The sequence below is a fragment of the Paramisgurnus dabryanus genome, chromosome 4 (assembly GCF_030506205.2).
Source record: "Paramisgurnus dabryanus chromosome 4, PD_genome_1.1, whole genome shotgun sequence".
Classification (NCBI taxonomy): domain Eukaryota; kingdom Metazoa; phylum Chordata; class Actinopteri; order Cypriniformes; family Cobitidae; genus Paramisgurnus; species Paramisgurnus dabryanus.
The window spans coordinates 22,752,106-23,018,485 of NC_133340.1; the positions used below are offsets into that span (position 1 = coordinate 22,752,106).

At 36.8% G+C, this 266,380-nt stretch overlaps 11 protein-coding genes and 1 long non-coding RNA gene across 14 annotated transcripts in view; 4 read left to right on the top strand and 8 right to left on the bottom strand.

Moving 5' to 3' along the window:
• LOC135785752 (uncharacterized) overlaps nucleotides 1-288 on the bottom strand; it is a 1,877-nt gene extending 1,589 nt beyond the window's left edge. Inside the window, exon 1 of the long non-coding RNA XR_010546708.2 lies at nucleotides 140-288. This is a non-coding gene — a long non-coding RNA (uncharacterized lncRNA). The remainder of the gene's footprint in view (nucleotides 1-139) is intronic.
• Nucleotides 289-22,579: 22,291 nt separating this feature from the next.
• Nucleotides 22,580-54,025, bottom strand: LOC135786260 (uncharacterized). Its single transcript, XM_073814592.1, has 53 exons — nucleotides 53,932-54,025; nucleotides 53,116-53,181; nucleotides 52,908-52,973; nucleotides 52,710-52,772; nucleotides 52,536-52,598; nucleotides 52,374-52,418; nucleotides 50,318-52,291; nucleotides 49,652-49,714; nucleotides 49,460-49,522; nucleotides 49,265-49,327; nucleotides 40,102-40,164; nucleotides 39,909-39,971; nucleotides 39,718-39,780; nucleotides 39,335-39,397; nucleotides 39,145-39,207; nucleotides 38,298-38,360; nucleotides 37,535-37,597; nucleotides 37,345-37,407; nucleotides 36,391-36,453; nucleotides 36,201-36,263; nucleotides 33,197-33,259; nucleotides 33,012-33,074; nucleotides 32,823-32,885; nucleotides 29,920-29,982; nucleotides 29,733-29,795; nucleotides 29,546-29,608; nucleotides 29,359-29,421; nucleotides 29,172-29,234; nucleotides 28,985-29,047; nucleotides 28,798-28,860; nucleotides 28,510-28,572; nucleotides 28,309-28,374; nucleotides 28,112-28,174; nucleotides 27,914-27,970; nucleotides 27,753-27,815; nucleotides 27,499-27,561; nucleotides 27,108-27,170; nucleotides 26,920-26,976; nucleotides 26,720-26,782; nucleotides 26,524-26,586; nucleotides 26,332-26,388; nucleotides 25,358-25,420; nucleotides 25,170-25,226; nucleotides 24,970-25,032; nucleotides 24,774-24,836; nucleotides 24,580-24,636; nucleotides 24,382-24,444; nucleotides 24,185-24,247; nucleotides 23,985-24,047; nucleotides 23,797-23,859; nucleotides 23,600-23,662; nucleotides 23,393-23,455; nucleotides 22,580-23,247 (listed from the first exon to the last, which is right to left on the bottom strand). Exons 1-53 carry the CDS (start codon nucleotides 54,023-54,025, stop codon nucleotides 23,120-23,122), a joined length of 5,307 nt encoding a protein of 1,768 aa, XP_073670693.1. The 3' UTR covers nucleotides 22,580-23,119.
• A 5,757-nt stretch (nucleotides 54,026-59,782) lies between these two features.
• On the top strand, nucleotides 59,783-85,575 carry LOC135785706 (protocadherin Fat 4). Its single transcript, XM_065295177.2, has 30 exons — nucleotides 59,783-59,875; nucleotides 60,488-60,556; nucleotides 61,599-61,762; nucleotides 63,033-63,077; nucleotides 63,178-63,267; nucleotides 63,342-63,431; nucleotides 63,539-63,646; nucleotides 63,733-63,846; nucleotides 63,929-64,022; nucleotides 65,610-65,722; nucleotides 66,055-66,228; nucleotides 67,904-68,032; nucleotides 68,117-68,272; nucleotides 68,378-68,558; nucleotides 68,638-68,768; nucleotides 68,842-69,792; nucleotides 69,905-70,030; nucleotides 70,250-70,495; nucleotides 71,529-71,627; nucleotides 72,485-72,657; nucleotides 72,753-72,901; nucleotides 73,199-73,503; nucleotides 75,961-76,071; nucleotides 76,302-76,493; nucleotides 76,845-76,939; nucleotides 77,022-77,186; nucleotides 82,674-82,892; nucleotides 84,349-84,459; nucleotides 84,547-84,571; nucleotides 84,655-85,575. The coding sequence occupies exons 1-30, from the start codon at nucleotides 59,800-59,802 to the stop codon at nucleotides 84,721-84,723; spliced, it is 4,770 nt and encodes a 1,589-aa protein (XP_065151249.2). The 5' UTR covers nucleotides 59,783-59,799; the 3' UTR covers nucleotides 84,724-85,575.
• Nucleotides 85,576-88,030: 2,455 nt separating this feature from the next.
• usp34 (ubiquitin specific peptidase 34) lies at nucleotides 88,031-150,601 on the bottom strand. 2 transcript variants are annotated; one of them, XM_065295173.2, is made up of 76 exons: nucleotides 150,235-150,601; nucleotides 141,480-141,567; nucleotides 140,854-141,319; nucleotides 138,320-138,370; nucleotides 137,072-137,221; nucleotides 136,880-136,947; nucleotides 133,126-133,318; nucleotides 132,989-133,050; nucleotides 132,802-132,883; nucleotides 132,451-132,543; nucleotides 130,295-130,420; nucleotides 130,013-130,142; nucleotides 129,733-129,863; nucleotides 128,882-129,648; nucleotides 128,595-128,809; nucleotides 128,389-128,504; nucleotides 128,184-128,311; nucleotides 128,004-128,093; nucleotides 127,713-127,808; nucleotides 127,549-127,631; nucleotides 125,061-125,215; nucleotides 124,866-124,979; nucleotides 124,671-124,770; nucleotides 124,374-124,533; nucleotides 122,430-122,577; nucleotides 122,094-122,241; nucleotides 121,914-122,014; nucleotides 121,608-121,817; nucleotides 121,396-121,521; nucleotides 120,226-120,348; nucleotides 120,050-120,133; nucleotides 119,873-119,959; nucleotides 119,592-119,792; nucleotides 119,391-119,514; nucleotides 119,188-119,312; nucleotides 117,308-117,460; nucleotides 117,056-117,216; nucleotides 116,615-116,919; nucleotides 116,341-116,504; nucleotides 116,173-116,238; nucleotides 115,919-116,065; nucleotides 115,783-115,839; nucleotides 114,556-114,633; nucleotides 113,674-113,768; nucleotides 111,634-111,806; nucleotides 111,381-111,531; nucleotides 110,860-110,938; nucleotides 110,670-110,723; nucleotides 110,503-110,598; nucleotides 110,349-110,413; nucleotides 110,179-110,254; nucleotides 110,023-110,070; nucleotides 108,607-108,672; nucleotides 108,369-108,449; nucleotides 108,191-108,276; nucleotides 107,407-107,575; nucleotides 107,182-107,256; nucleotides 106,949-107,100; nucleotides 106,676-106,829; nucleotides 105,223-105,267; nucleotides 105,035-105,139; nucleotides 104,568-104,715; nucleotides 104,076-104,380; nucleotides 103,570-103,899; nucleotides 102,526-102,683; nucleotides 102,289-102,367; nucleotides 102,082-102,208; nucleotides 101,407-101,514; nucleotides 94,846-94,950; nucleotides 94,451-94,575; nucleotides 94,247-94,370; nucleotides 94,089-94,168; nucleotides 92,113-92,253; nucleotides 91,882-92,028; nucleotides 91,644-91,803; nucleotides 88,031-89,698 (listed from the first exon to the last, which is right to left on the bottom strand). In XM_065295173.2, the coding sequence occupies exons 1-76, from the start codon at nucleotides 150,275-150,277 to the stop codon at nucleotides 89,022-89,024; spliced, it is 10,899 nt and encodes a 3,632-aa protein (XP_065151245.2). In that variant the 5' UTR covers nucleotides 150,278-150,601; the 3' UTR covers nucleotides 88,031-89,021. The 2 variants fall into 2 exon arrangements, with proteins under 2 accessions (XP_065151245.2, XP_065151246.2); XM_065295174.2 differs by having other exon boundaries at nucleotides 88,032-89,698; nucleotides 122,451-122,577.
• Nucleotides 150,602-152,184: 1,583 nt separating this feature from the next.
• xpo1a (exportin 1 (CRM1 homolog, yeast) a) lies at nucleotides 152,185-166,118 on the bottom strand. Its single transcript, XM_065295202.2, has 24 exons — nucleotides 165,572-166,118; nucleotides 164,908-165,037; nucleotides 164,727-164,828; nucleotides 163,693-163,765; nucleotides 163,181-163,242; nucleotides 162,817-162,861; nucleotides 162,549-162,730; nucleotides 161,997-162,045; nucleotides 161,792-161,911; nucleotides 161,238-161,366; nucleotides 160,897-161,055; nucleotides 160,611-160,808; nucleotides 156,238-156,376; nucleotides 155,801-155,982; nucleotides 155,539-155,695; nucleotides 155,110-155,408; nucleotides 154,783-154,966; nucleotides 154,594-154,700; nucleotides 154,318-154,512; nucleotides 154,052-154,220; nucleotides 153,651-153,785; nucleotides 153,394-153,553; nucleotides 153,223-153,319; nucleotides 152,185-153,136 (listed from the first exon to the last, which is right to left on the bottom strand). Exons 2-24 carry the CDS (start codon nucleotides 165,031-165,033, stop codon nucleotides 152,990-152,992), a joined length of 3,216 nt encoding a protein of 1,071 aa, XP_065151274.1. The 5' UTR covers nucleotides 165,034-165,037; nucleotides 165,572-166,118; the 3' UTR covers nucleotides 152,185-152,989.
• A 526-nt stretch (nucleotides 166,119-166,644) lies between these two features.
• On the bottom strand, nucleotides 166,645-173,915 carry fam161a (FAM161 centrosomal protein A). The gene is made up of 7 exons (XM_065295267.2): nucleotides 173,679-173,915; nucleotides 171,388-171,623; nucleotides 170,042-171,307; nucleotides 168,919-169,086; nucleotides 168,522-168,621; nucleotides 168,230-168,393; nucleotides 166,645-167,242 (listed from the first exon to the last, which is right to left on the bottom strand). The coding sequence occupies exons 1-7, from the start codon at nucleotides 173,832-173,834 to the stop codon at nucleotides 166,930-166,932; spliced, it is 2,403 nt and encodes an 800-aa protein (XP_065151339.2). The 5' UTR covers nucleotides 173,835-173,915; the 3' UTR covers nucleotides 166,645-166,929.
• Nucleotides 173,916-174,918: 1,003 nt separating this feature from the next.
• cct4 (chaperonin containing TCP1, subunit 4 (delta)) lies at nucleotides 174,919-181,321 on the bottom strand. Its single transcript, XM_065295224.2, has 13 exons — nucleotides 181,062-181,321; nucleotides 180,530-180,582; nucleotides 180,359-180,448; nucleotides 180,155-180,263; nucleotides 176,822-177,086; nucleotides 176,603-176,735; nucleotides 176,363-176,502; nucleotides 176,185-176,281; nucleotides 175,947-176,057; nucleotides 175,715-175,845; nucleotides 175,388-175,622; nucleotides 175,175-175,288; nucleotides 174,919-175,055 (listed from the first exon to the last, which is right to left on the bottom strand). The coding sequence occupies exons 1-13, from the start codon at nucleotides 181,168-181,170 to the stop codon at nucleotides 175,041-175,043; spliced, it is 1,602 nt and encodes a 533-aa protein (XP_065151296.1). The 5' UTR covers nucleotides 181,171-181,321; the 3' UTR covers nucleotides 174,919-175,040.
• A 119-nt stretch (nucleotides 181,322-181,440) lies between these two features.
• Nucleotides 181,441-191,942, top strand: pus10 (pseudouridine synthase 10). The gene is made up of 18 exons (XM_065295225.2): nucleotides 181,441-181,633; nucleotides 182,160-182,286; nucleotides 182,369-182,599; nucleotides 182,803-182,889; nucleotides 182,972-183,006; nucleotides 183,127-183,238; nucleotides 184,286-184,347; nucleotides 184,544-184,589; nucleotides 185,022-185,086; nucleotides 186,100-186,185; nucleotides 186,276-186,401; nucleotides 186,479-186,535; nucleotides 186,615-186,691; nucleotides 189,319-189,374; nucleotides 189,462-189,579; nucleotides 189,674-189,816; nucleotides 190,602-190,701; nucleotides 191,467-191,942. Exons 2-18 carry the CDS (start codon nucleotides 182,161-182,163, stop codon nucleotides 191,503-191,505), a joined length of 1,566 nt encoding a protein of 521 aa, XP_065151297.2. The 5' UTR covers nucleotides 181,441-181,633; nucleotide 182,160; the 3' UTR covers nucleotides 191,506-191,942.
• A 3,635-nt stretch (nucleotides 191,943-195,577) lies between these two features.
• Nucleotides 195,578-210,447, bottom strand: akt3b (v-akt murine thymoma viral oncogene homolog 3b). Its single transcript, XM_065295228.2, has 15 exons — nucleotides 210,131-210,447; nucleotides 205,999-206,250; nucleotides 205,381-205,506; nucleotides 204,932-205,043; nucleotides 204,635-204,779; nucleotides 204,311-204,442; nucleotides 204,158-204,223; nucleotides 203,982-204,050; nucleotides 203,769-203,891; nucleotides 203,566-203,694; nucleotides 201,739-201,837; nucleotides 201,510-201,625; nucleotides 201,211-201,298; nucleotides 197,387-197,489; nucleotides 195,578-197,131 (listed from the first exon to the last, which is right to left on the bottom strand). The coding sequence occupies exons 2-15, from the start codon at nucleotides 206,042-206,044 to the stop codon at nucleotides 197,052-197,054; spliced, it is 1,434 nt and encodes a 477-aa protein (XP_065151300.1). The 5' UTR covers nucleotides 206,045-206,250; nucleotides 210,131-210,447; the 3' UTR covers nucleotides 195,578-197,051.
• Nucleotides 210,448-218,509: 8,062 nt separating this feature from the next.
• LOC135786262 (uncharacterized) lies at nucleotides 218,510-230,938 on the top strand. Its single transcript, XM_073814553.1, has 6 exons — nucleotides 218,510-218,595; nucleotides 219,149-219,350; nucleotides 227,834-228,817; nucleotides 228,971-229,037; nucleotides 229,268-229,306; nucleotides 230,315-230,938. The coding sequence occupies exons 2-6, from the start codon at nucleotides 219,155-219,157 to the stop codon at nucleotides 230,382-230,384; spliced, it is 1,356 nt and encodes a 451-aa protein (XP_073670654.1). The 5' UTR covers nucleotides 218,510-218,595; nucleotides 219,149-219,154; the 3' UTR covers nucleotides 230,385-230,938.
• A 10,070-nt stretch (nucleotides 230,939-241,008) lies between these two features.
• On the top strand, nucleotides 241,009-245,165 carry LOC141282076 (uncharacterized). The gene is made up of 6 exons (XM_073814554.1): nucleotides 241,009-241,376; nucleotides 242,486-242,692; nucleotides 242,804-243,328; nucleotides 243,490-243,559; nucleotides 243,753-243,791; nucleotides 244,664-245,165. The coding sequence occupies exons 1-6, from the start codon at nucleotides 241,256-241,258 to the stop codon at nucleotides 244,731-244,733; spliced, it is 1,032 nt and encodes a 343-aa protein (XP_073670655.1). The 5' UTR covers nucleotides 241,009-241,255; the 3' UTR covers nucleotides 244,734-245,165.
• A 4,594-nt stretch (nucleotides 245,166-249,759) lies between these two features.
• Nucleotides 249,760-259,538, bottom strand: LOC141282022 (protein NLRC3-like). 2 transcript variants are annotated; one of them, XM_073814330.1, is made up of 7 exons: nucleotides 259,416-259,538; nucleotides 258,340-258,450; nucleotides 252,161-253,972; nucleotides 251,883-252,056; nucleotides 251,363-251,536; nucleotides 250,843-251,016; nucleotides 249,760-250,251 (listed from the first exon to the last, which is right to left on the bottom strand). In XM_073814330.1, exons 1-7 carry the CDS (start codon nucleotides 259,532-259,534, stop codon nucleotides 250,236-250,238), a joined length of 2,580 nt encoding a protein of 859 aa, XP_073670431.1. In that variant the 5' UTR covers nucleotides 259,535-259,538; the 3' UTR covers nucleotides 249,760-250,235. The 2 variants fall into 2 exon arrangements, with proteins under 2 accessions (XP_073670431.1, XP_073670432.1); XM_073814331.1 differs by lacking the exon at nucleotides 259,416-259,538 and adding an exon at nucleotides 259,024-259,123.
• Nucleotides 259,539-266,380: the final 6,842 nt, after the last annotated feature.

Genomic DNA, 266,380 nt, shown 5'->3' on the forward strand with positions numbered 1-266,380 from the left:
TGTGTAATTCAACATGACATCCTTATATGTAACAGAAGAATCTAAGTTCTGTAACTGTTTTCTGCCTTTAATGTACAACATGGAATCCTTGAGACATTTTGGCAAGCAAAGGGGGAAATATAAAATATATGTTACTCACAGTTGTCTTCAGAATTATTTTTGTCTTCGCTGGATGAATCTTTTTCAGATTGACCTTCACTTCTTGTTGTGCCTAAAACAGGAGTTGTGCCGTGATGTGAGTTGGTGCTTACAGCAGATTGTGTGGTGGGGCTTGAGGTGGTGTTTACAGCAGATTCTATAGTGGAGCTTGAGGCAGATGTTGAGGTGTGGCTCGAGGAAGAACTTGTGCCATCAGAAAACCCTGTGGTTTTGGTGTGGTGCTGTAATCCTGAGCTAGTTGTATCACTTCTTGGTGTGCCCAAAACAAGGGTTTTACCATGGCCAGAGCTGGTGCTTACAGCAGATTCTGTGGTGGAGCTTGAGGCAGATTTTGAGGTGCGAATTGAGGAAGAACTTGTTCCATCAGACATACCTGAGGCTGTGGTGTGGTGCTGTGATCCTGAGCTAGTTGTATCATTTCTTGTTGTGCCCAAAACAGGGGTTTCACTGTGGCTTACAGCAGATTTTGTGGTGGTGCTTGAGGTGGTGCCTAAAACAGGGGTTGTGCTTTGGCCTGAGATGTTGCTTACAGCAGATTCCGTGGTGGGACTTGAAGCAGATTTTGACTTGTGGATTGAGGAAGAACTTGTGCCATCAGACACCCCTGAGGTTGTGGTTTGGTGCTGTGATCCTGAGCTAGTTGTATCACTTCTTGTTGTGCCCAAAACAGGGGTTTTACTGTGGCTTACAGCAGATTCTGTGGTGGTGCTTGAGCTGGTGGCTAAAACAGGGGTTGTGCTTTGGCCTGAGATGTTGCTTACAACAGATTCTGTGGTGGGACTTGAGGCAGTTTTTGAGTTATGGATCGAGGAAGAGCTTGTGCCATCAGACACACCTGAGGTTGTGGTGTGGTGCTGTGATCCTGAGCTAGTTGTAAAACGTCTTGTTGTGTCTAAAGCAGGTGTTTTACTGTGGCTGGAACTGGTGCTTACAGCAGATTCTGTTGTGGTTCTTGCGATGGTGCCTAAAACAGGGGTTGTGCTGTGGCTTGAGATGTTGCTTACAGCATATTCTGTGGTGGGACTTGAGGCAGATTCTGTTGTTTTGCTTGAGGAAGAACTTGTGCCATCAGACACCCCTGTTGTGGTGTGGTTCTGTGCTCCTGAGCTAGTTTGATCACTTCTTGTTGTGCCTACGACAGGAGTTGTGCTGTAGCTTGAGGTGGTGCTTACAGCAAATTCTTGGGTTGAGGTGTGGCTTGAAGAAGAGCTTGTGCCATCAGACACCCCTGATGCTGTGGTGGTGTGCTGTGAACCTGAACTTGTTTTATTACTTCTTGTTGTGCCTATAACAGGGGTTGTGTTGTGGCTTGTGGTGGTGCTTACAGTAAATTCTGTGGTGGGCCTTGAGGCAGAGGTTAAGGTGTGGCTTGAAGAAGAGCTTGTGCCATCAGACACCCCTGAGGTTGTGGTGTGGTGCTGTGATCCGGGGCTAGTTTTATCACTTCTTGATGTGCCTATAATAGGGGTTGTGTTGTGGCTTGAGGTGGTGCTTATAGCAGATTCTATGGTGGGGTTTGATGCAGAGGTTGAGCTGTGGCTTGAGGAAGAGCTTGTGCCATCAGACACTCCTGAGATTGTGTTGTGGTGTTGTGATCCAGAGTTAGTTGTATCACTTCTTGTTATTCCGTGGCTTTGGGTGTAGCTTTCTACAGTTTCTGTGGTGGGACTTGAGGTGGTGCTTACAGTAAATTCTGTGGTGGGGCTTGAGGCAGAGGTTAACATGTGGCTTGAGGAAGAGCTTGTGCCATCAGACTCCCTGGATGCTGTGGTGGTGTGCTGTGATCCTGTGCTAGTTTTATCACTTCTTGTTGTGCCTATAACAGGGGTTGTGCTGTGGGTTGAGGTGGTGCTTACAGCCGATTCTGTGATGGGACTTGAATCAGATGTTAAGGTGTGGCTTAAGGAAGAGCTTATGCCATCAGACTTTCCTGAGGTTGTGGTTTGGGGCTGTGATCCTGAGCTTGTTTTATCACTTCTTGTTGTGCCTAAAACAGGGGTTGTGCTTTGTCTTGAGGTGGTGCTTATAGCAGATTCTATGGTGGGGTTTGGTGCAGAGGTTGAGGTGTGGCTTGAGGAAGAGCTTGTGCCATCAGACACTCCTGATGCTGTGGTGGTGTGCTTTGATCCTGAGCTTGTTTTATTACTTATTGTTGTGCCTATAATAGGGGTTGTGTTGTGGCTTGTGGTGGTGGTGCTTATAGTAGATTCTGTGATGGGACTTGAATCAGATGTTAAGGTGTAGCTTGAGGAAGAGCTTATGCCATCAGACTTTCCTGAGGTTGTGGTGTGGTGCTGTGATCCTGAGCTTGCTTTATCACTTCTTGTTGTGCCTAAAACAGGGGTTGTGCTTTGTCTTGAGGTGGTGCTTATAGCAGATTCTATGGGGGGGTTTGATGCAGAGGTTGAGGTGTGGCTTGAGGAAGAGCTTGTGCCATCAGACACTCCTGATGCTGTGGTGGTGTGCTTTGATCCTGAGCTTGTTTTATTACTTCTTGTTGTGCCTATAACAGGGGTTGTGTTGTGGCTTGTGGTGGTGCTTACAGTAGATTCTGTGATGGGACTTGAATCAGATGTTAAGGTGTAGCTTGAGGAAGAGCTTATGCCATCAGACTTTCCTGAGGTTGTGGTGTGGTGCTGTGATCCTGAGCTTGTTTTATCACTTCTTGTTGTACCTAAAACAGGGGTTGTGCTGTGTCTTGAGATGGTGCTTATAGCAGATTCTATGGTTGGGTTTGATGCAGAGGTTAAGGTGTGGCTTGAGGAAGAGCTTGTGCCATCAGACACCCCTGGAATTGTGTTGTGGTGTTGTGATCCTGAGTTAGTTGTGTCACTTCTTCTTGTGCCGTGGCTTTGGGTGTAGCTTTCTACAGTTTCTGTGGTGGGGCTTGAGGCAAATGTTAGGGTGTTTGATGGAGAATTTGTAATTGGGCTTGGGGCAGTGGTAGTTTTGTCTTCCCTTGAGGAATTCTCAGAAGCTTTACCTTGGCGAAATAAAATAATTTAATTAAACCTTATGTAAGATACAACATGGCCTCCTGTTACACTCTGAGACATTTTTTTTCATTTCCACCTGAATGTGGTATGCCCACATTTAAAATCCCCTCATAAACACATACAGTTGAGTAAATGTAAAATTTTTATGTAATTTTACCGGAAACCCCTCCAAATTTTATAAAACACTGTTGAAAGTGCTAAACATGGATGTATGTGTTGTCAGCCCTCTAATAAACACAAAAATAAATAGGCGCTTTTTTATTGTTTGATTTTTTGATTTTTTTTTCAAAAGTCTGTATTTGAAAGTGTATAAACTCTGGCCCTGGAATAATACACTTTTTGCATTCTATTTCCACCTAAAACATTTGAAGTGTTTCCATACCCACATACAGTGAAATAAATGCAATATCTTTATCATTTTGTGACAAATATTATTATTTATGTTGTTCTTCATATGTCTTTAAAAGTTTATATTTCAGGCTCTCTGTGCTCTAGCAGACTGGAGACCGATCTGGTTGTTACCAGCAAATGGCAGTAATCACTCAAAAAAGAATGGTCTCTTTAGCTTGTTGTAGGCCAGAGTTATTCTAATTCAACTGAAGGGTGGGAAAATAGTTTTTTTTATATTATAAAACTTTGTTTTGTTTTGCACATACAATAAATAGCAAGGAATTATTCATGCACGCCACCAAAGAAAACACTGTAAATTGACAAATTCTGTAGAGGAAAACCTAAGGTAAAATATGATGTAGCATTTGTGGCTATCTATGCTATCTAAGGCAGTTCATGCTCAAGTTTCACTTGTAAGTTTACAAAAGACCATTTCTTACCTCTTTATTCATTTGACGATTGTTGGATATTTGATTTGATTCATTTGATATAAGACTTGCTCATGTTTGTCATATTAGAAAAATATTAAATATATGAATATTAAATAATAATAAAAAATTTGGGGGGGGGTAGTGTAAATTAAGTGTAAACAACTTTCTTACTGTAAGATATATGTCAAAGTGATGCATATCTGCAGAAATTAGACATTCTAAGCTTTTAAACAGTATCTCATATGGGGTACTGGATCAATGACAGACCATTACAAATTAAAATAATATTTCATATGAAGTCACAATATGTCATTTTGGACCCTGTACAGACATAGAAGGGCTTTTCACAATGGAAATAGTTAAGCTTTGGTTATTCTAAACCTAGGGTTAACCTCAGTACCGGGATATCTGTTTTATGATTCATACCGTTCACACCAGAGGTTAAGAGATCACCCTGGGTATTCATAATTTGATGTTAATGTTTTATTTGCGTATTTGTGCCAACAGTCATGAATAGATAAAGCAATGCTAATTGACTGAATTAAAATACCATGCTGCTTTAAAAAAAAAAACACTTGTCTTGCGCTTCCGCAACAATGACACAACAGGTCGCAACATAAATGTTTTAAGCCTTATTGGATGTCTTTTTACTCTAATTCAGGTGTTTTCAGTACACAGATCCTGATATGAGGTACGTGCCTTTCAGTCTCTGATTGACTGTGAGTTTCTAAGCATCGAGAGTCATAACATTCTAACTCTGCTTTGTTTTACACTGCACACATTTGGCAATGTGGGGTTAACCCCTCAAAGAATTGCTAACCCTGCTTCAGAGCAAAGTTTCATAACCCTATGTTAATTTCAGGTGTAACCCGCATCTAAATTATAAGTGTGAATCACTCCTTTGTTAAAAGCAGGGGTTACAGTAAAGAACCCAGGGTTAAGCGGCATGTGAAAAGCCTAAGAGAGAAACGAGTGAAGATGAAAGAAAAAGTTTTGCCCTGTTACTCACTGTCAGAGTTCTCATCAGAACTTTTGTCTTCACTGGATGAATCCATACTAGATTGACCTTTGTGAAATAAATTATTGTGATTTAACATCTCCCAGCATTTTATATTTTTTATATAGCATGACATGTTTAAGACTTAGTGACAAACAAAGGAGGGAATATGAAAGAAAAAGTTCTGATACTCACTACTGTCAGATCGCTCATCAGAACTTTGGTCTTCACTGGATGAATCCTTGCTAGATTGACCTTTGTGAAATAAATTAGTGTGATTAAACATTTTTCTGCATTTGTATGTGAAATAAAACATGGCAACATGACATTCTTAAAGCGATACTCCAGCCAAATATCAAAATTATCCCATGATTTATTCATCCTCAAGCAATCCGAGACACATAAGTCCATCATCTTTCAGACAAACACATTAGGGGTGATTTAAGTTGCTCTTCCAAACTTTATAATGGTATATAAAAAAGGAACCAGAGAACAATTTCTGACTTTAAACCCCAAAAAAGTCCAAGATGGCGTCATTACCGGAAGCTAGTTTTTACAATTTATAAAAATTGATATATGGAATTTTTTTTACAAAATCGCATCGATACCCACAGAAGACATTTATTAACCCATTGGAGTCGTGTGGATTATCTCTGTGAAGAATGAATGCACTATTTTGCGTTTAAAGTAAGAAGTTATTCCCTGATCCCTGTTTTCTACCATTATAATGCTTGGTGGAAGAACAAGGACATTTACTAAAATAACTCCAGATGTGTTCGTCTGAAAGATGATGGACATATGTATCTTGGTTTGCTTGAGGGTGAGTAAATTTGTTAGGAGTATCCCTTTAAGACAAAGAAAGAGAAAAAACAAAAAAAAAGGAATATGAAAGAGAAGACTGAGCTCTGTTACTCACTGCTATGACTGTGACTCTCAACACTTGTTGTGTCTTCACTGGATGAATCCATTTGACATTTACCTTGTCAAAACAGAAGATGGTAATTAACTTTTTATGTGACTATTGTGTGAAAAACATTGCTACACATACCCAAGACACCAAAAGAGCAGGAAATATGAAAGAAACTCACATTTGACAATGGTTTCGTCTAATAGATCTAAATAGAAATAGATTATTGAGATTAAACTTTAATCTGCATATCATGTCAAAAAACACAGAATCCTGAAAACACAGAGAGAAAACAGTAGGAAATATATACTCACATATAGCCTTATGATGTTGATGAAAATGTCGATGTCGATGTCCATTTGTTTTATGTTTCCTAGATGAATGTTTGTGAGAGTGACCTTGGTGAAAAAGATTATTGTGATTACAATTTTGATCGCATTTCTTACAAAATATAAAATAGCAATATAACTCTATTTAAGGTATACAGTATTCCACTCAATTTGTGGTATCTTCACAAAATAGCATAAAAACCAATTTACTTTTCATTTTCATGGTTGATATAGTGGAACTATCTTCCAAACTACTCAGTCTTACAAAAATACATACCTATAGTCACATAATTTTTTTAAGCTTTTTCGTGATACGGTCATGAATTTCCACATTTCCGCATTTCTGTTTATGTGTCATTGTCGCATTTTGGTTACTCAACTGCTTTTTCCTATTTTCAAACCATTGTCGCTTCGTCCGAAACCACCGCGAAAAGTACTACTTCGCCTTCGACGCAGCGTTGGTGTTTGCGTTAGGATGTCACTTTAAGTATTGGTTTATACAATTTTTTTTCTGATTTATATTTTTATATTTTCAGATTTTTAAACCATTGTCACCTGGCGTTAGGGTTAGAACTGGTTTTGGTAAGGATGTCTTTGAATGTATATCTAACCCTAAACTGAAGCAACAATCATGATAAAGAAATTTACGTGACTATAGGTATGTAATTTTGTGAGACTGTGCTGCTGACAAACTGTATGGTCTGCCACTCTGTATATTTAAAAAAACAACTAAAAACACCTCACTCACACGTTGAATGCTCACTCTATTAATAATAATATTAATAACAATAATAAGATTCTCTTCTCATTTTCTTTATTCAACTTTGGGACGTTTTTTGTTACACCTCCCATATTGTTACCTTCTAATAGCTTCATTGTTTTCCTTACTGTTATAAGTTGCTTTGAATAAAAGGAAAGGAAGTCATACACATTTGGGATGGCTAATTTTGAGAGATTTAGCATATTTTGGTTAACTATGCATTAAGACATAAACCCCATTCACACAGCACTTTGGTTCCAGAAAATTTCCATAAAATTGTCAAAGAAGCTTCTGGGAACACAAACACGTCCAGTAAATGTTCTGGGATCGCTCCTGTAAAGGGGACCCAACATTGACTTAACATTCACGGATAGCCCTTAATGTGAATGAAATGCAGAACAATGCCGTAAGGGGCGTGCCGTGGTGAGGACGCGTGTGCAATAACAACCAGAAGTTATGGTTCAGCTCTTTGACACAGGGATTTAAACACAAATCAAGATTCACAACTAAAAAAAAATGTTGGCAAACTGGAATAAAGTCAGGAAGCTCGCCATTATCTGCGCTGAAGCTGAGAACATTCACCAGCATGGCAGAACAGTGCATCATTTGCTCCATATGATCTTGATTTAAACAAAAATGCCTGCACCTGGTTTCTTGAGAGAGATAATTAGCAAACTTCAGATGCTGTGGAAAAAACTATAAATGCAGGACTTCATTGTCAATCATTGGCAGTGTGAATGAACCAAAAATCAAGCGATCGCGGACAAATCTCAAATTCATTTTCCGTAATCTCTGTGAGAAAAGGGCTAGAGAGAAACATAGGAGGGAATTAGAAAAGGTTGAAACTCACGTGTGGCCTTATGATGTCTAGCATTTGTTTGGTTTTTCCTGGATGTCTTTTTATCCGAGTAACCTTGGTGAAACATATTATTGTGATTACAATTTTTGTCTGCATTTCATGTAAAATATGACAAGGCAACATGGCATCCTTAAGACTTAGGCTGAGCTCTGTTACTCACTGCTGTCAGAATGATCATCAGAACTTGTTTTGTCTTCACTGGATGAATCCTTACTAGATTGACCTTTGTGAAATAAATGATTGTATTTACATTTTATCAGCATTTATTTTGTGTGAAATATAATCTGTCAAAATAGCATCTTTTAGACATAGTAACAAACAGAGAAGTGAATATGAAAGGAAAAGCTCATCTTTGTTACTCACTGCTGTCAAAGTGATCATCAGTTCTTGTTTCACTGGATGAATGCTTTCGAGACTGACCTTCATAAAATAAATGATTGTGTTTAAACTTTATTCTGCATATAATATCAAAAACAACAAGGCCATGTGACACAGATAGAAACATAGAAGGGAATATGAGAAGAAAAGATCCAACATCATTATTTGTTTAATATCTCTTAGCAAGGAAGTGGGAAATCTTCGTTTTCAAATATGGTTTAAATTAATTCAAAATATTTTAGCCTCAAGCTACTCAGTCTACCCACTTAAATAATAAGATAAGAAAAATAAATAAGAAAATATGAATGATATTATTTTTATTTAATTCATAGCTCAGACAAAATCCAACCCAGTCTCCTGAGGTTGCGTATAAATAGCACGAAGTGTAAAACTCGTGCAATACATACGCCAAATTCCACTTTGGCGTGCATATGATACGCAAGTCCTTCCCATTCACTTAAACGGGGCATCTTTTTTTGTCGTTTTATTTATTGGTTTCTCAATTTTTTTCTGTTTTTTAAACCATTTTCGCTTGGGTTTAGGGTTAGATTTTAGATTTGCTTAATGAGGTTATTTAATATACAGGTTTCTCAATGTTTTTGTCCATATTTAAGCCATGGTCGCTTGGAGTTGGGGTTAGAGTTGGGGTTTGGGTTAGGGTGTCATTTTTATATAACAAAAAGTTGTTCTAACCCTAAACCCAAGCGAAAATGGTAAAAAATAGCAAAAAAATTGAGAAACCAATAAATAAAACGACAAAAAAAGATGCCCCGTTTAAGTGAATGGGAAGGACTTGCGTATCATATGCACGCCAAAGTGGAATTTGGCGTATGTATTGCACGAGTTTTACACTTCGTGCTATTTATACGCATTTTTAGGAGACTGGGTTGACAAAATCATAATTGGCTCTGGTCTAGGGGGGCACTGCCCCCCTCCCCAAACTCCACCAATGTATTTTCTGAATAAATCTTAATGAGATTGACATTACTTAAATAGATCAAATAGATTAACTATGCACGCTGAAGACACACAGATAGACAAAGAATGTAATATGAAAGAATAGTTGAAGCTGTGTTACCACTATTAATGAGATGAGTGCTCCTTCTGTCTATTTTTGATGATTCCTCTTGAGATTCCTCTGGAGCCTTCTTACACTTTATCCGAACCTTTCCCTCACTCATACTGGACACCAGAAGAACTAAAGTTAATAGCACCAGCATCTTCATAGGGATATTCGCCATTTCTCCTCGATACCTGTAAATAATGAGAGAAAGGATAAAGAGTTGCCTTTATTAGCTAAATCAAATCAATATTTGGCTTTATCAATCGGTATTTTGACCACCATTTGGCTTTAAAACAGTTTTTGTACTTTGTACACCTGCACAGAGTATTTAAAGGGAACATGAAAATCTGACATACTTTGACTAATTTCCTCACATATAGCTATAATATTTACTGTAGATTTTTTTAATGTGACTTCAATAAATCTTCTTCAACCGAGTCCGTAGTGATCCCTGTGTCAGACTCGTTTTTTTCTTGTGCCAATTACACTCCAAAATTAAAGAGTTATTTTCAACCCTGCAGTGGGCCAAAAGGGACAAATCTAGCTGTTGGGTTAAATTAACCCAGAAAATGTTTATATTTGACCCAAAGAGTTAAGGCAACCCAGTATTTTGGGTTAAAACAACCCAGCATAGGTTAAAATACAACGCAAATGCTGGGTTGAAAGTAACCCAGCATGTTTTAGAGTCTATACACTTGATCTGCACAACCAATTCCCTTTTCTTTCGAGTTTCAATTTTCATTAATAATCCAATAACCAATTTCATCCATAAAATGTATAAACTATTTTACAAATAACTAAATTCAAATAAAGCTTTTTTTATATTTTGATTAGTTTAATATTGTGGTGTACACCACAATGACCAAAAATATTTATTATTATGAATCTTACCAGATGTTGTTGTTGGAGAAATAGATGCAACTTTACTGAGCCCCATCATTTTTATATTCATATCCATCTACTCCACCTTCAGCCGCACCTTTGCTATTTGTACAACCCACCATTTGATATTTTTGTCAAAATCACAGTTGGTATGCGTAAAAGAATGTCATTTCCTTTATCTGGTTCTTTCACTGCTTTTTGCATCACATCTTTAACCGTTTTAATAATTTCTGTATAGCTGCTCCAGCAGGTTTTGTCGCATTTTGCTTTGAAGCGGATGTAGTTTTTCCATTGAAAATTACACATAAGCACAAACTAGTCATGGTATCACGACAGTAACCAAAGCTAAACAATGATATTTCTAATAAAAAACATGTTTATCCTCTCTTTTCGATGTCTATTCAGACTTCATAAAAAATTGTTATTTAAAAAAGCAGCTGTAGTAAGTTGTGTAATGTTATTTCACCATGTATTCTCCTCTTGAATGCTCATTTAGCATCCTTTCGATCAAGACCACCAAGTTACATTCCTATGCATACACAGGTGCGCCATCTCGGTGGTTCTACATTGCAATGACAAGAAATATGGTATGTGTTATTCACACACAAGGGCTATTTCGATTCATTAAAATGTATTTGTTTAAAGTTCATTCATTTCTGATTCTAACTCACGCCTCGTAGCCCTGAGGCACAACATATTACAAAAAAATACTAAACATTCACTTGTTTAAATAACATTCATTCAAAATCTATGAATTCTAATTTACCGCCCTATGCCCCTGAGGCATAAAGTATTACCAGCATAAAAATACAGCGTGTGTAAGATGTTCATTAAATAAACAATAGGTATATCATTGACGATTTTTAGTTACTAATAGCAAGTTTATAGTTAGTAATAGTAAGGTAACAGTAAAAAGTTACTCAGACGAGATTTCAGATCAGAAGGCAAAGTTATTTTTTGTAATGTCCTCTGTTTTGAACATAAATCGTATTTTTCATATTATTCATTATTATTCATTTTTGGATTACATGAAGCCCTCAAAACGTTCGTATAAAGAAGTAGATTATAGAAATATAGATAGGCCTATATATTTGTGGGTTAATAACACTTATTTATGCTTGTGTGGACAGATTTCTGTAAGGAATTAGGAAGTGACCATATAAAGCAATCTGTAACACCATCCATATATCTTAATCTTTAGAAATAGCTTTATAACCTTTTCCAGACTGATGGATCTCAATTACTTTTTCTCATTTGTTCCTGTATATTTTGGGATCTCATCATGATGTACACTGCAAAAAAAATTATTTACATTTTTTACATACTTTTACATTTTCTTGATTAGCAAAATGGCTTCCGTCAATATTACTGTGCCGAAATGCTGAAAACTAAGTGCTCTTCTGCTATACAATATAGTTTTCATTTTTTATCTGCTTAAAAAAACACCAACGTTTTATTTTGTGCTACCACACCACACGTGTAACTACACTGTATAAAATACTTTGCTGCTTTAAAATTTTTTTGTAAAAATCAAATCACATTTATAAGTCATGTCAACAGAGATGAGTTGTCACAACTTATAAAATATAGTTGAGAAAAGTCAACTTAATTTTATAAGTTATAAGAACTCACCTGTAGTTATAACAACTTATCTCTAGTCAAGATAAATAATAGTAAGTTGAAATGACTTGTAAATCTGAGTTGATTTAACAACAAAATTTAAGGCAGCAAAGTATTTCTTACAGTGTACTTATGTTACAGTCATTGAATCGGGAAAGCATGAAATTGTTTGGTGGCTCTAAATTCATCCCTGTTTGGATCCTAAGAAATGAATGGGTCTAAGCTAAATGCTAACACGTTCACAACGTGCTGTACAGTGATTAAGTGCACGCATTGAAAAAAGATGGGTATGTATTAATTTGTCTAAGTTGAGGTAAGAACATAGTAAAATATTAAAAAACTATAAGAATTTTTTTAGTATACTAAGAAAGTCATTTTTTGCAGTGTAGCTTTTGAGGATCTTTTGGTTTACTTCACTTTGTCAGGCAGGTCCTATTTAAGTGGTTTCTTGATTGCGAAAAGGTGTGGCATTAAATAAGGAAGTTTTGTGAGTTTTGTGATCAGTTTCACCACTAAATGCAATTACTTTCACTTTTGATGAATTCTACAGGTTTAGGCAGAAAGATATGCACAGACATTTAAAATGGTAATGAAGAAGCTGTAAGATGAGGACACGTGCCTTGATGATAAAATATTTTTATTGCATTGTCCCACAACCCACCATGGGTGAGTCACCGTCGGATGTGTTCCTGAAGAGACACATTCGCACTTCCTGAAACCAAAAATTTACATTCACACTCCCTGAAACCAAACATTCATGAAATTCCTGTTTCTAGGAAACTGTGTGCAGAAAAATCACCATAATTATTGGGCAACATGGTGATCATTTGAGATTGCGTAGCTCTTTTCCATACACTTCAATGCATGAACAAAAGTATTGAATCTAATGTATTTAAAAATCTGGGTTGGTTGAAACTTCAACAAGTGCATGTAGGATTCCACTGGAACAACCACCCAAACCTCAAGTTGCAATCCCAGTGGGGTTAAGAATAGTGCTGGCTGGTTAATGGGGGCGGTGGGGCGCCGCCTCCCTAAAGTTGGCCAGAGAGGAAAGATACTTTAACATGTTACTAAAAAGTTAAATATAAAGTGCAAATTAATACAAAATAAAATCATTTAGTTGTACTATTTCACTGTTGAGTTGTTGTGTATGGGACGCCACCCAAATGAGTGTGTATGTAGGTCAGTAAATTTGTTAAAAGCATGTGACTTGAGGCTGATCTCTAATTGGCTTGTTTCAGATCCCCCTTGGGGCACAACACTGTGCGTCCCAAACCCTCACACTTTTATTGAAAAGCAAATCAAAATAGGTTTTTTTTGTATTTGACCTCATGTGATTGGATCGTTCTCAGGCTCTCATAACCATGTTGCAGATTGTCATGTAACTGCTAGTAATCAGTGGAAGCAAGCAAAATAGCTTGAGATGAAAGAAAATATGATTTTATCTTTACAAAATCACCCTTTCCAAGGTTTTCAGTTAAAGAATAAATAAAGGATTAAGAAGCTTGGACAAGATCAACCAATGTAGTCAAGTAATTGCAGTCTGTGCTTTCCACCACTTTTTACAGCAAATGAAAATGGTTAGCTGTATACAATGTAAGTCATGACTTTTATTGTTTTCCCTGTTTGCTTTATAAAGTCTGACTGTGTGATAGACTGCACGAAATTTTGTGGTGTGTTTGTTTATTGAAAATCTAAGGAACAAGAATGTTTTCTGTGATGGTTGTGGTTAGGGTTTGGAGAAGGGGAAGGAAATAGAATATACAGTTTGTACACTATAAAATGCATTACGTCTATGGAATGTCCCCAGCTTTTTAGAGGAGGAAACAAAAACTAATTTAAATGCCTCATATTTGGTTAATGTTACTAAACTAAATAGAATTAACTTTTTTTGCTTATTTGAGTGCAAAAAAAAAAATCCCAATAATGATGAAAATGATGAGTGTTCCCTCCGTTGTATATTTTACATCATATATGTTCAGTTTAGTTTAATAATCAACTCTTTTGGACATTATATACTGAAGACAGCCATGTTCTTTTGTTAACCATCCATTCTGTACTATTAATTTACTGAAGGAGACAATAAAAACTGGAATTTATTTAGTTCCTTACTGTCTTATAGGGTGGATCTGAAGGGTCAGGGTGAGTCTGACAACACACTGTAAAATGTTATTGTATTAAGCCAAAGTTTATTTCTCCACTTTTGCAACAAGTTTAATACACTCTGCTTATGACTTGCTCACCTAGAGACTAATGACATAAAGTATATCAAGACTTTCTTTATATTGTCACAAGTACAACGGTTTGACTCCAGTTCTACAATGTAAACCCTTTGTCTGTACTCACCCAACTGAGTAATCAAGACAAAACATTACATTTACTGTTGTGTTTTGGAGCCAACAATAAAAAGTTCACTTAAAGCAACAAAATTCATGAAGTCTTGACTTGAATGCTTTATATGAGTAAGATTTATTAGTTTAATAGTTAGTGTTACAGTGTTTAATATAACATTTGAATGTTACAATGGAAAATCTTCAGACAGTAAAAGGTTTTCTACAGAATTAAGTCCAACTCTGAAACCTTCCCAAAAGGAGTACAAATATGTTCACAGAATTCACTATACCATAGTTTGTACCATGGTTTTAATTTGAGTTATTTTAAAGTAAACAAGTACATTCTTTTCCAAATATTAACTATAGTAGAAGTCAAAAAGCTGTTTTTAATTAGGCTAAATAATATCAGTGTTACTGTTTGGGTTTAGGTACCCAGTAAAAAAAAGAAGATAAATAATTTTTTGTTTCTGTGAATTTTTTTACAGTTTCACATTCTTTACTTGGCTACACTGAGGTGGAGCTTTAATTTGGTCTTCAGGTGGGCATCTAGGTATGCCTTTTGGTGGGTCTTGAGGTGGGCATCTAAGTATTCCTTTTGGTGGGTCTTGAGGTGGGCATTTAGGTATGCCTTTTGGTGGGTCTTGAGGTGGGCATCTAGGTATGTCTTTCAGTGGGTCTTGAGGTGGGCATCTAGGTATGCCTTTTGGTGGGTTCTCAGGTGGGCATCTAGGTATGCATTTTGGTGGGTCTTGAGGTGGGCATTTGGGTCTGCCTTTCGTTTGGTCTTCAGGTGGGCTTCTAGGTATGCCTTTCGGTGGGTCTTGAGGTGGGCATTTGGGTATGCCTTTCGTTTGGTCTTCAGGTGGGCATCTAGGTATGCCTTTTGGTTGGTCTTGAGGTGGGCATTTAGGTTTGCCTTGGGATAAAGCATTGGGTGAGTCCTCCATCTGCTCTGATATCTAGAGATTAGAAGACAATTCAAGAAATTCTGAGAATAGTGGGAGTGAGAGAACACTTGTCCCTTAAATAGAAATAATGAACAGACTCACTGATAAATAACAAAATATATCAGACCTAACCTAACTGAGTGAAATGTAATACATTTTTAAATAATATTATTTAGAATAAACAAACATTATTTTATTGTAAATATTTAAAACAAAAAAGTCTTACCTGACAATCTATTAAGTTAAAACAAGTGTTGGATATGTTAAAAAGATGAGTGCCGTACCGTACTGTGAAACATCAGGACTTATATATGTTAGAATCATCCCCACCTTTGGTATTGCGTCATATCATGACTAATATTTGAATTAAAGTTGTTTTAACATGCACCAGAAAAGGATGGGCCCTATACCTGTTAAGTTCTGGATCTACCCAGAGTTTCTTTCTCATCTTCCTAATAATATTTTATAAAATTGAAATGATCTTCCAGTCGGGAATGATGTTTAATTTTAAGCTAACGCTTTGGTTGAAAAAACTTTTGTTCTTTATAATTTAAATGAGATTGAGGTAAGCAGAAACCAGTGAGTTTGCAGTAAATATACTATTCAAAATACTGAGGACATTCAGTATCCTGTTGTTATCTGTCCATTATGCACTATTCATTTACCATAGAAAACAGATAATTACAAGAAGAACTGGAATCTATTCAGTTTCTTACTGTTTTTTCTTTGTGGGTGGATATAACAACTTACTGTAAAACATTATAGTGATGTGTCAGGGAGGTCCCTGATTAAGCCTGGTTTCACCCAAAGTTTATTTTTCACTTTTGCAACATTGGACATTGGATTTTTACTTCCTTGCCATTGTCATGGAGTATATAAAATATCTCAAATTTCCGAAATCAAGATGTATTTTCTTAATGAGCGAAATGACCTAAGAAAATAAGTTTAGATTTTAGACAAAAAATATATAATTAAAGCGAATCTGTGATTAATACAAGCAAAGAAATCTGCCAATGGGGTAAGCAAATTTATGAATTTTTCTTGAATTTAGTGTTTAAGAAAAATATTCAAGATTTTTTTGCGTACCCCATTGGCAGATTTTTTTGCTTGTTTTATGCACAAAATCACTTAAATTTGAAATTTTTGATCTAAAAACTAGACTTATTTTCTTGGGTCGTTTTGCTCATTAAGAAAAAGCATCTTATTTTAAGAATTTTTAGATATTTTTACTGAAAACAAGACAAAAATATTAAGAATGTTTTCTTGAAAATAATTTTTTGCAGTGTGTTTACAAAGTATAAATTATGTATACATTAAAAGGAGAGTAAGTAGGATTTCCCCCATCTAGTGATGAAATTGTATTTTGCATTCAAACGAATGCTCTCTAGCACCTCGCTTTTCCAAATGCAACCACGGTAGCCGTTATGTAATAACTAGGTGTTTCTCAATGTCAAGGATACTTCCTTGGCAGGACTGTTCTTTCCAAGTCACTTCCTTCGGAGGGTAGACAAGGCTCTTCTTTAGCCTTCGGAGAACACGTACACGTAAGTGGAACAGGCTAGCAAGTGCACGTCATTGCGTCATTAAGTCAGTGAAAAGGTCTGCTTTCGGCGCTGCGCACATAGGATTGTGGGTGATTTGTGAGTGCGAAGAGCGTGAAGGATACACACATGCATATCCTTTCCTGTTTATGGGATAATTTTCGAACAAAGGACTTTTTTGAAATTCAGAGGATCCTTGACATTGGAACAGTCCTTCGACAGATGTCAATGACGTAGCATCCTTGAAATTCTGGCTTCCGAGGATCCTTTCTTGACATTGAATAACAACTTCTGTTCACTGTAGCTTACAAAAGGAGAGTTAACTTTAGGCGAGCCATGTAATCGTGCAACGTGCGCCACTACTAAGGTGCACGTGCTCACTCAGTCTTCCCATCTGTCATTTTTACACTTTGAAGTGTGCTCATCAGTGCCCCCTTTGCACCCTTGTTGCAGTCTTCAGCCAAGCCCGCACTGCAGCAGGCTTTGCCCACTTTACCAACTCAGAAGTCCTTGCAAAAGAACAATCAGATGACGGAAGGGAGGAGTTCACCCTGATGGGCAACTTCACCCAACACATGATGTCCCAAAACAAAAGTCTGGTGCTCCCTCGTGCACTCACGTCAAGGGTCACTGAGGTCTGCACTACATGGTGTCATCAAAGTGTGCACTCTGAGGACGGCCATAAGTCCGGAGTGTGCCATTTGGGATGGCCATACTAGCTGAGGCAACAGTGGTCGTGACGCGGTAAAAAAAAGAGTTAGTGTGTAACGATAATCGATAATGCTAATTCATGACAAGGAAAGTGAGTAACGTAGTATACTAAGGACATTTGAAAGGTATTATTTTATGCAAATGACTAGCAACTTTTGGATGCAATGCGACTAACTGAAGAGCAGTTTGTGATGTCACGTCATTCATCTCTTGCTGTCAGCTGCTTTACTGAAACAGACGGAGGAAGATCTTCATTTGCTGTGAGTAATTTTCTGGTTTTATATAATCTGTCACGGATGATATAATTTAAAGGGATGATGTTTAAAATGATGTGTGGACCCGTCGCTGTTTGCAAAGTTAGTAGTCAGTTCAGTATACCTACCATGCAGTTCATTTACAGAAAAATACATTACAAGTACATTAAAGTGTACCCATGCTTAATAAGGTAAAAAGTAGTCATTCTTTAGGTGTTAATCATAGCATTAGCATAGCACTTAGCTGACCAACTGTTAAAAGAGCTAATCTGCATGTCAGTGCGTGATGAGGCCAAAACAAAGAATAACATAATGTTTAATAAAAAAGAATGTATGTGGGAGGTGTGTGAGCTTCCTTCCTGAAATTAGTAAGCTGCCTGCATTAAGCAGCAGGGATGTTTAAACTGGGATAACCTGAAGTACAAATTTTTAGGATTACTTGACTGAAATGTGTTACATAATCTTAAAAATCTTTTAATCTGAAGGTGCATATTTAAATAAATAAAATGTATCTGGTTTTGTTCATATTTCAAGATGAATAGCAAAATGTCCTGTGGTTTGACTGTAACATTATTGACTCATCAAATGTAAATATTAGTAAAATATAGCAGATATGTTTGGAGCAGCTAATAAATGCGTTGGCATTATTTTGTATATTTGCTTATTAACTTAAGTTTTCAAAATGCTAAAAAGTACTAAAATAACATTTACAGTACATTTAGTTTTGAAACACAAATGCTGTTCTGCAGTGTGACATAGTATATTAGATTTTTGTAATGGCAGTTACATGGACAGCCATAGGGGTCTTTTAGACAACCCCCCTACCCGGAAATCCCCCAGATGTTTGGTTGTGCTAAAGAGGTTAAAAGGTGAGTTTTAATCTCTTATGAATTTGATAAATTTCATCATTTCTGTCAGACCATGAACGTGTCCATTTTTGATAGTCCTGTGGTGTGACTGATCTAGTTAGAGAAAAAAGAAAAATATATAAAAAATAATAATTATATTCAGGTTTAAAACAATGAACTCAGGGGCGTTGCTAGACGTAAAGCTCTACTGGGGCACAGGCCCCCAATATTTGATGACTTTTTTTGAAAGCCTGCTGTGTGCGAGAAGTGTGCAACACTTCTATACAATGTAATCTTCATCATACCTAACATTATTAACATGTTTGAAAGCATAAATGGCATAAAATGTTTGGAAATAATGACAGCAGAGAAATATTTTCTACATTATACAATGATAGCAATGATTAATAATTTATTTTTACAAGAATTTTATGACTGCTATAGTAAATAATCTCAGTCATAGTTACTGCTAACTGTTATGTAAGTTAGTGTCCTAGAGTTAAATATTAGTAAACGAAATATTAATTTCATATCTCAAAATACAGAACAGTATAACACATACATCTGTTGATTTTCTCAGCAACAATGCAATTCTATAGACTTGACAGAGGTTTTCGTCTGTTTGAGGCCTGACAGGGTGAGACTGTAGTTTGTCTTCTTACCTCACTTAAACTCATCATCTCTCCTTTCTTCTTCCCTTTCCCTGCTTTGCACAAAACACTTCTGATGTACATCTACAGAAGCCAATAATGATCGAATCAAAATAAGATTAGCAATATTATTTAGAAACTTACTTTAGTTTCGTTATGGCTTCATAAGCACTCGCGTGGCGTCACCTTTTGAATGCGGTTGTGCGCGGTGAACGCAAACGGGCGCGGCCATGGATACGTGCGTGCACGCGTCAATGCGACTGCTTCGTCGCTTTTACAAGCCTAAATTGGGTAACTACTTTGCATAAAGATCCGTTTTTGCCGCGATTGTCTTTTTAAAGGAATACACTAGTTAACTGCTAAAATTTAAACTTGACATTTACACACGTGCCCCAGTAAAAGTGGTTTAGCGACGCCCCTGAATGAACTTATTCAGTTACTGTAATATCCAAGCTTAGTCTTGTGTATAGCAATGACTCAAAATGGCTGCCAAGGTGAAAAAGTCCTGTGGTGTGACAGCCCGTCCTGTAGTGTGACATTATTAAGTCAGATGTCTAGCTAGATTCTCGTCTGATATGTTTGCAATATTAAAAATAAATATAAATATATATATGTCTCTTTCTATATATTAAACAAATATTGCCATTATTAAACATAAATATATATCGTCCTTCATTATACATAATATACCTATATTATACATATATTAAACATAAATATATATCTGTCTTCATTTGTTTGTTGTATGTGTATGTTAACAGTCACTGATCATTGTTTTTAAAGTGATTTTGACAGTTTTTAGGCATGAGCCAAGAAAGGACAAGAAGCCCTTACGAAAATTAACCATGGTTTTATTGTTGTAAAAGTGTAGTAACCATGTTTTTGTGTTGTATTGATTACTATCAGCAAAACCATGGTTTTACTACACTAACTATGGTTTAACTGTCAAAACCATGGTTATTTTGTTGTTAACATGGTTTTACTACAGTAACCATGGTTTTTTGGTTTTAACTATATAGTAAAACCATGGTTAATTTTTGTAAGGGAGGTATACAGGAAAGGTTAGCACAGGATGAAGCCAGGCATGAGGAGATCCTTAGGGAGAGAAGGAGAAAGTAAATAAGTTTATAATAGGGAAATTGAGTTGGTGAAAGATTCTCTAAGGCATACACTTGTATAGAAAACATGTAATAGCTGTCTCTATTCCATCAACAGATATCAAGAAAAGAAAGCACAAGGAATGTCAAATGTCTCTTCACTGGAATCTTTGTTCAAAGAGCTGAATTGATGATTTTAACATACCTTCAATTATTTCAGCATGATTGTAATGACTTTCTCCTAAAAACAAGACATTTGTTTAGTCTTTATGACTATGTCTTGTTCACTATGTTTTTAGTTCAAATTCATACACTAAGTAATAAGATTGTACTGATATGTTGCATTTTCATTAATGTTCAAATAGAGATGCAAAAGAATTTGTTTGTTACAAAAGTATTCAATAAATTTCACCATAAATGTTCATACAGTGTTTCATTTCGTCCTGTGGTGTGACGGGATGTCCTGTGGTGTGACACATTTAAACGACTTTTACTATGTTAACTAGCTTAAATAATTATATGCATTTGAAAACATTGCATAACATAAATATATAAAAAAATAATGTACATTTTTTTCTAATTTTACACAATATTTCCACTGGAGTGAGTGGTAAAAGATGGCACAAGCAAAGAATATAATCGGAAGACAGCTGTGGAAAAATGTTAATGATCATTCTTTAAGAATATTTGTTAAACTTAAAACATACCCGATTTGTATTTGAAATGAATAATATTTGAATATTTGAATTTTATAGTAATGTCATGTCACACCGCAGGACATAATTTGCCTGGAGGCTGGAGCTGTGAAAAAAGCTTAATAAATTACATAATGAGAAAAAAATCTGCTAACCTCTAACAGTTTCAAAAACAATAGTATTTGAACTTAACAAATGCATACAATTCTCAAGCAATTTAGAACTTTTTTTGGAAAAAAATGCTGTTTCACCCTTATTTGTCATCTACCCATAAACTGTTCCTCTTAGACAACATTTACTTTAAAAGGTAATGTTCATGATTTAAATACAAACAAAAGTAAAAATGCTACAGAAAACATAATCAGTAACAACAGTTACTTTTTATTATTTATGATAACAAGCAAAGTAAATGACAAGTAAATTGTTAAGATATCATACAATATATAACCTGTATCACTGTGTAAAATTAATGTTTACAAAGGATAAATTATGTATATATTAACTAACAGCCTACAAATGTAAAGTTTATTTCAGGCCAGCCGCGTAACCGTGGCAACGCGCGCAACTACCCCTTCTGAAAGGCGCGTGCCAATGAACTCCCGCGTCTCGACACAAGATGGCACCCGCAGCGGTTTCGGCGCTTAACTTAGTGTTCGAATTCGTTTACTCATTTAAGTGGATATTAGTTAACTAGGATGAAGAATTGGGGTCTTTTGAACACAGTTGTTCTGTCTCGGATAACCCATGCCTGACATGCAAACTCCATACAGAAAGGCCACGTGACCTAGCCGGGGCTCGAACCAGATCATTCTAGCTGAGGTAACAGTGGGAAAAAGGATGTAAAGTTACAAGGAAAGCGAGTAACGGAGCATACTAAGGAAAAGGTATTATTTTATGCAAATGACTACTGAATGAGATGCGACTGAAGTCTGTGATGTCACGTCAATGACGTCATTCGTCTCTTGATGTCAGCTTGAAACAGACGGAGGAAAATCTTCATTTGCTGTGAGTAATGTTCTGGTTTCATATAATCTGTCACGGATGATGTAATTTAAAGGGATGATGTTTAAAATGATGTGTGGAACCGTCGCTGTTTGCGAAGTTAGAAAGGTCAGGTTCAGCTATTTTTTTCACAAGGTCTCGGTTAACAGAACTGAAATGAAGAAGAGACTGTCAAGGTGATGCAAAAGAATGACAGAGCCAATCCTGATCCTCCAACTAGATTTTTCAGTTGGTGCTGTGGGCGGATTACATTCGACCTCTTTCTCTCTGTCAGTTCAGTATACCATGTAGTTCATTTACAGGAAAATACTTTATAGTACAAGTACAATAAAGTGTACCCCTGCTCAATAAGGTAAAAAGTGTGATTTAAATTATTTAGGTGTCAACCGTTGCATTAGCATAGCACTTAGCTGACCAACTGTTAAAGAGCTTATCTGTGTGATGAGGCCAAAACAAGAAATAACATATATAATGTATGTTTAATTATAAAAGAATGTGTGTGGGAGGTGTGTGAGCTTCCTTCCTGAAATGAGTAAGCTGCCTGCATTAAGGAGCAGGGAAGTTTAAACTGGGATAACCTGAAGTACACATTTTTAGGAGTACTTGACTGAAATGTGTTACATAATCTTAAAAATCTTTGCATCTGAAGGTGCATATTTAAATGCTTGAAATTACTTTTGTGGAAAAAATGTTTTGTGACAAACACATATCTGAATGATGAATAATTCTTTTTTATTATCAATAATCAACATACATAATTATGCATAATTAAGAGAAATATGGAGCATCAAGCATTATACAGTAGCATAGTTTAGGTATAAGAACATCCCCATTGACCCCACAGAAATATCCCAAATATTTAGACATAAATACAACTACTACAAGAATATAATGTTGTACCTAAGCCCCACAAAAATCTTCAAAAATCTTCAAAATTAAGTTGTATTGCCTCTTTTACACCATTTTTAAAAGTCAAAGTTTTAAATAACCTAATTAACTTGAACTTATTCTAATCCCTTAATGTACACATCTAAATACATTTTAAACAAAAATCTTAATGTTAAGAAAGTACATAATAAATATTGGTCATCAACCTATTGGCCTATACAAAAATTAATAAAAATAATTTTGCATTGACAAAATGTAGAAGCAAAAGACAGAAACTGGTCAAATAAACTGGTCCATGACTATGACTCACTGATAACACGAACAATACTTAAACAATGAAAACATATAGATGCTTAACATTGTGCTTAACATTCACAAACATTTATGATTTTCCCTTTCCTTTATTCTTTACAGTAGTTGTCTGAGTGATAGGTGCCTTAGGTTTTTGAGTTGGGTTCATGGGTTTCTGAGTTGGGGTGTTGGGTTTTTGAGTTGGGTTGTTGCGTTGGGCTTGAGGTGAACAGAAAAGCAAGGAAATTAAGGTAATCTCTTACCAGCATCATATCACAAAAAAAAACCAATGCAATGTTTTGCTCTGAAAATGCAGACAGAATATGAGAAAATATAAAACAAAAGGCTAAGCTCTGTTACTCACCACTGTCACTCTGACTAGCAGTATTTACATTGTCCTTTCCAGATGAATCCTTTTGAGATTTACCTGGGTAAAACAGATTACTGTGATTAAACATTTAAATAGATGTTATGCATTTCATGCAAATTTGACATGGCAACACAGCATCCTTAAAACACAGAGAAACAGGTGGTGATAATATGAAACAAAAGGCTGAGCTCTGTTACTCACCACTGTCACTCTGACCAGATGTGTTTGTGTTGTCCTTTCCAGATGAATCCTTTTGAGATTTACCTGGGTAAAATAGATTACTGTGATTAAACACTCACACTGCATTTCATGCAAAATATGACATGGCAACACAGCATCATCAAAACACAGAGAAACAGGTGATAATATGAAACAAAAGGCTGAGCTCTGTTACTCACCACTGTCGCTCTGACCAGAAGTTTTTGTGTTGTCCTTTCCAGATGACTCATTTTGAGATTTTCCTGGGTAAAACAGATAACTGTGATTAAACATTTTATGCAAAATATGACATGGCAACACAACTCCTTAAAACACAGAGAAACAGGTGGTGATAATATGAAACAAAAGGCTGAGCTCTGTTACTCACCACTGTCACTCTGACCAGAAGTGTTTGTGTTGTCCTTTCCAGATGAATCCTTTTGAGATTTACCTGGGTAAAATAGATTACTGTGATTAAACATTCACACTGCATTTCATGCAAAATATGACATGGCAACACAGCATCCTCAAAACACAGAGAAACAGGTGGTGATAATATGAAACAAAAGGATGAGCTCTGTTACTCACCACTGTCATTCTGACCATCAGTGTTTACATTGTCCTTTCCAGATGAATCCTTTTGAGATTTACCTGGGTAAAACAGATTACTGTGATCAAATATTTTCTGCATTTCATGCAAAATATGACATGGCAACACAGCTCTTTAAAACACAGAGAAACAGTTGGTGATAATATGAAACAAAAAGCTGAGCTCTGTTACTCACCACTGTCACTCTGACCATCAGTGTTTGTGTTGTCCTTTCCGGATGAATCCTTTTGAGATTTACCTGGGTAAAATAGATTACTGTGTTAAACTTTTTCTGCATTTTGTGTTAAATGACGACATGGCAACACAGCATCCTTAAAACACAGGGAAACAAGTGGTGATAATATGAATCAAAAGGCTGAGCTCTGTTACTCACCACTGTCACTCTGACCAGAAGTGTTGTCCTTTCCGGATGAATCCTTTTGAGATTTACCTGTGTAAAATAGATTACTGTGATTAAACATTCACACTGCATTTCATGCAAAATATGACATGGCAACACAACATCCTTAAAACACAGAGAAACAGGTGGTGATAATATGAAACAAAATGCTGAGCTCTGTTACTCACCACTGTCACTCTGAACAGATGTGTTTGTGTTGTCCTTTCCAGATGAATCCTTTTGAGATTTTCCTGGGTAAAATAGATTACAGTGATTAAACTTTTTCTGCATTTTATGCTAAATATGACATGGCAACACAAGCATCATCAAAACACAGAGAAACAGGTGATAATATTAAACAAAAGGATGACCTCTGTTACTCACCACTGTCACTCTGACCATCAGTGTTTGTGTTGTCCTTTTCAGATGAATCCTTTTGAGATTTTCCTGGGTAAAATAGATTACTGTGATTAAACATTCACACTGCATTTCATGCAAAATATGACATGGCAGCACAGAATCCTTAAAACACAGAGAAACATGTGGTGATAATATGAAACATAAGGCTGAGCTCTGTTACTCACCACTGTCACTCTGACCAGAAGTGTTGTCCTTTCCGGATGAATCCTTTTGTGATTTACCTGGGTAAAATAGATTACTGTGATTAAACTTTCACACTGCATTTTGTGTTAAATGGCGACATGGCAACACAGCTTCTTAGAAAACAGAGAAACAGGTGATAATATGAAAAAGGCTGAGCAATGTTACTCACCACTGTCGCTCTGACCAGAAGTGTTTGTGTTGTCCTTTCCGGATGAATCCTTTTGAGATTTACCTGGGTAAAATAAATTACAGTGATTAAACTTTTTCTGCATTTCATGCAAAATATGACATGGCAACACAGCTCCTTAAAACACAGAGAACCAGGTGATAATATGAAACAAAAAGCTGAGCTCTGTTACTCACCACTGTCGCTCTGACCAGAAGTGTTTGTGTTGTCCTTTTCAGATGAATCATTTTGTGATTTACCTGGGTAAAACAGATTACTGTGATCAAACATTTTCTGCATTTCATGCAAAATATGACATGGCAACACAGCTCCTTAAAACACAGAGAACCAGGTGATAATATGAAACAAAAAGCTGAGCTCTGTTACTCACCACTGTCGCTCTGACCAGAAGTGTTTGTGTTGTCCTTTTCAGATGAATCATTTTGTGATTTACCTGGGTAAAACAGATTACTGTGATCAAACATTTTCTGCATTTCATGCAAAATATGACATGGCAACACAGCTCCTTAAAACACAGAGAACCAGGTGATAATATGAAACAAAAAGCTGAGCTCTGTTACTCACCACTGTCGCTCTGACCAGAAGTGTTTGTGTTGTCCTTTTCAGATGAATCATTTTGTGATTTACCTGGGTAAAACAGATTACTGTGATCAAACATTTTCTGCATTTCATGCAAAATATGACATGGCAACACAGCTCCTTAAAACACAGAGAACCAGGTGATAATATGAAACAAAAAGCTGAGCTCTGTTACTCACCACTGTCACTCTGACCATCAGTGTTTGCACTGTCCTTTCCGGATGAATCCTTTTGAGATTTACCTGGGTAAAATAGATTACTGTGTTAAACATTTTCTGCATTTTGTGTTAAATGACGACATGGCAACACAGCATCCTTAAAACACAGGGAAACAAGTGGTGATAATATGAATCAAAAGGCTGAGCTCTGTTACTCACCACTGTCACTCTGACCAGAAGTGTTGTCCTTTCCGGATGAATCCTTTTGAGATTTACCTGGGTAAAATAGATTACTGTGTTAAACATTTTCTGCATTTTGTGTTAAATGACGACATGGCAACACAACATCCTTAAAACACAGAGAAACAGGTGGTGATAATATGAAACAAAATGCTGAGCTCTGTTACTCACCACTGTCACTCTGACCATCAGTGTTTACATTGTCCTTTCCAGATGAATCCTTTTGAGATTTTCCTGGGTAAAATAGATTACAGTGATTAAACTTTTTCTGCATCTTATGCTAAATATGACATGGCAACACAAGCATCATCAAAACACAGAGAAACAGGTGATAATATTAAACAAAAGGATGACCTCTGTTACTCACCACTGTCACTCTGACCATCAGTGTTTGTGTTGTCCTTTTCAGATGAATCCTTTTGAGATTTTCCTGGGTAAAATAGATTACTGTGATTAAACATTCACACTGCATTTCATGCAAAATATGACATGGCAGCACAGAATCCTTAAAACACAGAGAAACATGTGGTGATAATATGAAACAAAAGGCTGAGCTCTGTTACTCACCACTGTCACTCTGACCAGAAGTGTTGTCCTTTCCGGATGAATCCTTTTGTGATTTACCTGGGTAAAATAGATTACTGTGATTAAACTTTCACACTGCATTTTGTGTTAAATGGCGACATGGCAACACAGCTTCTTAGAAAACAGAGAAACAGGTGATAATATGAAAAAGGCTGAGCTATGTTACTCACCACTGTCGCTCTGACCAGAAGTTTTTGTGTTGTCCTTTCCGGATGAATCCTTTTGAGATTTACCTGGGTAAAATAGATTACAGTGATTAAACTTTTTCTGAATTTTTTGCAAAGTATGACATGGCAACACAACATCCTTAAAACACAGAGAAACAGGTGGTGATAATATGAATCAAAAGGCTGAGCTCTGTTACTCACCACTGTCACTCTGACCAGAAGTGTTGTCCTTTCCGGATGAATCCTTTTGAGATTTACCTGTGTAAAATAGATTACTGTGATTAAACATTCACACTGCATTTCATGCAAATATTGACATGGCAACACAGCTCCTTAAAACACAGAGAAACAGGTGGTGATAATATGAAACAAAAGGCTGTGCTCTGTTACTCACCACTGTCACTCTGAGCATTAGTGTTTATGTTGTCCTTTCCAGATGAATCCTTTTGAGATTTACCTGGTTAAAATAGATTACTGTGATTAAACATTGTCTGCATTTTATGCAAAATATTACATGGCATCACAGCTCCTTAAAACACAGAGAAACAGGTGATAATGTAAAAGTAAAGGACTACAATATGGCATCCTTAAGAAACAGAGAAGAACAGAGAAGGGAATATGACACAAATGCTGAGCTCTGTTTCTCACCATTTTTAGTATGATCTTCATCACCTGTTATGTTTTCGCTGGATAAATCCTCATAAAAGTGACCTTAGTGAAAAGTAAAGTTTAATTAAATTTTAATATGAGTTTCATGTGGAATATAAAATTGCAACATGGCATCGTTGGGAATGTTTTTTGTCACTCACGTCTGGAGTTAGGATCTTTAGTGTTCATTATGACTTTTTGGGATGAATCCTCATGACCTTGGTGAAACAGATTATTATTAATAAACTTTTTTCTGTATTTCCTGTGAAATATATCATGGCAACATGGCATCCCTAAGACATAAAAAAGCGAGGAACAAGAGCAAATATGAAAGAAAAGGATGAGCTCTTGTTACTCACTGTTTTCAGTGTGAGCGTCAGCAGTTGTTTTGTTTTCGCTGGATGAAGCCTCCTGATATTGACCTTGATGAAATAAATATGTGTTATTAAACCATATTCTGCATTTCATGTGGAATGCATAATTGCAGAATAGCATCCTTTGGACACAGACAGAAACAGAGGGAATATGGAAAATAAGGCTGTTTATTGTAACTCACGTCTGGCATTAGGATCTTTAGTGTTCACTATGACTTTTTGGGATGAACCCTCATGACCTTGGTGACCTTGGTGACACAGATTATTATGATTAAACTTTGTTCTTTATTTCATGTGAAATATATCATAGCAACATGATAGATATCTTTAAGACATGAAAAACCAGGAGCAAATATGAAAAAAGGGTTAACACTTTTACTCACCATTTTCAGTTTGAGCGTCAGCACTTATTTTGTCTTTGCTGGTTGAATTCTTTTGAGATTGACCTTGATAAAGCAGGTGATTAAGATTAAACTATTTTCTGCATTTCATGTTAAATATAACATGATAACATGCCATACAGAAAAAGAGAAAGAAATAGAGTAAGGTAAAGTGTAAGATTATTGTGGTTATTTTTTTAGCCTTTCATGTAAAATACAACTTAGCATCCTTGAGACAAAATTGGTAAACAGAGAAAGAACTATAAAAAGAGTCTGAGCTCTGTTACTCACTGTTGCCACTGTTGTCTTTAGCATTATTTTTGTCTTTGCTGGATGAATCCTTTTCTGATTGACCTTGGAGATAAAGATTATTTTTGTTAATTTTTCTGCCTTTTATGTCAAATACAACATGGCGTCTTTGAGACAAATAGGTAAACAGAGGAAGAACTATAAAAAGAGTCTGAGCTCTGTTACTCACTGTTGCCACTGTTGTCTTTAGCATTATTTTTGTCTTTGCTGGATGAATCCTTTTCTGATTGACCTTGGAGATAAAGATTATTTTTGTTAATTTTTCTGCCTTTTATGTCAAATACAACATGGCGTCTTTGAGACAAATAGGTAAACAGAGGAAGAACTATAAAAAGAGTCTGAGCTCTGTTACTCACTGTTGCCACTGTTGTCTTTAGCATTATTTTTGTCTTTGCTGGATGAATCCTTTTCAGATTTACCTTGGTGATAAAGATTATTGTCGTTATTTTTTTAGCCTTTCATGAAAAATACAACTTAGCATCCTTGAGACAAATTGGTAAACAGAGAAAGAACTATAAAAAGAGTTAGAGCTCTGTTACTCACTGTTGCCACTGTTGTCTTTAGCATTATTTTTGTCTTTGCTGGATGAATCCTTTTCTGATTGACCTTGGAGATAAAGATTATTTTTGTTAATTTTTCTGCCTTTTATGTCAAATACAACATGGCGTCTTTGAGACAAATAGGTAAACAGAGGAAGAACTATAAAAAGAGTCTGAACTCTGTTACTCACTGTTGCCACTGTTGTCTTTAGCATTATTTTTGTCTTTGCTGGATGAATCCTTTTCTGATTGACCTTGGAGATAAAGATTATTTTTGTTAATTTTTCTGCCTTTTATGTCAAATACAACATGGCGTCTTTGAGACAAATAGGTAAACAGAGGAAGAACTATAAAAAGAGTCTGAGCTCTGTTACTCACTGTTGCCACTGTTGTCTTTAGCATTATTTTTGTCTTTGCTGGATGAATCCTTTTCAGATTTACCTTGGTGATAAAGATTATTGTCGTTATTTTTTTAGCCTTTCATGAAAAATACAACTTAGCATCCTTGAGACAAATTGGTAAACAGAGAAAGAACTATAAAAAGAGTTAGAGCTCTGTTACTCACTGTTGCCACTGTTGTCTTTAGCATTATTTTTGTCTTTGCTGGATGAATCCTTTTCTGATTGACCTTGGAGATAAAGATTATTTTTGTTAATTTTTCTGCCTTTCATGTAAAAAACAACTTGGCATCCTTAAGACAAATTGGTAAACAGAGAAAGAACTATAAAAAGAGTTAGAGCTCTGTTACTCACGGTTGCCACTGTTATCTCCAGCATTATTTTTATTTTCGCTGGATGAATCCTCTGTAGATTGACCTTGATAAAAAATATTATTTTGGTTATTTTTTTGCTGCCTTTCATGTAAAATACAACTTGGCATCCTTAAGACAAATTGGGAAATAGAGACGAAACTATAAAAGAAGAGTCTGAGCTCTTTACTCACTGTTGCTACTGTTATTTCCAGCATTATTTTTATTTTCGCTGGATGAATCCTCTGTAGATTGACCTTGGTAAAAAATAATATTTTGGTTAAACTTTATTCTGCCTTTTATGTAAAATACAACTTGGCATCCTTGAGACAAATTGGGAAACAGAGAAGGAAATATAATAAAAGAGTCTGAACTCTGTTACTCACTGTTGCCACTGTTATCTCCAGCATTATTTTTGTCTTTGCTGGATGAATCTTTTTCAGATTGACCTTGGTGATAAAGATTATTTTGGTTATTTTTTTCCTCCTTTCATGTAAAATACAACTTGGCATTCTTGAGACAAATTGGTAAACAGAGAAAGAACTATAAAAAGAGTCTGAGCTCTGTTACTCACTGTTGTAAATTGTATAATATATTATATATATATATATATATATATATATATATATATATATATATATATATATATATACTGAATATTATATTAAGAGGAAATAATAAATCGACAGCTCATTTAGAAAATGAAGGTAATTTTTTTACTAACCAAGCGATATAGCGAATCATCTTAATTATTATTTCATAAATAAAATAAATAATTTTAAAAGCACTACACAGCCACACAAGACTGACTTATCAAAAACACTGATAAATAAGATGATGGAAGGTAAAACATGCAGCTTTAAATTTAAGAAAGTTAGTGATTCTAAAGTAGAATTGCTTTTGATGAATTGTAAAGATAAACCACCTCGTGTTGACTAACTTGAACATAAATTGCTTAAACCAATAATTACAATCATTGCTCCTATTATTGCTCATGTAATTAATATGTGCTTTACGGAGAATATATGTTTGCAATCTTGGAAAATATGTAAAGTTGTACCAATACCTAAAAATAAAAAAATGCCTTTCTCTGGATTAAATAGTAGACCAATAAGTTTTTTACCAATTCTTGGTAAAATAATGGAGAGAATAGTTTATGAACAGATTCAGTCTTACTTTTTAAATAATGATTTAATTACAAATTTTCAGCATGCATATAGAGAAAAACAATCGACAGCCACTGCTCTGACTCAGATGGTTGATGATTGGTTCAAAGATATAGAGGAGAGGAAAATAATAGGTGTTGTAATGCTTGATTTCACTGCAGCATTTTATATAATTGACAACGACTTACAGTTTAAAAAATTGGAATATTATGGTTTTTCACAAACTGCATTGTTATTGATGGAAAGTTATTTGATGGATAGAAGACAATTCGTTTATTTAAATGGAAGTTTTTCAAAGGTAAGGGTTGTAGAACATGGCGTGCCTCAAGGAAGTTGTCTTGGGCTACTCCTTTACACAATCTTTACCAATGATCTTCCATCTGTTTTAGATAAAGCAAGCATATCAATGTTTGCTGATGATTCTACTATATATTTAGCAGGAACTGATTTTGGGGATTTAAATACAAAATTACAAAGAGAGTTACAGTGAGTGCTGGACTGGATAAGAAGTAACAAATTGATTCTTAATGTATCTAAAATTAATTGTTTACTGGTTGGAACTTCTTAATCCTTATTTTCCAAACCAAAACTTAAACTCAGTATAGACCATAAACCTCTAGAGCAAAGAGAAGAGGCTAAACACTTGGGAGTAATGATAGATAGTAGATTGTGTTGGGATATGCATGTTCAGAAGTTGGCAATTCAAATGGGAAACACTTTGTCTGTTAATAAAAGGTGTGCAAAATATTTTACACCACACACACCATTAAACAAGTACTTAATGCTTTGTTTTTTTCACACCTTGATTTTTGCTCTGTGGTTTGGTCTAGTACTTCAACAATTAGTATAAAAAAATTACAAGTAGGGATGCTAAACAATTAATCGCGATTAATCGCTAGCAGAATAAAAGTTTTTGTTTACATCACATATGTGTGTAAACTGTGTATAATAAATATGTATATATATAAATATGAACACATTCATGTATAATTTTAAGAAAAAAAAAATTATATATTAAGTATTTATATTTATATATAATATAAATTATACATAAATATACAAATGTATATACACATGTAAACATTTCTAAAACATATACATGCATGTGTGTACATTTATTTATACAAATTTATTATACACAGTTCACACACATATATGATGTAAACAAACACTTTTATTCTGCTAACGATTAATCACGATTAATTGTTTAGCATCCCTAATTACAAGTGATTCAGAATAATGTAATATTGTGATGTGGTACATGCATTGTCACATAAAAAGATTATAGGACCCCAGGAAGAATAGCTTTTAGCTTATGCTAAAGCTAATGGGGATCCAAATAAAACAAACAAACAAAACAAACAAACTGTTCCCCCTGTTGTCTTTAGCATTATTTTTGTCTATGCTGGATGAATCCTTTTCTGATTGACCTTAGTAAAATAGATTAATTTGGTTATTTTTTTCTCCCTTTTATGTAAAATACAACTTGGCATCCTTAAGACAAAATGGGAAACAGAGTAAATAGAATAGAAGAGTCTAAGCTCTGTTACTTACTGTTGCCACTGTTATCTCCAGCATTGTTTTTGTCTTTGCTGGATGAATCCTTTCCAGATTTACCTTAGTGATGAAGATTATTTTGGTTAAAACTTTTTTCTACCTTTTATGTCAAATACAATATGGCATCCTTGAGACAAATTCGTAAACAGAGGAAAATAATAGAAGAGTCTGAGCTCTGTTACTTACTGTTGCCACTGTTATCTCCAGATTTATTTTTGTCCTTGCTGGATGAATCCTTTCCAGATTGACCTTAGTGATAAAGATTATTTTGGTTAAAACTTTTTTCTGCCTTTTATGTCAAATACAACATGACATCCTTGAGACAAATTGGTAAATAAGAAAAAAAAAAGAGTCTGAGCTCTGTTACTCACTGTTGCCACTGTTATCTCCAGAATTATTTTTGTCTTTGCTGGATGAATCCTTTCCAGATTGACCTAAGTGATAAAGATTATTTGGTTAAAACTTTTTTCTGACTTTTATGTCAAATACAACATGGCATCCTTGAGACAAATTGGGAAACTGAGAAGGAAATATAATAGAAGAGTCTGAGCTCTGTTACTCACTGTTGCCACTGTTATCTCCGGAATTATTTTTGTCTTTGCTGGATGAATCCTTTCCAGATTGACCTTAGTGATGAAGGTTATTTTGGTTAAAACTTTTTTCTGCCTTTTATGTCAGATACAACATGCTATCCTTGAGACAAATTGGTAAGTAGAGGAAAAATAAAAAAAAGAGTCTTAGCTCTGTTACTCACTGTTGCCACTGTTATCTCCAGAATTGTTTTTGTCTTTGCTGGATGAATCCTTTCCAGATTGACCTTAGTGATAAAGGTTATTTTGGTTAAAACTTTTTTCTGCCTTTTATGTCAGATACAACATGCCATCCTTGAGACAAATTGGTAAGTAGAGGAAAAATAAAAAAAAGAGTCTTAGCTCTGTTACTCACTGTTGCCACTGTTATCTCCAGAATTATTTTTGTCCTTGCTGGATGAATCCTTTCCAGATTGACCTTAGTGATAAAGATTATTTTGGTTAAAAAAAAATTCTGCCTTTTATGTCAAATACAACATGGCATCCTTGAGACAAATTCGTATACAGAGGAAAATAATAGAAGAGTCTGAGCTCTGTTACTTACTGTTGCCACTGTTATCTCCAGAATTATTTTTGTCTTTGCTGGATGAATCCTTTCCAGATTGACCTTAGTGATAAAGATTATTTGGTTAAAACTTTTTTCTGATTTTTATGTCAAATACAACATGACATCCTTGAGACAAATTGGGAAACTGAGAAGGAAATTTAATAGAGGAGTCTGAGCTTTGTTACTCACTGTTGCCACTGTTATCTCCAGCATTATTTTTGTCCTTGCTGGATGAATCCTTTCCAGATTGACCTTAGTGATAAAGATTATTTTGGTTAAAACTTTTTTTGGCCTTTCATGTGAAATTCAACATGGCATCCTTGAGACAAATTGGGAAACAGACACAAAACTATAAAAAAAAGAGTCTGAGTTCTGTTACTCACTGTTGCTACTGTTATCCTTAGCATTATGTTTATTTTCGCTGGATGAATCCTCTGTAGATTGACCTTGGTGATGAAGATTATTTTGATTAAAACTTTTTCTGCCTTATATGTAAGATACAACATTAGATCTTTTCATGCCTTTCATGTAAAATACAACTTGGCATTCTTGAGACAAATTGGGAAACAGAGAAGGAAATATAATAGAAGAGTCTGAGATTTGTTACTCACTGTTGCCACTGTTATCTTCAGAATTATTTTTGTCTTTGCTGGATGAATCTTTTCCAGATTGACCTTAGTGATAAAGATTATTTTGGTTAAAACTTTTTCCTGCCTTTCATGTGAAATTTAACATGGCATCCCTGAGACAAATTGGGAAACAGATTAAAAACAGTGTCTGAGATCTGTTACTCACTGTTGCCACTGTTATCCTTAGCATTATGTTTATTTTCGCTGGATGAATCCTCTGTAGATTGACCTTAGTGATGAAGATTATTTTGATTAGAACTTTTTCTGCCTTATATGTAACATACAACATTAGATCCTTTCATGCCTTTCATGTAAAACACAACTTGACACCCTTGACACAAATTGGGAAACTGAGAAGGAAATACAACATGACATCCTTGAGACAAATAGGTAAATAGAGGTAAAATAAAAAAAGAGTCTGAGCTCTGTTACTCACTGTTGCCACTGTTATCTCCAGAATTATTTTTGTCTTTGCTGGATGAATCCTTTCCAGATTGACCTTAGTGATAAAGATTATTTTGGTTAAAACTTTTTTCTGCCTTTTATGTCAAATACAACATGGCATCCTTGAGACAAATTCGTATACAGAGGAAAATAACAGAAGAGTCTGAGCTCTGTTACTTACTGTTGCCACTGTTATCTCCAGAATTATTTTTGTCCTTGCTGGATGAATCCTTTCCAGATTGACCTTAGTGATAAAGATTATTTGGTTAAAACTTTTTTCTGATTTTTATGTCAAATTCAACATGACATCCTTGAGACAAATTGGGAAACTGAGAAGGAAATTTAATAGAGGAGTCTGAGCTTTGTTACTCACTGTTGCCACTGTTATCTCCAGCATTATTTTTGTCCTTGCTGGATGAATCCTTTCCAGATTGACCTTAGTGATAAAGATTATTTTGGTTAAAACTTTTTTTGGCCTTTCATGTGAAATTCAACATGGCATCCTTGAGACAAATTGGGAAACAGACACAAAACTATAAAAAAAAGAGTCTGAGTTCTGTTACTCACTGTTGCTACTGTTATCCTTAGCATTATGTTTATTTTCGCTGGATGAATCCTCTGTAGATTGACCTTGGTGATGAAGATTATTTTGATTAAAACTTTTTCTGCCTTTCATGTGAAATTTAACATGGCATCCTTGAGACAAATTGGGAAACAGATTAAAAACAGTGTCTGAGTTCTGTTACTCACTGTTGCCACTGTTATCCTTAGCATTATGTTTATTTCCGCTGGATGAATCCTCTGTAGATTGACCTTAGTGATGAAGATTATTTTGATTAAAACTTGTTCTGCCTTATATGTAACATACAACATTAGATCCTTTCATGCCTTTCATGTAAAACACAACTTGGCATTCTTGAGACAAATAGGTAAATAGAGGTAAAATAAAAAAAGAGTCTGAGCTCTGTTACTCACTGTTGCCACTGTTATCTCCAGAATTATTTTTGTCCTTGCTGGATGAATCCTTTCCAGATTGACCTTAGTGATAAAGATTATTTTGGTTAAAACTTTTTTCTGCCTTTTATGTCAGATACAACATGACATCCTTGAGACAAATTGGTAAACAGAGTAAATATAATAGAAGAGTCTGAGCTCTGTTACTCACTGTTGCCACTGTTATCTCCAGAATTGTTTTTGTCTTTGCTGGATGAATCCTTTCCAGATTGACCTTAGTGATAAAGATTATTTTGGTTAAAACTTTTTTCTGCCTTTTATGTCAGATACAACATGACATCCTTGAGACAAATTGGTAAACAGAGTAAATATAATAGAAGAGTCTGAGCTCTGTTACTCACTGTTGCCACTGTTATCTCCAGAATTATTTTTGTCTTTGCTGGATGAATCCTTTCCAGATTGACCTAAGTGATAAAGATTATTCGGTTAAAACTTTTTTTCTGACTTTTATGTGAAATACAACATGGCATCCTTGAGACAAATTGGGAAACTGAGAAGGAAATTTAATAGAAGAGTCTGAGCTCTGTTACTCACTGTTGCCACTGTTATCTCCAGCATTATTTTTGTCTTTGCTGGATGAATCCTTTCCAGATTGACCTTAGTGATAAAGGTTATTTTGGTTAAAACTTTTTTCTGCCTTTTATGTCAGATACAACATGACATCCTTGAGACAAATTGGTATAGAGAGGAAATATAATAGAAGAGTCTGAGCTCTGGTACTCACTGTTGCCACTGTTATCTCCAGAATTATTTTTGTCTTTGCTGGATGAATCCTTTCCAGATTGACCTTAGTGATAAAGATTATTTTGGTTAAAACTTTTTTTCTGCCTTTTATGTCAGATACAACATGGCATCCTTGAGACAAATTGGTAAAAAGAGGGAAAATAAAAAAAGAGTCTGAGCTCTGTTACTTACTGTTGCCACTGTTATCTCCAGAATTATTTTTGTCCTTGCTGGATGAATCCTTTCCAGATTGACCTTAGTGATAAAGGTTATTTTGGTTAAAACTTTTTTCTGCCTTTTATGTCAGATACAACATGACATCCTTGAGACAAATTGGTAAGTAGAGGAAAAATAAAAAAAGAGTCTGAGCTCTGTTACTCACTGTTGCCACTGTTATCTCCAGAATTATTTTTGTCCTTGCTGGATGAATCCTTTCCAGATTGACCTTAGTGATAAAGATTATTTTGGTTAAAACTTTTTTCTGCCTTTTATGTCAGATACAACATGACATCCTTGAGACAAATTGGTAAACAGAGTAAATATAATAGAAGAGTCTGAGCTCTGTTACTCACTGTTGCCACTGTTATCTCCAGAATTGTTTTTGTCTTTGCTGGATGAATCCTTTCCAGATTGACCTTAGTGATAAAGATTATTTTGGTTAAAACTTTTTTCTGCCTTTTATGTCAGATACAACATGACATCCTTGAGACAAATTGGTAAACAGAGTAAATATAATAGAAGAGTCTGAGCTCTGTTACTCACTGTTGCCACTGTTATCTCCAGAATTATTTTTGTCTTTGCTGGATGAATCCTTTCCAGATTGACCTAAGTGATAAAGATTATTTGGTTAAAACTTTTTTTCTGACTTTTATGTGAAATACAACATGGCATCCTTGAGACAAATTGGGAAACTGAGAAGGAAATTTAATAGAAGAGTCTGAGCTCTGTTACTCACTGTTGCCACTGTTATCTCCAGAATTATTTTTGTCTTTGCTGGATGAATCCTTTCCAGATTGACCTTAGTGATAAAGGTTATTTTGGTTAAAACTTTTTTCTGCCTTTTATGTCAGATACAACATGACATCCTTGAGACAAATTGGTATAGAGAGGAAATATAATAGAAGAGTCTGAGCTCTGGTACTCACTGTTGCCACTGTTATCTCCAGAATTATTTTTGTCTTTGCTGGATGAATCCTTTCCAGATTGACCTTAGTGATAAAGATTATTTTGGTTAAAACTTTTTTTCTGCCTTTTATGTCAGATACAACATGGCATCCTTGAGACAAATTGGTAAAAAGAGGGAAAATAAAAAAAGAGTCTGAGCTCTGTTACTTACTGTTGCCACTGTTATCTCCAGAATTATTTTTGTCCTTGCTGGATGAATCCTTTCCAGATTGACCTTAGTGATAAAGGTTATTTTGGTTAAAACTTTTTTCTGCCTTTTATGTCAGATACAACATGACATCCTTGAGACAAATTGGTAAGTAGAGGAAAAATAAAAAAGAGTCTAAGCTCTGTTACTCACTGTTGCCACTGTTATCTCCAGAATTATTTTTGTCCTTGCTGGATGAATCCTTTCCAGATTGACCTAAGTGATAAAGATTATTTGGTTAAAACTTTTTTTCTGATTTTTATGTCAAATACAACATGACATCCTTGAGACAAATTGGGAAACTGAGAATGAAAATTTAATAGAGGAGTCTGAGCTTTGTTACTCACTGTTGCCACTGTTATCTCCAGCATTATTTTTGTCCTTGCTGGATGAATCCTTTCCAGATTGACCTTAGTGATAAAGATTATTTTGGTTAAAACTTTTTTTGGCCTTTCATGTGAAATTCAACATGGCATCCTTGAGACAAATTGGGAAACAGAGAAAAAACTATAAAAAAAGAGTCTGAGTTCTGTTACTCACTGTTGCCACTGTTATCCTTAGCATTATGTTTATTTTCGCTGGATGAATCCTCTGTAGATTGACCTTAGTGATGAAGATTATTTTGATTAAAACTTGTTCTGCCTTATATGTAACATACAACATTAGATCCTTTCATGCCTTTCATGTAAAACACAACTTGGCATTCTTGAGACAAATTGGGAAACTGAGAAGGAAATACAACATGACATCCTTGAGACAAATAGGTAAATAGAGGTAAAATAAAAAAAGAGTCTGAGCTCTGTTACTCACTGTTGCCACTGTTATCTCCAGAATTATTTTTGTCCTTGCTGGATGAATCCTTTCCAGATTGACCTTAGTGATAAAGATTATTTTGGTTAAAACTTTTTTCTGCCTTTTATGTCAGATACAACATGACATCCTTGAGACAAATTGGTAAACAGAGTAAATATAATAGAAGAGTCTGAGCTCTGTTACTCACTGTTGCCACTGTTATCTCCAGAATTGTTTTTGTCTTTGCTGGATGAATCCTTTCCAGATTGACCTTAGTGATAAAGATTATTTTGGTTAAAACTTTTTTCTGCCTTTTATGTCAGATACAACATGGCATCCTTGAGACAAATTGGTAAATAGAGGGAAAATAAAAAAAGAGTCTGAGCTCTGTTACTTACTGTTGCCACTGTTATCTCCAGAATTATTTTTGTCTTTGCTGGATGAATCCTTTCCAGATTGACCTAAGTGATAAAGATTATTTGGTTAAAACTTTTTTTCTGACTTTTATGTGAAATACAACATGGCATCCTTGAGACAAATTGGGAAACTGAGAAGGACATTTAATAGAAGAGTCTGAGCTCTGTTACTCACTGTTGCCACTGTTATCTCCGGAATTATTTTTGTCCTTGCTGGGTGAATGCTCTGCAGATTGACCTTAGTGATAAAGGTTATTTTGGTTAAAACTTTTTTCTGCCTTTTATGTCAGATACAACATGGCATCCTTGAGACAAATTGGTTAATAGAGGGAAAATAAAAAAAGAGTCTGAGCTCTGTTACTTACTGTTGCCACTGTTATCTCCAGAATTATTTTTGTCTTTGCTGGATGAATCCTTTCCAGATTGACCTTAGTGATAAAGATGATTTTGGTTAAAACTTTTTTTCTGCCTTTTATGTCAGATACAACATGGCATCCTTGAGACAAATTGGTAAATAGAGTGAAAATAAAAAAAGAGTCTGAGCTCTGTTACTTACTGTTGCCACTGTTATCTCCAGAATTATTTTTGTCCTTGCTGGATGAATCCTTTCCAGATTGACCTAAGTGATAAAGATTATTTGGTTAAAACTTTTTTTCTGATTTTTATGTCAAATACAACATGACATCCTTGAGACAAATTGGGATACTGAGAAGGAAATTTAATAGAGGAGTCTGAGCTTTGTTACTCACTGTTGCCACTGTTATCTCCAGCATTATTTTTGTCCTTGCTGGATGAATCCTTTCCAGATTGACCTAAGTGATAAAGATTATTTTGGTTAAAACTTTTTTTGGCCTTTCATGTGAAATTCAACATGGCATCCTTGAGACAAATTGGGAAACAGAGAAAAAACTATAAAAAAAAGAGTCTGAGTTCTGTTACTCACTGTTGCCACTGTTATCCTTAGCATTATGTTTATTTTCGCTGGATGAATCCTCTGTAGATTGACCTTGTTGATGAAGATTATTTTTATTAAAACTTTTTCTGCCTTATATGTAACATACAACATTAGATCTTTTCATGCCTTTAATGTAAAATACAACTTGGCATTCTTGAGACAAATTGGGAAACAGAGAAGGAAATATAATAGAAGAGTCTGAGCTCTGTTACTCACTGTTGCCACTGTTATCCTTAGCATTATGTTTTTTTTCGCTGGATGAATCCTCTGTAGATTGACCTTGGTGATGAAGATTATTTTGGTTAAAACTTTTTTCTGCCTTTTATGTCAAATACAACATGACATCATTAAGACAAATTGGTAAACAGAGAAGAAAATATAATAGAAGAGTCTGAGATTTGTTACTCACTGTTGCCACTGTTATCTTCAGAATTATTTTTGTCTTTGCTGGATGAATCTTTTCCAGATTGACCTTAGTGATAAAGATTATTTTGGTTAAAACTTTTTCCTGCCTTTCATGTGAAATTTAACTTTGCATCCTTGAGACAAATTGGGAAACAGATTAAAAACAGTGTCTGAGTTCTGTTACTCACTGTTGCCACTGTTATCCTTAGCATTATGTTTATTTTCGCTGGATGAATCCTCTGTAGATTGACCTTAGTGATGAAGATTATTTTGATTAAAACTTTTTCTGCCTTATATGTAACATACAACATTAGATCCTTTCATGCCTTTCATGTAAAACACAACTTGGCATTCTTGAGACAAATTGGGAAACTGAGAAGGAAATACAACATGACATCCTTGAGACAAAAAGGTAAATAGAGGAAAAATAAAAAAGAGCTAGCTCTGTTACTCACTGTTGCCACTGTTATCTCCGGAATTATTTTTGTCCTTGCTGGATGAATCCTTTCCAGATTGACCTAAGTGATAAAGATTATTTGGTAAAAACGTTTTTTCTGACTTTTATGTGAAATACAACATGGCATCCTTGAGACAAATTGGGAAACTGAGAAGGAAATTTAATAGAAGAGTCTGAGCTCTGTTACTCACTGTTGCCACTGTTATCTCCGGAATTATTTTTGTCTTTGCTGGATGAATCCTTTCCAGATTGACCTTAGTGATAAAGGTTATTTTGGTTAAAACTTTTTTCTACCTTTTATGTCAAATACAATATGGCATCCTTGAGACAAATTCGTATACAGAGGAAAATAACAGAAGAGTCTGAGCTCTGTTACTTACTGTTGCCACTGTTATCTCCAGAATTATTTTTGTCCTTGCTGGATGAATCCTTTCCAGATTGACCTTAGTGATAAAGGTTATTTTGGTTAAAACTTTTTTTTGCCTTTTATGTCAGATACAACATGGCATCCTTGAGACAAATTGGTATACAGAGGAAATATAATAGAAGAGTCTGAGCTCTGTTACTCACTGTTGCCACTGTTATCTCCAGAATTATTTTTGTCCTTGCTGGATGAATCCTTTCCAGATTGACCTTAGTGATAAAGGTTATTTTGGTTAAAACTTTTTTTTGCCTTTTATGTCAGATACAACATGACATCCTTGAGACAAATTGGTATACAGAGGAAATATAATAGAAGAGTCTGAGCTCTGTTACTCACTGTTGCCACTGTTATCTCCAGAATTATTTTTGTCTTTGTTGGATGAATCCTTTCCAGATTGACCTTAGTGATAAAGGTTATTTTGGTTAAAACTTTTTTCTGCCTTTTATGTCAAATACAGCATGGCATTCTTGAGACAAATTGGTAAACAGAGAAGGAAATATAATAGAAGAGTCTGAACTATGTTACTCACTGTTGCCACTGTTATCTCCAGAATTATTTTTGTCCTTGCTGGATGAATCCTTTCCAGATTGACCTAAGTGATAAAGATTATTTGGTTAAAACTTTTTTCTGATTTTTATGTCAAATACAACATGACATCCTTGAGACAAATTGGGAAAATGAGAAGGAAATTTAATAGAGGAGTCTGAGCTTTGTTACTCACTGTTGCCACTGTTATCTCCAGCATTATTTTTGTCCTTGCTGGATGAATCCTTTCCAGATTGACCTTAGTGATAAAGATTATTTTGGTTAAAACTTTTTTTGGCCTTTCATGTGAAATTCAACATGGCATCCTTGAGACAAATTGGGAAACAGAGACAAAACTATTAAAAAAAAGAGTCTAAGTTCTGTTACTCACTGTTGCCACTTTTATCCTTAGCATTATGTTTATTTTCGCTGGATGAATCCTCTGTAGATTGACCTTGGTGATGAAGATTATTTTGATTAAAACTTTTTCTGCCTTATATGTAACATACAACATTAGATCTTTTCATGCCTTTAATGTAAAATACAACTTGGCATTCTTGAGACAAATTGGGAAACAGAGAAGGAAATATAATAGAAGAGTCTGAGATTTGTTACTCACTGTTGCCACTGTTATCTTCAGAATTATTTTTGTCTTTGCTGGATGAATCTTTTCCAGATTGACCTTAGTGATAAAGATTATTTTGGTTAAAACTTTTTCCTGCCTTTCATGTGAAATTTAACTTTGCATCCTTGAGACAAATTGGGAAACAGATTAAAAACAGTGTCTGAGTTCTGTTACTCACTGTTGCCACTGTTATCCTTAGCATTATGTTTTTTTTCGCTGGATGAATCCTCTGTAGATTGACCTTGGTGATGAAGATTATTTTGGTTAAAACTTTTTTCTGCCTTTTATGTCAAATACAACATGACATCATTAAGACAAATTGGTAAACAGAGAAGAAAATATAATAGAAGAGTCTGAGATTTGTTACTCACTGTTGCCACTGTTATCTTCAGAATTATTTTTGTCTTTGCTGGATGAATCTTTTCCAGATTGACCTTAGTGATAAAGATTATTTTGGTTAAAACTTTTTCCTGCCTTTCATGTGAAATTTAACTTGGCATCCTTGAGACAAATTGGGAAACAGATTAAAAACAGTGTCTGAGTTCTGTTACTCACTGTTGCCACTGTTATCCTTAGCATTATGTTTATTTTCGCTGGATGAATCCTCTGTAGATTGACCTTAGTGATGAAGATTATTTTGATTAAAACTTTTTCTGCCTTATATGTAACATACAACATTAGATCCTTTCATGCCTTTCATGTAAAACACAACTTGGCATTCTTGAGACAAATTGGGAAACTGAGAAGGAAATACAACATGACATCCTTGAGACAAATAGGTAAATAGAGGAAAAATAAAAAAGAGCTAGCTCTGTTACTCACTGTTGCCACTGTTATCTCCGGAATTATTTTTGTCTTTGCTGGATGAATCCTTTCCAGATTGACCTTAGTGATAAAGGTTATTTTGGTTAAAACCTTTTTCTACCTTTTATGTCAAATACAATATGGCATCCCTGAGACAAATTGGTATACAGAGGAAATATAATAGAAGAGTCTGAGCTCTGTTACTCACTGTTGCCACTGTTATCTCCAGAATTATTTTTGTCCTTGCTGGATGAATCCTTTCCAGATTGACCTTAGTGATAAAGGTTATTTTGGTTAAAACTTTTTTTTGCCTTTTATGTCAGATACAACATGACATCCTTGAGACAAATTGGTATACAGAGGAAATATAATAGAAGAGTCTGAGCTCTGTTACTCACTGTTGCCACTGTTATCTCCAGAATTATTTTTGTCTTTGCTGGATGAATCCTTTCCAGATTGACCTTAGTGATAAAGATTATTTTGGTTAAAACTTTTTTCTGCCTTTTATGTCAGATACAACATGACATCCTTGAGACAAATTGGTATACAGAGGAAATATAATAGAAGAGTCTGAGCTCTGTTACTCACTGTTGCCACTGTTATCTCCAGAATTATTTTTGTCTTTGCTGGATGAATCCTTTCCAGATTGACCTTAGTGATAAAGATTATTTTTGTTAAAACTTTTTTCTGCCTTTTATGTCAGATACAACATGACATCCTTGAGACAAATTGGTATACAGAGGAAATATAATAGAAGAGTCTGAGCTCTGTTACTCACTGTTGCCACTGTTATCTCCAGCATTATTTTTATCTTTGTTGGATGAATCCTTTCCAGATTGACCTTAGTGATAAAGGTTATTTTGGTTAAAACTTTTTTCTGCCTTTTATGTCAAATACAGCATGGCATTCTTGAGACAAATTGGTAAACAGAGAAGGAAATATAATAGAAGAGTCTGAACTATGTTACTCACTGTTGCCACTGTTATCTCCAGAATTATTTTTGTCCTTGCTGGATGAATCCTTTTCAGATTGACCTTAGTGATAAAGGTTATTTTGGTTAAAACGTTTTTCTACCTTTTATGTCAAATACAATATGGCATCCCTGAGACAAATTCGTATACAGAGGAAAATAACAGAAGAGTCTGAGCTCTGTTACTTACTGTTGCCACTGTTATCTCCAGAATTATTTTTGTCTTTGCTGGATGAATCCTTTCCAGATTGACCTTAGTGATAAAGGTTATTTTGGTTAAAACGTTTTTCTACCTTTTATGTCAAATACAACATGGCATCCTTGAGACAAATTCGTATACAGAGGAAATGTAATAGAAGAGTCTGAGCTCTGTTACTCACTGTTGCCACTGTTATCTCCGGAATTATTTTTGTCTTTGCTGGATGAATCCTTTCCAGATTGACCTAAGTGATAAAGATTATTTGGTTAAAACTTTTTTTGGCCTTTCATGTAAAATACAACTTGGCATTCTTGAGACAAATTGGGAAACAGAGAAGGAAATATAATAGAAGAGTCTGAGCTCTGTTACTCACTGTTGCCACTGTTATCCTTAGCATTATGTTTATTTTCGCTGGATGAATCCTCTGTAGATTGACCTTGGTGATGAAGATTATTTTGATTAAAACTTTTTCTGCCTTATATGTAACATACAACATTAGATCTTTTCATGCCTTTCATGTAAAATACAACTTGGCATTCTTGAGACAAATTGGGAAACTGAGAAGGAAATACAACATGACATCCTTGAGACAAATAGGTAAATAGAGGTAAAATAAAAAAAGAGTCTAAGCTCTGTTACTCACTGTTGCCACTGTTATCTCCAGAATTATTTTTGTCCTTGCTGGATGAATCCTTTCCAGATTTACCTTAGTGATAAAGATTATTTTGGTTAAAACTTTTTTCTGCCTTTTATGTCAGATACAACATGACATCCTTGAGACAAATTGGTAACTACAGGAAAAATAAAAAAAGAGTCTGAGCTCTGTTACTCACTGTTGCCACTGTTATCTCCGGAATTATTTTTGTCCTTGCTGGATGAATCCTTTCCAGAATGACCTTAGTGATAAAGATTATTTTGGTTAAAACTTTTTTCTACCTTTTATGTCAAATACAACATGGCATCCTTGAGACAAATTGGGAAACAGAGAAAAAACTATAAAAAAGAGTCTGAGTTCTGTTACTCACTGTTGCCACTGTTATCCTTAGCATTATGTTTATGTTCGCTGGATGAATCCTCTGTAGATTGACCTTGGTAAAAAATATTATTTTGGTTAAACTTTTTTCTGCCTTTCATGTAAAATACAACTTGGCATCCTTGAGACAAATTGGGAAACTGAGAAGGAAATATAATAGAGGAGTCTGAGCTTTGTTACTCACTGTTGCCACTGTTATCTTCAGAATTATTTTTGTCTTTGCTGGATGAATCCTTTCCAGATTGACCTTAGTGATAAAGATTATTTTGGTTAAAACTTTTTTCTACCTTTTATGTCAAATACAACATGGCATCCTTGAGACAAATTCGTATACAGAGGAAAATAATAGAAGAGTCTGAGCTTTGTTACTCACTGTTGCCACTGTTATCTCCAGCTTTATTTTTGTCTTTGTTTGATGAATCCTTTCCAGATTGACCTTAGTGATAAAGATTATTTTGGTTAAAACTTTTTCCTTTCTTTCATGTGAAATTTAACATGGCATCCTTGAGACAAATTGGGAAACAGAGAAAAAACTATAAAAAAGTGTCTGAGTTCTGTTACTCACTGTTGCCACTGTTATCCTTAGCATTATGTTTATTTTCGCTGGATGAATCCTCTGTGGATTGACCTTAGTGATGAAGATTATTTTGATTAAAACTTTTTCTGCCTTATATGTAACATACAACATTAGATCCTTTCATGCCTTTCATGTAAAACACAACTTGACACCCTTGACACAAATTGGGAAACTGAGAAGTAAAAATAATAGAAGAGTCTGAACTCTGTTACTCACTGTTGCCACTGTTATCTCCAGCATTATTTTTGTCTTTGCTGGATGAATCCTTTCCAGATTGACCTTAGTGATAAAGATTTTTTTGGTTAAAACTTTTTTGGCCTTTCATGTGAAATTCAACATGGCATCCTTGAGACAAATTGGGAAACAGAGAAAAAAACTATAAAAAATAGTCTGAGTTCTGTTACTCACTGTTGCCACTGTTATCCTTAGCATTATGTTTATGTTCGCTGGATGAATCCTCTGTAGATTGACCTTGGTAAAAAATATTATTTTGGTTAAACTTTTTTCTGCCTTTCATGTAAAATACAACTTGGCATCCTTGAGACAAATTGGGAAACTGAGAAGGAAATATAATAGAGGAGTCTGAGCTTTGTTACTCACTGTTGCCACTGTTATCTTCAGAATTATTTTTGTCTTTGCTGGATGAATCCTTTCCAGATTGACCTAAGTGATAAAGATTATTTTGGTTAAAACTTTTTTGGCCTTTCATGTGAAATTCAACATGGCATCCTTGAGACAAATTGGGAAACAGAGAAAAAACTATAAAAAAGAGTCTGAGTTCTGTTACTCACTGTTGCCACTGTTATCCTTAGCATTATGTTTATGTTCGCTGGATGAATCCTCTGTAGATTGACCTTGGTAAAAAATATTATTTTGGTTAAACTTTTTTCTGCCTTTCATGTAAAATACAACTTGGCATCCTTGAGACAAATTGGGAAACTGAGAAGGAAATATAATAGAGGAGTCTGAGCTTTGTTACTCACTGTTGCCACTGTTATCTTCAGAATTATTTTTGTCTTTGCTGGATGAATCCTTTCCAGATTGACCTTAGTGATAAAGATTATTTTGGTTAAAACTTTTTTCTACCTTTTATGTCAAATACAACATGGCATCCTTGAGACAAATTCGTATACAGAGGAAAATAATAGAAGAGTCTGAGCTTTGTTACTCACTGTTGCCACTGTTATCTCCAGCTTTATTTTTGTCTTTGTTTGATGAATCCTTTCCAGATTGACCTTAGTGATAAAGATTATTTTGGTTAAAACTTTTTCCTTTCTTTCATGTGAAATTTAACATGGCATCCTTGAGACAAATTGGGAAACAGAGAAAAAACTATAAAAAAGTGTCTGAGTTCTGTTACTCACTGTTGCCACTGTTATCCTTAGCATTATGTTTATTTTCGCTGGATGAATCCTCTGTAGATTGACCTTAGTGATGAAGATTATTTTGATTAAAACTTTTTCTGCCTTATATGTAACATACAGCATTAGATCCTTTCATGCCTTTCATGTAAAACACAACTTGACACCCTTGACACAAATTGGGAAACTGAGAAGTAAAAATAATAGAAGAGTCTGAACTCTGTTACTCACTGTTGCCACTGTTATCTCCAGCATTATTTTTGTCTTTGCTGGATGAATCCTTTCCAGATTGACCTTAGTGATAAAGATTTTTTTGGTTAAAACTTTTTTGGCCTTTCATGTGAAATTCAACATGGCATCCTTGAGACAAATTGGGAAACAGAGAAAAAAACTATAAAAAAGAGTCTGAGTTCTGTTACTCACTGTTGCCACTGTTATCCTTAGCATTATGTTTATGTTCGCTGGATGAATCCTCTGTAGATTGACCTTGGTAAAAAATATTATTTTGGTTAAACTTTTTTCTGCCTTTCATGTAAAATACAACTTGGCATCCTTGAGACAAATTGGGAAACTGAGAAGGAAATATAATAGAGGAGTCTGAGCTTTGTTACTCACTGTTGCCACTGTTATCTTCAGAATTATTTTTGTCTTTGCTGGATGAATCCTTTCCAGATTGACCTAAGTGATAAAGATTATTTTGGTTAAAACTTTTTTGGCCTTTCATGTGAAATTCAACATGGCATCCTTGAGACAAATTGGGAAACAGAGAAAAAACTATAAAAAAGAGTCTGAGTTCTGTTACTCACTGTTGCCACTGTTATCCTTAGCATTATGTTTATGTTCGCTGGATGAATCCTCTGTAGATTGACCTTGGTAAAAAATATTATTTTGGTTAAACTTTTTTTTGCCTTTCATGTAAAATACAACTTGGCATCCTTGAGACAAATTGGGAAACTGAGAAGGAAATATAATAGAGGAGTCTGAGCTTTGTTACTCACTGTTGCCACTGTTATCTTCAGAATTATTTTTGTCTTTGCTGGATGAATCCTTTCCAGATTGACCTAAGTGATAAAGATTATTTTGGTTAAAACTTTTTTGGCCTTTCATGTGAAATTCAACATGGCATCCTTGAGACAAATTGGGAAACAGAGAAAAAACTATAAAAAAGAGTCTGAGTTCTGTTACTCACTGTTGCCACTGTTATCCTTAGCATTATGTTTATGTTCGCTGGATGAATCCTCTGTAGATTGACCTTGGTAAAAAATATTATTTTGGTTAAACTTTTTTCTGCCTTTCATGTAAAATACAACTTGGCATCCTTGAGACAAATTGGGAAACTGAGAAGGAAATATAATAGAGGAGTCTGAGCTTTGTTACTCACTGTTGCCACTGTTATCTTCAGAATTATTTTTGTCTTTGCTGGATGAATCCTTTCCAGATTGACCTTAGTGATAAAGATTATTTTGGTTAAAACTTTTTTTGGCCTTTCATGTGAAATTCAACATGGCATCCTTGTGACAAATTGGGGAACAGAGAAGAATAAAATTGAAAAAAAGCGTCTGAGGTCTGTTACTCACATTGTCCACTCTTATCTCCAGCATTCTTATTATCTTTGGTCGATGAATTCTTTCCAGATTGACCTTGGTGATAAAGATTATATTGGTTAAAACTTTTTTGTGCCTTTCATGTGAAATACTGTACAACATGGCATCCTTGAGAAATTGTGGAACAGAGAAGGAAAATAAAAGAAGAGTCTAAGCTCGGTAACTCACTGTTGCCACTCTTATCTTCAGCATTCTTATTGTCTTTGGTGGATGAATCCTTTCCAGATTGACCTTGGTAAAAAAGATTATTGTGGTTAAACTTAATTCTGCCTTTCATGTGAAATTCAACATGGCATCCTTGAGACAAATTGGGAAACAGAGGAGGAATTATAAAAGAAGTGTCTGAGCTCTGTTACTCACATTTGCCACTCTTATCTTCATTATTCTTATTTTCTTTGCTGGATGAATCCTTTTCAGATTTACCTTGGTGATAAAGATTTGTTTTATTAAACTTTTTTCTAGTGGTGTACCGGATCGCAGTTGATCCATGAACTGACGGATCACGATACACAGTTCAGCTCGCATGCGATTCGCAGATTAACACGCAATTTTGAAAAGGGAAATTTTATAATTTGCACATGTTTCAAAGGATGGCAAATGTTAACACATTAAATGATTTTAAACAATTTAACCAAAAAAAGGCTCTAAAGTGAGCAGTTTTCTTTATGCACATGCTGTTGAATATGTCTGTTTCAACTCCAAACATGCGTGATCATCCCTATGCCCTTCAAAGATCAGAACTCTTGATGTGTAAACTTAAGAGAAAGTTGCGCTATTGTGTCTTATACTGTAAAAAATTAAAATTAAAATTGGAATTCCCCATCCGTCTGTGTGTGTGTGTGTGTGCACGTTTAAGTGTACTCAAAAGTGCATACAAGGAGAGACGTGTTTCAAAAAGCAAGCACATAGAATCTTTCTGTTCTTGACCGGACACATACAAACAAAATGATCTTTGAAATACCACAATATTTTTTTCTAATAAAAACATTCATTTATGTCTTAACTGTGTATGTATAGATTACTTACTTGTGGTGGTTGTGGTGGGGCTTGGGGTAGAGGTTGTGGTGGGGCTTGGGGTAGAAGTTGTGGTGGGGCTTGGGGCAGAGGTTGAGGTTGTGGTGGGGCTTGGGGTAGTGGTTGTGGTGGGGCTTGGTGTAGAAGTTGTGGTTGTGGTGGGGCTTGGGGTAGAGGTTGTAGTTGTAGTTGTGGTGGGGCTTGGTGTAGAAGTTGTGGTTGTGGTGGGGCTTGGGGTAGAGGTTGTGGTTGTGGTGGGGCTTGGGGTAGAAGTTGTGGTTGTGGTGGGGCTTGGTGTAGAAGTTGTGGTTGTGGTGGGGCTTGGGGTAGAGGTTGTAGTTGTTGTGGGGCTTGGTGTAGAAGTTGTGGTTGTGGTGGGGCTTGGGGTAGAGGTTGTGGTTGTGGTGGGGCTTGGGGTAGAGGTTGTGGTGGGGCTTGGGGTAGAGGTTGTGGTGGGGCTTGGTGTAGAAGTTGTGGTTGTGGCGGGGCTTGGGGTAGAGGTTGTGGTTGTGGTGGGGCTTGAGGTAGAGGTTGTGGTTGTGGTGGGGCTTGGGGTAGAAGTTGTGGTTGTGGTGGGGCTTGGGGTAGAGGTTGTGGTGGGGCGTGGGGTAGAGGTTGTGGTGGGGCTTGGTGTAGAAGTTGTGGTTGTGGTGGGGCTTGGGGTAGAGGTTGTGGTGGGGCTTGGTGTAGAAGTTGTGGTTGTGGTGGGGCTTGGGGTAGAGGTTGTGGTTGTGGTGGGGCTTGGTGTAGAAGTTGTGGTTGTGGTGGGGCTTGGGGTAGAGGTTGTGGTTGTGGTGGGGCTTGGTGTAGAAGTTGTGGTTGTGGTGGGGCTTGGTGTAGAAGTTGTGGTTGTGGTGGGGATTGGGGTAGAGGTTGTGGTTGTGGTGGGGCTTGGGGTAGATGTTGTGGTGGGGCTTGGTGTAGAAGTTGTGGTTGTGGTGGGGCTTGGGGTAGTTGTTGTGGTGGGGCTTGGGGCAGAGGTTGTGGGTGGCCTTGGGGCAGAGGTTGTGGTGGGGCTTGGGGTAGAGGTGGTGGTGGGGCTTGGGGTAGAGGTTGTGGTGGGGCTTGGGGTAGATGTTGTGGTGGGGCTTGGGGCAGAGGTTGTGGTGGTGCTTGGGGTAGATGTTGTGGTGGGGCTTGGAGCAGAGGTTGAGGTTGTGGTGGGGCTTGGGGAAGAGGTTGTGGTGGTGCTTGGAACAGAGATTGTGGTGGGGCTTGCAGCAGAGGTTGAGGTTGTGGTGGTGCTTGGAGCAGAGGTAGAGGTTGTGGTGGGGCTTGGAGCAGAAGTAGAGGTTGTGGTGGGACTTAGGGCAGAGGTTGTGGTGGGGCTTAGGGCTGAGGTTGTGGTGGTGCTTGGAGCAGAGGTTGAGGTTGTGGTGGGGCTTGGGGCAGATGTTGTGGTGGTGCTTGGAGCATAGGTTGAGGTTGTGGTGGGACTTGGGGCTGAGGTTGTGGTGGTGCTTGGACCAGAGGTTGTGGTGGTGCTTGGAGCAGAGGTTGTGGTGGTGCTTGGGGCAGAGGTTGTGGTGGGGCTTGGGGCAGAGGTTGAAGTTGTGGTGGGGCTTGGGGCAGAGGTTGAGGTTGTGGTGGGGCTTGGGGCAGAGGTTGAGGTTGTGGTGGGGCTTGGGGCAGAGGTTGTGGTGGTGCTTTCAGCAGAGGTTGAGGTTGTGGTGGGGCTTGGAGCAGAGGTAGAAGTTGTGGTGGGGCTTGGGGCAGAGGTCGTGGTTGGAACAGAGGTTGTGGTGGTGCTTGGAGCAGAGGTTGTGGGGGTGCTTGAGGCAGAGGTTGTGGTTGGGCTTAGGGCAGAGGTTGTTGTGGTGGTGCTTGCAGCAGAGGTTGAGGTTGTGGTGGGGCTTGGAGCAGAGGTTGTGGTGGTGCTTGCAGCAGAGGTTGAGGTTGTGGTGGGGCTTGGGGCAGAGGTTGTGGTGGTGCTTGGACCAGAGGTTGTGGTGCGGCTGGTTTTTTCTTCGCCAGGGGAAGGTTCACCTTCATCAATAGATTACTTATATTAAACTTTTATCTGCATTTCATGTTAAATATAAATAAAAAGCTGAGCTCTTTTACTTACTGCTGTCAGTTTTATCTTCACTGGATGAATCCTTACTAGATTGACCTTTGTAAAATAAATGATCGTGATTAAACTTTTTGTGTGAAATATAACATGGCAACATGGCAGACTTGGTGAACAGAGGAGGGAATATAAAAGAGTAGGCTAAGCTCTGTTACTCACTGCTATGACTGTGACTCTCAACACTTGTTGTGTCTTCACTGGATGAATCCAATTTACATTCACCTTTTCAAAACAGAAGATGGTAATTAACCTTTGAGGTGACTATCGTGTGAAAGAAAACATGGCTACATGACATACCCAAGACACAGAAAGAGCAGGAAATATGAAACTTACATTCGACAATGGTTTCTTCACTACTCGTTGTGTCTTCACTGGATGAATCCTTACTAGATTGATCTTGGTGAAATAGAAATAGACCATTGAGATTAAACTTTAATCTGCATATTATGTAAAAAACACAGCATCCTGAAGATAGAGAGAGAAAAACAAGAGGAAATCATCTGAAAGAAAAGGCACCCCTCTTCAACTCACCTTTATCCTTATGATGTCGATGTCCATTTGTTTTATGTTTCCTAGATGAATCTTTGTGTGAGTGACCTTGGTGAAAAAGATTATTGTGATTATAATTTAGTTTACAACTTCACATTTCTCGTGAAATACAACATGGCAATATGGCATTCTTAAACACGGCATCTTGAAGATAGAAAAAAAGAAGAAAAGGCACCCCTCTTCAACTCACCTTTATCCTTATGATGTTGATGTCCATTGGTTTTATGTTTCCTAGATGAATGTTTGTGAGAGTGACCTTGGTGGAAAAGATTATTGTGATTAGAATTTAGTTTCTTGTAAAATATAAAATTGTAACATAACACTCTTTAAGGAATATTTCACCCAAGTTGTGGTATCCTTATAAAATAGCATAAAATCCCATTTACTTTCATTTTCATGGTTGATGGTGGAACTGTCTGAGAAACAGTATGGTCGGCCGCATCTCTCAGTGTAGTTAAAAAAACAACTAAAGACAGCTCAGTCACATGTTGAATGCTCACTCTATTAAGAATAATATATTTAACAATAAAGATAATAATAAGCTTCTTTTAATTTCCTTTATTTAACTTTGATGTTTTTGTAGCACCTCACATATTGTTGCCCTCTAAAATGAATAGGTTCACTGTGTTTCTAACTGTTATAAGTTGCTTTGAATAAAATCATTTACTAAAGAGCTGAATTGAAATGTAATAAAAGAAAGTAAGTCATTTGGCATGGCTAGTTATGAGAGAAGTGTCATATTTTGGTAAATTATGATTAAAGGCACAGATATATGAGGGAATTAGAAAGAAAAGGCTCAATTTTTTATTGTGTCGTAGGATGTTTAGAATTCGCTTTGTCTTTCCTGGACAAATCTTTATTAGACTGACTTTGGTAAAACAGATTATTGTGATTAAACATTCTGTCTGCATTTCTTGTGAAATACAACATGGCAACATTGCATTCTTAAGACTTAATGAGAACAGCGGAGTGAACATAAAAGGAAAAGTTCAGCTCTGTTACTCACTGCTGTCAGAGTGATCATCCGAACTTGTTTTGTCTTCACTGGATGAATCCTTTCGACATTGACCTTTGTAAAATAAATGATTGTTATTAAACATTTATCAGCATTTTTTTTGTGTGAAATATATCATGTCAACATGGCATCTTTAACTCTCCCTGTCACAAGTTATCTCGTCAATTAAGAGAAAACATTTCCTCTGCCAATGATGCTTCCCTGACGAGTTTTTATGGTTATCTTTAATTCCACTATTATCTACTAGGTGGCACTCTTACCCAATTCATAAAAAAATGAAGCATCAGATCATTCTACTACATTGTAAACTCTGTGTATGTTTTGATTTTTGTTCTGAATCTGATGTCTAACAAAGTTCTTTACAAAAATGCAATTATTTCAGCTTTTTGCTCAAAATTTTGTATTAAATATAAAAATGAAGATAGGATAAAACTTTTTTCCTGTTTTGTTTGTCTATTTGTTTGTTTAAAAACAAAGGGTCTGTTCTTTTATTTTAAATATATTGTATGTTTATATATTTCTAGAAGATAATTTTCCTGTAAGACATTTTTTTATTGTAGTGAAAATCACAAAAAATGCAGGCGGGCAACTATTTTAAAAAGGCTGGCAGGGATTAAATTAAAGGAATTGTATAAACGATTTTTAATGTACTGAATCATGAAAAATACAACAATATATTTATACATATATCACTCCAATTTTAGCATCCCTTTACTGGCTTCCAGTACAGCTCAGGATCAATTTTTAAATTGCTGGTCTTGTATACAAGGCTTTGTCTGGCAAAGCACCAACATTTTGTACAGTAGTGTAATTTGACAGCTCGGTTGCCACAATTGCTTAAATAAGACTGCATTGGACCATAGAAGCAACCTCTGGGAGATGCAACCTCCGTAATGAGCCACAGATTGAGTTATAAATATACACAAGAGCGGGTTTGTTATCAACAAAAACATTTCAAACTTAATGTTACATACAGATCCTTTAAGACTTGGTGAAAAACGAAAGGGTGAATATGAAAGGAAAAGTTCAGCTCTGTTACTCACTGCTGTCAGAGTTATCATCAGAACTTGTGTTGTCTTCACTGGATGAATCCTTACTAGATTGACCTTTGTGAAAAAAATTATTGTGATTAAACTTTTTTTTGCATTTTTTGTGTGAAATAAACATGGCAACATAATATAATAACATGCGGGAAACAGATCTAATTCAATAAACATCCATAATTCATAAAAATAGACAAGATCTAGACCACTATAACCTATCCAAAAATGTTTGCAATACTTTAAGATTAGTGAGGAGTGTAAGACTTTCCTGTTTTCAAATATGGTTTTAATGAATGAAAAATATACAAATAAAGTGAGAACATATGAATTATAGCTCAGACAAAATCATATTGGCTCTGTTCTGGGAGTGCAGTGCCCCCCCCCATACCCCCCTAAATTCCGCCTATGTATTTTCTGAATAAATTGTAATAAGATTGACCTTGTTTAAATAGATTAAACAAATTACGTAAGCATCCTGAAGACACACCGATAGACAGAGAATGTAACATGAAAGAAAAGTTGAAGCTGTGTTACCACTGTCAATGAGATGAGTGCTTCTTCTGTCTTTTTTTGATGATTCCTCATGGGATTCATCTACAGACATCTCATATTTTATCCGAACCTTTCCCTCGCTCAAACTGGACACCAGAAGAACTAGAGTCAATAGTACCAGCATCTTCACAGGAATATTCGCCATTTCTCCTCAATACCTGTAAATAAGGACAAAAAAATGATAAAGTTTAAACTTTTTTGTCTAAGATACAAGACAGAAATAATCAGTATTCAATCAGTATTTGACCACCATTTGGCTTTAAAACCTTTGTACACCTGCACAGTCTTTAAGGTAGCCTTACATGTTGTTCCAAGCATCTTAGAGACGTTGTGTCAGTTATTCAGGATGTCTTTGTTATTTCTCTCTCTCGTATAATTCTAGTCTGACTTAAAGGTGGTAAGTCATATATTTGTTGCAGGACTCCTTGTTCATACAAAATCTAAATCTAATACAACCATTATTGTAAAGTGGAACCGCCAAATATATAACCAATATTTTAAAACACATTTTTACCCACTCACTCTTTAATCTTGCATACATTTTTGGCCAATATCCTGTATTGATGAGAACGTTAAACCACTCTGTGCTATCAGCGATGAAAAAAAATCCAATGATAGATCAAGGAAATCATTGAAGCACTGATGAAATCCATTGACATGACGAATGACCAATGAAAGCAAACCCCAAAAATTACCTCCAAAAGCTACTGTATGCATGATGGGTGCATCACTTCATGATTTCTCTAGTGAACCTAACACGTACATCGCTTTGGAATAGGATCAGTTTGGCCTTACAAAGCCACATGACCTTTTCCATTGCTTCCATTGCCTTTTCCCATGATGTGTCAGATTAACCAGACTAACAAGTGACTTTTTGTGTGGAAACACACCAGTTTAGTACCAATCCTGTTTAGATCTCATCACACTGTGAAACCGGTGAATACTGCACAACCAATTCCCTTTTCTTTTGAATCTTATTTTCCTTAGTAATCCAACAATGAATATTGCATGTGCATGTAGCTGGACCTCAACAATGAAGGATTCTTAGAGGAAATTAAAAACATTTTAAATGTGTAAACAAACATTGCATTGATTAACTTTTTTCTATAAAATCTATAAGCCATTTTACAAATAACTAAATTCAAATGAAAAAAAAGAATAACACATAAAAATAAAAAAAAAGAGAGAGATTGTTATTCCAAAAATAATATAAATTGCAATATAATATTTTGATCAATTTACACCACAATGACCAAAAAGACATCTAATTTAACAAAAATAAAAGTCAGAAGTGTATTATAATGAATCTTACCAGAAGCTCTGTTGTTGGAGAAACAGATGCGACTTTACTGCTCTTTGTATTGCAACCCATCATTTTTATATTCATAACAATAACCTCCACCTCCAGCCACACCTATTCTATTGGTACAACCCACCATTATTGATATTTTTTCATAATCGACAGGTGCCATGTGACAAAAAATGGACTCTCCCTTTTTTGGTTCCTCCTCTTCTTTTTTCATCACCTCTCTAATTGTTTAAGTCATTTCTGTATAGCTGATCAAGCAGGTTTTATCGCAAATTGCTTTGAACTCAGATTAAGATGGGGCATCCACATTTAGCATACCATTCAAATAGCCCCACTGCTTAACCTCTAGTCTGCATCACTTAAGTTATTATACCAGAATGTAGAAGTCATTATCTAAGATGTGCCTAACACAAATAAAATATAGATTTAACCATAGTTTTTATTAATATAGTATCCAGAAACTGGCCATGATCTCATGACACTAACCGGAGTTAAACTATAATATTTCTAGTTAACGTTTCTAAGTCTATTTAGCAGGATTCATACTCCCTAAAAATGTGTTACTTAAAACAGCGGCGGTAGTAAGTTGTTTTATGTTATTTTTACTGTGTATTCTTCCTCTTTAAAGTTTGATTACCATCATTTTCCTCAGGACTCATATTTTGACGACATTCGCGTGCATACACGCGCTAGCCGTGTTGCTTTTAGTATGCAAGAATATAGTGTTACTGACACACTCGGGATATTTCGATTAATTTTAAGTTTATTCGTTTAAAATTCATCATTTCTGATTCTCATGCACCGCCTCGTGCCCTGAAGCACATATTGCAAAAAATTCATAATTACATAATTGCATAATGAGACCCCATGACTGAAAAACTGGAATCAGCGTAATGCAGGTAAATCTATAATTGTGTCGCAGATGCACATTGTATAGAAAAAAAATGAAAGATAGTTATCAATGTAATTATCACTGACAATTTTTAGCTACTAGTACTTAGTTTATAGTTTGTAAAGTTCATAATTACGAAGTCACAAATAATAAAGTTATAGTAAAAAGTTACTAAGATGAGATTTCAGATCAAAAGGCAAGTTTCTTACATAAGATAAGTCATTTTCTGTGATCATCTCTGTCATGTTTTCCTTATTATTATTCATTATTATAACATTTTGTATTACAGGAAGCCCACAAAACACATCCATATCCAAGTAGATGTATAACTTTATGGATTAATAACACTTATACCAAGGGGCTGTTGAATGCTTTATTCTGATTGGTTGAGAAATGTTCCGTGGGTATGCATTATTTTTTGATAACCGCACACCTAACTTGTCAAATGTCTTAAAATAGGCACCAGAGCAATGTTTGTGTTAAACCATGGTATAAGAGGACTGCTTCGTGTCGTGCCGCATTACCACCTTGGGTGTGCTTTATTTTCTTATATAATTATAATTCAATTATTCCTTACTTATTTATGCCTTTGTGCACATTTGTAATTTTTGTAATAAATTAGGAAGTGACTTTTGTAACTATAAGGCATAGGCTATAGCTGTTAAACTATATGCAAAGTTTGGTATGAACCCTACATGAAATTGGAATACAGAAAACAAAAATAGATAAATAGAACGTATTAGACGCTAATTAAAATGAAAGATACTAATTTGTATGTTTAAAAATCTTTCTTGTCTATGACGTAAAATGGATAAAGTATAATTAAGACTGATGAAAAGAAATATAGGTGGAGTTAAGGTAGTGGTGAAATGGTAGCATTATTATCACAGGAGTGGGGTAAGTATAGTACACACTTGACTGACAGGATATAATCAAAATCGCACACACTCCCTCCCGAGCTTTTGTGCAATGCTTAGAAAACTGCATCTAACTTTTCACACTAGCAATGCTACAACAATGAAATCTGCAGTGATACTGGGTGCGAGTGACCAAATGTGCAAAATACCATGCATGCAGTAGTAACGACTGCATTCAAATGACAGAACTTTTACTGTACATAACAACAATAATGTTTGTAAACTTGTACCGCAGTTTAAAACACCATTTGAATGACTTTTTGTCAGATTTTTCAAAAGTAAGTGGAGAGCAGAGCTTAATCAGAAAGTTACATCAGGAAGAGGTGACATCTTTTATAAAAGAGGAATATGCTATATAAAATATTGCTGGTGACTCAGGGAGGGCTTTATTATGCAAAAAACACAACCTTTGTTTAGGTGTGGAGGTGTGGATAAGGTGTCACTGAAATAGCTGGTGTAATACAGTAAATGGAAAGCTGATAAATCTGGCTCATAGCTTGTGTAAGTAGCGATAAGATAATTTGTGATCGTGTTGGCATTAGCTACATTAAATACGTTACGTCAGAAGAATACTCAGATGAGTTTCTCATCAGCCAAGTGTTCGAATGACTTAGAAACAAATAGCTTTAAATTAATATTTAAAGGAAAACAAACGCAGACTTCTGCTTTTCACATTTTTAAATAATCAATTTTCAGATCATTATCAGTGTCTCAAATCATGCTCAGATTTGCTGTGATATCAAACAGAATTTTTTCCATCAAATATTTTAAAGTCCAAATTCTCTAAGATATAATATGGCCTACACATCAATTTTACAGCTCTTTACTGTAACTGCATGTAAAAGATTATTTTATATATATTTATTTTTATTCAATAAAAATGTTTAAAAACACAATTAAGCTATAAAAGAGCTAGTTAGAAACAAGCAAGCTTGTAACAAATCATTTTCAGCCAATAATCTCATGTGTTGTATGGTTAAAGATCACATCTCCATTATTGGATAAAGAACCTTTGACACTTTATTACTATCTAACAAAGGCAATAACAGTTTATTGCATGCAATAAAGGACAGCACCTAGATCACATAATACACAAGGTGTACTCGTTCTTTTGAACACAGGCTTCGTTGGTCAAGACAGTGAAGTATGGAAACGACAAACTTACTATTTGTCTTATTTAGTTTAGCTTGTCTGCATGTCCAAAGTGTATGGAGTTTTGTCGGTAAGTCACATTTATTCATAACAAGCTTGAAAATGTAGGTTTTAGGATCAGTTATATAAGACATTTTGATCATATTTAAAAACAAAGATTGAACCAGAATGAGCACATTTTTTTAATTTGTGGTCAATGTTTTGCGACAAACAGGCTAAGTCTCTGGTTAAAAGTCATTGCTTGGAAAAGCACATTTTTGTGTGTTAATTAAACAGGGAGTTGTCTTCGTGTCATTTATAGAATTAATTGCATGTACCAAGAACTACAACTAGCAAAATTATGTTAAGTTCAAAGGTTTTCTTGTTAAACAAGGAAGTCCAACAGGTTCGGATGAAATGTAATGTGAGAGTAAAGTCACGTCTCCAAAATCACCTCATTTGCATTTTTTCGTGAAGTTTTCATTTTCTACTTAAATCTTCACATTGTTAAGTGCCGTTGCTCTACTCCTATTTTACATTCATAGTATGGGATGAGGTTGACACCAAACAAAACATCACAATTTTAAAGAAAAATACATTAAAAAAAGATTTTAATTATTTTTATAATTTAATATATTGTGCATGCATCTGAATTTAGGGCTTTATCTGTTCATGTCCTGAAATCAATTACGTGTTTTTTAAGGCACATCAAACGTCAACTGTCAACGCGGAAGTGACTCGACTGTAGGGAGTGTCCAGGAGGGACATGAAGGTCAGACAATATTGAAAAATGCAATTTAAAACATTTTGTAACCCCTATTGAAAAATTCAGCTATGACCAGCATAAGCTGGTAGCTGGTTTTAGCTGGTTTAACCCTCATAAGCCCCTATTTTCCTGTATACGTTACAGTTCCTTGGGGGTAAAAATGACCCCAGAAATTAAAAGAGTGATTACAAAAATATAAAATTTTTAATGATAAAAAAATAATATATATATATTTTTTTGTTGTTTACTTCCCATCTATACATTAATGCTGTGTTTTGGAAGATATTAAGTATTTCCAGATTTAATTTCAGATTTATTCTGGATGCATTTATTTATTTTGACAAATAATAAGAAAAAATTTTTTTTTTGCATTTCCCATTCATTTCAATTGGGGTCATTTTTACCCTCAAAGGGCCTCTTTTGGTGAATTTGTTTTACACCTCTTTAAAATGACCGAATCAAGCCCAGTTTTTTCATATGAATCTTGACAGATAATCTGGAAAAGTCACAAAATCTTATTCCACTGAGATGAAGGGAACCATGTTTTTTAACTAAAGTGGCTTGGGGGTAAGATTGACCCCAAGGAACTTACAGTATTAGGGTTAAGGTGGCAGTAGCTGGTTTAAGATGGTCCTCCCAGCCTGGCAAAGCTGGTCAAGCTGGTGGATCAGCTGGTCTTCCAATCTGACCAGTAAATCCAGCTAGTCCATCTTAAAAAGTGACCAAAACACAGCTTGCTAAAACCAAGCTGGGAGACCAGCTAAAACCAGATTATGCTGGTCTTAGCTGGATTTTTCAGTAGGGACCTTGGTAAAATTATTCTTATTACAAATCATTATTATTGGTAAAACTATTGTTGGTGTTATTATTATTGATATAAGTAGTACATTGTTGTATTTAAGACAGTAAAATTAAGTTCTACATAAAAAATAATAAAAATCACTTTATTGACTTAATATTTTGGACATTGCTGTTAAATGTGTCTTTTCTTACACTATTTCTCTGTAATATACCCTACACAAACTATGAATATGTATGTGGCCTACAGGAGATGTAGAGATTATAGGTAATATCCAGCCTGAGGATCGCCTCATCCTGAAGCCACATTACTTTCCCACCGGTGTGACGTTCCTGACACTGGTTTACTCTGATGGAGACTCAACTGCAATCGTACGCACCACCAAACCACTGGATGCTGAAATGCTATCGGAGGTTCGATTTTACTTTTACTGCTACATTTTGTGTACCTTGCAGGATAAAATTAAACTACAGCATGCACAAAACTACAAGCTACACTTTTGAGATTAGTACTTATTATATTATATGTACTTATTACACATTTTGTTGGAATGCTTGATTCTGATTGGCCAGTCGCGACATTTGCAGGTTTGTCTTGTCTTATCTTCAAACCGAAAATTAATGGGTTTTCACCGCAGGTCTGCATTCGTTAAAAATGAGCCAATAAAATATTCCAAATCAATATTTATCAGGGTTCCCACGGGTCCTTGTAATCCTTGAAAGTTTGTGAATCTGGTGGAAAAAATTCAAGGCCCTGGGATGTTTTTGAAAATATACATACATAGATACAGGTCATTGAAAGTGCTTGAATCTATTTTATGGAAGTTTTCTGGGGAAAAAATCCATCATATTCCCTGTGTAGTGTAGGATAATATCATTAAAATTATTTTTAAGCACATGTGCTTAACTGTTCACTGTAAATGCTTATATCTTCTGTATGGGAATGTTGATTCATACCAAAATGCTTTTTTGCATAGTTGTGTTTGACACATGAAAACGCTGCGTCTCCCTTGCCATACTTTCTGCGTCCCTGTAACGCCATCTTTGCCAATATTTCAGATAGCGAAATACTTCCTGGCTCCCGCATCACCCTGTCTTTGTCGTTATTGAATTTGATATACACATTCAGACGCACTTACCCCTGGAGGCATCCCCAAAGTGTCACCACAGTGACGCAGCGCGAGTTCCCTCGAAAGGGAACTGTAACAGTGTATCTTAAAAGGTAACACAATGTAACCTTGCTCTCACTTGAAATGTGGTCCCGCATTTAGTCCTTGAATTTGATGGTATTGGACATGGAAAAGTACTTGAAAGGTCCTTGAATTTAAAGTAAACTAAGGTGTGGGAACCCTGATTTATGTCCCTTACCTTCTAACGAGGTAAATAGCCACGTAATAAGCAGGAGAATGTACAGACATCCATTTGTTAACGCGAAATAAGACCCTTCAGTTTAATACAAGACCCTCGCTGCCTATGCATTATCCCTTACAGATCACACTTTATTGTAGTAAGAGGTATGTTTAATGTAATACGGACTTTACTGCAACATATATCTGGCATCAAGTGATAAATTGGGATAAAAAAATATTTTATTTTTATTTTCAAATTCTATATATTTTATTATTATTATTAATTATTGCTAGAAAGAAAGTAAATTCATATATTTATGGTTTTCTTCTTCTAGTCAGGAGGAGATTTGTTTTATTCAATTACCTGCACAAACGGAGCGGTATGTTTATTATAAAAGAAATATTATTAATTCTTTTAATCATGCATGACAACACATACAGATGCGAAATTTCCTCTAAAGTCAGCATTTTGCCTTTCAGATAAATAACACACGCAAACTGACAGTTCTGGATATCAACGACAATGCACCGATTTTTCAGAGCAAAACATACACTGCCACAGTGTCAGAGGTGGGCTTTCAGTCTCTCAAATATTTATTTACAACACAATACTTTAAGTTAACCGCTTCATTTTCACTATATAGGTGCAGTCCATGGGTTCATCTGTGCTCCGGGTAAAAGCTGATGATGCTGATGTCTCTCCAAATAACAACATTGTAACATATTCCATAGCGGTGAGTTATGAACAAGTCTGATATATTTAATGAGGATTTAAAAACAAAGCGAAGATTGGGTTTTCTCTGTACTATGAATGTATCTAAAGCACCCCTGTCCTCAACAGCAACCAGCACCAACTGAATTTAAGGTGGGAAACGATGGGACCATTGTTTTGATGGAAGGTCTAAACTTCAACGTAAAGGAAATATACACCTTCACCGTGGAAGCAAAAGTAAAGATCTACATCTGGCTGCTTTTTGTCCGATCATTGCTTTCCGTTTTGCATATTATTATACTTATTAAACATTTGGTTTGCAGGATCCAGGAGGACAAAGCGACACTGCAATAGTTACAATAACAGTTGAAGATTATGACAACCTAAACCCTTATTTTGATCAAAGTCTCTACAAAGCATCCATAGAGGAAAATCAGGTACTGACAATTGCTTCGAAGCACTAGATCAATAGTTTAAATAGATTTCTGCCCAAACCTCACCTTTCTTATCTGTTAACAGGTAGGGCACTTTTCAGCTGTCTTTCCTGAGGACATAAAAGCCCAAGATGGAGACAAGGGCATTAATGAGCCAGTACTTTATAGTATACAAGCAGGTACTGTACTAAACTGATTTATTACGCTCTTCCATGTCATTCTTTCCCATCTAAACAACCTGCTTTAGTTTTATTTAATTTTTTGTTAAATCAACTCGGATTTACAAGTCATTTCAACTTACTATTGTTTATCTTGACTACGGGTGAGTTGTTATAATTTAAAAAATATAATTGAAAAAAGTCACAATTTTGTAAAAGTTGTAACAGCTCATCTCTTCTCAAGATAAATAATAGTAAGTTGGCATGACTTGTAAATCTGAGTTGATTTAACAAAAAGATTTAAGGCAACAAAGTATTTTTTACAGGGTATGGATTTTAAAATGGCCAGGATGTGTATACACTGATACACGCTAATACGGTTTAAGTAAAACGCTGGACTTTTTTGAGATTTATTTTTGTATCACTGTAAAAAACCAGCACGAACTTGGTTTTGCAAGTCAATTTAACCTACTATTTTAGGTTTTGGCTTAAAAAAGTTTACATAACTTATTAATTCAAATTGAAATTGTTTAACTTCATTTTTTAAGTTAAAGTAACATGAAAATATTTGTTGATTTGACAAAATGCTGTATATTTTTTTACAGTGTAGCAGGCATTCAAACTTATGCATCAGCTATTGTGAACATTTTAAATGAAAAGATTTATTTATGCAAAGATTTAGACACTATGTTTATTAAAATACAAAAAATGATTTGATACATTAAGAATTATGCACTGCATTATTCACAGAGTCTACTAAGCATTCAGCATGGTAAAAAGGTGAACTTTTTAATGTAAAACCAAAATATATAGACAAAAGATCATACTTTCGTTAAAACAAGATGTCAAGAACAAAATGACTAAAGATGTGGTCAATTATATTTTATCTTGAGTCCAAAAAATTCATGTATTTAAAAGATTGAATTTGACATGTACTTTGAAAAGCCTTATTAAATATTTTAAAAAGGGTAATAGTTTACAATAAGGTTAACATTAAAAGGGACATATCAGGAAAATAAAGAGAGAAAGAGAGAGAAAATAAATGACACCACAATTGAGTTTCAATTTCAACAAATCACCATCCTGGAAATCAGTGTTTTCATTTTATCAGCTCATTTGCATTTTAAAGGACACACACAAACACGGCACATTTTTGCTCACAACTGCATAGTGGCAATTTTAACATGCTTTAATAAATTATCTGTGAGGTATTTTGAGCTAAAACTTCATATATGTACTCTGAGGACACCAAAGATTTATTTTAGATCTTAAAAAAGTCTTTAATAAATGTATTAGCTAACATGAACTAACAATGAACAATTATAACTTATTAATCTTTGTTAATGTTAGTTAAAGCCAATACAATTGTTCATGGTAATTTATTGTGTAACGTAAATACGAACGGTATAGATACAACTTTTAATAAAAAAAAATGTATTATTAAATACTTAAATAAATAAATGCTGTAGAAGTATTTTTCATTGTTAGATCATTTTAGCTAATGCATTAACTAATGCTAACAAATACAACCTTAATGTAAATTGTAAACGATGAAGAAGTGCACCAAAACTTCTCGTAATAACAAATATTTTCATATTTCTGTTTCAGTCATTCCACAGAAATATCAGACCAACTTTGAAATCAACCCTAACAGTGGTGTCATCTCTGTGACAACAGCACTGGACAGAGAGGAAATAGATCAGTTAACTGTTTACATACAGGTATAAGAAGTTTTGAAAGACTAAAAACACTTAAAGGCCTGGTTTACAGAAAAAGCTTAGCTAAAGCCCGGACTAGGCCTTAAGATGTTTAAGCATATTTTATAAAATGCCTTAGAAAGAAGTGTTTGAGACCCATGAATGGCACTGGGTTATTTTAAGGTCCGTCAGTTCAAGTTATTTTTTCAGTTGAGACAGCTCAAACATGTGTCTTAGTCTAGGACTAGCTTTAAACCTTGTCTGTAAAACCAGTGGAAAGTGTTATGTAGACATCTTAAAATCCTTTTCTTTACAGACAGAACATAACTAATAACTTTAATTTCCTTTGAAACCAGGCAGCTCAACAGAACGATGGCAGTAAGACAGCTAACGCTGTGGTATCTGTCACTGTAGTGGATGTGGACGACAACGCACCGAAATTTGAGCAGGATCAATATACAGCCAGCATTCCAGAAAATTCTCCACAGGATCAAGTTGTGTTTCAGACAAGAGTCACGGATCCAGATACGGTACTGTGATGTCCTGAAAAATATAATATAACTATAAAAAAATATATATATTTATTCCACGGGTCTGTTAATGCTTTATTCGGATTGGTTGAGAAATGTTTCACGGGTGTTGATTATTGTTCTGTAAACCGCACACCTAACCTGTCAAATGTATTAAAATAACCACCAGAGCAATGTCTGTGGTAAGTGTGGTAAAAGAGGAATAATTGACTCCGGTCCATTGATTTGTCTGAAAATAATGCACAACCGCGGTGTAACACATTACTACGGAGCCCTTAGGGGGACATGGAGCCAAAATTATATAAAGTTTAGTTTCGTGTGCTCACGTGAAACTATCGCGTGCTCACATGAAACTTTTGCTTTCACATGCGCGTGCGATAATTTCACGTGCACGCACGATAATTTCACGTGCGCGCGCGCGATAGTTTCACGTGAGTATGCGAAACTAAACGTAAAAAAAAATTCTGCACATGAAGGTTTCACGTGAGAAGATGAAACTAAACTTTAGATTTTATTTACTCCAATGTCACCTTAGGGGCTCGGTACTTTATTACCTTGGGTGTGCATTATTTTCTAATAATTCAATGGCCCGTCCTCAGTTATTTCTTACATATAATTACACACTATACATTTTTTTTTATGTTTGGACCATAATACTTAATTATGTGTAACTGGAACCTGTTGTACACAAACATGGACAAATACACTGCTTCATGTTCTAAAAAAAATATTTGGTTATTATATTTATAGTTTTTTCCTAACCCTAAAATTGCTGGTAGAAATCTAAAAAAAAAAAATCCCGGGTCTCAGGAGGATAATAATAAAATAAAATATAATAATAATAATAATAATAGTATTCTTTATTTCAATTCATAAAGCGGTAAATAAATAAAATTGACTTTTATGGACATGTGGTATGGATGTGACAAAAAAGACACACGTTTTGTGAGACAAAATACTTGGGTAACACTTTACAATAAGGTTCATTAGTTAACATTAGTTAATGTATTACCCAACATGAACAAACCATGAACAATACATTTGTTACAGTATTGATTAATCTTTGTTAATGTTAGTTAATAGAAATGAAGCTTTTAATTGTTTGTTCATGTTAGTTTACAGTGCAGTAACTAACGTTAACAAGATTTTAATAAAGTAGTAGTAATTGTTGAAATTAACATTAACAAAGATTAATAATTGCTGCATAAGTGCAGTTCATTATTAGTTCATGTTAACTAATGAACCTTATTAATTTTGTGAATTAAATAAAATACAGAAACCCTCAACAAAATACTGAACAAATGGAGGAAGTTTGGCTCCTCAAAAAACATAAAATATTACATTTTTGTGTACTTATTTATTTCACTGTTATGGATGGGACAATTTTGAAAGCTTACTATGGAAAATAATTTTTAAACTTTGTATGGTATTTTAGCAACCAAATATTGACATATGAGTATCAGTATTTGGTTAAAACTTTATTTTTTATGGTGAGGTTGATATTTGTATGGAATTGCTTAATTTACTCAGAAAAATATTAAAGATATTTTACATAAAGAAATTAAGGCATAAAGATTTTTGTGGGAGAAATTTGGTGTTAAATAGACATTCACACCAGTATTTATAAAACAAGTAACATTAAAACTTTTAAAACCATGTTTTTTTTTCACTCCAGGGTGGGTTTGAAGGTACTTTCCATATTATTCCAGAATCCGTCCCGTTTTATATCAGCACTGATGGAATTGTTCTGGTTAAGAGTTCTGTGGAGCTGGACAGAGAAACCACAAAGAGTTTTACTTTTCAAGTAGGTGAAACCTTTTTAGCTTACTTTCATTATCAAGCATGACTATAAAGTATTCCTGCTATTGTTGTCTCCAAAAAATTATAGGTTGAAGCACGAGACAAACCTCCTTCCACCAACACAGCGAGAGCCGACGTAAACATCATTGTCCTGGATGAGAACGACAACAGTCCGCAGTTTACTACGCCCAAATACGAGGGCAAAGTTTACAGCAATCAGACTATTGGAATGCTGGTTGCCAAGGTGCTGTGAAACTGTTTTGATTAGAGTCATCTTATCTTTTTCCAGCACAATAAATATAATAGTGAGTTTCTGTAAGTTACGGAAAGTTTTATGACGTTTTTATAGGTTGAGGCGACAGACCTGGATGAAGGTCCAAATGGGCAAATCAGCTATGCCATTGAATTTGGAAACGAGGAAGGTTTTTTTGGCATTGATTTGAAAAATGGGGAAATCAAACTGGATAAAACAATTCCACTGAAGGAAAACCAAATCCTTGAGTTTGCACTATATGTGACTGCAAAAGATGGTAAGCTGTTTTTCATGATTGATGTCTGATTATGGTATACAAATAGATTATTGCCATCTTACGATTTTTACGCATTCAGGGGGCGCAGTAAGCAGATCAACATCTGCGCTGGTACATATCAAGGCACCCGGAAATTCCCATCCACAGTTCCTTCAGAAGACGTATGAGGGCCAGGTAGAAGAAGAGCAGTCAGGGGCAAACATTGTAAAGGTACATGGTCCTTACAGGTCAAAGAAATTGACATTATGCGAACAAGTCACTAAAGAGGCTCTATCATCCACAGGTGGATTTCCTTTCCATTGACCCGGTTGTTCCTGTGATCTTAACTGTTGATAGCGAAGCTGACAAGTTCTCCATAGACAAGGATACGGGTGTACTCTCGACCAAAGTCAAACTAGACTATGAGGTGAAGAGCAGCTACACTGTCCAGCTGTCTATATCGGATGGAACCAACAGGGATGAGGCATCGGTTCTGGTCAACGTCTTGGACATCAACGACAACAGTCCAGTGTTTACACCGAACCCCGCACCGGTTACAATAGCAGAAGATCTTGTGATAGGAGATAACGTAACATCCGTCCAAGCCACAGATGCCGACGAAGGACTGAACGGAGAAGTGAGGTACACTCTTCTGGGAGGTGCCGGAAGATTTAGCATCCACCAGGAAACGGGAGTGATAACTGTGGCGGCTCCTCTCGACAGAGAGGACCAGGATGAGTACAGCTTAGAAATCACTGCCCAAGACCAGGGTCGCCCATCGAGCTCCACAACTGCCACTTTGACTGTCTCGATAACCGACATCAACGACAACGCTCCCGTATTCTCCAAGCAACAGTATGAGGCCACGGTGTCCGAGCATGCGGCGGTAGGTACGGACGTGGTCGACGTAACTGCGGACGACAAAGATGAGGGTCAAAATGCTGTCGTGACCTATCGCATTGTCAAACAGGAACCTGCCTCCACCCCACCCGTCTTTAGAATAGATGCTGCGAGTGGTTCCATTAGTGTTGCCGAGAAGCTGGATTATGGCAAAGCGAAGAGGTATACCCTACAGGTGGAGGGACGAGATGGAGGAACTCCCGTACTTACCGGAAATGCTGTCGTCGTTGTGTGGGTAGAGGACGTGAATGATAAAGCCCCCAAGTTCAGCATGGACCAGTACGATGTGGACGTCTATGAGAATCTGGCAGGCGGTGCCGCTCTGGTTTCATTGGAGGTTACAGATGAAGATGAGGTAACGTATTGAAACTATACAAAAGTTTATATACAGCATTTGTTAAACTAACATTCAAGGTGTGTCGATAAATGTTCATTTTTTTAGTTCTAGCTTTTCTCTTTCTTCTCAGGGTGGGTTTACTAATGGTCACTTCATCTTGGATAGCGATACTTTCACTATCAACAGTCAAGGTGTAGTACTGCTTGGGAACAATGCCATGCTGGATAGAGAAACTAAGGACAGTTATAGACTAAAGGTACAATCAATCTCCAAATAATCCAAATCTTTAAAAAAAAATTGCACTTAATTATTTAAAATTAACGTTATTTCAACTTTATTTTTATCATTTATAGCAACTCCTCACTAGGCAAGAAAGTTGAAACTAATTGTAATTTCAAGTTGATTAAACTTAAAAATTGAAGTGCAACAAGAATTTAGGATATTCATTGCGAGTCTCTTGGTTCTTCTTTCTCAGGTAGTAGCAGTAGATCAACCTGTCGATGGTCTGAGCGCCACGGCTCAGGTCAACATCAAAGTTCTAGACATCAACGACAACAACCCAGAATTCCTTCCTCTCCCAGAGCGCCCTGAGATCAAGGAAGGTAAGTATACATCTTCATCACCCGAAGAAGTGTGTGTCGTCGTAGCCGTAGACTCGGACATTGGAGACAACGGACGGGTCACCATCTCTACCACCAGCGACCTGTTTAGTTTCAGAAAGGTGAGAGGATATCTACATACATGCAAATCTTGATGACATAATCAGTGTTTTAATTATGTCAAAGATTATGGGGGTCCCCTAGCTAAGACCCGGCCAAGCCTTCCCCCGTCATTATAGGGGCGCCGTGAGTTCACAAAGTAAGATGTGATCATGGATCAACATTTTTTGGCGTTTTAATCAAAGAAACCCCAAATTACCCCTAACTCAAACCCTAACTATTTTTTACCTCTCAAATTAGTGTGAAATAGTAGTTTGAGAAGAATTTTCCAATCCTAAGCATAACAATCTGTTAATTCCTCCAGAAAACAGCTTGAGGTTTCAGACAGAAATCTTTTGGATTAGTTTATTGTGAAATTAGGAAAAAGTAATGGGCAATATCGTTTTGTGGCAGCACAGCACAAGGATTTAAAATTCATGGTGTATTTTATAAAATTTTATTTTGTAGTATTTTATTTTATTTAAATAAAAAAATGGGGGGCCCCAATTTATATTTTTATGCTTTATAGGGGGTCCCTTAATACTTATGGGAGGTCGGGGACCACCCCAGCCCCCCCCCACAATTCGAACAATGGACATAATGCACTCCCTTTGCCTAGAAATTGAAATTTTATCAAGAACTTCTCCTAACGAAGAAGTTCACATTTAATCTGGGCTCTTATTGGCTGTTTTTCCTTCAAAAGTCATCCATTTCTAAAATAATATTTTAAAATTAAATTTAAAGAAATGAAGCAGGTTGGCACAGGTATATTGCCTACAGAAGTCATTTCAAGCATTTAACCATACATCTTCAGATTAAATCATTTTTAAGAAATACATTTAAGTGTTTCAAAACCTTGAACATGCAAGGAGATCCACATTTTTAGTTCTTCTAGCAATGTTTGACCCAGTTTGTGATTTTCAAAAATCATCCTACATAATATAAAGAACATTCTGCCTGGATTTCACAGAGAGGGTCACACATATAAACAGATGTATACTATTGTACATAGGCACCTATTGCTCTTCAGTTTATGATGAAGTTTTTTTCCTTTAGGATGGAATGCTATTAGCTGTTGGGGAGATCGATCGAGAGACACAGGACGTGTATGACTTGGTCATTATTGCAAGGGATCATGGGATACCACAAGGAAATGTATTGCTTTTTTTTCTTGTACTAATACATGATGTATAAGTTTGTGTTCCTTCTATTTACTATTTTCATAAAAGACCATTACAAAATTAGTTTTTCAATTTACTTACTGCATCTTAATACCCATTTGTGACCCTGCACCACAAAACCAGCCATAAGGGTCAATTTTTTTTTAATTATTGATTTATACATCAATAAATAAGCATTCAATTGATATTTGGTTTGTTAGGACAATATTGGCAGATATTTGAAAATCTGGATTCTGAGGATGCAGAAAAATCGAAATATTGAAAAAATAGCTTTTAAAGTTGTCCAAATGAAGAACTTACCAACACATATTATTAATGATAAATAAATAAATAAATAAGTTTTTGGCTATTGCTACAAATATACCCCTGCGACTTAAAGGTGCACTGTGTTACTTTTAGAAAGATCTTTTGACAGAAATGCAATATAATCTACATAACTATATTATCAGTGGTGTATAAAGACCTTACATAATAAACTTTAATGTTTTTATTACCTTAGAATGAAACGTTTTTATCTACATACACCGCGGGTCCCCTTACATGGAAATCACAGTCATGTTTCTACAGTAGCGCTATAAAGCGCATTTCGCCCCTACGTTGTCTCAGACAATGTCATGTTTGTCCTGTGGCGGCCACCACATGCGTTTTGACATTGAGGGGTGAGCTGTTGGTTGCAATTCACAATCTTACCACTAGATGATGCCAAAATTTACACACACCAACTTTAAGACTGGTTTTGTGGTCCAGGGTCACATTTTTTCTTTAGCAGTTCACGTAAATTATTTATTTTAATGTGAAATAAGACTTTTGGTCTGGTTAATTTTTCTGCAGAACATCACCACATTGAGGGTCAAGGTCACAGATGTCAATGACAACCCTCCTGTCTTCAGTTCTAAAACCTACAGCAAAAGCATTCTGGTTAAAAACGCCGAAGTTGGAGACGTGCTGTTGACGCTCGTAGCTACAGATAAAGACCTTGGAGACAACTCGCTCATATCCTTCAGGTCAGCTAAAGACCTTAACATATTTACTTCACTTCATCTTTCTTGTGTAAAATCGCACATGCATGAAACACAAAATTTGAACTGTTTCATCGTAGCTTCTCCGAAGCATCTTCAATGGTCTCGCTGGATGCCAAAACAGGAGAGATCACATTGACCTCTGACCTCAGCGAGCTCACAGAGGACACTTTGCTCAACCTCACCGCTCGTGCGACGGATCACGGAACGCCGCCGGAGTCGGCTACAGGTATGATCTACTTACACCTACAGTACGGCATCTGGATTAGCTTCCTGTTTCATATAAAGACTCTCGTGAATAAGTATGACTAAGTATGTAAGCATTCATAATCAGGTGCTATAAACTGATGATGGTTAATAAACAGGGTTTCCTGTAAAAATCTGACTCATCAGTTGAATGCTATTAGACACGCTGTTTTCATAAATAGCAGAACCAGTCCGGCAGGCGGGACCCTAATTACACTGGCATGCATTGTTAAGAAAACATTTACTACCATTATTATTAATAGTTTTATTTACTCTTCAGCTGAAGTGTTGATCTACTTCAAAATGATGTCAGTGTCCGACGGCCTGGAATTTGCAGGCTCCTACAACTTTAAAATGAAAGAGAACGAACCTGCGGACACCAAAGTGGGCGAGGTCGAGGCATTGACAGGAAGTTCAGAGGTTACGGTAAGCTACAGTATGAAGTCGCACGACGACGTCTTCTCGGTGGACGCCGACGGGAACATTAAAGCTCTGAGACCACTGGACAAGGAGAAAGAGGAGTGGTACATGCTACGAGTACAAGCCACAGACTCCAGAAGTCCCCCGAATACTGCAGAAACCACGGTATTACTCCAAGACACCGTAAAAGCAAAACTAAAGTGTGCTTAAAGAAACGCCAGAAGCAAATTATGCAAATCTCCTTTAAACGTCTAAGCGATTAAACTACATGTTATTAGTGAGATAGCTGGCAATAAACATGTCAACAGTCTAACTAACTTGTTTAGCAAGATTCAACGGTGCAAAATTTTTAAGATTCTTATCTGTCACAAAAGCGGGAAGATCTAATATACTATGGATTATCTCTGGTCTATGAGGGTCAGTCGTGATCAAACAAACCTGTCACTGACAAGCAATCCTAAATGCCCTCAGGATCTGAGCTAAATAGCCCTGGCAGGTCCTATTTTCTGCTATAGTATTATTTCTACAATTGCATTCTGGGTTATTTTGAAACACTGTAGCGTGAGCTTGCATAATTACAAACATATTTGCATAAAGAAAAGCAATTCACTTTAAGCAGCTTTAAAGGGATAGTTCACCCAAAAATGAAAATTACCCCATGATTTACTCATCCTCAAGACATCCTCAATGTATACGATTAACTTTGTGCAGATGAAAAAAATCAGAGTTATATTAGAAAATGTCCTGGCTGTTACAAGCTTTATAATGGTAGTGAATGGTGCTTCTGATTTCAAGCCCAAAGAAATCCATCCTTTACAGAAATAATCCACACAGCTTTAGAGGGTTAATAAATAAAAATATCAATATTTAAAATAAAGATTAATCGTGATTAATCACATACAAAATAAAAGGTTGTGTTTGCAAAATATATTTATATGTGTATGTATTGTGTGTAATTATTATTTATATATTAATACTTACATAAATGTATATATTTAAAAAAGTTATTTATGTATTTATATATATATATATACATACATATATATATATATATATATATATATATATATATATATACATATATATACATATATATATATATATATACATATATATATATATATATACATATATATACATATATATATATATATATATATATATATATATATATATATATATATATATATATATATATATATATATATAATATAAAATATATCAAAGTCATGCGTGTGTGTGTGTGTATTTATATATACAAAATAATTACAAACTGCACGCACACATTATGCAAAAACTTTTATTTTGTATGCGATTAATCACGATTAATCTTTTGACAATCCTGAAAATAACTCGCTTCTGGTAACAATCGACGCGCATTAACGAGAGTGCATTTACAGCATATGATAGCGTATGAGACAGGGTGGGTTGGACCAATGAGATTTATGCTTAAATCTGGTTTCAATCAAGGTTTATTTAATAATTCTGTTTTAACTTTTAAATCTTGTTTAAAAATAAACAGGGTTACATTTAAACCGTAAATTTAATACAGGTTTAAATTCTACAGTAAACCTACATTATCTTTAATCTTGTTGCTCCATTACTTTAAATTCAGTTAGGGATTAACACTAAACTTGCAATTGAGAAAAATAAAAAATCTAGACAATTAAATGTGTGGGTAAATGATCAGAAACAGACACTGCGAGCGTGGTGGCGCTATTCAAAGTTGCGTTTATTATAACGTAATTTTGAATAGATTGTTTTAATGGATTGTCAAATGTTTTAATTTTGAATCAGTGAGATCAGTGGTTATCAATCTGGGGGCTATGGGATGGTGCCAGTGGGCCCCAGTTTTATGATATTTTATAAAATACATAATTTTTTCATAATTTATGTAATTAAACCTCAGAAAAATAATGCTACTAACCAACAGCACTACATTGTATAATTTAATATGTTTTTTTAAACCATTGCAAATTAATGTCATTTTCTTTGGGGGGGCACGAAGGGATGCACCGTACACAAGGGGGGCAGCACGCCAAAAAAGTTTGAGAACCACTGCTTTAGATTACTGCAGTATGTAGGTAATGATTTATAATACAAAATTTTATTTTCTTTGCCTGCATACACTGTTCATTTCCTTTTTGAATGACAATGTCAACATTGTTGCTGATTAAATACACCGACAAATTCAGGGTTATAAGGGTTTTAATACAGATTAAAGTTTCTGCGTTTGTCACTATGCCACTATGTCTCGTACCTTCTACGTCATACACTGGAAACACACTTTTGGCCATAACCGGAAGCTACAGTAGATTTATATATCGTAACGTTTCATTTCCATCAGAAGGCCTTTATTAACACCTTGGATTACTTCTGTGATTACTACCATTATAAAGCTTGGAACAGTCAGGTCATTTTCTAACGTAACTCCGATCATGTTCGTCAAAAAAAGATAATCCTATAAATGAAGGATGGCTTGAGGGTGAGTCAATCATGAGGTAATTTTCTTTTTTTTTTTTGGTCCCTTTATCCCTTTAAAGTCTAGGTTATTATTGTACTTTTTTAACTATTGACTAAAGGCTCATCTAAAATGCCATTTCAATTTCTCTCAACTTTCAGGTCAGAGTTCAGGTGGAGAACGTGAACGAAGCGCCCGTGTTCGGTGCCAGTATATACGACGCAGAAATATTCAGCATCTCTCCTTACAAATTCCCCATAGTGAAAGTTCAGGTACGCATTACACGACGAGTACATTACTCATGCAGCACCATGTATGTTATGGATATGACTGATGCTCCTGTATAGCTCAGTGATAAAGCATTGCATTACCAGCGCAAAAGGTCATAGTGTGCATCACAAGGGCTTGAACCTTGTTCCTGTCACTTTCCATAAAATGTACTCTACCTTTTTGGCTGGATATATTGTAATGAACACGATTTTTAACGTTGTGTGTTTATCAGGCATCTGACCCTGACGTCGGTGAGAGTTCAGATCTGCAGTACTCCCTCCAGGATCCCTCCACACTGTTGGAGGTGGACAGTATCACCGGTCAACTCTATGTGCTGGATGCATCCGGTTTTGGAGGGTCTCACGACATATATAAGGTTACAGCCACAGATAAACATGGACTGTCAACGACTACAACAGTACGGGTGAGCGAACACACAAAAAATATCCTGACATATGAGATTTGTGTTTGTTTCGTATCATTTTAAGAATATGTGCCGATCTGTCAATAACTTTGAAAGGGATAGCTCAGTAAGCTTTGTTACATAACTGACTTTTATTTAGAGAAACATTACAGTAATAATATCACATATCAGAAAAAAAACATTATAATATACATCATACTTTAACAAGACAGAATTTCAACCTTCAGGGTTTTCTTGCTCACATGATTTTTGTTCTATTTGTTCTTATAAACCGCGAGGTGAGTTGAAATTTTTTCCTGTGGTAGTCGACAGCTTGTATTTAATCCAAATCGCTGTGTTTGGCATCACCAGGTAAAGGTTAAACAGACAGCAACTGGCAGCGTTGTGGTGATCTCTCTTAACCAGCCCGTCTTTACCGTGGAGAAAAAAATTGAAGAGATTCAAGAGTAAGCAACGAAAACTCAAATTTTTCTTTGAGCGTTGTTCGTGCTTGTGTATTTTGTACTTCATAAACTTGATGTGTTTTAGATCTCTGAAGAAAGCTCTGGGCTGGACTGTGAAGATCCTCGGTGTAGCAGCTGAAAGTGAAATTAAGATGCCATTCAGTCTCAGAGATTCTAGCATCAAAACATACGTCAGCTTTATCGCCATTGAGAACGATGGTACTGTCGTCCCTGCCCAGGATGTCAAAGAGTAAGATGCACGAGTATCAGTTTATCTCACAATTTAACTTGAAATCCAGCCTATACTGTATGGAAATTTAAATGTACTAATTGTAGCACAGCACAGCTCGGTCTTTACAGTAAATACAGTTATAAACGTAGCTACAAATACAGCCGCTCAATCAAGAGATTATTTTCAGTCTTTCGAACTTTACTATTTATTTATATCAACTACCGACAACATTTCTGCTAAAGTTCTTATAAAAATATGCTTTTATGTGCATTTATTTGCAGAAAAGTTTTCAGATCTTGAATACCACAAAGAAAGTTTCTATTCATTTTTAAACAACACAATGCTAATGTTTTTACTTGCACCGCAAAACATTAATGTCTTATTTAGTATTTCTTGTCTTGTTTTCAGTAAAATATCTAAGAATTCTTAAATTGAGACATTTTCTTGCTAAGCAAAGTGTTATTTTCTAAAAAAAATATGAAATTTAAGAGATTTATGTTTAAAACAAGTAAAACTATCTCCCAATGGGGCAAGAAAAATAAATTGAGTTTATTGAAATAAATTCAAACTAGAATGAAGTTTATTTTTCTTACCCCATTGGCAGACATTTTTACTTGTTTTAAGCATAAATATCTTACATTTTATATTTCAGTAAACAAAAGTGTAGTTTATAACGTAAAAAGTCAAAGTAAAATCTGCTTAAATAATACTTTAAGTGGTAACACTTAAAATATAAGTTTTTAAGAACTGAAATTTTTCTTACTTTAATTGAAAGATTTAAGGTGGAAAACTTGTAAAAATTACTTCGCCTAAAAATGTAAGCTTTTTACACTTACTTTTTTCCAGGGTTCCCGCGGGGTCTTAAAAAGCCTTAAAAGCATTGAATTTATGAATTTGGAAATAATACCTTAAAAAGACTTAAAAAAGTCTTAAATTTTGATGTCTGGGTCTTAAAAATTGTGCTGTATGTAACTTCTCCATATTTTTCCTTAAAAGTTTCTTTGTCAACCACATTTTGATTAAATCAGCGATGCAAACACATCGCTTTTCGGCGCCTGCGGCTTTTTATTATTAAAGGGCGTGTTGCAGGTTAACCACCACTGTTGATTAATGGGTACATAAATCACTCAAGATATGTATATCATTTTTAAAATGTCTCAAAAAAGGTCTTAAAGACCCTTTTTTTATGTTTTTGGTATTAACGGTTTTTTTAAGCAATTCGGCGATGACGTCACGTTGGGTAGAAGTAGATGAAAGCCTCAGCCAGAGCCATAGAGATATATGAGACATTTATTGCCGTTTTATTAATACTTACGTTTATAATATGGAAATCATATATACATAATAGGAAATATATAATGTGGTATACATCAAAGTTACCCTGCTAATTATTATTTATGATATATGTGGAGATAAATAAAACTTTGCAAATCTGCTGATTCAATCCATTCATGTCATGACCTCCAGGCTAGAGAGTTTTAAACATCCTTAATCCACACTTACTAGTCTATCATTTAATATCTAAAATATATTTTTATGTGAAATAAAAGGAAGTTTTGTTATATTGTTTATGCGATCATAACGAATCACACGATCATTTTATACACAGAAGCAGCGGTCAGCAGCTGCAGCGGGCTTGAATCCGACCGCATACTGCAATAAACAGGCGTTCGGCGGCTTTTTACATCAAAGGATGACAGGCTAGAAACCAATCACTGATCCCCGTATTTTAATAAATCCTGGACATGATTGGACCGGCCGAACGGGTTGAGCACTTTTATATTTGTTGAGCAGAGAGGCTGCACAGTTTGACCAGCGGGCTGCGGGAACCGGCCGCACATCAGACCGACAGACGGTGTTGCTAATATAACTCCCAATGTATAACTATTATCAGACCGGCCAACCGGGAAAGTCCCGACTCTCCCGACTGACACTCCGCTACTGCCTGTAGGGAAATGTGTGCGTTTTGATCGGTGTTCGAGGCTCTTACCCCGCGACCAGATGTGACGACGTGACGCCTCACTCAGCTTCCAGGATTTGAGTCATGCTGCCTGAATTCGTTTGTGCTGAAGATCGCATACACCCATTTCAGCAGGATTATGGTCCCCCTCAAACCAGCACGCACGAGTATGTTAATTGTTTGTTTACTTTCTACACGAAGTTATGCTAACGCTATCTCTCTATACTAGCACATCTATCTATCTGTCTCTGTCTGTCTGTCTGTCTGTCTGTCTGTCTGTCTATCGTTCTGTCTATCTATCGTTCTGTCTATCTAGTCTATCTATATCTATGTATTTATCTATAATTTGCATTGATATAATCTGAATATTGTACTTTACTCATCTCTCTAGTCACTCTCAATGCTCTTAAGGCAAATTCTCTCCCCAACGTGACGTCATGCAGTGCGTTGAGGGGGAAAGGAGAATCCTTGCAAACCGCTGTACTTTTTCGTTTTGTATTCCGTTTTGTGATAACCAACAACATAAAATACAATGGATAACAATTTAAATGTTTATTATCAACAAGCAAATTGCCCAAATTCGTGGAAAAATTTTACCTGCAAAACGCCCTTTAATGGCATTTTGGTTGCAAGCACATCGTGTCTCTCCCGATGAGTCTGCTGTTTCTCGATGAATTGGGTGCGACATGAAGCGAGTTCAGCGTCACGTTTCTGAACTTGAGCAGAGTTGTATGCATAGAGGGTTTCACGGAGGACCGGGTCCGATTAACATTATGTGTAAAACCCGAGGCGATTGGAAAACGGCCGTGATCAGAGTCAGTCAGCGCTAATGTTCACGTGCAGTTTCAAGCTGCGTGCCTCCGTTTCTATTGCGATAACAACTGGCTTGGTTTGAAAGTCACGACCACGCGCTGCAGTTTCTTTCTCCGTCCCTTTGTTTAATAATATTATTATTAATGAATATCTAAAAAGTTTATATATATATATAAAAGTTTGCCCAAAGATCACAGAGATGGTAGCAAAAAAGAATTGTGAATGTCATTCCCATTGCACGAGCAAAGCTCAAGCTGACTCTAGATATAATAATCTTTTTTTTTGTTTTATTAAGGACACTCTGTCTTGGTCCATAAAACAACAAACAACAGATATACACACATAGACACATACAGTTACACTTACTCATGTACATATAAACTAAAACGCCAATGATTCCACATCCTTGAAAAGAACCTGACTGAACTCTGTGCCAGGTTCGTCAATAATAAAACTCACTCACATAATATAAAAACTCACTGGGACAGCAAGTACACTTTTGAATCTAAAATAATAAGTGGATAAAGCTCTTTTAATCCGCAAGAGAGGAATTAAAAGAGGCACTTTTACTGCTTCTGCTCTATCTAAAAAGGAAAGAAAACTACATAAACCATAACACACCAATTACATTTATAATCTCTAGACCTGCACTTTCTATCATTAATATACTATACATATTATTGTATTCAAAAGAGTGTGATAAAAGGGGTCATTTACACAAGTATTGCTTCATATGTCAGTGCAAAAACAGTAAAGTGTTTTGTGATGCTTTGACAAACGTTGTCAGCTTTGTTCATTTATGGTTGGATTTATTAAATATAATGTGAAATTAATATAAATTAATGCAGCCAGATGGAAGGCCCTGGATACGTTGCAGGAGGTGGCCAGGAAGAAGAGGAAGAAGGAGTAAAGCAAGAAGAAGTGCTAGATAGTTCAATAAGAGTTTTGGTTTAACATAAAAAATTAAATTGAATATTCCAAATTAATGTCGGCGTCTTTTGATTTTCGAATTTCATTTTTCTCTATATACATAGGTTGGTAGGGATGGCAGGGGTCGGTGGCAATGTAGCCTAAGTATCTGGATATTTGCCTGGGTGTGAGGGCTTAGATTACCTTTCTCTTTTTTGAACATACATGTGTTTGCATCTCTGTTTGTTTAATAACGTAGTATAAATAAAGAGTGGCGGATCCAATAATTGAGAACGCAACACAGTCCCGGGTCACAGTACAAAATACTGCGAACACGTGATGCCTTCAGTAAATGAAGATCACCACAACCATAGACTGCAACACAACACAGCAACAGGCAAAGGAGAAGCGGGAAAAATCAAATAAAATCTCAGAAATTCCTTAACAACTTAACATTGTTTGGCAAACTTTCTTGTGGCCTACTGAAATTTTTTTTTCACACCTGCTTGGCTTATCATCTTTTACCCATTTCACATCGGAAAAATAAATGAACACAAGTTCAAGGATTTTAGTTTTTCTCTGCTGGTAGGGACGTGAAATGGGTATTAATTTTTTATATAAATGGTCTTAAAAAGGTCTTAAAAAGACTTGAATTTAACTTGAAGAAACCTGTAGGAACCCTGTTTTTCACTTAAAGTAATATTTTTACGTTTTTTTAAAATCCAACTTTCACGTATTTCACAACTCACAATTCTGAAAAAAAAAAAACGTAATTTTAATCACATCTTTCATGGGTTTTGTCATGCTCTCAGTCTTTTACATCGCTGTTGGGTGACTTTATTGTTACTCCTGAAGTTTGCTTTTGTTGAAATTCAACAAACACACTGCAAAAAATTATTTTCAAGAAAAAAATCTTAGAATTTTTGTCTTGTTTTCAGTAAAAATATAAAAGAATTCTTAAATTAAGATGCTTTTTTTTGATGAGCAAAACGACCCAATAAAATAATTCTAGTTTTTAGACCAAAAATATCACATTTGCACAGGTGATTTTGTGCATAAAACAAGCAAAAAAATCTGCCAATGGGGAAGCAAAAAAATCTTGAACATTTTTCTTTAACACTTAATTCAAGAAAAAGTCAAGAAAAATGTACTTACCCAATTGGCAGATTTTTTTGTTTATTTTATGCACAAAATCACTTAAATTTGATATTTTTTGTCTAAAACTAGACTTATTTTTTATGTCATTTTGCTTATCAAGAAAATGCATCTTAATTTAAGAATTCTTAGATATTTCTACTGAAAACAAGACAAAAAACTAAGAAAGTCATTTTTGCTGTGCAGTTACAGTATTTTTTAAACATCACTTTATAAATTATAACTTTTTTCGCTAAAATAACCATTTACTAGTTTTATCTGGTTTGAATCTAATCTTGATACATTTGTAAACATAAACTGTGTCTATTTTTAATGCACAGAAATACCAAGGCGTTATGTGATGTAAACATAACCACACTCTCAGAACTAAAAGTTACAAGAAGGCACAACGTTTCCCTGGGGCAGTACATTTCAAAAACTACACTTTTTTAGCTCAAAGTTACACATCTGTACCAACATTTTAAAAGGTACCATCCCAGAAATAACTTATGCCACTTTTTACTGAGAGTGCACATAACCGTTACAGACATTTCATCTAGAGAAATTATGATCCTAAAGGCACCACAAAAAAGCAAACAACTTAGACACTTTTATAACTCAAATAATAAATATTACTTGGGTTCTCGGGTATGTGTTGGTTGTTATTTTACTCTGGCTATGTCCCACAGGAAGCTGAAGAGGCAAGAGGCCGCTGTCACAGCAGAACTGGAGAAGGTGTTTGGTAGTGGCGTGGATGTGGAGGTGGAGGAAGGTTCTGGAGGAGGTACTGGAGGAGGTTCTGGAGAGGGTTCTGGAGATTCCAATGATGTTGTCATCATTGCCCTCGGTGCCGTCCTGGGAGTCTGCCTTGTGGCACTTGTAGTGCTGGCGACCGTTTTGGGGATAAAGTTAGTACACGATTTTTTTATGATTTACTCTTTTCTACATAAAATCTACATAATGTAAAGAACATTCTCGTATCTGCATTTACACCAAAAATTGGCGAAACAATTCAAGGTAGACATACTGACCCGAAACCACAGAGGAAGTAAAATACAAAATGATTTTAACAAGATTATAAAGCTTTATTTCTGTAACCAGACATCAAACTTCAACATTACTCAACTAATTGGAATCATCTCAAAAACATCACATGATCGTGGGTGGTATCCATAAACATTGTAGACGACATATAGACTGATGCTGCATATTGGAGCTGACGTATCAGCATGGCCGCCATCTTGGATGGGTCCCCATAACTCCCAGATTTTTTGGGTACACGTAATGACATAATATTATAAATGGTAAAATAACCCCAATTATTGTTGAATTTTACTTAGTAATCCCATGCAATCTGGTATCAATACTGCGCCGGTTATTGCAACCGTAAATTGCACAAAAACAAGCATAGTGTCTCGTTCTCTGTTGACTCCAGTGCTAATGTAGAGTGGATAGACCTTACCAATATGGCGGCGATGCTGGATTACGTTCCAGCACATCATGGGGCATCTATGTATATAATGATGTCTATGGGTGGTATCTACCAGAGTTGATGCCATGTGGAAGCGTTGCATTTTCAATGACGCATCTCGACATAGGAATATTCGATCTGTTTGCTTATATTGCAGACATGAATTCATGTATCCGATTTTTTCCACATATGAATAAGGCTTTAAACCGATCTGAGAATATCAGAATCTGTGTGCTTTTTTCCTACTTACACATTTGTGGGTTATATCCGATCTGTGCCACATGCGAGGAAAATAAATCGGAATTGAGTCACTTCAAAAACTGCGGTCTTAGACATGTATGTGCAAGCTTGTTTACACCTGGTATTAAGATGCATTTTGGTCGATCAGATCACAAGTGGACGAAGCTAAAGACAGGTGTAAACAAGGTGTAAAATGTTTTGAGCTAGTCCACTTTCGACCACATTTAGGGGTAGTCGAAAACACATTCAACCGGATTCACTGCAAAAAAAAAATGTTTTGGTATTTTTGCCTTGTTTTCAGTAAAAATATCTAAAAACTCTTAAAATATCTAAAAACAAGCAAAAACATCTGCTAATGGGGTCAGGAAAAAAATCTTGACATTTTTTCTTAAACACTGAATTAAAGAAAAATTCATCAGATTTTTTGCTTGTTTTATGCACAAAATCACTTAAATGTGATATTTTGGTCTAAACTAGACTTATTTCTTGGGTCATTTTGCTCATCAAGAAAAAGCCTCTTAATCTTAAGAATTTTATTTTTACTGAAAACAAGACAAAAATACTAAGAATTGTTTTTCTTGAAAATCATTTTTTGCAGTGTACTAACCATATTGTATAGAAATTATTATATATAGAATTTTTTGCTTCCTTAGATATAGAAAAATGAACAAGGACACAGATTCAGAGAAAGAGACCTTCAATTTCAGCAAACACGACCAATTAAACGAGAGACCCTACCAGTCCGAAAACTTTAACCCATACACGTAAGTGCAAGAAACATGCATGTAATATTTGCCAAGTTGTTTTTTTTTTTGGCAAACTAATGATTTTTTTATTTAATTTTTTTGCAGAAACTCAGTTTTAAATACTCAAGAGGTAAAGCAACTTGCACTTGAATTAAAAAAATGTTTATTAAATCTTAATCTGTATTGTTGTAACATCTATGGATTGTTATCCAGGTGCAGGTTCATCACAGACGAGAATACCAAAACAATGACGGAAACGAGAGCAGCACCTCCTCCCTTTAAAAACATCCTGCTGATTCAAAACTTGTCAACAGCTGTCAATAACATAATAGACATCATGTTTCTTTAACACAAATCAGATCTTTGTTTTATCATTTTTCTTACCTGTAAGCGCTTCACTTCATCTATTCAGCTACCGTATTTTCTTGCAACCTGATATCCAAATGCATACATCCCCAGGCGCTTTGATATCCAACAAGCTTTATTTCAATGAACAATAAGATTTTGCACTTTTAACGGTCTCGACTACGCTTGTGTATCACCATGCAAATTTATCTTCGAAAATGTAAATAGTCATGAGAATAATTATATTCTAAAAAAAGCCACTTTTGTGCATTTTTAATTGATTATTCAGATTGTCATCTTAATGTTTTATCTGTTGAAACCACAAAACAGTAAAGCTGGTGTAAAGACAATTCTACTTGTATGATTTATAAGCTTATGCAGAATTTATGCAACAAAAGACACTACATGCTGTATTCTACAATGCACTTTTTTTCTAATGTGATGACCAGAAATATTAAGCACAAATGTTTTTTTGTAATTTACTTTGATTCATTAAAAGTTAATGTTTTTACATACAATTAATGCAAATTAAGTGTTATTTTCAGGATAATTGCAATGCAAAAATTGACGCTTATTTAGTATTTTGGTTTTTTTTCAGTACAAATATCTTAATATTCTTAAATTAAGATGCATTTTCATGATTTTCAAAATGATCTAAGAAAATACGTCTAGTTTTTAGACAAAAATAAATAAAATCTGCCAGTGGGGTGAGAAAAAAAATCTTAAAATTAGTACTTTTTCTTAAACACTTAATTCAAGAAAAATATTCTTGCCCCATTGGCTTACTTACTTATTTTCCTAGGTCATTTTGCTCATCAAGAAAAAGTTAATAACTCATTTTTTGAAAATCAAATTTAAGTGAATTTGTGGATTAAACAAGCAAAAAAACCTTGAACTTTTTTCATAAAAACTTAATTCAAAAAACATTTCCTTACCCAATTGGCAGATTTTTTTTTGTTTAATCCACAAATTCACTCAAATTTGTTACGTTTTTTATAAATCTAGAGTTAATTTCTAAGGTAATTTTGCTCATCAAGAAAAAACATCTTGATTTAAGAATTTTTTGATATTTGTACTGAAAACAAGACAAAAATACTAAATAAGAAAGTCATTTTTGCAGTGTACTGGTCTAAAGTGTTTTGCCGTTGAATGTTTACTGTTGTATTAGTAATGCCTGGCTCACACCACAGGATAATCGTGCCGAATTTACCCCGATTTTGCCCTCCCGAGAATCTGAGAGAAAAGGGGTCATCGACCTCGATCGGCCCCGAAGTTCGGCCCAGATTATCCTGTAATGTGAGACGTTCACAAGAGTTACTGTGCGTTCACACCAGACGCGGAACAGGGGGCAAAAACGCGAGTTGGGCCCTTGAACATTTTGAGTTTACTCGCTTCATTCGTGCGTGAAATTGTTTTAATTCGAGACATTAACGCGTAAATTCACGTCATGGGATGGGCATATATAGCTCAATTTGAGTAAACTTACCAGATTGTTCAACCTCCTCACTCATTTTTTCCAAACAAGATCCTTTTAATTCCTGTAAAAGTACGAAGATGTCTCGTGTAGCGATGATGATTGTCCTCCATTGTCGTTTTGTTTCTCTGCCTCGGCTCGCTTCTTGTAATCACGACACTGCTAGAGCAAGCTCCTGATTGGTTTACATGGCGCAAAAATCCGTCAAAATGCAGATTTTTAGGATTACGCGGCAACGCTCAATATGCGCCTACCGCGTCGCAGGATGCCTATTCGCGTCTTTGCATTGGCTTAACATGTAAATCACTCGCGCTTGCCGCCTCTTCCGCGTCTGGTGTGAATGCATCATTACGTTTTGTCCAAATACCCACACTTGCAGTCTTAGCCAATTGAGAGCGTGTGCACATGATGGGAAGTAAGTGTGCAAGATTGTCCAATGTCTAAAAGGTGCAGTGCCCTTATAGGGATAATTCACCCAACAATGAAAATTCTGTCATCATTTTCTCATCCTCATGTTGTTGTAAACCTATATGATTTTTTTTTTCTGATGAACACAAGAAATCATATTTTGATGAATGATGGTAAGCACACAACTGATCTGTGTAACCATTGACTTCCATAGTAGGAAAAACAAATATGATGGAATTCAATGGGTACAGTCAACTCTGTGGTTACCATTCGTGGTTGAGTTATTAAAATATCATCATTTATCACAATACTTCCATAATATTTGTTTTTATTAGATTTAGAACAACATGATGATGAGAAAATGACTGAAATTTCATTTTGGGGTGAACTATTCCTATAATCAAAAAAATATTGTATATTGCTATTACTATACTAAAGTGTGTCATTTTTAAATGTCGGTATATACAAACAACTTATCAACTGGACACAATACATTTTATTTTTAAGCAACATACAATGTATGCCACGTTAAAATAAAGCCTTTAAATTATTAAATTATAATTCCCGCGAGTAAAGCAGGACGAAAATAACGAAGTGATTTTCTCCGAGCCCTGACTATATTTGCATTTCAAACTATGACATAATTTTTGGCATGCAGCCCTCGACAAGTTGTGTTTCTCGTTTCATGTGTTACAGTACTGATCAATCTAAAGGTTATTTAGGGCGTATGTTTTCATGTGAAGCGGCGCAATAAAAAAAAAAAACTTAGCTGGGTTTTTTGTTTTCACCATGAATGCCCATGCTTTGCGTTTTTACGTGCTTAGCGCTGAGCCCCAGAGTTGAAAAATGTTCAACTTTGGGTGAAAAGCTCAACTCGTGACTTCTCACTCAGCTGTCCAATCACAGTGGAGGAGGGGCGGGGCAAATATCACAACAACCAACTGCAGCTTCATTTTTTAACGACTGATAAACAAAGCAGAAGTATCAAAGCAATCAAAGCGCTCAGCTAAAAAAACATTTCAGCTGCGTTTAAATGCTTTGGTGTACACGCCCCCTTAATGACTTAATTTTTTTTGTCAACACAGCTCATATGTAGAAACGGTATGACAGAAAAAAATTATGACCAAAATGGTATGACAGATTTTTTTTGCCTATTCCATAGTTTTATTTTGCCTACTATGGAAGTCAAGGTGCCCCCGATTTGCTTTGTTACAGATATTCTTCATCATCGATAAAAAAAATCAATACAATGTATTGTTGGCTATTGCTACCAATGTACCTGTGTGACTTATGACTGGTTTTGTGGTCCAGGGTCACACAGAAAATAATGCCACGTAAGTAGTCAAGTGTGGGTATTTAGACAAAACCTTAATATACAATTTCGCACACATCCATGAAGCTCATTCAGAACGCTTCCCATGACTCGGCCCTGGAAAGAAATCACCCGACAGCCTGCTTTTGGACTCGGTTCATAATTAAATCATATTAAAATTTTATTAAGTTATATCCTATATTAAAATAAATCAAAACGGAAAAAATCAAATACAGAGAACGCAAAAAAAAATGACATCCAATAGATTATGGAATGTATTTTGGTAAATAAAATAGAGCTCCGACTCTTCCAGCAAATGTGCAATATTCAGGCCACAAATGTTTTCTGCCTGAAAAAAAAGCACCTCAAGTTTCTATATACACAACATAGGTATATATACAGTAGATTTATATATACAGTATACTGCGCTTCAATGGATATATACTGTATACATATATCATACAGAAATATATTTATGCATTTATATATGTATATATATAAACTTATATATAGACATATATATTTTACCCTCTCATTTACAAAGCCAGGCGACATCTAGAAGATTCTTAACAGAATCAATGTTCTTGTGGTTCTTTCTTCGGTTCAGTGTACAAGTAAACATAGTTTTTGATATCCACCACAGGGAAAAAACACTGAGGCCACTTTAGCCTCATGCCTGCAAGTACAAAACTGGCACAGAAGACGATCGATAATAATACACGTGAATAAAAAGGCAAATTAAATTATGCACTGACGGGACTAAAACGCTGTAAACCTTTCCCTGTTACACTGCAGCCTCAAAAACAAACCACTTCAAAAACAAACGAACCAACAAAAGGTTTAAAAAAACGAATGCCCTCAACCGCTATCGTTTATTTTTCACATCTGTCCCCGTGAGTACTCTGGAGTTGGAACCTGCGGTTACTTACCGCTAACATTCAGAGCACCACAGCAAAAACAAAACAGTTGATGAGCGAGGGCAGCAAACAAAATTTGATTTGAATTACACATTAAAAAAAAGACAAAACCGAAGGTGGGTCATCACAAAGCCGAGGGGCGTGACCCTCCTTTCCCGCCGTTGGACAGTTTGGCAACCACAGCGATGGTGGCCTCGACCGTGCGACAAAGCATTTCTAAAGTATCCTGCTGTTGCGCTGTAGTATTTAACACTTCTTGTGATAGGGCGTGTCCATATCCCTCAGACTCCGCCTCTTGGAGCGAGCAGCCCTGCCCCTCGGCAGCATCCGAAAGGTTGGAGAGTAACAGAGCCGATTCTGCGGAGGTGGACGGGAGTTCCTCTCTTTCGGGTTCGGTGTCTTGCTCCCGTGGCTCTTTCCTTCGAACTTCCTCCTCCTCTTCCTCTCTTCCCGCTATCTGGGGTTGTTGAGATTCACCTGTCCGACTAAATGTCTCAGGGAGAGAGGATGATGAAGACGATGATGATGACGACGAAGAAGCGTCCATTTTTTTCTCCTCCATGGATGCGCTGTCGGGAGAGGGCGGGTCGTTTTCGGTTCCCGGGTCGATGAGGGAGGAGTCTCGAGTCTCGGTGTCTGAAGTGCTGGTCGGCGTTAAAGCCTCGCCCGGCTCTGCCTTCTGCTCCGAGCAGGGAGCCAATGAGGAGGTCGAGGGAGTGCTACGGCCGCCATCTGCTGGACGATCATCAGCACTGCTGCTCACCCTTCTGCGTTTAACGGGGGTGACGCCCTCCTCATCCACTGAAAAATGGATAGAAAAGAGAACATTAATTACACTTATACCACGGGTCTGTTGAATGCTTTATTCTGATTGGTTGAGAAATGTTCCATGGGTATGCATTATTTTTCGATAAACGCACACCTAAATTTTTTAAAAATAGGCACCAGAGCAATGTTTGTGGTAACCGCGGAATAATTGACTCCGGTCCTTTGAATTAATTGAAAATAACGCACATCCGCGGTGTAACGCATCACCACCTTGTAGGGCTGTCACTTTTCGTTCGAAAATCGATTGCACAATCGATCGGACCAACCAAAAAAAGTTTCGAAAACGAAAATAGGCAATCGATTTTAACCAAATATGTACACTATTAATTTTAAAAGAATTAAACAGTTAAAAATATAGATGTAACAAAACTCACAAACAAGCAGAAAAAGAAAATAAAGAATTCCGAAAGTGCAGTACGTGTGCGAAAGCTAGACAGAAAATACCCAGCAATTTTACGCACCTATAGTTTCACGCTTTCAATCACTGCATCTAGTGTTTTGCAAAGAAAATGGAGGACAACGTCAATAAACCTGTGCAACACGAGAGAGCGTCGAAATTGTGACGTTACAGGAGAGGAAGGAGTTATGACAAGGAGCCACCCTTGCGAGCTGACAGCGACCCGCTTTTGTGATGGAAGATTGGCAGTACAAAATACGCAGCTGGCAACGAAGTACCAGAGTTTCCCTGGGACATCAGTGCGGTCGGAGTGCGTCTTCTCAACAGATGGACATATAGTGAATGAAAAGCGCTCTGCTCTTGACCCCTAAAATGTTGATCGACTTATTTTCCTGACCAATAATTTGTAATGGTTCTAGCCTTTTTGCGCATTTCATTATGCCTGCCTAGTCCCGCTTAAGTCTCGGTTACGTTTAATAAAAAAATACACAGCATGTTCTCAACTTCAAGTAAGTCTATTTAAAGGGGACAGAGAATGAAAAACCATTTTTACCTTGTCTTTGTTGAATAATGGTAGTCTACCCACATTCACAAACATACAAAAAGAGCTAGACATGCTAAACATCTCAGTCTCATAGAAATTACTCTTTTAGAAATGTCAGCCAGAAAACGGCCCAATCTGAAAAACTGATGCTCATGACATCACAGGCATCTCCCTGCCCCTCCACTTTAAAATAATTGGCTACATTTTTAGAGTGGCAGCAAAGTCAGCCAATCAGTAATGAGATTGCAAGTTAAGCCAGTAGGGGGAGCCAAATATGTGCAAAACTACTTGTTTAAATTCCCCCTTCTAATAGAGCTTTTTGAGATAGGTTTTTAGGAAGCTTCTAAGGCATTACAGACCCAACAAAAATTTTTTTGTCTACATGTCACATCATAGAACAAGGATAAATACTCCGTTCAATCATTCTATGTCACCTTTAAAGTTTCATTTTTGAACAGTTGTTTGAAATGGATCGAATCATTATTTAAAATAATTTTTGAATTGCCTAAATCATAAAAGCAGCCGGTTGAAGCCTGCAGTAATGTTTTTCATTTATGGCAGCAGTCCACGCTGCATATTTTTTTAGAGAATGTTGCACTACTGTTGCTGTTTTTTATTCTGCACGAAACTTAATGACAATGAACAAAAAATATTGCTGACTTGTGCGTTTCAGGCGCTCTCTTTACATTTGTCTGTTATTTGGCGTTGAAAATGGAAACTTATTTTTTAGACATGGAAAATCGATTTTACAATCGATTCAATGAACACTTATATATTAAAAATCGAAAATGATTTTTTCACAAAAGTGACAGCCCTACCACCTTGGGTGTGCATTATTTTCGTATAATTCAATGGCCCTTCGTCAATTATTCCTTATGTATACAACAATATGCTAATGCGGCCGTAGTGTGTTAATTATAATTTGGCACTTTGGACTGTGCATTATCACGGTTAAATCGGTCACATCTCATATTCACCTTTTTCATCTTTGCGTTCCTTAGCCTCCATCTCTAAAGTGGCATGGTGCTGCAGGCACAGTTTGCATTTGGACAGCAGCTCCTGTAAAGCCGGACCTAAAGCCGGGTCAAACTGCTGAGGGGTGTAAACCGACAGGATCAGCACCAGCGCCCGCAGATCCTGAGTTAGAGAGACGGAAAGAGAAAAGTATGAGTTAAGAGTTAACAAAGCAAGAACTAAAGAGGTCACAATACTGACTGCATTGAGGAGGCTGCTGGTTTTGCTAATCTCTGCTCTCTGATTGGTCAGTTCGGGCTGAAGGCTGTGGTACTCATTCAGAAGGTTGGTGACCAACACGTTGATGAGGTTGGAACAGCTTTGGCCGGATAACACTTGGACCTGCACCTATACACGTAGCACAAATATCAAGTTTATTTGTGGTTTGTGAACTTAATATTGAGTTTGTTTAATATGTTAATGTGTGTTTACTTTGTGCAAGAAGCAGGTCAAGAAAGAATAAGCGACGTTGTTGTTGAGGAAAGACCTCTCGTCCATTAGGATGCATTTCATGTACTCGCCGAACGCTGGGTCTTCACACAACAGCTTCACACACGATTGAGACATCGCACACTGAGGAACAACAAATGTATAAAAGCATGGTTAAGGAAGTCAATCAACTTGAACAAATATTTATACCTTGTTAACTAGAATCAAAACAGCGTTACATGAAAGCGCTAGCAATTATCTTTCAACAATGAGAGTTTAAATAGTTCGAATACTTTCCAATGTTAGAAAAAAATAAGGTAAGGCTAGCATCTTACACATACGGCAAAAAAATGTATTTTCAAATTCAATTTTCAAATATACCAAAAAGGGCAAATATATATATATATATATATATATATATATATATATATATATATGCTAAAATATGTTAACAAAAATGTATTTTTCACCAATATATTATTGGGTCATTTTTTGAAAATAAATGTATATTTATATATATATTCATATGCATGTCGCATTGGAAGAAAAACTTTGTTTATGTTATGACCTGTAAATATAACCGGTTTAAAAAGGTTCAAATTATATTATTTTCAACTGCAAAAAAATACTTTATAAACTTAACATTTTGGCCAGGAAAAACTTTTTTTGCCATATCAGTTGTAAAATCAGAAATGTATTTATTGCCCCTGAAATAAATTTTGAAATATATGTTTTCAAATTCAAAAATATACTTAATTATGCATCACTTTCTACAAAATGCATTAAGCATATATTTAAAATAGGGATGCATACAGATTAATCGTGATTAATCTATAGCAGAATAAAAGTTTTTGTTGACATCATATATGTGTAACATTGTATAGATAAATGCACACACATGCATGTATATATTAAAGAAATGTTTACATGTGTATATACATTTGTATATTTATGTATAATTTATATTATATATAAATATAAATACTTAATTTATAAATATATATAATTTCTTAAAATTATACATGCATGTGTGCATATTTATATATACATAATTATTATAAACTGTTCACACAGACTTATGATGTAAACAAAAACTTTTATTCTGCTATAGATTAATCGCGATTAATCGCTACGCATCCATAATTTAAAATTTTTTTTGACCAGATATTTTTTTTGCCAAATGGGACAGATCCTTATTGTCTTACATACATATATATGTAATATATAATTGATTTCCAAACAAAGTCATTTTTTCAAATATTGATTTTTTATTATTATTTTAATAATCTGGTACTCATTGACAGGGATCACAAGACGTTACGGGCAATAAAAATATAATTATTATAATCTTATATAGCTTTCCTGTTGTCCGAATTAGTCAATTACGTTACTGTCAAACTCTGTTACCAATGTAGAGTAAAAAATTAATGAGCTTTGCATTGATGTATGGTTTGTTAGGATAGGACAATATTTGGCCGAAATACAACGATTTGAAAATGTGGAATCTGAAGGCGATCGCACACCGGACGCGCAGCTCAGCTCAGAGTTTGCGTCGTTCTAAAAAAAATCAAACACATTGTTTTCTATGAGTATACGTACACCGGTGGCGCCTGTCTGCGCCGCCCAGCTTTGACTCAAATCCCTTTTGCGCCACACACCGCCACTCACATAGTTTAACATTAAATAACATTAGATTTGTCTCAAATCATTAACGATTAACATTGGCTGCTAACGTATATTTTGCATTTTGAAGTAGACACTATCTGACGAAGCTTGCGCTATTAAATGTGCACTTACAGTTTACGATACCTCCGAGTTTTGGTTTTCGGTCAGGACTTTCCACGATATCATCAGTAAAACAAAATCTACCACGTTTGATGTTCGTATAGTTTCGTAGGTAAATCACTTCATGGGTTTGATTCCCAACTAAAATCCTTAATTTTAAGATCTGGAGAAGGATAGGAAGGCAAGAGATTTACCTGAGACTGTGCGAGTTCAGTCCACAGTTTTGGAAAGAGAGCCAGGTGCAAAGGAAGTCCTTCGTAAGCGATCAGTACACCTGTAGACGAGTTAAAAAACATGTGAAGAATACGTAGGAGGACGTAGAAACGTCAAAGGTACGAGTAAAGGATCTCACTGAGTTTGATGAGGGTCTCTGTGAATTTCTCACAGTTAATGGCGACTCTACAGAGCAGGTGAATGAACTGATGATACGACAGGAAGTAGTCCAACAACATCCTGTCGTACACTTCATCTTTACCCTACGGGAAACACAATCATATAATCAGATCTGTGAAGTAAATCTGGCCGTGGCCTCTGTTCTCTCTCACACACAACACACCTTGCTGGTTTCCACCATGGACGGCAGCAGGCACATGTTGAGCTCAGGTCGAGGAGGACGAATGTTGTTCTTCCCTCCCATCAACTTGATGTTTTCTCTACAAGGCAGATACGGCCCGAATGACACTAGAAACACAATATTAACGTTACACGACACAATAACACACACCAGAGAAACAACATAATAGTAAAACAGTAAGAAATTTGATACCGTCACCTAAACACTCTTGTGGTCTGGTGGTAGTACCTAAATAACCTAAAGTCTAAAAAGACCCCAAACCCGCCACGCTAGAATCCAACCAATCAGAGCTCTGTCTACCTGAACAAGGTTGTAGCCCCGCCCTTTAATCTAATGACATGTTATGTTAAGGCTGCACATGTGCTGGTTTTACTCACTGGGAATGTTGCTGTGATGGTAGGTACAGTGGTTGTGCTGCAGGAAGGGTACGAGCGTGTGCAGGAAGTCATGAGGACTCAGGAGCACCAGTTCCTTCAGGACATCTGAGGATCAGATCAGTCACAACTCAATTACACGCGTATGATAACTCGCTTTATATTTGTGACCCATGAGAGGAATGCATACAGTATCATTTTGAGCTCAAACTTTTTGGCTTGTGCCCCCTTCGTGTAGTGTGCATCCCTTTGTGCCCTCTCCCCAAAAAAATTCATGACATAAAACAATCTCAAACTTAGCATTTGAATTATTAGCCTTGCTGGTGAGTAGCCTTATTTTTTTAGGATTAAATGCACAGAATTTATGATTAATTCATGTATTTTAAAAGAGATCATAAAACTGGGACGATCTTACGCCTCCCTGTTTGAGAACCAGTGAGATACAGCAAAAAATTTTGGTCAAATTTAATATAAATAAGTACATAAACCCTCGTCTATCGACTTCGAATACTTCAAATAGTTCAAATGATTTATTGTGTGTTTCTGAGAGGTGCACATTTGAAAAAAAAATCGTAATAAAAGGATGCACGTCAATAAGAAAATGTGACCTAATTGATCAGTCCTTCCAGAAAAAGAGTTTTTTGTGATTGTTGCAGGCAAAAATCTTTGATCTTGCGGTATGTTTTTTTTTTAAATGCGATGGAATATGCGGGATATTTATGCAATTTTATGCAATGAAATTGCGGGAACTTGCAAAATTTCATTGATGTTCACGTCGTGTAATTACGTCACTTCCTAACATTCCCATGGCAACAGGAGACATGGCTGGGCATGTGTGAAGTAAATGCAACATTTTTCAACTTTCTGCGAAGATATATGTGACTTTTTGCTAGGAAAATGTGTGGATTATGAAATCATGCAAGCCCTGCATATTTTGCAAGCAGAAAACTGCAATTTATGCGGCAAAATTGCGGCGTATTTAAAAAATGCGGCCCCCGCATAAATATTAGGGCTGGGCAAAAAAATTTATTTTTCGATTAATCTTTTTTTTTACTTGGTCGATTCAGAATCGATTCTCAAAGAGCAGAATCGATATTTTTTTCATATTTTTTCCTGCAAACATTGAACGTAAGATTAACGTTAATCAAATTACTAGTCTTCTTCACTAGATGTCACCCCTTTTTTGCCTTGCGCGATGTTACCAAGGAGCCTGTCATTCTTTCATTCAGTGCTTAAAATGGCGGTTTTAGGTGCTTCATCAACGTTGATGCCACTTTCACAAAAAAAGTCAGAGGTATGTAAGCATTTTAGATTTCGCAAGCAGGACGACAATGATAGTGTTGTGGCTTTTAATTTCTTTTTATTAATTACCCATGTGCAAACTTATGTTCACTGTTGTTTTTATTAATATATTATTTGTATTAAATCTATATTCATTGAGTTGAATCCACCCAAGAACCGGAATCGAAAATTGAATCGAGAATCAAAATCGAATCGATTTGATAGCTTGTGAATGGAAATTGAATCAATCTGGAACATCTGAATCGATACCCAGCCCTAATAAATATGCGAACTTTGGCTGATTATGCATTGAATCACGCGATCGCATAATCACGTTTTTCTGTAGAGACTGATTGATGTTAAAAGAAATGTAATTAAACTTAATTAAATTAAATTGAAATTAAAAACTTTAGTGTTTTTTATAAGTGACTTATCTGTGCACTTTATTGTTATGTTTTTTATTCATGTGCCCTCATAATCTTTCAATCAAAAACGTTAACCTCCTCCCCTCCTTAAAACCCCTCTTTAAGAGGAATGGCATGAGGTCAGGGCTATTGGAGACTTGTTTCTGTCCAGGAAAAGATCGCAGCAATTAGCAACTAGCCCATCGATCCAATCAGTTTTCGATGGATGAAATTAAGTCCCACAATAAAAGTCTTCTCGTTTCACTCGGATATACATCACAATAGATTGCGACTTACAGAGCGACAAGATGCAAAAATGATTTTCCTCCTTTAACTTGTATTTCCTCAGATTTGATTTTGCTGACTATTGACTTCAAACCAACTCAAAGCCAAATGTCAAATTCCATGACTTTTACGGAATAAAAGCTACATTTCCATGACCGAAAATAAACGTAAAAATGTTGCTCTTAGTTTGGGCAATACCAGTAGTCTATAGTGTGCTATAGATGCCGGTACAGTAGCTTTAGTTTCTTCAGTGTAGATAACAAATGAGACACAAACTTAGCTAAACGGGTTAAAGCAAAGTTTTTTTTAATGGTAAACAAAATAAAAAAAATCACTCTTTATCACTTAAGTAATTCTATTTTCTATGCAGTGATAACAGTTAGATGGTCGCAAAAGTCATTATTATATACATATGACTAAGAAATTTGTTTATTGTGAATCAATTTGCCAGGGGGGGGGGGTCACATTGTTTTTAGATATGCACAGACTACAGTAATTAGAGACATTATTTACAGTTTACTCCCATATTATGTTGTCACATTTCTAAATGGTCTAAAATTGACTATAATTACAATTCTGTCTACTTAATAGCTCAACTTTAGCAGTGCAAAGGTTATGGGTTTGATTCCCAGGGAACACACGTAGACATACTGATAAAACATATAGCTTGAATCTGCCAAATTAATTTAATTGAAACATAACATCAAAAACTGCCATGCCAAAAGAATAAAATAAAAACATAAGAATGAATTAATTAACACCAAAAACTAGGTTATACACATTTAATTTATGTACTTAATATGATATTTACTCATTTCTTTATTTATACATTTTATATTTAGTTTTAATATTAATAATAATAATAATAATAATTGTTATTCTCATTATTATTATTATATTACAGCATATAGCTTGAATGAACTGTAAGATCATTTTGAGTAAAAGCATATGCCAAATTAATTTAATTTAAATATTACATCAAAAACTACTAAGCTAAATATAATATTAAATATTCAGTTAAGCTAAAAACAACAGCATGTAGCATTCTGCTCAGTAAATTAAATTAAAGTTCAATTAAACTTTCTATAACGGACAAACAAACAAATAAAAAGCATTACGTTTATTTGAAAACTTTAATAAACAATTATTGTTTGTATTTACAAAGCTTTATTTTTTAAACAAATTCACATCTCATCTGTTTGAACTCGTTTGACCTGAATGAGTTTGTGAATGTGAATGTGACCTGTTGAGATGACAGGAGCTATTTCTAGATAAGGCTAGAGATGAGCACTATCTAGTGTTAAAAACTGAAACATGATAAAGGGTTAAGATCCACAAATTGCTCACCAAGTTCATTACCGCATTTTAAAATGAAGAACATTACCTGCTCTTGTTCTGAGAAATACGGGCATTTATCATGAAAACACAATTCATTCTTTTCAAGGAAAAGAAGGCGACTCCTGTCTATGATTACGCAAGAATGCATCAATTAACATTCATTAAAAGCATGAACTCAGATCACATCTGACCTCATTTCTATAAATAGCTGCACATGTCTTAAAGCAACGTTATACACTTTTTAATTTATGTACTTAATATGACAATAACTCAATTCTTTTATTATACGTTTGTATATGTTATTTTTAATATTTAGATTTTACTTTTAAATCTACTCCTACTAATAGTAACTAAATCAAAAATAAAACAAACAAATAAAAACATTAGATTCGACCGATTCGAAATGGATCAGTACTGTAACTGTTGACCAGTGACGTTTTGAAATAAATTATACGGAAATATAACATAACATATTGATCTCTGAATCTTTTAATTATCTTGCACCATTTATAATAAAGCTTTTCTTTTCTTAGCAATTAGTGATACAAAAATTTTATTAAAATAATTAATCTGCACAGCACCTTAAAGCAAAGGGTCAATTTACCCAAAATAAAGGCATTCTATGGTTACATAAGAATGCATTTATTAACACCGTAAGACATGAACTTAGACCTCATTTCACGAAATAGGTGCACATATCTGTTAATATTATTTCAGAGAGGTTATACACTATTTAATATGTGCTTTACATTTTTTTTATAGGCTGCATAAAAAAAATCAACCCTGACTGTAATGCAAAATGACATGACGACTCATTTCTTTAATTAAATAATATTTTATATTTACTGTAGTTTTTATTTTGAATAATAAAAAGTTAAATATTAGATAATAATAATAATAATAATAAAGAAACAAATAATAGCAACTAATAAAAATGTAAATAAATATTAGATAATAATAATAATATTAAATACTACTAATAAAAATAACTAAACTAAAAACATTATTAACAAACTTGATTGCAAAATGGATCAGCACTGTAAGTGTAGGCCAGTGACAGTTTTTTTTTTTTAAATAATACAGAAATATAGAAAACAACATATCGACTTTTAAATCTTTACATTGTCCTACACCATTTATGATAAAGCTCATCTATTCTTAGTAAATATTGATGTACAAATTAATGGTTAATCATTATTAATAGTAGGGCTGCAACTAATGTTTTTTTCATAATCAATTAATCAGGCGATTATTTTTCGATTAATCGACTAATCAGATAAAAACATAAAAAATACTCAATTCGATTTTTTGACTTAATAAACCTAAAATAAGGCACTAAATTAGGTTATTCAGGTGTAGAAGTGTACCTTTAAAAGTGCAAAAGCCACACAACTACAGGGCCCTATTTTAACGATCTGAAACGCAAGTGCGAAGCGCAACGCGCAAGTGAGTTTGTGGGCGGATCTTGGGCGCTGTTGCTATTTTCCCGGCGTGAGAAATAACTCTTGCGCCGGGCGCAAATCAATAAGGGGTTGGTCTGAAGTAGGTTCATTATTCATAGGTGTGGTTTGGGCGTAACATCAAATAAACCAATCGGAACGCTTTCCAACATTCCCTTTAAACGCAAGGGCGCAAGTTCCATGGCGGGTTGCTATTATTATGACGGATTTACCAGGCGCACGCCAGGAGCGGTTCACAGCCGAGGAGACCGACGTCCTTGTACGGGGGAATCCCACGCTTGCCAGCATAAATCGGGCACGCCGTGTAACGGGAGGTGGATCTGCCTACACAGGACCTGACGTCAGCAGAGGACATCGCTGCGTCCACCCTCACAGCTGAAAGGGTTTGGGGGCTTTGAAATCGGACCCAAGAAACGCAAGCAAGGTCCAACCCCAAAGTACTCTTACAAATCAAGTTCATATACATTAAGGTTTCTTATGAAAACATTTTAATTATTATTTACATAAAATAAACGTAATACAGCCACACAACAAAGTTATGAAAATATTTTAATCGTTATTTGCATGAGAATTTTTTAACGTAGCCACACAATAAATAAAAACTATCACCACAATGCTCACCACTATGATTCCCCTTATCTCGTGTATTAATATTTTTAAGTGTAACAATTTATGATTTGGAAAAATAACTGTTGCATCTGTGTAGATTAGATAAGCAAAGTGTATGCGCGTTGTGCACGCTATACATTATGGTCAAGCATGCGCCCTTAAAATAGCATAATGAACAACGCGCAACGCGCCACTGACTTTAAACTTTTTTTTTCTGGTCAGTGGCGCAATTGTTTTTTGAAACTGCAAAATAGCATCAGGGATGGTTGGCGCCGGAACACGCCTCTTTTTTTGCGCTGAACCACCCAGGGAGCGCAAGTTCATTCCCTAGTTTGCCGACGTGCTTCTGTGATGGGAAAAACCCGCTGTGCGCCGGGGCAAAATACGAATGATACATGCGTCACGGACAAAGTCAATTGCGCTGGGTGCAAGATAGAGCCCACAGAGTTTTACTAATATAATCTTTTACAATTTTATATTTTAAGCATTAAATAAAAAAATAGTTTGTGCAGCTTTTTAAATAGTAAAATATCTTTAAATGTCAAAATATAAATAAACAAAATGAGTCTTCAGGAATATGCTGGTGAGGAAATGTTGCCACAGATTAATAAACTCATTTAATCTTCAACTTTACACCTTGATGAGAATTAACATTACTCATTAACAAAATAAATAAGCCACTGTGATATGAAAGTGATATACGTGCGTTGTTACAGTAATAAAAAAAACTGTATTTCTCTCTTACTTTAAAACAGATGCTTAGTTTGTGGTTCATTACTGCTTTTATGAAACCCTACAACAACCTGGCAACACAGCGGTCCCGGCAACGCTGCCTCGCTTTTAAACAAATTGGTTGCGCGGTGAGAAGTGGCACATTATTTGTTGATAACGAATGTCATTACTGATTTTTACCAAGGGTCTGTTCTTTCATTGGATATATTGTATGTATATATATTTAAAGAATACATTTTTTGGAAGGCATTACACTTTTGTGAAAATCATTAAAAAAATGCTGCCGCTGGCTGTCAACTAGATAAAAAAGTTTAAAAAAGAGCAATGGGTCAATTTAGCAGGATGAAATAGTCCAAGTATTAGTCATAGTTGCAAGGCTATTAATTTAAATAGTTTTAAGATGCTATTGTAAATGTATTTTAGCACTTCTGCGCATACGCATGCAGGAAACTCACCCAGACAGGCGTTGCGTAGTTCTGGAGGACTGTAGGAGTTTAGCAGCGTTAACAGCTTATGAGCGAAATCAATTCTTTCCTGCCATTGAATCAAAGCCTGCTTCACATCTACAAAGAGAAAACAACACTTCATGAAAAGACCAAAACACAGTTATGTTACTGGACGTAGTTCAATCAGAGGCGATTTCTATTTTTTAGTTCAATTTAGTCACCAATTCTGGTTTTGTCTAAATGAAACGGTTAAGATTAGGGATGCGCCGATACCACTTTTTTGGAATACGAGTACGAGTACTTGCATTTCAGTACTTGCCGATACCGATACTGAGTACTTAATAAAAAACATGATTCAAATTTACAGGTAACAGCTTTAGTCATATAATTTAACAAAAAAACAAGTGACTAGTTTTCCAGTTTGTTGTAAACTCTGCCTCTTTGGACAACACAAGAGGCATTAACCCCTTACACGCCACTCAAACATAGACATTTCTCAGACCGTGGTATCGATCCCTGGTATCGGGGGACTTTTAACGAGTACTTTAGAAAATGTGGTATCGAGGCCGATACCCGATACCAGTATCGGTATCGATGCATCCCTAGTTAAGATTTTGATTAATGATGTGCAAAACATTAATCAATGCGTTTTGAATGTGTGGTGCATTATGGGTAACGTGGTACCTTTGCGCTGCAGGTAGGGTCGCGTCGCCTTTAAAACAGACAGGAAGATGGAGAGCAGCTCCACAAGATCACCCGTCACATGACACGCTGTGGCCTCGTGGTACATCATGTGAAGGGTGTTGAACGACTGCATACACAGACATATTTATTACGTAGTGTATATCAATAATACACAGCTATAATATTAAAGACATTGTATGTGTATACCTCCGTCATGAGAATCAATCCTCTGTTAAAAACCACCAGCAGCCGGTCCTCATCGTTCTCCAGCAATATACGGAAGGCACTGAAAGAGAGAGAGTTGATTCAGATGACCTTGCATGGGACTTGACTTGATCCATCAGGAAGTAGATTCAAAGTATTACACTTGTTCGATGCGACATGCTTCTTTGTAACAACATACACTGATGAATAAAGCACACTTAGCATCAGTTTTTGTCTTACCTGATGAGTGTGGTCCAGCAGGAGCGGCCGTCTAGACACCGCAGGTAACAGCTGATGGTGGTCTTCTTAAACTGCTTGATATCTTCCAGCTCCTCCTCTCTCATGTCAGGCCTCTGAGCCACGAATAGCTGCATGAGGTTAAAAAGCTCCTCCACCGCCTGCACAGAAAAACAATACAACTGAACCAACGAATTAACTGAATCTCCGGCAAAATTCAATAAGATAAATTATCAATAAATAGTTTGTGAACAAGTGTTATCTAAAAAGGTTTTCCCTTCATCATAAAAAATACGCATCTACTCAAAATCTGTCATGAAGTGCTGTAAAGTCATATTTGGCAATCAGAAGCCATTGCAGAGTCCCACAACGGCACAAGCTAAAAAGTTTTAAAAATCCTGATACTGGGTTTTTGTGTGGACAAATGGTTAAAACGGAGATAAATAGCTACGTTTTTGAAAATACCCGTGTTCGTTTGGTCAGGGCAGGTTAACACGACAACGATTGTATTAAAACAAAACAATTGAAAAACAAAACAATCAAAACGCTCCTTGTTTAAACAGATCCTATAAAGCGCTGTATTATGCGTGTCAGGCCAGTAGATGGCAATGTTACTTTGTAAAGAAACGCTACACACCTGCGCAAATAAGCATTCTTCTACAGAACGATAAATACAAACAATCAAGATGGTAATGCATTGAACAATTATGTTTGGATGGACGATGAGTTAAGTTTATTACTAAAAGTGACCCAGGACTATAAATAGGCAACATTTTGTAAACTTTGTTGGAGAAGAGTTAATAAACGTGTAGGAGGCCATTGTTGCTATGGTTGTCGAGTACTTGCACATTGTCAAGTTCTTACCTGTAGCCTGAACACGTATGTGCATGCCATTGCCTTTTTGTCGTTTACACGGAAACAATAACAACATCGTTTGGACTTTCTAAACGTTTCAGGACCCGAAAACATCATTGTGTAAACAAACCACCAAAACGCAACGTTTCAGATAACGCAAAACAGATAAACGACTATAGAGAATGTACCCACCCCGGGGTACTGGCTGGCATGGGGTGTGAGGTTTTTGAAGGCCCACTGGATGTTCTGGTGGGACGCCAACTGGCGGGTGAAGGCGGGTGACTGCTCGCAGCACATGCGCAGGATGGCGTAGTACGCCGGCAGCATGCCGCGGTTGAACAGCACCACCTCCTGATCGTCGTGATCCGCGAGGATGTAGTTGAAGGCGATGTTTTTGGTGACGACGGGGTTCTGGACGATCAGCCGCACGTTCTCACTGCAGTCCATGCAAACGTTGTACCAGAAAGACAGAAGGGCCTGTTTGTTGTGATTTGTGGCAATTGCTGGTTCTGATAACTTGGGCTGTGGAATGAACGAACAAAATAAGAAACATTAGATTAAAATGTCTAAAAGCGTATGAAAAATGAATTTACTCTAAATTTCAGGTTTGAAGACTTGTTCTTTAGCTTATGAATCAACTTTATAATCATTATTTTACGTTTATTTTCTGTCAAAATAAAATATTTGTTTTGATATACCTGGAAGAGGTTCCAGAGGTCCATGAAGTAACTGGAGAACATGAGCTTCTCAGTTTTGGAGATGAGACAGTAAGTCATGAAGCTGAAATACTGGACCAGTTTGGTGGTCCCGTGCACCGGCACATCCACGTAGAGTTTGGCCCGGCCGAGCAGACCCAGCAGCAGGTTGTAAACCTGGTGCAATACGACCGTCGTGTCGGGACTCAGAGGAAGGTCTCGTGTCGGGATGTGAAGAGAACGTGTGGAACGAAACATCTGCCGGAAGGAGTTACTCGGGATGAGGGACACCAGGAGATACGCAGCAGCTGAGACAGAAAATTTTCAGGATATAATGCAAATAATGAACAATCTGATACAAGGTAAGATGTTTTATGTTAAGTTTGCGCACTTAAATGACTTATAGAGCATCCAGATACTTTTTAAGGTCACTACAGATATTGCTTCAGTGAGTTAGTTTTTGTTTTTATCTGCATGTGTGTGTTGTGTTCTCACAGGTTCGGACACGCGGGTAGTTGTGCGCCAACAGAAATCTCTCCACCCAGTTCTCCATGTTCTGCAGGACCCAGCTGTGAGCCAGCTTATTACGGGGAGTCTGAACCGCCAACCAGTCCAAACACTGCGATGGGTTGTACTCTATAACCTGAGATGCAAAGACACTAAGATCAGCATGATGGCATTCTCACAGACCCCATTTCAACTCATACTGGCACCTGTCTTGCCACAGGTGCCCAATGCTGCCAACATGTTAGCTTCAAACCCGAAACCAATATCATCAAAGTCCGGGGGAGGCAAGACTTCCTTGAATACTAAAAACCACACCCTTTGTACCCACAATACTCGCCATTCTTGTGTGGCATGCAGTGGCGTTACGCCAACCGCTTTATCTTTTCAAATAGAAAACTACTGTGTGATTTTGCCTGGAATGAGGAGAGGTTATATTTGAATTCAGATTGGCGTACCTCCCAGATCCTCTGCAGGATGTAGGAGGCAAATGAGGGCATTCCAGGAGGACCGGCAGCGAACTCCATCAGCATCGTCAACAACTTGAAGAAGGGATTTGCTGCCTGAGATACAAACATGAATAATGTGTCATGTTGTGTTTGTTAAAGAGATGAAATGAAAGTGTATAGCATTGTGTTAATCTCACCTCTGGTGTCAGTTTAGCTATCGAGGTGAACAGCATTGACACGATCTACACCAAAAGAAAACATCATGAGATTTGTAAACAATCTGTCAAGGATGTGAAGCTTATTTTCTCTTTTTGGATGCATAAAAGTATTCAATAGGAATATGAAAAACGCAATTCCTACAAGAAACAGTTTGTAAAAAAAATCATTTTGATATTTTTGGGCCACAGAGTCAAGAATATACTATTGTGTAACCCAGGTGTAGGGCTCCATAATGATTATTCGCAACTAATCGGTTACAGAACAAAAGTTTATGTGTACTGTGTATAATAATTATGTATATGTAACACATGCAAGCATATATTTAAGAAATATTTACATGTGTATATACATTTTATATTTATATATAATTTATATTATTAGCGCTGGGCAAAGATTAATCGCGATTAATCGCATAAAAATACAAGTTATTTTTGCATAATATATGTGCTATGTGTAATTTTTATGTATATTTAAACACACATATACACACATTTAATATTTTTTTTATATATTTTTTAAATGTATATATAATATAGAATATATAAAATATAAATAAATAAATACACACACACACACACACACACACACACACACACACACACACACACACAAACGTCTGTAAATGTTTTTTAAATACATACATGAATGTGTGTGTGTGTGTGTGTTGATTTATATTATAATAATTACACACAGCCAGTTCCTGTTGTCACTGCAAGCCATTTCTATAATGGTGCATTTCTATATTATGCTAAAATCACTTTTATTTTGTATGCAATAAATCGCGATTAATCTTTTCCCAGCACTAAATATACTTAATCTATAAATATATTTTTTCTTAAAATTAAACATGTATGTGTGTATTTATTGATATATACATAATTATAATACACACACATATATGATGTAAACAAAAACATTGATTCTGTAACCGATTAGTTGCGATTAATCGTTATGCAGCCCTACCAAGGGTTTTCAAACTTTGAAAAAAATTATGCGAAGGACCCCCATCATCTACATGCTACATGTATATTTATAATAATTAAACTCTGTTAGATTTAGTAATTTTGATAGAAAAATAATTTAATTTTTAAATAAAATATAATATTTCCAATTAATTGGCTATATAGTAGATTTTTACAATTTTGCTTCGTCTTTTTTCCCTGAACTTTTCTGGGGACCCCTTTGAACCTTTTGGGGACCCCTGACCCCAGCTTGAAAACCTTTGGTTTAACGTATATTCAAAATGTCACTTTTCTGTCATGCGACAACTAAACTATAAAAACAGGAAATGACATCACAGAAAGGACACTTGCAGACCTTCATGTCTGTGTGTCATGGTCAGTAAGCTCTTAAAATGACAAAGCAAGGTTTAAGTCCAGAGTATAGACTTATTTAATAAGAGGTGTGTGTGTGTGTGTCTCTCTCTCTCACGTGTTCTGCCAGGCGGTTGTTGTATCTGCAGAGGCTGAATATGAGGTTGCAGGTTTGTCTGATGTTGATACTGTCTCTGATGTGCTGGAACAAGAACGGAAAACCTTTTCCTCCAGTCAGCGCAGCCATGTCACTCTGAGACAAGGTCAAGTGTCTGTGGATAAACAATGACATGATCATGAACATGACCATCATCATCTCAGTATCTCAGTGATAGAGACAATAAAGTCTTTTTGCATGTGTAAATAATCAAAATGTTTTAGTCTTTGCAACCTTTCGGATCTGGACTGCTCTACTAGCAGAGCTATGAGAGCGATCATCTTCTCCAGAGCGGCGGGTCGGTACTTCTCCTCGGCCAGCGAGAGGATGTCCTCCTCTTCGTCTTCCTCGCCCTCCTCTTCCTCAGACAACACCTCCACTTGAGGCTGATAGAGAAAGAGAGAATGATGTCACTGATGATGTCATTATTTAGGAGGAGCTGAGAGAACATCTCTTCAACTACTCACATTTTCAGGTCCTTTAGTTCCCATGTAGAAATGCACCATTATAGAAATGGCTTGAAGAGACAACAGGAACTGACTCTGCCATGGACAAAAGTAAACCTTGTATTAAATTTAAAATTTACTAGATAATAATTTATTGACACATTCACATATAATGTATTTTCTAAATCAATCTTGGCAAGATTGTGCACATTACTGATAAGCGACACAAAAAAAAGTGACGGCTACCTCCTCTTCGCCCATTTTGGCAAACTCATAGAGGAAGGCGAAGTATTCGGTGAGATGTTTGCTATGAGGCTTCACTCCATGTTCCATGATTGACAGCAGCGTTTTGACAAATCGTGTCACACAGGAGCGACTGCCGATGTCCTCCACCGGCCCGTCCATGTCATCAGAGCTGTAGACCAAAATGGCAGAAAGATTCAAACGAGAATGTTCATGAAAAATGATTATGTAATTTTCATTGTTGGGTTGCACCTATATATGAAATATAAGTCTCAGGTGTGCCTAGAATGTGTTTGAAGTTTAAGCTCAAAATACCCCACAAATCATTTATTATAACATGTACAAAATGCCCCTATTTGGGAGGGAGCAAAAAGCGTTGTTTTCGTGCCTGTACCTTTAAATGCAAATGAGCTGAACAGACAGTGAGCACTATTGGATAAAAACAGACCTCTTTTTATTCAATGCAGTCTTATACAAATGTCTCTTTAGTTGCATTAGTGCTATAACTTGCTAATAAGCACGCTTTTGGGTCAAATTAACCAGTTGGTCAGTGGCCATGGGCGGGGCTTTCAATGTGAGGTCACATTAACAAGAGAATCAAAACTGAAAACAAGTTTTGCTAAAATGAGGATTAAAAAAAGTAGAGGGTGGATCTTTTTCATCATAGGGTGGTTGTGTCCACACTCCGCCAAGACACATATATGTCCAAACGTTGATTTAGCATAATATGTGCCCTTTAAATAAAGCATGCTCTATAATAAACAGACACACAAAGAGAATCACACACCCATCCTCCATGCCCGGCTGCAGGTAAAGGTGAGCGTGGACTGGCCTCAACCTCTGGATCACATGGATGCACAACCTCTGGAACATCTGAAACATCACAGGACAACATACTTCATTGGGTATGTGCACCAAAAGGAGGACGGTTTGGCTACTGAACGCATAATTGAGCGCACGCTAACCTGCCGGACGATCTGATTGGGACACTTGATTAGAATCTGCATGGGCCACCAGTTGTCATCCGCCATCTGATCCAAAAACCACTGCAGACATCATCACATACATGAATCATACATACTGCTGATATTAACATGTGACAATTACAGAAAACTCAATCCGTTTAAAAAAACACTCAACAAAAATGACAGGAAGTTACTTGGAAATAGGAAGATGAATGCAAGGGATGCAGGGAAACTTTACCTCGCAAGCAGCTTGACTGTTGTTGAACTGTTTGGTCAAAAGTTCGATCCACTGCAGCATTGTGGGCTGAAGGACACAAACAATGTTTTTTCTAAATATTATTGATCATAATGACATGCATATTTAACTATCATCCAATATGTCAATCAAAAAAACAGTAAGCACTTCCTTTATTTCTACTAGAAAAGTCAATTAACTCTTTCTCCGCCATTGACAAGTTATCTTGTCAATTAAATCCGCCTTTCCACTGCACACGATATACAGAACCGATTGTCTGACTTCTCCCCCTAGTGCCAGTCGTAATGAAGTTTCAGTTTAATCGTAACATGGGAGAGAAGCTCATTTCAGCGCAAGAGCTTTCATTTCAATATTTACCATAGTGGAATCAATAAATAAATGAAAATTAATGAAACAATAAACAGCTCTGCATATATGAACAAAGACTTCCAATATTTTTAAAGCAACACTAAAGAGTTTTTGCTCTTTGCTCCCCCTACAGGTTAGAATCGTAATTGTTCAGTACCACTGTCGTAAATACTGCAGCATAGCTGGCTCTGACTGGATTGTAGGTCTGTCGTAAAGCAAGTTTTTGTAGTTTTCACTCGAACTACAGGACCACGACCCGACGGTTGGAAACTTCTTTAGTGCGGTTTTGGCCGATAGAGGGCTGCAAAGCGAATGTGAAAGTGCCGTTCACCCTGTTTAGAGTGGACGAACCACTGAAACTTTTTTGGAAACGTTATTTTAAGGTAAAAAAAACTCTTTAGTGTTGCTTTAATATAGAGACAAGATTGAAATAACGGATACATATAAAATTAATAGCATATTACTTATCAGTAATCCATAGTTTTTTTAAAGTATTCAAATGTTACTGATAAAGTTAAACAAAAAGGATTAATAATTTTTACCTCACACTTATTTTTTTGATTTGAATACACTGAAATACATCATTTCCGGTCGGCATATCGCATGCGGTTTAGTCGCACAAGTTCAAATTTTTTAATGGATCCAACGCTCAAAACGGATCCGAAAATTACGCATCGTCACGCAGCCCCTTTTCGACTCTCCATAGGAAATGAATGACTTCCGGTTTATTGGCCGTCATTTGTGGTGTGCAGTGGAAAGGTGGCTTAGAGAAAAAACTTCCCTGCCAATGACGAGTTTTTATGGCAAAACATATTACCGCTATTATTCACTTGGTGGCGGATAAAACAGGATTTTTTTGTTTGAAAGCAGAGTTTTTTTCTTTTATTGGAAATATTGTATGTTTATATATTTAAAAAAAGAAAATTTTCTGGACGGCATTAAACTTCTGTGAAAATCATAACAAAAAGCTGGCACTAGCTGATAACTTGGTAAAACTCCAGCAGGGAAAAAGTAAAGTGGCATCAATAAGCATGGACACTATTGCCTCACCTTTTCTTTGGAGTGAATAAAAGTTTCCAGAACAAACGATGTGCTGAGCTGTGACAGAAAGAGAGGAAAACAATCAGTTTCAAAGTCTCCCAATGAATCTGAAAGCCTATTGGGGTAAAGATGCTTTTTTAACAGAGATGCAACATGGAGACTCACTTTCGCCGTCATGAGGGACACAGATTTAGGGTCTGGTAAAGTGCTGGGAATACTGCTGCACAGCTGCCACATGAAACTACAGGACAAACAAAACGAAACAAAATAAATTAATATTTGTAGACTTCACAATATTTTTTCAATACATAAATGTTCAGGAAGTGTTTTCTCACCCAAAGTATGTGTGTTCAAAGATGTTTTTGTCCTGGAGAAACTGCATGTTATCATGCCAGATCCACTATGAAACACAGAGAGATGCCATCACATACTCGGACACTAACAAACATATGCAGTGCAGTTTTAAGGTGGTGATAATATGATTGATACCTCCAGAAGATCAGGAGAAATGTCAAAGTTAAAATCTTTCCCATTTTCTTCCTCCACCTCCACTCGCTTATAAAACAGCATGTATGCACTGTGGGTCTACAGAGAGACAAAATCAGATGTTAATCCTGTTTTAAGACTACTTTAATAAAGAAATATATATCACTGACCTTTTCAAAGGAGAAATCCATGAACTTGTCAGTGACAGAGTCATAAGTCTTTGTCTGAAATAAAACATATTTTAAATTTTTTTTTTTTAAGATTTGAGACACTTTTATATGCAATAATATTTACAGAATGACAAAAAAAAAGAAGTCTATTAGATGGTCTCATGTGTAAAAAATGTATTCAAGTACATACGGTCATTTCTCCACCGAAGCACTCCGAGGCCAACTGTGCAGAATCAAACGGTTTCACCTCTGCATCATTGAATAGATACCTGCAACAGGACGTGATGACAGCACTTAACATTAAATATGTCTAAAGGTTCACCAACAATTAAGCTTATGAATTACTATTCATAAACCAGTCATAAGTCGCATGGGTATATTCAGTGTATGGGTCAAAATGATTGATTTTGGTGCCAAAATTTTTTATATTAAGTGCAGATTATGTTCTATAAAGATATTTTGTACATTTCCTATCTTAAATATATAAAAAAATTATTATGTGTTGCTAAGGACTTCATTTGGACAACTTTAAAGGCAATTTCCTCAATATTTAAATTTTTCACCATCAGATTCCAAATTTTCAAATAGTTCAATCAAATATTTATTCTGCTTTCATGTGATGTATTAATATCAATAAAAAAATCTTATCCTTTATGACTGGTTTTGCGGTCCAGTGACATATGTTTGTATAAAAAAAGCATAAATAACCACCATTTGTTATTGCGGTAAGCATGCGGGTTCACGATGTCCCTGACGAAACTGTAATAATGGCCGCCATCAGCTGTGCCCGTGTGCACGGTCACTCCGATGAGGTCATACTCGTAACTCTCCGCAGGCTTCGTGTCACCCTCGTCACGGAAACCTGACAATTTTGTCATGATTAGTTGACTGGAGTAGACAAAGTCACATGACTGCTAGTTAACTATTAGAACAATAAAAATCTTCTAGAAGGATCCTGTCCTACCTTCTTTTCGGTCACCCTTGGCCATGAGGAAGTCCTCTGTGTAGAGCGTCATGTCGAGTCTCAGAGGGAAAGAAAAGTGTGTGTTGACTTTCTCCTTCATCATGGTGACCATGTTGAAGGTGTAACGCATGGTGTTGAAACTCAAGATCCTGGGAAGCTTTTTGAAACATGCCCTAAAAGAGAGACACAAAGTATTATCAAGTTAGAGAGAGAGAGAGAGAGAGAGAGAGAGAGAGAGAGAGAGAGAGAGAGAGAGAGAGAAGTGGGAGAGATAAAGAGTGAGAGAAAGAGTGTGCTGAGATAACGTGTGTGTGTGTGTGTGTGTGTGTGTGTGTGTGTGTGCACATGCAAGTGTGTGAGTGATTGAGAGATACTGGGCGTTCACACCAGACGCGGTAGAGGCGGCAAGCGCGGGTGATTTACATGTTAAAGCAGACATATCATGCTTTTAAATCTGTCCTTTTTATATATAAATCATCTATTTGAGGTCTATATAAAGCTAATGCAATGCCTGGGTCTGAATTCCTCATTATTATAGCTACACATGGCCCCTTTTAACCCCTTTTCTGATGTGCATCTGAGACCAACTCGTTTTGGTACTGTCTTTTTAAATGCACGTCATACCCTGCCCCCTCTCCAGGTTGTAGAGGTGACACTCGGTAAAACTCCACCCCGTTCGGCCATTTTTGTAGTTTTATAGCAGAGATACGATTATCTAGCGGCACAGAAACTTTTTATTCACTTGTTATTCACAAAATGTCAACAACGGAAGACTTGTCCATCCTGCCGTACATGTTCGAGCCAGAGTCGGAAACGGAGTGAGATGAAAATGAAGACGACGAACCTGCAGAACAACGTCTTCATATGGAGGTATCGCAATGGTGTGAAGCTGCAGCCTCCGGAGGTCGCATTTCTAAGCTGCATACGTCATCAAGACGGTCTTATTTCAGAATATTAACAATTATAAAGTTGACTATTATTCTTAGTTAATCTTTAAGTTGTTGTAATGTGCCCATGAGTTGCAAATGTAATGCTCAGTTAACGTAATTAAACCAGGCTTGATGACCAAAAAGCGATCTCCGCAGGCTGCAGCCTTCGGATTGAGAAACGGCACTGCTAAACCATGACCACCGTGTACTTTACTTTTGTGAAGTTATTTACAGCTTACCGAAGTGCTCTGCTCGTCGTCTCCAAAGATATAAGTAATGACCCCTCAATCAGACAAAGTCTATCGGCAAATCCTACTTTATACTGTTGGAGATTGGTGAATTAGTTATCCTTGAAGTGCTTCGGGCACACAAAAATGACTTTACCCACAGATATGGGTACATTTCTTACTCTCTCGTAACTTCTGCATCCTTGAGCTTGGACTACAATATCGCAGCGAGAAATTGAAAATGGCGGATTGCTCGAAATGTTGGGCTGGCAGTCGATGTCCTTATTTGGCAGTTCCGCTGCAAATACTGTGACGTAATTGTTCAAAAAACGTAATAGATAATAGAAAAATCAGAACAGGTTGGAAAATATGACCAAAACAGAATATAAAGATATCAACAAAGCACCTGAAGAGACTAATTTCAACTTTTATGCACTTATAAACACTACAAATATCCAACAAAATGCATTTAAGAGCCAAGAAAGTGGATTTAGCATGATATGTCTCCTTTAAGTCAATGCAAAGACGCAAGTAGGCATCCTGCAGCGCCGACCATGGCGCAGATGGCGCGTTCAACACAAATTGAGCGTTGCCGCGGGAAACTCGCGAATTGAAAAATCTGAACTTCGGCGGATTTAGGCGCCGCGTTAACCAATCAGGACCTTGCTGTAGTGGTGAGATGATTACAGGAAATCCGCAGAGCAGAAGCCCCTACCATGATGCAAATTTCCATGTGATCTCTCAAATGACTAGAATTTCACGTGTGAATGAAGCGAGTAAAGTCAAACTGTTCAAGCATCCAACTACGCGTGATTATCGTGTTTTTGCCGCCTTAACCGCGGCTGGTGTGAATGCACCATTACAAAGAGAAAGTGAGAGTGTACCTTTTCTCAGCGCGCACTTTCTTCCCACACTGTGAGCAGGTGTACATGTTGTCACCTTCCAATGTGTCTTTAATAGTCACCTCATCCAGAGACTCCTGGAGAGAGAGAGAGAAAACACAAGATAAAGGTGTATTTGGTGTCATTAAGGGAGTTTTTTATTGGGCTGGGCAGTGCGAACAAAAATGTACGAACAGTTTATAAATTCAACACTAGGCAAGAAAACAGAATCACAGGCTAGAGTTTTTATAATGGGAGTGATTTAGTTAAGCCTTTCATTTAAAAATGAAGCAATGACATAATTTCATTCATGAGTATAAATATGAGAAGCAAATCTTAATTGTTATGGTCATGTATAATAACCACAAATAGCAACGTCATAATATACTTGCAATTCCTGTAAAAATATGACTCAAAACATGACAGTAACTTAGTCATCATTCCTGCTTTAGTTAAAGGCAATATATTTATTGAATAACGCACGTGTCATACTAACTGCATGAGACTCATGTGTGTTGTGCACATCAAAGGTACAACTATAAAATGTTGTGTATTCAGGATTTGGACGTTGGTATCAAAATAAAATCTGATATTTTTGTCAGTTCAGTCCCAAAACTAAAATTCATATTTTAATTTACATATATTCTGGTAAGGGTCAGTTATGCAATAAAGACAAAAGTTAAACAAAGTTTTTAAAACCAGTGTATTTTTATAGGTCGGACAGGTTTCAATGCATTTCAAATGTTAACGTGTACTTACACTTCCAAAAATACACCCATCCCGAGAAATATATGCTGGCGTAAAAGTGTGACAACTAGCCCCGGTCTCCCCCCCCCACACAAAGTAAACATGAAGGCTTTTTGTGTGACAAGGAAAAAGACTCACATAGATGTTTTTCATATCGGCCACTTGACACCTCACAGTATAAAACTCCTCGGCTGTCTGACTCACATGATCACAATCCTGTAAACACAAAGACATGAATTAACATAAACAAATACATCCTGCTCGTCACAAATCTCTTTAGTTGTGCTCATATATGTGTCCATGCATCTGTTTTTTGCTATAAGACAGAAGAGAAAACAGGGGCGAGGGAGAATCATCATTTTTGTTAATATAATTAATTTTAAATCTCATCTAGGTAAGTTTAAATAAAACGCCAGTGGTGAAAGACATGCTAACATAAAGAGTTACAAGTGTTAAAGGTGCAGTGTGTAGATTTAGCACCATCTATTGGTAAGATTGCAAATTGCATTGAACCAACGGCTCAGTCGAAAGCTCGCCCCTCCATTTCGAAACGGACAGAGAAGCAACCGTAGACGGCACAGGAAAAACATGTCATCGTCTGAGACAACACAGTGCCAAAACAAGCTCTATAGTTTAGGGCTACTGTAGAAACATGCTAGCGCAAAATGGCGACTTCCATGTAAGGAGACCTGTGGTGTATGGAGATAAAAACCGTCTCATTCTAAGCTAATAAAAACAATATATTCCGTTACGTTAGATCTTTATACACCACTGATAATATAGTCATGTATATTATATTGCATGTCTGTCAAGAGATCCTTTCTAAAATTTACACACTACATCTTTAACTCTTTCCCCGCCATTGAGGAGATATCTCGTCAATTAAGAGAAAACGCTTCCCCCGCCAATGACGAGATTTTCCATCTTTCCGCAATACCGCTATTATCCACCAGGTGGCCACCCTTCCACAACTTTTTAAACCCGGAAGTATTGCCCTATGGCAAGCGGGTGCATGTCCGTGTCTGTTTTAAAGATCGCTCTGAATGGGATCTCTATGCAAAGTCCGTCACAAAAATTGAATTATCTCAGCTTTTTGCTCAAAATGTGGTGTTTTTGCAGAAACCTACCCATATTCAAAAGCTGATTGCAAAAGAACCACTGAAGGTAGGATGAAACGTTTTTTTTTGTTTGAAAGCAAAGGGTCTGTTCTTTCATTTGGTATATTGTATGTTTATATATTTAAAGAACAACATTTTCTGGAAGGCATTAAACTTTGGTGAAAATCATGAAAAACGCTGGCGCTGGCTGGCAACTTTTTTTAAAAAACGCTGGCGGTGAAAGAGTTAATCAAATCAGTTTTCTTACCAGTGAAACAACGTTGTTGGTGATGACGCCTCCAAACAGTGTTTTGACTGTGTTTTTCTGAAACAAACACACAACCATTAGAGTCCAGTGGACTGCCGAATCTCACAAAAACACTGCAAACACACGGGTGTCATACCAGGTCCTGAGACATCTCCTCTATTTTGGTGATGAGGTCTGTGAAGAACTCCGTCATGTCTTTTTGTTCACCCGTGTTCAGCGGCTGCTTGTCCATGGTGTAGGTCTTACAGAACGGACGAGGATTATATGCTTTCCTCTCGCTTTCCTGCGGACACACAAATGCATGCACCTGTGAATTGAATCGTTTTCTAGCTGTTTTTGAACACAACGTCATGTCTTATGTGAGCACCCTTGTGTTTCTGAAATACATACCATGAGATACGTAAACATTTTCTGCAGCTCCAGCAGTGTGGTCTTATGCTTTATATCCTCTGAATACTAAAAGCAAACAGACAAAATAATTATAATAGGTCACAAATCCAAACAATTAAAAAAAAAAGATGCATAAAAAGAAGTAAAGATTGTGTGTGTTGTACTGACTTTGGCAGTAAAGACCGCCTGTCTGGCCTCTGGGATCATGTAGAGTTGTTGGATGGTGGACGCCAGGTAACACGTGGCGCCCAGGTTGGTCAGACCTACGAAGCGACACTCGGCTCTGACATCATCATGGGGCCAGTAATCCCACTTATACGGAGCATGAGACGCTACAAAAACATAACACACCCAGCTCATAATGAGTTTATGAAATCATTTATACATCATCTCTCTCATAAAAGTGATGCACGCAAGGTCAGCTTGTGCGCGTACTGCTCACCCTGCATGTGTTGCGACATGACCCAGTTGTGCAGCAATCTGTAATTCTCCACCGAGCCCTTAACCACCTCCACTAACAGGTCGTATGCTGCTGCGCGGGCCGCAGGACTTTTGCATTTGGGCTGCTGTCGGTCCTTCAGGCTGGGCAACAGAAAGAGCAGGTCGTACGTGTCCCTCAGGAACTCCTGACCTTCCCGTGAGAACTTAAATGGAGGCTTGTGCTTCAGGACGCTGGTGGCCAGGCGCAGCAGACCAGTTAGACCATCGTCCTCGATCGCCCCGTCCTGTTGGTCCAAAATCTCGCGACTGCAAGTAGAAAACAATTATCAGTTAGAAGGATTGAGGGTTTTCAAAAGCATGAATCTTATTGGTCAATCGCAGTGCTGGACATTGATGTCTTATAAGTTTAAATCAGTTAAAGTCTGCGGGTCGTGTGAGTGACCTGCGGATGCAGTCGGCGAGGTGTCGGGCAAGGGCGTCCAGGTCCAGCAAGGTGGTCTGACTGGCATCTTTTACGTGGATGTTGTCGATGAGTTTACAGAGCAGCCAGAAGTATTCCTTACAGCCGGTCCTGAACAACGCCTCTTCTTCAAAATCCTCCACCTACACACACAAACATGCCATCATTTAACACGGGGGTTAATATGGGCACAATGCGAGCCTGGGGTGGTGTGAGATGTGTGTGTGTACTCACTCTGATGGGTTTGAGAGCTTGTGCGTCTGGCAGGAACTTTAATAGCGTGGATGCAGCAAGAAGCAGGAAGGATCTATTGATGGATTCTCCACCCTCGAGTCCAGACAGAGAGAGCTTATACAGACCACTGCACGCCTCCTGACGTACTGCCGTCTACAAACACATACCACACAGTTTGTGAGCCGCTATGAGTAAAGAGACCTTCAGAGTAGTGCTGTAACTAACGATTATTCTCATACTTTATTCATCGGGCATTTATTTATTTAATCGGGTGATTATTTAGTTACTTATTTTGGCTTAATCGGGCAATTATTTATTTATTTAATCAAGCAATTATTTATTTTTGCTTAATCATGCAATTATTTATTTATTTAAGTGGGCGATTATTTATTTATTTATTTTCACTTAATCGGGTGATTATTTAGTTACTTATTTTGGCTTAATCGGGCAATTATTTTTTTTTCGCTTAATTGGGCAATTATTTATTTTTTAATCAGGCAATTATTTATTTATTTTTGCTTAATCAGGCAATTATTTATTTATTTAATTCGACAGATTATTTATTTATTTTCACTTAATCAGGGATTATTTATTTAATTATTTTCACTTACTCGGGCGATTATTTATTTATTTATATTCACTTAATTGGGCAATTATGTATTTATTTGATCGGGTGATTATTTCGTTATTTATTTATTTTTGCTTATCCAGAGATTATTTATTTATTTTCACTAAATTGGGCAATTATTTATTTTATAATCAGGCGATTATTTATTTTTGCTTAATCAAGCAATTATTTATTTATTTAATCGGCTGATTATTTATTTATTTATTTTCACTTAATAGGGGATTATTTATTTATTTATTTTCACTTAATCGGACAATTATTTATTCCCGATTCTTTTCCACAATTAATCGGCCGATTATTTTTTTATAGAAATAATCGCAAGATGAATCGGAAAAAACATTTGGAAAATTAAGATTTTTTCAATTAATCTACTAATCAGACTAAAACATAAATATTCACTTTCATTTTGTTTTTTTTATTTTTTAAAGCTAAATAAGGCACTAAATCAGGGTATTCACATGTAGAAGTGTACTTTTACAAGTGCAAAAGCCACACACTACTACATTTACATTTTACATTTACATTTATTCATTTAGCTGACGCTTTTATCCAAAGCGACTTACAATTGCTATATATGTCAGAGGTCGCACAGATGTACTAATAATCTTTTGGATTTTTATATTTTAGGCCTTTAAAAAAAATGTGTGCAGATTTTAAAAAGTAAAACATCTTTAAATGTCAAAATATAAATGAATTGAGTCTTCAGGGATGTGCTGGTGAGGAAATTTTGCAACAGGTTAAAAAACTCATTTTAATCTTCAACTTTAGACATTGATGAGAATAGTGTTGGGTGATATGCCCCATTTTGAGATCGCCCTATCGTCAGCCTGTGAGATCGATGGTACACGATAGTATCGGGGGGCGGGGCAGTAGTTTACTTATTCACCTTTTACTCGTCTATGACAAGTCACTTGATTGGTGGACAAAAGAGAAGCAAGAGCAACACTGTCATGACCGCAACCTTCTCAAAACCGATGCCATTAATCCGAACGCATCATTAAAACCCAGGCAATGATGGTGCGGGAGCATGTGACATCAAAGACCAATTAAACACAACAAATTTCATTGTTTTTTTTTTTATTTTAGTTTTAATTAGGATTTAGTTGTTGCAGCCCTACTTCAGAGGAGAACTTGTTTGGGACAAGGATCGCACAATCCCAATCAAAAAACTAAACACGGTATACTGCTGTAACTTCCGGCTATATGACAGTTATGAGAACTTTACTAATATTGTTCTTTAATTATAATGTACCTCAGGTATGAGCAGCGTGAGCTTTTTCAGCCAATCGTGTAGCTGTTCACTGTCGGCCAGGCTGGACTTCACCACAGAACAGCAGTGAGCCCAACTTACCAGCAGCCACATTGAGTAATGAGTCACTGTGAAGACACACACAATTTTACACTCATCAATAACAATACCAAATGAATCAAAAATCCAACCAATGAGGCGCTTACCCTCATGTCTGGACCTGTGATCTGATTGGGCCTTCAGAACCCTGTGTGCCAGATTGTCGTACGTGTAAGCCAAGTTAATGAGCCGCTGGATGAGGTTGGTGTCTTGAACGAGACTCAGAAACACCTGAGGGAAATCTTAAAATGAGCCACAGCAAATACACGAAAAATATATATAATGAAAAGCTTGATGTCGTCACGCACCTCCGTAAGACGGGGTATGTGTAGGTTCTTCCCATGATCCACGGTAGATTTTCGAGACTTCCCCGGCCACGCTCTCTTCCTTTGCGTGTCGGTGAGACCGGACCAGGCGAAGACATCGTGATATGCCAAATCCAAATCGGCCGGGTCCACGGCAAACTGACAGATCAGCTTCAGCAGACAGGCAAGACAGTCCAACAACCACTACAGTGACAGAAACATTAGAAGACATAAAAAAAAAGATTTTGTGGTTATATCTGTCAGGTTCATACAAAAACACTCACCACCGTCCAGAATTCCTGCTCTTTTGGCTCTAGGATCGCAGAGTTAAAAATATCCAGCAGAAGCTGAAGACCTCCAGACGACACAAACTACAAGAGACACAAGATGAATTTTTTTTTAAAGAAATATCAGACACTAAACTTTCACTTTCAGGAGTGTCGTAAGACAGATGTTGGTACCTTGCAGCTCCACGTGTTCTTACTGTTCTCGATCTGTTCTTCGCTGGAGTCATCCGAGTCTGGATACAAATCACTGTAGCTGCCCTGAAACACACACGTTCACATGCACACGTTCAGCTTCAAACATTTTACATTGCGAGAGCGATGCTGAATATACTGTTAGTGCGTGTAAGTACTGTAGATTCGCGGTGAATCCTGCGATTCGGTTTGCCGAGGGCCTCTATGATTTCCAACGCGTAGAGCAGCTTATGGGCGCTCTTGATCCTCAGAAGATCCTTCCAGCACAAACCGTCAGATCCCTTAAACAGAAAGCATGATATTAATTTAAGTGAAATACAATTTTTATTCGTCAAGGTCATCGCATGATGTCATGTGTTGTCCAGACACAACACATAGAGACAGAGCGCAGTTATGTTAATTTAAAAACCATGCTCACCGTGGGGGAAACAATCCAACCACCTCCATTGACTTTGTATTGTTAGAAGCCACTTCCTTGTCATTTCTGGCTTATAATAAAAAACAGATTAATGCTTAAAAGCTGCTGTGTGATAGGATATACAGCTAACAAGCCAAAAAACATAGAAATATGTTTTCCTCTAGTGGGCGCAGTTCTACTAATATGAGTACTATGAAAAGTTGCCCGTTTCCACTTTTATGTCTTTAAACGCTCGTTTTTTGGGGTTGAAAGCTTATAAAAACTTATTTCTGGGTTTTTTTGCTTGTTGGCTGTACATCCTGTCACACAGCAGCTTTAAGGCATCATTCAGTTTTTGTTATAAGCCAGAAATGACAAAGAGGCAATACAAAGTCATGGAGACGTATGGATTGTTTTCCCCCCGGTGAGAGTGGTTTTTAGGTTATGAGACGTTGCGCTCTGTCTCTATGGTGGTCACACAGCTAATACAAGACAGGCAGATGTGGTTAAAAAAAAAATTTTTTGCAGGGGAATGACAATCGTTTTGCTACATAAGACCCTTATGCCTCGGTTGGGATTGTTTAGAGCCGTTTGAAGCTAAACTGCACTGAACCTGTAAACTGTTGAGGTCCAGAAATGTCCTGGAATGTTTTCCTCAAAAAACTTAATTTCTTTTCGACATAAACATCTTGAATGACAAGGGGAAAGTGCCGTAATCCTTTAACAGTAAAAGCCTGCCTTACTGTAAACCACTGTAGTTTTTCAGGTTGCTTCAGCCCAGATGAACTTTTATGTGTATTTGGCGCCACCTACTACATTTTTACGGATGTGCAGTATGATTGACATATTGAGAGGCATTTATGTGAAAAAACTGTTGCCTTATATGTCCTGGAGTAGGTCAAGATGCTGTAAGTGATGTCACGTGACTGACCGTGTCATCTGAGATGTTCTGGAAGGCCTGAAGCATGCTGGGACAGGTGGGCAAAAGCATGAGCAGCTCCCACACGCGTCGAGACAGATTTTCAGCGTGGAGGTGAAGCTCCTCACAGCGAACGCTCTGCAAAAGACCAAACGCAAACACATTACCAGATGAACCCAGAATCAATCACGGTCTGCTCTGGATCCGGCACGGCCGAGCCGTACCTCAGTGCTGTGCTGGGGTCTGTCTGGACTGGGCGGTTTGAAGCAGGCCAGCATCTCCAGCAGGTCGAAGAGTGTGGTGAGGTGTGGCTCCTGCAGGAGCAGCAGCATAGGGATGTGCTCCTTCTGAGGAGGCGGCAAACACGAGGCCGGCAGCTGAACCCCCTCACCCTTCCTCTCTCTCCTCGGAGCGCCCAGAGACACGAACACCATCTGATGCAACGACACAGAAACTGGTCTAAAGACACTCGATTTCACACTATGATCTCTTTTCACTTTAGGCTTTGGGGATAATCGCTTACGGGTTACCTGCATGTCTTTGAAGCCGAGCTCATGAAGAGTTTTTTCATCGTAGTCGGTGGTCAGCTCGTGTCCTGACGAGATCATGCGAACTGGACCCATCAGCCCACCTACCCGTAAACACATCCAGACATCAGGCACAATTTTTTCCCATAGAGAATAACATCAAAAAGCCAGTGTTGTGTGTACCTGGAAAGTCTTGTTGACGACTGGTTTGGCCAAACTCCTGCAGCTGGGCCTGCTGGCTGAGTTGATCCTTCTGAAGGTTCTCGTACCAGTGAGTGACCTCCGCCCTCAGGTCAGCCACCTGATCGCTGGGGTACATCTCAATGGTCATCTACGCACACAACACAACAATTAAAACTCAGACTGATTGTGAAATCTAAATCTGATTACAGAACAGACAAGATTAACGTTGCATTAACACAGCAAAGGTTATGGGATCGGTCCCCAGTGCAATGTAAGTTGCATTGGATGAAATGCATAAATATTAATATAACCCCGCCCCCATGCCTGAGCAGGTACCGATGATGATGTCATGGTCACCTTGTCAGGCAGTCCTGCAGGCTGACACACGATCCGGAGTGGGAGAGACTGTTTGTCGCTGAGAGCTTTCAAATGGCTGCTGATGCCCGTCCCCTCGATTTGCCACTGCCTCAGGTGATATGCAAACCTGCACACACACACAAAAACAAGATCTGAGCAGATCGACACTAACACAATCAGCTTTTTGATAATATGGGTCAGTGGCAATTATGTTATGGTGTTTCTGGAACTATGGGCGCTTGCAAATAAAACCGCAACTTCTCTTCTTGCACTAGCCATGTGACGCGCCAGCAAGACCTTAATAACGTCGAAAGGTCAGGCGTTACATTAGTGAAACATTAATAAGCATCATTCCACATACAAAAACGTCAGAACGGTCCTCTTTCTCCACACTTGTAAACACTAGTGCTGTGACGGATCACAGTTAATCCGTGATCGACCCACGGTTCGGCTTGGATGCGATTTGCGGATTAATACGTAAATTTAAATAGGGAAAAATTATCTTTTGCACGTGTTTCAAAGGCTTGCAAATGTTAACATTCAAGTGATTTTAAACAATTTAACCACAAAAAGGCACTGAAGTGAGCAGCTTTCTGTATGCAGACGCACATGTGGTTGAATGTGTCCGGTCCAGCTCCAGTCAGATGTGATCATCCCTTCAAAGGCAAGCAGATTCAGAACTCTTGATGTGTAAACTTTAGAGAGTGCTACTGTGTCTCATACTGTATTCGACTAATATACATTTTGCGAATAGAACAATGAAAAAAAACGTAACGTTTTTATGTGGGACGACTGTTTATGCTGCGCTGATTGGAATTCGCCCTCCGTCTGTGCATGTTTAAGTGCACTCAAAAGTGTACACACAGAGAGACGCGTTTCAAAAAGCAAGCGAACATAAAATCTTTTTGTTCTTGACAGGGCACATATAAACAAAATGATCTCCGCAGTATTCTTTTTCTAATAAAAACATATGTTTGTGTCTTAAGTGTATGTAGAGATTACAGCCAGAAACCAGTCTGTGCTTATTTGGTCTTAAAGAGACAGTAACCTCTCTTAAGTCTGTGTCATTAATATTAATCAAACAACCCAAGACAAAGAGAAAATCCCTTCTGTAACTCTAAAAAAAAAAAATTCGAGAGATATCTTGTCAATCTGCAATACCGCTATTATCCACCAGGTGGCGCTCTTCCGCAACTTATAAAAACCTGGCGGTGAAAGAGTTAATTGTGCAACTTTGTTCTTTTTATAAATGTTTGTAATTTCTTTATTTGTTCTTATTAGATTTTCCCACCCCATTTTTGCTGATCCGAAAAATGATCCGATCCGTGCTTCAAAAACCGTAATGTGATCCGAACCGTGAGTTTTGTGATCTGTCACACGCCTAGTAAACACTGGAGCGGTTGTTTCACATACGTAATGCGTGACCTTTAGACATGATTATGTAATACGTAAGGTCACACTGGCGCATCACACGGCTAGTGCAAGACAAGAAGTAAAAAAGTACTTATAGCTAAGTAGCACCATAAAAAAAAAAATTACATGATAACATAATAATAAACATGTTTTTGACAAAAATTTTAAAAAATGGATTTCTCTCGTTTTGCAACGAAACTCTTCTTTTTTTGGCAAAAATAACTATCGTTTCTCTAGATAAGACCATTATGCCTCGTTTTGGGATCGTTTAGAGCCCTTTAATGCTACATTGAAACTGTTAACTGTTAAGGTCCACTTAAGTCCACTACATGGAGAAAAATCCTGGAATGTTTTCCTAAAAATCTTGATTTCTTCTCGACTGAACAAAAAAAGACAAACATCTTGGATGACATGGGTAAATTATCAGAATTTTTTTATAAAAGTGTAAAATTCCTTTAAAAGAACACCCATAGATGCGTTTAGTTTATCATTGTGTTTTTCAATATGTACCTGCGCCTGAAGGCCTCCAGGTGTGTTTTGAGGAGCAGTAGTCCTCTCTCTATGATGGTGAGACTGGAGTGAGCGTCTTTCTCCAGGTTAGCAGACGCCATCATCAAACTCTCCATACACTTACTGATGAACTCCTGCTCCTTCTCTAGACCCGTTTTACCTACAAACACACATACCAAAAAACACATCACACACCTGCCAACACCTGTCTATAGGAAAGAGTTACATACACAAACATCTCACAAAAACTCGAAATTATATTGTGTATGCTTAGGAAAGAGTATGAGATCTACTGACCGCTGATGTAATAGGAGTTGATATACTGGATAGCAGCTCGGCTGATGTCGGCGGACTGAGCCCTCAAGGCGATACCCCACAGCTGATCCATACCACACAACTACAGATACACACAGAGATATTATAGTCAAAGGTATAAGTAGACAACAGGTTGAACACAGACAAATATGAAGTAAACTACTCCAGATGTGTAACCTCGCAGTTTGAGCTGCTGTCGTAAGCACTCGTGGCCAGACGAGCCAGATTACACAGATGCTGAAACAAATTGAGCCCTGTCATGCTGATCGTCTCTGGTTTCAGCTGAGGCATCTGAGAGAATGAGAGAGCAGGTGATGAGAGAGACCCACTTTCAGCACAAGTAAAAGTGTAGAAGATAAAAAGAGTTCACACCTTTTCGAGGAACAGATGCTTATAGGTCTCCATGCCCATGGCATGCTGGTCTTTACTTCGGACCTGATTTAAAAACCAGTGCAAGGCGTCGTCGTAACACTCAGAGTCCTCCACTAAACAGTGCCACAGGATATCCACCTGCTCCAGACTCAACCCTAATACACAAACACACACAGGAGAATAATGTTAAATAGTCAGAATTCAAAATAAGTAGTTTTTAAGCATACCCGAGGGTTCGCGTATAGTACAATTGTATGCGCGCACTGCCGAACTTTTACTTTGTACGCGCACGTAGTATGTAGCCCAGAAGATGCAGTGCATTGTCGCAATTTATAAAACGGTTAGTTCCAATCCTTGATTCTGATTGGTCAATAGGTGTGCTTTATTGACGCTTCGCGTCGTGCCTAACAACGCCCTTCAGCCGTTACTTATTCACGATACAGCACAGCCTCTCGTATCTTATTGCTTACAAACTTTACGATCAAATCTGTGCGGACACACGCTTTATAAATAAGGCCCTAGGCTTCGCGTTGTGCCGCGGCATGTTTGGGGGTGTGAAGATTTTGCAACAATCATTCATGAAAGTCTCTAAAGTTTATAACAACAATATAAAAACACGTTAAAATGTCTCACACTCTTTTAAAAATACATTGTTTATTTGATCTTGATGAAATGTACTGTCAACAATGTCAGCTTTCATCTTCGATCAGGCGGCTTTGTGTTATTTCCGTCCGAAACATTAAAGGTGCAAGATCAAAATGTATTGTTTTTATTACCTTAGAATGTGCAATTTATAGACGTTTCATCGGACGCACGTGCAGTGACGGGATACTGGTCCAAACTTTACTTCCGTTTTCAGTTTTTATAACGTTCCGAATAGATGCTAAACTGAACTCTTGAACTCGTCGAAAATAACAAATGTTTTGGTTTCCTAGGTAATCAACGTGTTGTTTATTTTGCTTGTTATATAAATAAACTACGTTTAAAGTACTTTGTGTTATTTATTCTTAGTGGAGTTTACCGAAAGTTATGTGTCGACTACGAACGCCGCTAAAACCGTCTATATCTTACATGGAAGTCGCCATCATGATTTTACAGTAGCCCAAAATAGACAAACTGCTCTATAGAACGCGTTTGTCAATACGTTGTCTCAGACGATGACGTGTTTGTCCTGTGGCAGCTTTTGTATGCGTTTGGAAATAGGCCCTCTCCCAAATTGCGCACTTCACGTGGACTTTTGGTCTCGTGGCCTGAAATTGCGCATGCTCGCTTACCCCTCGTTCAGACAGCCAATGACAAGCAGTAGCAGAGCGACGCGATCTCATTCATTTCAATGGAAACCTGGCGACTTCCGGCGACACGAGCGACAGTGACCGTTGGCGACCGTATGGGCGTGTCCAGCGACGCGAGAAAGTTAAGAAAAGTTTAACTTTATGCAGATGTCGAGCGACTTTTGGGAGCGACTACCAATGAGAACAAAGCAGTGGAGTTCACGTCACCCTTCTCTCGTCAGTTACTGGCGTGGATGGTACTCATTTGTTTATGACAAGCAGATTTAGAAACGCCTCATTGAAAGAGACAAGCGACACACAGCGATAACGTCGCTGGCTGTCTGAACGAGGGGTTAGTCTACGAGTCCATAGGGTGTCCCATCTGTCATTTTTACACTCCGAAATTTTGCTCATCAGCGCCCCCTTTGCACCCTTGATGTGGTCTTCGGGCGAAGCCAACACTGCAGCAGGCTTTGCGCACTTTACCAACCCAGAAGTCCTCGCGAAAGAGCAATCAGAAGGGAGAGGTTCCCACTGATGGGCAATTTCTCTTCCTATTTCCGGCGTGATGCTCAAGTCTGTCCCAAAATACGACACCGGTGCGCTCTCGTGGACTCGCTTCAAGGGTCCCTAAGGTCTGCACTGCATGATGTCACCAAAGCGTGGACTCTGAGAATGTCCATAAGTCTGGAGCGTGCCATTTGGGACAGGGCCATAGAGGGATGAGCTGAGGACGTTGGTTGCATACTATCAACAATGTCAGCTTTCATCTTCAATCAGGCAGCTTTGTGTCATTTCCGTGCGAACCGTTAAAGATGCAAGATCAAAATATATTGTTTTTATTACCTAAGAATGTGCAATTTATAGACGTTTCATCGCCCCGCCCGCATCAGTCTTATCACTAGATATCGCAAAAAATCTCCACACTGGTACTTAAAGATGGCGACACACAGGTCTCCCAGAAATCCTGTGTAATTTGACCAATCAGAGGACGACTTCTGTATGCATCAGACGTTCAGCCAAAGGTCTGTGAGGCTGAGACTACAACTGACCTTGGTGAATGAATACTGCTAGTTACTTGCTAGTTTACTGTCATTTTATTATGAACGACAACATAAAATGATAAAAACTATATAGAAGTTCAACCCTCACAGAAGTCCAATTTTAAATACACAAGAGGAATGTTTCTGGCATTAAGGAAAAACCTTGAGACTCACTGAAGTGGTCAGGTGATCCAAGCGTTGAGAACACGCAGGTGAGAAACTGCAAACGCACTTGCACCTCTGCACTGTGACTGTACCTGTGACACACAACTGATGTTAACACACAAACACTTTATTCAAAGGTATACACACTCTTAATAAAATTCAAACCCACTTACAGAGCGAATTTGTGGCGCTGCTCTCTCACTTCCTGGATATAGTGCAAGAGATTATCAAAGAAGAGCTTCATCATGTGAAGCTCCTTCTCAGCCCACCTGCAGCACACCATCATCATCATCACCATCATCATCATCATCATCCTTCCTCAACAACTCTACTTATGTTATTACAAGATGCAACATTTAAGTTCGTAAACATGACAATTTCAGTAAGTGAATACAAAACCTGTATAAACCAAACAAAGAGCAAGCAATCGTTAGTCACAATTGAGGGAGGTGGGCGGAGCTTACATGGTTATCCAATGAGTGTCGTAGCTGGAGCCAAACTGCTGAAAGGTTCCAAAAAGCTTGGGCAGCAAACGCAAGGACACCACCACCGACCTATGGACCAACAAAAATAAACCAATCAATCAAACTACATGACCTGAGAGAGAGAACCGAACCTCACGCACAACCTCGTGAGGGACTCACCGGTGGTTAGCGAGGTTTTCCAGACAGCCCTCGATAAAACGCATGCGGATCTGGCGGTCAGTAAACCAACAGACCAAAGAACACAACAGCTTCTCTGCTTCATTGATCAAGCCCTCTGATAGGTGGATCTATTTGGCATGGGAATAAGACACAATCAGATGTCGGTGTACACCAAATATTTTAGCATGCCATGAGTTAAACGTACCGCATTGTCGTCCTGGACAAGATCCCACAGAAGAGTGTTGCCTTTCTTGCAGACGTTGTCCAAGTTGATGTCAGTCACAGCGTGGGTGGAATACTGATGTTTGTGCACTGCCGGACCTGGAGTGGATGTTCATATCATCATCTTACATGACTAAGCATAACCTTAGCGTAACCTTAGTGTTTAAGTGCTGTGTGGTGTGTATTTACCTTGCACCAGGTGTTCGTGGTATATGGAGGCCAAGTTGGGCAGGTGTTGCTGCAGGTGTGAGCTGAGCTCGGCGTGTGAATTGATCTGAACCAGCTCTTCCTCGCACCCGGATTCCTCTCCGTCGAAATCCGCCATGTTCTTCTCGGACTTCGCGCTGACCTGGGAACTGCTACAGCTTACGTCGTCTGCGCTCAGCATGTCCTCTACCATATGACTGCATATAGAGACGGCGTTTGAGAGCATGTCACAAAAAATAGGTAATGTCGCATAGGAAAAGCAGCCTTACCCATCATGGTGGTGGTGATGATGATGGTGGTGATGATGGTGATGATGATGTTGCTGTGGGCTGATGAAGCGTCTGCAATTGAAAAGTTCATTGCCCATGGCCTCCGTCAGGAAGTCTGATGGTCGAGGCAAACAGGAAGGCTCCTGGGTTGGACCCATGTCTTGCTGTGGTTGCTGGGGATTCTGGGAATGTGAAGAGGGGTCGGCCTGCTCTCCGGACGTTCCTTCCAGACACATGGATGAAGAGGTGCACGGATCAAGAATTCTAAGGGAAGATGACGACGAGGCTACCATGGCAGCGGCTGTCTCTGGAGAGAAGGGAACAGATTTGGTTTTGGAAAGGGTGGGACCGGAGGTAATGTTGCCGGGAATGCCGGGCTGAATTCCGGTTCGTTCCGGAGGACCTTGGACATCTCCGAGAGCTTCCCCTGCTTTCCGTTTGCGTAGTTCTGATGTGGAGGTATCTCTGCTTTCTTTCTGCGGGCTTCCCTCTGACGCCACGGCAGGTCTGTCGTCATCGTCGTCTTCATCGTCATCTTCATCATCCTCATCATCGTCCTCTTCTTCCTCCTCCTCCTCCTCCTCTTCTTCTTCTTTCAGGGCCTCGCTGTCGGCCATGTCGTCAGAGTGCAGCTCGCTCCCCGGGCTGCCTGCCGATTGGCTGGCTCTGCTGGATCCGGCCTCGTTACTGGACGCTTCGCTGCGACCGCTGCTGCTGCCCTCCTCTCCGCTGTTGGCCGTCTCATCCGAGCTGCCCTGCAGGGACTCCTGCCATACAACAAATTAAACATTTAACGTACCTGACCGGCATTTTTTAACACTTATATATACAAATGTACGTGCTCGAGTTACCTCTGTGTCTGATAGCCTCTGTTGTCCTCGTTTACCGCTGCTCATGATTGGCTCGTCCATCTCCATGTCACTTCCTCCACTGTGATGCGTGTCGCTGTTGTCACTGCTTTCCGGACTTCCCGCAGGAGAACCTGGAGAAAAACATATCACTGATATTTGAACCAGAAAACAATGCACTGTAAAGTACTTTACATAAAAGCATCTGCCAAATGTATAAATGTAACAAAGATAAACAGTGATAAATGTGAAGGTCTGACATTTATGTCACATACGCACTGACCTTTCTTGTTGCCCATGGGAATGTTGGTGTTAAGCAGCGAGGCGAAGGAGCTCTGTTTGGATAGCTGAGTTTTGGCTGCCAGGGCGTTATTCCATAAGGCCTTGATCAACATTGATGCCAAATACAGCGTCTGCGAACACACAAACAATAAAACCAAATACAGAGTTTAGCAAAAAAAACACATTCCACTTCACATCTGGAAAATATCAGCATCTTGCACCAAGAATGCCATGTTTACAAGATGAAAAATATTAAATCCAAAACAGATCGAGCGTGTCATACCTGCTCTGTGTGCGCACTGGGGTGTAAGCCGGACACCAGACTGAGCACGTGCCGTAGAGGAACCGGGTCAAGGTTCTTTATGAGGGAGGGGAAGAGATCATGGATGTAGCGACTGCAGTGCTTCAACTGAAAAAAGAGAGAGACTGATCAGTAAAAAAACATTTGTCACATGACGTTGCAAGTTTAAATCATCAATAAGTGTCATCCAGATCACTTCAAATCATGAAAGGTCAAGACTCTCACACTATGTGCTGTGCTGTAGAGGTCTTCTAAGGTCCAAAGAAACGTACCAAACCTGAAATGACCCGAATTACTTTTTACCCAAACACGTAAACCGTGTTTTTTTTTTAAAGAAAGACCAGACCGAGACAAACCTGAAAAAAAATTAGGTCTGACCTGACCCAGTGGCATTTTTTTAACCTGTATGTTATCGGCACGACGTGTGTGCAGTAGGGTTGTGCCGATAGAGATAGTACAGCCAGTTAGATAGTAGTTTCACATTAACATGCGTATTGGGTGCTTTTCCGCGCATGAGAGGGTTCGTGGGCTTCATTGTGCGAGAGAGCTTGTAACGCGCGCGGATTTCTTAATTTACACGAATCTTGCTCGGACGTAAATGCGCGTGGCATGGACGAATTCTAGCACATTAATTGTAATGTGCATGACTCCGACGACTCCTCACGCATTAGCTTGCAATACGCGCAGCTCTGACATTTCCCTGCACTAGAGAGGCACATAGGGGTTTAAAACCAGTGAGTTTGTCATCCCCGGTCCCTGGCATGCAGAACATTTTGGAGCACCTGGACTTAATGACGTGCTCGGATTAATGTTATCAGTTTTGAAAAGGTTGGGTCATGACAGTGTTACCCTTGCTCTTTTTTGTCCAGCAATCAAGTGATTGATAAACGAGTTAACTACTGCTTCGCCCCCGATACTATCGTGTATTGGCGATCTCATTGGCTGACCATGTCAAAATGAGGCATATTGCCCAACACTAGTGTGCAGTCAGACAAAGAAACACCGGTGGCCTCGCAAACAAGTGGCCTCCTGCTCTATTCATTTTCATTTGTTATCTGGTGACAACACCAAGGTAACCGCTAAGTGAGCATTCAAAAATGATTGACAGGTCGGGCTATACGAAAATGAACCTACCGCCAGCCACACAATGTCACAAGCGCTCTTGGCAAACAATTGATGGGTTGGAAAAAGACTCGATGCACACATGCAAGATAGTCTGGGTCAGTTTGTCAAAAACACATTCATTTTAAATTACCCGACATGCTAATATTATACCCGACCTGTGTCCGAGCCTAACAGTGTCACAATTTTGAAAGGATCGAAATTAAGTCACAACCTCGAACTTCGAATTAAAAAATGGAATCATTGATGCTTCCACGCCCCCATTTCACGTCCTGTCGGCTTGCCAAGCAAAAAAATAAACACGTGTTGAGTGCTGCGAGTCAACCTCCTCTAACTTCACCAGCTACAGCCAGTTAGCATGGCAGAAGCAGGAGACACCACGCAAGCTGCTCTTTACATGGGAAACAAAAAACAGCACGCACATCCCGCTTTCATCTGAACTCAATCAGAGCACAGCAGAACGGCGTCTGTGCCAGGACGGGTCGTTTCTGTGAACTGAGATCTGTTTAGGTTTCACAACAACTTATTTTAAGTTGCTTAAGAGTTATGAAAACAGCATTTAAACATTACTTATTGGGGTATAGTCTCACAATCTCGTCTGACGATAATAAAAGCACATTTTTAAGGTTTTTAAAGTACTGACAGGAATGTTCATCTGACAGGAAGTTTCGTTTTATCAGGTATGTGAGTGTACAATATTTTTCCACTGGAAGCACGACTAACATGGCAGGGCAACTCTGGGTTCAAGGTCAGATATTATATTTTATAAAAGTCTAGTCTAAAAATGGCGAATCGAATTGTGACCTTTGACACCCGTGACACCCCTATCCGAGGCACACGTAAAACTTTTAGCCCCGAACCCACTTGGGTCGGACCTCTGGTTTTCGGATCTAAGTGGACCCATGAAGACCTCTAGTGTGTTGCATACAGTGGACACTTAAAAAAACAGCACAGGTAATGTGTCAGTATGCTAATCTTAAAAGAATAAGCGGGCAGGTTTGTGTGAGTGAGTGTACCTGAGCAGCCGCCCATATACAGTCCACATGTTGAGTGCTCAACCGTCCCTCTGAAGCCAGGAAGTTCAGGATCACTTGGCACTGTTTAATGATCTACAACACAAAGAGTCATAAATCTCTACCAAGAAAATAACTGTTCAACCAAAGAAACATCTCAAAACTTGCTTACAGGAAAAACAGACTACAAGGACAGCTAGAATATATATTTTCCTAAGTAAATGTGAGTGATGCTTGGCCACGCAAAAGCTAAACATGCCAAGTCTCTATGATATCCCGGTTCCCAAGACACAAACCGCAGGGATTTTACACCTGTTTTCTCTCATCAAGAAGCAATTTGAAGCACAAACTTACCTCAATGTGCAAATTTGGTCCAAATATGTGCTCTACGACATTGTTGTTGATAAGCCAGTCGGCGAGTTCCTTCGCTATTGACCTGAGAAAAGAAACATAAACGATGTGTTTCGTCACAAACAGTTTTGATTCTCTAATTTGATTGGTCAAGCGGTGTCCGGTGATGATATTAAGTATAAAGACTCACGTCTCAGTGTCAGACACCAGGGACTCATTGTTACAGACGTCATTGAAGGTGTGTAGCTGATTCTGCAAAATACAAGCAAAAGATTAGAGAAAGGCAACAAAAGCATGTACGTTTGTTTGCACGTGAGGGTTTCATACTGTGATCTGGCTGAGTCCGGCGAGTCTCATGGTGAGCGTTGGACTCATGAAGTATTTGAAGGCCAGATCCAAACTCTCCCTGTCGAAACACAGCGCGCTGTCCAACGGTTCCTTCACCGTGCTCCACATCAGATCGGCCATGTTCCTCGCTGCGCTCTGACGCAACTCCTGATCCGACAACTTACACAGATATCTATAAAAAGAAAGAGAGAGAGAGAGAGGAATTACATAATCAATCTTGCTTTATCCTTAGTGGGTCTTTTTGCACCTCACCGACATCCTTCCTGACATGACAAACACCAAAAGAACAAATAGTAAAATGTAAGTAAATTTACCAGATCACATGCTGATCAGTGTTACAAATGCAGACTGAGCTCATCAGGTTGTGCGACACATTTTAGCACAAATTGTTTTGTGAATCAGTCACAATATAATGCAGGCTTTGTAGAGAGCTTGTTATTGACGGATGGGACAGTTAAAAATAACAGAAAACTATTGACCCAGTTTGTAAAAAATAAACTAAAATCCTTTTCACAGCATTGCACATGGCACTACTATATATGATTTTCACAGGCAAAGATTACTTATTATTAGTGATGCTCTGAAATGAAAATTCTGGGTCGAAACTTCTGGATGCACTTGACAGAAATTGATAAAAAAAAAATACAAATAAAAATGTATAATTGCTGTGATAGGTTGTGTAAATAGTGCCTTGTATTGGAAATGCAATGACCTTTGACCTTTAAGCCTAAAGTATAGTTAGTTTTTCTTTATCCAGCGGTGTGCGTACAGTGAGCGCATACTCAGGGTTTCCCGCAGCACTTTGCAGTTTGGGTGGCCCGCCTAAGCTGGGAAACCCTGCCGCCTTAACTAGGTCGTCCAAAAAAATTATAATTTGCTGCAAAAAAGGTCGTCAAGTGCATCTCGGAGAAAAGCGTGGAAGGCGGAAATGAGAAAGACGTGGTCCGGACCGTCATTGCCTGGAGGATAACTAGCCAGTTGATAAAACATCTCGGAGAAATGAGATAAAGACGTGGTCCGTCATGTCTGGAGGATAGCCAGTTGATAAAACACGTGTCCATGAGAACTTTAAGTGGACTTATGTTTTGGGTTTATTTTAGCCTGTTATTGTATTCGTCTATAGTTCTTGCAAATTTAAAGTAAGTTAGCTGGTGATTTGGTTGTTTGAGCAACCTGCTAGCTAGGTTTCACGTGCCTGTTGATTAGATATAACGTTATTTATGTGAATTATTTACATGCTACAGTTACACTCCTTTAAGATAATGTAATTAATAGTGGGAAATAATCAGTTTTAAACAAATTTGCGCTTTCTATCATCGTTTGCCAGACGTTCTACAACATCTGCTTCAGTTTGTGTTTATTAACCCTTTAGTTTCACTTCATCACGCAGCTATTCCCATTAGAGGTAAAAACATTTAATTCATCAATAATCTAGTATGTATTCATTTTCTGTCATAGTTTCTTCAAAAGTAAGTTTTATTTGAGTCTTTTTAATAAAAATATTTAAATTTTCATCATGATGCGTACGCTCCGCCCCTTTGATTGCTAATCCCGGCCCCAACCACCCGCCCAACCCTTCCACCTTTACTAACACATTTTCTGCGGGAAACCCTGGCATACTATTCAAAATTTGTGTAACATTCCTTGCACGCAGACCCTCGCATATGCATAAAAATTGATCTATACTTCTAGCTTTAGAAACTATAGAGATTGTATGATGCTAGATCAACAGTAGGACTGTACAATTAATAAAAAAGCTCACGATTCAAACACCCACACGATCTTATTCCTTAACTATAGCTTTTATTTGTTTGTTTATTAAACCTCCAGCAGAAATCAAACCGCACATTGAAATATCCGTGGGCGCTGTCATGAAGTGAGCCGTCATCATGTAAAGGGGGATTTTTAAACATTGTGCATTGACAATTGTTCACTGGTTCACTCGTTTAAACAACATGTTAAAAGCACGGATAAAGCTCGTGTTGATGCGTTCATTCTGTTCATTGCTTTCATGGATGTGCAAGTGGCACAAAGCGCGGATGAAGCTAGTGTTCATTGTGCTTTGCTTTTACAGATGCGCAAGTGGTGCATTTAAAGTGCGGATGATTCTCACGTTGACCAGTATACTGTGCTTTGCTTACACGAATGCGCAAGTGCCGTGTTTAAAGCTCACTTTGACGTGTTTATTGTGCTTTGCTTTCACGGATGCGCAAGCAGCGCAGATAAAGCTTGCATTGTGCGTACATTTTTTTTTTGCATGATTGTGCTTTATTTTGTGTCATAATAAAGCATCATGTCGTTATAAACTATAAATAAAATTTTAAGTAAAAGGAATACAATTTGAAGAAAACTTTACGCATTCATTGTGCTTTGCTGTCATGTCTGTCTGTCTGTTTACTGTAAAAACAAAAAGGTTGCTTTACTTTATTCGCAAACGGTGTTAAAATTAACAACTAAGGGAGCCTCTTTAAAATGCTTATTTTACTATTGCTTTGTTTTAAGGAAAATTAAACGAAAAGAAAACTACTCTTGAGATAAATTATACCCGTGTAGGTGGGTCCTGGATTTATAAAGTTTGGTAAACCCTGACAAACAGCTCTTTTCAAACACACATTATCATTATTATTTTTTCTGCATTATATACAGTATTCAAAATAGTAAAATGATCACAGAAGTACTGGGATAAGTTCACAGTTTACATATAAACACTAATGTCTACGATCTAGGGCAAACACTTTCTTTCACCCAGTAATAAACATTTATCAGTGAGTCTGAATCTTTCAGCTTAATATTTGAAATATTAAATATAATAAGAGATTGCTGCAATACATTTTTTGTCAGAACCTCTAGTAAATTATGTTAAGTTAGTATTCAGAATCATGGGAGAATCTGTTGAAAAAAATAATGTGATCCTCATTTTTCCAGAATGGTGTAGCCCTAATCAACAGTATCCATCCTTCCAGCAAAGCCAAAAATCGTATTCAAAATGATATAAATCAAAAAGTTTACAAATACAAATTGTTCCATCACAACAATACTTCATTGTAGACTTTGCTTAGTGTTGGCTCCTCTCTCATGATCTCAACTGTACTTAAATCTCAATTTGTATAAAAGCTTCTGCTAAATGAATAAATGTAATATAATGTAAATGTTCAGCCGTATCCGGTAATGCACACTGCTGTGTCTCTGCTCAAATCCTGTCTGGCTCGAGTCACATGACCGGCGCTTTCTCGGTTCTGCCGCCAGCCGTCTGGCTCCAGCCAAGGTCGTCTGGGGAGAGCAGTAGCCTTTGTTGCTATGGTGAGGGATGCTCTACCTAGCAACTCGTTTCTATTCTGACGGTCATGGATTTATTTCCTCTTAGAGGAGCAGTCAGAGATTCGGTTGAACAGAAACAGATTAGACGTGGTTTAATGGTTTTTTATGAATGGACGGGTGGAGATGTTTATATAGAGATCTTTATCCTTAAGATACCCAAGCATTGAAATTGATAATGGATTATTTCTGTTCTTTTAACGTGGTTAAAAAATAATGGGTTTTTCTTTTTTTGAGGTGAATTTTTGAAGAGCACGACTGTCATAACGAAGTATACATATGCTTTTACTTTGAAAAAAAAACATTTCACTGAAAATATTCCTGTTTCAGGGTCAACACAAAAAAAAGAAAACAATATGGACACCTGGGACAGTGTAATGTTTTTGTTTGAAGTGGGAATATGCAAACATATCAATACCTGATAACATAAGTGCGAAAAGGGATGATGTGCTGCATCACAGCGGGAATGTGCAACCATATTCTGATCTGTAAAAAACAAAAATACATGTTTTAAAAAACGTAGGCATGAAATGCTCTTCTTTGATTGGCTACAGGTCTTCCAACCTATGCTCTTTCCGCAATAGTTGCTTTTTATTATTTTTTGACTCACATTAGAGACAATGGTGATGAAGGCATGAGCAATGGGGAAGAGAAGAGTATCAGGAGCACCAAACTCGAAACAGTCTTTCATTAGGGAGAGGCCGTGTTTCCCGCAGAACATACAAACATATCGCAGCAGGTGTAGGGGAACTTCCACGTCCTGAAACAAACACATGCACACATCATTACAAGATCCACCCAAATCTCAAAATACATGAATGTAGAGCCATAAGAATGAGTTTGATATGAAATTTGAATGCAGTCTTCTGAAGATGTCAGGCACCAGAGAAAAAATGCATTAGATCTTATATGTCCCAATAATTTAATTAAAACTGTGGATGACATTAAAACCAACACATTTAAGCTATAAACTAGTGATGGATTGCTAGCTAGTAGCGCATGGCTTAAAATCGATAAGTATGAGTAACTTCTATAAGTTTTATTTGATCAATGGAGCTTGTACATACAAAAACAAAGGCTCATTGCGTTGTTCTGTTGTGTACCTTTGTGTCAATCATTCATTTACAAATCTAACTCATTAGCAATAAATCTTGTTGATAACAGAGAGATAATTTTCTTATGTTATAGTGCCCCCTAGCTAAAATTATGTATTTTTTAAATTTATCCTTATAAGTGACACTGAACCACAAAACCAGTCATAAGTAGCACAGGTATAGTTGTAGCAATAGCAACAAAAAAAACATTGTATGGGTCAAAATAATTTTTTTTTAAATGCCAAAAATCATTAAGTGCTATTTTAAGATATTTTGTACATTTCCTACAGTAAATTTATAAAAAAAAAATGTATTTATCATTAGTAATATGTGTTGCAAAGGACTTCATTAGGACAACTTTTAATATTTTGATTTATTGCATCCTCAGATTACAGATTTTCAGCCAAATATTGTCCTATCCTAATATACCACACATCAATAGAAAGCTTATTTATTCAACTAATTATAAAATTGACCATTATGACTGGTTTTGTGGTCCAGGGTCACATATCTTGGTCTCCATGTGTAGTTTTGAATATTTTAGTAACAAAATAAAGTCCAATTAGTCATTGTGGATGATGCCAAAAACATGGCTTACATTTGCTGGAAGATATAACGAATGAAGATTGTAGTGATTTTTTTAGGGGTGTCAGTGATGTAAAATCCAATTCAGATTACAGATCATCTATAGTGTGAATAAGTTAGGTCTAAACTGTGTAGTTCAGCCATCCATCTTTGAATATTTGTGTGAGAGAGGGACTTACATTCATATCACAGAAAGAGCCGAGGATATTGCTTTCTTGTGCCGAGATATCCTGCAGACAAAAAACAGAAGCATATTAAAAAAAATATGTGACCCCAATAAAAACTTCATATCGGCTATTCAATAAAAGAAGCGCCATTAAATGTAGATTATGAAGAAATACTGAAGTTATTACAACATAATGAAGCCCTTAAAATTTATAAAATCTTTGTGGCAAATATCATGGTTTTGAACGCACAAAAAAAACTTGCAAGAATGCATCAAGGTTGATTAACTGTGCATGTTTAACAACTAAATATGCTTTTATAGATGACAGAAGTTGGTGCAATTTCGCTTCACATTTCATATTTTAAAGGGGTCATTTGATGTTGTTAAAAATAAAAAAAATTGCATCAGGCGCAGTGATATTATGCAGCGCCCGAAAATAGTCCCTTTGGTAACTTTCAATAGCAGGGGACTATTTTCAAGCGCTGGTTAAAGGGGCGGTGAATTTGTCGATTTTATTGTTTTATACTGTTGCCTGATGTCTACTTCTGATGTCCGCGTGGTTTTTACATTCAAAAACATAAAAATCAATAAGTAATAGGCTATTTTGTAACATAGATTAGTGGCTGTCTGGAGAAATGGTTCGTTTGAAGGGGCGGGCCGCATTGAAGACCTGGACGTAAACACCCACTGCTATGATTGGACGGCTTCATTCCCCGTCATTACATGTGGGGAAATGTTTTAAAAACATTAATGTGATAAAAATAGCAGCCGAACACAAATATGTTTGAGCCACAAAAGATTCTGGGTGCTAAATATGATACACATAAATGACAATACGTATATTAAAGTAGAAACAAAACTCGACGTGACTAAATTACCGTATACAACACAGTAAGCGCGCATCAGAATCTAAACTGCGGCTAATAAATCCTTATCAATAACTTTGTATAATTCGATTGTGCTTGTGAGGTTGCTTTTACATTCACGTAATGTTAAATACCACAGTTATATGATAAAAAATAAGCTTTGTTGAGTGTTTGACCTTTCAAACGTAACTCGCCTAAATTACCGTATACAACACAGTAAACGGGCATCAGAATCTAAACTGCGGCTGATAAATCCTTCTTTATAAATAACACTGAATATTTCTACCGTTGAATTACAGTCGTGTTGTTAAGTGGTGTATCTTTATTAATCGTTTAATGTTTTTAGTACATTAAAACAGTCAAACATACGTGTTTAGACACGGATGTTACAACAGACATATCAAGCGATCTCTTCTAACAAAGCAATAGTGAAACGCAGTAACTTAAATAAAGTAAAATGTCTTACTGTGTATAATGCTGTGTCATTGTTGTCAGATCCAATATAAGTGGTGCTTTTAATCACAGTCTCTCTGCAAATCCAGCATCGACTTCTTTGCAAATAAATCCGTGTAACCAAAGTTAACAAACACTCCCCACACGAGCTGGAACTTCTTAAAAAGCAAACTTTTTCCAGGCATTTAATGTTATGTTCCAAGCCTCCGAATTAAAGTATTTAGCTTCTGTGTTGTTCCCACGCGGTTCTTCCACAACCGAAAATGCGTTTCCAGTCTATCATAACAGATCACCGCGTCAAAATAAAAGTCTCTCAGAAAAAAATGTATTTAAAAGTCATTTTGGTTACATTTGTCAATCTTTAAAGACATATTTACTTGTTGAGACACACGTGTGTCACGCGAAGCTGTGGGCGGGACTTCAAAAGTGGTCCTTGTATTTGGCTATGGGGCGGTGCTTCAATTCTACTTTGACGTCATAGATTTCCGAATTCCACACTGGCTTGTTTTACTGGCTTGGTGCCAAAAACAGTTATATTTCAGTAGCACGGACGTTTTCAGTTCTGAAACTTGCAGGATGTTCATTTAAGTATGATGACCTCTTATATAACAAATTATCAAGTTAAAATTGAGTATTTGATTCACCGCTCCTTTAATATCACTGCGCCTGCTGCAGCCATGTTACGGCAGCAAAGTCCTGATTATTACGCCAGACTGAGAGTATAGTTCCTAGCCATATCTGCCTAGAAAATCACAACTTTTAATTTTCCGTCAGTCTTAGTACACGATGTAAGTACAGAAGAGACAAAGATTGCATCATTTGACCCCTTTAATCGTGTTTATTGCCACAATCCCTGTGAAGTATATACTAATACCAACAATCCGAAACCGAGATTTTGACATAGTGCACGCCGAGTCTAGCCTGAATAAACTGAACTCGTTGGGCAAATTTTCACATCACTTACTGACAAAGAAAAAGTTTTAAAGACATAAATATTTTTCACTAATGCAACAAAATAACAAACAGAGGACACAAGTTAGGCGTGCAATTGCTTCTTGGCATTCTCATGAAACCATGAAAAGTATATTGGCTGAATAAAAAGCATTTTTGGCAACTTTTTTGAAGGATTGTCCGCATTACCTCTACAGTAAGGCATGTGTTTGTTAGCCTTTATAGTGGGGTGCGTGTGTGTTACCCCTACAGTATTGTGTTTGTATGTTTTTGGTACCTCTATAGTGGGGTGCGTGTTGTGTTTGTAGGCCGTGTACAGGGGGAACTGAATCTGAAAGATCTTGGCAGCACACAGCAGCAGTTTCTCCTGGTCTTCCGTGCTCCAGGAAGGAAAAAGTTCCAGGCTGCTCTCATTCCCGCTCTCGCTTGACGTGGGCTCACTGATCCTGGGCAGGGGGTCCGGTTTGACGCACTGCTTTTGGTTCTGCTCTCCTCCCTCGTTTCCACCATCCTCCTCAGCCGAGTCCCTTTCCACATTCAAAGGCTCGTCCTCACCGGGAGATGGCTGTGGCTGGGCGGAGTCCCATTCTGACCCCGCCCCCTCAGTCCTACTATTACCATGGCCACTACGGAGACGGTCCCTAAGGTTGGTCACTTGGGCAATAACCAGGTTAATGAGGGCATAGACGAGCTGGCTAAATACCTCGAGGTGTTTGTATTCTTTAAAACAGCACAGACATTGCCTGTAAGCGAACAAACAGAGAATCAATGCGAATCGTGGCAGAATGAAGACTAGATGCATGAAAAATCGGATGCATGTTTGACAAACGCATGAATCAATAGATGCATAATCGCATGAAAGAATGAATAAGTGTATGAATGAGCAAATAAATGAGTAAAGACCTCTGTGTCCACGTGCTGATGTAAGTGAATACTCTTAAGGCATGTTCTTTCTTCAGCTGCAGGCCGTCTGAGCTGTCTGAATCTGAGACTGAGAGACAGAGAGATAGAGGAAATGTTAATAAACAACTAGTACATGGCCTGTGGTCAGTACAGCTTTAAAACATCCAGAGCCGATACTGTTACACGTCTTAAAACAAATCAAACACAAAGCAAATAGTGTCATTTTATGCTGAATATGCTGAATCGTAATGGGAGTTGCTTACGATGAGTTTAGAGTTGAAAATCATGAAACTCTTGAATCATAAAACCCACAGCACTCAAATGCATAATTTGAAGTGTTGCACACAGTAATATTTTTATAAGTTAAATATTTCATATTAAAGCTGCAACCCTTAACTTTTTCTTCTCTATCGCCATCTCTGTTTGAAACATACAATTGCAAGTTACTTTATTTATTCTTTACGCCATTCCAATAAATACAGTCATCAAAGATCATGCATATTAGCTTGAACAATCAGTATCAGGCATTGGTATCAACAGATCATGAAGACAACAAATCGGTACTCCGTATCGACTGCAAAAATCGTGATCGGAGAATCCCTAACCTTAACAGTTCACAGTGTAACGCTGTTTAAAAACTGCAGCTTCAAGGGGATCTAAACGATCCCAACTGAGATATGTAGCAAAACCATTGTCCGAGAAAAAGAAAAACCAAGAAAAATTTTAAATGTGTATTATCAAAGGCTTACCGTAATAAATAAGGATAGAAAAAAAACATACAAAAAAACGTTTTAAACACAGTTTTGAACTCTCTTTGATCCATGTTGTAAGCTAAAAGAAATCACACATTGCAGCTTCATGGGTTTACTCAATTCACTAAACACAAGCCATACTTGGGTGCCGCAGGGATGACATATTTTTGAAGGCCAACTCGAAGTTAGCAGGACACTGGTTCTCTTGCCAAAAAGCTCATTAATTTTCCCCTTAGATTTTCCATTATTGCAAAAAAATATGCTATATTTAACAAAAGTTTATTACACGTTTTGTCCAACAAGACAATTTGCACAAATGAACACAACTTTTATGAATTTTGTAGTCTAAATGCGTTTACTAGAAATAAAAAGCTAACTTTAGGCTTCAAGCTAACTACACAAGCTTCGATAGCTCTTTCAAACGTAATTAAATATTTTTAACATGTTTCCCAAGAAGAAAAAACTCTGTGGATCAAACTTTGTTGGGAATTAGGGATGGGCATGATTAATCGACGATCGATAATTGATCGTTAAGAATTTAGTCGATGACGTTAATTTGTTATTGATTAATCGAATACTTTTTTATCTAATGCAGGTTGCATTGCCAAGCGTAGCATGTGTCTTGAAGCAATTCAATGAATTTCACTGTGTGGCAGCAATTCAACATTTTACCACCAGGGTGCAATATTTGACACCATACTTCGTTATCTGTGACCTTCCGTTTTGATTTCCAAAAAATAATCATGAAGAGGTCATGATTTTTTGGACCAAATGAGGTCTCTGTTTAAGAATGCGGCTCACAGCTGCAGGTTCCGCTGCTTTAGAGCACCGCATATTCAAGCGCATATATGTTCCGTTTGTCTAACTAAATGTAGTTTAACTGTTTGCCACAAGTTGATCTTGTAATAAAGGTCTCATGGAGTAAAACACGCTGTATTTTTGTATTCAACATTTTTGAATTATAAAAGTTAAATAATTATTTTTTATTATAAAAATATTAATGATTAATCGATAGTCGATCGTTAATTCTCCCGACAATCGACTAAAAAAATTTAATCAAATGCCCATCCCTATTGGGAATCGTGCCCATGCTGTGTTGTTTTTCAGAACGTTTAAAATCTCAGACAAATTGTGTAGTCCCATGTAGCAACTTGTTAGCGACCGCCCTTTTTAAGAGTCACGTGCGTGGGTATTATGCTGCGTTCACACCAGCCGCGGTAGAGGTGTCAACTGTGAGTGATTTCAATGTTTAGTCAATGTGAAAACGCGTTGATGCGCGTCTGGAGGCGTTTAGCACTGCGCAAATGGCGCGAATTGAGCGTCTGGCGTGGTACACACAGTACGCACGAATGGTGCTTTTTGTGCACTTTGCGTTTTACGTGAATTTGCTGCTGACGCCAGAGTTGAAACATTTTAACTTTGGCGGATTTTCGCGCCGTGTTAACCAATCAGGAGCCTGCTTGCTGCGGCGGCAGCCCCGCCCGGAGTCACTCATTCAACATGAAGGAATGCATGATATTGTCTGTGAGCAGTCACCCGGAGCTATACGACACAAGTTCTTATTTCTATAGAGACAGGAATAAAAAGGACCACGCTTGGAAGAGTGTCAGTGAGGACATTGGGTAACCTGGTAAGTTGTAAATACACATTTCACTTTTGAGTCACGTGATGTTTATTGACCCGCGGCATTCCCGCCGTTTTTAAACTATTTTCCCCCTATAGTAAGGTGACCAAATACAAACCAGTAACTCTCTCGATAAATGCACGGTCAACATCAGCCATCTTGCACACAGACAACCACATAGCACTTGCCCCTCCCACAAGAAGCGGATTTCCCTCTGACGTGCGTCAAATGCTTGCTTTTTCTCTGTGTCTACTTCGCTCTAGACGCGTGAATGCATTCAAACTGTTCAAGCTGCAAACTTGGCGCGGTAGTGATTTTGACGCCTTAAACATGGCTGGTGTAAATGCAGCATTACTCTTGTTTTATTTATTTATTTCGAACTGAGAAGAAGTAAATTACAACACACACACATACACGAAAAAATATAATTTACAAAAGCTCATGTGTTCATGTGTTTTATGTTGTAGAATAAACATGAAAAAATATTGGGCTTACATTAACCCAAGTAGTTTAACCAAAAACCCATTGACGATGGAACTGGAAGTGCTAAAATCCTAACTTGAAAAATCTGTCATCCCTGCAGCACTTTACAAATGACTTTTTTTAACTACCAAAAAATCTGTCGAACAACAAGTAAAATGAACACTTTAAAAACCCATCAAAGACTGGTAAAAATGATGTCAATTTTCATTTCTCACATCTCTCATAAGCAAGTCCAGTCTGTTCACACTGCTGGAGATCTTAAACCGAAAGAGATTGTTATAAAGTGATCAAATGAATCTCTGGTCTCCAGCATTCAGACATCTAATACTTCCAGCTGTGTGTGTGCACATGAACAACTCCCTCATACCCGACGACACACACACACACACACACACACACACACACACACACACACACACACACACACACACACACACACACACACACACACACACACTCACAGTGCACAATTAATCGTTTCCAAGGCAACGAGGTTGTTGGGAAACTTGGGAAAACTACCTTGGGGTTGTAAAGTTCAATCGAGCAGCTGGCTAGCCTTGACCTAGATGAGGTTTTCTGCTCTCTTTCTTTCTTTGAAAGAACTTTCCTGTCTTTTTTTTGCCATTTCCACACAGTTTTACAGTAACAACCCCGGGCATTGTGCTCAAACCAGACTGTAGAGTAGTTTGATGGCGTTATGATAGGATCTGTTGTCGAAGCTGGTAAACTTCAAACTCAACACAAGAGGCCCAAAAATGCTTTAAGGTCTTGAATTTTTAAATAAAACAAGATTTCAAAACTGTGCACACTGTGTTGGCAAAGTAACATATAAAGACATTCGCTGTTTGATAGGGGTGTGATGCCATGATGGGTCGTGCCACGAGATCTTGCAATATTAAAATGCCACAAGATTTCTTTTTTTAAGTTATATTTTGGTTAATTTTTGCCTTTGTCACCATATGTCAGAGCACTGCCCACTACACCATCATCATCTCAGAAATCACTAGATTTCTTGTTGAGCTGAAATGCTGTCTCATGATATCAGCATAAAGTTGAGTTTGTGGCAAAACCATTTAAAGTGCATGCATTATAATATTGTGAATTTAACCACGTGTGCTTTTTTGTTTGGATTTCTAATAATGCATGTTTGGGAATTCATATAAAGTCTAAGTCGCGATATGTTTGACTATTAATCATTCACATATGAAGCATCTCAGCAGTTTAATTCCTCGCTCATAATTTAATGTCTGCATGTTCTTGCTAGGGTTGCTCCGATCAATGCCAATAACCACCAAAAATACGTGGCCGATCTTATTCACATTCATGTACTACGGCTTTTGATCAGTAAGTCCTTATCGATCTGAAATCGATGTTAGTTTGAATCGTTTATAACATGCACTTTAAAAAGCCATTCAGGGCTCCAGACTTAATTTTTTCACTAGGAGCACAGTGGCACCCAACTGAAAATTTTAGGGGCGCAACCAGAAAATTTAGGGGCACACACTGTTTATCAACATGCTATCCAAATATTCACATTTCTACTAATTACCACTGTATTACTAATAAAAACTTTAATGATAGATACAGAAAGTACAATGTGCTGTTTTCAAATTCAGTGTCATATCACAAAAAAAAGGTCAAATTTACTGGTTGCACATGTGCAACTGGATGTAAAATTCAGTGGCACACTCTCAAATTTTGGTGGCAAAATGCCCCCATTTGGTGGCAGTCTGGAGCCCTGCCATTGCCATTGCTGTGTGTGTATTGTTCTTCGTCTGCAGCGCATATTGAGTTTCTGCACGAGAGCGCCACCTGGCTTTTGGATGTAGCTGCTCTTCACGGTAATTCATTGAGAAGCATAGCAAGCGTTTTCGGCCGATCGATAGGAGCATCCCTAGTTCTTGCTCAAGAATTATAGTGGCTGTACCATTTCTATTGTAAAGAAGTGGAAAAATATTGAAGACTAAGTGGATTTCAACATCTTTTGGCCAGAAGCAAGCATTTTATCAACGTAAAATGAAAGTAAAATAACAATCACCTGGCCACTGGCGCCCTCTACAGGAAATTGTTATAATGCATAATGTTGATTTTTATTATTAAGTTAGTTTTGATACTTTATTTGAATCAATTATTATTGCCATATCATAACTATAAATGTAATTTTAAAGGTTACTGACGAAATTATTTCATTATCAATTACCAAAATAATTGATAGTGACAGTCCACAATTATTTAAAACATTAGTTACACTTTACAACAAGATCAAACTTGTTAACAGTTAGTTAATTCATTAGCTAACATAAACAATACTTCTATAGCTAATGTTTACTAATACAAGCTTATTGTAAAGTGTTACCTTGGAGTAAGTTACTCATCACACCCCTACAGTTTAATTATCCATACTAGCCTGACACAACAACACTGGCTCAACTAAGCCGTTTTCACGCAGACAATCTGCCTATATTCCACCATTTTATGATTATCTGTGTTGGCCAATAACTGTGTGCTGCTGTCAGTTTGACAGAAATGAAAATACTTTCTAATGTGGGTTCAAAAATAGGACATCATTGTCTAAAAGTGGTGATTTCCCATGGTGAATTATTAAATACATTTTAAAGGATGAGTCAATTTTCTTTAAAAAAAAAAAAATCCAGATAATTTACTCATCATTATGTCATCCAAAATGTTGATGTCTTTCTTTGTTCAGTCGAGAAGAAATTATGTTTTTTGAGGAAAACATTCAAGGATTTTTCTCATTTTAGGGAACTTTAATGGACCCCAATACTTAACACTCAACTTAACACTCAACTCAACACTTAACAGTTTGTTTCAACAGAGTTTCAAAGGACTAAATGATCCCAAACGAGGCATAAGGGTCTCATCTCGCAAAACGATTGTCATTTTTGACAAGAAAAATAAAAAATATGCACTTTTAAACCACAACTTCTCGTCTATCTCTGGTCCTGTGATGCGCCAGCGCGACCTCGCGCAATACATTATCCCATCAATAGGTTTAAAAGTGCATATTTTTTATTTTTCTTGTCAAAAATGACAATCGTTTCGCTAGATAAAACCCTTATTCCTCGTTTGGGATTGTTTAGAGTACTTTGAAACTCTGTTTTAACTCTGAGTTAACTGTTAAGTGTTGGGGTCCATTGAAGTCCATTAAAATGAGAAAAATCCTGGAATGTTTTCCTCAAAAAACAATTTCTTTTCGACCGAACAAAGAACGACATCAACATTTTGGATGACATGGTGATGAGTAAATAATCTGGTGTTTTTTTTTTAAGAAAATTGACTAATCCTTTAATGCAATACATAATACATTTGCATAATACATTTTATTAAGTACATAAGCATTATAACAACACAAAACTAAACTATAGTATCATACATTTTAGGACATATACTATGGTGGCACCACAATGTATATGTTAAAACTAGGGCTGCACGATTAATCGTTTTTGAACCGAAATCGCGATGTGAATGGATGCGATTTTCGAATCGCAAGAGCTGCGATTTTTTCGATTCAAAACTATCAAATATAACAATCATCTAGTACGCAGTTTTTGACAGTTCGCTTCATGCGCATTTTACGTTTGATGAAGTTTAAACCAATAGAGTGCATTAACACTGAGGTGCTGACTACACGTCAGATAACACCATTAGGAAAACATGAGCGAGCAGCAGTTCAACTCCTCAACAAAGTGTACGGCCATATGATTTCCGCGATGCGGAAAACACCCAACAGAATCGCGAAATGCATACTAATGGAATTAACTGCACAACGCGGAATGTCATAAAGTTGGCAGGTTTTGGATTCAGTCATTTTAAAAACCCATTATAACTCATTAACCGGCAAATGAAAGGACAGAAATGCGCGAAAACATTTCCCTTTTGTGTAATGTTGGACTTAAAGAAAGGTATATACGTCCGTTTCTCGTCATGCATCGCAAACAATGACAAGCGCCTCATCAGACTATAAGCAGGTTTATAGCCCGGAACACAGCAGACGAAAGAGGTACATTATACTTTCTTGCACCCGCACATCTGCACCACTTTGAATATTTACAGGCACGAGGGTTCATGAAGCGCGCACACAGAGAGCTGTCAGCACACGCGTGATCACTAAACTTAAGTTTTCTTTCTTGTCTACGTGAACATAAACAGCTGGATGTTTATCAGTATATTGAAGCAGAGCAGTTTTAAATCTGTCTTGTGTCTTAAAGTGACAGACAGTAACCTGGTGCTTTCTGTGTCAGAAATGTTTATTACACACCAAAAATTAAAATCACTCCTTAATCTTAACTGTACAAGCTTCTGCAGCTCCACATTTAAAATCGTACAGTGAGGACTGTGCAGTGTTTTATTTGTATTTTTTGCTTATGTTAAATCATAGATTCTAATAACTAATATATTTACATTTATTACAGATGCCTGAAAAGTAAAACAAGATGAGTATAGTCTTATGATTAAAAGAAAAAACTAAACATTTGCTTGTCAGAAGCATTGTTGTAGTGACAGCCAAAATACATTGGCCTATATGTTATTTTAAATAAAACTTTCAATAAATTTTTGTTAAATTGTATTTTAATGTTCTTAGATAAAAAAAAAGTTTGTCTGCAGAAGAGCAAAGTCCTGCAGACAACTTGGTACAATGTTTAAGAGGTTTTAAATAAACAGTAGCACAGCATCTTTCTTTGGTGCTATTAAAACCACCACAACAAGCCTGGATGTAGCTCTTTTATTATATACTAATGAATCGCACTTTAAATCGCGAATCGCAATTTTTATCAGAAAAATCGCAATTAGATTTTTTCTCCGAATCGTGCAGCCCTAGTTAAAACTAAACATTACATTTATGCATTCAAGGCTATACACTTTATAATGTGTGTGTCCCCAGGGAATCAAACCCATGATGACCTTTGCATAACTAACAACATGTTATTAAATTGTGTATAATTCATGTTATAAAAGACAGAAGTATTAAAATGTAGATATAATTTTAGATATTATTATGATAAGGCTTTTCTTTTTTGGTAATGTACCATTGCAACAATGTGGCAGACCAAGCTTTTTGGTGTTACTACTACAGTTTTTCCCATCACTATATTTTGTGGTAAAAGGACACTGCATTGATCTAACAAAACCACATTTACCACAACTATTGTATCATTGCCTGAATTTACATGCCAAGCCAATGGTACTGATTCAACGAAACCCCATCAATCCGCATAAGACAACTAACAAAGCACAAACACACAAAAACACACACACAGAGACAAACAAACACTGGCTGCATCCTGCAGCCAGCCATCACCAGGCCAAAGACCGCAGAAACCCGTCCAAACATTACTGTCAGGTTACTTTAGGTGTCATAAAACAGAAATAAACGACACTGTGAATTGTGTTGTTTGTTCAGATGCTGATCCGACTGTATTTTGAAGGATGACAATGTGTCAACACTTTGAGCTCAGGCTAATGCTAGTGCTAATGTCAGCTGAACTTCCCATCAGTCTCCAAACATATTCAACAAAACTGCTCTTTAGCAGACAAATAAATGTGTTTATGGCGTTTCGTGCATATCAGAAAGCAGATTTTACATCGGATTTTGTTTAACGGTGTAACATTGAAATGTATGGACGCGGCTAACACGTTCAAATATCGCTGAATTAACGATAGCACATGAAAATAAAACAATTGATGACACACATAGGGACCTAAACAGGGATTTTAAATACAGTATGTGGGTAAATCAACGATATCAAATATAAACATCAGCGCTGACTCGAGGCAAAGAGCCGCATGCTCGGACAGTCACGCTAACAACTTGAGCTGCAAACAACTCCGGCAACACAACAAACACACAAAACAACAAAAAATGCCGTCGACTTACTCTCATTGAGCACCTCCAGCAGCTCGGCGCAGTTCTCACACATGGTTCATAAAGGCGAAAAGTGTGACCAGGTCATGGGAGAAATAAAATGTTGCCTGTTTTCCCTTTTTAAGGGGGTGTTTAAGGCCCGTCGAAATGCTTGATGAAGGCTCGTTTTCGTGAGACAACACAACCGGGGACGCTTGGGCTCATGCAAGCGGGACTTTTTGTCGAAATGTCGAGGATGGAGAGAGTAAATGTGAGGCACTGAAAGAAAACGGAGACTCAATCTCCGAGCAGAGCGTTACTGTGCAGACTAGTGCATACGGTAGCCATGATGAACAGAGACGGGAGTTACACTTCGGTTGTTTCCGTCGGGTGGTTTCGGAAACGTTCGGGTTGTCTCGGGAAGTCTCGCTGTCGCTCCGTGGCAAACAAGCAGCGATCGGATGTTATCGCTTTGTCTTTTTTGTGGTCCGTTCGGCTTTTTTCGGAAACCTTACATGGAAAGTGGGAGGAGCCGTTTGATACACATCGGCTGTTTTCGGGTTCTGGATAAAGGGGATACAGCTACGGTCAAATCTCGCGAGATGTTGAGTTTAGGCTTAGGTTTGTGTGTACGATTAGAATAAACAGCGATTCGGGCTAGATAGGATACAGCTACGGCCGAAATGTCGTGAAATGTTGGGTTTGTGGGTAGGATTAGGATGACAACAGTGCTCATCCGGCGATATTCTGGCCTTTGATGTATCCCTTCTTGTCACATCCCTGTTTTCGTCACGCTTTCTTCCCGACCCGTCAGTAGGGGTTCGGCTTGCTTTAGAAAATCTCGCGATAACTCGCGGTCAAGCTCGTGGACGCGTGAAAGTTTTTATTTTGACCTTAGCGAGCTAGCTTCGTTTATTGAGGACAATTATTTGTATGTGAATTGTGGGCATAGATAAAGTTAATATTATAGGCAGAACATATATTTTAACATATGTGACACAAAACCAATGACCTTATATGGACTTCATCCGAAATTTCGATGAAAGATTTCAGTACAAAGAATCATTACTATGCCTCGGATTATGAACAAGTCAATGGCCTGAGGTCTCCCCAAAAAATTACTACATAAACATATTTGACACTAGGGATTGTGTGGACCTCAAAAAATGCGTGTTCAGGGTTCATAGTGGACCACGACTTGTTTCTGTTTATTACACCATCAAAATCAAAATGCTACATAATTTTCTAGTTTTATTTTTGTGATTTCCCTTTTATCAGTCAATCTGTAAAGGGGACAAAGAACATCCCAGTAACTTAGTTTACGTAAACCATTCAATGCAAGCATTTGAAAAAAAATGTAATTGAAATCTGGCTCCCCTTGTGATGTCAGAAGGGGATAATACCGCTCTTTAATCTGCACTATCCAACAACGGCATTGCCATTTAGTGCAGAGATCAGCTCATGTGCATTTTAAAGGACACACCCAAAACAGCACATTTTTGGTCACACCTACAAAGTGTCAATTTTAACATGTTATAATAAATGATATTATAATAATAAAAATCTATATGGTGTTTAAAGCTAGAACTTCACATATGTACTCTGGGGACACCAACGATTTATTTTACATCTTTAAAATGTTGTGAAATGTCCCCTTTAAATTTCAACTTAATATCTTTGAATATTATTATTTTAAATAAAACCTAAAATGACAAAATGTAATGTAAGGAATAATTGACGACTACCTGTTGAATTATAAGAAGAAAATGCACACCCAAGGTGGTAATGCGGCACGACGCAAAGCACTCATGGAACATTTCTCAACCAATCAGAATAAAGCATTCAAGCATGGTATAAACTGGCATATATACAGACTAATAGTTTTACAACCGAGCAAAACTAAAAGAGAAATTTTTCATGACCACGAGAATAAAGCGTTAAATCAAAGCAGCAAATCTAAATTGGATAATGAATGACACAAAATTAATGCAAAAAGGTTCAATTGTATATTTACAGAAATATACAGTCCTTAGAATGTGCACAATTGACAAGGTTCTTAAGTTAAATGAGTCCTATATGATTAAAAAAAACAAACAAACAAACAAACGCTTTGTAAAAATAACCAACTTTGTTTCCATAGTACTAATACACAGCTTTACAAATAGGATATGAACAGACCCTTCCATTGTTATGCAAAAAAAATACTCTATAGCATGAACTTTGCTCTTTCACAAATACTGCAACCGAAGAAAAAAAATTACGCACTACAAAATCCCCCAGAAAGAACAGAAGATCATTACAGCTACTCATCCGAAACCATCACATTCGTTTGCTGTAGCACATACGAGCCATGCTGCCGCACAGCTCAACAAGGCCCTATCCCAGAAACTCTCTCCTCCTGTGCAGCAATGGTCTGTATTCATTGGCCTGTCTTACCGTATATTACATATTCACAAATAGATGAAAAGGTCAAGGGCATTAAAATGTTTGATTCGTCATGAGCTGTTAAACAGAAAAGCAAAATACCAAACAGAAACAGAGATGAATGATTTTCAGTGAATTGATATACAAGAGATACACCGAAACTGTTTCTTCTATATAAAACCCGAGAATGGGGACTGAATGGAGCGAGGCTAACGACTGACATTGTTCTTTCACACATTGGCATCGATTTGGTCGACAAACATCCACCACTTAGATTCATCTTTCTTGTTTCCCTCATTGAACCTCTATACACACGCGCGCGCACACACAAATTTCGTTCAAGAGCATTAAACTGTACAGGCGTTTATTCGCACATCTCCTCCGGGAGCTCGTGGGGATTGAGAATTCCAGGAACGGACATCTGGAGTTTGTGCTTCTCTTCCTGAGCCTGACGCAGAGCAGTTTCCCTCTCCTCCAAAAACAAATCTGTGGAGTCCTCGCCCGCAAATTCCTGCAATCAGAAAAAACACCAGCTTTTAGTTTTGATTCATGTAGTTTCTATCCAAACAATGTGAAATCCTGAGGGAAGTGTCATACCTTGATCTGCACTAGGAAGTCCCTGAGGTGCTCTTTAAATGCAGGAATGTCCTGATTCAAGCTGAAGAGACCTGTGACAAACACCTTTACCTGGGCGCTAAAAACAAAACACCAAACATTAACATCTGTATGAACAGCCACACATCCATGTGCTTTTCTATAAGGGCTTACTCTTGTAGATGCGGGAAGGCCGTCTTGAGCAGGTTGGCCACGAACTCCTGCACGTAGACTTGATTGTTGACGGTGGTGCTGGTGTTCAGAGCTACGCTGATTTTACCCTCCTCCACCAGGTTGAACATGTAGGCGAGGATGGATGCGTGCATAGTCAAACCTGTCCATCATAAACAATTTAAATCAGCAATTATACAGCCAATAAACTAATTGAATACAGTGTGAATGTGCGACGGTCGCTTTGCATAGCAACTGACCGGCCGTGTGAGATGTATCCGTGACAACAGAGAAGATGTGCTGCAGGATGTCGCAAAAGTACGTCTGATAAAAGCTTTGGGCGGCCGTCTCTTCCTGTGCGATATTCTGCAGCATGGTGAACAGGATCTGAAGCCCTGGAGACACAAAGACAGTGACCGGTTTTAATTCATGACTTTCGAGTTTGAGTTGAAATGCAAGGACAAAAATGTTGTCTACGCAAGTATGCAAACGCAAATACTTTGCCAATGCACTCCTGTTACGACATGTTGAAAATATTCACTGAATGTTGTCATGGCATTGTACTTTTTACTTTTTAGAACACAAAAATGCACAAATTTATGCTTGGCTAGATGCATTAACGTACACATGCTTTAAACCTAACACTAATCTCTCCGCCCACCTGTGTCGGCTACATTCCTCATGGTGTGTTTGAAGGCCCAGATGATGGAGTCCAGGACTAGTTTGAACTGTGCAGGTGGGATGGACAGGTAAGCTGGGAAACATTGAGAGGTGACGGCCTGGAGCAGGTAGAAGAAATGCGTCCTGTGCTCAGGGTACTCCTCAAAGTTCTACGAGAGAGAAAAAATAAGATATCACAGATCAGTCACAGTGATTCACATTGAATCATTAATATACACAGGAAGTTATATATGATGAATGTCTAACCTTATTGATCATGTCGAGGGTGCACTCAAACACAGCATCGAAGATTTTGGGAATCTCGGCTGTTATATGACTTCCGAGCTTATTGACGATGGTTGCCATGGTGCTGAGTACCTCTGGTTCCCGTGCAGCAGGGACATTTCTTTGGTAATCAATGAGAACCGCCTCCAGCAAAGGTGGAACAAAGTTCTCTCCGACCTGAGAACACAAAAAAATATTTAATATCTTGCATTTTTATTCATGGCTTGCACTACCTGATCTGGAATCAGCAGAACTAACCATTTGAGGGTCATTGGAACGGCTGACCCATCCAGAAATAAGTTTCAGAGTTTCTCTCTTCACCGTTCGCATGCTCCTGATCAGAGGCTGCTTGGTCACCATCTCACCTGCAGGCGAAACGAAATTGGTTTCAATTTGACGCATTATTATGCCAGACACAAGTCAGATGTTATGTCGCGCATGTCTTACCGTTGGTCTGGACGGCAGATGATATATTCTCGCTCAGGCACTTGTACACATTAAGCATGTCCAGATAAATGCGGCCCAGCTGCAAGACAAACGGGTGGCCCACAGCCTTACACGCCCTCACGTTGGTCTTCAGGATGCTGCCCAGCTGACGCACGGTTTCAGCGTCTTTCAGGATGTCCACATTCTGACAAAAGCAGCACATCAATATTAGCACCCCTATAAAAACACTAAAATTAGCCCTGTCCATGCGACCCCCACCTTGACTGATCTTGTGAGGTGTAAAAACTCACCCCTTTCTGTCTACTAAAGATAATACATGATGCTTACCTTAGTGGCCTGTTGAATGATGCTGTCCCACACCTGGTTGGGAAGGAGCATGTATTTCTCTATCAGGTGCTCCTGCACGGTCTGGTCCGTCTGCGCTCCGATCATGTAGCCCACAGCCTCGTAAAACGTGTGTACCTGCTGCGGCTGCAGGTCACAGATGATGGTGTTGATGTTGTTGAGGATCTCATCAATGAAGGGCATCACCTCGCCCACCTGCACCTGCACGAAATGCCTCCTGCATTTCTGAGCGATCTTGATGAACGTATCACACGCCATGTCTTGCACACCATCATGGGTCTCTGAAACAGGAAACACTATCTGATTAATACCAAATTTACAGAGAAGGGAAAATGCTTTAAACATTTACATGCACAGACATTTTGGGGTTCAGCAGCCCCAAACAAAAGCACCAACAGTGCTTTTCCTCACCATGCATGAACTCAAAGAGCTTGTTAACAACGGTCTTGAGGAACTTCCAGTGGGCCCTGAGGAATCGTGGGTACTGGCCAACAATGTACATGATGTTGGACGCGATAATGGCCTTGTTGTCTTTCCCCCTTTTTTGTTCACACAAACCCAGCAGATCCTGAAGCAGAGACAAACACCAATCAGAGAATGGGATTCACAAACATCTGTACGACAACAGACTAGTGTGTACTTTGAGGACGCTACATAAACGATGAATAAAGACCTTAATGACTGTGACGAGGAATCTCTTCTCATCCTCCTCATGCATGGCACCACTGATGGAGCCAATGGCCCAGCAAAGCATGTTCAGGTTCCTCCATGACCACTCGGTACCATTCACTTGATTATGAAGCTTCTCGGTCATTATCCTCTCTGTATCAGCATAATCCAGATGAGTCAAATAGACTGGGAAAAAAAAGAGAAAGAACAATTAGATCTAAAACATCTAGGGGTAAGGTTTAATCCAGGACTAGGATTACAAACATACCTTACAAAAAACAATACTGGTGTAAACAAAACAATGGCACTGATATATGTTAAGATATTTCAGTGAAAGTTGTTTTTAAATTAGGGCTACTCAAACATGCATTTTAATCTGAGACTAGGATAAAACCCGTCCTGGAAACACCTAAGGTAGATGAATGTGCCTATGGTGATTACCCAAAGTCTCCCTCATGTTCTTGTAGAGATTGATGGAGTCGGTGTCTTTCATGAACTCTCTCACCACCTCGCCCTGGTCATTCTCCACCACCAGAACCTCCTCTGGTTTGGCCATGCGACTCACCATCAGCAGACGTACCTAAACGGGTCAAACACGCATCCAGTGTCAGAAAAATAGGCCTGTGTTGATTCTGTTCCCACAGATTTGAGACTAGGGTTGCAAAATTCAAGGCTCGAAAATTTCCATGGGAATTACCGTATTTTCCAGACTATAAGTCACACTTTTTTCATAGTTTGGCCGGTCCTGTGACTTATAGTCAGGTGCCACTTATATGTCAAAATTAATTCATACTGACTAACATGGACCAAGAGAAAACACTACCGTCTACGGTCACGAGAGGGCGCTATATGCTGCAGACACCAATTCAGCCTGTATGCTATTCTGTATTGTATGCTATTTTACGTTAGCTGATTAACCAATGCTGTGTTGGGTTAACATGTATGGACAACTATTCAGCCTGTTGTTCTGTGTGCTATTGTTGAGTTAAATAACTTGCCTTTCCAGATTAAATGTCTGTTTTTGGGCTTGGATTTTGTAAAATAATTTTCTAAATAAATGCAACGCAGTCCAGGGCAACTTATATTCATCAATATCAGTCATGTGACCTTTTACATCATTCCAGTTGCCTGCCGCCATCTTGAGTACCTACCGAGTACCAGTCGGCTACTGACAAGCATTGGATAGCTTGCTACGATTTACGAATTTCTTATATTTTACTGTCTATGATATTTACAGATACAGAAAATTGCTACGAAAGACCATATTTCGTATCTCAACTGTCATGAAAAGAAACGCTACTTTAAAAAAACAACATCTTGGTTAGGATGTGATGCCTACTCGATTCCTGAGGCGTTCTTCCAGCTGCTGTCCGCTGTTACCGAACTACCACTATTTTACAACACTAAGGCTACGTTCATATACTGCAGTCTGAAACGACCCAATTCTGATTTTTTTGCCCCTATGCGACCTGAATCTGATCTTTTCATGACAGTCTGAACGACACAGATCCGATCTTTTCAAATGTGACCCAGGCTACTTGGGTATGTGGTCCTGAATCCGATACGTATCCGATCTTTTGAAATGCGACCTTCGTCTGAACGGCCAGGGCACATGGATCCGACCCATACGTCTCTGATACGCTACAAACGTCATAATTCTGCATTGAAGTAGGCAAGAACAATAAGATAAACAACAACCATAGCCGACGTTGCTAACACTGCTCCACATCATTAAATTTTGGCCGTATGGGTGCACATTATCTGATTTCACATATAACAGCGTTCTCCAAATATATTAATATATAGCATATTATTATAATGCTGCGAATAATATGTGAAGTAGCAGCTTTCAATAAATATTTTTAAAATGCGTTTATAAATCCAACAACCTCTGTGAACGGTCTACACGTCCATAAGAGGTTTCTTTGTTTATAAACCATTGCCTCTTTGTTTCTACATTTAAAAGACAAAGCTGGCAATTCTGGCTATACTTTCGTTCTTTTAATAATTTCTTTATTTTATTTATAAATCACTCTGGGTTATCTGATTTATCTATTTGGCTTGTGTTTTGTTTCCGTGCACTTGAGGCATTTTGCATAGGCTATTTGTTCTGCACTTTGTTACTTCTGACCTTATTTTATAAAAAAATTGTATTTATAATAAACGTAAATTCTGATCTAATTTAAGTCTGTAAATTTTGGATTGCTTTTCGTTGTATCGATGTTGCGCTATTGCGTGCTGGCCATGCTTGCGCATGCAATTTAGCCGAACGGGCTAGGTGCTCTGCGTTTCATATTTAGGAGTTCATCAAACTAAACATTAAAAAACGGATGTTTTTCGACGGGTATAAGTTTTTAAAATGTATTAGAAACAGACTGGTTATCTTGTCAAAAGTTAAACTACAAAACAGGTACACCGTTTCTTTAAATTTCGGTGCGGAAACGGAAAATATCTGCACCAAACCTCTACACATGTCTTTCTTGTGATTTAATATTAAGTTCGGTGTTCACTTTCAAATGATAGCAAAGAGATTCCTGAAATAAATAATATCATCAGGTCTTTCTGTATCTAAAGTTAATACAGAGATGATCAAAGTCAAAGCAAGGAAGCAGGTATTTCTATGCTAAATAATAACGCGAAGTGTCTATAAAATCATAAATTTCAGTGTTTTTCTTGTTATAAATTAATGTTTAATGAATTGTATATAAAGCTTAGATTTTATCATTTACAGTAACAAACACAAATTATTTGTCATTTGTCGTTTTTTTTTTTTTTTTGGTCATGACTGCTTTGATGCGCTAAATCTCCAAATTAAATAAAAACACTGAATTGTAGCCAGAGTTTCCAAGGCAGAATCACCTTTGTTATTTTTTTAGGTGTAGTTATCAAAATGTTTTTTGTGTGATGTTCTGTAGATCATGGCTTTAAAATGTTATGTAATGTACACAAACAATGTTCTCAATGCTCAAGATCACGTGTAGAGACACATGTGATACTTTGAGGAAAGTATCATGTTGTGTCGATCATTCTTAAGTGTTGTAAAAATAGCGATTTTGATGTTCACAACATATTGAAGGCATAGCTTCTAGTCCTTTTGTGACCACTTCAGGTATTCAAAATGGTGGAAGACAAGTTTGAGATGTGAGTGACGTCAGCTGATATTCATGAATATGTTTTTTCCTCTTCATGACACATTTTTTGACTGATGCGCCTTATACTCTGGAGCGACTTATAGTCCGGAAAATACGGGAAGATATGGGAATTAAAGTGAATAAACTGGGAATTTGAAAAAAATGACAGAGTTGCCCATAATAGGACAATTGAATGTAGTTAAAAAATCTTGCAGCATATCTTTGTTTAAAACTAGTGATGCACCGAAATGAAAATTCTTGGCCGAAACCGAAAAAAGCAAACCAAGGCCGAAAAACCGAAACCGAAACACCGAAAGAAATTATTATGCCAATTATTAGTACAATTGCATTTATGGCTTTCACTGTGTACTAACTAGGGGTGTGTGACGGATCAAAAAACTCACAGTTCGGATCACATTACAGTTTTTGAGGCACAGAATCAGATTATTTTTCCGATCAGCAAAAAGCGGGTGGGAAAAATCTAATAAACAATAAAGAAATTGCAAACATTTATAAAAAATAACAAAGTTGTACATTAATAATAAGGTCTGAAATTAGCATTACAGAAATCAAATTAAATGAATCATAACACAATAAATTAATATTATTATTTTTAGAGCTATTTGTCTCTTTGTCATGGGTTGTTTGATTAACATTAATGACACAGACTTAAGTAGGTTAATCTGACTGTAATCTATACATACATTTAAGACATAAACACATTTTTTTATTAGAAAAAGAATACTGTGGAGAGAATTTTGTTTATATGTGCCCTATCAATAACAGAGAGATTTTATGTTTGCTTGTTTTTTTTTTTTTAAACGCGTCTCTCTAGTATGTGCACTGCCAAGGGCACTTAAACGCGAGTGCTCAAAGAGAGAAGGAGGGTGAATCTCAAACAGCGCAACAGTCGCTCCACATAAAAACGTTACGTTGTGTTTCATTGCTTTATTCGCCAAATCAAATGTACGTTAATGGATTACAGTATGAGACACATTAACGCGACTCTCTCTAAAGTTTACACATCAAGACAGCTTAATCTTTGCAGACGCGTGCAAACGGCTCGACCCTGAGTGAAACCTGCTTGAGCACGAAGGGGAGGGGTGGGTGACGACTGGACTGATCACCGTGAGTGAAACCCAAGCGCTACCGCACAGATGGGAGGGGCGCGGTTGACATTCATTTTCGGTTTACATTTTCGGCTGGATTTTTTATTTCGGCCCGAAACCGATAATGCTATTTTCGGCGACGGAAATTTCGGTGCACCCCTAAAACAGCATTTAATGCAATTTCAGTTGAATATCTACCTTGCACATTCCTCACATGCACATAGAACAAAGGGCCACTGAGGCCACACCCCCTGCATGTACTTGCATTCTTCCAAAACATGCCAATTCATATTTCTAAATGATTTTTGATCAAATAAATCCAGGCTTGACGAGTGTCAGTTTTTCTTTAAAATTTGAATTACCTTGCATGTCTGCTTATGCCTAAACAAATTTTTATTTATATTTGTATATGATATAGTTAATATACATTTCCAAATGATTCCCATAAATTAAAAAAATTCCCAAGATTAAGTTCCCATTAATCAGCAATTTTCCAGAAACTTTCCGCCCCTTAGCAACCATATTTGATACACCTGTCAAGTTCAACACCCCTAAAACATTCTCTGCGACTAACCTTGGAGAGCACCGGAAGGTACAGGTGTCTGCGGGGCGGCACGTCAAAGTGCTGGCTGGTGGAGAGGAGCGGCGAGGTTGACGTGGAGAATGGACTCTCCCTGTAGAGCTCAGCAGCCAGGTGGTTCCAATACTCCAGACAGATCTTGAAGATCTCAGTCTCTTCCACTTCTGACACCATTAACATGTAATGCAGTGCCTACACATACAGAAGTCACGTTTTCATGTGTGTGTCAACAACATCTCAATGGTACTTTCTCTGCGATTAAGTCTGTGTGTGTGTGTACCTCCATGAGGTTTTCTCTGAGGTTTAGCCTCTTCTCTATAAGTTGTCCGTGCTCTTTAAGGAAGGTGCAGAGAAACAGACTGAGGTTCTGGATGAAGTTTTGCTCATCGTCTTTCCCGTTCGCATATGCCAGGCGAATATTTGTGTTGAGTGGCAGCATCTGTTGGTTAAAGTTAATGCGAAATAAAAAATCTATGATTTAAATACTTTAACCACACTAATGTCTTACATTCTCAATCTTGCCTTACGCCTAAGTAAAAATTAATTTAAATTAATAAAAATTGAATTAAATTTTTAGATTCAACCCCGTGACGACTTTACACCAGATCAGAGTCTGCGTACCTGTTTGAGCTGCACCATGGTAAGGGTAAACAGGCTGACAAATTGCTCCTCATACTGACTGACGCTGACCCCCGCAATCTCCGTCAGACACTTCAGAGTCACGTTCCTGAACATAGGAACGTTAAGAAACTGCAGGAGAAAACAAAGACGGGTGTTAAATACAGGTTACATTTCTTCTATAGACCTGCACATTTATTTGATTATATTTGTAGGACCACCAGCTTGGACACAAAGCTTTGAGCAAAGAGTAAATGCAAACAGCCGGCAGTCCAAATAATCTTCCTCTCTTTCTTACGCACAGGCAAGCTGAACCAATGCAAGTGCGCCTTTGTCAGAGGAGTTAAAGGTAGTCAGTTCCCAAGTTTTGGGGTTGTTAATTGTTGGCTCAAGAGCACAGATCCTAAATCAAGTTTGATACAGAAAGCTTTTTTTCAAAGTCACTGCAGACCTGAACTAAATAATGTTAATGATGACGTACTTAATATTTGGTTTTATATTTATACTTGATAATGTAAGGAAAGGACACTTCCACAAGTGTTTATAAGTTTTGTTACCTTGTACACTAGCGTGCTGATGAGTTTGGTCTCAAAAATGTAGCCCAGTGGAATCCAGTTTAGGAAACGAAGAAGAGTCTCCAACGTGGCGTGGACCAGAGGAGCATTCTGGGAATTCTCCTGGTGAACACAGCATGACATTACAGGTGTTAAAAATGTACAGAGGAAGCAGATTTAAGCTGTTAAAAATGTGTGTGTCACGTACCATCACAAACTGGCAGAGCTGAAATATTTGTGAAAATTCATTGCACATGCTGAAAAAGAGAGAAACAGAAGAATATTTAATACAGGCAAATGCACATATCTCAACCTTTCACACTACTATAAACACCACACATTAGCACGCATCTGAGATGACCCATTCACATTTGGACAAGTAAAAGCAAATTGCATGAGAGAGTCGCGCATGGGCCTACCGGAGAATGTTGCCCAGGAGATGCATTGCATTTTGTCACGCAATGCGCATTTGTCAAACGTCTGCGTACACGTACACGAATACAAGTCAAATAATATATACTTTGCTTTTGAGCAAAGGAAAAAAAAAACACTATACTCCATACTTAATGCATCTTACTGCTATTAACATTCATATCATGTGTTAACATTACATCAATAGGGGTTTTGAATGTAGGACTAGATACATTACAGATTTATTTTTACGGAAAGTTGAGAAATGGTTTATTGATAAGCTAGTAGGTGATCCTATTACACAAAACAGATGTTAGTAGCAGGTGTTTCTAATGGTGGTGAGTAATACCTGTCCTTCAGGTGTTTGGCTTTGACCTGAGTCATCTGTCCACTGGAAAAGTCAAAGACCTCCTCGCTGAGGAGCTTCAGGATGATCATGTTGTTTTGACAGAGACTCTCACTGGTACGACTCGCACCCACAATGTCACTAATGAACGTCGGCCAGTGCTTCGGCCATTCCTGCTTTAGAATCTGCACAGCAACACAACAAATATTTAGACGAGAGGCAACGTCTGACAATGTCACAAAGTGCCCAAAGTTAATCATATGATGCCTACCTGCACCAGGATCATGTTCAGCTTTGCTATGTAAACTCCCTCCTTCTGTAAAAGTGAACAGATGAGTGAGAATGGATCCATTTTATGTTGTACAAAACACTGTCACTTGTCGACCATGTGTGTGTGAATTTTAGGAAGAGAGAAGGGGTGTTAAATAAACTTTCAGCTGCAAGACACAGATAATATATACGGTAGAGGTGAGACGCTTTAGGCACCTCACGATTTAATTTTAAGAAACTTTTCAATGCATCATACATTTTTCAGGAAAGAGAAAGTGAATGAAACCTTTTAAAGTTTTCCATCTAAATGTAATTGCGTTTCCAAAACCTATTAAATTTAGATATGGCTTACGGTTTTGTCTTACCTCTACGCTGTTTGAATCAGAAGAAGTCTTAATGATAAGCCCCACAACATACTTCTTTATTCCTGTGAACAGAGAAGTTATTTGTGCACAAATACTTTAATACATACATTTTATGCATGTACAGCGATACAAGTTTTAAAATGAAGTCACAAAACATATTCCTGGATTTTAGGTCGTAAAAACAGTACTTAAAGGGGTTTCCCGGACAGGGTTTAGATTAATCCAGGACTATATGTTAAGATATGTCAGTGCACGATTGTTTTAAATGAAGGCAGCTCAAACATGCATTTTAGTCTGGGATTAGAATAAGCCCTGTCCAGGAAACCACCCCAAAGAGTTCTCATGTATGCATTTGAAATAATAGACACTTTAAATTAAAATAATTTTAATTTTAATAAAATGTTAATCTAATTTAAATAAAATGTTCTTAACTCTTTAGAACTCATAAAGAATGAGGACTAGTTTCATTTTTATTTCGCTTTAAATTATTCTTACACCAAAGTGTCGCTCACCTTCACATTGATTACGTGGAAGAATTTTCCAGCGCGTTTTGATCACAGTCTCCAGTATCTGAAGAGCGTAGTACTGCAATGCAAAAAGCAATTATGTTAAAATCGAACATCAGCAGAATAAATTATCCATTTGCTTAATGCAAGAGATTTTGTCAGTGTCCAAAAGCTATAAAATGCTGCCTTCGGAGACTGCATTCCAAGACAGGGAGGCATCAAGGAACGTCCGAATCCAACGCTTGCTTTACTTCCTGTCTACCTTCATCTGGGGCAAACCGGTGTGCAACATTTTGCTACGGTTTTGAACTACATGTTTCCTGGAACGGGTTTGAGATACGTTTTCTCTTATTTGGTGGGTGTGTTAAAACTGTTAGCCCAATCAGCAGCAACATGTAAATAAACCATGTGGTACTAAAGAGACAGCTTGCACAATGGGTCCAAGTTGGAATGTTCTCTTTAATTCTGGAAGTGACTGTAACATTGAGCGTATTTTACAGTATTAAACACGTATTTGAATGATTTCATCAGGCTCCGAAAACATAAAAAACACAAAGAATTGCTTTCTCAGCTGCCATAGAAGCTCTTGCGTCATCAGAACGGGGTGTTCACGCGCCACCATTTCTGTCTAAAAACGTTTTTGTCGGGGCTGAACACAACCCTGATGGATTTTGAAAGGCAGCATATACGTATCCTTCACTGCCTATCATGTCCAACAATGCTATGCGTGTGCGTGCATGACGAAGGCAATTGGTCTTGCAGCATCAAGCTCGAAAAACAAAATGGTGGGCGAGAAACGTTCAAAACTTTTGAATGCATTTCTAGCAAAAAAATGTACTGTTCTTTTATAAATACGTGATAGGTGGTTGTCGTAAAAACGCTTTATAATTTGCTTTATAACAAACGCTGCCTCCAAAGTCATTGCCTGATTGGCCAGAGCTTTCTATCGGTTTAGAAAATATATTTCCTCTCAGTGGTAGCCCTAAATGCATGTTTGCTTGGCATTATGCATTAACACATATACACCAATGTTGGCATACCTTGGTTTTCATGTTCTGGGAGAACTCCAATATAGTGTCAACTCTGGTCCAGGCATCTGGGTGATCCTTCAGGTTGGTGAGGACTTCTTGTGCCAGTCTTTGCTAAAATAAAAGATAACTTTTTGACACACCTGTCTATAGATGTTCAGAAGTGTCTCAGTGATGGTAAACAAATGCTTACCTGAGATCCGACATCATAGTACATGGAGTTGACGACATTGTCCAGCAGGTTGATGTCTAACTTCTGACTGAAATCTAGCAGCTGTCGTGCTGTGTGATCCGCCAACATGGTCATATCTGCCGGCATAGAGCTGCAGGAAGGGGTTGAGGGGATAGTGAACACAGTTTTAGCAAATATCACATCAGTTATTTTTATCCCAACACATTTTGATTTGCATCCAATGTAATCTGGGGGGAAATTTGAAACACTGAGGTGACTTTGATACCATTAATGAATCAATGGCTCATAACACGTGGCTTAAAACACAATATTTAAGCATGAATTGATAGTGAAGGAAAACACATTTATTGCTTAACTCACTTTTAAAAGCGTCTTTTTTTATTTATTATTACGCTGTGCGTGTTTTTACTACGAGTAAAGCATTGGACATGCAAGCAGACGCGTTACTGAATAAATATAAAATACACAAAGATGAAACTACTTTAACGAGAGCTGCACGTGAGCCAGCAAATACAGTAACGGCGCGCGGTGAGTGACAAAACTCGTTTCGTTTTTGCGCACCACCAGCAGCAAACTAGCACTTCATTCAACTCACTTCTCTCACTGATTAGTAGTTTATGACACAAATACCACACTCATTCTGAATACACACCCTTAAACTTACCTGTTTTAACCAATGCTCCTTATTTCGCCAATGAAACCGATACAAACTTGGATTAGGAGAGACAGGCAACGGGAAAATGCGCATCAAAACAGAAATAAGCTCGGGTAACAAAGTATGTTTTATCTCATTTCACACGGCAGCAGTGTGTAAAACAAGTCAACGCGAGCATCAAGCAAGTTCACTTCAAAGGCTAACTAACGTAACGTGCTAGCACACTACTTAGCGGACACTACAAAGCAGAACACAGAATGTATGAAACACCCTCAAATTAAGGATTTGTGTCGTTATTTTAATGATTTTCTTCAGCAATTCAATCCGAGTCCTTTTTCAGTCAGCAGCCCGTGCTGGTTCATCTATCTCGTCCACAAACTCGCTTTATCTGCTCATTCCGTGTCACAAGAGCAGCTTGAAACCCAATCGTTAGTTTATTGGTAGTTAATCGTTTGTCTAGTACAGAAAAACGTTGTTTATAAAGCAGATATCTGCGTGAGGTCTGTGACCCAGCTCTTCTCCAGTCTTATGCATCACACGCAAGACTGGTTGAAACCGGTTCAGACTGGTGTATTCCATCTCGGTTTAGTTTTCAGGCCGTAGCGCCGCGTAAAATTCGGACTGCGAACACGCCCTCCTCCGCAGCTGATTGGCTGGAGAGGGAGCGTCTGGTGCTTTTCTTGTATGGGATTGGACGGTGTCGCTGTCGGTCAGCGTTAAGTCCTCCCATCGCGTCGTTTGCCCTTGGTTTCATGTATGAGGCGGGTTTTTCATCGCAGCGTGATGTGGGTTGGACCGCGCGTGGAGTGTGGAAAATTACTGAGACTTTGCCTGCGATGTACAAACAGTAACTGACCGTGGTGTGTATTTTTAGACCGTACCTCGTGTTTAAAACGTTTTAATATGCTTGTATTTATATTTTATAACTAAAAGAAACCAAAACACGATGATAAAATCGTAATAGTAAAGTTAATTTATTACTTCTATTCTATAATACATCACATTTACAATAAAATAATAACACGAATAATGTAATACAGTGTAAATATAACACACGAAATTCTATAACATGATCTTGTAACGTTAACGTTAGTATTACAATGCAAAACCAATTGCAGATCGTTTTTGTTTCTGTTGACTTGTGAAATGTGACCTTGAACGGTTTTGACAGATTTACATATTAAACATAATAGCGCGCTGATGGTTGTTCAATTAAAATTTTATTAAAAATATTCAGAAGAAAGATAAACACATATATTTTATAAAAAAAAAACACCATCCATCTCCACAAGGGGCACACGTGAGACTAACAACATGAATACATTCACTCATGTTCATCCATTTTCTGATTCTCTCATTTTTCTTTATCATGAACCAATACTTCCTGATCTGCTTCTGTTGCTATGGTGACTGTTGTTACTGTCGCTTCCTTTGCTGCTCTGGCTGCGCTTACTGATGATGTCATCATGGTCTTCCTGCTCTTCATCAACATTCAGCTCATCATCAAATGAGTGGTCTGTATCATCCCCATTTTCCTCATCACTGTCATGATATTCGTTTGGTTTTTCATCTTCGTCCAAGTGGTCCTCCTCCACTTCTTGATCATACTCCTCATAATCATCAGGGTAATCATCATGGAGAGAATCCTGCAGGTTTCCATATTCCAGGGGATCTTCGTTTCTGTTTTCATTATGAGAGAAATAATTAAACCAATTCAGAAACTTAAAACAAAAATAGATATACATTTTGGAGCAATTTACCAGACAGGTTTTAGATTAGTCCAGTTGTAGTAGTACATTTATGTTGTTTTTACAAAAAAACATTAAAGGCGGAGTGCAAAATGTTTGAAAGCCAATGTTGATATTTGAAATCACCTAAACATACACGCCCCTTCCCAAATTGAATCTGGACCTTTTTTTGATAGACCCGCCCCACACATACACAACCCATAGACTGTAAAAGATGCAAGGATGTCGGTAAGTAGACACGCCCCTTACAAACCAAAGCCACTGATATATGTTAAGATAAGTTAGCGCAAGGTGTTTTTAAATTAATGCAAGCATGCATTTTTGTCTGGGACTAGTATAAACCCTGTCTGGGAACCCCCCCCCCCATAGTCTTAACATTTTTAAAGTCACAATAAAATTAATATTAAAAACTTGAATTTATTTTGGAATATTGTGGCATTTTTTACGAATGATTTATCTGTGAGCTCCATTATTTTTATAAAAATGCATGTGCCCTCATAATCTTTAATCAAAAATGCAAACGTCCTCCCCTGCTCGAAACAATCTCTATTTACGTCCGGTCTTGAGGAATGGTGTGAGGGTGGGGGCTGGTTAAAGATAAGCAAATAGCAACATGACTCAACTTCCAATGATACAATCAATTCTCGATAAACAAATTCAAGTCCCGCCCTACCTTTTTTCTAATTTTAGAAGCCGTTTCACTCAGATATATGTTACGATGGGGAAAATAAGACAGTCGCTACTTCCATTTAATTTTTACTTTAAAATTAATTAATATGTATGGACACCAATAGAGATTTTATCTAAACAAATTGAATGTATAGATTATGCTATTTTATGTTTTGTATAAAATGTTATTATGTAAAGTCTTCAATATTAATGTTAACCAGAACAGAGTACAACTCCAAATTAGTCATACCTGGATGTGGGAGGAGTCTGGCTGTCTGAGAAGGCGGCAGGGCTTGAAGTGCCCTGTCTGGGCTTTAGGCCTTTAGGAGCTTTTTCGCTAACAAACGATTCATTCAGACCACATCCATGCAAAGTATCAGAGTAGAGCTTTTCTGCTGCCCTCTTAGCATTCATCTGGATATACAAAAGAGAGAGCCTTACATCTTTATCATCATATGTGTGTTAGGTATAGGGTCATGGTATCCACAATAAATTTTCATAGTTGACCAAACATATTATACTCTATAAAAGACAGAGCTCACCTGTGCTACCTGCTCCAGCAGCAAGGGTCTCCCTTTAACTCGCTCCTGGATTGCTCTCATCTCTTCCTGATACTCTTTACATCTCTGGATACCTTGTTTCCTGTTAACATGTACAAAGTGTAACATTTGCAATGGTTTGCTTTTTTACTTCATGTGCTGTAGTATTGTCTCTCCTCCTTTAACTTGGGTCCATCCTATTCTTAAATATTTGGCTACTTGTCCTAAGCAGGTGTGACCCACTGTCCACTTTTTATATTGACTAATTTCATATAGACATATCAGTCAAAATGTAAGTATATTAAACCATCAGAGGCTAATGTGTAGTTTTGAATTGTAGTTAACCCAGGTTATACACAAATGAGATTAATCAATATCCCCTCAGGGTTTTAGAGGTTACCTAAACTCTTTGAGTTTACACTGGCTTGTTTGAGCCAGGGCAACGTGCGGGTCATTCGCCTGGGCTCGCTTTGAGATCACTCTTTGTAGTTTCCTCTCTCTCTGTTTTTGCTTCTCCTTCCACTTCTCGTCCTCTTCTTCTGCCTTCTTTCTCTGCTCTAGGACTTTTCTACTCAGAGGGGTAAAAAGAGCTGATGTCTAGGCACATGAAACTTTTCAGTAAAGCTAGGTGCACACCAAGACGACTGTCGTGCAGGTTTTCAATGTCGTCTCACTTAATTTAAGATATGGCTCATAAGACATTAAGTATATTTGAAGAATTTGTCTGTGGTAAGCAAGATTTGTGTGAAACTGGTGAGCAGTTTTACATTTTGGAAAATTAATACCAACTCCTGCCACCTGGTGGTTCGAATAGTTATCTCATGCAGGCACAAAATGGACAAGGTATGTTTGGTGTGTCAGGGCGAATTTGAACACAAACGCTGCCAGCATGCAGGGAATGTGAGCCGACCCCACAGTCTGTGCCAACTTTGTTGGCGTCGGCTTGGTGTGTCCTTAACCTAAGCGACACCAGTTGCGATGTGACAGTAAGCCAGCAGGGACAGGGTTTTGGATTCTTGGAGTGCACAGTGGACAAATACTGCCTTCAAATCCTACAAATTTCGTATTTACAAGACAAAAGTACATAACCACTACTTCAGTGTTGCCAGTGAATAAACTTGAGCTTTGAATGAAGTGCTGATGAAAAGCAACTTGATATTAACAAACAAAATGTGGTTGATTTGGTTGTACTAGTGTTCAAAAAGCTTGCTGTGTCTTTCAGGGTAAAGTTGTTAGTAGAAACTTTCCATGGACTTAAAGGCAGCACAAAGATTCAGGATCCTAACACAAACACAACTACCGCAAGCACATCAGGGTTCCCACTCACAGTATTTGAAGTCTTTACTGCTGGATTTATGCAATGGCAATGGGAGACACTGGATGGAAAAGGTACATCTCTGGTTCCACAAACATTAACTAGATCCAAAAGAGGTGCACTAAGGGTCACTGAGAAAGTTCTAGCGGGGTAAAGCTATAGAACAGGACTACGTTTACAGAATTTGTCCCGTTGGTATCGTGGTTACCTCACAGCTTCTTGTCGCTTCTTGGCTGCATCCGTGAACTTAGCAGACAAGTATTCCTGACTTCCAGACACTGAGGAACAAAGAGATGATGAGGGCGACAAAGCCGGGGTGCTTACAAACGGCCAACGTGTTGGTCTTGGACTTTGCTTCTCTGCCTCGATATCTGCCATGATGCGTTCCTTGTGTGAAGCAATAGTAGCTGTGCGCAGTTTGAAGGGTTCGCATGCCGTCAAGGGCCGTACATCCCTCCGTTTCTCCAGCTGCTTCCGAAACCTCCTATAACTTGCATCAAAGTCTGGAACTTCTGTGATGATCTTGGGTCTGCAGACTTGCTTGTCTTCCTGGGCAGCTTTATGTGCTTGTCTCTCGCTAATGCGACGTGCTAACATGCTGGGTGGCATGGATGCACTGTGAAGCAACTCTTCTGCCCGCATCTGCATCTTTATCAACCGATAGAGTTCCTCTTCTCTTTGCTGTTCACCCAGGGCGGCCTCCTTCACTGCCCGAGGAACAGGTTTTGCCCTGAACGGACGTTTCCTTCTCTCCTCTTCCTCTTTATCCAGTATGAGCATTTGTTTATGAAGCTCGGCCTCTTTCAGCTCTTTCTTCAGCCGCTCGCGCTCTAGGAAGCTGAAGGGTCTCTCAGAGGCGTGAAGACGATGCTGCTCTGTCTCTCGATGAAGCCGCCTGCGCTCCTCGTCTTTCTCGTGTAGCTCCTCGTAAAGCGGAAGGCGTACATGTGCGGGCACCGGGCTGGCACGGAACTTTCGCTGACATTCTGTGATCTCCTCCAATTGGCGCCTGAGGTCTTGGTTTTCTCGTTCGATTTCAGAACGTGACTTTACGCCCTTTTTTCGTCGTTCTGCCTCACGAAGTGTCATCTGGAAAGGTTGGGGAACCGTGACTCTCGGATGCCAACCATCGTCTTCAGCTTGCTTCTGTTTTTTTTGTTGACCCCTCACCTTACCACTAGGTTTGTTGGTGCCCTGGTAGTCTCGTGGCAGACTCTGAAGTGAGGATGAAAATGGAGACTGTTGAGGTATAGAAAGCGGTTGCACTCTGAAGTCCTGCCACATTTTCTTTATGTGCTCTTTCGGGGAGAGGAGGGGTCCTGCATTGTAGTGGCTCTGGTCTTCTTGGCCAACGTCAGCAACGTGCTCCTCAACAGACATGTCTGAGAGGTTCGAATTGCGCCGCAGCTCCAAAGCAGACTGGGCTTTTTTCAGACTGCCAATAAACATCGGATTCGATCTTTCCCGATGTGAACTGTATAAAAAAATACAGTAAATCTGCAGTTGAACCAAATGTTAATGATATCAGTATTCTGATAAGGTAATTCAACTTACCGATGGGTTTGATCATTAAGCTGCAGTTTCTTGCGATACATAAGTTCGAGTTCAGCCATCGTTTGAAGATGAGCTTTCTTCAGCTGCTCTAGTTTATGGTAGTACTCTTGGTTGGAGAAGTAGAGCTGCTTAAAGTCAATGTTATCGCCCGGCAAACTGTAGTCTTTGATCATCACAGGATTGTTGTCTTTGGTAGGAGGGTCAACATCCAGATCAGATCCCGAATCATATTCTATCTAATAAAATAAACAGCAAAATATTCTTTAAATAATAAAATCTACATAACAATACAAATGTCTTGGGCCCTTTGATGTTGTGGCGCCCAGTCAGGTCTTCTATTCTATAGTCTATTTTTAAGTCCGGAGTAGTCTGTTTTAGTGTACGCGAACATACACACACCGTCAAATCACAACCTTGCAAAATATAGTTTATTTGATTCGTATGTTCGACGCATGAGCATTGCGACAAATTGGCTACATTTACATTCTCCTGTAGGAACATGCATGGCCTACACTTACAATGTACGTGGGTGCGCGTACATATGACATAAATTGCGTCATGCGCACTGTAAGTGGACCCTCGCGAACGCGCCAAAAATGCATCATACTTTAGCCTTTAGATCTATGGGGTCAATGGCAAAAAAATTTTTTCCCATGCTTCATGAATGTAGGTGTTTGTAATGTAAGGTGATGTGTGTGTATGTGTGTGTGTAAGCTGTTAATCTGCAGGTCTGTCAGCTTTAGGAGCAGATGGCAGATTGTGTTCTTCATTCAGACATGAGATTCACACAGTTCTTCGCCGTACTCAACAGAAGCATCACCGTTTTACACACATACTGCACATTGACATAGCCGTCTGAAAAACTGCATAATATAAGTTTACCGTTTATAATGGTTAATTTAATGACTACCTCTAAAAACATTGTACATTTTTAGTTTACCTAAAGGAAGGTTTTGTCTCACAAAGTTTAACCATACACAACCATAGCAGAAATTCTGCATTTACATTTATGCATTTAGCAAACACTTTAATCCAAAGCAATTTACAATATTCAAGTTATGGTTTATCAGTAAGGGTGTTTCCTTGGAATCAAACCCCTGACCTTTGCATTACTTACACAGTGCTGAAACTGAGCTACAGGAAAACCATTCAAGACCTCTCACATCAGTACCAGGCCTGATCATAATGCACATTTTTGAAAATGTGGTGTACATGCTTGTGGTTAATACTTCAATTTCGAACCTGCCGACTTTGGCATGGATCCGGCATGGAGTTGTTTGCTGTCTGGGGTTAGCCACCTCACTTCTTACTGTTATCTATAAAACCATTATAAAGCCATTTTAAATAATCTTATATTGTGAGTTTATTGGCTAAAATAAATTAATGAACTGGTACAAAACAACTGCTATACTGGTAAATCAAATTTTTAGGTTTTAGCAGTTAACTTGCCAGTGTATTCTGGTCTATATTCTGATATTATGCAATATAAAAAGCAATGCACTGAAGCGTGCAGCTGTGCACAAAAGTTCAGGTGATGCCACGCATTTTATGAAATCATGACGAATTAAAGTAAGTTTCTAAATAATAATCATAGCCTTATTTTTATCACTATTGGCTTCTATAGATTGACCTCAGAAATGTTTTGTGCAAAGCAGGGGAAGCGGTGTGTTAGCAGAAAGGAGAGATAATGAATTTGAGGAAGGTAAGATAAACTACATCCTCATCCAGTCAGGTCTCAGATATCAGAGGAAAATGTCTCAGGAAAACTTGTCAAGTCTACAGAATTGCATTATTGCTGAGAAAAGCAACAGATATACGTGTTCTGTATTTTCAGATTTTTATATTTACTTCAGTAACAAAATATTGCAGTAACTAAGTTACTGACTATATGACTTCTTGAAATATTATCATTGTGTAATGAAACCTAAATGCTTTCATTAGTTTTTAAAATATTTTCCCAGTAGACTACTTGTTGCAGTGTAGAAATAGTGGGTTAACCAAAGAAATGTATATATTTCTGTGTTGCACACTAGCAGTCATAGGAAAATAATGGGGACCTGTGCCCCAGTAGAGCTTTATGTCTAGCGACGCAAATTTAACCCACATCTCACATTCAGTGTATTTAGTCATTGCATTGTGTATTACAAAAAAGTGTTAAATTAAAAAAGTTAAATTAAAAAAGTGTATTATATTTGGGAATACTCTAACGCAGTTAAAAAAATGTTTACAAGTTAAAAATATTTATAAGCATCAAATAGAAGTGCAGTTGACAAACTTTTATTCGCCTCTACCTCTCTCTCATAGTCCAGGTTGCCGGGGAGTCCGTCGGGGGCGCGCGGCAGTGCTCTCTCCCTCTCGTACTGGGCTAACGGAACTTTAGTGCGCGGGTCTACCGGCGTCTTCAGACAGGACGTCACCAGCACGTTAGCGCGGTGACACTTCTCCATATTTCTTTCTCACTCATAACTCAATGAATAAATGCTTGAATGAAAGACCGCCCGCCACTCCCGCCGTAACAGATTTGCGTCTCCTTGACGACTGCGGTAGCGTACAGACGCTGGAGTGACGTTAGAGCTGCGGGGGCGCGCACGTAAGTAAAACCAGCGCTTTTTAATATTATCTTTTACCTGTTTGTTATATTTGCTATGTGTAAGTGATTATTGTCATGTTTAATATTATTTTTACCTGTTTGTTATATTTGCTGTGTGTAAATGATTATTGACATGTTTATTGATTATAATGTGGCTGACAATAATAAAAATACTACTATCACAATGATAAAAATATACCTTTTTTTCAAAGGATAGCATTATTTATTTTTATCTTATTTACTATGTTTAAAAAACTTAAGTGACCCGGATACTATAAACAGTTTTAACTGCATTCATCCGACGCACGACGTCTGGTCTGAACTTTACTTCCGTTTTCTGATTTTTTTTAATGGTCTGACAAGTTGTTAAACTGAACTCTTAAACAAATACCCCTTTAAAAATAACAAATTTTTATGGTTTCCTAGGTAATTTACGTGTTGTTTATTTTGCTTGTTATATAAATAAACTATGTTTAAAGTACTCTGTTATTTAATCTTAGCAGAGTTTACCAGAAATTACGTGTGGACCACAAAAGCCGCTTGTTTATGTTGTTACTGCTGAAACCGTCGATATAACATTTTTATAATGTGTTTTGTAGATAAGTGTTTTTCTAAACAGCTAACTTTACTGAAAACACTGACAAATCGCAACCAGCTAAACCACAGGTGTATGAACATTTTAGGTGAAGCAAAAATTACTAGATTAAATATTAGTATGTTTCAACATTATAAATTACTTGAGGTCATATTTATAAGTTTAAACTGTAAACATTAAAGACAGTTATATTTCACAGACTTAGTGCACAGTCTCTGAAAGGATAAAGTGATTAGCTAATAAGATTACAACTACTGACCTATATTAATGCTAAGCCATGACCAAAACCAGGTAAATCACTTACCAAACCTTCTATCTAAATAAGGCAAACAACAAAAAGCAGAAGTTATCGTGTCAAAAACAAGTTTTATTAAATTACTCCAGGTAACAGCTAAAGAAAGCGGCGGATCAGTGTTTCTTAGCGGGGTGCTTGCGGGACTTCCTTCAGTAATAACACTTATGCACACTTTATCGGGTATTCACCTGAAAAACAAAAAAAGGCAATAAATGAGAAAATTTAATTTTTTTTATCAAACACACATGCATTATTAACTTAATGGCGTCTTTATGCCAAACTGATGCACTGGACATAAATCACTCACAAGATCATCAATCTTGAGGATGCTGCGGACCGTTTCCGTGGCGAGGGTGAGGGCACTGATGGAGACCAGCAGAGGTTGAACAACAAGCTCCTCAAGGATGTTGGAGATCCCACCCTGAGCGACACACAAGTTAGATACATTCTCATTTCCTTCTTGCAATGATAGATTTGTTTCAGTAGGTGTCACTATCGAGCGATAGATTTTTTGTCTCACCTTGCGGACATTAATCCCGGCTGTCTTCTCTCCTTGTGCGTGCCTGTTACGCAGCTCTGTTACTGTTGAGATGGGATTAAGACCAGCGTTCTCTGCCAAAGTGGAGGGAATGATCTCGAGGGCATCGGCATATGCACGCACACAGTACGCCTCCATGCCACCCAGAGTACGGGAATATTCTGCCAATCTCACCGCCAGCTCGATCTCTGGTGCTCCACCGCCAGCAATCAGAGCTCTGCCGGACAACAGGAAGAGTAAATGCAAGGTCATGTCAATGAAGTAAAAACTAACTGTGATGCTGAGAGCTGTCGTCTGTGATTTAGTCACCTCTTTTTAACAAGGCAGCGGATGACGCAGAGGGCATCGTGAATGGATCGCTCTGCCTCCTCGATCACTAGCTTGTTGGATCCACGAACCACAATGCTTACAGTCTTTCCAGGATTAGTACATCCTGTGATCTGCAAACATACCAATATAAATCAGTAAATTCATGTATCATTCAGACTCCCTCTTTCTGTATGTAAACACGGTTACGAAATGTTCAAGTCGGCACACTTACCTTCACCAGTTTTCCTGAACCATCAAGACTGACCTCTTCTGCCAGCTCAGCTGTACCCAGCATCTCTGGGGTGAAATGGTCAATGTGAGCTATGGGTTTGGTGCCGATAGTCTGACAACAGAGAAAGACAAAAAAATATATTTGAGCAACATCACCCATGCATTATAAAAATGCAAAAAACATTATTTGGTGATATTATGAACTCTTTCACGTCCGAGTGCTCTCTTGCTGGTCATACCTTGCAGATAAACTCAATCTCGTCCCTCTCGATGTCTTTGATGACCATGATCTTCATTTTATTGAGGAAGTGAAGGGCCAGATCACTCACAGCATCTCTATTAAACATGCATTCATAAATATCATAAGTACATATGATACTAACACTGCTGATATAAACATCATCGGTGATAATGTACCTCAGGATTGATTTCTGGATGAGCAGCACATTGCAGCCGGCTTTCTTAATCTGTTTGATCAGGTTGAGGATGTAAGCTCTCTCCTCACGCAACACACGGTCCATCTGAGCGTAGTCCGAGACCACGATCTGGTTGTCCATCTGTCCGCAACCACAACAACAAGATAGTCACACAAATCCGTGAATAATCTCTGAGCTTAAAACACTTAAATTTTTGAAGAAAAATCATGTACAAACATACATCAGTTTTTGGAGGGGAGAGGCAGAACTGAATAAGGCCGATTTTGGCCTTCTCAACACGGGACACTCCTGTGTTCATCACCTTCTGAGTCAACACAAGACCATCTATCAGCTCACAGTCATCGATGGTCCCTCTGCAAACACACACACACGGTGACAAACGTAAGATTTTTCTCCTCTTTTCGAATAAAGTTCAAGCCTACAGGCAAGTGCATCTCACCCGAGTTTCTTCACAATGTTGATGTTGTGAAGATCGACACTGGTGGCTGTGGCAGGGTCAATGACCCTCATGACCGCGTCCACACTCATGGGAGCGAGCAGGCTGGAGTATTGCGACACCACTTTGGAGCACAGAGATGTGGTGGCGCTGTTCAGAAGAGTCTCTCTGTCACTCAGCAGCACTGGCGTACTGATGGAGGTGAGGATCTCCACACCTTTATCTACCGCCTTCTGGAACGACTCAGAGATGATGGTGGGATGGATTCCTGTCAAGAAAAACACACATCTCGATTCAACGTGACAGACTTATGTTTGCTTTTAATAATTGTTGAACATTTCTCAAACTTTGTCTGAAATTGTGCATTGAAAATCCTTTTAAACCTTTTGATGCCACAATTTAGATGATTTCCATTTGTCTTCAAAATTAGAATATACATTTTTCTTTAACGATTTAAAATTATGCATTTTCAGAAAACAGATGTTAATCATTATAGACAATTAAAGTTATTTATTAATTCACAAATTAATTATTCAAATTCTATGTCCACCAAACCAATATGTAGTGATGCACTAAAATCAAAATGGTGACCAAAACCAAATATTTTGGATGCATTTGGGTAATTGTCACAAAATTAGACTTATGAGGTGTCATAAAAGATTTTGATAAAAACAAAGTAAATGCAAAGTAAGAGTATCAAAATAAGAAGCATTCAGTTACAAACATTTCTTCATGTACTATTCTGCACATGATTTCAAATGACATCATACAAACCAATTTTTTATTTTTCCAAATTTGACGGGAAATTTTTTATTACCGCAACATGTCCATGACTGGATTTGGTTTTTTGACATGGAAATGAAGAGTTTGGTTCCAAAACGCAATAAACGCCATTTTTGAAAAAAATGAGTTACTGCCAAAATCAGTATTATATCAGGTCAGTAGTTAAAAGTAAATAATTAATTTTACGCAAAATCCAATACCCGCCGTGATATTCTGTCATCTTTTCTCCCTTTGTTCCCAAAATGCGACAAACGCCACCCCTCCTTTTTTACAGAACGCAATAAATCCATTCCTGATATTACAGCGGACCATTCACGCAATGTAAACAAACATGGCGGCGCGCTGAGTACACGGAATCCTAATTTTCCTCATCTACTTTGTACTTCGTGATCAACAAAAAAAACAAAATAATACTTTAATAGCATTGCTAAACCTGTGATGGTTTTCTGTGACGGGAAAGAAACGTAAGCCATCAACATCTAATAATTTCCGCGAGAGGCACTCGGCTGCTTGTTCTCAAGACAGCATCAAGCTTCTCATGCTAAAACATTGACCCCAGAGGATCTTATGAAAACTTTACATTATTTTACTCAAAGTCAACGAAAATCGAGCGGGACCAAAACATTTTACAGCTGATCGCTGTGAAAATGTAAAGAGACGACGTCAAATATAACCGCAGCAATGTGTTCTTAATATAACAAAGTAAGTGTTTTGGTTAATGCCATTAATGTTTATTTTTAAATCATTGTATACCACTAGTCAACTAAATCAATATAAAATGGTAAAGATGAATGCACATTTATACATTGATTTAATAGATTTATAACATTTTGAAATAAAAAACTGTCATGGATTTATTGCATTTTGTGGAAAAAATAATTAGTTTTTATAATAAATCTTTGAAAATCAAGTTATGGATTTGAATTTCTTATGTTTTTATAACCTAAAGATGCTATGTGAAAGTTTGTAACAGAAAATAGTGGTTTTCATCTTGTCACTTTCTTGGTATAGAAAACACGTTTTTACCGAAATTTGTCAAAATGGATTTATTGCGTTTTGGAACCACACTCTTCAAATATTTATCATTAAAAAAATCTAAAAAATAAAAAGCTTCAGTGCATGTTATACTATAAACATTTACAGTAAAGAAACATGTGGTGTTTGGTGATCATCGGAAAATGTAAAGACAATAATAAGGAATATAAATGTGTCCAAGACCAATTTTCTCATCCTCCGCAACAATTTTCAATCATTGTCTAAGCCCTCAAGGAACTAACATTAAAAAAATATATATATATATTTGGAAGGGACATAATTGACTGTGACACTCAAGATGGCTACCGGTAAGCAGTTCTTATTTTTTCTCTCCAGATAAAAAATTGAAATTTTGTTTGTCATAGTACCTAGACAACTTTTTAGTTCTCATTACCGAGTTTGTAAATGCATATATTTAATGTAATATGTTGCGGTAATGATAATTTTTTATAATGATAATCTAAAAAAATTTAAATAATTGTATAGGAAATATGTTTTTATCTTTTAAAAATAATGGTTATAGTAAGTTCAGACCTTAATCTAATATGTGCTAAAAAAAATGGCTTCAAGGGCCTTTTAAAATTTTTTGATGCTGGACACGGATTTCGTGAGAATCACCCACTTGCCCAAAAACTGAATGAAAAGGACTAAGTTAAGTTTTTGTATAATTGCATTAATAATAGGGGTGTAACAATACAACGATATGGATCAATTTCCAACGTTACGATGCAATGATGCCACACATACTATATCGATATGAGGTACCTTTATTTTGACACTCTGCATCCTCATTTCTTGACGTAACGTCTATCTATGCATTTCCGCCAAAGCGCACATTTTCATTTGCTAGTCTCAGCAAGTGAATGCAATGCAGCAACAAAGTGGTTGTAGCAGCGAAAACACAGTGAAAGAGGCAGATGTCGTTGTGACTGCTATCAGACGCAAATCGTGGGTTTGGAAATATTTTGTATTTCAAAACGGATTGGGCAAACAGATTGGCAGAAAACCTTTGCCCGCACCAGCTGAAACACTAAAGAGTTTGACTGTTGCCATGGTAAGCTTGATTTTTTTGTGAATTTTTTCCCCCTCATTATCTATTTTTCTGTATTTAAAAAAAGTTACTTTTTTTGTTTGTTGTTGTAAACATCCCAATTGGGACAGAGATTATGCCTTTTTTAAAGAGTTTAATTAAACGTTCATGTCATATATTTTGGTTGCATTCGTGAGTTATTAAAAATGTAACTGCTTAACTAGGCACATCGATAAATTAATCAAACTGTAATTGCATTGGCAAACATAAAATAAAAAAATAATCATAGACTGAAATCTGAATGTTAAGCATTGACGGAAAAGGCTAAGCAGCCTTTTATTAGCCTTTTCTTTAAAGGGATGCACCATTATGTTCAGCGGCCAACATTTTGGTTCATCCCATTAATTCATTTAAATAAAACATCTTGCTAATGTGATTCGGTGAGCCCATAGTCCGTATTAAAAACATGGATTACAATGTGACTTTACCTCTCTGTAGCAGTTTAGAACAGGCATCAAGAAGAGATCCAGCGATCACGGCCACCGACGTGGTGCCATCACCAGCCTCTATGTCCTGAGCTTTAGACAGCTCCACCATCTTCAACACACAAACAAATACATCATAATCATCCCAACTATCTGACCTTTGACGGTTATTAACAACATCAGCCAGAACCTTCAACCTTGACTCACCATTTTTGCCGCAGGATGCAGCACCTGCATCTGTTTGAGGATGGTGGCTCCATCATTAGTGATCGTAACATCTCCCTTTTCATCCTGAATCTGCAAAGAAAACAGACACATTCATTCAGCAAACACACAACTGAGATTCATCTGAGCGGTACATAACGGTGTGAACTTTACCATTTTATCCATGCCTCTAGGGCCCAGACTCGTTCTGATGGCATCAGCGACAGCTGTCAGTCAAAAAGACAAAGTCAATCTTTACACCAACTGCCACGCCCATAACATGACGATGTTGATTTATTCCGGTCAATAATGGACATGATTTTAAATATTTGTGCTTTATAAAATATAAAGAAAATAATAATATTCTAAACAATTCCAAAGTGATACTGTTTATGTGGCTTGTACACTTGTTGTGTATTTAATTATGTCAAACTGCGTGCTCTCAAATAAAGGACCAAATAAAAGCCATATAAGGAGATAAATTCAGGAAGTGAGCATGACATGGCTTTACATTATTAATTTATAACATACTGTCCGTTTGCTTAAATTAAAACAATTGTTATGCAGAACTGGTCACATTTGTAAACGTTTACAAATGAATATTGCATCTATATTTACACACAACGTGTGCGCGAGCACAATACATGCACATGACTGTCAGTGTCGGTACCGACTGAAGATGCCCAATACCGGGCTCATCTCTCACCTTTCCCCGCGCTGATGTTGCTGAAGCGGATCTGGGCGGGTTTGTCCCGGTCCACATACGCACCTCCTTTGTTTTTAGATCCGCTCCCAGCGACCGCCGCGTCAAACATTTTTAATAATAGTTATAATATTTTAGTATTCACAGATCGAAGGAGGGGATGGACGTTCCCCGGTGTCTCCAGGCCACGTTTAGGGCTCGGATGGGTTAAGATGAAGTTCTGCTTTGAGATCACCAACAGAACCTTCCAGATCCACCGGTCGCGACAGCAAGCAAAAAGGACCCGGCGAGATACGATTGCGCGCGAGGATGACGTCACTGGGTGGTTGAAAATATGCCTGCCTGACAGATTTGACAGAAATATATATCTAGGAGTCGGCTTGTTTTTTTGTTACGATCCTTAAATATATATTTATTGCATGCTTTAGAACAATTTATACATAAAAAATCTTATTACAAAGTGGAATTTAATTGTAAGGGCGAGTTGTGTTTATAAACACGTGCAAGTGCACGAGTCAAAGAAGCCGGTGGTCTTTGTTTTTCTGATTTAAAAGAATAAATGTCATTCAGTTAAGGTAAGATGAATCAAGGCTTTTAATGACCGTGCTGTTATTTTGATCAATATTATTTTCAAACATTAGCATGCTAACAACCAACATGAAAAAATACTGCAATGTACTTAGTATTTACTATGATACTGTAGTCAATTGTAGTATGTTATAGTAATAACGACACTTTTTAATGTATTAACTATAATGAATTGATAAACTTTATTAAATACTATAGTACACTTTAGTTCAAAAACACTACAGGCAGTGTCTAAAAAATTTAGCCACAGTTTACTATAGTAAATACTAAAGTATACTACAGTATACTTTGCTATGTGGGAATAGTATTTCTTGTTTAAGCATGATGCCATATAATTACCATGTTTTTGCACATGTACCATGGTATTCTTTGAAGTACATTGGAGAGGTATGAAAACACCATTGGCTCTTTTAACATAGACCTGTATGCAGTCACCCAGAACACCCTAATCTAGCAACCACATTGCTATCAATCCTCAATATAACAATGATTATTCTCTCTTTTTCTCTACAGTATGCTTAACCTCAAAGAGAAAGATCGGCCAATCATAAGAAAGCTATTGGCTGCCGGATGCTGCGCGAGATGCGTCTTGCGCTTCTGCTGTGTGGGAACCTGCTCTTCATATAGACAATCCCACGAGGTCACTATCCACCATGTTCAGGGCTCTTTTAAAACTACAATATTATCAATCTATACCATCAATGTCCATTTTTGTGATTTAGGACTTACACAAAGAGCTTCTCACCTTCATCCGTGAAGAAAACTGCCAGCAATCCCATGATGCCTCTGGTCAGGGTGAGACAGAAGATCCACCAAACAAACGCATGAAAATGGAGGACAATATCAGCGCAGATGATTCGATCACTTCAGGGGAACCTCAAACAGACTCGGACGTTTGTCCGATCTGTCTTGGAGTACTGCAGGAGTTTTGTGATCCCACTTTTGTCAAACAGGTATTTGTTGAATATGCATTATGTATCTTGTAGCTCAACTGGTAGTAGAGCATTGCATTAGTAAGTTATGGGTTCGAGTCCCATGGGACACACATATTAATGTATGCTTTGGATAAAAGCATCTAACGCATTAATATAAAAAAATGTCTTAAATCCACTTTTAATGCTGTTAAACATCTATGCATTAATATTTTTGTTTTCAGGTGTCGGATGCTATAAAAAAAGAGCAGTACCTGTTTGAAAGTCTCTTGCTGACCGTTTCTTTGCCTGCTCAGCTGTCTGTCAGAGAGGTGAATACAACCTAACCAAATGACCAGTTTATAATATTTATCTTATATAATATTATTAATATCTCTCTCTCTTTCTTCTTAGCATTCTTGTTGGTTGCATGTCAAGCAGGAAGTCAGGTATGCTGTGACCAGTACACATTTCCCATCATCCCTAGCGGCAACACAGACAGCAACTAGAATCATGTCAATGTGAAGTCAAACAATATTCAAAGATGTTGTTGTTGTTGTTTTTTTCAGGCAAAAGAGCATGTGTTTAGGGAAAGATGATGTCATTCAGGTAAAGGATGCATTCAAGTGGGCGATACAGGGAAAGATCTGTCAGGAACTGGGAGCTGCTGTGCTGGCCAATGTAAGTTTCTCCTCACATCAGATACTGAACATTTGTGACCCTGTCTATGAAAACCCAGCTAAAGTCATTGGGTCTCATTTACTAAGCATGCGTACTACGCACAAATTTGTGCGTGAGATGTGCGTACGGATGTTTTTACGAACAAATCGTGATTCAACAAAAACTTTCATATCAAAATGTCTTCTAAATGTACACAAAAATTCAAGAACATTTAAAACCACTTGTACGCAATAATCACGTACGCTATAATCAAATACTAGGCTATAATTATAACTTTTAGCCTAATAATGTTGATATTTAAAATTTAAATGATTATATTTAATATTATTATATTTTCTGTATTATATATTATTATACATGATCTATATTATTATTATATACATTATATTATACATTATTATAGCCTACAATTTTTTTCTACACAAATATAGAAGATGCACGTAATGACAAATCTTCACACTTTTCTTCCTCACTTTTTAAATGTCTATATAAATGCGTCTGCTTAATGCCTAATGTAAATGTAATGAGAAGTCCAAATGTCAATCACTTGATCTCCTGTCTGTTTTATTTCAAATTTTAATTAATCATATTAATTAAATGTCATATTTGTTAACGCATCTAATACTTCTTTAACGTTACTCCGGTCGGTGGACAGCACTGGCTTCCTCCAGCGACAGCAAAACCTCCCAAATAAAAAAATGCAAAGCAAAACGTAACTTTACGATAATAAATATGATTAAAAAAATACGAAAACCGAATTATTACGGAATAATAAGTAAATGAGACCCATTGTTTTGTGACTTACTTTTTTACCTAAAATCATTCTACATGATGTAAAGATCATTTTGTGAAAATACAACCATGATATCTTAACGTTGACAGAGTAAGGCCATATCAAAAATTGTAATCACACGTTGTTGCTCCTAATCTCATCATTAGATTATAAGATTATATGGATTTCACAGACAGGGTCACATTTTGTGAAGGTTAATGTATGTATTTCTCATAATAGTTGCATGACATGCAGTATAATTCTCTGATCTATAGAGTCAGTTTGAAGTGAGCGTTGGCTTTACGCACCCAGAAACTGAAGAGGATTGTCATTTCCTGTAAGTATTGTAAGAGGTTGAAGTGATAAAAACATAAACAGACTTAAATCTAAAGTGAGAATTTCGTCTGCGATGATAAACTCACACATTTGTCAGTTCTGTAATATCCTTGTGATAAAATTACAGTAATGCATGATGGCGTGTGGTTTATTGCTATAATAACAAATGCAGATTATGTTTTCTCTTCATTTTGCAGGGCAACCACTTGTCCCGACTGTTTTAAACCCACCAAAAACAAAGCGGTATGCTTGAATGCTTGTACAGTATTATTTCCTGTTAGATTTATGACCCATCTTAAATCCAGGATAAAGTCTTATCATCTAAATTATGAGATTTGTAACATCAAAGTTTGATTTTACTCAGTCAATAATATTAAAGATATCAAGGTTATCATTTCACAGAATGTTACTTATATTATGTAGGATGATTTATTTTATGACTTCATCTGGGTTTTTATAGGTATGGTATATATATATTTATAAATTTATATTTTTATTTATATATATATATATATATATATATATATATATATATATATATATAATAGGTATTTTATACACATATTGTTTTACACCAGGAAACATGTTCAAAACTTGAAGTGCATTGACAGTGTGTTTCATGTTGGCGTTTTGGAGATGTAAAGGGTCTCATTCCTCTTTCTCTTGGTTCCTCAGTCCGTCTTCACCAGGATGGCGGTGGTCAAAGCTTTGGAAAAGATCTCTGATGAGAATTTTACCAAGTAGGTTTTGAATACATGACCTCATATCTTTTTCAATTATGTGACCCTGGACCACAAAGCCTGTCATAAGGATTAATAAAAAATTGGAAAATCTGGAATCTGAGGGTGCAAAAAATCAAAATATTGAGAAAATCGCCTTTAAAGTTGCCCAAATTAAGTCCTTAGCAACTCATATTACTAATGATTCACGAGTTCGCATTAACATGTGATCGATAGGGAATGAGATAAAGCATATTTGGCGTGCTGTCCGAGGAGAGGGCTCCGAGCTCGGAATTTTAGCCCGAACCCAGAGCACTCCCCTCTCTTTAACTGTGATGAATGAATCTAGATGAGAGTGAGGTGATGGGGTGGAGGAGGGATGCTGCAAAAAATCTGTCACGGGACAGAGGTGAGGGACTGCCATTTATAGGCACCTCTTTGCACTGATTGGTTGGATCACATGACCATGCTCCTCCCGAACTTAGTTAAATAAACTTCATTAAATAAATAAATAAATATAGTGCTTGGCAAAGATTATTCGCGATTAATCGCATACAAAATAAAAGTGATTTTTGGCATAATATATGAGTATGTGCTGTGTGCAATTATTATTTATATATAAATACACACACATTCATGTATGTTTTTAAGAAACATTTACATGTGTATATATATTTATTAATATTTTTATAAATTCTAAAATTATATATAAATAAAAAAAATCAGTAATAAATATATGTATGTGCGTGTGCTTAAATATAAATAATAATTACACACAATACACACACATTTATTATACAAAAAAAATCACCTTTTTTGAATGCGATTAATCGCAAGTAATCTTTGACCTGCATATATATATATTTATTTACTTATTTTGTGGTAGGAAATTTACAAAATATCTTTATAAAACATCATCAGCCCTTAATATCCTACTTGACCCATACAATGAATTGTTGGCTATTGCTTCAAATATACCCGTGAGACTTAAAACTAAGACTTCTAGGGTCACATATGTGGTTCATCATCTGCAGGCATTACCCCTGTCCACCGAAGAAACCAAGCTCTAAATGTACAGCCCTGGACACCACATGTCTTCACACGTCTATCTTTATAGCAGGTACGTCCAATATATATATATATATATCCATACACATCTGTCTTTTTGGTAGAGAAACAAATAAAAAAAGTATTTTTTGTTGGTGTGTAGGTCGATATAATAAGTTTTCGAGAGAGCTTCCTCAGACGCCATGGGTGATCGACGGAGAAAGACGTATGGATGGATCTGTGGAGGAACTCATTGCTGCTCCTCTGCTGTCCTCATTCAGAGCTGACGGTATGATAATCTGATTCTAGTGTCTGATATTATCTAAAATCTGATCTTATTGTTTTAACCGTCTCTCTTCTGTGCAGGTTTTAACTTCTCATCATCAGGACGAGAGGACGTGGACGTGAGAACTCTGGGAACTGGTAGGATGATCTCTAGCTAATTTATTATATATTGCAGAAGTGAGATTTGTATTGATGTGGTAATATATTTGTTCCTCAGGTCGACCCTTCGCTGTGGAGCTGCTGAACCCTCATAGAGTGAAATTTAACAGAACAGAGATCAAACAAATGCAAGAGGTATAAACTTTTTACTTTTAGACTTCTTTATGGATTTCGTAATCCAACCTTTAGGATCGACTGTCAGCAGTCTCATTTTGCAAGTGACGCAGTGCTAGGCGGCCATGTTTACAACGTTATTTTATTCATGCAAGACAAGTGCTATCTGCTGGGGAAAAACATTATGTGCCAAAATCACAATTTAACAAAATATTTCTGATCAATGGACATTAAACCTGACATCAACTTTACTGTAACATTTGTTTCTAATGGGGCGTACACACAAAATGGGAATTCAACAATTTGCGCAAGTAGATTACATACAAAGTCAATGCAAAGACGCAAATTGACGTGAACTCACGCGCGGCCATGCGAATTGAATATATTTAACTCAAGCAAAAAATGTGTTAGTTAAATCCCACAAGTAATGTAGAGTAAGGAACCCCAAATGCGAATTCAACAATTTGCATGAGTAAATTACATGCAAATACTACAAATTTGTGCAGAGTGATGTGAATGCCGCAAATTGTGCATCACGATTCCTGGGAACACTCGCTATTCGTCTCAAACGCATCTTCCCCATAAGCAATAACCAATTTTTTTTTAACTCGAGCGAAAATACGTCTGACCCAACATTCAATCCAGCGAGTAATATAGAGTAATACACAATGCGAAAACATGTGTCGCGTTTGGTGTGTACGCAGCATTAAGCACAAATTACACTAAAAACATTTTTGTTCAACGTCGTTTCAGCTACTGCACATGCTCACAGTTTGGCAAGCGTTTCATGTGTCCTGCCCTGTAAATCATCAGTCTTTATTGATTGATGATTGGTTCTTTTAACTGAAAGGCGGGACTTCTGTTGCCAGAGTGGCCATATTGAGCATCATAGTAATATCTTGTTATATCTAATATCTTTGGCAATATACCTAAAATTTTATATCTCTGTTTCTTTGAGTGTAAGGAGGTTAAAATTTGAGAAAAAAAGGGCTTTTCTTTGCCTTAATAAAAAAAATGCACTTGAATAACAGCAAAACATAAAAAATGTAAGACCTAGTAACCGCTTAATACTGTTTACTGTTTACATACACTGCAAAAAATGATTTTCAAGAAAAAAATAATTCTTCGTATTTTTGTCTTGTTTTCAGTAAAAATATCTAAAGATTCTTAAATTTAAGATGCTTGTTCTTGATGAGCAAATGACCCAAGAAAATAAGTCTAGTTTTTAGACAACAAATATCAAATTTAAGTGATTTTGTGCATAAAACAAGCAAAAAAAATTGCCAATGGGGTAAGGTAATTTTTCTTGAATTTAGTGTTTAAGAAAAATGTTCAAGATTTTTTGCTTACCCTATTGATGGATTTTTTTGCTTGTTTTATGCCAAAATCACTTAAATTTTATTTATTTCTAAAAACTAGACTTATTTTCTTGGGTCGTTTTGCTCACCAAGAAAAAGCATCTTGATTTAAGAATTTTTAGATATTTTTACTGAAAACAAGACAAAAATAATAAAAAAAACTATTTTTCTTGACTTTCTTTGTATTTTTGTCTTGTTTTCAGTACAAATATCTAAAAATTCAAATATTTAGATGTATTTTCCTGATGAGCAAAATGAACGAAAATAGTTCTAATTTTTAGACAAGAAATATTTAATTTAAGTGAATTTGTGCTTAAAACAAGCAGTTAAAGATTTTTTTCTTACCAATTGATTTTTTTGCTTGTTTTAACCACAAATTCAATACATTTTTTTTTTAACTAGACTTTTTCTTATGACATTTTGCTTCTCAAGTAAATGCATCTTTATTTACATTTTTTTTAAATATTTGTACTGAAAACAAGACAAAAATACAAAAAAAAAAGTTTTCTTGACTTTCTTTGTATTTTTTTCTTGTTTTCAGTACAAATATCAAACAATTCAAATATTAAGATGTATTTTCTTGATGAGCAAAAAGAACGAAAATAGTTCTAGTTTTTAGACAAGAAATATACAATTTAAGTGAATTTGTGCTTAAAACAAGCAGTTAAAGATTTTTTTCTTACCGATTGATTTTTTTTGCTTGTTTTAAGCAAAAATTCAATTATTTTTTTAACTAGACTTTTTTCTTATGACATTTTGCTCCTCAAGTAAATGCATCTTTATTTAAATTGTTTTAAACATTTGTACTGAAAACAAGACAAAAATACTAAGAAGATATTTTTTGCAGTGAATATATTCAATTTCGCAATACTTTGTGATATCTTCAGCACGATTATCTTGATAATATCCAATATGCGATATATAGCACAGCCCTATCCGACAGTGGTCAGTGTTTGAACAAGTTTGAAACTTCGTATTCGTAAAATATTCCTACATGAAAACCATAGTAAAATTCCTTGGTACTATGGAGTTTTTGAACCGTACCATATTAAAGATAAAGTATATTTCAGTATTTCTTACAATTTGTTGACTACACTATAGTTAATATCACATAATAAAAATAGTATACATTACATTTAAAAATAATATGCGTACGTTGTAATATAACATACTACACTTTACTACAATAAATACTAAAGTACACTACATTGTTTATTTTATGTGGGTTGTGCTGAAGTCAATTAATTCTTTTGGTATGAATATTTATAGTTTTTTTTTCTAATTTTGCAGACAATCAATCAGTCGTCTGATAAAATACGAGTAAGAGACCTGCAGATCGTCACAAGGTGAGTTTATGTGTCATACACATACACATATTCGTGTTGTATGTTCAGAAATGTTTGCAACAAACTGCACGATTCTTGTGTTTAAAGGGAAGCGACAAGTCGCATGAAAGAAGGTGAGGAGGAGAAGACGAAGACCTACAGCGCCCTCATTTGGACACAGAAAACCATTTCCAACACCGACCTGGAATTTCTAGGGAACACCAAGGTCTTGCCAAGCATTTTCCACACCATTGAATGATTGACAAGCATTGAAAGATTTCAGGTTGTGATCAGGTCTATGTGTGTGTGTGTGTGTGCAGAACTTGAAGATCGCTCAGAAGACTCCACTGCGAGTTCTTCATCGCCGGCCGCTGGCGGTCCGACAGAGAGTCATACACTCAATGAGTGCAACTTACATGGACACGCACCACTTCACCTTAAAACTGTGTACACAGGCCGGGACGTATCCTTACAATACATGAATTCATCTTTTTGCCTTTTATCTTTGGACGTTTGCCTGGAGCAGTAAATTGTTATGACTATATGAAAATAGTAATAATATTTATCTATATTATATGTAACCCTAAACCACAAAACCAGTCATAAGTAGCACACATATATTTGTAGCGATAGCCAACAATACATAGTTCGGCTTAAAATTATCTGTTTCTTTTATGCAAACGAATATTGGTATATTAAGTGCAGATCATGTTTCATGAAGTCATTTAGTAAATTTACTAGAAATTGTATTTATATATCAAAAATGTATTTATCATTAGTAATGTGGGTTGCTAAGGATTTGGACAATTTTCTCAATATTAAGATTTTATTTGCACACTCAAATATTGTATCTCGGTCCTATCCTAACCAGGGTGACACATTTCGATAGACCTTTTTGCAAGATGTAAACAACACTGGTCCAGAAGCACTTCCTGTTGTTTTTAAGTTTTTTTTTTTTTTTAGGTCACATTTATTTAACATTTTGATTTAAGTCTAAATTTTCTGTTGGTTGCATTTCGTTCTAATAATTTTTTTAACACTGAACCAAATATTAATATTTGGTTAATTGTTAAAAAACCGAAACAGGAAGTGCTTCTGGACCAATGTTGTTTACATCTTGCAAAATGGTCTATATCAGGAAATTACTCTTGATGTGGGAATCACTTTTTAATGATTAAGTCCTGAACAATTATAAATGTCAAAACCTAGACAAAGAGACTTTGTTTACCTTAACAAGCACTTCTGCAGTTACATTAAGGAGTTTGTGCATGGAGATTTTGGTCGCACTAAACCCAACCTCTGCGATCTCATGAAGACCGACGCAGATATTCTGGAGCTCGATGTCGAGGTTTGTTTTTCTTAAAGGTGCCATAAAATGTAAAACGGTATTTACGTAGACATAAATAAAAAATAAGATTTCTGTACTTTTTAATAAAATATCCTTAGCCTTAAACACGATTGTTTTCATATTCTTATGTAAACCTCATGCATGCAAAAGACCGCTGGAAAACAGACCAATCTCAACACTGTGACGTAACATTCGAGATGTATGCCACCAACATTAAATTACACATTCAATTAAATACAATGTTGGTACAATTATTATTCATGACCCTTTCAAATAAGGTTATGGACCATTTTATTTTACAGACAAATCCTTGGGTTATAAATGGACATGTAAAACTGTCTCTGGATCATTTTTGCACTTAATAAAGACACAAATCTTCTATGTAGATATCAGAGAATAATTTAACAAATTATTGCAAAGCATTCTTTGGGACCTTTAAGTATTTAGACCATAAAATCACAGTGAAGTTTCATAGCACTGCATATTATTGACACTGGTATGTTTCAGATATGTGATGTAGTTTGTGAAACCCAGCTAATGTAATTTTTAGTGATGCACTGTTTTCTACATTAACTCATTCTATATAATGTAAAGAACATTCTGTAAAAATATACCCTTGATGTCTTTAATATTGAGTAAGATCATATAAATTATTGAAATAAAGTTTTGCTGCTCCGAATCTTATAATCAGATAATGAAACTTTAGTGTGGATTCACAGAAAGTGTCACAAATGTAAGATATCTTTCCTCTCTTTCTTGTTGCAGTCTGTAGATATTGACTGGCCTCCTCAGATTCCAGATTGACGTTGGAGACTTTAACCAAAGGTTATGGAAAAGTTTTGGAGTTGATCTTAAGCTTTACAGTGTTAATAAAAACCTCTATTATTGCACATCATGATTATATATATACTGTATATATGTCTGTTCTTTAATTTTAGTTTGTAATGAGTTTTGTTGCATTATCTGTTATAGATTAATCAATAGAAACCTTAATGCATCATATGCTTTACTAAACAATTTTGTTGTAGTTATTGTCATCTTTCTATTTAATATATTATTTGACAAAATGTAACAAATTAACAAAATTGTGACCAAAGAAAAAAACGATTATAAGTTCAACACTTTGGTGCAAATGCTATGGCCACATTATATATTTAATTTTTTATAAAGATTAAATGAGTGCCGCATGGAAAAAAGCCCATTCATTTTTCCTATAGGCGCTCTTTAAAGGAGACATTTCACAAGACATTTTTTTAAGATGTCAAATAAATCTGTGGTGTCCCCAGAGTACGTATGTGAAGTTTTAGCTTAAAATATCATATAATTTATTAAAATTAAAATTGTCACTTTGTAGGTGTGAGTAAAAATGTGCAGTTTATGGGTGTGTCCTTTAAAATGCAAATGAGTTGATCTCTGCACTGAATGGCAGTGTTGTGGTTGGATAGTGCAGATTAAGGGGCGGTATTATCCCCTTCTGACATCACAAGGGGAGCCAGATTTCAATGACCTATTTTTTCACATGCTTGCAGAGAATAGTTAACCAAAACTAAGTTACTGGGTTGATCTTAATCACATTTTCTAGCACTGGGGACCCAATTATAGCACTTAAACATGGAAAAAGTCAGATTGTCATGATATGTTCCCTTTAACAAAAGTTTATGACACTTACACTTTGATAATATTCACAGATCTTTAATGAAAGTCTAAATGTGTTTACTTGAAATAAAAAGCTAACTTAAGGCAACAAGTGAACTACACCAGCGGTCTCTTGAGAGCAACATCATCACTACCAAGCTTCTTTTAAACATTTTTATTAAACTTATTTAAAACTATGTTCCCTAAAAAGGAAATACTCTATGGATTAATCTTTGTTGGGTATTGTGCCTATTTTGCGTTGTATTTGAGATCTTTATGCGTGATGAAGTTAAAAGTCCCCGACAAACGTCTCACGTAGCAATCTGTTTAAAGACACTTTAAAGTTTTTTTAAAATCATGAATTGGGGTATTACTGGTGTGTCTTATCATATAAAAAAAGTTAACCCAAGATCCATTTTAGGAGATTAACCAAAACCCAATCAAAAAACTCGGGGATGGAACCGGAAGTGCTAAAAACGCTTCTGGATTTTGCCTACAAAAATACATCATCCCTGCAGCACTCACTTTAATTTTTTTTACTTTTTAGGGGCTTCTAAAAATTTATGTATATTTTTCCTTTGATTGGCTTTATATTGGACCGAGTAATTGAGAGACACCATAAAAACAACACATCTAAGAATAAAGTACACATTGAAACGTCTAGAAATTTGAACATTTTAATATAACTTAAAATAAATACTACCAAATGGCAATGCAAGTCCTCTACAGTTCACTTGCCCTAATGTTTTGGTATGAAACAAAACAGCCAACGACTAAAGGAAAGTTATAAAAAATAATAATGAGAGGGAAAGAGAGAGAGAAACACGGCCAACACCGTCCTTCATCCTATAACATACGAAAATAAATACAACTAAATTACATCTATAGTACAAAAGTACGCTGAAACGAAACAAGCAAACAAAAAACTTGTCATTCAAAAAAAAAAAAAAAACATTAAAAAACCTAATGAGGATTTGCTGTTAGCCAGACCAAATACGTCACGGCGTAAAAATAACAATTGAAACGTTGACGTACAATCACACACAGACATTTCATTCGGCAGTTCCCACAACGTTTACTGGATCAGGTACAGATGGGATGGGATCGAAACCATAGCAACTCATCTTTATGGAAACAAACATCCATATAATACATGCCCTTCAAAGATTTCGTCTTTTAAGGAAACATTTCTCGTTTTTTTTCTTCTTAAAATGTTGTCGTCCGATAATTCACATCTGCACAGTCACGCACAATAACTGTCACACGGGTCGCATAACAAACAGATGATGTTGCATATATACATCACACGGCAGGGTGGGGCGGAGTCAGGGGTCATTCACACTAATATTGCATGGCTCAGTTGCACATATAATGAGTTTGTGATTTGACTCTGTATTGATTCCAAACGTAGACATCACGCGTACGATTTCCAAGGCTATGGAGACGGCAACTTTTCAAAGCAAACAACTTAAAGTTACGATAAAAGAGATAAAGAGGTTTGTATTTACATCTTCTGGTCCAACATGAATCTAACTCTTTGCGGTGAGAAGTGAGGGTCAGTGGTTGATTCATCTCTCTCTGTGCTGGTGAGAGAGATAACATACCTGTTGCTCTGTACAGTAAAGGTCAAACACCACCCAAAATGACATGAAAATTAAAATGAGCCCATGTTTACTCACACTCAAGTTATCCTAGGTGTATATAACTTTTAGCCAAACACAGTTGGAGTTATTTTAAATTATACTGTATTTGGACTTTTTTAATGCCATTGGATAGTACCCCATTTTAAGGGTCCAAAAAGCACATTAATCGCTTCACCTCAGAATTTAATTAACATTTAATAACTGTGTGGATTAGTTTTTGAGGAAGGGATGCATTTTTAGAGCTTTAAAAAATGGGGCACTATCCAATGCCATTATAAAGGTTAAAAGAGCTAGGATATTATTTAAAGGGACAGTTCACCCAAAAATAAAAATTATGTCATCATTTACTCACTCTCATGTTGTTACAAACCTGCATAAATTTCTTTGTTCTGGTGAATACAATCGAACATATTTTGAAGAATGTTTGTAACCAAATCGATCATGAGCCCCATTCTCTTCCATAGTAGAAAAAAGAATACTATGGAAGTGCATGGGGCTCATGAACAGTTTGGTTAAAACCATTCCCTAAAATATCCTCTGTGTTTATCAGAACAAAGAAATGTATACAGGTTTGTAACATGAGAACAAGTACATTTTGAAAGAAGTTTTTGGGTGATCCCTTTAATATAACTACGTGTGATGGTGCCCAATTTTAAAACTCCAAAATCCCATCCATCCATTAAAAACCATCACTTCACCCATTTAATAACTGTATAAATTAGTGTTTGATGGATGGATCCATTTTTAAAGCTTTGAAATGGGGCACTATCCAATGCCATTATAAAGCTTGAAAGGTCAGGATATGATTTATTTAAAGGGATAGTTCACCTAAAAATAATAATTCTGTCATTATTTATTTGCTCTCATGTTGTTACAAACCTGTATAAATTTCTTTGTTCTGGTGAATACAATGGAAAATATTTTGAAGAATGTTTGTAACAAAACCGATCATGAGCCCATTCACTTCTATAGTAGGAAAAAGAATACTATGGAAGTGAATGGGGCTCATGAACATTACTCAAAATATCTTCCTTCGTGTTCATCAGAACAAAGAAATTTATACAGGTTTGTAACAACATGAAAGCGAGTAAATGATGAAAGAATTGTCATTTTTGGGTGAACTCTCCCTTTAATATAACTCTGTGTGATGGTGCCCAATTTTAAAGCACCAAAAATCCATCCATCCATCAAAAACCATCAATTCACCAATTTAATAACTGTATAAATTAGTGTTTGATGGATGGATGCATTTTTAGATCTTGAAAAATGGGGCACTATCCAATGCCATTATAAAGCTTGAAAGGTCAGGATATGATTTATTTAAAGGGATAGTTCACCTAAAAATAAAAATTCTGTCATCATTTACTCGCTCTCATGTTGTTACAAACCTGTATACATTTCTTTTTTCTGATGAACACGATGGAAGATATTTTGAAGAATGTTTGTAACCAAACCAATCATGAGCCCATTTCACTTTCATAGTAGGAAAAAAGAATACTATGGAAGTGAATGGGGCTCACAAAGGGTTTGATTACAAAAATTCCTCATAATATCTTCCTTCATGTTTTTCAGAACAAAGACATTTAAACAGGTTTGTAACAACATGAGAGAGAGTAAATGATGAAAGAATTGTCATTTTTGGGTGAACCATCCCTTTAATTTAACTCTGTGATGGTGCCCAATTTTAAAGCTCCAAAAACCAATCCACCCATCAAAAACCATCACTTCACCCATTTAATAACTGTTTAAATAATTAGTGTTTGATGGATGCATTTTTAAGCTTTAAATCCAATGCCATTATAAAGCTTGAAAGAGCCAGGATATTATTTAATATAACTCTGACTGTGTTTGGCTAAAATAAGGAAGTCATACACACCTAGGATGATGTTAGAGAGAGTAAAACAGCTAAATAAATTATTTTCGGCTGAATTATTCCTTGAACCGTGCTTTCTCCGTTTTGGACTGCACTTCATTCGGTTCTTAGGCTTCTCTGTTTTAGTTGATCAGAGATGAGAAAGTAACGACAAGACGATAAATGTCATATTTGGGTGGGTTTCACCCAGTGGTGGGTATAGATTTTGAGTGAATCTCACCGAAATGTGCCATGGTCCCATCCCTTACTACAATTAAACCCATGGTGTATTACTATAGTTGGTTACGTTTCGTGAGGGATTTCACACTTAAATGTCATTACTGTACTGTTTTCAGAATTACAGTCCTTCATAATGTCAAGTTATTTAAATACTGCCATGACGCTTACATTATTTACAGTCAGTTTTGGAAAATTTTGAGATATGATGTACAGTAATTGTATTATTTACATAAAATGTAATTGTCATTTTGGGCATGCTCACAATATTTTGGTGAGATTCACTCGTGTTCTGAATTGCCTGAGAGATTATACAGTAACGGCAGCTGTTTGTAATGTTGTGTATTTGCAACTTAAACCTTTATTTCAGAGCGTGAGGATAAAATAATGAAAATAACAACACTAGCATCCTGCGAAACACTTTCTCCAACGTATACCGAAAGCACGAAAAAGGAACGAGACCCTTCGACACCTCCGAAGGAGAATGTGTGCGTTAAATAAAAAACATTTGAGCCTCACTGGAACTGAACTAGTGCTGCTTCTAATAACCCTAACTACATGTCTGTCTGTCCGTCCGTCCATCCATCTGTCCGTCTGACAGAGGAGATCCACACACATAAGGCAACATTTTTGGTTTGTTCCCCATTACGGCTCTTATAAGCAAGTGCAAAAAAAAAATCAGGTCATCGACAATACTGATCATATTCCCCCCAAAACACTGTCCATGGTCTGTAAACAACAAGCTGAAAGTGTACAAGACTTTTTAATGTGGGTTGACTAGCTTAAGTCTCACCCTGTGCAAAACCCCTTTTTAAGTCCCACATCAACAAATTGAACCAAAAAACAAACAGAAAGCAACAAAACCGACTCCCTATGTCTATCAGTATTGAATCGAAGGGAATATGAGGGGTGGGCTCTTTCTAGCATGGCTACGGTGGTTTCCTCCACCGGCCTCAGGTGAATGACGGCGTTATTTCGTGACATCACTCCCGTCCGCTAGCCGAATAAGAGAATTGTGGGAAATGTGGTCGCCTTTCTTCCGAGTCCATCCCGTCCTCATCATCTGCAGGAGAGAAGGGAAAACGACGTTACCTTATCTGCAAGACTACTGAATGAATTTTCCATTCATTCTGAATGAAAAAATTATTTCCTAAGTGGCAATAAGTGGCAGAGAGATTTTCACAACAATAAGCTCAGTACAATGAGGAAACAAGCGCCTCTTGTATTGTGTTTGGCACTGAGCTGAATGCAACTTCCTCTTCCTGTGCCATGAGGAAGCGGTCAACAGGAAAAGCGAGAGAGGAAGCGGTGCACTCACACTTCTCTGGTGGTGTGATGGTGATGGTCTGTGCTGTGAACTCCTCATCAAAATATCTGGTGTCAGTTTCAGATGACACTTGTGGCATGAAGGGAGGAACCAGCTGACAAGAGAGAAAGAGTGAAAGAATTATATTAACATCACCTCTTTTTCAAGAGAACTGCAAAGCAATGTAAAGATCAATCTTCGAATAAATTTATTCAAATCCTGTATACAGCAAAAATATAATACAGTATTTATGTATTAATGTTTGCAGGTGTATATGGATGAAAATGTTAAAGGCATGCATAACTAACCGAACGTATGCATGCGACCCTAACCGTACTAATGGATAAAAACATAAAACGCATGCATAACCATCAGAAAGTACGCATAGGACCCTAACCTTAAAACACAGGAATAACCAACCAATTGTACCCGACGCATGCATTGAGGTGGATGAACACATGCTTAACCAACAAAGGTATTCATGCGACCCCAACCGTACTAATGGATGAAAAAATATAACGCATGCATAACCATCCGAACGAACGCATACAACCCTAACTGTAAAACGCAGACATAACCAACAAAATGTAACGATCATACACATGCAGCTCTAACTGTACTAATGCATGAAAACGTAAATCGCACGCATAACCATCCAAACATATGCATGCGACCCTAACCATACTAATGGATGAAAATGTAAAACACATGCATAACCAACAAACATTTGCATGCAGCCCTAACAGTACTAATGCATAAAAACGTAAATCGCATGCATAACCATCCAAAAGTACGCATACGACCCTAACCGTAAAACACAGGCATAACCAACTGATTGTACCGAACGTATGTATTGAAATGGATGAACACATGCATAAACAACGAAGGTACGCATGCGACCCTAATCGACTAATGGATGAAAATGTAGAACACATGCATAACCAACAAACATATGCAGCAGCCCTAACCGCACTAATGCATAAAAACTTAAAACACATGCATAACTATCACATGCGACCCTAACTGCACTTCTGCATGAAAATGTAAAATGCATGCATAACTATCACATGCGACCCTAACTGCACTTATGCATGAAAATGTAAAATGCATGCATAACTATCCAAACGTATGCATGCGACCCTAACTGCACTAATGCATGCAAACATAAAACGCATGCATAACTATCCATGCGACCCTAATATGCATGCATAACTATCACATGCGACCCTAACCGCACTGATGCATGAAAACATAAAACACATGCATAACTATCACATGCGACCCTAACTGCACTTATGCATGAAAATGTAAAATGCATGCATAACTATCCAAACGTACGCATGCGACCCTAACTGCACTAATGCATGCAAACATAAAACGCATGCATAACTATCCATGCGACCCTAATATGCATGCATAACTATCACATGCGACCCTAACCGCACTAATGCATGAAAACATAAAACACATGCATAACTATCCATGCGACCCTAACCGCACTAATGCATGAAACATAAAACGCATGCATAACTATCCATGCGACCCTAATAAGCATGCAAAACTATCACATGCGACCCTAACCCTACTAATGCATGAAAACAAAACGCATGCATAACTATCCATGTGACCCTAATACGCATGCATAACTATCACATGCGACCCTAACCGCACTAATGCATGAAAACAAAACGCATGCATAACTATCCATGCGACCTTAACCGCACTAATGCATGACAACATAAAACGCATGCATAACTATCCATGCGACCTTAACCGCACTAATGCATGAAAACATAAAACGCATGTATAACTATCACATGCGACCCTAACCGCACTAATGCATGAAAACATAAAACGCATGCATAACTATCCATGCGACCCTAATACGCATGCATAACTATCACATGCAACTAGAGATGTTCCGATACCATTTTTCTCTTCCCGATACCGATTCCGATACCTGGGCTCAGGGTATCGGCCGATACCGAGTACCGATCCGATACCTGCATGTGTATCTGTATAATATACAGCTGTACATACTACTAGCCCTGTATGAATGGATATAACTGTTTTATGGTGTGCTTCAGACTTATTCCTTTATAAAACATGAACAAATACATACAGTGAACCACAGTATTTTTATTATCTGAAAGACATTTGACATTAATATTTATTTTTCCTATGAGAAAATCAGCCACAAATCGAACACTGTAAACTGAAAGGGTATTTTAGTTTTAGGAATAATTGGAAAAAATCTGCGGAATTCTGCAGGATGGTTTTAAATTAAATTATTTAAGCTATTAAATATTACAAAATTGCATCTAAAATAATTACTTTTTAAAGGCTTACAATTAAAATGAATACACCAAACCAATGAGTCCTCTGAATTAAACTGGACCAACATGAACCAGATAATGTGCATGTCAAGATAGAATTCTAGTTTGTAGCCTATATAAATTGACATATATTATTGTTAATATATATTATAGCAGAATAAAAAGCTTGTGTTAATACGTTCTCATTATGAATTAAGCACGTATGAAGATAATTTCATCATTTTGACAACGCAATGTAAACTTTATATTAAACATAACAAGAGCATTCGTCTTGTAAACTGATTTGAAATGATGATGTGCTGACTGTCGCGTCACATAGACGACAGAGACAAGTAAGATCTGCGGTGAAACTCAGTGGTAAGTTTTATTTCATCTCATATATCAAACGGTTCATGCTCTTATCATTAAAAACAATCACAGCAAACAGCACACGCAGGGTTTATGTACTTATCAATGCTGCTCACAAACGCGCGGGGCTATGTATGTTTGCTTGTTGTCAATGACGGGACTGGTCACAAACACGCTCAAGCGCGGGGTATGTGTGCTTGTCAATCACGGGCATTAAATCCATCGAGTTCTCCGCGGAAATCTGCGGGCGCGGATTCCGTTGAGACATGTCGATGTTTTATTAGTCTGAAATACTAACAAACAGCGGACATACGGCTGCATGCTTTCATTCCTTCGCCGCTCTAAGTAAACAATGGTTGCGTCACGCATGAGGTAACTTCCTGGTGTTTGCATTCAGAGCAGCGAAGAAGAAATGAGTTTCGCTTTGCAGTGTTAGCTTTAGTGTAAGCTATAACGGGCATAACTACGTTTATTAAGAAAATGGTATCGGATCGGTACATGGGGTCAAGTACTCGCCGATTCCGATGCCAGAATTTTTTGTGGTATCGGCCGTATTTCCGATACTGGTATCGGAATCGGAACAACTCTACATGCAACCTTAACTGCACTAAGGCATGAAAACATAATGAGCATGCATAACTATCCAAACGACCCTAATAAGCATGCATAACTATCCAAACGTACGCATGCGACCCTAACCTTACTAATGCACGAAAACTTAAAATGCATGCATAACTATCCAAATGTAAGCATGCGACCTAACCGGACTAATGCATGAAAACTTAAAACACATGCATAACTATCCATGCGACCCTAATACACATGCTTAACTATCACATGCGACCCTAACCGCACTAATGCTTGAAAACTTAAAACACATGCATAACTATCCAAATGTACACATCCGACACTAACCGTACTAATGTCTAAAAACTGAAAAGTGTTTATATAACTACATAAATGTTCACATGTAACCATATCTACACTAATTTTAACAAAATGTATACACGTGTATAAGTATAACATAAATAAACTCTAAGAACACACTGAAAAGGAATTAAAAATAACAATAAATAGAAAATGTAATGATTTTGGAAACATATTAACAGAAATGTATTCATGCGTATTCTTAGCTGCTGTTGTTAGTTGTACCTTTTTGTCATAGACATCTTGCCAGTCCACCGCATTGAAGAAACTGTGTCCCATGATGTCTTTAGCATCATCCGGACCGCCCCCGAGCCTTCAGAGAGCAAATTGACAGTTTAACATTTAGCAGGTCTCATATTTCATTATATTAAAATGATTGAATCTAGTTTAATTCAATTCTGTCAATTACTCACCTTAATTCAATAATGTCAGAATTACAATTTTTGGGTGAAATTTTGTTAGATTGTCAGAAATCCTTACTAACGCGCGCGCACACACACACACACCCAAACACACACACACACCTCTTGTTGGGGTCTTTGATAAGTAATCCGGACAGTAATGACTTGGCATCGGCAGAGAGGGTTCTGGGAAATTTGATCTCTTCCATCAAAATCAACTCAAACAGCTTCTCGTGGTCCTGAAGAAAGAGATGTGAAGATTAACAGCTAATCAAGACAGAACAAATTACTCATGCATCACACAAGAAATGTCAATATATCAATAATATTACTTTTGCAATAGTGTCCATACCTGATTATAAAAGGGAAGGCGTCCACACATCATCTCGTACATAACAACACCCAAACCCCACCAGTCCACTGCTCTCCCATAGTCATTGTCCTCCAATACCTGGTCAACAATCAATCAGTCACATTATTCTCCAAAACCTGATCAATAATCGGTCACATTATTCTCCAAAACCTGATCAATAATCAGTCACAATATTTTCCAAAACCTGATCAATAATCGGTAACATTATTCTCCAAAACCTGATCAATAATCGGTCACATTATTCTCCAAAACCTGATCAATAATCAGTCACAATATTTTCTAAAACCTGATCAATTATCGGTCACATTATTTGCCAAAATCCAATCAATAATCGGTCACATTATTTGTCAAAATCCGATCAATAATCGGTCACATTATTCTCCAAAACCTGATCAACAATTGGTTACATCATCCTACAAAATCCGATCAATAATCGGCCACATTATTTTCTAAATTTGATCAATAATCGGTCATAGTATTCTCCAAAACCTGATCAATAATCAGTTAATTGTTTTCAAAAATCTGATCAATAGTCAGTCAAATTTTCCAATATCTGGCAATAATTAGTCACATGATTCTTCAATATCTGATCAATGGTAATGACCGATATATCCCTGAATAGAATCACAGATATGTTTAAGGAATAAGCAAACATTGTATCGGCACAAAAATATATCAAGACAAGATTTCCCTAATCGATACCTCAATCAACAATCAGTCATATTCTTCATTATCTGATCAATAAGTCATATTATTCTCTCTATACCTGGTCAATAATCGGTCACATTATTTTTCAAAATCCGATCAACAATCGGTCACATTATTCTCCAAAACCTGATCAATAACCAGTCACATTATTCTCCAAAATCCAATCAATAATCGGCCACATTATTCTCCAAAATCCGATCAATAATCGGCCACATTATTCTCCAAAATCCGATCAATAATCGGCCCCATTATTCTCCAAAATCCGATCAATAATCGGTCACATTATTTGCCAAATTCCGGTCAATAATCGGTCACATTTTTCGCCAAAATCCGATCAATAATCAGTCACATTATTCGCCAAAATCCGATCAATAATCGGCCACATTATTTTCAAAATGCGATCAATAATCGGTCACATTATTTTTCAAAATCCGATCAATAATCGGTCACATTATTCTCCAAATTCCGATCAATAATCGGCCACATTATTTTTCAGTATTCTTCAAAACCTGACTGATAATTATTCTTTTAAAACTTGGTCAATTATCAAATATGTACATTATTGCTTGATCAATTATCAGTCCTATTATTCTCGAAATAATGAAACAGTCAATCAGCCAAATATCCAATAAAAATGTAATTATACTCCAAACCCTGATTATAGTTATTTGATCATTTTAACATCCTGAATGATAAATAAATCAAATAATGGGATGTGGATATACGACTCATCAAACCAGTAAGATGACATCATAGAGTTTTGATCATCATGACATCACAGTTACAGCACATATACACAATACCATCAATTATTATATATGATACAAATTTGATATTGTCATTAAAATGGAACCTCTTTAATATCAACAAAAATGGTTTGGAAATGATGACAGCGGGTACGTTTCTATTTATACCACAAGCTCCTCATTCATGTCTACACATCGCAGTGTGTGGCTATTTTTATACAAACATTAAAAAGGCACTGATGAAATGTTCCCTGTTCATACTAAACTCTCTCCAAGCATGATGTAATAAAGTAGTCATTACAAAAATGACATTTATTCTGGATCGACCGAAGAAGTGTTTTGTGTCCTGTACCTCAGGCGCCAAATATTCTGGTGTCCCGCAGAATGTTTTCATAGTGGCGGCGTCCGTAATGCCCTCCTTACACAGACCGAAATCTGTGATCTTTATGTGACCGTCCTTATCCAACATTAGGTTTTCCAGCTGTAAAGCACAGTTTTGTTTGGTTATATTGGCGATATTGCTTAAAAAAATGTGAAAATGTAATGTTTAATTACCTTTAGGTCACGGTAAACGATCTTTGCCGAGTGCAGGTAGTCTAACGCAGAAACTATTTCAGCGCCATAGAAGCGAGTTCTATCCTCCGAAAACACACGTTCCCTCGACAGATGAAAAAACAGCTGCAATAAAAAAGTGAGTATATTCAAAAGTTAGAAAGGAAATTTTATAGATAAAATTTAAAGCAAATTTAAGCAAATTAAGATTTTTACCTCTCCTCCATTTACGTATTCCATAACAAAACATAATCGATCCTTCGTCTGAAACGAATACTTCAGCGACTACAGGAAAAAATAATAACAATACATTTGTATATTTCTGTACTTCTTTATAGGTAACAGATGCAAAAAAAATCAATTTAAGAGTATTGATATATCATTACACTTACTGTTAAAAATGGATGTCTAGTGTTTTTCAAAACTCTGCTCTCTGTAAGTGTGTGAGCCACTTCATCCTAACCAAGAGAGAGAGAAAGTGTGAGAAATTTATGTAAAACAAATCTTTAACATATTTCTTTTGGGAATAGTGTCAGGTCTTGTACCTTAGCAATAATAACCTCCTTTTTCAGGATCTTCATTGCATAATACGTTCCACTGGCTTTCTCTCGCACCAAAATCACCTTCCCGAATGTGCCTTTACCCAATAACTTTAGATAGTCAAAGTCACTCATTGTCTGTTGAAGACAACATCAGAATGATCAGTATGTTTATTAAAAAGATCTACTCATTTATGTACAAGTTACCCACTACAAGTAGGATTCAAAACAGCAATTCAGCTTGCATTTGTATCCGGGTCACGGCACCACTTTTTTAAAAACAATTCAGTGCATCCTGCTGCGATTGGGATTCACATTCTCTTTATCTACCTTTCGTTTGTGATGACTGGTTGACGTGTCCATCTCTTCCTCGTTGACGTTTTCAACCTGAGAGATGGGGTTACACAAGATTCCCTCTTCTTCCTGTTTGGCGAGCTTGTCCGCCACCATCTGAATAGCCTCGACCCACTCATCCCTTGTTATCAAGACAAGACAAGCACAATAAGTACAAGGATCAATTTAACCTCACAAACTTTAAAGAATTCAAAATGTCTCATTAAACGTTGGACTATTTTTAACTTAAACACAAACCAGCTTAAACATATATCAGCTTTCTGATCAAAATACCTCTCATCGGGTGTGTCTACATGAAATGTGCGTTCAATCACAGTGGTCCACTGCAGGCATCTGATGATGAAGGTGTTGGGCTTCGGCCTCTCTGTCTTCATCAGCTGACACTCTGACGGAAATAAAACAAAAGTGGGAACTTTAAGGACTATGCTGTGAATAATGTGCACGGATAACCTAATACATTAATATTCTTTTCCAAACATTGCCACATAAATGCATGTATGCCGTTATGATGTCATTTTTAATATTTAAGTCAGACTGATGTTGATGATATCAGCAGCACCGTGACGTTAATATTTAATCAGTTTCCTTCGAATGCAATGAGTCATTGATCTGAAAAACAAATGCCTTATTTGGTACATAAAGTGTGATATCTATTCTCCTAGAAATAAAGTACTTTAAATACTTCAAAAATAATGGTGTTGGATAAAGTAAGAGACGCTCACTGGCCACAGAGAAGTTGTTGAGAGGATACGCCAAATCAGCATCCTGCGGCTTTTCTTTATATCCAATAAATGATCCATCCGTCTTTAACAGAAAGTACCGTGGTCTCCAGTTCTTAATGTATTCACCTGAAACACCATGATCAGACCAATCAAAACATGCGTGAGAAAGCATGCAAATTCATTTAAAACCTCTATTAACATGACGCCATACATGTAAAAATGGGTCATGGCGTGAAAATTTTTGTTTTTCCATGTTTAAGTGCTATAATTGGGTCAATGAGTAATTGACAGCACAATTACGTTTCAATTGCAACAAACCACCATCATTATGACCAGTGTTTACATTTCAGCAGCTCATTTGCATTTTAAAGGACACACCCAAAAATCGTTGCTCGCACCTACAACGTGGCAATTTAAACATGATGTAATAAATAATCTGTGGGGTATTTGAAGCTAAAACTTAACATATGTACTCTAGGGACACCAGAGACTTATTTTACATCTTTTAAAAAAATCGTATTATATGACCCCTTTAACAAGATAAAACCAAGCAGATGAAGAGCAGCTATATTTAAAGATTTCTATACAGTATTATTAAAAGTTTTATAGATTTCTTACCTCTCTTCTGAACCCAACCCTCTTTTACTACGTTCTGGTCATTCATGTTGGCTCTGAGGCTAGAGTTCAAAGGTCAGGGGGTCAAAGACTCCAGAGCTTTACTTCCTGCTTGTTGTTTTGTCCTCGTCTCTCGCACGTCTCACTCAGTTCTCCTCGTCTCTCACTTTCTCTGCCACGTTGTGATGTAACGTCTCAGCCTCTCTTCACTTTCACTCTCACGGGACCTTTCAAACACTCCGGTGGTGAGTCAGCCTGGACGGAAACAACAAACACGCACACACACATGGATCATTCACTTCCACTTCTCCCCCTTCGACCACCACACACACACACACACTTCCATGAGAAATAAAGTCATTGTTAGGAGCGGGGAAACATTTCCCACCCCTTCCCGTGGCCCTTCTCTTCCTCCCTCACGCTGGATGCTGTGACAGCACGGCTCTGAGACAACAAAGCGAGTCGTTTCACTGGGCCTCTTTGGAATCTGAGGCATTAGATCGTTCTAATCAGTCTCAGAACCAAGTAATCAAATAAGGATCCTTAAATTAAGCTCAGAATCAGAGAGTTTACTCTAAAATGAAACTTTTACATTTATATTGTTCAACCCCGATGTCTTTTCAATGTTGCTTCCCCTCTTTGTTTACAATGGGAATTGATGGTGACCACCTCTTCTCAAGCTTTTAACGACGCAAAAGTGTTATAATGTAACTCCACATGACTTGTGACGTACATTTCAAGTGTCCTGACGAATGGGTTTTGTAATTCACAAACTAAAACATCAAGCAAACAGCGCAGTTAACCGTTCTACCCCAGTGCTGTAGATGTCGCTGTTGTTTTAGTTGTTATGCATTATTTGAACATAAGCATCCTAAACTGTGTCAACAACACAGGTCAAGACTTTCTACAAATAATGAATTATAAAAATGTATGAAGCTTGATGACAGGCCCCCGCAGAAAAGGCTAAACAATGATTTTAAAAATCTGCCTTTTGGTTCTGAGGAACAAAGGAAGCCATCAGGGGTTTGAACGACTTGACGGGGACAAATGACAAAATGTTAATTTTAGGGGAACTACACCTTTGAGTAAACTCAAAGGCATCATTTGAATCTAAAACTTAAACAACCTTTAAGATTGGAATCATAGTGGAATCAACAAAAGAATCACAATCACTTTCAAATAATATCAGTATCAACCTTTCAAGAATCAGTTTTGAATCATCTTAGAATCAAGCTTGAGAATCACAGTGGAATCAACAACAGAATCATAATGAACTTCTGAATTATATCGGAATTAATCTTTCAAGAATCAGTTTTGAATCCCCTTAGAATCAAGCTTGAGAATCACCACAGAATCAACAACTGAATCACAATCAACGTTTGAATCATATCGGAATCAATCTGTCAAGAATCAGTTTTGAATCATCTTAGAATCAAGCTTGAGAATCACTGTGGAATCAACAACAGAATCATAATCGACGTTTGAATCACATTGGAATCAATCTGTCAAGAATCAGTTTTGAATCACTTTAGAATCAAGCTTGAGAATCACTTTAGAATCAAAAACAGAATCATAATCAACTTTGGAATCATATCAGAATCAACCTTTCAAGTATCAGTTTTGAATCCCTTTAGAATCAAGCTTGAGAATCACTGTGGAATCAACAACAGAATCATAATCAACGTTTGAAACACATTAGAATAAATCTCTCAAGAATCAGTTTTGAATCACTTTAGAATCAAGCTTGAGAATCACCATAGAATCAACAACAGAATCACAATTAACTTTGGAATCATATCTGAATATCCTTTCATGAATCAGTTTTGAATCATCTTAGAATCAACAACAGAATCACAATCAACTTTTGAATCATACCAGAATCAACCTTTCAAGAATCAGTTTTAAATCCCTTTAGAATCAACAACAGAATTATAATCAACTTTGGAATCATTTCGGAATCAACCTTTCAAGAATCAGTTTTGAATCACTTTAGAATCAAGTTTGAGAATCACCATAGAATCAACAACAGAATCACAATCAACTTTTGAATCATATAGAATCAACCTTTCAAGAATCAGTTTTGAATCCCTTTAGAATCAACAACAGAATTATAATCAACTGTTGAATCATTTTAGAATCAATCCTGAGAATCACTGGCTATGTTTGCATGCACAAAATTTGTTAATCCGACTGAATTTAATCCGATTGAAGGTTATGACAATACAGTTTACATGCACCCTAATAATTGCAATCTGATTAGAATGTTTGTTTACATGTACATTCTATATGATGTGAACCACAAGCGCAAAGCCAGGGTTGCCAGATTCGCGTATTAAAATCATCTCAAAGGACATTTAAAACTAGCCCAAAAGCATCCTAGTGACTATTCACAGCCCAAATACCAATAACTAATCAACAAAATCCTTTCATCTTTAACTCGCAGAAAAAAAATGGTGGAAACAGTTTAAACAGTAGCCAAAATTTGAACTCGAAAAAAGCAGAGGACTTGGCAACGGCACGCTGTGAACAGCATCTCTTGTCGAGTTCACGCTTTATCTCTGGATTAAAGTCAAAGCTGAGTTGGAGAAAGTTGTTCTTAAGGAGTTTTCAGATATACGTAACACAACTGAAAGGCACAACGCTATTTTATTGCTTTATGTAGCCTAATGTTATAAAGTTCATATGAACACTGCAAAATGTGCGTGACCCCATTACTATAATAATGCATGTTGCCACTGCCTTGCTATTGCATGTTCCTGTGACGAGAATTGTTATACGTAAATATAAGATGTGAACTTGAGCACAATTGTTTTGCGCATGTGCACAATGTATTTTTGCATCCAATTGAAAAATACAACGATTCATGCGTTTACATGCTGCTGATCGGATTACAGATCGGATTACATCACCCCTTTCAATATACCAGCGAAATTTGCATCCGATCGACCTCAATCGTATTGATAAAGGTGTTTACATCAAGGCTTTTTAATACGATTGAGCCATCAATACGATTACAAACGGATTATTTGGGTGGCACGTAAACGTACCTACTGTAGAATCAACAACAGAATCTGTGTCAACATCTGAGTCATTGAATCAACATTAGAACCTCAGAACTGTCTTTGTGATTCTTTGCATGGTTAAATGCATAAAGTCAAATATTAAAGGAACAACTAGGCATCATCATGCACTTGTTATGTCATCCAAAACATCAAACACTCACTCAGCTCATCAATAAAGCAAATAGTTATCTATTAATCCATGTTAACTGGGACTAAACATGGTTATTTTTTACATATTAATGTAAAAATTTTAAAATGTTTAGCAATAGGCTGTAAGCTATATGCTTTCCATTGTAAGATGTTGCCATTGTCATTGTGGCACCCCCAAAATGAGGTGTGAGTCTGTGTAAACAACCTTATTATCATAACACACAATCACATATGCACTTCACAAGCTTATACAGTAAAACCTCTTTTATTATCCATCTAAAAAATTATTACTGATGTCTACAAAAACTCAAGCCATAGGCAATGTCAACAAAAACAATGGCGGACACGGTTGGGCATCCCTGCGCCCCGACATCTCCATCACAAACAAACACACACACAGACACACACACGGATCTGACAGCAATTAACAGGACGAGTTCACAATAAACACACAATGAAGCGGCGGCTTTTGTGTCCAAGGGCGTGTGGTGTCATATCGAGCTGCTGTTACATAATTCATCATCATAATAATAAATACAATACAACGGGCTAGCAGCTTGCGGGGGTCTGCATGTATAAAACATCAATGTGCACATACAGAGTGTGCATGCAAAACACGGCTGTATGATGACAATACAAACACACGCGAAATGCGTGCGCTCTCTCTTGTTTGCGCACGGAATGCGTAAAATGGTGGCCGTACATCAATAACATGCCGCTTGCATGCGTTTATTATTCTGAAATCGTTGTGAATATTTCATTACAGCTTCATACGTCCAGCAGCATCACGGGCAAGGCCGAGCGTCAGCATCCACGCCCGCCAGTGATGCTCAGGCGCGGATGCTGGCGCGCGGCCTTGCCTTGCCCGTGATGCTGCCGAGCAGAAACGACGCCGCGATGGTGGGAAAATAAACAACACGTACCTGGCAGACGATCCGCCAGACGGGATCGGTTTCACGCCAGCCCGGTAAGAGATAAACCCAAACCCGCACGCAGATGATGCTGCTGCTGCCGCCGCCGCCGGTCGGTTCATGAGGAAAACGGTGGCACGCGCGCCCGTGATGTATCCATCGTGTTTGTCCGGTCGCCGTTACTGCTGCGTTACCCCTGGTGAACCGAATGACCCTGGATGAATGGCGTAACCCGATGCAGAAAGCGCGGTGACGGCGCACCCCGTCTCCAACACGCGAATTTACCCGAATCCCACTACCGCCAGGGATCCGTGGTTAATATTCACGAGGCGAACTTCTCCATTGGATCAATATTAAAGAACGTCAGCAAGGAGCTAATTAATATTCAGAACCCAAGGCTATTTAATTCCATTCAAAGTTCGAAAACGTTAGAGGGAGGTTGTTAATATTCATAAGCCGACCGTCGTGTATTGGATGAATAGCAAGCAGCGTCAGTTCGAGCTAATTAATATTACCATGGAGGGCCTTTGCGGTAGTAGGATTGGTAAAGCTCCAGCCATTCAGAGGAAACCTCTCGACGTCACACCAGCGCCCGTTTTTACCGGACGCTCCCCCTTCTTCCTGGCTTTGTCGCTTTTGTTGGACTCGTTACAGTGTGTAAATGAATGAAAAGTGATAGAATTCCCAAAAAAACCCAAAGATAGACCTCCATTGAACATTCAGCTAATAAAACACTTAATTTGCAATAATAATTTATTAATTTAATTTAATAAATATGTCATTAATACACACACGCAAGCTACAGTGAATTTCCCCGTTTCTATCCTGGGACGATATTGTGGGGATATGAGGCCCTTTGTCTAATTTAATAAATACGTCCTGTCCCAGACAATAGAAGTCAGTCTGATGACAGAAAATAAGATTACTAAAAACAACCCACTTATTGCAGAGCCACAACCAAGGTATTAAAATGAAAAATAATTTCTATAAACATTACACACTGTACACCTTTTAAGTGCACGTGGTGGGCATAGTTTATTAGGATTTATCTTATACATTTGCCGGATGTCTCCCTCTTGCGTTCAACACTTGAAACTGGCGTCATGTTATGATGTGATGCTGTGCCCTCGATATCCTATGATCCTAAGACATGGATCATAACAATCTTTTGTGTATTCAGTCTAATTTTGGAAAATTATATTCTGTTGATGCGGATAGAAGGATTCTGGAACTCTTGTTTATTTACATTATACATTTTTATCAACTTTAAATGCATTAATTAACATTTAAACATTTCTTAAAATAAAAATGATGAAGATCTTATTCTGCTTGTTTTGAGATCATTTTGTTTCATTTTACAATGAACAAAATAATTAATTAACAAAATTAGCAGCAATTCATTACAAAATAAATCAGAAAATAAATCTGCAACAATATATGAATAAATTATACTAACACTGTGTTGAAGATATTCTGTTAACATCTGTTTATACCAGGATTAAATTGGATTTGAAGAGCACATATGCAAAACCTGCTAAATGCGTCTGACATGTTTTCTTGTAAATTGACTTTTTTGATCAGACTCTTAAGGGCGGTTTCCCAGACAGGGATTAGACTAGTCCTAGATTAAAATATATGTAAGAGCTGTCCAAACTGAAAACATCTTGCACTGACATATCTTAAAATACATCAGAGTCCTTTGTTTTGCCTCAAAATGCACACAAGTAATGTTTTTAGTAAGGTATGTTTGTTAAAACTAGTTACATTTGCTTATTAAACTAAGGCCTAGTTCTAGCTTCAACTAATCCCTGTTTGGGAAAACCATCTATTTATGAATTCTGCCTGCAAACTGGTATTTAAAAACATTCTTTCTTAATGTTCTGTAAAAATATTGTGGTAGAAAACACTATGCACTTATTAGGTTTAAATGTTGATGTTTTGTTTAAAGTTGCCATTATGGTGTTCAGTGTTTGTTTTAGACTCTTGACCCTTGACTTTTAGCTTGCTAGCTTTTGAAGCCTCTTTGTTTGGAAACTACTTAATATTACCGTTTCTTAGTCACAAAGTTTAGTTTTAAGATGAGTTCAGTCGAGAATATATATGTATAATATTCAAATCTGCAGTTGATTAGTAAAGATAGCGCCTATTTGAACATTTGCAAAGAATGATTCAGGCGTGTCCACACAATGTGATATTATTGCGCTTCTCTCTCGAAAGTTGACATCCAAGAGCTCTGATCTTCGAAGAGATAATCACTTCCGATTGAGATTCACAGACTGATTCACCAGCTAGGGAACTTATTGAGACACACGGAAAGTAAAACAGCGTTTAAGCTCATGCATGTGTGTGTGACCACCCTCTCTGATGGCAGCTTTTTCCAGTCACAGATAAGTGTATGGCTCAAGTGTTTAAAGAAGCCTCCCTCACCAATTCTAAAATGACCAGTAGGTGGCTTGTAATGATACAAGTGGTGAAGCGGTTACTGTTATGTTATCAGTACAATATCACACGGCTGGGAAGGGCTCTTAGCCAATCAGATTCCAGAACCAGAAAGAACTGTTGATCTGTTTTAAAACACTGTGCAGTTGAAAGTAACATTCCTCTTACATTCACACAACCAAGAAACATAAAAAAACCTAGACATTTTTATGTTGGCATAAAATTTTTGGGAATGTTGGGAATTACAAGGGCTGTTCTTATAACTTTATTCTTATAGCGGTATTATACATGCAGGGAGCGTTCAGTTAGTATCATTATCTTATGTTTGATGAAGGTGGCGTTTAGCGGCTTTTGCATCGGAATCCAAACTTCTGTAACATTGGAATAAATAGTATAATTTGGTCCTAAAATGCATTTGCTCGACGAAGTGGGAGCACCTGCCCATTTAGATTAAAAGATTATTAAAAGTTGTGTAATTATTTCTTTATTTAAATGTCAACCATTTGTGTAACTTTACACATTTCCAAAAGTAATAACTTAAAAAACATAAATGATCAGAATTATAAGAAAATAAGAATTTAAATGATAAAAGAAAATATAGCCTAAGATCATTCTGAACTTTGGATCAACGAGGAATGCCCCGAAATAAAGCACTGTAAACTTCAATGATGTTATAGTCTTGTGTCCGATGTCGTTCCCTCAACAAAAATGTCGTGGCCACAAGAAGAGGATGTTATTCCCTCATCACAGGATATCGAGGGCACAACATCACATTATGTGGCCACGACATTAATGCTGTTTCTTAATTGTGAGATTGTGAGAATTGTGCTGGTTACCTAACCTTCTCAGCATATTTAAACTAAATTCAACATCGCAACATTCATAACGTGATAAACACAAAAAAATTTATCAACATTGTTTTAATGCATTTTATTGCTGTATTTTGTCATTTGTAAATGCATGAATATGAAAATATCTAAGCATAATGTTGCAAATGCCTTAAGAATATTTGTGCTGTGTCAATTAAACATATTTCAATGCAAATTTGAGCAAAACACACTTTTTATGTGTTTATTCCTTTATTAAAAAGTTTACAAGCGAATGTCGACTTTTACCAGAATTCTCCTTTTACTAAAATGATAATATCAAATAACACACTATATGTAAACATAATAGACACAAATAATACATCCATAAGACCAAAGGATGCTCATTAGATATACCCAAATTGAATTTTGTTCCATATTTGACCATCAGACATGGCTACATTTTGTGAAACATAAAATGTGGCTACGACGAAACTAAATGAACAGAACAGGTCCCTTCAAGGTCGTACTGATCTTAGGATCAATGAGGAAACCCTGAAATGAAGCACTGTAAACTTTAATGACGTTTCAGTCTTATGTCTGTAACATAAATGTTGTGGCCACGACAGTAAGTTTGTTGTTACCTCTACAAAATGATCTTGTGGGCACAGCATATTTTCATGTTCCCACGAGTTAACATGTCATGCCCTAATTCATGGAAACATCATACAGAAATATGTCTATGTTTCCACGAATTCATATTATGTGGCCACTACATATTTTCATGTCCCCAAGTTAATATGCTATGGCCATGCCAAAACTACGTGAACCAGAAGGTCCCTTCGTGGTCACAATAAACTTTCAGTGCATTCAGTATACAGGATCAAACCAATGACATTTGCCCTGCTAACGCAATGCACAATTTTATTTCTAGCTGTAGTGAGTTGTGAGGTACAGACAAAGATTGGGGGTTGAAGTATAAAATATCAACTTTGTACTCAAAGTAGACCGCAGTCCTGTCTGAGACCATAAGCCTTTTATTCAGACAATAATGAGTAATGAAATCCACACACAGACACATGGCAGGTTTATGTGTTTCTGATATTTTTCCAGTACATATATTCAGTGTAAAATGATAGTTTTAAGGGGCACTGTATTACAAAAAAGTTTGTTTTCCTGATATTCATTCAGCTGGATCCTACAGAGGAAGCATCAGTGTCTCAGCCTGTATCAGATTACCTGCTCAGGTAACATGACTAGTCCAAAACCTGTGTGAGTTTCAGCCACTCATATTGCACATAAACCTACATGCAGAACAGGTAAGATGACTTGCTTTGTCTTTCAAATGAGTTCTAGTTGTATTTGTCAGATGAAGGTTTTGCATTTGATTTGTTTGCGAGTGACCTCTGAGTGACTCACTGTTCAAAACAGCATAAAGAAGAAACTAATGCTAATAGGATTAAACATTAAATAAAAAAACAACATAATGATTATAAATATATAACATTTGTTATTTTCTTACACATTTGACCTGCGTATTTTGTTATGCAGGGTTTCAGTGAAGAATGGCCGGGTCAGGTGTTGCCTTGAGGTTGCACGAGTTTAAAGAAACACAGGACACCAAAACACATCAACAAACACACATGCAAGTGCAACAGCTCAGTTCTCATCTTTAAACTCCTCAATAACGCAAAATAATTCAAATCCAATCTTGCATGTTTTCATAAAATCTATTTTCTGATCACAGTTTGTGTGCAGTAGCCTATAAAGTGGACTGTGTATTTGTTTGATGTATTTCATCTGTCCAGTGCTCGGCGTCAGGGTCGAGATGTACAAGGACTGTATCCAGGTCAGCTTGCGAGAGTTCATACCTTTAGCTCACACATGTACAGGTAAACAAAAGTGACACACACATTCAATTAACTCTACACTTTCAGAATAAAAAAGGGTCCTTTAAAAAAAGTACACCGCTGTACCTGTCAGAGGTACATACACTGGTACCAAGGAGTGCATTTTAGTTCCTTAAAGGTAAATCTACTGTATTTCGGTACCTAATTGTTACGTATTAGGAGCTTTTTAAAGGGTACTGCCCCAGTGACTGCTATAGGAACCATATAGATATTTTTATTTTAAGGACTCAACAACATTCTTATCAGTCAGTTCTTATCAATCAATCAATCAATCTGTTTAGTGCTCTGTAGTTCACTCAATGGACACTAGGGGCGCACTTAAGCACAGAGGTTGATATAATATATGAATCTATTAGGATTCCCTTTCACATTAATGGCATTTGCTCACATTGTAACCAATCACATGTGCTCTATGGACTGCGCATTGTAGGGTTTAAACCTACATCCTGTTAAATAATACGAAAATTATTTCTGATAAAGTTATTTTTGTTTTAGGTCGACAGAGCGGTTTGTGGAGGCTCGCACGTGGCCGAAGGAATCGAATGCAGGAGAAAGTTACCAGAGAAGTTTTGATCTTCTTGCCCTGCAGTCTTTGCTGGGCTGATGACCCCAGATCAGCACACACATCAAAGCCACACAACAAGCATCAGACGCCACACTCTTAAAAATAAAGGTGCTTAGAAGAACAATTTTATTTTTTAAGTTCAACAGACTATACAAAAATAAGAAATTGTTCTTTGAGTAACCAAAAATGGTTCTTCTGTGGCATCTTTGTGCAATACCCACAGAAGCATTATGATGAAAGTTTGTCAAAGTCATTATAGCAAAGAACCATGCATAGGTTTGTAGAAAGTTCATTCTATACTAAAACATTTTTAAACTGGATTTCTGAAAATATCTTTACCTAGTGACGTACCAAGTGGATTTAGAAGAAGTTTGATTTAGATCTGATAATATAAAACAACGTTTAACGGTTTATAAACTAATGGCTTATTTATAATAAATCTGGTTGTGATTTATCTTATTTATAATAAATGTGAGTGATAATGTAATACATGCCACAAAATCACTTTACTTGTGTGTTTAAACAAACACAACAGGGTGCAAAATGCATGACACATGAAACACTTGATTCGCGATTTTACATTTTCTTTGGTGTGTAACTGTGTGTTCACACCAGACGCAAGTGTAAAGCAGTATAAACTCTATATAAAGCTGAAATGAAAATCTTAAAAAGTGGATCAAAATATCTTAGTACTAAAAGATGGTCAAGGTGAAAGATTTTTGTCAAATCAACATATATGTTTATGTTAATTTAACTTAAAAATTCCAACTTGATGTTATTAGTTATGTCAACTTTTCACAAGCCAAATCTTAAAATAGTAGGTTAAATTGACTTGCAACACTTGATGTTTTAACTATGCTGCATAGTGTACACAATGGCATCAGCCAGCGCTGACCTAGAATCATTAGATATACATCTCTAAAAAAACAATGTTTTTCCACTGACAAACAGGAACTACTATCCATATAAAGATGTTACTATGTGTTAATTCACCTTTACAGTTACAAATGTGTTTACTGTACACAGTACTAGAAACTTGAGATTTGCCACTTTTACTGTACATCATTATTTCTCAGTCTCTTTATTAGAATACAACCTGAAAATACAGGAAATTTGTATGCAGTATTAAAAGCAGAACAAAATTATATAATTATAAGCTAATGTCTAAATACTAAATACATTAAACACTGAATTTAACCTTGAAAAACCATTGCTTATAAATATAAGGGAATAAGCACGCGGAAATGCTGAAATTTACATTGTATGTTTAATTGGCAGCATTTGCAACATTGGTAGCCTATGCCTACATTTTATTTGTATTTATGCATTTATAAAGGAATGCAGCAATGACCTGCAATAAACAATGTTGACATATATTGTAAATAATCGTATTTATCATGTCATGAATGTTGCGATGTTGAAATTATTTATTCTGTCCTTTCGAGTTCGTTCTTCCAAAGTTTTACTGGCAAGACCGCAGTCTCCGCGAAAACACAAATCTGTTATTTTCGTTCTTGGAATTGAGAAACAGCCCTGTAAGTTGACACTGAATGCTGTTGGCTGTCTTTCCCAGTAGCCGGTTGTCTGAGTTCTTAGAATGTATACTGAGATCATTAACAATTATTTTATAAATAGCCATGATGTCATTCTGCTTGATCTTTTATTGTTTGTGTCCTCTAGAATGATCTATCAATTGTGTATTTTAAAATAGGGTATTTATTAAACTATGTGTCATACTATATGCTTAACAATGAGCACATTTTCGTCATGTCACCATGACCAGATATTAAAAGAGACAATTATAAGGCAAAGCGTTTACAGTTGGTTATAAAAGCTCCAATTATTGTTTCTGTTATGTCCATACCACCACGCCAACAGAGGGAGCCCTCACCGGAGTTCTGACATGGCGTCGCCCTCTGCTTCTCTCATCAGTTCCTGTTTGATCCCTATTTAATCCTAACCCTGCCATAGCTTAGATGCGAAGTATTGCCAGTTTACCCTGCATACCGAGGGTTTATCTGTTTGCCTGTTCATGACCATTGCCTGTTATAGTCTAATGAGGTTTTTAATGTACATTCAAAGTAATTCACATTTCTTAGTATGTGTGCCTCAAAAGTGCACTGTAAAAAGTAAAAGTTGGATCAACTTAAACAAATTACTTCAACTGGAAAAGCCTAAAAATGTGACGTTTATTTCAACTTAAATTGACCACTTAAAGTGAGAAAATTTTAATTTATAAACTCCTTTTTTTGGGTGTTACCATAGTTTTTTAAGTAGAGCAGTTTTTATTTTTTACAGTGTATAAATATCCTTATATTGGGAGAGGAGGCCTATCTTTCAAATAATATTAAAATATATATGTATTTATAAAAAATGCATTTTCAGACAAAAATGGAAACACTTCCAGGGCATGAAATATAAAATGTTACTGTTTATATGAGAAATTATAAGCCTTATAATCTCACTGTCAATTTGTCATGAGGACAAATTAATCTCTCATACAGTAGTGTGTGCATGTCTTCATTACATTAGATCATAGAGTTTGGTAAAATTATTCAAATGCATCTTTGTCAGCTGAAATTCAGTCATGTGGTGAAAATTGAACAGGTTTAGGCAGTTCATGATGTTTTGTTATAATGACGTCTCTGTTTTTTCTTCTGTTTATAAACCCCTCTCTCATCCGTTCCACACACAGCAGGCACTGGAAACAAACAGCAAATTCGAGCAAGAGAGACGACTATAGATCTACATCTACTGGTAAAGTCACTCTTCATCTCTTTATAATGTACATTTGACATTTTATTTAAGGTATAGTACAACTAAAACAAACACTGAACACCATAATGGTGACTTTAAATGAAACAAAACATCAACATCTAAATCTAATAAGTAAATTGTGTTTTCTACAGAAATATTTTTATTGGACATTCAAAAATAATGTTGCAATAAATAAAATGCAATGTTTCTTTATAATTTACATAACAAGCAAAAAGGTAAATATAGAAAAAAAGTTGTTTTAAGGATTGTGCGAACATTAAATGTTTGAAATGACACTTTTCATGTTTTTTTTTTTTTGGAACTTGGAAACGTCTAACAAATGTTTTTAGAACTTTTCTCTGTTAGCTGTGGGAGATCTGATGGGACGATGGTGATAAATTCCTGATATGGAAAGTATTAACAAGGGAGAGAATGTATTTAGATGTGCATCTTTGAAAATACTGTACTGACTGTTAGGATCATCTGTAAGTGAAACTTCTAATGGTTTGGTTTCCTTACATTTTTGTATTTCTCGATTGTGTTTGATCTACAGAAAGAGATGGAGAAAATTCTCCCACTGAAGATATTGGCAGCTTTGTCTCTTGTTCTGCTGGGGTCCAGTGTGAATGAAGGACGGATTGTGACTAAATGTGAGCTGAAAGCTGAGCTGGACTTAGCTTTCGGAGTAAATATGACCGCAAACATGACCAACAATATAACTCAATGCAATATGACTACGGACCTCATCACCAAACGTAAGTGTTGGGATGGCAAATGCTGGAGGATTGCATTTTAGACACAGTATAAATGTAAGTAAGAGAAGCTTCCCATTCCAAGTGTTCTCCTTTATTTCTTTCAGTTGTCTGTTCTGTGAATCGGACTTCAAGGTCCACACTAGTGTTATCACCACCATCCAGATATCAAATTCAAAGCAGCCACAACAAAAAAACTGAATCAAATGAGGATGGTTCAGATGAAAGACCTGATGAATCAAATGAGGACCATTCAGGTGAAAAAACATGGTGAATCAAATGAGGGACATCAAGGTGAAAGAGGTGGTAAATCCAATGTGGGCCATCTAGTTGGAAAACCAAGGGGAAGAAGATCTCTACGGAAACCAAAAGGAAAAAAAGACAAGGTCCCACCCACTAGCTCAGATGTCGTGCACCTGAGCGATCGTGTCGCCTGCGATTCTGGATCGAACCAAAGTCTGAATGTCTGCCAAATAAGTTGCACTGGTGAGTATCCTGAATGATCACTAAACTAAAAACACAACAGAATTCATGGAAGATTCTCGCTGAATTAACTGATTAAGTATTAAATAAAAGCAAAATCACTTGGATGATGCTGAATGTCTGGAGACCCTGATCACAAAAATAAGCAATACGTACGTTTGCGCAAATGCTCCTCTTTACACCACATAATGCTTTCATTGTGATTAACATCACGTGTTGTTTATACTGTAACTTTGTTTCTCAATTTGAAGACCCTTTGGATAAAAGCATTTTTTTGAGACTAAATATAGCCTAAATATAGTTTTGTCATGTCAAATCATCATCAGCAGGATTTTATTTAGACCAATGGCGGACATTATGATAAAGTACTCATGTTCTGTTCAGGGGCTGCAGCGGAGGCTGCGCAGACGGCCGGGGCTGCAGCGGAGGCTGCGCAGACGGCCGGGGCTGCAGCGGAGGCTGCGCAGACGGCCGGGGCTGCAGCGGAGGCTGCGCAGACGGCAGGGGCTGCAGCGGAGGCTGCGCAGACGGCAGGGGCTGCAGCGGAGGCTGCACAGACTAGACAGGACTAAACTGTGACACTAAACTGGATACACTTAACAATAAACTAGACAAAACACTAGATATATAAACACTAGACTTGACTTTGACTTTCAAACAGAGTACTCACAGGTATTTGGAACACAATGCACAAGCACAGGACAATGAATACAAGAGGATTAAATAGGGGAGCAAATCAAGAGGGGAACAGGTGATATAAATGAAACAATAATGAGGAGGCTAACAAGGGACCGGGGTAAAAGAGACAAGACACAGGGAACACGTGGTCTAGTAAACCAATACTGAGACCACGTGAACCCACACAAAACATGGGTCTGTCATGATTCTGCCACAAGACTAGATTAAACAAAGGACAAGATGGCAGAACCATGACAGATACAGTTGATGGGCTCAAGAAAATCAGTTACTATTGAATCTCAAAGGTAGGAAAGCCAGGAAATAATTAAATACAACTCTAAATGTGTTCGGCTGAGGAAAGGAAGTCACATATACCTAGGATGAGATTAACGTGAGGAAATTATAGGGAAATTTTAATTTTTTGGTGAACTATTCCTTTCAGGTTTAAGTTGGAGGGGTGGTGCACCGCCCAAATGAGTCTTAAAACAAAGAAGAATTTAACCGCCATTAAGATACTGTAATGATGAGGAGATCAGGCAGCAGATCCAAATGCAAGTGGTTTTAAAACAGGAATCAATCAGCAACCGCGAACAGAAAACAAGAACCACATTACATGAAACAATACTCAACAATAAAAACACTGAGTATACGGGTAACAAGACACACCTGGGAAACAATCAACACGAGGACCAATGAACAAAAGATCTACGGAGAACTACAAACCTGGACAACAGAACTTCAAAATAAAAGTACAGGATAAGGAATACACAGAAGAAGATCTTGACCAGCCTGATCTAACGAGAATTTTTACATATTTTACGAGTTGGCTAATTTGTAATAATTGATACAAAATTTTATGATTTTCATGAAAAAAAAACAATGACGAAACCGAACACCTAACCCGGCACCTAACCCCAACGTTACAGGGGTCGAGGCAAATCGTACCAAACTTACGAATGTGGTCGTATGAATAAGAATTATCCAACTCGTAAAATATGTACAAATTCTCATGAGATAGCGTTGTCTTGAAAGAAACAATGGACACTAATAAAAAACCCATACATTCAAACTATAGATACATGGGCATCAGAAGCAAAAAAATGTGTGTTGGTCTCATTGTCCACCCGCCCCCCCCCCCCCAAAAAAATTGACTTGCAGTAGATGCCATTTTCATATTCTGTTGCCTTTTAATTTAATTCAAATTCAAAAGCTTTATTGTCCAGCCCACAGGGGTAGAAAATCTCAACAAAAAAACAACACACAACATTCATTTAAAAAGTAAGCTTCACAACAACAACAGAAAATGTACAGACAATAGAGGATTTTAGACCGGTTGCGCTTATGTCTCTAGTGATAACCTGTTTTGAAAACTTGTTAAAGAGAGAAATTATGCAAAGAACTCAGAGTTTGTTAGATCCCCTTCAATTTGCCTGTGTAGAGGATGCAGTAGCAACCCACACTTAGTATTTCAACACTTGGATAAGCCAAAAACATTGTTAAATTACTTTTAATTGATTTCTCATCTACTTTTAATACCATTCCGCCACATATTTTAGTTGAGAAACTCATAAATGAATTTGAGCTAAATAGAGTGGATCTTAGATTTTCTTGTACAGAGAACACAAAGAATTAAATGATTGTTTTTCTGAATGGTTGGTGTCATCTACCGGGTCACCTCAGGGGTGTGTCATATCATATCCCCTCTATTGTTTATTTTGTACACAAATGATTGTATGAGTAGATTTAAAAATAGACACATTATAACATTTGCTGATGATTCTGTAATTGTCCTGAGTGAGGAGGACACAATAAATTGATGTTTTGTTTTTTTGAGCTGGTGTCAGAATGCTTTTTTAAAACTAAATGTTCTTAAAACTAAGGAAATGATGATTGATTTTAAATCTAAAAGGAAATCTATTCAATAAAATAACAGGGAGAAAGTAGATTTCTATATTATACTGCAGAAATGTTTTGGGGAAGCCCAGACTTTACTATCAGATGATTCCCACCCATGTATAATGAGTTTGACCTTCTTTATTATTAGTAAAACAATTTCAGCTTTTTGCTAAATAAAATACCCATATTTAAGAGTCTATAAGCAGAAAAAAAAATATCGAAAGGATGAAACTGTTTGTTTGTTTGTTTGTTTATTGTTTGTTTGAAATCAGGGGGTATGTACTTTTTGTTAGGATTTTGACACAGAGAGAACCCAAATGCAGACATAGATTTACAACACAGAACTTTAATGACAAAATAGGGTAAAAGCAGGAAAACAAAACCCACGAGGGGGCAAAACAAGACAGGATATACACGGAGCTATAACTAAAGACAGGAATCAACATTAAATAAACACAAGACTAGACTACACTTAACAGTTAAACAAATGACACTAAACTTGGCTTAATATACACACACGACAAGTATTCACAGGTAACAGTACAAAACGAACCCGTACAAGACACCAAACACAAGGACTTTAAATAGGGAAAACTTAAATGACACACACCTGAAAAGAATCACAAGTAAGGGACCGGGGAAAAAGTGACGAGACCCGGGAAATGCGTGGTCAAAATAAACCAATACTAAAACCACACATCTCCCACATGAAACATTGTACAGTGAGAACCCTGCCATGCTAAACTAGATCTAAATACAAACAAGGATCTGGCAGGATCCTGACAGTACCCCCCCCTTCAAGAACGGATACTAGACGTCTTCAGGGCAGACTCTAAACACGAGGCACCAGAGACTGACAAAAACACACCATCCAAGAAAACATAACAAATTACACCAAGGGCAAACAAGAAAGCATAACCAACGGGTTGGGGTGGGATAACAAAAATAATAAACAAGGGAGGGGGGTAGGTTTGAACAACACAGTTCATGGGTGGTAGTTCAGACTGGGTGGGATTGGGTGGTGTTGTAGTCCTTGATTTCTGAGTCCGAGTCTGGGTCTTGTGGGAGCCTTGTGAGAGGCTGGTCCAACAGGGGCAAACTGAGGAATGACTGAGGCTGGAGTACAAGGGGACACAAAAGGGGATGAGGCAGGATTAAATGGTTGAGGGGGACAAGGATGTACTAATAAGTAACTAAGTGAGGTTTAGTATGGTGTGTTATTATGATTAAGACTTTATGTGTTCCTGTAGCTCAACGGGTTGAGCATTGCGTTAGCATCGTAAAGGTGTATGATTCCGCATTCGTATAGAAGCACATGCCGATGTTAATGTTACATGAACTTCAGTTTGTATTTCTGTTCATTTTTTCTGTTTCCTCCTTGCGGTCTTTTGTTTTCCCATAACGTCTATGCATTGACTTTCATGTTCCCTTTGTATTGTCAGGTCTTGTTTTGCTTCACTATGAGGATAATGTGATAATAATGATAGAGGAAACAGTTGCAGTGTTGTGTTTTTTTTTTTAAACTGCATTTGGATATTTTTTGTTTATGAACTTTTATGAACTTTATTAGTAAGAGACAATTTCAATTTGTTTCATTCTTGCGTATAATTTATATATGACCTGTCTGTGAAATTCAGACTAAAGCCTAATAATTTAAATTGAAATTAGGAGCATCAAAATTAGATTTCAATCTTAGTCAATATTAAAGATATCAAGGTTATATTTTCACAGAATTTTCTTCACATTATGTATAGGAAGATTTTATGTATAACAGTAAATCACAAAACAACTTTAGTAGGGTTTTCACATAACTACAAAACAAATGCATTACCTGCAATATTTTGAAACAGACATAAAACTTTAGGAATTAATGGATGACAACAATCAAAAGATCAAAATGAATTATGTTGACACAACAAATAACAGTGACAACATAACATCACCAAAAAACATAAGCTAAAACACCACATAATTTGTTTATGTTGCAATGCACGCTGTGAGCCGTATTGAAAATCAGCTACATTGCTCAATATGAATACTGTATGTTTATACTATTTCAACTTGAGAAAATAGTCAAATGTGTTTTATGTACATTCATAGTTATTCACATTTCTTAATATGTGTGACTTAAAAGCACACTGTAAAAAATGTGGCCATTCAAGTCCATTCAACGTAGTTATAGTAACATAAAAATATATGTTAGTTTGACAAAAATGCTGCATTTTTTTTACAGTGCAAGTATACTGTATAAAGTAAATGTTGGATCAACTTAAGATATTTACTTTAATTAGTAAAGCCTAAAATTTTTCACGTTAAGTAAATGTAGTTGTTACCAATTTCAGTAATTTAAAACAATGTTTTACCTTAAAATTTTTACTTAAAGTGAGAAAATGTAGGTTTATTGTTTTAAAGTAGGGCAGCTTTGTATACACACACACACACACACACACACACACACACACACACACACACACACACACGAAATAGATAATGTCACTGTGTATATGAGAGGCTAATAAAAGATTATACCACAGAAATACACATTTATGCCACCCAAATACAATACAGTACTGCATTGGGTCTAACAACGAGGTTTAAACACAACAAAAGCCTTATGATCTCCTTGTCAATTGTCAAAACAGTAGATATGGTACAAGGACAAATTCATCTCTCATACAATATAGTGTCTGCATGTCTCCATAGCATCACATCATAAAAAGAGTGTATTGCATTGTTTGGTAAAAATGAGGTGATGTATCTTTGTCGACTAAAATTCAGTCACGTGGTGATAAATAAACAGGTTTAGTCAGTTCATGATGTTCTGTGATCATGACGTCTCATCTTTACTTCTGTATATAAACCGCTCTCTCATCCGTTCAACACGCAGCGGACGCTGGAAAAAAACAGCAGATTCGAGCAAGAGAGACGACTATAGATCTACATCTACTGGTAAAGTCACTTTTCATCTCTTTATTATGTATGTTTGGCACCCAAAAATGAAAATTATGTCATCGTTTCCTCACCATTGTGTTATTGTAAACCTGTATGAGTTTTTTATTCTGTTGAACACAAAGAGAAGATATCTTGATAAAGGATGAAGCATACAGTTGACGCTATCCATTGACTACCATAGTATTTGTTTTTCCTACTATGGAATGCGGTGGTTACCATAATTTATCAAAATATCTTCTTTTGTGAAGAAACTCATACAGGTTTACATCAACATGGGTGAGGAAATTATGGCATATTTTTCATTTTTGAGTGAACTATTCCTTTAAGCATCTTCTTAAGGTCTTACTCTCATCAGTTCTATTAAATCAACATACAAACTGAATTAAGTCCTATAAGCATTTAGTCTCAGGCATGCAACCTTGTTCCAAAGAACTGTGGGTGTGATGCGCTTTGAGTTACTTTGGAAATTTTTTGTTAGCCACATAGATCCGATAGGAAAATGGTGGCAGATTCCTGATATGCAAAGTACTGTATAAACAAGGGAGAAAGTGTGTTTAGATTTGCATTTTTGAAAATAATAGGATAGAGGAAACCATCTGCACTGAAACCATTAACGGTTTGGTTCTTTACATTTTTGGATTTTCCATTGTGTTTGATCTACAAGAAGAGATGGAGAAAATTCTCCCACTGAAGATATTGGCAGCTTTGTCTCTTGTTCTGCTGGGGTCCAGTGTGAATGAAGGACGGATTGTGACTAAATGTGAGCTAAAGGCTCAGCTGGATGCAGCTTTTGGAGTAAATATAAACGCAAACATGATCCACAATATGACTGGATGCAATACGACTCGGGACCTCGTCGCCAAACGTAAGTGTCGTGACGGTAAATGCTGCAGTGGGGAAAATAAGTATTTGACACATTAGCATTTTTATCAGTAAGGGGATTTCTAAGTGGGCTATTGACACAAAATTTCCACCAGATATAGCCAAATATTGAATTCATACAAAGAAATCAGAACATTTAAGTATACAAGTTGAGTCATAATAAATAAATAAAGTGAAATGACACGGGGAATAAGTATTGAACACACTTTATTTAATACTTTGTAGAAAAGCCTTTGTTGGTGATTACAGCTTCTAGACGCCTCTTGTATGGAGAGACCAGTCGTCTGCTTTGCTCAGGAGTGACTCTGGCCCATTCTTCCACACAAATGGTCTTTAAATCTTGAAGGTTCTTTGGGTCTCTTTAATGAACTTTGATCTTCACTTCTCTCTCTGGGCCATTCAAGCAACTTGATTTTCTTTCTTTGAAACCATTGTTTCTTTGGCCTTGTGTTTGTGCACCCTCTTTTCATTTTCAGCTTTCTGGTAGATGGCAGCAGATTTTTATCCAGAATGTCCCAGTACATTTCTCCATTTATCCTGCCTTCAATAATATGAAGTCTGCCAGTACCCCTTGCTGAAAGCAGCCCTAAACCATGATACTTTAACCCCCAAACTTAACTGTTGGTATGGTGTTCTTGGGGTGGTGGGCAGTGCCATTTCTTCTCCAAACATGGTGTGTAGAATGACTGCCAAAAAGTTTTGCTTTCATCTGACCATACTATAGTCTCCCAATAATCCACAGGCTTCTCCAAATGCTCTTTTGCAAACTTTAACCGAGCCTCAACATGCTTTTTGTTCAGCAATGGAATCTTGTGTGGTGAGCGTGCATGGATGACATGGCGGTTCAGTGAATTGCTTATAGTTTTCTTTGAAACAACAGTACCTGCTGATGCAAGGTCTTCCTGAAGTTCTGTCCGAGTGGTTCTTGGCTCTTGGAGAACTCTCCTGATTATTCTTTGGACTCCTCAGACAGGGATCTTACATGGAGCACCTGATCGTGGCTGGTTTATGGTGAAGTGATGCTCTTTCCATTTCCAGATAATGGCCCCTACAGTGCTCACAGGAACATTCAGCATTCTGGAAATGCGCCTATAACCATTCGCATCAAAATGCTTTTCAATGATAAGATTACAAAGATCTTGAGAGGGTTCTTTGCTTTTACCCATCATGAAGTCTTTCCTGTGTGCCTCCTGGGTAATGAGAAGCCTTTATAGGCCATCAATTAGGACTAAAGCAGCTGATATCAATTAGTACTGATAGGGGCAGGGTTTCTCTCTTAATACTGACAGATTTCAGGTGAACTCCTGGCTCTTTACCATTTTGCACCTTGTTCTCTTCATGTGTTCAATACTTCTTCCCTGTGTCATTTCACTTTATTTATTATGACTCAACTTGTATACTTAAATGTTCTGATTTCTTTGTATGAATTCAATATTTTGCATGATGGCTACATCTGGTGGAAATGTTGTGTCAATAGGCCACTTAGAAATCCCCTTACTGATTAAAATGCGGATGTGTCAAATGGTTATTTTCCCCATTGTAAATGTAAGTAGGAGAAGCCTCCCATTCCAAGTGTTCTCTTGTTTTTCTTTCAGTTGTCTGTTCTGTGAATCGGACTTCAAGGTTCAACACCAGCGTTATCACCACCATCCAGATATCAAATCCAAAGCAGCCACTCCCAAAACCAATTGAATTAAATGTGACCCGTCCAGGTGGAAGACCTGCTCCATCAAATGTGACCCGTCCAGATGGAAAACCTGCTCCATTAAATGTGAGCAAACCAGGTGGAAAACCGGCTCCATCAAATGTGAGCAAACCAGGTGGAAAACCTGCTCCATCAAATGTGAGCCATCCAGGTGAAAAACCTGCTCCATCAAATGTGAGCCATCCAGATGGAAAACCTGCTCAATTTAATGTGAGCAAACCAGGTGGAAAACCTGCTCCATCAAATGTGAGCAAACCAGGTGGAAAACCTGCTCCATCAAATGTGAGCAAACCAGGTGGAAAACCTGCTCCATCAAATGTGAGCCATCCAGGTGGAACACCTGCTCCATCAAATGTCAGCCATCCATATGGAAAACCTGCTCCATTTAATGTAAGCAAACCAGGTGTAAAACCTGCTCCATCAAATGTGAGCCATCCAGGTGGAACACCTGCTCCATCAAATGTCAGCCATCCATATGGAAAACCTGCTCCATTTAATGTAAGCAAACCAGGTGTAAAACCTGCTCCATCAAATGTGAGCCATCCAGGTGGAACACCTGCTCCATCAAATGTCAGCCATCCATATGGAAAACCTGCTCCATTTAATGTAAGCAAACCAGGTGTAAAACCTGCTCCATCAAATGTGAGCCATCCAGAAGGAAAACCTGCTCCATTAAATGCGAGCCATCCAGGTGGAAAACCAAGGGGAAGAAGATCTTCTTCCCTAATACAAGGAGGAGGAAAAGTCCCTCCTAGTAGCTCAGGTGTTTCACCTAATGTGTTTCACCTGTTGGGAATCTTTCAGCTGAACGATCGCGTGGCCTGCGATTCTGGATCGAACCAAAGTCTGAACATCTGCCGCATGAGTTGCAGTGGTGAGTACCCTGAATGATCACTAAACTAAAACACAACAGAATTCATGGAAGATTCTCGCTGAATTTACAGATGGCTTTTTCAGAACCAACAGTAAAAATATTAAATAAAAGCAAAATCCCTTGCATTTTTAACATAGATTTTTTATTTCGCAGCTCTGACCGATGATGACATCAAGGACGATGTTGGCTGTCTGAAGACCCTGATCACAAAAATAAATACGTACGTTTGCGCAAATGCTCCTCTTTACACCACATAATGCTTTTATTGTGATTAACATCACGTGTTGTTTAAACTGTAACTTTGTTCCTCAATTTCAAGACCGTTAGGATAAAGCGTCTGCTAAGTGTAACCTAAATGTAGTTTTGTCGTGTCACATCATCATCAGTAGGACTTTATTTAGACCAATAGCGGACAGTATAATAAAGTGTCCTGTTTATCTTTTCTTACAGCATAAATGATGCTCCGGGCTCCCATCTTCTTCCTGAAAAGTATGTTAACAAATATAAATATAGATATAAAAAACTGTTCTGTGTAAAATCTTTTCAATCTTATAAAGAATCATACCTGTTTATACCTGGTATTAAGATGCATTTTGGTAGAGAGAGACACATGTCCGTTCACACGTCATATTTTAATCCGTCACTTCTGTCCACTTTCAACAGCTTCTGTCCTGATTATTTTGAAGGGATGGTCTATGGGCGAGTCGTTTAAACAGAAATGGGAGAAATGACGGGTTTAAGTTGATGCGCACTAATATTATGTCAGAGTACCGATGTTTGTGTTGTTAGTAAACATGCAACAATGTTTTAAAAGGACAATGTTTCCTAAGAGCAGCTGATGAAATAAGCTTGCGCAACTTTCACACTCGCAAAATAAAAAAAAAGTGAAAGAGACGGAGAGCAGCTGCCTTTGTTTTATTGATGACAGTCTGTGAGTTCATATTAGAAGTTAGGTCTGATGTAAAAACATTGTGCTCAGTACATTACATTAGATCAGTAGGCGAGTAGAGAGTAGGCGGTCTTTTGTGGCTGCTCGAACACATAGACCACATGAGCATCTACACCACAAAAGCAATCGGCTGAATGCCTTTTCGACTACCTCTGAATGTGGTCAAAAGTGGATGAGCTCAAATCGGTTTACACCCTGTTTACACCTGTCTTTAGTATCATCCACTTGTGATCCGTTGGACCAAAAGGCCATTTTAAGGGCTATCTCAATTGCAAAATCCTTACAGTGCAATAAATATTTGTGCAGTGCAGTGAAATATTCGTTCCTTAAAGATTCTCATGATGCAACGCAATAATGAGAGAGTATCGAGGCTTCCTATGTTTCCTTATACAGGAAATAACGTGAACTCTCTAACCAAAATCGCACAAGCCAATTCAATAGTTATGAAAGATGTATCTCATTATTTACTGTTTCTATGTTGAGTTTTAAGTCCGATGAATGTTTGTTTGTGGTAAATGAGATATTGACTTTATTTTTTGTGTCTGCAGGATGGATTTCTCATTCGCGGAGGAGTGTCACTCTGTGGTTTCCTCAAGTTACTTTGCTGACTGTGCCTAAAATTTTTAGCACCCCATTAGATGTAACAATCCAGTTATCTACAGTTGTATCTAATGTGTTACTGTATACTGTAATAAAATGCAGCATTTAAAAAAACAAACAATTTTTTTTGTTACTTTAACTTCAAAAATTAAGTTAAACAATTTTAACTTGTTTTTATAAGTTATGTCAACTTATCGAAGGCAAAAACTTAAAATAGTAGCTTGAATTGACTTGCAAAACCAAGTTGTTTTAACTTCATGCTGCATTTTTTTTACAGTGTTACAGTATAGTTGATGCTATGAGGGTGATGCAGAAAGCAACACAGGAATTTTACAACTAAAATACACATTTATCAGCTCTTAGACTTCTGTAATTCTTTTAACATATTTGGCAGAATATTTTTTTAAACATTATTAATGAAAGAGTCATTCAGATGTCACTGCTTTTATTAAAATACATTCTAAAACATTATTTCATAGCAAATTATGCACACAAGTGTGTTCATGTAGGCTTAAAGTAGTATTTTGCTTTTAACAGGTTTTTTTCTGAATAAACAATGTTTGCATTGTGAATGTTTCAACCCTTTGACAGCCTTCACACAACTTTACATTTAAAGGGGCAATGAATCTGTTGTTTTCATTGTTTTATACGGGTCAGGGGATATCTGGATAATCCGTAATTCGTTTTTAATTTTAAAACGAAAACACAATTTTTCTGTGTTTTTTTTTTTTTCAAAACGATAAAGCAAATAACCGTTTTTGGTGTCAAAATCAAAAACCGATAACGAGTTAAAAATTGGCGATCATTTTATCGTTAATCATTTTTGAACAAAGAATAAAGAGAGTCTCTGAACTTCAGTCGTTTATAAACCAAAAACGGAAGTCACGTGGTGTATTCCTTTTTTGGAAGCGAAAGTAACCGTTAACACTTTCAAAATAAAAGTATCTATAGTTAGCGAGGTGATTGTAGAATAAAACTGAACTAATATAACGTATTTTAGTACAACTGTGTGGGTGTGGAAAAACACTTTAGTTAACTGAAATAAAAATTTAAACTAATAAAATAATATCTCTGGCTGTTAGGGAGAATTAAACATTTTTATTGTAAAACCATTGGTGACCTGTAACTTCAGACTAAGACAAGTGAACTCATTTTATATGTAGCTTAGGATAGCAGGTAGCCTATTTATTTATAAGTTTCTATTATTTAATTCACATTTTAGTTTTGTAACATTTATAGCCCTTCTTGCTATGTGGAAGCTCAACCAGCAGAGGTCACTCTACCCCCTTCTGTGCACCGACTCTTTCTGTGGCGATAACAGGTAAGTGTTTGACATTTTGACTTGTGTTTAAATCAAAGAGAAGGCAAGCACTGCCACCAACAGAAGCTAATCACTGAGTTTGAAGGGTGTGCAGAACTTCACCTGCCTTCCAGCCCCTTTTTCTATGACACTATAGCTGCTAAAAACTCTCAGCATCCACCATGTACTGTCACCCCAAAAACAAAACTCTTCCAAAACAAATCTATAAAGTTGTATTATTTTCCTTTGCTTTTTTCTCCAGTGTAATATACTAATTATGTTAGTAAAGTAGATGAAATATTTTATATGCAGCTTAAAGTTTATAGAGTTATATTAGTTATGTAGACCTGTGTGTGAAACCTAGCCTTACTCATCAAAAATGATCTCTAGCTCTGGGACTTTCAGATCTTTTAGTGCTTTTTTGGGTTTAATTCTGTTTGAGGAACCACCAGGGAAAGGCAGTGCTCTGTACTCTTGGTACTTGTGTAAAGTAAAATAAAAGTAAATGTAAATCATTTAGTTTTTCTCCCTGGTACTCGTGTCAGAGCCTCCCAGAGTTTCCCCAATACCTGGAGGATGTGACTGGCAGGACAAAGCAGCACACCACTCCTCCAGCACCATAAAAGGGCCTTGTTGTCACTTTCCGATATTTACATCATGGTTTATGGTAAGTCACAGGAACTAGTATAAATGTATAAAAGTATAATATAACCTTAACATTATAACATTTATAGTAGGTTTTAGTCTTCACTCACCCACTATGCTTGTAAATCATTTAAGGGCATATATGCAGGTGAAAGAGTTGCAATGCAGAGCCCTGCTTCACTGTACCGTTGTACATTATGATGTACATTTAAAGACATAAGTTGACATCATCCAATTCCACAAAAGTAGTGCCATAATTCAAAGATGTGGCTTATTAAATTACACAATTTTAAATAAAAAAATTAACAATCAAACAACCCATTAATTAATTGAACATAATCGTAGTATAGTAAAATATATATTTATATCTATATTTATTAACATCAGCCTTCCATAAAAATTATTTACCATCCAGCATGCATCGCGTCTAATCAAAACTACCTATTTTATCAGAAAACACTTAAAATACTCTCACGCGCTGTGAAGCGTTGTTAAATTCGCCTCTCAATGTTGATTTACCTGCAGTTGAACACTGTTTTAATAAAACTCCTATCTGAATGTTGTTTTACCCGCATTTGAGCGCATTGTTAAACTCACTGCTGAATGCTACTGAACCTGCAGTTGAACGTTGTTTAACTCACCGCAGACCGCACTGTTGCCTATTTGAGATTCAGACTGCGAGGGATTTTTAACTTTAAAAACAAATTGAATGGCCAGATAAATGTGATCCAGGTGCCGAATTTGACTTGCGTTGGCATACATCAATTATTGTTGCCTATTCCTATTTATTCTTGTTTATTGCAGTCTTCAGAAAACTGAGATATGCTAACCTTAGACGTTAGTTTTCAACGCTGCAGGTTCCCGTTCAGAGCCCTATACAAGTTCAATTCAATTCAATTTTATTTATATAGCGCTTTTTACAATTATTAATTGTTTCAAAGCAGCTTTTCATGAATAGATGTAGGGGAAAACACAGAATAATCAATAGATAATATAAGAAGTAGAATACAGCGGCTAAGAATAAACCGTACAAGTGAGCGTAGTAATAATGTAACGTATACAGTAGAGTGCTAAGTTAAGCCAATGTTGGCCGACTCTCCTGGGATGAAGAAACCCCCTAGGAGAAAACCCAGTGGGAAAACTCCTAGGAGGAAAAAACCCCTTGAGAGAGATTAATATATATTTATATATATAAACACGGTAGGGATAGGAAACGGGTAAGTGGATTAAACTGGTTCAGCTGGTGGTCCTTGGTTGCGTATCAGCTGGGCATCACGTTGAAGGACAGCCAGTAGATCAGTGGTGTGATGACCTTCACAGCAGCAGGAACTGGGTCTGTTTGTCTCATTGTCCTCGGGGTTGAGGAAGAGACAGGGAGAGAAAAACAGAATCCTATTAGCGTAGGGGCCGTTCGGATGGAAAGCAAGTGTCATACAGTATTGTGGTTTAAAATCCGCTTGGTTCCAGACAGGCTAACTATTGCAGCATAAGTATACTACCCAGATGAGTTATGTGAATGCTTTGTTCTGGACAAACTATTGCGGGATAAGTACATTTACTTGACATTTTTTGTGAATGCTTTGTTAAAGAAGAATGACTAGATCGGCCTACCCAGCGCATTAAAAAAACAACACCAAAGGGGTCTTAATAAAAGCAGCGAAGAACCCTGGGCATCGAAAACAGATGCTGAAGGGGTACCCCGCTCATCATACAGTGATGCCGAGGGGTCTTGACCAAGCGTCAATATGTGAGTTGGGAGTGAGGATGTCGTCTGAAAGCAAACAGGTAAGACGACTTGCTTTGTCTTTCAAATGAGTTCTAGTTGTATTTGTCAGATGAAGGTTTTGCATTTGATTTGTTTGCGAGTGACCTCTGAGTGACTTACTGTGCAAAACAGCATAAACAAGAAACTAATGATAAAAAACAACAACATAATGATTATAGATATATAACATTTCTTGTTTTCATACACATTCGACCTGTGTATATTGTTATGCAGGGGTTCAGTGAAGAATGGCCAAATCAGGTGTTGCCTTAAAGTTGCATGAGTTTAAAGAAACACAAGACACCAAAACACATCAACAAACACACATGCAAGTGCAACAGCTCAGTCCTCATCTTTAAACTCCTCAATAACGCAAAATGACAACACTGTACCTAATAGAGTTCATAATAGAAGCTACCTCAGAGGTACATATTGGTACCAAGTGCATTTAAGTACATCAAAGGTAGATATTGGGACCAAATGTACTGTATTGCTGTACATAAATGGTACATATCAGGACCTTTTCAAAGGGTTCTGCCCCATTGACCATTTTTTTCTTTTTTAGGACTCACATTCTTATCAGTCAGTTCTCAATCTGTTTAGTGCTCTGAAGTTCACTCAATGGACACAAGGGGCGCACCTAAGCACAGAGGTCGATATAATATATGTATAATAATTATGTTTTTAACCAATCACATGTGCTCAAGTGCACAATGGTGATGCTTTATGGACTGAGCATTATAGGGTGTAAATCTATGTCATAATAAATAATAATACTTGTTTCACTCTCATACCAGACCAGAGGGGTTCAAATCTAGCTCAGGGCAGGTTACATTTCTATACATATTTTATTTCAACAGTTAAAAGAAATAGCTTGATATATAAGCAATATAAGCATGTGTTTCATAATTTATTTTCATATTTAAAAACATCTCCCCTTTAATTTTTTCACAAATCCCACCCTTTATATAGGTTTATACTAGAGATTATCAGAATATTTTGTATTGAAATGGTCAAATTTAAACAGGTTTTTCAAAAATATTTTCATTTGGTGACATATCAAGTGTATCAACATTTGGAATAAAGCAATACAATTTTAATAAAGAAAATGTCTAATGGTTTATGACCTAATGTTTTATTTATGACAAATCTCTGGTCGTGTTATCATTGTAGAGTCATATGTGACTGATGATGTCATACATGCCACAAAATTACTTTACCTGCTGGTGTATCTAAACAAACACAACAGGTTGCATAATGCATGACACACGAAACACTTCAAAAAATGACAAATATGAGCATGAGTACAACTTCCCTATAGATAAATCAATCACTCCATGAACAGGCATTTGCAAAACTTTAATGCACGTTTTTTTAAATAATTATATATATATATATATATATATATATATATATATATATATATATATATATATATATATATATATATATATAAAAATATATATATATTTAATATTTATTTCTTAGTGAAAAATTTATGAATTTATACTTTCACTGTTGGAAAATGGTCAAAATAAAATTTGATATTATTATGTACTTAATAAATACTAATATGTGTCTTTGAGGTACTAATAAGCACTCTTTGGTGCCAATATGTACTTTTTAGGTGCAAATGTGTACTTTTTAAAAGGGTACAGTCCCAGTGACAGATGAGGTACATATTTTACTGACAGTGTACACATTTTAGGGTTTACAACTAGCAGAGGTGTGCAAGATACACTGGTTCATACTAAATGTACTGTATGTTTTTTGCATATACATTCAGAAATACTGTATAAAGCTGAAATCAAATAAAAAGTGGATGAGTGAAAGACTTTAATCTAACTATCTCAGTACTAAAAGATGGTCACCTAGATGACTACACAATGACATTGCAGATTACATTATAGACAGTCAGCGCTGACCTGTATGAAGATATACATCTGTTTAAAAACAAATATTTTTCCACTGACATACAAACAGGAACTACTATCCATATAAACACTGTAAAAAAATCCGTAGAAATTACAATGTAATTGCAGCTGGGTTGCCTGTAATTTACCGTAGATTTACATTTATGTTATTAACTGGCAAGAGTTTGTTCAAAGTTAAATAAATTTTAAATATTAACAAGTCTTTTTCTTTACAGAATAAAACTATACAATAACAGCCTCATGCAAGGCATTCTGGGAACCAGAAATCATCATCAACCTTTTTCTGTCTTTGCTTCAGATTTTGTTTTCCAGAATGTTTTGCTTGATGCTGTTTTTTTAGTTTTACTCTGTAAAGACAAAGGCTTGTAAATGTTTAATTTTCATTTAACTTTGAACAAAATATTGCCAGTAAAAAACATAAATTTAAATCTACGGTAAGTTACCGGCAACCCAGCTGCAATTTCGACAGAATTTTTTTACAGTGAAAATGTGTGACTTCACATACTGTTACAAATGTGTTTACTGTACTGCACAAAAATCGTGTAGGTCACCATTTTTGCAAAGGTATAATTACTTTAGAATACAACCAGAAAAAGGAAAAATTTGCATGTAGTTTTATAAAATGTAGTTGCATGTAGTTTTATAAGTCATAATAAATACTCACATTAAATGACATTTTTCCTTGAAGAAAACAGTTTGGCCTGAAATTGTGTACTGTACACATTTCCTCTATTTTCTGTTTGTACCTAATTAAAAAAGCGATAAATAAATACTAATGATCATAAAACTTTGCTAAAGCAACAAAACTGAGGTGGCAAAACTGCATTTTTGTTTTTGGACAAAACTTTTTAACTTTTTATGACAAAGCAACGTAATGTGAAATTGCATTAGGCTAATTATGAAAATACAACTCAGCTATTAGGTATATGAGGGTGAACTGTATTGTTGTTTATTAAAAAAAAAGAAAGTTCAATTTTAAGGTTTGGCAAACATAAGCTGACACACCACCCACACGTCTGAACGCTGTTCGCTGTTTTTTCCAGAAGCCATTTGTCTGAGTTTTGAGAATGTGCTGAGATCTTTAACATTTACTGTATGTTTAAACCCATGATGTCATTCTGCTGGACCTTTCATTGTTTGTGTCCTCTGACATGGTTTTTCAATTGTGTGTCATACTACACGCTTTGCAATGTGCACATTTTTAAAGAAAGGCAAATGGTGAGAATGTAGAAATCACCTGAGAAGGTGAGTTTTGAGAATGTACTATGTTATAAATAGCTATGATGACATTCTGCTGGACCTTTTATTGTTTTGTGTCCTTTCACATGCTTTTTTCAATTGTGTATTTTTAAGTGGGGTATTACGTGTCTTGCTACACGCTTAGCACTTTTTTCCTTCATTAAAAGGGCAGATTATAAGCGACAAAAGAAAGGTAAAGTTTAAAGTTCTTGATATGAACACACATACAGCATCTCAAATAGAGAACATTTGAAATAAATATTATTTTTGCTTTAATAAATATTAATATTGCTGAACAACTGTTTATCTTTATACGGTAATGATGTTTTTTATTTATACATCAGGATTAAAGTGTTTTTTAAAGGAAATGTTTACATAGAGTATATGTTTTAATCATGTATATTGTATATGTAAATAATTCAATATACAAAATACAATAATACATTTTTTACAAATAGAACAAAATGAATCTGTATAATAGCTACCAGCAGCAATGTTATTATCTGTCATCATTAACTAACAATCTACTGATAAAACAGAAACCATATGAATTACTATTTGGCTAAGATTACATTTTTGAGCCAAATTCAGGAAATCTTAGCACTGAGAAAATATTAGTTTGAACTTTTGTATCGAATAAGCAAAAGATGTTAACTTATGTCGGACAAAACATGATACTGTATTTACTGTGTTACTAATACTAATACTAATGTATTATAATACATTTATATACTTCTTACAGCCTATAACTCTGCACGTATGTTTGTAAAGCATATAACCTGCATGTTATACAAATGCATGCATTAAACACATATTATCAACAAATTAATTAATTTTTCCTCTAATGTTGCTTGGGGTTAGATTTGGGTTAGGATGTCTAAAATGTAACAGAAACTTCTTGGATTTTAACCCCAAACCCAAGCGACAATGTTAAAAATATAGAAAATTTGAAAAAACAAAACAATTACACGAAAATATGTGTGATATTAAGTGAACGGGAAGGACTGACATATGCACACAAAATTGGACTTTGGCTTATGTATTGTATTACTTTTCAAAAGGAGAATGGGTTCGTTAACAACACAAAATGCAGTCGAAACTGTGTGCAGTCGAAACTGAGTCCAGCAAATCCTTTACATGTATGAATCATAGAGTCTGAAGTTTCCACAGAGATGTGTAAACATTCGACAATGTAAATAAAAAAAGTTATTCTTAGAAAACTATAGCAATTGTGTGATTTTAATACACAAAAGCTCAGTTTGCAATAATTTATATTAAAATACAGTATAGTTATAGTTCTTTTCTGAAACTCTTTTACTTTGAAATTAGGTTATACAAAAAAAACACATACCCATTTTTTGGGGGGCATTTTCCAACTATAAAATTGTACAGAATTGTTTTCTTTGCACAATGTATAAATTATAATAAACCCCTCTGATAAATAAACATAGAGTATGTTTAGTACATTAATACTCATATTATTTACAAAAAACTTTTAAAGGCACAGTAACTGATACAGTAAGTGAGGTTTAGTATGGTGTGTTATTATGATTAGGCTTATGTTACGTGTTCCATAACTGGTTGAGCATTGCGTTGGCATGAGTTTGATTTCTCATTCTCCTAAAAGCATATGCCAGTTGTAATGTTACATGAACTTAAGTTTTTTCTGTTTCCTCCCTGTGCTCTATTGTTTACATTATGTAGGATGATTTTATGTAGAAAACAGTAAATCACAAAACAATGGGTTTTCATAGAGAACACATTGCAAAACAAATGCATACCTACAATATTTTGAAATGGACATGAGAAGTTAAAGAGTTAATGACAATAAACAAAAGATGAAAATTAATCATGCTGACACAACAAATCGTAGTTACAACATAACAGCATAGTGTCACCAAACAACAAAAGTCAGGCTAAAGCTTTAAGTTGACCACATCATTTGTTTATGTTGCAATGCACGCTGTGGGCTGTCTTGTAAATCAGCAACATTGCTCAAAATGAATACAGTATTTTCATACTATTTTAACTTGAGAAAATAGTCTTATGTGTTATCATGTACATTCATAGTATTCTTATTTCTTAGTATACGTGACTAAAAAGCAAGTACACTGTAGACTTTTAACCTAGATATTGTCTTCTTTACTTAAACAATGACGTAAGCATCACTTAATATTTTGAGTTTTAGACATATACTTAACGTTTAAAATTCATTAAACTAGAACATTCAAGTGAAATGAACTTAAAATTATTAGTACATGTTGTAAGGAATAACCATAATCTTTTTTGACTGAATATTTTGATTATTTAACTTTTTTCACAGAACTAGAACTTTAAATATTTAAATATTTGTTAATAAAATGGGTTTAAGATGTTATATTATTGATGTTGTTTTGTTGTAAATTATCATTTTGTGAAGTCACTGTTCAGGTATCATAGTTAGTCATGAATTTTGTGTTATAATACCTTTCAAAACACTCAAAGTAATGTAATTATAAATAAATAAAAAATAAAAAATAAACTAATTATTTCAAGTTAAATCAACTTAAATTAAGTTTAATGCTTAATTAAGTTTAAACTTGCTGAATTATATTGGAATTACTAGAAATTGTAAGTTAAATGTACTTTCAGTTTAGTTCACATTTATTATTTTTTAGGGCAACAACTTTCCTCCATTTTTTTAAGTAAATTCAACTTGTCCAGGTTTACAGTGTAAACATTAAATGTTGGATCAAATTAAAAAAGTTCTTTAATTGGTAAAGCCATCAGTAAAGCCAAGTAAAAAAAATTAGGTATTACCAATTGAAGTGACTTTTAAAAGTTTTGTAAGTTTACAGAGTTATCTTTTTAGGTGTTACCAACTGGAGTGATTTCGTTTTTTCACCTTAATTTTTTATTTAAAGTGAGAAAATGTAAGTTTATAAAACATATTTTTTAGGTGTAACAAATTGAAGTGATTTTAAACGTTTTTACCTTTAATTTTGCAATTTGTGTATATAAATCCTTATATTGGGGAAAGAGGTCTAACTTTCCATGTAATATAAAAAATAATATTTATAAAAAATACATTTTCAGACACAAATGAAAACTTTCCAGGGCATGAGATAGAGAATGTCACTGAAAGGTCTCAAATGTAATTGTAAGATAAAAAGAATCATAGTTTGATTTTAAGCATTAACTTCACTATTATTCAAATCGCTGACATGACATTACTCAGTCAATATTAAAGAGGTTGTATTTTCACATAATGTTCTTTACATTACTGTATGTATGATGGTTTTATGTAGAAAGCAGTAAACCACAAAAATACTTCAGCTGGGTTTTCACAGGTAGGTCACGATTCTTTTGTGTAAAAAGCTGAAGGTTTTTGGGTTAAGGTTCATACACACAATAAAATGTATGTTTAAACTTTGTTTAAGAATGTTGAAATTTCTCTGAACATTTAAAACTGTATACATTTGCACAATAAATCATAGCTACAGCCATGGTTAGTCCCTAAAAAATACTAAATAATGATACTTAATTGTCAAAAGCAATAGAAAAATTAAATAGGTCTGGATTGACAGACAAAGAGTTTTGATATCACACTGTACAAAATCACTGTACAAAATGAAAACATATATTTTTATGTAAGTCGTTTTAACTTTATGCTGCATTTTTTCTCACAGTGTATGTTGGGTTGTTTTATCAGAAAAATAGATGTGGTGGGGGCCCAACCTCATATTCTTTTACAGACCCAAAACTGGTATTGGCGCCCCTGCAGTACAATGAGGCTTAAACACAACTAAAGCCTTATTATCTCACTGTCAAGTTTTCAAACAGTAGATATGGCATGATGACAAATTAATCTCTCGTACAATATGTTTGTATGTCTCCATTACATCACGATAAATAGAAAGAGTGTATTGCATTGTTTGGTCAAAATGAGGCAATGCATCTCTGTCAGCTGGCATTACATCACGTGGAAAAATGAACAGGTTTAGGCAGTTCATTATGTTTTGTCATTATGACGTCTCTGTCTATACTTCTGTATATAAACCCCTCGATCATCCGTTCAAAACACAGTGAACACTGGAAACAAACAGGAGGTTCGAGCAAGAGAGAAGACTTTAGATTGACATCTACTGGTAAAGTCACTTTTCATTTCTTTATTATGTACGTTTAGCATTGTATTAAAGGGATGGTTTATCCAAAAATTACAATTATGTCATAATTTTTTTACCATTGTGTTGTTGTAAACCTGTATGAGTTTCATTATTCTGTTGAACACAAAAGAAGATATTTTAATAAATGATGGTTGATGCTACCCATTGACTACCATAGTATTTGTTTTTCCTACTATGGAAGACAGTGGTTACCATCATTTACCAAAATAGCATTTTTGTGTTCAACAAAATGAAAAAACCTATACAGTTTTGCAACAACATAAGGGCGAGGAATTGATGACGTATTTTATTTTGGGGTGAACTATTCCTATTTATATTATCTTCTTGAGGTCTCACCCTGAGATGCTTTTTATCAATTCTATGAAATCAACATACAAACTAAATTAAGTCTTGATTAAGTCTTGTAAGAATTTATTTTTAACCGTGTTCCAAAGAACTGTGCATGTTGAGGTACTTTGGAATTTTTTGTTAAAAAATTCCGTAGAAATTGCAGCTGGGTTGCCGGTAATATACCGTAGATTTAAATTTATGTTTTTAACTGGCAACATTTTGTTCAAAGTTAAATGAACATTTAACATTTACAAGTCTTTGTCTTTACAGAGTAAAACTAAAAAAACAGCATCAAGCAAAACATTCTGGGAAACAAAATCTGAAGCAAAAAACAGAAAAAGGTTGATGATGACTTCTGGTTCCCAGAATGCTTTGCATGAGGCCGTTATTGTATAATTTTATTCTGTAAAGATAAATACTTGTTAATATTTAAAATTGATTGAACTTTGAACAAATTCTTGCCAGTAAATTACATAAATGTAAATCTACGGTAAATTACCGGCAACCCAGCTGCAATAACATTGTAATTTCTACGGAATTTTTTTACAGTGTAGATCTGATAGGACGATGGCGACAGATTCCTGATATGCAAAGTATTAACAAGGGACATAGTGTGTTGAGATGTGCATCTTTGAAAGTACTATAATGATGGTCAGGATGGAGAAAACTATCTCAAAGTGAAACCAATAACAGTTTAGTTCTTTACATTTTTTGATTTCTCCATTGTGTTTGATCTACAGATACCACACAGATGGAGAAAGCTCTCCCATTGAAGATATTGGCAGTTTTGGGTCTTGTTCTGCTGGGGTCCAGTGTAAATGAAGGACGGATTGTGAGTAAATGTGAGCTGAAGGCTCAGCTGGACGCAGCTTTTGGAAGAAATGTGACCGCGAACATGACCAACAATATACCTGGATGCAATGCAACTCGTGACCTCGTTGCCAAACGTAAGTGTTGTTTTTAGTGACGGTAAATGCTGCTGAATTGCATTTTGGACACAATTTAAATATAAGTAAGTGAAACCTCACATTCCAAGTGTTCTCCTGTTTTTATTTCAGTTGTCTGTTTCGTAAACCGGACTTCAAGGTTCAACACCAGCGTTATCACCACCATCCAGGTATCAAATCCAGAGCAGCTAAACCAAAAACCAATTGAACCAAATGTGGGCCGTCCAGGTGAAAGACCTCCTCCATCAAATGTGGGCCGTCCAGGTGAAAGACCTCCTCCATCAAATGTGGGACGTCCAGGTGAAAGACCTCCTCCATCAAATGTGGGCCGTCCAGGTGAAAGACCTCCTCCATCAAATGTGGGACGTCCAGGTGAAAGACCTCCTCCATCAAATGTGGGCCGTCCAGGTGAAAGACCTCCTCCATCAAATGTGGGACGTCCAGATGGAAGAGCAAGGAGTAGAAGATCTCCTCCCCGGAAACCAGAAGGAGGAAACAACATGGTCCCGCCCAGTAGCTCAGGTGTTTCACCTAATGTGACCGTGCACCTGTTGGGAATCTTTCAGCTGAACGATCGCGTGGCCTGCGATTCTGGATCGAACCAAAGTCTGAACGTCTGCCGCATGAATTGCAGTGGTGAGTACCATGAATGATCACTAAACACAACAAAATTAATGGAAGATGGAGATTCGCAGGTTCTCGCTGAATTTATGGATGGCTATTTCAGAACCAACAGTAAAAATATTGAATAAAAGCAAAATCACTTGCATTTTTAACGTAGATTTTGTCTTTCGCAGCTCTGACCGATGATGACATCAGGGACGATGTTGGTTGTCTGAAGACCCTGATCACAAAAATAAGCAATACGTACGTTTGCGTAAATTCTTCTCTTTACACCACATAATGCTTTGACCCTCAATTTGATAACCCTGTGGTAAATGACTAAGTGTATAGCCTAAATGTAGTTTTGTCGAGTCACATCATCATCAGCAGGACTTTACTTAGACCAATGGCAGACAGTATAATATAGTGCTCATGTTCTGTTTATCTTTTCTTACAGCACGACAGCTGCTCCTGGCTCCCCTTTTCTTCCCGAAAAGTAAGTGAACAATGGATGCATGTAATTTATAATGCCACATTAATTGTGATTATAAATAAACAATCAAATAATGAAATATAAATATAGATATAAAACTCTGTTAAAATCTTCTCAATCTTGTAAAGATTTTAATGAATATTTAGTAATGTGCGTGCTTTGTATTGTTATATGGTGTGTCACACGCCCGTGTTTATACGTGGTATTAAGATGCGTTTTGGTCGATCGGATCACAAGTGGACGAGAAAGTGTCACCTGGTGTTTAAATCCGCCTCTTTTGTCCACTTTTGACCGCTTCTGTTCTGATTACTTTGAGGGGGTGGGATGAATTGTTTAAACATGAACGGGTTTAAGTTGACATGCACTGATATTATGTTAGAGTTTATGTTCTGTTGTTAGAAAACATGTTTTTTCAGAATGTTTTGTAAGGGCTTTCTCAGATATTTCAGAGCAATTAATGAAATATCTTGCACAACTTTTACCTGCAAAATAAAAACAAAAGTTTAAGCAATGACAGTCTGTCAGGTGCAATGTAAAATCATTGTTCTCAGTACATTATGTATGATTGTCCATCAATACGATTGTGATCCGATTAATCAAAAGGTTCTTTTAGGGGCTGTCTCAATCGCAAAATCCTTCCAGTGCACCAAATATTTATTTCTCAAAAATTAATATAATGCAACACAAAATCAATGCTCCATATGTTTACATGACCTTTTCTGCAGCTCTCTATAGAGGTTATAACCGAAATTGCACGAGCCAACTCAATAGCCATTTCTCAATATATGTGTGTCATAACTTTACTTTTTTTTTAAAGTTTGATGAATGTGTTTGTTTGTGTCAAATAAGATATTGACTTTGTTTTGTGTCTGCAGGATGGACTTCTTTTTCCCAGAGGAGTGTAACTCTGTGATTTCCTCGAGTTACTTTGCTGACTGCGCCTAAAATATTCAGCACCATATGATATGTACTGTAACAATCCTGTCATTTTTATGCATTTCTGTACTTGACTTAACGCTATGATAGCAATGCATATTTGGCAGAATATTAATAAAACATTATTAATGAAAAAGTCCTTCAGATGTCATTGCTTTTATTAAAATACATTACAAGTTATGCACACAATGTGCCGTGTAGGCTATGGCTTTTTACAGTTTATACATTCTTTTCTGAATAAACAATGTTTGCACTGTAAATGTTTCAATCCTTTGTCCTCCTGCATCCAACCTTAATGTTTCATAGTCACTACATAATATAGCAGTTTAAAAAGAGCCTTTGCCACTTTGGCAGACAAAGAGCACATACAAATGTTATGACTTTTATAAAGCCATTTGTATGTTTGCGGAAAGGCTTTGCATTTGTCCCTTTACATTCAGCACTACAAGACCACTAGATGTAGTAAGATATTAGGCAATATGAATATATGGGACTTGCAATACAATTTCTGGACAGGGATTAGTTTAAAGGGACACTTCACCCATTTACATAAAGCTTTGTATAGTTAGAACCCCAGTTGTGTTTTTTAATGGTCGTGCATCATTTCCTCAGTTGCCACTGAGACAGGAGAAATACAGATTTCAGTGTTGCACTTCCTTCTTTCAATGATGTAAAAATCATCATTTTGCATCATTGAAAGCAGGAAGTCTAAAATATTTGTTGAGGGGGTGAGACTACAAAGACCCCTTTTCTCTGTCAAATAGGCACCAAATTCGAAATGTATGTTAAATTTTGACTACAAATATGACGCACTTTCAATAAAGATTAATGTTTCTGCGGGTGAAATGCTCCTTTAAGACAGGACTAGGCCTTAGTTTAAATAGGCAATATAATTAACTTTAACAAACATGCCTTACTAAAATCATTACTTGTGTGCATTTTGAGGCGCAGTGCAAGTTGTTTTCAGTTTGGACAGTTCTTACATTTATTTTAGTCTAGGAATAGTCTTATCCCTGTCCGGGAAACCGCCCCTTTGTGTACTACCACTAAACCTAAAACTAAGTTTACCTAAAAAGTAAATGAAGTTTGTGTGTGTCTTAAGAATTTAGATTTCTTTGATATTATAAGCAAATCATACCTATAGAAGTTCTGTAAACTCACTATCTTACAATGCTATGCTCCAACCAATGAGGCAGAGGAAGAGGTCAAAGTAGATTGGTATGAACAATTGCAAACGGCAGTTTCAAAACTACCCCAACATGACGTTCTTCTCCTAACTGGTGACATGAATGCCAAAGTGGGAACCAACAATTTCAACAATGAGAGGGCAATGGGTAGACATGGATGTGGCGATAGAAACAACAATGGAGAACGTCTTGTTGATTTCTGCATGAGCAACAACCTGGTCATCGGCGGCACCATCTTTCCACACAAAAACATCCATAAGCTCACATGGCAGTCACCTGATGGTAGGACCACCAACCAAATTGACCACATCATCATTAATGGTAAATGGCGCAGGTCACTGCAAGATGTTAGAGCTTACCGGGGTGCAGATGCCTATAGCGACCACCACCTAATCGCTGCCACTATTAAACTCAAGTTGAAGAAGTCAAACCCACAAGGCCATCAGCAGAGGAAACTGGACATTTCAAAACTTCAGTACCCAAAGGAAAATAAGGAGTTTGTGTTGGAACTTAGAAACCGCTTCAGCACGTTAGAGGTTCCCTTTGAAATGGAAGAAGACCCCACCATAAACAGCAAATGGAATGCTATCCAAACCATATACTTTGAAACAGCACAAAAAGTATTCGGCTACAAGCAGAAAGGGGCCAAAGAATGGATCTCCTCTAACACTTGGCTGAAAGTCGAAGAGAGGAAACAGCTGAAGGCAAAGATGCTAACACCAAGTCCCAACGACTCCTCGAGAAAACCAACATGTCCTATAAAAACAAGGACAGAGAGGTGAAGAGGAGTGCCAGAAGAGACAAAAGGGTCTTTGTTGAACACCTGGCAAATGAAGCCGAGAAAGCTGCAGCCAATGGAAACCTGCGCACTGTATACAAAATCACAAAGCGACTCTGCGGCAGATGCACAAACCAAACTACCCATGTCTGGGACAAAAATGGGAAGATCTGTACATCAGAGAGTGAACAAGCAGCCAGGTGGGTTCAACACTTTCAGGAAATACTCAACCTACCTGAGCCTGAACAATCAGCCAATATCACTGAATATACCATGGAGTACTGTAAAAACAATAATCAACAAGTGGAGAAAATATGGCACAACATTGACATTACCAAGACCAGGGCATCCACCTAAAATTTATGAGACAACCAGATAAAAAATGGTAAGGGAGGCTGCCAAGAGGCCTACAGCAACATTTAAAGAATTGTAACAATATCTGACAAGTACTGGTTGCTCCCTACATGTGACAAAAATCTCCTGAATTCTTCATGTTTGGGCTATTAGCATTTTTTTACCAAAAATATCATCAAGTCCATCTAAAGTTTGTAAAAACAAATATTTGTATATCCCAAATCCATGTGGAATAATGTATTATAGTCCATTGAGAGCAAAGTTGAACTTTGGCCGTTGTACCAAAATATATATTTGGTGCAATAAAACCCACAGCACATCACCAAATGAACACCATACCCACTGTAAGGCATGAAGGTGACAGCATCATACTTTGTGGCTGCTTTTCTTCAGGTGGAACTGGGGGTTTTAATTAGGGTGGATGAAATAATAAATAGCTCCAAATACCCATCAATTTTGGCCCAAAACCTTAAAGTCGCCATGAAACAGAAGTAGCGATTGCCTTATTTTCCCCGTGGTGACGTATATCCGAATGAAACGGCTTTTGAGATGAAATAAGGCAGGGCTGGATTTGAATTTGTCCATCGAGATCTGATTGGATCGTTTGAAGTTGGGTCGTGTTGCTAATTGCTAATCACTGCGATCTTCTCCCGGACCCCGCCCACCTGCCATACTTTTGACCGGAAGTGAAGAGAGATCGTTTTGAGGAGGGGAGGAGATTTGCATTTTTGATTAAAGATTATGAGCACACACGAATTTTTAAAAAATAATGAAGCTCACAGATAAGTCATTTGTTAATAATACCACACTATTAAAAATACATATATAGTTTTTCATTTCAATTTCATTGCGACTTTAAGGCTTCTGCCAAAACACTTAAGATGAAGAGAAATTTCACCTTACAATGACACAAAGCACACATCTAATCAACAAAGGAATTACTTCACCAAAACAAGATCAAGGTTTTGGAATGGCCCAGCCAGATTTCGGATCTAAATCCCATTTAAAATCTATAGGGTAATCTGAAGAGGGTTGTGCACAGGAGACACCCAACCAATTTGACAGAGTTAGAATGCTTTTGCAAGGAGAAATGGCAAAATATTGCAAATTCAAGATGTTTGAAATTGATTGACACATACCCATTAAGATTGAATGCTGTGATAAAATCTAAAGGTGCTTTAACTAAGTTTTAGTTTAAGGGTGTGCACACTTATGCAACCTGGTTATTGTACAACTTTACTTGCCATTTTTTCACCACAAAATTATTCTTATTTTTATTCACTTTAATATATAGGTTGGAAGTACGGAATTAAGTTGGAACCGGTTTCAAAATGATTAATCTTGTTTTCATTTCTTAAATCACCAAAAAACTGCATTTTTAACAGGGGTGTGTAGACTTTTTATATCCACTGTAGTTCTCCCTCAGCAAGGTTTCACGTTGCCTGCAGGAAATTGCATTACAATTTAGTTAATAGGTCGCAAAATTAATAATGTTAATTTTACATTATGTAGAAAGCTTAAACATTTAAAAAAGATAACCAATATCTTCCTCACCTTTTGTGGAATTAAATGAATAACGTTACATTTCCCTTCAGTTTTGCTTCAAGTTTCAGAGGGCAGCAGACAACTCCAGTAAGACGCCTTTGTCAAACAATTCAGTCAGCCACGCGAACTTCGCAATTGAATACACAATTAATTTACAGCGGATAATAGTTTTACATTAACATTTTAATAATTCAATTATTAAACTAAATAAACCGAAAAAGAGGCAGTAATGTAACACTTATCTTTAAAACACGAAAGTCGTCAGAGCGAGCGAGTGGATTAAGAGAACCCACCCATTCAGATGAACAATATGATTGGTCAGTTTTTCTGTCACTTAAAATGAGTTACAGCTTGACAACCAATTGCAGCCCGTTTCTGAGTTCGAAGGTTCAGACTGCATACGCCATTAAGCCTGGTTTGTTCAAGTTAACTAAGTATTACATTCGCAAGTCATACGCATATTACAACAATTTACGATTAACTAAGAATAAAAGTCAACTTGTTAATATGCTGAAATAAGACAGTCTTGATGACAAATGCATCCTAGATATGCGACCTCCTAAGGTCCTAAAGCTGAAGTTACGTCCAAACCCAGTTCGTATTAATCCTTATTGTAATTAATATTTATGAATTACAAACAAATTATACAAAGAAACACTGCTTATATACTTATAAGACCAAAGATTGCCTGTTAAATTGACCCGAAATGAATTTTATCTACAGTTTAAACACTACACTACGTCACAGCCAGCTGTGATTTTTTAGCAAGACTGGCCGAGGTGAGGCGCCGTTGTCCGGTATATATGAGCCCTAAGCACCGGCTGATTATCTGGAGCTCCCATCGCCAAAAACTCGAAGGAAATGTTTAAATAGGCGATATATTTATGAACCTACTGCATATTCTTGTTTAAAAAAACATACATTCTCGACTGAAATGTTTTCAAAACGTTTTCAAAAATTTCCTAAATCCGTCTGCTCAGCGCTCACAACCTGCATATTAACTTGAACTGGTTTTTCATTTAAAACAGCTCATTTGTATTACATTGGATTTATTCAGTATTTGCTACATGCGCAGATACACAATAAGAATAGCTAAATCCTTCACAAAAACAATAAGTTGTTTTTATTCCAGTTCTTTTTAAAGAATTTTAACACAAAAAAATTACCAAACTACATGAAATTAATTTTATTAAATAAAGTTTACATGTTCAATTTCATCAAATCTACAAGCCTGCAGAATGACTTTTTACAGTGTATGTACAGTTTTACAAATCTTAGAAACGAGACTTTACCCAACTTATTATAATTCCCCTTTGATCATGAATGATGATAACTTTCACTGGACAGATAACATGAGTCTCCTATCAACACATGTGATCCATTATTGATTTATATTATAAAATCTATTGCGGTTTGTGAAGTGTATACAGGGTTATCATGGTATCTGGAATGTGTATACGGCTAGTCAGAATTTCTACTTCAAATAAAAATAAAACTCCCTCAGATTACATGATGTATTGTTAAGAGGTTTTATGGTCTCTGTATACTTTCAGGAGTTAATACTGAAATCTGAACTCATGTGTCTTCAGTGTTGGTTCATTCTGTTGAATGAGTTGTGACATCACTGTAGTGGCTCCATCATTATCATTACCAGGTATCGAACCTGAAGAGATCATCATCATAATCTTCATGATCAAAATCAGTCTAATCATAAGCTGTGTCCCAAATGACATAATATACACTATATGCCCTAGGGTATGAATTTTAGAAGAGCAGTATCATCCCAAATTGAACACAATGTTTTTACTAACTGTAAATGTAAGTGGTTAAAAGACGAGGTCAAATGAATTTAAACACATAGCACAACACAGTATAGGGCAAATAAATGAAAATCTAATTGTACAGTTCTTTTAATGTTATTTGTTTTGTTCAACATGACTTAATTGAGTTATCAGACTAAGGTCTCCGCCTCTCTTCTGTTACATAAGCAAAGCAGTGACTGTTGAGTGAACAAAGTGTCCAGCGTTGCACACTTAAATTTTCTGTTGAATAAGTGCACCATCTGGGTACTTAAAGTGCACTTTCTTTTCTGGTATTTTTTGTTACTAGAAAATGACGTAAAATAGTGCATACGTCTGTGATTTGGGACGCAACTTAAATCATTTTAATAACCAGTCCATTTAAAATCATAATAATCATTCAACAATCACTTCAGAAAATGTGCTAAAAACAACAAAGACAATTATTTACTTACCATAGTGTCTCTAGTTTATAATATGAATCATCCTTTAAATCTGAGAGCAGCTTCACTCCTGAATCACCTAGATTATTAAAAACCAGATTCAGATCTCTCAGATGTGATGGGTTTGATCTCAGAGCTGAAGCCAAAGCTGCACAACCTTCATCTGTGACACCACAACACCAGAACCTGTAGAGAACAATAACACACACTGAACTCTCTCACTTTACTTCACATCACATAAATTCAGATTTAAAGTCTCTGAAAAAATAAACAAATCACCCATCAATGGTGCTTATCAATGTTTCTTTAAATGTGTTTAAATTAATGAATGAAATCAAAAGACAGCTCAGCTTTAAATAAATGATTGTTTTGTTTGTTTTATATACAAAAACAGAGAAACTCAGAGGAAACACTGCAAAAAATAAAATGTTATTAAAAAATATCAGTAAAGAATCACTGAAGACAAATCTGATGATATAAACCCTCAAAAGTCATCTGTTAAAGATGTGATGAAACTCATTTATGATCTTACTTCAGTTTCTCCAGTTTACAGTTTGGATTCTTCAGTCCATCAGAGAGCAGCTTCACTCCTGAATCACTTAGATTATTCATAGACAGATTCAGATCTCTCAGATGTGATGGGTTTGATCTCAGAGCTGAAGCCAAAGCTGCACAACCTTCATCTGTGACACCACAATCACTCAACCTGTAGAGAACAATAACACACACTGAACTCTCTCACTTTACTACACATCACATAAGTTCAGATTTAAAGTCTCTGAAAAAAGTATAATCACCCATCAATGGCGCTTATCAATGCTTCTTTCAATTTGGTAAAATTAATGAATGAAATCAAAAGACAGCTCAGCTTTAAATAAATGATTGTTGTGTTTGTTTATATATAAAAAGAGAGAAACTGAGAGGAAACACTGTAAAAATCAAAACTGTGTTATTAAATAATATCAGTAAAGAATCACTGAAGACAAATGTGATGATATAAACCCACAAAAGTCATCTGTTAAAGATGTGATGAAACTCATTTATGATCTTACTTCAGTTTCTCCAGTTTACAGTTTGGATTCTTCAGTCCATCAGAGAGCAGCTTCACTCCTGAATCTCTTAGATTATTATGAGACAGAATCAGATCTCTTAGACATGAAGATTTTGAAGTTAGTACTGAAGTCAGACCAGAACAGCTTTTCTCTGACAGTTCACAACCAGTAAGCCTGAGAATGACAAAATATTAGAGAATCAATTTAAATCCACAAAATACAGAAAAAAACAAACATGCACACACACACGCTTAATGATGGCACCCATTGTGACTTACTTAGCTGATATTGATGCTTCAACCACAGGCAGCAGCTTCTGAAGAACTTCATCTGATGTCATGTGATCTTTGTGGTCTTTGTTGATGTCTCTGTTTATGTAATTACTCAACTCAAACACATCTAACTGCTCTGATGTCAACAAAATGAAAACCACTGCTGACCACTGAGAAGAGGAGAGTTTGTCGTTTGAAAGATTTCCAGACTGTACATACTTCTGGACTTCTTTCACAAGAGACTGATCACCCAGTTCATTTAAACAGTGAAACAGATTGATGGATTTATCTGGTTTGGGATGTATTTTTATTCTGATTTTAATGTAATCAACAGTTTTCTCTTTGCTCCAGGAGATTTTCTCTTTTTGTTTCAGAAGATCCTGCAGAAGTTTCTGATTGGACTCCAGTGAGAGACCCAGAAGAAATCTGAGGAAAAGATCCAGATGTCCATTCTCACTCTGTAGAGATTTATCCACAGCTCTCTGATGCAGATCTGATATTGTGTCACATGTGAACTCCTTTGGATATTTTGACGGTAAATATTCATTGAGTAGATCCCTCTTATATAACAGGAATGAATACAGCACATATAGAGCTGCTAGATGTTCCTGAATGCTCAGATGAACAAAGCTGTAAACTTTCCCCTGATACAAACCAAACTCCTCTCTGAAGATCTGAGTACACAATCCTGAGTAAACTGATGCTTCTGATACATCAATGACACAATCTCTCAGGTCTCCATCATAGAAGATCATATTGCCTTTCACAAGCTGCTCAAATGCCAGTTTACCCAGTTTAAAGATCATGTCTTCATCTTTCACTTTCTTCTCATAGTCCTTCTGATGTTTGATGTTTGTCTGAATGATCAGGAAGTGTGTGTACATTTCAGTGAGAGTCTTGGGGATCTCTTGACTCTCTGCTTCACTCATCATTCTCTCTAGAACAGTGACTGAAATCCAGCAGAAGACTGGGATGTGACACATGATGTAGAGACTCCTGGATGACTTCAGGTGTGAGATGATTTGATCAGACAGACTCTCATCACTGATTCTCTTCCTGAAGTATTCCTGCTTCTGTGGATCACTGAAGCCTCGTACCTCTGTGACTCGATCAACACACTCAGAGGGGATGAGATCAGCTGCTGCTGGTCTGGAGGTGATCCAGATGAGAGCAGAGGGAAACAGATTCCCCTTGATGAGGTTTGTCAGCATCACGTCCACTGAGGTTGATTCACTTACATCACACAACCTGACACTGCTGTGAAAATCCAGAGACAGTCGACACTCATCCAAACCATCAAAGATGAACAACACTTTATATTTATCACTGGAGATTTCCATTTCTTTTGTTTGTGGGAAGAAAAGATGAAGAAGATCTAAAAGACTGAGTGTTTTGTTCTTCATCAAATTGATCTCTCTGAAAGAAAGTGGAAATATGAGGTGGACGTCCTGATTCTCTTTCTCTTCAGCCCAGTCCAGAATGAACTTCTGTACAGAGACTGTTTTTCCAATGCCAGCGACTCCCTTTGTCAGCACACTTCTGATGTGTTTGTTTTGTTCAGGTAAAGGTTTAAAGATGTCATTACATTTGATTGGTGTCTCCTCTGTTGTTGTTCTTCTGGATTGTGTCTCAATCTGTCTCACTTCATGTTCATTATTGATCTCTCCACTTTCACTCTCTGTGATGTAGAGCTCTGTGTAGATCTCATTCAGTAGTGTTGGGTTTCCCTGCATTGATGTTCCCTCACACAAACACTCAAACTTCTTCAGTAGATTTGATCTGAATGTGTTCAAGACTTCAGCACATTTAGGGTCAGGGCTGTTAAAGGAACAAAAGAGTTAAAAAGGTAACTGTACCGAGATATAAAGAGCAAAATTTAATAAAGAAACAGTTTGTAATTGTAAATGTGAGCTTATTGTAAATTCCTACAATTTACAATCCCCCCTGCTATATGACATTTTAGGTCTCCAAACTACTAGACTATTAGATATATGTTACACGTTTGTTTTTTCTTTATTTCTTTCTTTATATATTTAATGCACTATGTTTATCAGGTTCTTTGAATTATTTCATGAATAAATATTTTAAGGCTGCTATTAATTCTTTCGCCGCCACTGACGAGTTATCTCATCAATTGCGAGAAAATGCTTCCATGCCAATGACGGGTTTTTCCGCAATCCATGTTTTAGGTGTATTACGGTAGAGAAGGCTCTTGCGCATCTCCTAAATGAGTTACGGTACTTGCAGGTGAGTAATCAAAACTACAGAAACATTTGGCGCGAGAGGAAAGTCATAGAATCATAGAAAATATAGATTGTAATATCATATAAATGAAGAGGTATACAGTTGAACAGGCACTGGAGGTGTTAATAGACTCGGACTCCGATCACTCATGTTTTGATAATTTTGAATCTGACCGTGAACGGGACAAAGTCTGAGGGGGATGACTTTACAGACATACAAAGTTTCACGTCTGTGTCCCAAAGTTCTACTCATGTCGTTGATAGCCCAATAACCCTTCATTCTGAACGAAGACAAAGTGCCCTGGTGTGTCAATGTGTGGATACTGATAGTTCAGAGTCAAACAGCGATACGTCACACTCTTCATGGAGCAATTTAATACCAAGGTCTTGTTCTACCTTCCCACGTGCCAGAGTGAATAAAGGTAAGACAAAATAAGACAATGTTTAAAACTGTTTTTTTCTTGTGGCATTTAATGTTTATATATAACATGTTTGTGTTTGTGCACGCTACAGCTGCACGCTAAATCGCATAGTGGTAAATAGCCATCACCTGCTTTCAGATAAAGCGGCATTTACTACACAAAGCAGCAGTTCACTGACAAGCTGGGCAATTTTGCATGCATGTTTGTGAGTGCCATAGCATGCTTGTGTGCGTGTGTGTGTGTGTTTGTTTATTTGTGTGTGTGTGTGTGTGTGTGTGTGTGTGTGTGTGTACCTGGTAATTATCACGTTGTGGGGACCAATTGTCCCCACAAAGATAGGAATACCAGTGTTTTTGTGACCTTGTGGGGACATTTTGTTGTTCCCATGAGGAAACAAGCTTATAAATCAAACAAGATGATGTTTCTTGAAAATCTAAGGTACAAGAAAGGTTTTTGTGATGGTTGGGGTTAGGAAATGGGGCAGGTAAGGGAAATAGAATATACAGTTTGTATGGTATAAAATGCATTACGTCTATGGAATGTCCCCACAAAACATGGAAACCAGAATGTGTGTGTGTGTGTGTGTGTGTGTGTGTGTGTGTGTGTGTCACTGTTACAGTAATTTTAATTATTCATATTATTTCTTACAGGTAGAACCAAGGCCGCGTTATCCTAATGGGCAACATGGGCTGCAGCCCAGGGCCCCGAACACTAGGGGGCCTCCGAGACAATTCTATTTTGAGTTTTAAAAACATTTTGATTGACGTAATTATGTGTAAGTGCTACCTAGAGCAGAGGCCCCCAACCACTGGGTCGCAAGAATGTTCTGAAAAAAAAATTGTATAATAGCTACGTAATAGCTTATGGGATATTTTGTCCTTTAAGAGCCAACAAATAACATCGATCATTTCCACTCTTGTACAAGGCCGCGGTCTCTCTGGGACCTTCAGCCCACCAGGAAAAATTATAAATGGAGTACTAGATTAAAACCTTGGATACTGTACATAATCTAAGCAGACAGCATCCAAGACATAATCTATTAAAGACTTCTCCCTGTATTAATTTCGTGTAAGAAGGCTGTGTCTTTATTTCTTGTTTGTGTATGGATCGACTTTTTTCTTAGTTTAACTGTTGGATGGATACATGAATAGCCATCTTCTGTGGTAAGTCCTTACATTAAAAAAATGTATATGCAAAGCGAAGTTGTAAGATAAGGCAACATGCATGTTTATTCTGTTTCGTTTTGTATAGCCCTTTTTATTTTTTTATTTCTGCACCCGTTGCAACTGCGAGCAGAAGAGCAACCTGCCTTCGCTTTTAAAAAAATAGTATGTGTTGATAATAAACATTTAAATAAATATTTTCAGCATATCACAATGTTAATTTAAATAGTTGTTATTATAGGCAAGTGTTGATTTGAGAGGCTCAATTCATCATACATGTCGTCAACTTGCTGTCACTAGTTATCATAAAAACTTTAACAAACAAAAACTGCTCTAAAATGTAAATAAAAAAGAAATATAACTATTTTGCAATTTAAAACAAAACTGAACTGCTTTAATTGCTGCAAGAGTACAGCTGTACAAGCTGTGTAAGCAGTTATGTTTTGCTATTTCTGCGGATTTCTTTTGCAAAATCTATGCGGAATTTTGCAGAATGATTTAAAATGTTTTAAAACGATCAGAGAGAATGTGTGCTGTGAATATTACAAAAAATAAAATATTTTATAACATGTTATACATTTTATTAAAGGATTATGCTGAATTAGACCAACATGAACCAACAGATAATGGATAATGTGCTTTCACGTCCATTGAGTTTTATATAATACACATATTACTGTCTACAGTGTAACAGTAAAAAGAAAAGGCTTCTCATAATAAATGTAGCGTATATAGCAAGATAATTTCATCAGTTTAACAGCACAATGTATATATATTTATCTTGTAAACGGATTTGAAATAATAAATAATTGTCGCGTCAAGTAGCAAGAGAGACGATAGAGATCTCATTAACTTCTCCGCAGTAAGTTTTATTTCAAATTCAAGTTTTACATATTAAATAGACTATTAAAAAGTTTGTGCTGCTCTCATAAAAACCTCACTGCAGACAGCACAGACTTCTACTCACAAACATACGCGATGCAGTAACTATAGTTAGGCCTATCTGCGGAAACAGATTCCTAATGGGGAGAATTAAAAAGTTCGGACTCGGGTCGGACCCGAGCTGAGAATTCTGGGCTCTACTACTTTTGCATCAACTTGATTTTAATAATTTAAATGAGGAATTATATTTAAAGAAGAACAGACAGAAGCACTTTTAGTTGTGAGTTGCATTTAATAAATGTTATTTTCTGGGCTGTTTCTGATTGTAAAATTATTACTTGATAATATTGTTTAATTTATTTAAATAATTTCAGCCTACTTTTGCATCAACTTGATTTTAATGATTTAATTGAAGAATTCTCTTTAAAGAAGAGCAGAAAGAAGCACTTTTTGTTGTAAGTTTTATTAAATAAATGTTATTTTCTGGGCTATTTCTGATTGTAAAATTATTTGATAATATTGTTTAATTTATTTAAATAATTTTAGCCATTTAATGTTGCACATACGCTGTAAAAAACACTGGATTTACTAAAAAATATAGACAGTGCATCGTTTTTGCATCCCCTTTTTTAGTAAGTTTTACTAAAAAAAAATTCTAAATGGGGCACTTAGTAAATCCAGCCTTTATTTTTTTCAGTGTATATTGGGGGGGGGGGGGGGCTCAAACCAGCGTTAGCCCAGGGCCTCACAAAGGCTTAACCCGGCACTGGGTAGAACACAGCAACAAGGCAGATGGTTTGGACTAAACAAGGGCTTCAGTGAACCATCCGGCTGAAGCTCCTGAACCTGTTAGCCATGGGTGGCAAGAGTCAAACTGGCAGCCAAAAAACTTTCCCTTCCTCTCATCCTGGGCCTCTCAGTGATGGTGCTGCTCTTGAATCAGAAGAACCTAAAGACTTTATTGATTTGTTCATTTCTGATGTACTCATAAAATATGGAGATTTCTTCACTTCAGTGATAATACAGCGAGGTCAGTCAATGACACTGAGAGGCTATACAAAGTCCGGCCTGTCCTGGATCAACTCGTGTCGAAATTCCGTGAAATGTATCAGCCTAACACAAAGGGTGCACGTAAGGGTTTGCGAAGGGAGACCTCGTTGTACTACAAAAGTTGTTGTGTCCCTTTACATTCTGGGAATTGTAATGCAGTTTATTTATTTTAGTATATGTATTTTGCTTAAAAATGCACTCCCATTTTTCTCAGTTTTTTGTCCAAAATGTTACGTTTTTAATGAAACCCACTTGCATTCAAGTGGTGATTTCAAATGAACGCATGAAGACAGAAAAGGTTTATTTTTTTTTTTAAGCAGAGGCTTGGTTCTTTATTTTGATGTTTATATATTCATTGCAGAAAATATTCTAAGTGCCATCAAAGTTGACCAACAACAGTCCTGATGTAATTCACTTTACTGTACCTAAAATCTGAACCTTTCTCTTGAATAGGTGGAAGATTCAGTGACTGGTCACTGTTCATGGACACACAGATGGGTTCTGGTGACTCTAATATTTGATGTTTGTTGAGACTCCTGAAAACATTCAAGAAAAAAAATCAAAAAAGTGATAACTGACTGAAATATTTCAATGTCATTATTATTCTTTCAAATAAATTATCTTAAATATAAAATTGTTTGTGTAAACATGTCCTAGTATAATACACAAAACCCCCACATACACTAGTTTTGGTTCCAGGACAAATGATTACCCTTTAAATCTGATTGAATAAGGTCAACATGTTTGGTGTATCATTTACCCAAAGTCAAGTTTATTGTGTTCCTGTAACCAAGGTGGATGATCCATAGACCGGTCGCTCTTCATGGACACACAGCTGGGGTCTGATCCGTTCATCTGGACTGGACTGTGACGAAACATGAAGAGAAACTACAATGATACAATGCTTTTTCCTCAATTGTTATTAGAATAAAATTATTGCAGGTCCAGACCTTTTATCACACACGCACACACACGCACGCAAACACACACACACACCGCTAAATAGCATTAAAAGTGATTCACAATACCCTCACACGAGTTTTGATTCCAAAACAAATAATAATTTATATATGATTGAATAAGGTCAACATGTTTGGTGTAGCATTTACCCAAAGTCAAGTTTATTGTGTTCCTGTAACCCAGGTGGAGGCTCCATAGACCGGTCGCTCTTCATGGACACACAGCTAGAGTCTGACCCGTTCATCTGGACTGGACTGTGACAAAACATGAAGAGAAACTACAATGATACAATGCTTTTTCCTCAATTCTTATTAGAATAAAATCTATTGCAGGTCCAGACTTTTTATCACACGCGCACACACACACACAACCGCATGCACACACACACACACACACACACACACACACACACACACACACACACACACACACACACACACACACACAGCTAAATAGCATTAAAAGTGATTCACAATACCCTCACACGAATAATGATTTAAATCTGATTGAATAAGGTCAACATGTTTGGTGTATCATTTACCCAAAGTCAAGATCATTGTGTTCCTGTAACCCAGGTGGAGGCTCCATAGACCGGTTGCTCTTCATGGACACACAGCTGGGGTCTGATCTGTCCATCTGGACTTGACTGTGACAAAACATGAAGAGAAAATGTGACAAAGATAGTATAATAATGATAGACTATATAAGAAAGAATTTCCTGTCTTTTAACTAATTTAATTGCTGATTTTCTCTTATAATAAATTTTGTTCAATGACAAAGATTCAGCTCATAACAGTGACGATGGGTCAATGCACAACACTTCATGATTGCTCTGAGAAAACAATACAATAAGTGCATAAACGTGACCATTTCTGTGAAATTCAGGTTAAAGTCTCATAATATAACATAATGAGATTACAAGCATCGAAGTTTGATTTCACATTGATTTCAATCTTTGATAATAAATATTTAAGAAATCAAGGTTATATGTGTTCACAGAATGCTCTTTACATAATGTAGGATAATTTTATGTAGTAAACAGTTAATCACAAACAGTAAAAAAAACTTCAGGTTTTTATAGTCACAAACAGCAGTGGACTATTTTAAATTGAAATAAAAACTTCCTCCTATTTAGTTGGTGGAAAATGACCATATCTCATCACCAGCATTTATAATAACTTTAATTATTGATGAAATTACAACAGAAAATACATTTTTACTGATTTAGATGGATATTGGGGATGTTTAAAGCTGTCCAAAATAAATTTTATGATGTGGATGATATTCAACCTAATGATTCAATAGTGATTATGTCACGCGAGGTGGAATATGCTATAAGTAAATTGCCTCAAAATAAAGCTAGTGGACTAGATAATATTTCTGCTGAACATCTAAAATATGAAAGTAACTAGCGGTCTGTTTTACTGGCCTTTTGATTCATGGCGTGTTACCAGAGTCAATGTTGTCTGCTCTGTTAGTCCCAGTTATTAAGAACAAAGCTGTTATGGTAGACAACTTAGATAATTATAGACCCATAGCTCTAGCTAGTATCCTGTCTAAAGTGTTGGAAAAAATCTTGCTGGATAGGTTAAATGTGTTTATTAAATCTAAAGACAACCAGTTTGGATTTAAGGCTAAACATAGTACTGATCTCTGCATTTATGCGTTAAAGGAAATTGTAACTTTAATGCATAAATGCATTAACTTGTGGCGGTTCTAGACAAATTTCTCTAGGGGGGCCAAGGAGGGGCCAGTGTTTTACCAGAGGGGCACATAAAAAAATGGCAAGAAATTATATTTAAAGATTGTAGGGGTGGTTACAGGGATTAGTTTTAGATAGGACTAGGCCTTGGTTTAATTAGGAAATATAACTAGTTTTAACATACATGATATATTACTTGTGTGCATTTTGAAGCAAAAGAAAGGACACTGGTGTATTTTAAGAAATGGCATTGCAAGTTGTTTTCAGTTTGGACTGCTCTTACATTTATTTTTGTCTAGGATTAGTCTAATCCCTTTCTGGGAAACTGCCCCATAAACTTTATTTTAATTTTAATATTTTAACAATCATATAAATATTTATTTAATACAAGAGTGGGTGCCGGTGCAAAAGGGGAGTAAAAAACTGTATCTGTGAAAGTAAAATACCTTGGTCATTTTATCACAGAACACATGACAGATGATGAGGATATAGAAAGACAACAGCGTATGATGTATATGCAGGCGAATACACTTTTATGTAAGTTTAGTTTCTGTTCAGATGAGGTGAAGGTGTCTCTTTTTAAAGCATTTTGCACTACACTTTATACTGCTCACCTGTGGCTCAACTATAGAACATCAAGTTTACAGAAGCTGCAGGTAGCGTATAATGATGCAATGAGAATTTTACTTTAGATACCTAGATGTCATAGTGCGAATGAAATGTTTGTGAGTGTTAGAGTAATTACTTTAAAAGCACTGTTACGAAATCTCATGTATAGATTTATCTGCCGGCTAAATTCTGATAATGAGATTATTGTGGGTCTATCTAATATAGGTGTGAGCACTACACGATATCATTCAAAGCTTTGGAGACATTGATATTGTTGTATTCTGTAGCTATTTATTGTGTGGGTTGTTTATCTTGTCTTAATGTCTTAGTATTCTTTAGTTTTATCTGGACCCTGAGTCTGTAATAAAGATTGATGATGATGATGATGATGTTCAGAACTCAAAATACAGGCTGTTATCTAAACTAAACATTTTACATTTTGTTTTTAACTTTAGTGATTGCATGACTTTATACACAAATATTCATACCTCAGGTGTTAATGTAAATCAGTACGAGGAGACGGAAACACCCACTGAATCGCGATTAATGTGGAAACCTGTACCAGATATACTCTGACCTACCATCTGGAATAAACAAAAATGTAAAGAGCAATAAGAATGAAACAAAATAAGATATGTACCAGTAGGAACAGTTAAGAACATACATAAAGAGATCATCAGATACGTGTCTCGCCATTACAGTTTCGGATACGTTGACGCACTTCAGCATACTCCACACTCACCTGTGTTAAAATGAGTTATCCTGTCTTGAATCACGCGTACATGTTGTCTCACGCTTTTAAAACGTTAAAATCAGTTAAACGAGTATTTGTGTACTAATGTACGCTGTACTAAAATGGCGACGCCAGCCTTGAACACAAGTTGTTTTTCTTGTTTTTTAACTTCGATGGCTTGCACACAAGTTTACTTTCACCTGGACTTTAGGCGTTCCTGGGGCGTGTTCCGAGCTTCTGATTGGTTGAAACTGGTGAACCTGCTATCTATTGATCTGATTGGCCCTATTCCTAAATGCCACCCCCAGCTGATATACCAAATCCGAGTTGGCGTTTCTTTTTTGATTTTTTTTAAATCATTTAAAAGACTATGGGTGGTTTCCCTGACAGGGATTAGCTTAAGACAGGACTAGCCCTGCTAAAAAAAACAATAGACACCATTACAGAAATTCACTTTACTTTACTATGAGAAGAGTTTGCAAAGTACCTGCTGTAAATTAACAAATAAACCTAAACCTGTTAAATTAATATTTAATTAGGAGATAAGCTATCATTTTGACAAATGGCTTAAATACACTGTATACACAAAACCATATCCTCACTGCTGCGGCAGGCCATCTTTTGTCCCATATTTCAGAGTGAGAAAGTTTGCAATCCTAAATATAATTTTCTGCGTGAATGCAAGTGATTATTGCTATGCAATGTTATTTAATGTGACTGGTAAAATAGCAAAGAGCAGGTGATAATAAAGATGTGAGAGTTAACTCATTAATGTATTGAGGAGGTGTCCTTCTGGTCAGCCCTGCCATTATTCATTTCAATTTTCAGTGTTCACGCATGATGGAAAAGCCATTTTTTCACCAGCCATTACTCTAGTTTATAGCTGGATGGTGTATACAGCTAGTCAGATTCTATAATAAGTCTTGATTTTATTTACAAATAGAAATAAAGTGCCCTCATATTATTAATGAATTGTTAGAGGTTTTTATGGTCTTTTTAAACTTTCAGGAGTTCTTCCTAAAATCTGAACTCATTTATCTTTAGTGTTTTTTATTGCAAAGAACGTACAGAACACAAAGTAGTAAACATACATAGTCACAACCACATAAACAAGAAGACATAACACAAGAAATAAAATACATAAAAATACAAAGGAAATTAAAGCTGCAAGCAGCGATGGAAGGGCCCTCTCACGTCGAGCATGTCTGACCAAACAAGATGATGATCTAATTAAATTTCTATGAGCAGTAAATCACAGTGTAAAACCTGACATTTCCTGCTGTCAGCAGGTGGCGCTAAGACTGTATGTGAATAATTCCATGTTGATGTGTTCAGGCCAGGACACTTATCAAACATGTGAAGCACAGGTCAGATTATAAGCCTGAGTTAGAACAACTTCCTGTTTTAGGCCGAAAAGCCAAAATCTGGCAGGCCGCCACGGACACACCCTTCAACAAAGTCAAGATCTCAGCAATTTAGCATCACAAAGGCCTTTAGATGACACAGACCAAGTATGGTTTTGATCTAATGAAATCTGTAGGAGGAGTTTGTTAAAGTATGAAGCCTAGAAAGGGCAAAATTTGCACCCAAATTACAGAGAAAATTCAAAATGTCCGACTTTCTGTGGGGTTTAGAGCTCGGCTCCAAGAGACTTATTGTAGGTCTTGGGGTGATACAGGATCCTACCATATTTTGTACCTGTTAAACGTAGTGGGGGGCTGCTCTCTTGAATTTTTGTAGGTGACGCTATAGAGGCATTTTACATCCCCATTTCTGAAGCCTATATCAAATGAAAATTTTTCTCGCATTCGACATGTGTGCAAAGTTTCATGACTTTTCGTGCATGTTTAAGCCCCTTTGAAAAATGTGATTCATTCCACCATACTTTGTCACGCCACCATGGACACGCCCCTTAATAAAAAGTCAAGATCTTCACCTTTTATCAACACAACAGGCCTTAAGATTAGAGTGACCAAATATGTTAATATGGTTAAATCTCTAAGAGCAGTGAATCACAGCGTAAAACATCATATTTCCTGCTGCCTCTAGGTGGCGCTATAATTGTAGTTGAATATTGGCATGGAAATGTGTTCAGGACAGGACACTTATCAAATATGTGAAGCGTGGGTCAGATTGGATATTGTAAGCCTGAGTTAGAACAACGATCCTGTTTCATGGCGAAGACGCCGAAATTTGGCAGGCCACCACGGACACACCCTCCAACAAAAAGATCACCGCAATTTAAAGGCGTTCTAAGCAAATCTGTGTGTTGATTTTTGAAATGTGTTTTCAAACAAACTGCGCGTAGTTAACTCCTTCCCCTCCCTTCCGTGGTTTCATGAACGCGCCCAAACCCAACCCCCAAATCCTTCTTGGCGTTTATTGGTTAGAATATTTTGTTATGGTTTCTGGTGTAGGTTTGGCCAGTTTGTTATTATTGCAGTTTGTAGAGCCTGGGCTGTCTACAGAGATCGCGTTTTTTTACAGTTTGATTAGCGGACAGGAAGCAAGCAGATAGTGAGGAGATGTTTGCTGTATGTAACAAAAAATGTTTTATGGTCTAAAACGTGTGAATTCGCTTAGAGAACCTTTAACATCGCAAAGGCCTTAATATGCAACTGACCAAATATGATGAAAATCTGATGAAATCTCTAGGAAGAGTTTGTTAAAGTACAAAGCCTGGAAATGCCAAAATTTGCACAGAAATCACAGCGAAAATTTAAAATGTCTGACTTCCTGTGGGGTTTAGAGCTTGGTTTCAATGGAGTTTTTGTAGGTCTTGAGGTGATAGATGACCCTACCAAATTTTCCAAAGCAGGAGGGCTGCAGGTGGCGCTATCGAGTCATTTCTACACGCCCGCTTCTGACGCCTTTACCACATGTACATTTTCGTCACTTCTGATGTGTGTGCAAGGTTTCATGAGTTTGAGAGCATGTTTAGATAAAGAGAATGTTTATGGAAGCCCAAGGTCTAAGAGATGTTGCATCTGAGCAATTTGGATGTAATAGTGCATGCTGTATTCATGGGGTAAAAGAGGTTTGATAATAAATATAACTAGTTTTAACAAATATTCCTTACTAAAAACATTACTTGCATGCATTTTGACGCAGAACAAAGGAAATGTAGTTTGTGCGTGTCTTAATCATTTTGATTTCTTTGATATTGTGAGTGAATCAATACCTATTTAAGTTCAATTAAGTAAAAACTTAGTAAAAAGTTTTATAAATTAACATTTTCTCACTTAAATGAAAATGTTAAGGTAAAAAACTTTTTTAACTGTGATGCTGTTTGATTTATATACTAACCACCACCATAGAATTGCACTGGCTAAAAAAAGCTAAGAACAAGAATCAAGTCCAGCTAAAACAAACACTGATCACCAAAATGGTGACTTTAACAACATCTAAACCTTAGTTAAGAAAATAACTCTACAAGTAAGAATTAAAATGCAACTTTAGGTTTCAAACAGAGATGGTTATAGAGAGAATAAAGTTACAGATTGCAGCTGTAATGCTTCAGTGTTACTTTTTAACACTCTGTAAGATTGGGACAACATATGAAGAGTTTGGTTCCAAAACGCAATAAACACAATTTTTAAAAGAAATTAGTTACTGCCAAAATCAGTATTAGGTCAGTATTAAAAACTAAATTCTTCATTTTACGCAAAATCCGATATCTGACGTGTTATTCTGTCATTTTTTCTCCTTCAAGTCTTCCTTCTCTGCAAAATTCAATAAATCCTTCAACAAACAGAGCACCATTTCATGCACTGTAAACAACCATTTAAAAAACAAAGAATCCTAATTGTCCTCATCTACTTTGTACTTAGTGATCAACAAACAAACAAAAGCAAAATAATAATTTTAATGGCATTGATAAACCTGTGGTGGTTTTCTGGTACAGGGAAAAATGTATAAGCCATCAAAATCTAATAATTTACGCGAGAGGCACTCGGGCAAAGGAAAAATGCCGGCTGTTGCTTGTTCTCACACAACAGCATCAAACTTCTGTTATGCTAGCACATTGACCTCAGGGGATTTTATGAAACCTTTCCATTATTTTACTTAAACTCAACGAAAATCGAACAGGACTAAAATATTTTACAGCTGATCGCTGTGAAAAAAGTTCAGCAAGGACGTCCCGAGCATGACAGCAGCAATGACAATGTTCATAATATGAAAAAGTAAGTGTTTTGATTAATGCCATTAATGTTTATTTTTTTAATCAGTGTATACCACTAGTCAACTAAATGAATCTAACATGGCAAAGATGAATGCACATTTATATATTCATTCAATAGATTTATAGCATTTTGAAAAAAAAGTTTTTAAAATAAATCTTTGAAAATCAAAGTATGGATTTTAATTTGGAATGTTATTTTAAAGATGCTAGTGAAAGTTTGCAACAGAAAATAGTGTTTTTGTCTCGGTATAAAAAACACGTTTTTACCCAAATTAGTCA

Excerpts from the sequence above, each read along its gene's own strand:
- LOC135786260 (XM_073814592.1), bottom strand. The coding sequence starts at position 54,025 with ATGTTTAATAACAATCATTTATTTTACAAAGGTCAATGTCGAAAGGAT. Across the intron at positions 29,048-29,171 it reads TAAAGACAACAGTGGCAACA|GTCAATCAGAAAAGGATTCA; the intron begins GTGAGTAACAGA and ends TTTATCTCCAAG. Across the intron at positions 26,587-26,719 it reads TGATGGTCAGAGTGACAGTG|GAAAATCTCAAAAGGATTCA; the intron begins GTGAGTAACAGA and ends TATTTTACCCAG.
- LOC135785706 (XM_065295177.2), top strand. The coding sequence starts at position 59,800 with ATGGAAACGACAAACTTACTATTTGTCTTATTTAGTTTAGCTTGTCTG. Across the intron at positions 63,847-63,928 it reads CATCCATAGAGGAAAATCAG|GTAGGGCACTTTTCAGCTGT; the intron begins GTACTGACAATT and ends ATCTGTTAACAG. Across the intron at positions 70,031-70,249 it reads AGGACAGTTATAGACTAAAG|GTAGTAGCAGTAGATCAACC; the intron begins GTACAATCAATC and ends CTTCTTTCTCAG.
- usp34 (XM_065295173.2), bottom strand. The coding sequence starts at position 150,277 with ATGTGTGAGAACTGCGCCGAGCTGCTGGAGGTGCTCAATGAGA. Across the intron at positions 119,313-119,390 it reads TCACAGGTCCAGACATGAGG|TGACTCATTACTCAATGTGG; the intron begins GTAAGCGCCTCA and ends GTGTCTTCACAG. Across the intron at positions 116,066-116,172 it reads AAATGTTTACGTATCTCATG|GAAAGCGAGAGGAAAGCATA; the intron begins GTATGTATTTCA and ends GTGTGTCCGCAG.
- xpo1a (XM_065295202.2), bottom strand. The coding sequence starts at position 165,033 with ATGCCGGCAGATATGACCATGTTGGCGGATCACACAGCACGACAGCTG. Across the intron at positions 154,513-154,593 it reads GTTCCAATGACCCTCAAATG|GTCGGAGAGAACTTTGTTCC; the intron begins GTTAGTTCTGCT and ends TTGTGTTCTCAG. Across the intron at positions 153,554-153,650 it reads GGATACATCTCACACGGCCG|GTTTGACTATGCACGCATCC; the intron begins GTCAGTTGCTAT and ends TATGATGGACAG.
- fam161a (XM_065295267.2), bottom strand. The coding sequence starts at position 173,834 with ATGGAGAAGTGTCACCGCGCTAACGTGCTGGTGACGTCCTGTCTGAAG. Across the intron at positions 171,624-173,678 it reads ACCTGGACTATGAGAGAGAG|ATAGAATATGATTCGGGATC; the intron begins GTAGAGGCGAAT and ends TTATTTTATTAG. Across the intron at positions 167,243-168,229 it reads CAGACTCCTCCCACATCCAG|AAACGAAGATCCCCTGGAAT; the intron begins GTATGACTAATT and ends TAATGAAAACAG.
- cct4 (XM_065295224.2), bottom strand. The coding sequence starts at position 181,170 with ATGTTTGACGCGGCGGTCGCTGGGAGCGGATCTAAAAACAAAGGAGGT. Across the intron at positions 176,282-176,362 it reads ATCCAGAAATCAATCCTGAG|AGATGCTGTGAGTGATCTGG; the intron begins GTACATTATCAC and ends CATGTTTAATAG. Across the intron at positions 176,058-176,184 it reads AGATTGAGTTTATCTGCAAG|ACTATCGGCACCAAACCCAT; the intron begins GTATGACCAGCA and ends CTCTGTTGTCAG.
- pus10 (XM_065295225.2), top strand. The coding sequence starts at position 182,161 with ATGCTTAACCTCAAAGAGAAAGATCGGCCAATCATAAGAAAGCTATTG. Across the intron at positions 183,239-184,285 it reads GAGCTGCTGTGCTGGCCAAT|AGTCAGTTTGAAGTGAGCGT; the intron begins GTAAGTTTCTCC and ends TCTGATCTATAG. Across the intron at positions 184,348-184,543 it reads GAAGAGGATTGTCATTTCCT|GGCAACCACTTGTCCCGACT; the intron begins GTAAGTATTGTA and ends TTCATTTTGCAG.
- akt3b (XM_065295228.2), bottom strand. The coding sequence starts at position 206,044 with ATGAATGACCAGAACGTAGTAAAAGAGGGTTGGGTTCAGAAGAGAG. Across the intron at positions 205,507-205,998 it reads GGGTTGGGTTCAGAAGAGAG|GTGAATACATTAAGAACTGG; the intron begins GTAAGAAATCTA and ends ATGGTGTTTCAG. Across the intron at positions 203,892-203,981 it reads AATACGTAAATGGAGGAGAG|CTGTTTTTTCATCTGTCGAG; the intron begins GTAAAAATCTTA and ends TTTTTATTGCAG.
- LOC135786262 (XM_073814553.1), top strand. The coding sequence starts at position 219,155 with ATGGAGAAAATTCTCCCACTGAAGATATTGGCAGCTTTGTCTCTTGTT. Across the intron at positions 219,351-227,833 it reads TACGGACCTCATCACCAAAC|TTGTCTGTTCTGTGAATCGG; the intron begins GTAAGTGTTGGG and ends TTTTTCTTTCAG. Across the intron at positions 229,307-230,314 it reads TCCCATCTTCTTCCTGAAAA|GATGGATTTCTCATTCGCGG; the intron begins GTATGTTAACAA and ends TTGTGTCTGCAG.
- LOC141282076 (XM_073814554.1), top strand. The coding sequence starts at position 241,256 with ATGACGTCTCTGTCTATACTTCTGTATATAAACCCCTCGATCATCCGT. Across the intron at positions 241,377-242,485 it reads CTTTAGATTGACATCTACTG|ATACCACACAGATGGAGAAA; the intron begins GTAAAGTCACTT and ends TTTGATCTACAG. Across the intron at positions 243,560-243,752 it reads ATCACAAAAATAAGCAATAC|CACGACAGCTGCTCCTGGCT; the intron begins GTACGTTTGCGT and ends CTTTTCTTACAG.
- LOC141282022 (XM_073814330.1), bottom strand. The coding sequence starts at position 259,534 with ATGTTTTGTCACAGTCAAGTCCAGATGGACAGATCAGACCCCAGCTGT. Across the intron at positions 258,451-259,415 it reads CACAATGATCTTGACTTTGG|GAGTCTCAACAAACATCAAA; the intron begins GTAAATGATACA and ends GAATGTTTTCAG. Across the intron at positions 253,973-258,339 it reads GAGAAAGGTTCAGATTTTAG|CCCTGACCCTAAATGTGCTG; the intron begins GTACAGTAAAGT and ends TTCCTTTAACAG.